Genomic DNA, 288,358 nt, shown 5'->3' with positions numbered 1-288,358 from the left:
AGCAATTAAGACCTCATTCAAATGGATGCTGTCACCCGTGCTGCATGCAGGCTACCTTAGTTTTGTCAGCAGCATCTGCAAAATGTCTGTGCAGCTATGTCTGCATGGCTGTCAAATGTAGTCATGTGGCTGTTTCTGCATTGAAGAGATGAGCAGTTATCCTATGTTGTGTTGGACTTGCAATGTTTATAACAATGTTGGGACTGACAGAGCAGAGGTGAAGGTTGTATATTGCTCAATGTTCTGCCACAGTAAGGCTCGGTTCACACAGGGGCGACTAGGCACGCCCCCCCTCCCCCAAGGCACCCCCCATGTTGAGGTCACGCGGCCTGGTACGGCTCAGGAGGGGGGGCCGCCCGCTCGTCCCCACCCCCTTTCCTGGCCGGCCGGGTAACGTGCTCGGATAAGGATCTGGGGGGGACCCCCACGCCGTTTTTTCGGCGTAGGGGGTTCCCCTTGGAATCCATACCAGACCTAAGGGCCTGGTATGCTCTCGGAGGGGGAACCCACGCCAAATTTTTTTCAGAAATTTGGCGTGGAGTTCCCCCGTCAGAGCTAGTAATTCTGTCAAAGTCGCCTCCGTATAGACAGAGATCCGACTTGGAGGCGACCTCCATTGAAATCAATGGGTACAAGTCGCCTACAAGTCGGATTGAAGTAGTACAGGAACTTCTTTTGAAGTCGGAGGCGACTTCAGTCGCGTGCATTAAGACGGCTCTCATTCACTTACATTGATTTTTAAATGTTGTCCGACAAGGGGCGACCTCAAGTCGGATCGCAGTCGCCCCTGTGTGAACCGAGCCTAAAGGTTAAAAGGCTGAATTTGTGGACATTTATTATTTTGAGAGGTAGGCCTCAGACTGGGAGAATGAGAATAACCAAAGATGGCAGAGTTTCTCCATGTTACAGGTGTACAGTGGGAAAAAAATTTAATTTGATCCCCTGCAGATTTTGTAAATTTGCCCACTTACAAAGAAATGAAGGGTCTATCATTTTTATCATAGGTGTATTTTAAATGATAGAGACAGAATATTAACCAAAAATGATACCAATGGTATAAATTGAGTAGTTCAGTGAGAAAAATAAGTATTTGATCCCCAAGAACAAAACATGAAAACAGAGATCTGTAAGGTGAAATTACACTGGACCCCCTTCCCATCCCCCCTGATCTTGCTGTACCTGTGCCCGACGTTTACCCGCTAGGAAACATCGGGTCACCACTTTACCGGTCTGGGGATTTGAAATCCCTCTGGCTTTCTCTCTTCTTCTCACCCACTGACAGGACAGGCTAGGTGGGTTCTGATTGATCGGCGCCGACCAATTAGAATACATCTTATATGTACCTTTATCTCCTATACAAGGTACATATAGGAGATTAAGCGCAAGTAATTTCAAAACCATGGACCGTTGAAGTTGTAACCCGATGTCTCCTAGCGGGTGATTGCTGGCCTCAGGTACAGCGGGACCGGGGGGATAGGGAGGAGGTCCAGTGTAAATTCACCTTACAGATTTTCTGTAATGGTAAACTTGCCCTTTAAGGTTTCCTTGATTGTCGCATGACAACTTGAAGTTTCAGTTCCCTCCATAAGTTTTCTATAAGATTAAGGTCTGGAGACTGGCTAGGCCACTCCATGACCCTAATGTGCTTCTTCTTGAGCCACTCCTTTGTTGCCCATCTTCAGTGTTGTGACTGAGGGAAGAAGGTTCTCATCGAAGAGTTTACAATACATGACACCGTCCATTGGCACAGTACCTTTAGCAGAGAAACAGACCCAAAGCATAATTTTTCTACCTCCATGGTTGACTGTAGGGATGGTGTTTCTAGGGTCAAAGTCAGCATTTTTCTTCCTCCAAACATGGCAAATCGAGTTAATGGCAAAGAGCTCAATTTTGGTCTCATCTCCTAATCCTTCTCAGAATCATTTAGATGTTCATTGGCAAACTTCAGATGGGCCTGCACATGTGCCTTTTTGAGGAGGATGACCCTGCGGCCGCTGCAAGATTTCAATCTGTTACTGTGGTCCCAACTGCCTTGAGATAATTCACAAGCTCCCCCCCATGTAGTTCTGGGCTGATCCCTCACTTTTCTCATGATCATCCTTACCCTATGAGACGAAATCCTGCATGGAGCTCCAGACCGGGGGGAGTGATAGTTATTTTGTTTTTCTTCCATTTGGGAATAATTGCTCCATCAGTTGTCTCCTCCTCCTGAAGCCCATTCCAGCCTTGTGCAGGTCTACAATAGGGATGAGCCTGATGTTCGACTCAAACATACGTTCGACTCGAACATCTTCTGTTCACATGTTTGGCGAATACCGAACCTTATGGGCCGTTTGCGCCAAATTCGTGTGGCGCTCACAGCCTGCAGTGCATTGCTGGCTCATGATTGGCCAAGCATGCACTGTGACCCCGCATGCTTGGCCAATCACAGCGCCGGCAGCAAGGAGAGCCATGATTGGCCACAGGCAGGATGCCTATGGCCAATCATAGCTCAGGCTGTGTAGTACATGCCCCACACTATATAAGGCCGCCAGCGCGGCCGCCTTGTGTAGTGTGTTGGCGTCTGTAGGAGTTAGTGGGTGTTCTCTGTGTACCTTCAACACAGTACACTGTACCGTTCGTTATCGGCCAATTTAGTGTTCTTGCTCTTCTGTAATTGAGCTTTTAGCAATCTGCAGGAGTTTGTGGGTGTTGTCTGCGTGCCCTGAGTGCAGTATACACCATTATATCCATCTATATAGCTAGTTATATTGCTCTTCTGTAATAGAGCTTGCAGTCAGTTGTAGGAGATTGTGCTTGTTGTCTGCGTGCCCTGAGTGCACTATACACCATTATATCAACCTATATAGCTAGCTATATTGCTCTTCTGTAATAGAGCTTGCAGTCAGTTGTAGGAGATTGTGCGTGTTGTCTGCCTGCCCTGACTGCACTATACACCATTATATCCACCTCTATAACTAGCTATATTGCTCTTCTGTAATAGAGCTTGCAGTCAGTTGTAGGAGATTGTGCGTGTTGTCTGCAGGCCCTGACCCCACTATACACCATTATATCCACCTATATAGCTAGCTATATTGCTCTTCTGTAATAGAGCTTGCAGTCAGTTGTAGGAGATTGTGCGTGTTGTCTTCGTGCCCTGACCGCACTATACACCATTATATCCACCTATATAGCTTGCTATATTGCTCTTCTGTAATAGAGCTTTCAGTCAGCTGTAGGAGATTGTGGGTGTTGTCTGTGTGCCCTGACCGCAGTATACACCATTATCCACCTATATAGCTCTTCTCTAATTGAGCCATCTGCAGGAGTTAGTTGGTGTTGTGTGCCTCCAGCACAGCACAGTATACACTAGTATCTACCCTTTAATTCTTGTTCTATAATAAAGGCATCTGCAGGAGTTAGTGGGTGTTGTGTGCCTCCAGCACAATATACACTACCCAATTGCTGGTTTTCCCATCTCCCTTCAGGCCATTACCATGTCTGGAAGGCCAACAAGGAGAGGCAGACAGGCACGAGCCAATAAAAGAGGGCAAGCAGGCTCTGTGTCTGGAGACAACAGTGCTGGTCGTGGATGCGGTGCATTGTCATCATCAGCACGTGGCCATGGGACACGCTAGTCCTTCTTTTCGGCAGCTGGACGTGCTGAGCCGCATCATGCCGAAGACTTGGTAGAGTGGATGACCAAGCCCTCTTCATCCTCCTCATCCTCTCTCACCCAGGCTTAGGGTACTAGCAAAGCAGCTGCCAATGCATCGTCTTCCCTCGTCTCAATGTCATCATCAGTGACTCCTTCCCTAGACCCACCACGTCCTCCTGAGGAGTCCCCTGAACTCTTTGAGCACAGTGTTGGGTACATGCTCCAGGAGGATGCCCAGTGTTTTGTAGGCTCTGATGATGATACTCAGCTAGAGGAAGGCAGTAGCGTGAGCGCAGAGAGAGGGGATGCACAAGAAGGACAGCAATCTGGCAGTCATGTTCCACAAGCTGCAGCATACTGCCAGGTTTGCTCCAGCGATGAAGAGGGAGGGAATGATGAGGGTACTGACTCCACGTGGGTGCCTGGTAGGAGAGAGGAGGAGGCACATGTCCAACGAGGCAGGATGCCCTCTGGGGGCCAGCTTAGGGGCAGCACACCGACTGAATCACACCGCAGAGCTCCGCCTGTGCAGGGCGCTGCCTCTGCGGGTTATTTTAAAAGTTCTTTGGTGTGGGCCTTTTTTGAGACGAGTGCATCAGATCGCACCGCTGCTATTTGCAACATATGTCTCAAGCGTATCTCGCGTGGCCAAAACATCAGTCGCTTGGGCACCACATGCTTGACCAGACATATGTTGACCTGCCATGCAGCTCGTTGGCAAGCGTAACTCAAAGACCCACACCAAAGAACAAAGCGGACCTCTCCTTGCTCCTCATCAGCTGGGATCTCCAACCCCACTAGACCTTCAGTCCTCTCTGAAACCTGCTCTGAGAGGAATGAAGGTGTAGAATTAGGTGTGTCACAGCCAAGTGCTTCCGGGTACTCTGCTAGCAGTACACCCACGTCTGATTATAGCAGGCAAATTTCCCTGCCCCAGCTGCTGGACCATCGAAAGAAGTTCACTCCCAGCCATCCACATGCCCAGCGATTGAATGTTAGCTTGGCTAAATTGCTAGCACTTCAACTGCTGCATTTTCAGTTGGTAGACTCGGCCCCCTTCCCTGAGTTTGTACAATGTGCGGTTCCTCAGTGGCAGGTCCCCAAATGCCACATTTTCTCACGGAAGGCGATTCCAGCTCTCTATCGGCATGTGGAAGGCAATGTCCTTGCCTCGCTGGAAAGGGCGGTCAGCGGTAAGTTGCATATTACCATTGACTCATGGTCCAGCAGGCATGGACAGGGATGTTACCTAACTTTCACGGCCCATTGGATCACTCTTCTGGCAGCTGGGAAGGATGCAGGACAAGGTGCAGTAGTGTTGGAGGTTGTTCCGCCACCATGCCTCCAAAATGCTACTACTGGTTGTGACACACTTCTCTCCTCTTCTTCTTCTTCCTCCATGGCCTCTTCCAGTGTTCTGTCCTCAGAACCAGCGGTGCTCCGTAGGCGTTCAAGGGGCTATGCAAGTACGCAGGCAAAACAATGTCATGCCGTGCTTGCGCTGATTTGTTTTTACGGGACAGGAGCCACACTGGGGCAGATATTTTGTCAGCTCTGCAGGGGCAGGCTGAGAGGTGGTTGACGCCACGCCAGCTTAAGCCAGGATTGGTGGTTTGCGACAATGGCACCAACCTCCTCTCCGCCCTCCGACAGGGACAACTGACCCATGTACCCTGTGTGGCTCATGTCCTTAACCTGGTGGTGCAGCGGTTCTTGGGCAGGTACCCGGGCTTACAGGATGTCCTGAAGCAGGCCAGGAAAGTCTGTGTGCATTTCCACTGATCATTTAATGCCTGTGCTCGGCTGGCTGAGCTCCAAAAGGAGTTGAACCTGCCCAAGAACCGCCTTATATGTGACATGCCCACCAGGTGGAACTCAACGTTGGCCGTGCTACAGCGGCTGCACACGCAGCAGAAGGCCATCAATGAGTACCTGTGCGACTACGGCACCAGGACAGGGTCAGGGGAGCTCAGTTTTTTCTCACCACGCCAGTGGGGCATGATCAGGGATGCATGCACTGTCCTGTCACCGTTTGAGGAGGCCACAAGGATGGTGAGCAGTGACAGTGCATGCATCAGTGACACTGTACCTCTTGTCCACCTGTTGGAGCATACGCTGCTTGGAATAATGGACAGGGCACTTGAGGCAGAACAGAGGCAGGAAGAGGAGGACTTCCTTGCCTCTCAAGGCCCCCTTTATCCAGACAGTGTTCCTGCTGTCCCACCCATCCCAAAGGAAGAGGAGGAGGAGGATGATGATTGTGTCAGCATGGAGGTGGAGGCTGGCACTCAGCATCAGCAGCAGTCTTGTAGGGATGATTTACAGTCCCAAGAAACCCATGGACTTGTACGTGGCTGGGAGGAAGTAGCTGCGGATCATGTTGTCCTTAGTCATCCAGAGTACTCCGGACCGAATGCCTCAGCTAACCTACTCTGCATGGCCTCCTTGATCCTGCAAAGCCTGTGGAAGGATCCTCATATTCTTCGCATCAAGGAGAGGAACCATTACTGGCTGGCCACTCTCCTTGAACCACGGTACAAGGGTAAGGTTGCCGACCTTATCGCAGAGGATGAGACATCTCCGGGAGGCCTTGCAAAAAGGTCTGTGCAATGTGTTCCCAGAGACTGGGAGGTTACATACTCCTGGTCCTGGACAACGTGTTGCTGAGGCATCGGTCATAAGGACCGGTGGAGAAGGTGGCCGTCTGACCGATGCGTTCAGACAATTTTTTAGTCCGCAGCCCCAAGGTATGATCGGTTCCAGCAACCATCGCCAGCGTCTGAATTACATGGTGCACGAATACCTAGGGGCAAGGTCAGACTTGGACACCTTTCCCAGCGAAAATCCTCTGGCTTACTGCTTCTTGAGGATGGATCATTGGCCATGGCTTGCACAGTATGCAAATTAGCTACTGACCTGTCCTGCATCCAGTGTTCTTTCGGAACGCACCTTCAGTGTTGCTGGTGGCTTTGTTACCAATCACAGGGTGCGCCTGTCCACCGACTCGGTTGATCGACTGACCTTCATAAAGATGAATCAGTCTTGGATCACCACCAGCTACCAAGCACCTGAAGCTGATGTAACCGAATACATTTTTTTTTAAATATCACATCCCTTCAAGACTGCCTATGCTGGTGACTGTCCTGTTATGTTGATTGTCTATCCTCTTCCTCCTCCGCTGATATGCTGGAAGAACATTTTTGGTTCTGGGTGATGCCACCAGCCCAATTTTTCAGCCCCTGTTTAACAGGGGCATTTAATTACAATTTTTGATGCAATGTTTTGCAGCAGGGCTCATTCCTGCACCACAACTAGAGTATATGGGAGAGGTTGCAGTGTCGTGGCACCAGTGCCTAAGGCCCAATTTTTTAGCCCCTGTTTAACAGGGGAGTTTAGTTATAATTTTTGATGCAATGCTTTGCAGCAGGGCTCATTCCTGCACTACAACTAGAGTATATGGGAGAGGTTGCAGTGTCGTAGCACCAGTGCCACCAGCCCAATTTTTCAGCCCCTGTTTAACAGGGGCATTTAATTACAATTTTTGATACAATGCTTTGCAGCAGGGCTCATTCCTGCACTACAGCTAGAGTATATGGGAGAGGTTACAGTGTCGTGGCACCAGCACCAGTGCCTAAGGCCCAATTTTTCAGCCCCTGTTTAACAGGGGCATGTAATTACAATTCTTGATATAATATTTCACAGCAGGGCCCGTTCCTGTGCCCACCGAGAGTAACTGTGAGGACTTATAGTGTTGTGGCACCAGCACCACAACCACCAAAGGCCCAATTTTTCTACCACTGTTCAACAATGGCATGTTATTACAATTCTTGATATAATCGTTCACAGCAGGGCGCTCCAGTGCCCACCAAGAGTCACTTTGAGGGCTTACAATGTTGTGGCAACACCAACACCTTGTTCCGCCATTTCTGCAGAGCATATAGGGCAGGCCCCTACTTTCAAACATCCAACTTACAAATGTCTCCTAATTGCAAACGGAAGGAGACAACAGGAAGCGAGATGAAAAAAGACGGACGGCAAAACAAATTATACAGGGGTGATAACCCTTCCCTGAATAAAATAAGATTGAATTAAAAATGTACCAGTTCAAAATTACAAACAGATTATACTTAACACAACAAACCTACACAGTCCCTGTCTTGTTTGCACCGCCTGTATACTGCTGTTCTTAGTATATAGGGCCTGGGGGCCCCACGTCTTTCCTTTTTTTAATATGGGTACGGGGTTCCCCTTAACATCCGTACAAGACCCAAAGGGGCTGGTAATGGGCACGGGGGCTACCCATGCCATTTTTCTCAATGATTTTCATCCATATTGTCGGAACCAGATATTACATTAAAAACGCAAGCAGTTTTAAATGACTTTTTTTCCGTTAAATGTCATTTTGTGCAGGGACTGTTCTAAACACCGGAAACATGTGGCACTTCACAGGCATACTATAGACACCCCCCAGGCACAATATTTAAAGAAATATTTCACTTTTTTTTTTCACTTTAATCATCATTAAAATCAGTGCTCCCTCCAAAACGGCCATTTTAAAAAACCTTTTAGGCATTGACCCATGTCCCCTGGGGCAGGAGCCAGGTCCCCAAACCCCTTTTAGGACAGTATCTTGCATATTAGCCATTAAAATTAGCACTTTTTATTTTGAACGTTCGAGTCCCATAGACTAAAAAAAAAATAGTTCTGATGCGAACCGGGGGGTGTTCAGCTCATCCCTAGTCTACAATCTTGTCTCTGCCATTCTTTGACAGCTCTTTGGTCTTGCCCATAATGGTTGGTTTGGATGGAAGAAAGAGTTTCTGTTGACAGGTGTCTTTTATACACATAAGGAGTTGTGGTTAAAATTATTATTTTCCCTACTGTATATGTACCTGATCTCATTCCTGAGCAGGATGATAGTGGGTGGGACTCTGCTCTCTACATATAGAGAATCAACACTGTCACTCTAGGGCAATACTAAAGAACATCTCCACTCCTCTTCTGTAGAGGAGAATAGGTGTTGTCTGCCTCAAAAATAGCTGTGAACAATGTAATTGAGTTATGCACCAGCAGAGAGCACAGAGTTATTATCAGCACACAAGATTTCCTGGCAAGATTTCTAAACTTTTCTTAACATGTCAGTACAATTTAATACGTAAAACTTTGCAAAACTTGTGCGTTAAGCCGAATATAGATGGGTCAAATCTCTGCCAGTTAAGCAGGGACTGGCTAAGATTTGATTCATCTATGGGTAGGCTGATTGTACCCAAATTGATCCATCAACTGACATGGGTACAACCAGCACGTCAGATTTTTAGCATGTGATTATTGCCAACGGCGAAAGCCTCTAGCAGCAATCACTGTGTTCTTCAGGGACGGCTCCCCGCCCCTGAACACAATAACTCTTCAGGAGGGATTCCCTCATTAACACTGACTGTGGTTGCAGAAAAGAAAATCACTTAATCTGTGGGCTGCTTTAGGCCCTGGGGTGTATCTACAGAAAATAACAAGTATGGTAAGCACTGAAATTACACCTTGTAATAGGTTTACACAGCTAAACTATCAAGACAGTATCATAATGAGAGTGCCTATATACTGTATATATCCATAACAGAGAGTGTTGATTCACTAACCCAGCATGCTGCAAGTGCAGCCTAATCCATCTCTGCACTGTGTGACAGTCAATGTATTGTGTCCAGGTTCCAGTTGGTTTGCATAACAATGCTCACGCTGCATTACTGTGAGCATCCCAGAGTTACTCCCTCCTCTCTCTGCAGTCTCCATGAATCTGCAAACTTTCCCAGACCCACAGAGCAGCGACCAGTCCTGTGAATGTTTGCACCATCCCTACTACCATGTAGCATGGCACACTACCATTCAAGTGGCACCCAGAGCGTATGCCAAACTCTGGATATGCCACCAGTTGGCCCTAGCTTGGATCTTGATTGTTATGTTCGCAAGCATTACCACATTTTTACATCTATAGAAAAAATGGATGGCCTCACAAATTTTGATTCTATAATTATACATCGTGCACCATCATCCAGAATTATATGGAATAGACATTGGGAACTCTGGTCCCCAACCAGAGATACCAAGGAAGGAAAGGAGCTAGCGCACTATTGTGGTGCACATCACAAGATGTAAATACAATTTGAAAAACCAGTGTAAAATATTAGATCAATTTATTGAATTATAAAATCACAAAAGAATACAATCAAAGGCTAGTATAGGAAATGGTGTATTTTGACTAATTTTGCTTTTCAGCTTTTTCGGGAAATACATACATCTAAAAAATATAACATAATTAGATATACAAATACGAATAAATGTAATGAGGAGAAAGGGGAGCTGAAAAGCGAAACTAGTCGAAATACACCATTTCCTATACTAGCCTTTGATTGTCTGTATTGTTTTGTGATTTTATAATTCAATAAATTGATCTAATATTTTACACTGGTTTTTCAAATTGTATTTACATCTTGTGATGTGCACCGCAATAGTCCGCTAGCTCCTTTCCTTCCTTAGTATCTCTGGTTGGGGACCAGAGTTCCCAATGTTTATTCCTTACATCTATAGAAGGTATTGAATATGCCCAGTGGTGGTGATGTCCAATCTTCAAAGCTAAGTTCACTTTTTTTCTCCTAAATTCAAGCTTCTCTATGTACCAGTACACAATCAATGTACCTCTGATGCAGAAAAGAAAAATATTTCTCTATATTTAAAGGACAGGACTCACCCCATCCTCCAGTTTCTTGCATAAAAAATCCTCAATGAGGTGCTCTATGCATGTTACAGAAAAAACATGCCAAAAAAACATGCATTTCCACTACACTAGGTGTGAAAGGGGCCTGAAAGTTTCAGACGGACCAGATTCATTCAAGCAGAATCTGCATGCTTAGCGGGGGATCTCTCCGCTGATCCCTGCTGAGCAGATGGATGACAATTCCATGTCTGCTCTGCTATGCAGAGTGGACATGGACACAGCCTGCTTTCCTCTAGAGTATTAGCTAAAACCCGAACCAGGAGTCTGACTTCCATATTCAGTGACAAAATTGGATGGTATGTATACGGTAGGAGTCTGTCTGCACGGTTTGGGGAACGCCACAACAATTGCCTCATTCATAGAATCAGCTAGGTGACCCATTTTAGCTGCCTCATGGAGCACCCATAAAAGCGGTGGGAGAAGAACAGACCCATACCTGGAATACACTTCTGCCAGAAGGCCATCAGAGCCTGGGGACTTGTGGTTAGGTGCGCTTGCCAGGTCCTTGGTTAACTCCACCATGGTACATTGGGTAATTCAAAAGCTCTCTGTCTGCAGTAGAAATCTGGGGGAAGTTGCAGGTCTGCAGAAAAGCATCTAAATAAAGGGGTGTAGCGTGAGCTCTGGTGGTATACAAGTTAGTATAGAAATGCTGAAATACATCCAAAATATCAGAGTTAACTGTACAAGTTTGTTATGAAAAAGCTACGTACACCAGCTAAGTGCCCACTAGTAGTATCCGCTTCTACAGTTGTATATATGGACACTCTAAGGTGTGTGGTTACACACCACAAGTCAGACTGCAGGAGCACACAGAGGGGACACAGCCGATCACATGGTTAAAGAGCCGCATTATCGGCTCTTTACCGAGATTGGGGTCTGGCTGTATGATATTTGTCTTGCTTCATAACATCAATATCTGTTATAAAACCAGGTGGGTATGGATGGTGAGATTCAGTGGTTCAATGGGCCACTTGGCTGGACTTGCCCCCCAAGCCTAAGGCTGCCAGCCCTCCCCTGTAAGATGCCCCTCTAAGGCAGATGTGCGCTCCCTCAATTTCTGCATGTCCTCTTTCACCAGGGATATTTCCCCCTTCATACCCTTCACCTCTCCAGTAAGATCAGCAACAGATGCATTACATGTAGTGATAGCAGTCAGTGTCTCTGTAAGGGTAAGTTCAGGATAAGTGCTGGCTTGCAGCTCACTCGCCGCCATTTTGAAGCATGGGGCCGTGTGTGTACTGTGTACTCACATTTGAGGAGACAGGAGGATCATCCGGCAGCAGGGGGATGGAATCCATGTCCTCTGGGTCCTCATCCGACTCAGTCCCTCCAGAATCCATTGATAGGGGTGGTGGAGGGTCTGCGGCCTTCTTTACCAAGTGGGGCAGGAGGGTGCCATCTTGACCATGAGTATTGGGCAGATAACGTAGGCCCTGTCCTCTTTTGGACATCCTAGTGCTGGCAGTATAGGCGGGCAAGGATTGTGGCGGCACGGCGGCAGCCAATGGTGTGTGTCCCGGGTCATTGCTGTGAGCAGGATTCAGCGGGATTCTCGGCAGAGCACACAGAAACACACCCTACTGCATGCTTTTACAAAACAAAAAGTGACCTTAGCCTTTAAATAACCTTTAGTAGTCTAATTAGTGCTATGAACCTATTGCAGTGTTTTCTGTCTCACAATTTTTCTTCTCTCCCATCACATTTTTTGTCTTTCCAAATGCAATGCAGGCGTGGCACCAGTATAATAGCTAAAGATAACAACGGAGATATTCTTTAAGGAAAGAAATTTAGATGTGCTTTTTGCTTCTTGGTTAAGAAAAATCGTCATTGATGTCGATTACAAAAGAAACAGAAAGGTATTGTATATATTTGAATTTTATTTTATCTGGTTCTAAACCAAAGCAATATATGCCATTTACTTTTCAACATCAGTCACTTTAGAGATCAGCTCCAGATAAAACGTTTTTTTATTTTGGACAAAATAGAAAGGTTTAACCACTTGACTTTAACTGGCAATTGCCTTGTTTTGCAACACTGTACCCAAATGAAATTTATAGCAAATTTTGATAATTTTTTTTTCTGCACAAAAAGAGCTTTCTATTGTTGGTATTTTGTCACTGCTGGGTTTTTTATTTTTATATAAATGAAAAAAGACCAACAATTTTAAACAAAAAAAAAACAACACAATATTTTCTACTTGTTATAAAACATATCCAAAGTACAATTTCTTCATGAATTTAGGCCAAATGTATTCTGCTACATGTTTTGGTAAACAAAAACCCAACAAGTGTTTATTAATTGGTTTGTGTGAAAGTTATAGCATCTACAAACTATGATGTATATACAGTATTGCTCATAAGTTTACATACCCTGGCAGAATTAATGATTTCTTGGCCATTTCTCAGAGAATATGAAGGATAACACAAAAGCTTTTCTTTCACTCATGGTTAGTGTTTGGCTGAAACCATTTATTATTAATCAACTGTGTTTACTCTTTTTAAATCATAATCACAACAGAAACTACCCAATTGACCCTGATCTAAAGTTTCTTAATACCGTGTATTGCCCCCTTTAACATCAATGACAACTTGAAGTATTTTGTGGTATTTGTGGATGAGGCTCTTTATCTTCTCAGATGGTAAAGCTGCCCATTTCTCTTGGCAAAAAGCCTCCAGTTCCTGTAAATTTTTGGGCTGTTTTGCATGAACTTCACATTTGAGATCTCCCCAGAGTGGCTCAATGATATTGAGCTCAGGAGACTGAGATGGCCACTCCAGAACTTTCACTTTATTCTGCTGTAGCCAATGACAGATCGACTTGGCCTTGTGTTTTGGATCATTGACATGTAGGAATGTCCAAGTACATCCCATGCGCAGGTCACTAGCTGATGAATGCAAGCGTTCCTCCAGTATTTTTTGATAATATACTGCATTAATTTTGACATAAATTTTAACCAAATTTCCTGTGCCTTTGTAGCTCACACATCCCCAAAACATCAGTGATCCACCTCCGTGTTTCACAGAAGAAATGGTGTACCTTTCATTATAGGCCTTGTTGACTCCTCTCCAAATGAAGTGTTTATGATTGTGGCCAAAAAGCTCAATTTTGGTCTCATCACTCCAAATGACTTTGTGCCAGAAGGTTTGAGGCTTGTCTCTGCTGTTTGGCATATTGTAAGCGGGATACTTTGTGGAATTTGTGTAGTAATGGCTTTCTTATGGCGACTTCACCATGCATCCATCTTTCTTCAAGTGCCTCCTTATTGTGCATCTTGAAACAGCCACACCACATGTCTTCAGAAAGTCCTGTATTTCACCTGAAATTATTTGTGGGGTTTTTTTTGCATCCCGAACAATTTTATTGGCAGTTGTGGCTTAAATTTTAGTTGGTCTACCTGACCGTGGTTTGGTTTCAACATAACCTCTCATTTCCACTTCTTTAACCACTTCAGCCCCGGAATGATTTACCCCCTTCCTGACCAGAGCACTTTTTGCGATTCAGCACTGCGTCGCTTTAACTGACAGTTGTTTTTTTCCCACAAATTGAGCATTCTTTTGGTGGTATTTGATCAGCCCTGCGGTTTTTATTTTTTGCGCTATAAACAAAGAAATAGCGACAATTTTGAAAAAAAACTAATTATTTTTAACTTTTTGCTATAATAAATATCCCCCCAAAAACATATAAAAAAACATTTTTTTCCTAAGTTTGGGCCGATACGTATTCTTATTTTTGTTGAAAAAAAATCGCAATAAGCGTTTATTGATTGGTTTGTGCAAAAGTTATAGCATCTACAAAATAGGAGATAGTTTTATGCCATTTTTATTAATATTTTTTTTTTTACTAGTAATGGCGGCAATCAGCGATTTTTATCTTGACTGTGACATTATGGCGGACACATTGGACAATTCTGACACATTTTTGGGATCATTGGCATTAATACAGCAATCAATGCTATAAAATTGCATTGCTTACTGTAAAAATGTCACTGGCAGTGAAGAAGTTAACCACTAGGTTCGGGGAGAGGTTAAGTGTGTCCTGGGGGAGTGTTCCTAACTGTCTGGGGGATGGGCTGCGTGTGACGTGGACACTAATTGCTGCTCCCAATGGCAGGGAGCAGACGATCAGTGTCCTGTCATTAGGCAGAACGGGGAGATGCTGTTTACATCGGCATCTCCCTGTTCTTGAGCTCCGTCACGCGATCGCGGGTATCCCCGCGGCAATCGAGCCCGGGGGCACGGTCATGGAGCTCACGGCGGGAAATTCAAATTACATACGTTACTTTGCCCAGCCATGCCATTCTGCTGAAGTATATATGCCGGCAAGTGGTTAATAGAGTTTGAACACATTCTCAATTCCTTGGATATCTTTTTATATCCCTTTCCTGTTTTATACAGTTCAACTACCTTTTCCTGCAGATCCTTTGACAATTCTTTTGCTTTCCCTATGACTCAGAATCCAGACACATCAGTGCAGCACTGGATGAAAGATGCAAGGGTCTGTCAGGAGTCAAGAAACTCATTGATCTTTTATAATAATTACAAGCAAACAGATCACAGGTAAGGATGGTTACCTTTAATAGCCATTCAAACCCCTATGTGTCAACTTGTGTGCATGTTATCAGGTCAAAATCACCAGTGTATGTAAACTTGATCAGGGTCATTTGGCTAGTTTCTGTTGTCATTATGATTTAAGAGTAAACACAGCTGATTGATGATAAATGGCTTCAGCCAAACACTAACCATGAGTGAAAGAAAAGTGTTTGTGTTATCATTCATATTCTCTGTAAAATTGCCAAGAAATCATAAATTCAGCCAGGGTATGTAAACCTATGAGCACAACTGTTAATATATGAAAATTGATGAATCCTGATGTACTGACAGCCTATCTCATTTCTTGAGGCCTTAAAATGCCTGCACAGTACAAATACACCCCAAATTATTACTTTTTGTAAAGTAGACAGTCTATGGCAGGCATGTCCAAAGTCCAGCCAGCAGGCCAATCACGGCCCGTGTTCCATTTTAATACGGCCCCACTGGTAATTTGGATACATATATCATTTGTGGCCAATGAATCCCCTAGCACCGCTCACCACTAATGCCACATACAAACAATCTGAGTTTTCGTCGGAAATATCTTGGATGGTTTTTCCGACAGAATTCCGCTCAAGCTTGGCTTGCATATACACGGTCACACAAAAGTTGTCTGAACTTTCGACCGTCAAGAACGTGGTGATGTACAACACTACAATGAGCTGAGAAAATGAAGTTCAATGCTTCCGAGCATGCGTCGAATTGCTTCCCAGCATGCGTAGGAATTTTGCGCATCGGAATTGCTACAGATGGTCAGAACTTTTTCAGTTGGAAAATTAGAGAACCTGCTCTCAATCTTTTGCTGGCGGAAATTCCACCAGCAAAAGTCCAACAGAGCATACACACGGTCGGACTTTCCGACCAAAAGCTCTCATTGGACTTTTGCTGGTGGGATTTCCGATCGTGTGTATGGGGCTTAAGGATGAGCTCGGGCGTGTTCACAACTCCACGTGCCTGAGACAACTGGGAATCTGACAGCGCACAATGCTAATCACAGGCACTGAGACGTTTCCCGGTCTACAGGTCTGCAGCTGCATAAATTGAAATGTCTCAGTGCTTGTGCTGTCAGCTTCCCGGCAGGCTCGGGCACATGGAGTTGTGACCCAAGCTCATGCTTAGTCCTAAGCGGTGCTCGGGGATTCGTTGGGGCAACAAAAGATATATGTCCAAATAGCACGCCCCTTGCTCATCCTTAGACTCTTCACCACACACAGCAGTGTACAGGCAAGTTTTTTTTTCAATTGAGATGAATACATTGTAAAATCTCAATTAATGTCAGTTGGTCTAAATCAGTTATAAATATATTTGGATGCAACATGTATACTTGGTGTTATGTTCCTGTTCAAATTTTTTGAACTTAAAAGTTGACAGACAACCTTTATTACCAATAATAAGTAATGTACTTTACAATGTTCCTGACATATATTTTAGCTTTCTGGATTCTTTTTTTTTTTCATCTGGCCTTCAGATATGAAAGGCAGAGTGATTTAAAACCCGTTTAGATTTGTCAATCATGTGTTGAAATGAAAAGTATGCCATTTGAAATAAACTTTGCATACAATAGATAATTTGCATTTAATTTTAATGGTTGAAAGAATGTCAGGCAAAATGGTCGGCCCTCACATGTTCACTTCATCAAATCTTGCCCTCTTTGAAAAAAGTTTGGACACCGCTGGTCTAAGGTATTTAGTAAGAAGCATTGCAAGTTTTTTGAAGTTGTAATTTTTTGTCACAATTTTTTGGAAAATGGAAAGATTCAATCATTTTTTTTTCACCGTTTTTTACATACTGTCAATAGTGCAGCACAGTGTCAGCATATGGCTGGTGTGGTGGGGATTAGGGACATTGTGCTCTATTCATAGAACTAGATCGTATGTGGTATTTAGGTGTTTCCCCAAATACTGCATGCAATCCTAAAAATGTCAATTCACTATTTCTTTTTGTGGTATTTACCGCATAAAGCAAAAACGTTTGTTAAAAAAACGAATTAAAACAGGAGTGACAGTTAATTCATTTTAAAAAAAAAATGCTCGAGGTAAACACGTAGTGGTCCCAGAATTTTTAAGTTAAGGAACTGGCAGCCACCGGCTTCCTTAACAATCAGTAAACAACATGGTTGTTAAGGAGCAGGTGGCTGCCAAGTCCTTAACAACCGATCAGTCATCAGCTGTCAGCAGGAATGTAAAAAGAAATTCCAACAATGAAAAATTTGGGGAAAAAATGGCTTGGGGTCCCCCCCAAACCATACCAGTCCCTTCAAGTCTGGTATGGATTTTCAGGGAAACACTCACGCCAAAATTAAAGAATAAAAATAAATAAGGTGCCCTCCAAAATCCTTTCCAGACCCTTATCCGAGCATGCAGCCTGGCAGGTCAGGAGAGGGGGGTGCTTTGGGGCTGGGGGGGACTCTGCGCTTCACCCAAAGCACATTGTCCCTATGTTGATGGGGACAAGGGCCTCTTCCCTACAACCCTGGCCATGATTGTGGGGGTCTGCAAGCAGGGACCTTATCAGAATCTGAAAGCCCCTTTATTAAAGGGGCCCCCAAATCTTGGCACTCCTATGTGAATGAGTATGGGGTACATAGAAAAATAATTTATAACAGAAAATGCTGTGCAAATCAATAAAGGTGCATCAGATTAATACATCAATAGTCCACTCAACAAACAATGGAGGAAAGAAAATAAATTATTTAAATTAATTGGATATAATAAAACAGTTAAGTCCAATAAACTATGCCATGTTTTATACAAATATCTTCCACAAAGTGAGAAATATGATAGCAAATCCTCAATTTGGTAAATTCCCGGTAGTCCCGATGGCCAGTATATGTCTGACTACGTCTTGCAAAATGGTCACACAGTTTAGAGTAACATTTCTCAAAAGCACAGGAATCCCTTGGTTTTTAAGATCTTCATAACACTCATGAAAAGAAGGTTGATTTTGCACAATTTATTTAGTTTTAACTGCATTGTTTGTTGGATGGACTATAGTTGTATTTCACTCATTTATTTGTATAGATTAATTATTATGCTTTGAAATATTTGTTTTTTATTATATTTAATTCTATTTAGCACTAAATGCTGCATATAACGATTATAACAATTATTAACAATTATAAAAATAGCAGTAATGATCTATATGTTAATACTAATAGAAAAGAAAAAAGGGGTAATTGAAAAAGTAGACGCAGTATAGTTTACATGATAGCATTTGATCTCTATATTGCAGAGAAAGGGTACAACAAAAAGCTGTCTGCATCAATTTCTATGTGAATGTAAAAGAGGACCTTATGGATTGTGATGAGGCATTATGGGTAGAGCTGCATACTTCAAACGTAATTGGAGTTTGTTACAGGTCACCCAGTGTTAATGGGGGAGTATAAACTCAGCTCCCTGCTTAGATAGAAATGGCTGTAAGGATTGGGATAGTGGTAGCAACAGAAGATTTTTACCACTATGAAATTGACTGGGGTATTGGCACTACTGGAACTGTAAAAGGGCGCAAATTTATAAACCTATAAAAAGATTAAATTTATAGAGGTCCCATCTAGACATAATGCTCTGTTGGACCTGGTAATCTCATATTACTAAAGTTTGTATAAAAGAACGTCTTGGTAGCAGGTACCATAGAATTTTTTCATTTAAGTTGTAAACAAAAAGCAAACACTGGAAAGATAAAAATATAATTTTAAGGCCTCATCCACACTGGACGTTTTTGCAGATGTTTCTAGGGATATCAGACTTTTTTATTTTTTTGCTGTATAGGCAGGGAAAAACCCACTGCCAGTGCGTTCTGGAGCAGAGTTTTGGCAGAAAAAACATTGATGCTGCTAAATGTGTCTAAACTCTTGGTCTTAGCTCTTGGAAGTAAATTAATTTCAATGGCCAGAACAGTGGCATCACTGTGGGGGGGGGGGGGGGGGGCAGGGGGTGCAGCTCGCACCCAGGTGACACCCGTGAGAGGGGCGACACCAGGACTTTTTTCAGCTGGAACATGGTGGAAGAGAGTTCCGCCATCTCCGGCGCTGCCCTGTGCTTTCCGCTCAGTACTGTCACCTCTAAACACAGAAGCCAGGCTTCTGTATTTAGAAGTGACACAGCGGTCTTGTCCAGCCAGATTCTCGGCACCCGTCCACACTCCTGCAGCATCGCTTGCCGCTGCCTGTCACACTAGAGCCGGGGAGGGGAAGCTTTTGCTAAGCGGCTCATCCCCGGCTCTGGCGTGTCTTACAGGTCATGAGCGGAGCCTGGGAGGAGGGGCATCTCTCTCACTGGATTGAGCCGTGCTTTATCTGAGGTCTGTGTTCACAGGGGAATGTTTAATATGTGCTAATTGTACAGGAAGGGGGGTGGGTGTCTGTGCTAGAAGGGGGAAGACAGTCCTGTCCAGGATGGCGATTTGGTAGTGGAACACTGCACCCTCTACCCACCTGCGCCCTGTACTCACCTGCACCCTCTACCCACCTGAACTCTGCATCCTCTACCCACCTGAACTCTGCACCCACCTGAACTCTGCACTCTGCACCCTGCACCCACCTGCACCCTGTACCCACCTGAACCCTGCACTCTCCTGAACCCTGCATCCTCATGAACCCTGCACCCTCCTGAAACCTGCACCCTCCTGAAACCTTCACCCTGCAACCACCTGCACTCTACACCCTGCAACCACCTGAACTCTGCACCCACCTGAACCCCACACCCACTTTGCACAATGCAACCACCTGAATTCTGCACCCACCTAAACTCTGCACCCTTCACCCACCTGAACCCTGCACTCTGTATGTAGAACCCTCCTAGTATTTAATGACTCACACCTAGTTGCTGTGGCACACTCAACCCCCAACCCCTCCCCTACTTGGGGAAAGGTGTGGAGCGTGGTTGAGTTCCTGCACCTATTCTCTGAGAAGAAAGCCCTGGGTGACACTATTAATTAGCACTGTGGCAGACTGGAGGGGGATTAGGTGTGGCGTGAGAGTGGCGTGTGAGTGCCCTGCTGCCTGTCTCCTGCTGGGGGGGGGGGGGGGTGACCCTAGTGATGCCACTGTGAATGTGACTGTGACTGTGAAAACTGTCGGCTCCGGTCGGAGCCACTGTACTAAAGATCCAACGTTAATACAGTGATCTCCCCTGCTGTTCTTTTGTGTTCTGATAGGGGGACGACCCCCCTGCCAGTAAAGTTAGCCCAATTTTTTTTGTATACCATGAAAGATTTTACATGAGAGAATTGTGATCTTTTTATTCTAAGCAAAAAAAATTGTGATTCTCATTTTGTAATTGTGTCTCAATCGTGCAGCTCTACTCTGAATTGACATGTCAAAGTGCAGGCCAAATCACCATCTATTGATGACAACGGAACTGTCCAAATTGGTGCGACGCCACAACGATTCCCAAAAGTAGTTCCTGCACTAGTTTGGGCGCCTTCAGGGGGCGATTTCTTACCTCCCAACTTTTTGAGATGGGTATAAGGGACACCTTAAAAAGTAAAAAGTATGTAGGCATAGAAAACACCTTCTTAAAAGGAGAATTATTTAAAAAAAAAATTATAAATATTAGTTAACCACTTTCAGACCGGACCATTTTGCTGGTCAATGACCAGAGGTCTTTTTACAATTTGGCACTGCGCTGCTTTAACTGGTAATTGCGCGGTCATGCAATGTTGTACCCAAACAAAATTTGCGTCATTTTCTTCCCACAAATAGAGCTTTCTTTTGATGGTATTTGATTGCCTCTGCGATTTTTATTTTTTGCCATATAAACGTAAAAAGACCGCAAATTTTGAAAAAAAATGATATTTTCTACTTTTTGTTATTAGAAAAATCCAATAAACTCAATTTTAGTCATACATTTAGGCCAAAATGTATTCAGCCACATGTCTTTGGTAAAAAAAAAGTCAATAACTGTATATTTATTGGTTTGCGCAAAAGTTGTCACATCTACAAACTAAGGTACGTTTTCTGGAATTTACGCAGCTTTTAGTTTACGACTGCCTATCTCAATTCTTGAGGTGCTAAAATGGCAGGGCAGTACAAAACCCCCCCAAATGACCCCATTTTGGAAAGTAGACCCCCTAAGGAAATTTATAAGTGGCATGTTGAGCCCATTGAATATTTAATTTTTTTGCCTCAAGCGATTGAATAATGACAAAAAAAAAAAATTTTTTTTTTTTTTTACACAAAGTTGTCACTAAATGATATATTGCTCACACATGCTATGGGCATATGTTAAATGACACCCCAAAATAAATTCTGCTGCTTCTCCTGAGTACGGGGATACCACATATGTGGGACTTTTTGGGAGCCTAGCCGCGTACGGGGCCCCGAAAAACCAAGCACCGCCTTCAGGCTTTCTAAGGGCGTACATTTTTGATTTCACTTCTCACTACCTATTACAGTTTTGAAGGCCATAAAATGCCAAGATGGCACAAACCCCCCACAAATGACCCCATTTTAGAAAGTAGACACCCCAAGCTATTTGCTGAGAGGCATGTTGAGTCCATGGAATATTTTATATTTTGCCACAAGTTGTGGGAAAATTACAAACTTTAATTTTTTTAAAATTTTTTTTCACAAAGTTGTCACTAAATGATATATTGCTCACACATGCTATGGGCATATGTGAAATGACACCCCAAAATAAATTCTGCTGCTTTTCCTGAGTACGGGGATACCACATGTGTGGGATTTTTTGGGAGCCTAGCCGCGTACGGGGCCCCGAAAGCCAAGAACCGCCTTCAGGTTTTCTAAGGGCGTAAATATTTGACTTCACTCCTCACTACCTATTACAGTTTTGAAGGCCATAAAATGCCAAGATGGCACAAAACCCCCACAAATGACCCCATTTTAGAAAGTAGACACCCCAAGCTATTTGCTGAGAGGCATGTTGAGTCCATGGAATATTTTATATTTTGCCACAAGTTGCGGGAAAATTACAAACTTTTATTTTTTATTTTATTTTTTCACAAAGTTGTCACTAAATGATATATTGCTCACGCATGCCATGGGCATATGTGAAATGACACCCCAAAATAAATTCTGCTGCTTCTCCTGAGTACGGGGATACCACATATGTGGGACTTTTTGGGAGCCTAGCCGCGTACGGGGCCCCGTTTTGAAGGCCATAAAATGCCAAGATGGCACAAACCCTCCCAAATGACCCCATTTTGGAAAGTAGACACCCCTAAATTTAGGGGTACACTAGTGAGACTAGGTAATAAATGGCGGGTGCCCTGAAACTATAAAAAAATAACTAACCAACCAGCGTCACCTGTAACAGTTATATGGCGATCACTGGTGAAAGGATTAACTAGGGGGCAATCAGGGGGCTTTATGCGGTAGTATATGGGGGTCCCTGGTGCTATAAAAAGCTGCGGCGAACCTAAATACCTACCTGCCTAACTAGCGTCACCTGTGACACTAATACAGCGATCAGAAAAACGATCGCTTATTAGGCTGGGTTCACACTGGAGCGATGCAGGAACGCCACGAATCCGCGGCGGGTTCCCGCATCGCATGCCTCCCGGCGGCAGTTCACACTGCCCTATGCGAACTGCTGGGAGTGTCAGTGAAATGTTAATGACACCCCCAGATCAGTTCGCATATCGCAGTGCGATCTGCAAACTCGGATCGCATGGTGTGAACACCCATGCGATCCGATTCTGCTGCGGACCAAAAAAAGGGTCCCGTGCGAGTTTGCGGCGGGTGCGGCGGGTGCGACACGAATTCAGCCATACTATCTGTATGGCTGAACTCGAATCGCACAGAGATCGGATGTGATTTGCACTGCAGTGCGGTGCGAATCACATCCGTTCTCATAAACCGCTGCAATGTGAACCCAGCCTTAGTGACACTGGCGACGGGGGGTGATCACGGGGTTAAACCTTTATTGGGGGGGTTAGGGGGGTACCTTAGAACTAAAGGGGGCTAACCCTAACTGCCCTAACAGTTATTACAGTCACAAATGACACCCGCCGGGTGATCAGGGGGTTAAACCTTTATTAGGTAATAAATGGCGGGTGCCCTGAAACTATAAAAAAAATAACTAACCAACCAGCGTCACCTGTAACAGTTATATGGTGATCACTGGTGAAAGGGTTAACTAGGGGGCAATCAGGGGGCTTTATGCGGTAGTATATGGGGGTCCCTGGCGCTATAAAAAGTTGCGGCGAACCTAAATACCTACCTGCCTAACTAGCGTCACCTGTGACACTAATACAGCGATCAGAAAAATGATCGCTTATTAGGCTGGGTTCACACTGGAGCGATGCGGGAACGCCACAAATCCGCGGCGGGTTCCCGCATCGCATGCCTCCCGGCGGCAGTTCACACTGCCCTATGCGAACTGCTGGGAGTGTCAGTGAAATGTTAATGACACCCCCATATCAGTTCGCATATTGCAGTGCGATCTGCAAACTCGGATCGCATGGTGTGAACACCCATGCGATCCGATTCTGCTGCGGACCAAAAAAAGGGTCCCGTGCGAATTTGCGGCGGGTGCGGCGTGAATTCAGCCATACTATCTGTATGGCTGAACTCGAATCGCACAGAGATCGGATGTGATTTGCACTGCAGTGCGGTGCGAATCACATTCGTTTTCATAAACCGCTGCAATGTGAACCCAGCCTTAGTGACACTGGCGACGGGGGGTGATCACGGGGTTAAACCTTTATTGGGGGGGGTAGGGGGGTAAATTAGAACAAAAGGGGGCTAACCCTAACTGCCCTAACAGTTATTACAGTCACAAATGACACCAATGCAAAAAAAAAAAAAAATGCAATTGGTGTCACTGTGACTGGGGGGGCAGGGGTAATTGGGGGGTGATCGGGGGGTGAAGGGGGGGTGTGAGTGTGCCTGGCATGTTCTACTGTGTAGTGTCGTGTTGGTGCAACTCACCGATCCTCTCTCCTCGGTGCCGGAACGAAAAATACCGACACGGAGGAGAGATTACATCACTTCCTCTCCTGTGTTTACATTACAGGAGAGGAAGTGATGTCACGGAGCATTTCTATTCGTCGGGAGCGATTGCGAGGGGGTGGCCATGAATGAATGGCCGCCCCCTCATCCCGGATTGCTCCTGAACGAATACCGACCGCCGCAGGCACGGGGGGGGGCCCGATCGGGCCCCCCACCCGCGGGAAGGCAGGGACGTATATATACGCCCATATGCCTGTCCGTGCCATTCTGTCGACGTATATCGTCGTGTGGCGGTCGGCAAGTGGTTAAACCTCTAAGTGCTTTTTTTTTACCAATAATATTCCTTTGGATTGGCTTTGGAAATTTATAAACAAAGCAATTTAGAAATTAGATGAAAGGTTTAGCGCTGGGAAACCCTTTTCGATAGATAAAAAGTGCATTTTATATACAACTATACAGATCAGAACAAAATGAGGGACAAATGAGACGGGATGAGGGACAAAGGGACTTGTTCCAAATCAGGGACAGTTGGGACCTATGTGATTTCACTAGACATCTGTGCAGGAAAGTGCACTTATGTCTCTGAAATCGCTCAAAAAGTCGGGCTGAGGCCCTTTTTACACTTGTGCGACTTTGGACATGACAAGTAATACCCCATGATTTTCAATGTGTACCATTCATATCTGTGCGATTTCAAGTCACACCGACTTCAAAGTAGTCCCTGTACTACTTTGCCGACTTTGATGCGAGTTGAGGTCCATAGACCTCAAATTTACACAGGCATTCCCTGGATTTGCAGCAACATTGCCGACGCAAAATCAAGGGAAATCATTGTAGACAAGTCCTTTATTGTAAAATAGCTCTGAGCTGTCTTCTTCCCTGAGCCGTCTTCTCCAGACGCTGTCTCTCCCTCCTCCATCTTCTCCCTGAGCTATATTCTCCCATAGCCATCTTCCTACCATCACCATCTTCTCCATCTGCTGTGTTCTTACGCACCGCTGGTTACTTGCAAATAAAAAAGTAAGCCGCTTTTCTTCTGTGGCAGTCTTCCTCCGCAGTGTTGTCACCCGCCGTGTGGTGTCTCTTACATAGCCATGGAGCGGACTCTCCGGGTGACATTATCAGCTGGCCACAGAAGACCCCCACAGAAGAAGAGCGGCTTTTTTTTATTAGCAGGTAACCGGCTGCGTGGAAGAACACATCAGCGGGAGAAGACGGCAGCAGCAGGAGAGACAGCTCAGGGAGAAGAAACATCAAACACTAGTAAATGTATTTTCGATGTATGACTGTGCTGCGCCCAATAGGCTAGTGGTCAGAAGCACTTCTACCTTGAAAAATGCAGGCTTTGAAGGACTCATGGGTTCAAATCTCACAGAGAGATACTAAAAGATTAAATTGGTGAACAAAAGGCAATTTAATTGTTAGCCAATTAGCCAAAGCACCATACAGTATGCTGAAAATAGGTGAATGCCAATGCACTTTAAATTTGGCTGATTATATTATAGTAACTCTTCAAATGCATGCAATGGTATGTATGTATTCAATAATATTATGGTGTGAAATTCCAAACACCACCCACTAGCTAACAGACAGTTTATATTTCTATGTTTATTTTAATTCGCTTGTGCACTGAAAAAATAAACACAGCTGGTGGATGGTAGGTTGGCTGGTATTTGAACTTGTACCGTGAGTACTGTGGAGACATCTGAGCAGACCACTAAGCCCATTGTGCAAGTATGAGACCTGCATAATAGTGTAGTATAATTAAAGAATGAACATAAATAATTACTGCTTTATAGTCACCTAAATGAAAAAATTAAAAAACAACATACAACAAATAGGTAACCTAAATGTTTAATACATGTAACTTTACAGAATAGCAGACATTACTATCAGGGATGAGCCGAACACCCCCCGGTTCGGTTCACATCCAGAACATGCGAACAGGCAAAAAATTTGTTCGAACGCGTGAAAACCGTTAAAGTTTATGGGACACAAACATGAATAATCAAAAGTGTTCATTTTAAAGGCTTATATGCAAGTTATTGTCATAAAAAGTGTTTGGGGACCCGGGTCTTGCCGCAGGGGACATGTATCAATACAAAAAAAAAGGTTTTAAAAACTTTAAAAAAAAAAGTTTTTTTCGGGAGCAGTGATTTTAATAATGCTTAAAGTGAAACAATAAAAGTGTAATATTCCTTTAAATTTTGTACTTGAACAGTCTGACAGCAAAAGTACATTTCTAAAAGGAAAAAAAAGTCATTTAAAACTACTCGCGGCTATAATGAATTGTCGGTCCATAAAAATAAATTTATGGGGGTCCCGCCAAATTCCATACCAGGCCCCTTAGGTCTGGTATGGATGTTAAGGGTAACTCCACGCCAAATATTTTTTTAAAAATGGCGTGGGGGTCCCCCTCAAAATCCATACCAGACCCTTCAGGTCTGGTATGGATTTTAAGGGGAAACCCACACCAAAATAAAAAAAAAATGCCCGGTGGTTGTGGGGGTCTGCGGGCGGGGGGCTTATCAGAATCTGGAAGCCCCCTTTAACAAGGGGACTCCCAGATCCGGCCCCCCATGTGAATTGGTAATGGGGTGTACCCCTACCATTTCACAAAAAAAGTGTCAAAAAGGTTGAAAAACACAAGAGATGGTTTTTAATAAGTCCTTTATTAATTTCTTCTTCTTTCCGCTTCTTCTTCCATCTTCTTTCTTCTGGGCTTTCTTCGGGGGTTCTTCTTCTTATTCATCTTCTTCTTCCTCCGCTCTTCTCGTCCCGCATCTTCCTGTGGCCTGGTATGGTTCAGTGGGGGGTGCTCTCTCCCCCCGTCTTTTCCTGCGACCTGCCAGGTTGCGTGCTCAGATAAGAGTCTGGTATGGAGTTTTGAGGGGAACCCACGCCATTTTTTTTTATTTTGGCGGGGGGTTCCCCTTAAAATCCGTATCAGACCTGAAGGGCCTGGCATGGCATTTAGGGGGACCCCCATGCATTTTTTTTTTACATTTTGGTTCGGGTCCCATGTGGGGAAATTCCATGCCATTTTTATCAATGCACTTTTATGTGTATTGTCGGACCGACAATTCATTATAGCCACGTGTAGTTTTAAATTACTTTTTTTCCTTTAGAAATGTCATTTTGCTGTCAGACTGTTCTAAACACAGGACACATGTGTCACTTTACAGGCACCCCCCAGGTATGAAATTTAAAGGAATATTACACTTTTGTTTCACTTTAAGCATTATTAAAATCACTGCTCCCGAAAAAACTGCAGTTTTTAAAACTTTTTTTTGCATTGATACACGTCCCCTGGGACAGGACCCAGGTCCCCAAACACTTTTTATGACAATAACATACATATAAGCCTTTAAAATTTGCATTTTTGATTTCTCCCATAGACTTTTAAAGGGTGTTGCGCAGCTTTCGAATTTGCCGCAAACACCCAAAATTGTTTGCTGTTCGACAAACTGGCAAACAGTCAATGTTGGAGTCAAGCTCATGTTCGACTCGAACATAAAGCCCATCCCTAATTACTATGTAATAATCATTCATAACTGCATTCGTTAGCAAAAGGAAAAAAACTAGGAGTACTAATTGCAATATACATCAATAGATGCACACGAGGTAGAGCACATCTCACAGAAAAATGTTTCTTTCACATACATGGATCATGGTTACAGTGCAGTGCTATATAAAAACTTGCATATAAAAACTGGCATTTGCATATACACGGAAGCGCTAATTAGCGCTGATTTCTAATTTACTAACGTTTGTTTGCAGCTGATAGCACTCTTTCATGCACACATTCGCCTGTTGAACTTTTACTTAGCTAAAATGCATGCTATTATTTGCAATAGTGCCCAGTACTTCCTGAAGCTATAGTAAATGACTCCCTATGTGTCCATGCACACATAGGCTTTTACCAGAGTTTAGAAGCAGAACAGTTTAGAAGCAGGAAAACACTCCCCTCTCTAAGGCTGAAGAATCACATTCAGCACAGTGTTTTGACAGAAAAATGCCAAACTTGGCAAAACCATGCCTAAATGCCCTTCAACACTAGGCATGTTTAGCACTTCAATGGCCAGAATAAATGAAAATTCTGACCAATGAACTAAATAAATGTCCATACTCAAAACACTGCTAAACTTGCCTAAAGTCTTTTGAAACAAACGCAGCGTAGGTGAGTTCATAACACTGATTTTCTCCTGTTATGAGAAAACGCCTTGACAAGTTGCACTCCATTCAGTGCAATGGAACTGTTCTAATCGGAGCGACTCAAGTCAGAGTTGAGCAACTTTGAAGCCGCCCCAGTGTGAATTGGCACTTCAAGTGTGGAAAGCATGATCCATTATATCTAACTCACCAAGCGTATGAGTGACTTAATTTCATATTCTTTCAGCACAAATTGGCAGTTTTCCTTTCACAAAAATCTATATACAAACACACTCAAGCACAACATACTGTATAGATATTACAATGTTATAAGAACATTCTAAATTACAATATCATTGTACAATAATATCAGGTCACAATGTTTCGAAATCTATGTAGACAAGATGATAATTTGGCACCCCCTTCCTTTGTATTTCAGATTGTCTATACTGGAACAACTTTTGTGGGCTACGTTGGACTTTGGACTGGTCAGAAGCCTCACAAATTTACTATATCGGCAAATGCCAGAGGTATATTTTCCTATAATTTTGTTCAGGGTATATAAATGGTGCCAGATTAATATATGACATTACCTGCTACTTGTTTGTTCCCCATATACCGCTCAAGTATCCTCCAAAATGACTGCCAGTCTTATGCCGCATAGACACAATCGGAATTCTCGTCTGAAAAAGCTCTGATGGTTTTCCCGATGGAATTCCGCTCAAGCTGTCTTGCATACACACGGTCACACCAAATTACGACCACCAAGAATGCAATCTCGTGTTTATCGCGTGTTAGTAGAAGTTTGGTTAGAGAGGATTTGCGCTTTTCAGACTTAAGCTTCAGATCGTTCCTGCTCTACAGTTTGTGCTTGCCAGTGTGTATCTGCTTAACAGTGCATGTAGTCAATTCTCATTGGTTTGTCATTGTGGCCTATATATTTATATAATACGCTTTGATTTTCAGTGCTTATTGTCCGCTCGTTGCTGATTTGCATTTCATTCTTTCAGGCCTTGCTGTTTATCAGTGCTTTCTGTAAGCCCTTGTACACACGGTCGGAGAATCTGTCGGAATGAGTCTTATCGGACCGCGTCGTCAGATAATCCGACTGTGTGTGGTATGCATCGGACTGATTCCGTCCGAATCTCCGTCCGATCCAAATTTCCAACATGTTGGAAATATTTCCCGACCAACTGGGCCGGACGGACCTAATCATGTGTAGAGCATTTTGATCGGACCAAGTGCCACGCATGCTCAGATCAAATTCCTACATCAAAGCTATTGGCTACTAGCCTGAATGTAGTCCCATCGTAACGAAATTACGTCATCACGTTCTGAAAGATCGGATTTTTCGCCAACTTGGCCCGACCGTGTGTATGCAACAGTTTCGGACACAATCCGTCGGACTAAATCCGACGGGCAAAATCCGACGGATTTGGTTGGCAAAATCTCCGACCGTGTGTACGTGGGCTTAGTCCGTTCTGACCAGCCGACCATTTTGAAGCCATGTTGCATGTATGTACTCATCATAGAGTTTGTGCTGTGCGGGGGCTTGGTGTTGGGGTTCTTACTTTGACACAAGCCCAGTCCATGAATAGGGCGAGGAGGAGTTCATGGACCAAGAATTTGTTGCTCCAGCTTGAACAATTCTCTCATATGCCTTTGCTGTGTGAGATTTGTGAGAATAATCCTGATGATTTCAGGAATTATCTTAGGATGATGGATCCCATTTTTCAGTCTGTTGGCTTTGCTGACCCTTTGCTGACCCTTTATATCAGCAGGCAGGATACCTGCATGCGGCAAGCCCTCACTCCGGTGCAGAGGCTAGTTGCCACGTTGCGGTACTTGGCGACAGGGAGAAGCCTTCAGGACCTCAAGTTCTCTCCAGGCATCTCCTCCCAGGCTCTGGGGATCATTATTCCAGAGACATGTTCTGCCATAATACAGGTCCTGCAGAAGGAATATATGAGGGTAAGTTTTCTCCTTTAACATCACATTATATTTATTTACTGTTTGCTAATGTATTGTATTTCTTTCATCATTCTATAATTAACATAATTTTAATAAGCTGGGAATTTCCTCTTTGTCCTCATACATGTTGGATTTTTGTATGCTCCTTTTTTGTCCTTCATGCATATTTGCCTTAACAAACCTCCCCAGCATGCTATCCTGGGCCCATATATTCCTAGTCTAGTCAATTAATGTATTTTGTCAGCTCCATTGTAGTGCTTTACCCTAAAGACCCCCTAAAATATGTACAAATGTTATTGTTGTCCTTAAATTCATGCAGAGTGCCAGAGGCTTTTTTTGGGGTGCCCAAAATCATTTGGAACCCCCTACCCCCAACCGCTAAGTCAGCTGATAGCAATCCTCTATCTGCTGACTTTGCCAAACCCATACACACTATACCTACCTCTTTTGTGGTCAGATTTATGGATGAATTTCTCAAAGCATGTTGTGCAAGGGCCTGCCTCAATACTTTCAAATGCTACTGTTTACATTTTTCTTCTCCTATTATTATCTTGATAGGTAATTTCAGAATCCGAAAATGTGCTTCCATTTATTAATTTGTTTTAATGCCACTTCTTATTACCTGTCCAGTGGGCTGCCAATAGTGTAATTAAGGAAGGGCTGGCCAAAGTAACACACATTACTTTGTTACTCCATTGTGTAGTGGAGAGGGTGATTACCTGTCCAAAACATACCTCCCCCCTAAAATATTTACAAGGAGCCATCAGAGGGAGTGATCAATCGGATAAGTGGAGCTTATATTTTAGCCTTTAAATACTCTTTAAGAGAATGTTATACTGATGTTGGCCAACAATGTTTGTGTATAATCTGCTTGTAATGTTTCTTTGCAAAATTACTAATTTGATTTTTCTTGTTTGACTCCACAGTTTCCTTCAACACCACAGGAATGGCAGACTGTGGCCTCCCAGTTTGCCCAGCGGTGGGATTTTCCTAACTGCGGAAGGGCAATCGATGGGAAGCACGTCCACATCGCCCCACCACCCCATTCGGGGTCATACTATTTTAACTATAAGGGGTTTCATAGTATTGTGTTGATGGCGGTGGTGTCGGCGACATATGAGTTTCTATATGTGGATGTAGGGAGGAATGGCCGGATGGAGGAGTATTTACCCAAACCGAGTTTTACCGACGTCTCTAGAGTGGTGGCTTGGGATTGCCACTCCTGGAGGAGAATGTCGAAGGACTGCCATTTGTCTTCGTCGCAGATGAGGCTTTCGGTCTGGGAAACCATGTCATGAGGCCATTCCCCCAGAGGACCCCCACCCTGGAGAAAAGGGTTTTTAATTTCTGGCTGGCCAGAGCCAGAAGAGTTGTGGAGAATGCGTTTAGGATTCTGGCCAGCCGGTTCCGCCTGTTTCAAACGGCCATTAATATGGCAGAATACAAACTTAATACCATTGTCTTATCTTGTTGCATCCTGCATAACTTTTTGAAAAGAAATAACCCAAATCATGTGGTCACAGTTGGGCCTGACGCCGGACTTCAGCAAACAATGATGCCCCTGGAAGCGGCCCATCCTTGCTTGCCCCCCCAAAGCGCCGTGAAGTACAACAAAATTATTTGGAATATTTTTCAGGGAGGGGGGCCATTGCTTTGGCAGCACATTTTGAATAAATTTAATCTGCTAAAATCTGGATTTTGATTTCCTGCTTGTGTTTCTTTTTTGTGTCTCCTAGTGCACTTGTAGTGACAAGGGGTTTATACATTATTATCTAACACCCATTGACACTGTAAACACCAATTTAAACACAAAAAAGTGGTATTGATCATTGAAAGAAGAAGCCACACATTGTTGAGTAAAAATCCTTTTACTCCGTACACATTCACATGTGTGTTGTAAAACATTTTTTGTAAAAAAGTATAACATTTTGAGTTATCTACATATTTTTTTTTAGGTTACATAAACAACCATGTTTCAAAACAGAACACACACAACTCTGGAACTTACAAAGTTCAACAATGAAAAACTTAAGGCAAGATTACACATTATATTGTCCAAAATGTGTGGATCTTGCCTTCGACAGATGGGGTGAAGTCACCCCTGTAAAAGCCTAATTTTGAAGATACACACAAATTGGGAGTCAAACTGGGGATTTACATTCTGATCCCATGCCTAATGTCAACATGTGCTATCTCCCATCATGGGGTATAAATGGATGTGTTTTGGGGGTGCAACCTCTTCCTCTCACCTACTTGAGTTTTGAGGAAGGGGTTGCAGGCACAAAACACGTACATTTATATCCCCTGATGGCAGATAGCACATGTTGACATACTGTATGCATCTTCAAAATTAGGCTTTTTAAAATGTTGTCAAAATGTAACAAAAAAAGACAAAATGGTGCCAATTTTTTTCTAAATTAAATTCTTCCAAGGACATCAATCATGTTCTTAAAGTGGAAGTAAACTCCCCTATCGTTTTCAGCCAAGGAAGCTGCCATCTTTGCCTCTGTTTAATCTTCAACTGCTATGGTGCTGCCCATGTGATTCGTTATGACACCAGCCATTGGATGGTTTGATAGTTTGGCTGAGAGCAAAGCCAATGTGCAGTTAGCATTCCCGGCATGCCCTTTTTTTAACTGTTTAAATTGATGGGTTTAATTCCACTTTAAGTTTTACTTCAATATCTATAGTTTTTTGTTTTATAATGTCTATATCCTGACTACACCACATGATGTCCTGGATTAGCCTTTGGGCACTGTCGCTGGTGAAATAATCTGATTGTTCTTCCACAACCTGTACATCACCTAAAAATCCAAAAAACACACTATGTATTATAAATATGCAGGCATACATCTCTTATTACCTGAACCTGGGGTGTCAGACACTCACCTGTTGTGGTCTCAATCTTGACCACCTCTCCTTCCTCCACATCCTCTGGTTGTGACCTCTGTTCCCCTTGTTCAGGAGGTGAGCGGTCCCTGGTGACCTCATATTTCCTGATTATTTGCTCCCCTATGAGAATGAAACAAAATGTATACTTAGGACACAGATATTTAAGGCAACAAATACAAATGATAAGCATTGCTTGGAAGTGGGATACAAAATTGTCTGTTTGGGCAGAATTCCAAGCTGAAGACATGATTTATTCCCTTACTAAAGCTGAAATACTTACTTTTTTTGGACAAGTTTCCCACCTGGAGAAACCCCAAGTATCCAATGGAGTACCTGTGTTTGACACCCTAAAAAGTTTGTTCTTCTGTCTCACACTAGTGCACCTGAGTCCAGATGTGTAAACAGCTGCTGATTGTCCTCTAAATACATTACACTGAATCTAGTTTGCTATTCCTTCTAGGTTCAAACACATCTAGACAACAATGTCCTAAACCTCTTTTATTAAATTAAAAATTAGCATAAACAAATGTATTTAATTGGCTATCTGGGAAAACATTGTATTTATTTGGGAAACAAACAATATTTACTATGACCGATTACTGTGCGTATGAACATGAAAGTAGCCATTTTTAAATGTACAACACCATAAAGAAAAACACATGGTGCAGTATGCAATATTAATAATAATAGGAACACACGACAAATACTTACTTTTTCAAAGAACTTTCTTGATCTTTCTATACTGATCCTGCTCCCTTAATTTGAGGTCTGACAAGCATTTCCTCAATTGATCCTTGGAGTGTCGTACTCCAAAATTCCTGTACAGACACTTCAGTACTTTAGTCATGATCTTGGCCTTTCTCAGATTTGGGTTTGGGTATGGACCATAATTCCTGTCATAGTCGTTCCTCGTTGCAAATAGTTGAGGAACTCTGGACAGCCGCACTTCAAGATAAATTCAAATGCCTTTTATTCGTGAAGCAGAATCACACAAAAGTGGGTCACAGTAAAGCTCAATAGCTAATGCGTTTCACACTACCAAGAGTGCTTACTCATAGTCGTTCCTCCTCAAGATGTCAACCATCTCCAACATCTCTCCGAAGGACATATTTGTGGCTTTATGCACCTGCTGTGTCTCCGCCATGTTCCTCTCCCACTGCAACGAAAGAGACGGGGCGGGGAATATTCTAGAAAGAACGTCAGGAGCGGGCGACGCAGGGGAAGTTTCACGCATGCGCAGTGTATATAAAGCTTAACACGTGTGTGTCGTAACTACATTCTGTGTGCAGAGGAAAGTGGAACGGAAGCGAACAAACGTTATAACGAAGGTAAGATTTTAACTTTGGTGACATGAGCGGACTATATCGAATCTAGATTAATGCCTATATTGGCTTAAAAGATTATCCTGAGATGAGTTTTTTTTCTCTTTTGTTTGGTCTTGCAGAGAAAATGTATCAATTTAAAGACCAATAATTCCTGGGCAAATTCCTGGATAAATATTGTGATATGTGCAATTTATGGGAGGTGAAAAACCTGTTATATCACAATAAAGTAGCTAGGAAGGCAATGCTGGAGAAGCTGCTTGAATTTGTAAAGACCCGGGCCCCCAATGCAGACAAGAGGTCTCTGGAAACTAAAATTGATAGCTTGAGAAGCACCTATAGGAAGGAGTATCAGAAGGTCCAGCAATCCCTGAGGTCAGGAGCAGCAGCAGGTGTATGTACCCAGTCTGTGGTACTACAACAGGATGCGTTCTCTTGATGACCAGATTGAGGGCAGGGAATCACTTTCAACTCTTCCGGCACCCCTTCCCTCCAGCCTTCCATCCAGCTTTCTCTCAACCCCAGCTGAGGCTTCCATGGACCAACCTGGGCCTTCCATCCAGGAAGAGATTGAGGAGCCCAGTTGGAGCCAGGTATAGGATTTTTATACATATTTTTTATGTGAAAATTATGGTTGTTAACTAGATGTTATTATTGATAATAAATTAATGATTTAACAAAAAGTGTTTCACATATCAATAGACAGTAGTGGCCAAAAATTATTGTGACAAGCATGAAAAATGCTGGGCTCAGAATGATAGTCTTTTCTATTTAGTAACATTCAATTTTCAATAGTCATGAGCTGAAAATTATGTGTGTTTGATGAACAAAAAACTAAAACTATGTCCCTTTTTCATACACAGGAAGACCTCAGCCAGGACGAGGCTCTGGCAAGTGGCACACAGGAGGAGGCGGGGGAAAGTGTCAGCCAGGAGGTGGCACGGCCCAGTAACACCCAATCTCAGGTGCCTCCCCTCTGCCGTCCATACAAAAGGCCCAGGAAGGGGACTAAAACAGAGGAGGCAGCACTGGCCCTCATCAAGGAGGCTAATGACGCCCTAAAATCCCCCCTTGATGCTGTAAAGGCCTATGGCATATACATAGCCTCCAATTTACAGCAAATGGAGGAGGGCCAACGGCGCAAATGTGAGAAACTCATTTTTGCAACCATCCACAAAGGGTTGAGTGGCGAAATAACTGATGACAACCACCTGTGTGCGCTCCCCCATCCTCCTCCTTCTCCTCCTCCTCCTGCCACAAGTCCACCTCCAGAGCCACAGCCTCCAGGGAAGGCTGCAGGGAAGGCTGTACGGAAGACAAGAAAGTGATTGCCTGCCTTCAGTCTGGTCTGACAGAACACGCAGCCTGTTGTAGTACCACAGCCTGGGTACATATATGTCATCTGCTGCTGTTCCTGTTCTCTGAGATTCCTGGACCAGACTGACCTCCTTTCTATATGGACTTCTCAAGCTACTAACTTTTTGAGCCACAAAGTTTATGTGTGCCTTGGGGGACAAAGGCTTCGCAAATTCAAACACTTTCTCCAGCGTTGCCTTCATCTTTATTTTTTTTATTATGATGGAAAATAAATTGTGATTTTTTTTTTTCATAAAATACAAAATTTTTGGGTGAGTAGGCAGGTACATTTCAAAAATACAATATCAAAATTAACAAGGGACACCAAACAGGTTTACAAATACAACATACAAATGGTGTTGTGGAAACGTGACATAAAAAAATAAAAAGGAGAGCACGAGAAAATAATACAATAATCCAAAAATTTATATTAAAGAAAAAAAAGGACTTAAAAAAAAACATATATATTATGTAGATCTGGCTTAAATTCAAATAAAGATTATTCAGGAGATACCAAGAAATAATAAAGAAATACGTTTGTGATAACTCTGTGTCAATATGAGCAGCAAAACAACTCCATTCTTCTAGCATTATAAAAAGAAGAGAATGCGCAGCATTGAACAATTTAAAAAGTTGCAGTGTGAAGAATCTGCTATCTCCATTACGAACGCTAGTTTTACCAGACCGAGCGGGTTCCGTCTCGTACTGGATTCTGAGCATGTGTGATTTTTGGTGGTATTGCATACACACGATTGGAATTTCCGATAGAAAGTTTTTCCGTCTAGAAAATAGAGAACATGCTACCAATTTTTGGCTGGCGGAAATTCCGACAGCTAAATTCCAATGGAGCATACACACGGTCGCATTTTCCAATGAAAAGCTCTCATCTGCCTTTTTTTGTCCAGAATGCTGATCGTGTGTACACGGCATTCGATGTATTTTAGCTGTAGGACAAACAAACAAACTGACCAATAGAAACACCGAAGGAAAATAAGACAATGCATTCCTGATATGTTGGTAAATTCAGCAAAAACATAACAAATAGGTTACTTGCTTACCTGACTGGATTGTAGATGGAGATTAAATTGGAGTCTTGGTGGTTTGATAATGCAGTTTCTTTAACCGTTTGCTGACCAGCCGCTGTCAATATACTGCTGCAAGGTTGCACGATCCCACGAATCATCGTAGGTGTACGTTGGCTCGGGAACTCACTTTTGTGGGTCAGTGGGGGAGCCAATCAGCGGGTCCGGCAGACTCGATGTCCGCCGGCCACCCGTGATAGTTTGCCACAGTGATAGAACAGGGATCTGCCTGTGTAAACACAGATCCTGTCATTCTGCTAAGCAGGAAAATGGGTCTATATGTTTCCCCAGTCACACAGTCCCCCCACACAGTTAGAAAACACCTGCAGGGAACACATTTAACCCCTTGATCGCCCCTGATGTTAACCCCTTCCCTGCCAGTGTCATCAGTACAATAACAGTGCATATTTTTACTGTAATAATGTCACTGGTTCCCAAAAAAAAGTGTAAAAAATGTCAGTTAAGTGTCCTGCTAAAAATCACTGATCGCCGCCATTACTAGTAAAAAAAAAAATAGAAAATGCCATAAATCTATCCCCTATTTTGTAGACGCAATAACTTTTGCATAAACCAATCAATATACGCTTATTGGGATTTTTTTTTCAACAAAAATATGTAGCAGAATGCATATCGGCGTAAAATGATAAATTAGTTTTTTTAATTTTTTTTTTTATGTTTTATAGCAGAAAGTAAACTATATATTTTTTTCAAAATTGATGCTTTTTTTTGTTTATGGCGAAAAAAAAAAAACAACATCGACAAACGCACAATTGTCAGTTAATGTAAGGCAGTGCCGTATCGCAAAAAATGGCCTGGTCAGGAAGTGGTTAAAAGTCAAAATCTAATCACAACATTAGTGGTGATCAATTTATGCAGGGGACCTCAAGTGTGGCCCCTATCATCACACATATAGTAATTGTCAGTAAATGTAATGCACAGGAAGCTGTCAAGGACTGCACACAGGCAACAAGAGAAGGTCAGAGACTGCAGACATGTTACAGGGCTAGTCAGAGACCACAATTATGGTATATAAAAAAAAAAAAATATATATATATATATATATATATATATATATATATATATATATAATGTTAAACCCCTCTTTAAAAATTACGTGTGGCACATTTGATATTTCTCTCAACAAGATCAATAAAATCAGTTAAGATCAGAGAAGATTAAGATAAGATCAGAGAAAAAAAAAAAAAAACACGACAAACTAAGTGGACAGCACACAAAAAAATGTGAAATAAAAAAAACAAAAAAAAACATGCAACTACTAGAAGCCAGTATAAAGAACAGTTTTCTTTTAGTGGTTTGAATAAGCACCAAAACATGAACTACTGTTTTCACAGGCCCTGATGGCTGCACAATAAATGCCAAAGCATTGCATGTGGCCACCCAGACTGCAGGATGGACATTGGAACCCTACACCTTTCTTTACATACAGCCCTAGATTTATACATATGTTACGAATTCTTTTTTTAATTTAAAAAAACGTTTTGCCGTGTATTTGTGGAACCAAAAATAATGCATTGGTTTAGACTAGAGTACTTGTAAACTTGTGGACCTCTTTTTGCAGACTATGGTGATTGGTTTGACCATGCACTCTACTTTTGTGAAGATAGTTATCCTGATGGCTGGATAATAAGAGATGTAAGTAAAAAGCACAAATATTAATGGCGGTGCTTTATATAGAGCTGGCTCCTGACGGGCAGGCGCTATATGTTTTTTCAAAGTTAATTTTCCTGAAGCCAGAGTTGGGTTTTGGTGCTAATTTTCTAAATTTCTAGTTTCGTTACCAGTCCAGCTGGGTTGCACTGGGTTCTCCTTGGCCTCAGGTGTCGCTGTCACCGCCGGCAAAAGTAAGAACGCAGTTTAGCTGGGTGTATTGAATGCCACTGTTCTTTCGGAACCAGCCCAGTAGGAGTGTTCTCCTGCTGTGCATTCTGGGAGGTGGTATTTAAGGTACCGACAATCACGTGCTTCAGGGTTCCGGAGATTGTTTTCTGCCTGTTCGGTACGGGTGGTCCTCCTGACCCAGCCCCATGGCCCTCCTGGCCTGGTGTGCAGAACCATGCATTTTGAGTTTGGCTGGCCCGAGGCAACGCAACTGCAGGGACAGGCCTGAATGGATTTCGGGGCCTATTGATCCAAAGGTGACCCGGTGCTGTCTCATCTAAAGGGAGAGGCCCAGCAACTGGAAAAACCCCAGGGGAGGACTCTTCAGGAGAAGGCAGTGTGCAAGGCTGGCTTCTCTGAAGGAGCCTGGAGGCTTAGTTGAAGGACACTACCTGGACCTACACTCATACGGTATCGCTGGATCGGCTGAGAGATACTGGTACCATATGATAGCTCTTTAAATTTGTCTACGTCCCTCAGTAACGTTCAAGTCTGTGTCAGAGACTTTGTCAAATATCCTACACTCAAGTCTGTGGCAGAGACTTTGTCAAATATCCTACACTCAAGTCTGTGGCAGAGACTTTACCTAACACCCTACCGGCTGTTAAGCCTAGTGAGAGGAGGTCTATCCGGGGGTTGTAAAATCCAGTTGTGAAACGGCTGCTATTTGCTGGATTTTACTATAAGAGACTTTCCATTTTTTGCAGTCTAAAGTACCTGAACTTACTCCTAACCCTCTACCCTAAACTGAGACTCTGTTTCTGTTTCAAATAAATAACCCAAAAGAAGACTCAGTGTTAGTTTCCACATTTCTTTGGGCAATCTACCACGGGAATCCCTAGACGGAGAAGGTAAAGATAAGCCTAATAAAACCAGCAGCTCCTTCAGGGGTTAGTGCTACATTTATATAGTCAAATACTGTATACTGTATGCCATTGACATACACCTGTCACTGAACCCAGTCAGGGTATAGGCCTTAACAACCCTTCCTCCCCCAATTGAAGTACACCTGTCACTGAACCTAGTTAGGGTATAGGCCTCAATAACCCTTCCTCCCTGCAGTTGAAGTACACCTGTCGCTGAACCTAGTTAGGGTATAGGCCTTAATAACCCTTCCTCCCCTAGTTGACGTACACGTGTCACTGAATCCAGTCAAGGTATAGGCCTCAATAACCCTTCCTCCCCTAGTTGACATGCACATGTCACTGAACCCAGTCAAGGTATAGGCCTCAATAACCCTTCTTCCCCTAATTGACGTGCACGTGTCACTGAACCCAGTCAAGGTATAGGCCTCAATAACCCTTCCTCCCCTAGTTGACGTACACGCGCCACTAAAGTCAGGGTATAATCCTTGATAACCCTTCCTTTTCAGTTAACATGTCTCTTTGTTTCACTGCCTTTCTCTACATTTGAACAGAGACCCCCTGCACATACCTAGTACTTCCAAGTATTTAGGATCATGTGATCTGATTCCACAATGCAGTGCCTTGGTATCTCCCAGGTCTGACCACTCTCATAGAGGGAGGTAAGAAAGTCATTAGCTCTGTGTAAGCCCCGGTACAGACTGATACGGGACTATTTCTACTTAGGTCTCCAACAAGATGAAGTGGCGTTAAGGGAACACATTGTAGGAGAGGCTGTGAGTTTAGGAGTAATACGTGAAGTGGAGGCCACATAACTCATACCACCCCATCTTGTTACCCCCATTTTCCACCATCTCCCTAAAGTTCACAAGTTAACGGTAGCTATTCAAGGGAGACTCATAGTTGCATGTACCTATATAGGCTCTCTAGGGGAGCCATTGGAAGACCTTATTGACACCTTATTGCAGCCACTGGTTATGATGTTTCCTTCACATCTCTGGTACACCATACAAGCTATACATAAGTTGGAAGGGTTTGTATGGAGTAAGTGCCATAAATGGCTTACGAGTGATGTGAAATTCTCCTATGTCTAAATACCCCACAAATTAGGCCTACAGGCTACCCAACATCACATGGATGTATACAGAGTTTTCTTGTCGATTATTTTGGAGATTGTATCTTTTCTACTTAGACACAACTATTTTTTGTTCTGCAATAAGTGGTGCATACAGAAATGGAGGGCTTCTCTGGGGTCATAGTCTGTCCATACATATGCTAATTTATATATGGGATGGTGGGAGGAGCAATTACACATATAAAGCTATTAATCCACACAGAAATCATGTAACCTCTTTCTTACATTACATTGACTGTGTTATAGTTGTTATTAGCAAAGAAATACCATAGGGGGAATTTCTAGAATATCTGATCAATTCCCTTAATTTGGATTTTACTGAAGAAGAACGGTTATCTGAAATCAACTATTTAGATCTCACATTTGTGGGTTCTACTCACCGCCACACTGTTACTGTGCATTCCTAGAGGAAACCTACCTTTAAAAATGTCTTATTACATACAGCAAGCTGCCATCCACCACATGTACTGAGAGCTATTCCCAAAGGTCAATTTACTAGGATGAAACAAAATAATTCCACCCTTAAAGATTTTGATGAGGAAGTCCATGGGGGTGACCCAAAAAGAAGAGGACCGGAGCTGCTCTGTGGAAAGCCATTGCACAGAGCAGGTAAGTATAACACGTTTGTTATTTTGTAAAATTCTTTCCTTTGGAATCACTTTAAGCATTATTGGTTATTTTTAAGCATTATTGTTTATTTTTATAAATGTCCAAGTCATGTTTACTTGTTCATGCCTTCATTTCTAAAAATTATGCTGCTTATTTACCATTTTTTTTCTCCTACAGGTATTGGAAAAGGCCGATCATTTTCTAACTGCTTATCTGAAATTAATGTCGACACCAGTGCTGCAAAGTATTTACATCACTTTGGCAGGCATCAAACAAGGAGTAATCATTGTTAGAGATAAGGTTACAAGTTTACAGAGCTACTATTTTGAGCCTGACAAGTAAGTGTGCTAAAACTCACAAAAATGCACAAAGTAGTCACATCAGTCATTAAGGTCTACAAACTACAATCACAAAAATAAATAGAAACCAGAATCTGCTTTAAATGTTACACGCTATGTAGCTCATTATTTCTTATTTTTGTGGTCTTTTGCAATAAGGTGGTTCCTTCTCCAAACGGACTGTGACAAAAATTGGAAAGAATGCCAAAATGGTGCTGGCAGGTATGAATTCTGTACAATCTAGTTGTAAGATTATAATCCAGACTGGCATTTACAGTATCTCACAAAAGTGAGTACACCCCTCACATTTTTGTAAATATTAAGTATTAAGTAGTGAGTGTTCAGCTTGTATAACAGTGTAAATTTTCTGTCCCCCTCAAAATAACTCAAAACACAGCCATTAATGTCTAAACTGCTGGCAAAAAAAGTGAGTACACCCCTAAGTGAAAATGTCCAAATTGGGCCCAAAGTGTCAATATTTTATGTGTCCACCATTAGTTTCCAGCACTGCCTGCTTCGGTATGTCACAGTACATGTTGGCATTCATGGATCCCTCAATGAACTGTAGCTCCCCAGTGCCGGCAGCACTCATGCAGCCCCAGACCATGACACTCCTACCACCATGCTTGAGTATAAAGACACACTTGTCTTTATACTCCTCACCTGGTTGCCGCCACACATGCTTGACACCATCTGAACCAAATAAATATATCTTGGTCTCATCAGACCACAGGACATGGTTCCAGTAATCCATGTCCTTAGTCTGCTTGTCTTCAGCAAACTGTTTGTGGGCTTTCTTCTGCATGATCTTTAGAATAGGCTTCCTTCTGAGAAGACAGCCATGCAGACCAATTTAATGCAACGTGCAGCGTATGGTCTGAGCCCTGACAGGCTGACCCCCCACCCCCACCCCTTCAACCTCTGCAGCAATGCTGGCAGCTCTTATACATCTATTTCCCAAAGACAACCTCTGGATATGATGCTGAGCATGTGCACTCAACTTCTTTGGTCGCCCATGGTGAGGCATGTTCTGGGTGGAACCTGTCCTGTTTAACCGCTGTATGGTCTTGGCCACCGTACTGCAGCTTAGTTTCAGGGTCTCGGCAAGCTTCTTATAGCCTAGGCCATCTATGTAGAGCAACAATTCTTTTTTTCTGATCCTCAGAGAGTTCTTTGCCATGAGGCATCATGTTGAACTTCCAGTGACCAGTATAAGAGTGAGAGCGATAACACCAAATTTAACACACCTGCTCCCCATTCACACCTGAGACCTTGTAACACTAACGAGTCACATGACATCGGGGAGGGAAAATAGCTAATTGGGCCCAATTTGGACATTTTCACTTAGGGGTGTACTCACTTTTGTTGCCAGCGGTTTAGACATTAATGGCTATGTGTTGAGTTATTTAGTTATTTTGAGGGGACAACTAATTTACGCTGTTATACAAGCTGTACACTCACTACTTTACATTGTAGCAAAGTGTTATTTCTTCAGTGTTGTCACATGAAAAGATAATAAAATATTTACAAAAATCTGAAGGGTGTATTCACTTTTGTGATATACTGTATATTTGTATGTATACATGAATGTGAATATATTACTATGGATTCCCATATCCCTGTATATTGGGGTCGCTGAAAAACATTTTTTTTAAATAAATAGCACTGACACCGCTAACTATGGAAGGGGGTAACGCATTTTTATTTTTCTGAATATAAAGAATTCCTGCAGTTAACAAAAAAAATAAAAAATGCAGTTTAAGATTGAATTGCTTTTTGTCCAACTTCATGTTCAGACTGAAGAGTTTATTCCCATTATTGCAGTCACCGCTGATACATTTGCATAATTCTATCATATCCTCATTTAAGTGCCTCTTTGCCAGGGAGAACACGTTTAAAGCTTGGTTCCAAGAAAAAAATAAATTATCCCTTGCATTCAATCAATTACCCAATCCTCTGTCCGCCCGCAGACAGCGCACTCCTATGCTCTGGAGGCTTACCTCAGCATCCTCATAACCAGTGCATGGCTATAGGCCCTGCATTGCATTGGTCTGGATGACACCAGGGGCATCCAACTGCCAAAACATAGGGGAGAAGAAGCTGCAGGGAATGGGCTTACAGCCCAGAGTTGCTTTCTAGATCATAGGATTGCATAAGTAAAACTGCTTTTTGTGGCTACTTAGATGTAAACTAAAATGTAACCCTCCTAGTGTGAAACTTTTTCTTGCCCAGAGGTCAGTTCTTATTTCTGTAATCCTTCATCATAACTTAGGTTCTCCATCACCCCCTTACTAGATTCATTGCCCTTCTCTGAATTCTCTCAAGTTCAAAGACACCTTTCCTGAGGATTGGTTCCCAAAAGTGAACTGCATACTCAAGGTCTAACCAATCTTTTGTAAAGTGGACGAATTATAGTTTTATCTCTTTAGTAAATACCATTTTAATGCATGATAGTAGTCAGCTGATGTTGCTAGCCACAGCCTAGCATTGCATGCTATCATTGAGTCTATGGTCTACAAAGATCTCCAGATCATTTTCAATCTCATTTCCCCTAGAGAAACACTTCCTCATGAATAACTTGCATACACATTTTTAGCTTCCAAGTGCATAACTTTACATTTTTCAATACTAAACCTGCCATGTAGCTGTCCAACATTTAATTTTATCAAGGTCATCTTGTAGAGATTCTATATCCTGTTGTCTTCATCAGGAGCTCACCAAGCACCAATTGTATACTGCATCTGGATATAGCGCATCAGCTACCTGTCATTCAGGTACAAATCTCTTTTTTCACTACCACATTCATTTGACCTACATCATCAGCAATATTGGAGTCCAACGCCACAAGGGTTTAATCGCTTTCCTATTTAGGCCTAGTTTTTTCAGAATGGTCCAAGCGATTAGCTAAGAAATCCTCAGAAGTAAAGCTACTAGGGCTCTGGGCAAAAAAAAGTTCTATGGTAAATATTTCTTCTAAACCGATTCAGCTCTAAATTATGTCATCTTAAATACAATCATGTACAGTGCCTTGAAAACGTATTCACGCCCCTTGAAATTTTCCACATTTTGTCATGATGCAACCAAAAAGGTACAGTATGTAGCACCCTGATGTTTAGGTAGGGTTGCTAGTAAATTTAGCTGTCAGATATAGTTGCCTTGGCCAATTGATAGCAGATCAATTAAGTCCACCCTTACTCTGGACTTGGTGCTCGATGGTTGGGTATCTGGTAGCATTAGATAAGACAAGGGCATTGCAAGGACAGATTAGGAATAGATTGGGTGTCTCAGCCAATGGGTCCTTTGGCCTGCTGGGAGGGCCTATTTATTTGGGTGAGGTCAGGTGATCTGGGTTCTGTGCCACCTGGATGGCAGTCTGGGTGGACATATGTTGTGCTGCCCCAGGCTGCTAGGGCAGAGCCTGAAGCCTATCCCAGGGACGTCTGGCTGCTGGGCTGTCTGAGGGCCTATTCAGAAGCAAGAGAGCAGCGTAGGGTTGGGACTGTGGCTTGCAGTCCAACCAGAACTGCTGGTTCTGCCGGCTAGAGAACCTGTCATGGTCGGAGGTAGAGGGAAAGAGGGAAACTTGTGAGCACTAATCGACCAATCACCTTATTACCAGGGACCACAGTGAGTAGCTGTAGCAAGTACCGGAGCAGTATTCTCACCAACCGGGGAAGGTGAAGAATTGGGAAACTTCAGCAGGTGTCAAGCCAGGGACCCAGCCAGCAGAGGTAACGCTTGCAGAGCAGCCTTGTGTGTCAAGCCAGGGACCGAGCAGGCCATTGGGTGAAGCTTAAGTATCTGTGAGTGCCAAGAAAGGGACCCAGCCGGGACACAGGGGTGATGCTAGAGGAAGATACTCAGTGAGAAGATTGGAAGAGCTCAGGAGATTCAATGGCAGTGGATCAGCAAGTCTATTGAGAGACTGGGAGCTCAGTGGAGTGAAGATCTACAAGAGGAGACTGTATAGGAAGTGAAGTTCATTTTAGCCTTTGTTAGAAACTGTTCAAGATTGTTGCCATAGGAGACAGCATGTCTACACATGCAGATATGTCTGGCTGGATGCCTTTCCCTGCATGGCTGTCTACCTATAGAAGGCTTGGAGTCTGCCAATTAACATTGCAAAGGGTGTCCTGGGCCTAACCCTCTCTCCCACAGTTCTGTTTAAGAGACAATAAATCTCTTTGCATTCAAGAAGTGTCTGACGCCCATTAATCTATCTTGCACTACACCCACTATGCCTTGTAACCCACTCTACAAAGAAGGATGTCAGCTATCCCTAACTCTAGAGGTTCTCATTAAACTAGGGATGAGCCGAACACCCCTCGGTTCGGTTCGCACCAGAACATACTGAACAGGCAAAACATTCGAAAGAACACACGAACACCATTAAGAACACAGACACTTATCTGAGCACGCAACCTGGCAGGCCGCAGGAAAAGAGGTAGGGGACGAGAGAGTGCCCCCCCCCCCGAACCGTACCAGGCCACATGCCCTCATACCCCAAAGCACCTTGTCCCCATGTTGATGGGGACAAGGGCCTCGTCCCCACAATCCTTGCCCGATGGTTGTGGGGGTGTGTCTCATAGACTTTAACGGTGTTCCGGTGGCTTTCGAATTTGCCACGAACATCGCATATTGTTCGCCTTTTCGGCGAACAGGCGAACACCCGATGTTCGAGTCGAACTTATGTTCCCTCATCCCTACATTAGACCGAAGGGGGTTCAGGAGTCACCTAATTCGTTAATAGAGTCCACCTGTGTGTAATTTAATCTCAGTATAAATACAGCTGTTCTGTAAAGCCCTGAGAGGTTTTTAGAACCTTAGTAAACAAACAGCATCATGAAGGCCAAGGAACATACCAAACAGTTCAGGGATAAGGTTGTGGAGAAGCTTAAAGCAGGGTTAGGGTTAGATTAATTCATCATCTGAAAATGGAAAGAGTATGGCACAACTGCAAACCTACCACCTAAAATGACAGGCCGGGCAAGGAGAGCTTTGATCAGAGAAGCAGCCAAGAGGCCCATGGTAACTCTGGAGAAGCTGCAGAGATCCACAGCTCAGGTGGGAAAATCTGTCCACAGGACAACTATAAGTCGTGTACTCCACAAATCTGGCCTGTATGGAAGCAGTAAGAAGAAAGCCATTGTTGAAAGAAAGCCATAAGAAGTTAGATTTCCAGTTTGTAAGAAGCCATGTGGGCAAACATGTGGAAGAAGGTGTGGAAGAAGGTGCTCTGATCAGATGAGACCAAAATTGAACTTTTTTGGCCTAAAAGCAAAACACTATGTGTGGCAGAAAACTAACACCATACATCATCCTGAACTCACCATCTCCACCGTGAAACATGGTGGTGGCAGCATCATGTTGTGGGGATCATTTTCTTCAGCAGGGACAGGGAAGCTTGTCAGAGTTGATGGGAAGATGGCTGGAGCCAAATACAGTGCAATCTAAGAAGAAAACATGTTTGAGTCTGCAAAAGACTTGAGACTGGAACAGAAGTCCACTTTCCAGCAAGACAACAACCCTATACATACAGGCAGAACTACAATAGAATGTTTTAGATCAAAGCATATTCATGTGCTAGAATGGCCCAGTCAAAGTCCAGACCTAAATTCAATTGACAATCTGTGGCAAGACTTGAAAATTGCTGTTCACAGATGCTCTCCATCCAATCTGACAGAGCTTGAGCTATTTTGCAAAGCTAAATGGCCAAAAATGTCACTCTAGATGCAAAGCTGGTAGAGATATACCCAACAAGGTGGTTCTACAAAGTATTGAGGGGGCTGAATACAAATGTACACCACACTTTTCAGATATTTATTAGTAAAAAAAAATTGAAAACCGTTTATCATTTTCTTTCCACTTCACAATTCACAATGTGCCACTTTGTGTTGGTGTATCACATAAAATCCCAATAAAAGACATTTATGGTTTTGGTTGTAACATGACAAAATGTGGAAGGCACTATATCATCAATTTGATCCTTACACTTAATAGCGAACATCTGTTTTTGTTTTTTAATTGCTGTAGTTATTACAAGTAATGTTTGTTTATTTTATGTCAGGGTTGCTATAGTTAATGCTATGAATCGGGACAAGAAGAAAAACATCAACGTGGATCACTTATTCAAGGTGGTAATATGCTAACCTGTATGTTTCTCTGTATCATGATGCAAACAAGTGTAGTAGGCTTCATTAAACCAATCAGTCATTCTAGAAGAAATAAGCAGAACTCAGATATCAAAAGTGTAAGGATAGTCATACTGATCCTAATTCTAAGGGTAGGGCCAGTGTATAATATTTTTCACTATATATACACACTATCCATTGTAACAAGTGTTAATGATCCCCTTTTCTATATACACATTATGGAAAAAAAGGCATATTTACATAGATATGAGATCGCCAAAGAGTACAAATCATATGAATTGGAAACTTTAATTAAGCACTTCCCATCCATAGGACCAGAGATGGATTAACATAGGGGCTATTGGAGCTGCAGCGCTAGGCGGCTTACCTTAAGATCGACCCATTTGCCAAAAAAATAAGTAAATCAACTTTGAGGGTCATAGCTTGGCGACCAGGGGTCACGAGATTTGGGGGGTATGTATCTGAAGACCTACCCCACCACTGGTCAAAATTTGGGGAACCTATCATCTATGGTTCCGGAGATATACGGGACTCCTTGCACAGCCTGTCAGAAGCTACATACAGAGCGGCCAGGTTAAATACAAGCCGGCACACTCTGCAGCAGACTGAGATGATGAGCTCACAGAACCTCTCCTCACTCCTTGTCAGAGGCACTGAGCTCAATGGACAGCTTGGAGCCTGCAGAGTTTGACAGGCAGCACCGCCTATAAAAATCTCCTATTGATTTCAATGGGGCCACTCTGCAACTACAAGCCAAACTCACTCGCAGTAGCAGCATAATCCAACAATGTAAAAATACCATTCAGCAATGTAAAAAAAAAAAAAACAAGGAGGGAGCTGTAGCACCTCATGAATGCCTGCCAGCTGCTGCTACACCACTCGATAAAAAGCAATCCACCACAGATCACTTTTCAGAGGGCAGTAAGCATTACCGCAAATGTGAAAGAAACTTGAAACACATCATCCATTTCACACTTCCCACCAACCAGGTCACTCCCCATGTTAGCCACCTCCCTTCAACTTATATCACAGGTGACAATTTCCAAACCTGCAGGTGACAGACCATATCAGATAAAGATATCACTCCCAGTTACTCCACCCCCACACACCCGAGGATTGATATCCCTCCTTGACCACCTCACACCCCCCTGCTGACAAACCTCTCTTCCCAGCTCACTGTCTTACCTTCGTCTCCTGTACATAGTGCTCAGTATCATACCATCCACACTTCCTCTCCTGTACATACTGCCCACTGTCATACCCTTCCAACATTCATAAACTCCTCTACTGTACATAGTGCCAGCTGTCATACCCTCCACACTCCTCTCCTGGGCATACTGCCCACTATCATACTGCCCACACTCCTCTATGGTACATACCGCCCACTGCCCTACCCTCCACACTCCTCTCCTGCACATACTTCCAACTGTCTTTCTCTCCACACTCCTCTCCTGTACATACTGCCCCCATAATACCTTCCACACTCCTCTCCTGTACATGCTGCCCCCATCATACCCTCCACACTCCTCTCCTTCACATACTGCCCACTGGCATAACCTCCATATTCCTCCCCTGTACATAGTGCCCACTGTAAACCCTCCGCACTCCTCTGCTGTGCATACTGCCCACTGCCATACCGCCACACTCCTCTCCTGTGCATAGTGCCTACTGCCATACCCTCCACACTCCTCTCCTGTATACCCTTCAGATTCCTCTCCCTGACCTGCGCATACTTCCCACTTTTGTACCATCCATACTCCACCCCTATGCCTCTTGCCCACAAAAACAGTTCTTTAAAATTTATATTGAATATCATCAATGTTACCAGCTCTAGAATGGGCACACTTTTGTTAGTTCAACTAAAGGAAATCTTCTCAGTCCTTATATTTGTTCTGCCCATTATTAGTACTCATTTAATTTTGTGATTACTATTGTGATGTATAGAGGAACATAAGGGATGTCAGCTACTCTAAAGGGACGGAGGGAGAGGGAGAGAGGGATGGAGGGACAGCAGGCTGTTTAACAATCAGCAGATAAAGATATTTCAAACACCTGGTGTTAGCACTTCAATCATATCGGCATCATGGTTGTTATGGTGTCAGGATGATTGAAGCGCATTATTTATATTATAGCATTGTAATATAAAATGAAATCATTCAACTCACCATAATGCAGAATCAGTGGGAGCTCTGAGCGTGTCACTAGCCACGTCGCCTGCCACCAGATTCCATCAGGTGTCCCCAGAGTAGTCCGTCCTTACATCAGGTGCCCCCAGCGGAGTCCCTCCTTACATGCAGCCTGTGTCCCACCAAATGCAGCCTGTGTCCCACCAAATATCAGCGGCCTGTGTCAGCATCAATTGCAGCAGCATGTGTCACCATCAATTGCAGCAGCATGTGTCCCACCAAATTGCAGTAGCATGTGTCACCATCAAATTGCAGCAGCATATGTCACCATCAAATTGCAGCAGCATGTGTCACCATAAATTGCAGCAGCATGTGTAACCACCAAGTTGCAGCAGCATGTGTCACCGTCAAGTTGCAGCAGCATGTGTCACCACCAAGTTGCAGCAGCATGTGTCACCACCAAGTTGCAGCAGAATGTGACCCGCCAAGTTGCAGCGTGTGTCACCAAGTTGCAGCAGCATGTGTCCCACCAAGTTGCAGCATGTGTCCCACCAAATTGCAGCAGAATGTGTCCCACCAAGTTGCAGCAGCATGTCTCCCACCAAATTGCAGCAGCATGCGTCCCACCAAGTTGCAGCATCATGTGTCCCACCAAGTTGCAGCAGCATGTGTCCCACCAAGTTGCAGCAGAATTTGACCCACCAAGTTGCAGCAGCATGTGTCCCACCAAGTTGCTGCATGTGTCCCACCAAGTTGCAGCAGCATGTGTCCCACCAAGTTGCAGCAGCATGTGTCTGTCAGAGAAATGCCCGTAACGGACATGCCACTGGGTGCTCTGCGGTGCGCCGGTGTGTGCTGGTGCTCATGGGCGTGCGCCTGTGCATGCTGGTGTGTGGGTGCGCGCTTGTGCGTGTGTGCGTGCGCCTGTGCGCGTTGGCACCAAATGGCCTATTTAGGTGTCTCCCGCAGTGTGCTCGGTGCTGTCCGATTTGCAGCTCCCTGTATCTTGTACCCGTGATCTTGCTTGGAATTCCTGACCTCCGGTTTACCCAGCTTGCCCCTTGGATTGTCCTGCCTGCTGCCTGCCCTTGACCTCGGCCTGTCTGTGACCCCGAATCTGCCTGCTCCTCTGTACTGCGCTGCCCGCCTGTTGCCAACCCTGCTTGTGACCTGGACTTTGAACTTGCCTTATCCTTTGAACTGCACCACCCGCCTGCTGCCAACCGTGCCTGTGACTGGACCTGCCTTACCAGCTCCTGTTCTGCATCTGCTGCCTGCATCCAGCTGTCTGGAGACTACCTATCCATCTGCACCAGGCTGTTAGACTTCTTCTCCTGTTTCCAACATGCCAGGCTCTCATACCCGTCTGCGCTCCCATGCCTCCTGTCCATCCTACCAGGGGCCACAAACCAGACCCGTAAGGGAGACCTTCCCCTGCTATCTCGGGCTCACCTGCCAGGTACGTAAAGTCTGACAGTGTCCCACCAAGTTGCAGCAGCATGTGTCACCATCAAATTGCAGCAGCATGTGTCACCATCAATTGCAGCAGCATGTGTCACCATCAATTGCAGCAGCATGTGTCACCATCAACTGCAGCAGCATGTGTCACCACCAAATTACAGCAGTATGTGTCACCACCAAATTGCAACAGCATGTGTCACCTTCAAATTGCAGCAGCATGTGTCACCATCAAATTGCATCAGCATGTGTCCCACCAAGTTGCAGCAGCATGTGTCCCACCAAATTGCAGCAGCATGTTTTCCACCAAGGTCAAAATTAAGATGGAGGAATTGAATCGAAAAGATACCATGTCCCAAAATTACATATAGAAACAAACAAAAAAGGGCCAAAACGGGCTGGGGAATACCAACCCCGGGACTTTTACCACTATCAGATCAGTAAAATCAGCGATTAAGTATCAATTGCTAAGAATAGTTTTATTTATTTCAACATAAATCAGTAATACACAAAACATCACTGTACAACCATAAAATATGATTATGCAAGGTACAATGTGATCATAGCTAAAATAATAAAATAAAAACAGAATGTATTTAATTCTTAGAAATTATTTCAAAATCAAAATTACATATAATCCAATAATATTTTGGATTATATGTAATTTTGATTTTTGAAATAATTTCTAAGAATTAATTACATTCTGTTTTTATTTTATTATTTTAGCTATGATTAGCAGCTGCGTTATTTCCTGAAGAAGCTTGAACTTTGAGCGAAACATGTAGAAAAATCGCAGCTCAGCTTTCGTGTTTTTATGTAAAAAATTGGGGTAAATTTGTGGGTGTTCCACATTGTACCTTGCATAATCATATTTTATGGTTGTACAGTGATGTTTTGTGTATTACTGATGTATGTTGAAATAAATAAAACTATTCTTAGCAATTGATACTTAATCGCTGATTTTATTGATCTGATACCGGTAAAAGTCCCGGGGTTGGTATTACCCAGCCCGTTTTGGCCCTTTTTTGTATGTGTCCCACCAAGTTGCAGCAGCTTGTGTCCCACCAAGTTGCAGCATCATGTGTCCCACCAAGTTGCTGCAGAATGTGTTCCCCCAAGTTGCAGCAGAATGTGTTCCCCCAAGTTGCAGCAGAATGTGTCCCCCCAAGTTGCAGCAGAATGTGTCCCACCAAGTTGCAGCATCATGTGTCCCACCAAGTTGCAGCATCATGTGTCCCACCAAGTTGCAGCATCATGTGTCCCACCAAGTTGCAGCATCATGTGTCCCACCAAGTTGCAGCATCATGTGTCCCACCAAGTTGCAGCAGCATGTGTCCCACCAAGTTGCAGCAGAATGTGTCCCACCAAGTTGAACCGCCACGGCACCCCCTATGCACGGACCGCCCCTGCTGATTAAAAAGTGTCCCTGAAAATATTTTTGAAATGTTTGGGCACTGGCCAATGGCCACCGAGTCAGTAGGGGGCCCCATAAGAGGCTCCTGGGATCCTGTAATATTAAAGTGGTAATAAACTTTGCTAACATTACTACTTTTTAGAGGCCCTCAGGTAGGTTATGCCATAATGTACTAGTATGCAGAGCATATTAGCACATTAGTGTACACTTACCTGTCAGACTGAGCCCTCCAGCGCTGCACTGTGATAAATCCAGCGGGTCCCGGGCGCTTCCATTTTTACCCAGTCTTCCTTCCTGGGTTTTGTGCCTTCGGTCACTTGCCTTGGCCAGACTGCGTTGCTGTATCTTCCACGCATGCTAATGCGCATCCACTCTCTCTCATCCTCCCTCCATTACCCTCACCCATCCCCTCTCTCTCTTTCTCATCCTCCCTCTCTTTATTTAATTTCATTTGTTATAATAAAAAAATTGTTTGCGTTTTTTTTTTTTTTTTTTTTTTTTTTTTTAGGAAAAGCCCAACCAAAACCCTCAGCACCAGGCCTATGATGTTCTTAATCTGGCCCTGCATAGGACATACCCGTATGTCCTTGGATGGGAAGGGTGATATCTCGGTCATCACTGCGGCTACAGCAATGATTGAGGTATAATTTTTTTAGATCCAGCGATTCCCTACAAAAAAAAGTAATCTGAGCAGCAATCTCGGTTTGATCAGTAGCTTTAAAAGCCAGATTAGAGATCTGGGGTCTAATAGACCCCAGAACTCTCCATAAAGAGGACCTGTCATGGCCCATGCTATCACAAGTTATGTTGTTCATCCCTTATGATATCAATAAAGTTCATCCACAAAAAAAAAAATTAAACCTACAGTGTAATTTTTAAAAAAAATAAAATAAAGAAAATGTTTTTTTTTTTTTAAAGTGCTCACATTCCCCTGTGCTGATGCACAAGTGCGAACACGCAGGTAGTTCCTGCATACATATGTAAATGGTAATTGCACCACACGTGAGGTATCACCACGAACGTGAGAGTGAAAGTAATAATTCTAGTGCCAGACCTCCTGTGTAACTCTAAACTGGTGACCTGTAAAGGCTTTTAAATCATCCCCTTATGGAGATTTTTTAGGTACTGTAGTTTGGAGCTGTTTCACGGGCATATGCAATTTAAAGCGTGAAATGGTAGGGCTCTATAATGTAACATCATCTTTTATGTTTTATGGCCATTATATCGTAAATTCATGAAAGTGTCGTTTTTCCTGAAAATTTGTGCTTGATAAACCACTAAACAAATATTGTGCAGCATAACAAAATACCACAACAACCATTTTATTTTTAAGGGTCTCACTTTTTATCAACAAAAAAAATTATTTTGGAACTGGCCTGTACCAGAACTGGTTAAAGCAGAACTTCATCCAAAGGGGGAGGTTCCGCTTACCCTCCTCTTCAATTTTAGGGACTTTTTGGGGGAAGCTGGTACATGGTTTTGACAGGTACCCTCTCCCCGTCTGCTCAGATCGCCTAGATGATCTGAGTAGAAGTTCTCCTCGCCACCTAGAAGGCTGAAGGGACCACTCAGAGGGAGCATGTGCAGTAGGCTGTGAAGCCACAAAGAACAACAACCGGCTGCCCACAGTTAACCAGCTCCAGGACCCAAAGACCGGTGAAGAAACCGCTTTGCGTGAGGACGGTGCTGGATCCCTGGACAGGTGACTGTCGGTTTATTAAAAGTCAGCAGCTACATTATTTTATAGCTTCTGACTTTTAATTTATAAAGGAATGACTGACATCTTTTGGGTAAATGAAAGGAGTTGCTGACTAGGCTGAGTTCAAGGCCTAACAGTTCGTTTTTGTGTATCCACCGTCCTTGAGGAATTTCTTCACTTTGACTACTGTAAGCATACTTACATACAATGTTATTGTGGCCAAGTATGTGGCTATGCTTGCCCCCTTTTCCTACAACTTTCCTCAACATCTGCATTCTGACAACTAACAGTGGGTGTTGTCACTATGGTAAGGTGACCAGATTTTTAAAATGAAATCCGGGGACATGTTTTTTTTTTTGTTTTACTAATGGCAGCAATCAATGACTCATATCGGAACTGTAATATTGCGGTGGACAAATCGGACACTAAGTGACACTTTTAACACTTTGTGGAAACCAGTGACATTAATACAGTGATCAGTGCTAAAAATATGTACTGTCAGTATACTAATGCAATCAATGAGTTAAATGTGTGCCTAACAAGTGTTTTCTGACTGTGGGGGAGGGAAGACATAGGCCCTGTAAATGCTTTGCAGGAACACAGGATCAATGTCTTCCACACTGACAGAATGGCGAACTGCCTTGTTTACATAGGCAGACCACTAGGCAATTCCGCCAGATCCGCTGATTGGCTCTGATACCCAGAAATACAGGATCACATATATAAGTGATCCTGCACAAGCGTGACCGCCCTGTAGCAGTAAATCTGATATCAGGCGATCTGCAACTGGTTAAGATCATCAGCATTATGATAACTCACAGGCAGCAGACACTCTATCATGGCTTTGGCTGGCTCTGTCACAGTGTGTCACATAACATGGCTGCTGGGTGCTGATTTTGTTAACTTCTGACCAATAAGTGCCCCCTGCTGCCTGTGAGTTGTGATACCATCCATTATGCCAGAGAGACAGACACAGTGCAATGTAGTCTATTCACAGACACCCCCAAAGCACACCTGTGTTGAAGCCTTGAAGGCACTGGCAGCCCCACGATTGGATCTGCTTCCCCTCTATTCCTGCTGCTGGACATCATCAGCTGAGCTCAGCTGCCTCTCTCTGCCCGTTGCCGCCTCCGCCACCTGCCTCACAGCCTCTCGGGTCTCACTCTCCGGGCCCCGGCTACTACTGGGTGGGGAGCGGAGGAAAATGACTCTGCCGGAGAAGGCAAGGAGATAAGCAGGCTTGCGGCTGGCCAGGATTTGAGCCAAGGCAGAAGAACATGTGAGCGGTGCTGAATGGGCATGTGTAGAGTTGCCACCTCTTTTTCAAGCCAAACCCAAAACACTTTAGTGGCCTGGGACACCTTTGAATGCCCTAAGGAGAGGAGTAATGTGGTGCGCGTAGTGTGCTGCAGCGGAGGGTGGGTGTGGCCAAATTGATCTTGCTGACATCATCACCCTGTCACGCAGTGATGCCGAAATCTGCCCCCAGACTGCTGCCCCGCAGCACCGCGATGACATTAGATATGTGTGTGACTACCTTGGTTACCGCCCAGTATGAATAATGTGTCAGCCCACCTGAAACCCAGACACATGAGTCCAGAACCCAGACTGTCCGGGTGAATCCCAAACAGGTGGCAACCCTGGGCATGTGTCAGAAACTGAAGAAATAGTCCATCCACTCTGACCAGCACATCATCATCAGAAAGGGACACCAATAATGGAAAAAATACACCCCCTAAGCTACGTATTCCAGATCAGGTAGGCAATAAAGTATAAATTAGGATTAGAGCCTTTGAATTTACACTCCTTAAAAGAAGTGGGTGATAGCAGCTCCCAACCGGATCTTTTCTTTCAGAGATATACTGTATAAATCCTACACGTGTCCTTAAAGTGATTGTAAAGTTTTTTGTTTTTTTCGACATAACAAACATGGCATACTTACCTGCTTTGTGCAATGGTTTTGCACAGAGTGGCCCCAAGCTTCCTCTTTTAGGGTCCCCCACTGACTCTCTTGGCTTCTTTTTTTCTATGAGCGCCCCCATAGCAAGTTGCTTGCTATGGGGGCACACATGTGGGCTGGATTCCAAGCAGGGCTGTGTGTGTCTATTGAGAAACACACAGCGTGGCTTGGCCCCACCGCCATTCCCCCTTCACTGGCTTTGACTGACAGCAGCAGGAGCCAATGGCTCCCTTCGCTCTCAGCCAAACTTGTGATAGCACAGAGAGGGGAGGGGAGAATTGAATCTGGGCACAGTGCTGAAACAATACAGGAGCCAGGTAAGTGTTATGGGGGGGGACTGGGGGCACTACTATTGTATGTTTTTTTACCTTAATGCAGATAATAATAAAGATAAATAAAAAAACTTTTACCTTTACAACCACTTTAATTATTGACCTAATGATAGTGTTGAGGTATAATCCATTGTGCAACCAGCCTGTACTGATTCATTACACCTTTGAATACAAATTTGAAACTAGGTTCTCTTATTCAACATGTATGGGAGGTTATAACAATATATGTGATTATTTTTATGGATCCAGTTACTGGCAGAGTATTGTAGTTAAAGTTGTATACCCTATAATTGCTGTATTAGTTATGAATAGTTCTACATTATCTTACACTATTGTTTGTATGACAGGTGTTTACTTCAATAAATGGGACAAACGTGTAAGTGAAAACTGTTTTACTATTATAACAACCATATATATGTGCATTTTTGGCTGTTCAAAATTGATAGTTTCGCCTTTTGTGCTACCTTCAAACCAAAAATGTTTAAAGCATTGCTAAAGCACACCTGTGATATTAAAGTTGACCCTCAGCTAAAATGTGTCCTTCCTGCCTAAAAATATATATATTTTTTAATTATCATAACCTCAAACTACCACCTGTTCACACCTGTACTAACTGTTCACACCTTTGTGGTGCGTTAGAAGCCATGGGTACCCCAATGCACAACCCCAATATACTTGTATTTTAGTGCGCATTGTGGGGCGTCTCTGACTACAATACTGCATGCAAGTATATATTTATATATTTTCATGCAGTTATAGTGATCCCCAACAGAATATTGCTACTTTATAGACTATATGAATTCCATAATATGCAGCAGTCCAGAACACAGGATTTGGGCTTTTAAATACCTATAAATGTATATTGTATTAAAGCATAATTAACTTTTTTGTCTGGTTTATTTAGAAATACAGCATATACAACAATAATGTGTGCTGCTTCACCAGACATCTATGCCACCTGGATAATGAAACATTAAAGTAAGCCATGTTCAGTATATATTTTGCTTAATGACAAGTTATAAAATGCTTATCCTGTATATAAATTGATCCAAATGTAATGTTTTTCTTGCATTTATATTTCAGGTTAATGGGAAGAATTCAAAAGTCCAGTAAATTGGTTCCACATGATATGATCTTTCTGGCCGTGGATTCTTGCATGAGCCTTGTGATCTTCTTTCACAAATGAAATATTAAATGGCTATTCACTAATAACTTTCACTAATTAAAAATTTGGCTGGTTGTCAAGTTGGATTGTGAGCTTTTTTCATCATCCATCAATAAGGCTTCTAATAATACACCTTTGCATTCATTATGTTTCCGTAGATTGCTAGATTGGGGCTTCAAGCATATAAACTGAATTTACCAAAATCAGACAGACTGCGTGCACTAAGGACTCTTGCACACTCATAGTTGCCAACAGTCCTGATCTGCCCGGGACATTCACGGAATTCAGACCCATGTCCTGGTCTGTGCCTGTCCGTGGGCAGAATACCATAAACTGTGGCGGACTGTGTCAGGGAGTCTGATTCCCCATAAAAAAGGCCACACCTCTCTGCTGTCACCTGGTGCAGCGTGCGCATGGTTGCCAAAGGTGTAATTCCCGCCCACACACATACTAAGCTGGGTGGGCTGGGAGTAGGGAAATTCTGGGAGGGATGCAGCTACCTATTGGCTGAGGAGGAAGCAGAAGGCAGGCTGCGCCGTGTCCCAGTCAATGGGTGTACTGTCGGGGCTTCCTGTGTTATGGCATAGAGCTGCTCTGCAAAGAAGCTGCATGTAGGAAGGAAGCAGAAACCCTCTTATGTGACCGTAATGACAACTGGCAGTACTTGAGTATGGAGAGTATGGCTTACTCGGCCCTCTCACCAAATCCTTGTTAAGACTGCAAAGTTTTGTGGTGGAATGGGGCCCTTCTTGAACTGGTTCCAATGTGGTGGCCTTCAGACTGTCTGTTCAGTGACTCACGGCAGCAGCTTCGGTATGTTTACAGCAGCGGTTCTGATCCCTTCAACCTCAGGCCCACTACTCTCAGTCTCTCTCTCCATACTTCTCTCTCCACCCCCCCCCCCCCCCCATCCCTCTCTCCATCCCTCTTTCTCCCTTTATTTCTTTCTTTCTCCTTTCATCCCTCTTTCTCTCTCTTCATCCCTCTTTCTCCCTTTCTCTCCCTCCATCCCTCTTTCTCTCTCCCTCCATCCCTCTTTCTCTCTCTTCATCCCTCTTTCGCCCTTTCTCTCTGTCTCCATCCCTCTTTCTCCCTTTCTCTCTCTTTGTCCCTCTTTCTCTCTCTCCACCCCTCTTTCTCCTTTTCACAATCTCCGTCCCTCTTTCTCCTTTTCTCTCCACCCCCCTTTCTCTCTCTCCACCCCTTCTCCCTTTCTCTCTCTCCACCCCCTTTCTCCCTTTCTCTCTCTCCATCCCATTTTCTCTCTCTCCATCCCCCTTTCTCCCTTTCTCTCCCTCCATCCCTCTTTCTCTCTTTCTCTCCCTCCATCCCTCTTTCTACCTTTCTCTCCCTCCATCCCTCTTTCTCCCTTTCTCTACCTCCATCCCTCTTTCTCCCTTTCTCTCCATCCCTCTTTCTCCCTCTCCATCCCCCTTTCTCCCTTTCTCTCTCTCTCCATCACCCTTTCTCCCTTTCTCTCTCTCTCTCTCTCTCCATCCCCCCTTTCTCTCTCTCTCTCCACCCCCCCTTTCTCTCTCTCTCTTCACCCCCCTTTCTCCCTTTCTCTCTCTCTCCATCCCCCTTTCTCCCCTTCTCTCTCTCCATCCCCCTTTCTCTCTCTCCATCCTCCTTTCTCCCTTTCTCTTTCTTTCTCCTACATCACGGGACACAGAGACTCAGTAATTAGATAGGGTATCACTAGGTGATTGGACACTGGCACACCCTAGACAGGATGTGGTCCACTCCACATTTAAGTTGTCCGTATCTGATTCTCCCCCCATGGCTTAGAATAGGCACAGAGAAGCGGTAGTATACCATACCGCCCGTCGCTGCCCGCCACCGCCGCCATTACTGCGGCTTCCCATCCACCGGCCCTGCTCTCTCCTCCACCCCAGCCTCCCCTCCATGCAGGTTCTGGGAAAGCGGCCTTTTTTTTCCTAAAAGACGGGGGGGGGTGGAAGGGGCGAGCGGAGGAGGGGGGCAGAGCGTTAACGCAACGTCGGTGTGGTTAGACGTCCACATTGCTGGTGATACAGGCTATAAAGTGCACTCTTTTTCAGGTGCACAAAGCCTATGGAAGGACACAGAGCTGACAGGCACATGTGAGTCTGGGACACAGGCATTCCCTGGCAGCATTTACTTAAACACCAGACTGGGTCTTAGTAGCAGCAGCAGTTGCTGAACTACATTTCCCAGCAGTCAGTGCTTTTTTTGTGGTACCTCTACCTTTGTTGCTTGGCACTATCGGCAGAAGAGGTACAAATACCCCTAAAAACAGGGGCTCAAAGGGATCTCCCTCAGGCTCTGAGGACCCCCCCTCTGTAGCACCTTCCCCCTCCCTGAATGACCTGGGAAGCTGGCCAGGTGAGCCGTTGGGGTCAGGGGCTGCATCTGCTTCTGGCACTTCAGCCCCTGTATGCATGAAGCACAAGGTTTTTCCTCAACCATAAATGGGCTAGAGGAAAGATTAGTGGACTTAATCGCATCTTCACTCAGTGGAAGAAAACGCACTAGGCCCCCCTCTGCCACCCAGGACCCTCAACAGAGGAACTCTGGGAAAAAAAAGGATCAGAGGATCGGGATGAGACTGATGATTCCTCTTTTGAGGAATCAAGTGGAGAAAGGCCCTCTTCAGCTTCTCAGAATGAGAAGGTGTTGGTGCAAATTCTTGCTGGATTGGTCCGCTCCACATTTAAGTTGTCCGTATCTGAGTCAGTTAAAGAACCCTCCTCTTGTTTGGGTTCACCGAAGCCTCCTCAAACTGTACATGCCTTTCCTGTTCATAGTTTACTGGAAAAGCTTATTATTCTGAGTGGGATCACCCAGATAAACATCTTTTTCCTCCTAAAAAGTTTTCAACACTTTGTCCTATGGAGGAAAAATGTATTAAGATGTGGGGTATACCAGCTATTGATGCCACCATATCAATAAAAGTCTGGCTTGTCCTGTTGACAATGCGCAGATGCTTAGGGATCAAACTGATAAAAAATTGGAATTCCTGTTAAAAATCGATTTTTCTCCCTGGCAGGTTCAACCTGCAGGGGCAGCAATCGGAGTTTGGCAGTACTTGAGAGACTATGTTAAACAGGTCTTCCAGGTTTTACCTGAACAGCAAGCCCAGGGGTTGGCCAACCTACCAGCGGCTTTGTGTTTTGCTGTTGATGCCATCAGAGATTCTATCCTCCAGACTTCTTGCTTTACGCTTGGGTTGGTGCATATGCATAGAATCTTACGGTTGAAAGATTGGTCCACCGAATCACCATGTATAAAGCTTCTGGCTGGATTCCCTTTTCGTGGTGCAAGGCTGTTCAGAGAGGATTTGGACAATTATTATCCAAAAGATCTCTAGTGGGAAAGGCACCCTCTTGCCGGTTAAAAGAGGAGTTAACATCCCTCTTTTGAACGTGCTCTTTCTCCAGTGCCAGGAGCATCAGCTTCCAGGCAGTCGCGACGGCCTCCTCCGTTCAGGCTCAAGAACTAAATCTCAGAGTCAACCCCAGGAACAAAAGTCCTGGGGGAGGAAGTCTATAAAATGCTAAAGACTCTTTATGAAGGGGCGTCCCCGCTTGCTCGGGTGAGGGGAAGACTGCTACAGTTCTCAAGGCTCTGGCAGGAGGATTTTCAGGAAAGATGGGGGCTCTTCACATTAACTCTAGATTACAAATTAGAGTTCCGAGAATTCCCCTCTCCTCATTTCCTCTGATCAAATGTTCCAAGAGACCCAGAGAAAAAGAAGGCTCTCTTTCTAGCATTGGAGCGACTATTGTCACAAAAAGTTATCGTGGTTGTTCCCACACAAGAGCAGAGATTGGGGTTTTATTCAAACCTTTTCACGGTACCAAAGCCTAATGGAGATGTCAGGCCCATTCTAGATCTCAAGGATCTAAACCGATTCCTAAAAGTACGGTCCTTACTTATGGAATCGATCTGATCGATAGTCTCCATCCGACAAGGAGGAGAACTTCTGGCATCAATAGACATCAAGGATGCGTACCTGCATGTACCTATTTTCCCTTCTCATCAAAAGTACCTGCTTTTCAAAGTAGAAAAACGCCCCTTTCAGTTTGTAGCTCTGCCTTTCGGGCTAGCTACTACACCTCGGGTGTTTACAAAAATCTTGGCCCTTCCTCTGGTTAGATTAAGGGCCCAAGGTATAACAGTAATAGCATACCTAGACGACCTGCTCTTGATAGATCAGTCGGGGGCCCGCTTGTACCAAAACTTGGTCACCACAGTCAACTAACTGGAGTACCTAGGTTGGGTCCTCACCTTAGAGAAGTCTTCTTTAAAGCTAGTAAGAAGACTAGAGTATTTGGGTCTGGTCACAGATACAGCCCAGAAGAGGGTATGTTTACCCCAGGCAAAGATCAGAGCCGTATAGGAACTGATTCAGGTATTCAGGGCAAAGAAGGGTCCTTCTATTCGCCTTTGTATGAGGCTGCTGGGCAAGATGGTGGCTTCATTCGAAGCAGTTCCCTATGCTCAGTTTCATTAGAGACTGCTGCAAAAAAGTATCCTGTCTGACTGGAACAAGAAGGTTCAGGCATTAGATTTTCTGATGCGTCTGTCTCCTGCAGTGCATCGGAGCCTCGGTGGCTGATACTCAAAAATCTGCAAGTTACCTGGAGAGTGGTAACAACACATGCCAGTCTTTCGGGATTGGGAGCAGTTCTCGAACAGTCGACTGTCCAAGGGAGATGGCCCAAGACCGAGAGGTCCTTACCCATCAACATTCTGGAGATCGGTGTGGCGTATCTTGCCCTAAAGGCCTGAACACTCAGGTTCCAGGGTCTAGGATTTATCATAGAGTCTGCCTCCTGGTGTCAAACCAGGGTTGGCATCCCAGTACATATGTCATAGGTAGAATCCTTGACTTTCTGCAAATGGGGCTGGCCTTGAGTACCATCAAGGGCCAGGTCTCAGCCTTGTCAGTATTGTTTTGATGTCCGCTTGCTTTGCATTTGGTCTGAAGCTTTTTACAGAGGGTAATGCGTCTTAATCCTCCGGTTAAGGCGCCCCTAATCCCCTGGGACTTGAATTTGGTTCTGTCAGTTTTACGGAAACAGCCTTTTGAACCGACACGTCAAATTCCCTTGGTCCTATTGACGAGGAAGTACATTTTTTCTGGTAGCCATTTCTTCTGCTAGAAGAGTATCAGAATTAGCAGCTCTTTTCTGTAAAGAGCCTTATTTAACCATGCACAAGGATAGAGTGGTATTGCACCCTCATCCTAGCTTCTACAAAGGGTGGTTTCAGGTTTTCTTCTAAACCAAGATATTGTTCTGCCTTCCTTTTTTCCAGATCCGTGTTCTACGGAAGAAAGGTCACTACATTCTTTGGATGTAGTGACAGCAGTCAAAGCCTCTCTGGAAACGACTGCTCAGGGTCACAAAACTGATGTTTTGTTTGTATTGCCGGAAGGTCCTGATAGAGGACAGGCAGCATCGAAATCTACCATTACTAAGTGGATTTGATAAGTAATTGTTCAAACTTATGGTTTGAAGCAGAAAGTCCCGCCTTTTCAGATCGAGGTGCACTCCGCGAGGGCTATTAGTGCTTCGTGGGCAGTGCATCACCAGGCCTCCATGGCTCAAATCTGCAAGGCCGAAACCTGGTCATCAGTTCATACATTCACCAAATTTTATCAGGTGGATTTGAGAAGGCATGAGGATATCGCCTTTGGGCATAGTGTGCTGCAGGCAGCGGTACAGGGTCCTCAGGTCTGATTGCACCCTATGTTGTGTGGTTCCCCTCCCCTCAGATAGCATTGCTCTGGGACATTTCATCAGTAATTACTGAGTCTCTGTATCCCGTGATGTACGAGAAAGAAAATAGGATTTTTATAACAGCTAACCTGTACAATCCTTTTCTTTTGAGGTACATCACGGGACACTGAGGTCCCTCCCCTCTTCTAATACACTTATATTGCTTTGCTACAAACTGAGGTACCTCCTATTTTCTCCATCCCCTTTCTCCCTTTCTCTTCCTCCATCCCCCTTTCTCCCTTTCTCTCCCTCCACCCGCCTTTCTCTCTCTCCATCCCCCTTTCTGTCCCTCCGTCCCCCTTTCTCTCCCTCCATCCCCCTTTTTCCCTTTCTCTCCCTCCATCCCTCTTTCTCCCTTTCTCTCCCTCCATCCCTCTTTCTCCCTTTCTCTCCCTCCATCCCTCTTTCTCCCTTTCTCTGCCTCCATCCCTCTTTCTTTCTCTCTCTCTTCATCCCTCCATCCCTCTTTCTCTTTTTATTTCCCTATATACTGTATTACCACATTCTCCACTAAGTAATTAATATCAGGCTCTATTTAACCGCACACTCTTTAAGCCACGCCCAATATTTAGCATTTTTTTTTACTCCTATGCCTACACAACCCTAATTAAAATAATACAAAGGATGCATTTTAGATCAGTAAAAAAAAGAAAGAAAAAAGGCTGTACTGAGCTTTTCAAGCCACAGTATGCACAGTTGCCAAGATTCTCAAAATGTTTTTTAGGGACACTCCACCTAAAAGGTTTGTAGGCGGAGTGTCCCTAAAAAACATTTTGAGAATCTTGGCAACTGTGCACACTGCGGCTTGAAAAGCTCAGTACAGACTTTTTTTTTTTTTTTTTTTAATGGTTTAAAATGCATCCTTTGTTTACAATATGCCTTTACACACAGGTACTACAAGCACTGCCTATTGTTGAATAAAAAAAATAAAAATAATATGCTTTCCCTGTCAGTATTTTTTATTAGAATGCACATGAGCTTAAATATTTAGAAATTTCATAGATTTTGCCATAAGGAATGCATTGTACATGCGAATGCAAATACACAAAAATACATGTAACACAAACGCCTGAAATTCCTTCCAGAAATGCTGACGTTCAAACATCAGTACCATGTGCAAGAGGCCCAAGTCTCAATGCTGATTTAAGCTTGTATGACAGTTATCACTGGGATAATATTTGCATCTTAATATATGTAGTGCAACCCCTATGGAGCCGTAAGTAGAAAGGGATCCCCCACCCTGCACAGCCACACCGCATCTTCACAGCACTGTCAAAGAACAGACCAGTGCTTTGTTTTATGTTTTAATAAGGGGAATAAAATGCAATAGGGATTAGGGTATTATGGGATGCCCACTTGATCAGAACAGCAGAATTTTTCAGGGACACAAACTATATACAGTCTGTATATACACTTCTCCATCTACCTCAACGCTATTTTGCTTGTAGAACTACAACTCCCAGGACCTGCTGGCACTGTATTGATGATCCAACAAAGGCTCAGTTAGATCTGTAGCAAATGCCCTTTACAGGCAGGGACAGCGGACCCCTTCAGTAGTGTAGCAAAAAGTCCCAGTGCTCAGCTGTCCTACTCCTGTGGCTACGGATCCCAGTACCACCTCTTCAGGCACTGCTAGCCCACCTGGCTGCAGCTGCCCCTTTCACTAGCCCTCCTGTCTAAGAAGCCACAATTCTCCCAGACTTAGGGCCGGTTCACACTGCGGGCGATGCGAGGCGACACGACTCGCCTCGCCGCTATCTTACAAGTCGCCCCCGTTCTGTACAATGGAACCGTTCTGAGAGGAGCGACTCGAGTCGCTCCAACTCAGAAAAAAGGTTCCTGTACTACTTTTGGGCGACCTCGGGGCGACTTGCATTGACTTCTATACAGAAGTCATCTGCAAGTTGCCGCTGAGGTCGCGGCAGGTCGCGGCGAGGCAAGTCGGTGTCGCCTCGCATCGCCTGCAGTGTGAACCGGCCCTTACTCTGCATCCATCCCAGATTGCTTGGCCCCAGTCCTCTCAGGCATGCCTCTCAGTCCTCTGACTAACACTCACAAGCCCTCCTGGCTGTCTTCCTCCCTGGAGATTTGCCCAGCAGTGTTCTTCTGCCTTAGCTCCCGTGCCTCCTAATCAGGACTCCTCTCTGTGTATTGAAGGGCAACTGACAGCCCCCAACACTCCATCTCTATCTTCCACATGAACTCCACTCGCCCTGCTGGGCTGACCCTGAGTATTTGAGGGGGGCCTGCCCCCACCCAACCCATCTGTTGGGGATTGGTCAGGGCCCTCATGAATACTCCAGGTAGCTCTTCCTCACCTCTACTTCCATTCTTCTAGAATCTTCTACCAGTTTCTAGAAATGAGGTAGGTCTCAAGCATGCTGCCTGTGAGTCATCCAGCCCTCCCTGAGTCAATCACCTGACCCAGAGAAAAAAAAAAAACACACAGGCTTGGTTGCCAGCCAAGCCTGACAATTTACCTACTCTGTACAAAACGTATTCTATTCCTAGCACACTAGCGGGTGCTACATATATTTCAAAGGCGGTTTAGAAAACAAAACAGCATTCTTTTGTTGAAGTGCATGTGGACAAAGCAAGCACCTGAACATCTGGTGAGAGATATATAATTTTCTTAGAGGTTTTTGTGCTAGCTTTGTGATATTCTGAAGTTTTGCAGAAACACTATCTGAGCTTCATCTTCTGTAAATGCTTTCATTTCACAGCCTCCTGTCCCCAAGTCTAATGTTTCTAAAATAATAATTGCCACATCTTCTTTACATACAGCTAATTGGTTCTTTGTTATGTGTCACTAATCCTAGCTATTCTTCAGTATTACGGAATGTGCGGAATGATTTAATTAATCCAATCATTTGTCCTCTGCATTTACTGTAATACTGCTTCATCTGCTCAGACTTATACTCCTTGTTACGGCTGTAACTGCATTATACTTTACTTTCTCTTCTGACAACAGAGGTATTTCTACCTGGTTGGCTTCCTATCACAGCCAGCCAACAAACAGGCCATGAGGAATTGCCCTGAAATAAATAGTGGTCCACAGCAGAAAAATAGTAGGGAGGTGGTGAAGAAAGCCAAACACTGCAAAAAATATTAAAGTGGAATTCCACCCTCAAGTGGAAGCTTCGCTCATCGGAACCCTCCCCCCCTCCGGTGCCACAATTGGCACCTTTCAGCGGGGGAGGGGGTTGCAGATACCTGTATAATACAGGTATCTGCACCCACTTCCGGAAATAGCTAGCTGCAGATGCCCCGCCCCCCTCCCCCATTGTGTTCTGGGAAACACACAATTCTCAGGACACAGCGGGGGACCAGTGGAGACACGCAGCGCGACTCGCGCATGCGCAGTAGAGAACCGGGCAGTGAAGCTGCATCGCTTCACTTCCCAATTCCCTGACCAAGGATGGCGGCAGGGGCAGCCGAGAGATCTGCTACCGACATCGTTGGACCCTAGAACAGGTAAGTGTCCATTTATTAAAAGTCAGCAGCTGCAGTATTTGTAGCTGTTGGCTTTTAATATTTTTTTGATGGCGGCCATCCTCTCTAAGAGCTCTTTAAGACCTGTCTGACCATTTCCATCTCTATCTTTCACAGATATGATTGGATTAAAATGTTTTGTTTTAAATGCCACTTAATGCATTGACATACCTCTTTAGACCAAGTCTGTCTGGACAGAATGTTCATCTGCTGACTTGGCACCATCCACAGGCAGCTTAACTCTTCAATAAGACACAGTAGTTAACTCCAATACAATTTTGCTTCAGCTAACTCCAGTACAGAGCATGTTTTTCCAGTCTTTTGATGTGAAGAAGATAATAACTTTCCGAGCCCTGTTTCTGTGAACTAGCACTGTGTTACCAATACTGACTGAAGGAACATGAAAGAATTGGGAAAAGTCTAGCTAGTTCTAAACAAACTAGCACTAAGTGAGGAGGGCAGAGGGAGGTACCAAAATCACATTTAAAAAACATACATTATCTCACAAAAATTAGTACACCCCTCACATTTTTTTTAATGGCTGTGTGTTGAGTTATTTTTAGAGAACAGCAAATTTACACTGTTATACAAGCTGTACACTCACTACTTTACATTGTAGCAAACTGTCATTTCTTCAGTGTTGTCACATGAAAAGAGATAATAAAATATTTACAAAAATGTGAGTGGTGTACTCACTTTTGTGAGATACTGTATATTAACAGTAAAAAGGTGAGGTTGGAAAACATAGGCCCCATAAAGGACGAGGAAGGGAAGATGGTTACAGATGACAAGGAGAAGACAGCTGTACTAAATGCTTTCTTGTAAGTCTTTACACAGGAAAAGGATGGGTATAACAACCACAATTGTACTGTTAGTAACCATACTTGCCAACAGTCCTAATTTTCCCAGGACAATCCCGATTTTGGGACCTGCGCCCCGATTGGAGCTCGTCCCGATTAAAATCCCGGGATTTTGCTTTTGTCCCAGGAAATTGGGACTGTTTTGGGCAAAAATGGCAGCGGGCTACAAAAAGATGGCCATCGCCACAGGGAGGACTGTTTCCCTGTGTGCTCAGTGTAAGGGGGGGGGGGGGGCAGCCAATCGGTTTCTATCTTCAGTGTACAAGTAGACAATTCTCTTGTACACTGAAGCCGATTGGCTGAACTGTTTGGAGACCCCTCCCCTCTCCACTGAACACAAGGAAGAGACCTAAATGGAGCCTCCAACAACCTCTGCCCCGTGTGTCCAACGAGCGGTGACACTGATGTAAGGACTGGGCTTGCCACTCTGTTGGGGAGACTGATGTAAGGAATGGGCTCTGATGGGGAGACTGTGATGTAAGGAGTGGGCTTTGCTGGGGACACTGCAATGTAAGAACTGGGTTTTGCTGGGAGCACTGTGATGTAAGGACTGGGCTCTGCTGGGAACATTGTAATTTAAGGACTGGGCTCGCCGCTCTACTGGGGACACTGTGATGTAAGGACTGGGCTCTGCTGGGGAAACTGTGATATAAGGACTGGGGCTCTGCTAGTGACACTGTAATGTAAGGACTGGGCTCTGCTGGGGAGACTGTGATGTAAGGACTGGGCTTGCCACTCTGCTGGGGAGACTGTGATGTAAAGACTGGGCTTGCCGCTCTGCTGGGGACACTGATGTAAGGACTGGACTCTGCTGGGGTCAGTGTGATGTAAGGACTGGGCTCTGTTGGGGAGACTGATATAAGGACTGGGCTCTCCTGGGGACACTGTGATGTAATGATTGGGCTCTGCTGGGGACACTGTGATGTAAGGACTGGCTTTGCTGGGGTCACTGTGATGTAAGGACTGGGCTCTGCTGGGGTGACTGATATCAGGACTGGGCTCTCCTGGGGACACTGCAATGTAAGGACTGGGCTCTGCTGGGGACACTGTCATATAAGGACTGGGCTCTGCTGGGGACATTGTAATGTAAGGACTGGGCTCGTCGCTCTGCTGGGGACACTGTGATGTAAGGACTGAGCTTGCCGCTCTGCTGGGGACACTGATGTAAGGACTGGACTCTGCTGGGGACACTGTGATGTAAGGACTGGGCTCTGCTGGGGACACTGTGATATAAGGACTGGGCTCTGCTGGGGACACTGTGATGTAAGGACTGGGCTTGCCGCTCTGCTGGGGACACTGATGTAAGGACTGGGCTCTGCTGGGGACATTGTAATGTAAGGACTGGGCTCGTCGCTCTGCTGGGGACACTGTGATGTAAGGACTGAGCTTGCCGCTCTGCTGGGGACACTGATGTAAGGACTGGACTCTGCTGGGGACACTGTGATGTAAGGACTGGGCTCTGCTGGGGACACTGTGATGTAAGGACTGGGCTCTGCTGGGGACACTGCGATGTAAGGACTGGGCTCTGCTGGGGACACTGTGATGTAAGGACTGGGCTCTGCTGGGGACACTGTGATGTAAGGACTGGGCTCTGCTGGGGACAATGTAATGTAAGGACTGGACTTGCCGCTCTGCTGTGGAAACTGTAATGTAAGGACTGAGCTTGCCGCTCTGCTGTGGACACTGATGTAAGGACTGGGCTCTGCTGGGGAGACTGATGTAAGGACTGGACTCTGCTGGGGTGACTGATGCAAGGACAGGCCTCGCCGCTCTGCTGGGGACACTGTGATGTAAGGACTGGCTCTGCTGGGGTCACTGTGATGTAAGGACTGGGATCTGCTGGGGAGACTGATATAAGGACTGCACTCTGCTGGGGACACTGTGATGTAAGGACTGGGCTCTGCTGGGGACAATGTAATCTAAGGACTGGGCTCACCGCTCTGCTGGGGACACTGTGATGTAAGGACTGAACTTGCCACTCTGCTGGGGACACTGATGTAAGGACTTGGCTCTGCTGAGGAGACTGATGTAAGGACTGGGCTCTGCTGGGGACACTGTGATGTAAGGACTGGGCTACCTGCTCTGCTGGGGACACTGTGATGTAAGGACTGGCCTCTGCTGGGATCACTGTGATGTAAGGACTGGGCTCTGCTGGGGACACTGTGATATAAGGACTGGGCTCTGCTGGGGACACTGTGATGTAAGGACTGGGCTCTGCTGGGGAGACTGTGATGTAAGGACTGGGCTTGCCGCTCTGCTGGGGACACTGATGTAAGGACTGGGCTCTGCTGGGGTAAGTGTGATGTAAGGACTGGGCTCTGCTGGGAACACTGTGATGAAAGGACTGGGGCTTTGCTGAGGACTCTGATGTAAGGACAGACACCATGATGTAAGCCCTGGGCTCTGCTAGGGACACTGTGATGTAAGGACTGGGCTCTGCTGGGAACACTGTGATGAAAGGACTGGGGCTTTGCTGAGGACTCTGATGTAAGGACAGACTTTGCTGGGGGCACCCGATGTTAGGAGGGACTCTGCTGTGGGCACCTGATGGCATCTGGTGGCAGGCGACATGGCAAGTGACACACTCAGGGCTCCCACTGAGTTGAATGATTTAATTTTATATTACAATGTAATAATAGAAATAATGCGCTTCAATCATCCTGACACCATACCAACCATGGTGCTGGGATGATTGAAGCGCTAACACCAGATGATTGGAGTATCTTTATCTGCTGATTGTTAAACTTTTTGGAATACGCATATTTCTATTGTGGTATAGGATCTGGGCCTGCTGTCCCTCCATCCCTCTTTCTTTCCTTCTCTCTCCTTCCCCCTCTATATCTTTCTGTCTCTCTTTCTTTCTTTCTCTCTCTCTTTCTCTTTTTTTTCTTTCTCCTTTTCTTTTTTTCTTTCTCCCTCGTTCATCTCAGACTCTAACCACACCCCTTTAAGACATGCCCCTTTTAAGCCACACCCAATATTCCCTTAAACCACGCCCGCTTTCACACACCATATTTTTCTTTTTTTGCTATGCCACACCTATGTATGTCCTGCCCCCTGATTATAATAAGACTCTCCCTACAGGCAAAAAAGTGTCCCTATAATTATTTTTACAATGTTGGCAACTATGAGTAACACGTCACAGGATCTACCCTTTTCACTAACACAGGCCGTAGTCTGGAAAGGACTAGATTAACATAAATAAATCACCAGGACCAGATAACTTACACCCGAGAGTCCTTAAAGAACTCAGACAGGTTATAGCCAGACCACTATTCCTAATCTTTATGGACAGCATACTGACAGGATTGGTACCAGCTGATTGACGGAAAGCCCTTGTGGTACCAATATTCACAAAAGGGCAGAGATATATTTCTGGAAACTAGTCTAACATCGGTAGTATGTAAACTATTTGAGGGGATGATAAGGGACCATATCCAAGAATTTTCTGATGAAAACCATATCATTAGCAGTAATCAGCATGGGTTTACCAAAGGTCACTCTTGCCAATCCAACCTATTAACATTCTACGAGGAAGTGAGCTGCCATCTGGACATGTGGTGTATTTGGATTTTGCAAAAGCATTCGATAACGCCCCCCACAAACGCTTAATCTACAAACTGAGATCAGTGGGTATAGACCATAGGGTTTGTTCTTGGATAGAAAACTGGCAATGGGGGCATGTCCAAAGGGTAGTGATAAATAACATGTACTTAGAGTGGTTAGTGAGGTACCCCAAGGCTCTGTCTTGGGACCAATTCTGTTTAATGTATTTATAAATTATATAGAGGATGGGATAAATAGCTAGATATCAGTGTTTGCTGATATATAGGGGAATAACATCACAGCAGAATATAGAAACTTTACAAGAGGACCTGAATAAAATAATGGAGTGGGCTACTAGATGGCAAATTAAGTCTAACATTGGTAAATGTAAGGTGAAGGATCTAGGGGTCCTAGTAGAAGACAGACTGAGCAATAGCATGCAATGTCAAGTTACAGCTACCAAAGACGGCAGAATATTAGCATTCATTAAAAAGGGAATTTACTCCAGGGATAAAATGATTCTCCTACGACTTTATCAAAGTCTGGTTCGGCCACATCTGGAGTATTACGTGCAGTTCTGGTCACCAATCCTCAGAAGGGATGTGCTGAAGCTGGAAAAAGTCCAGGGAAGGGCAACTAAATTAATATGGGGACTGAAGGACCTCAATTATGAAGAACAACTACAATCTCTAAATTTATTCTCCCTGGACAAGAGACGCTTGAGAGGAGATATGATAGCAGCGGCGGAATTACCAGGTTACGCAGTTGCGACTGGGCCCTGGAATTCCATCACTGTGAGGGGGCCCCAGCGGGGTTGCTATCCTCAGGGCTGTGAGTGGAGAGAGTGTCTCCCATGTAAAAGCAGCACAGAGACACCGGGATTGACGTTTTATTTCCCCCTCGTCCTCTCTCGCACGAGACACAAAACACACAGCTGATCTGCTCCCCCTCCGGCCCCCTCCCCTCCTCTCCTGTGTTCTCCGCGGGCATTCAGGTGTGAGGCTAACAAGCTCACATTTCCCGCGGAGAACACAGGAGAGAGGAGGGGAGGGGGCCCGGAGGGGGAGCAGATCAGCTGTGTGTTTTGTGTCCCGTGCGAGAGAGGATGAGGGGGAAATAAAACGTCAATCCCGGTGTCTCTGTGCTGCTGTTACATGAGAGACACTCTCTCCACTCACAGCCGTGCTGACCCCTCTCCAGTGTGTGTATAGACTCAGGAAGAGAACTAAAAGCCACAGGAAGATCCCGCTGCCCATGAACATCATAGAGCTGCTGATCGCTGCCTCCCCCCAGGTGGTGGTGGGGGGGTACAAAGATCTGCTGGGGGCCAAGGTACACAGCGGAGTCCAGCAAGGTACAGGGAAACCTCTGGAAGGGGGGGTGACTGTCTAGGGACCCTAAAGTAAGGGGGGCTCTCTGGGGACCCTAAAGTTAGGGGGGTATCTGGGGACCCTGAAATAAGGGGGGCTCTCTGGGGACCCTGATGTCCAGTACCACCACCACCCCCCCTCCAGTACCACCACCACCATGCCACCCACCTTCAGTACCACCACCCACCTCCAGTACCACCGCCACCCACCTCCAGTACCACCACCGTGCCACCCACCTTCAGTACCACCACCCACCTCCAGTACCACCGCCACCCACCTCCAGTACCACCGCTACCCCTCTCCAGGACCGCCATCCCCCTCCAGTACAACCGCCACCCCTCCTCCAGTACCACTACCACCACCGTGCCACCCACCTCCAGTACCACCACCCACCTCCAGTACCACCGCTACCCCTCTCCAGGACCACCGTCCCCCTCCAGTACCACCGCCACCCTCCTCCAGTACCACCACCCACCCTCCAGTACCACCACCGCCACCCACCTCCAGTACCACCACCACCCACCTCCAGTACCACCGCCACCAACCTCCAGTACCACCATCCCCCTCTAGTACTACCCACACCCCTCTCCAGTACCACTGCCACCCCCTTCCAGTACCACCACCCCCCCTCCAGTACCACCACCACCCACCTCCAGTACCACTGCCACCCGTCTACAGTACCACCGCCACCCCCCTCCAGTACCACCACCCCCCTCCAGTACCACCACCGCCACCCACCTCCAGTACCACGCCACCCCCCTCCAGTACCACCACCTCCCCTCCAGTACCACTGCCATCCACCTCCAGTACCACCACCACCCACCTCCAGTACCACCGCCACCCCTCTCCAGTACCACCGCCACCCCCCTCCAGTACCACCGCCACCCCCTCCAGTACCACCACCCCCCCTCCAGTACCACCACCGCCACCCACCTCCAGTACCACCACCACCCACCTCCAGTACAACCGCCACCCCTCTCCAGGACCACCATCCCCCTCCAGTACCACCAGCCCCCCTCCAGTACCACCACTACCCCCCACCTCCAGTACCACCGCCACCCCTCTCCAGGACCACCATCTCCCTCCAGTACCACCACCACCCCCTCCAGTACCCCCACCGCCAACCACCTCCAGTACCACTGCCACTTACCTCCAGGACCGCCATCCCCCTCCAGTACCACCACCGCCACCCCTCTCCAGAACCACCATCCCCCTCCAGTACCACCGCCACCCCCCTCCAGTACCACCACTGCATTGGTGACACAGGTTGCACTGGTGACACAGGTTTCACTGGGGACACAGGCTGCACTGGGGACACAGGCTGCACGGAAATGTTTTACTTTGTTGTACACCGGGGCCCTGAGGTTTCGAGTTACGCCTCTGTATGATAGCAATATACAAATATCTAAACAGTGATCCCGGCGTAAGTATTAAACTTCTCAGTCCCAGCGAGTGTAAAAGGACATGGGGCCGTTCGATGAGACTGGAAGAGAAGTGGTTTAACATTAAAGAGGGAGTCCGCGTTTTTTTTTTTTAAAAGCCAGCAGCTACAAATACTGCAGCTGCTGACTTTTAAAATAGTGACACTTACCTGTCCAGCGCGCCCACAATGTCAGCACCCGAAGCCGATCTCTCGATCGCCTCTCGGGTGCCGCCGCCATCTTGGGTATGGGAATCAGGAAGTGGAGCCTTTCGGCTTCATTTCCCGGTTCCCTACTGCGCATGCGCGAGTCGCGCTGTGCAATAAGGATGGACCCGCTGCCTCTGGGATCTGTGTGTTTCCCAGCAGGCAGCGGGGAACTTTCGGAAAGGGGCGTAATCTACACCCCTTATCGCAGAGAGCTATCCCGGAAGTGGGTGCAGATACCTGTACTGTACAGGTACCTGCACCCCCTCCCCCCTGAAAGGTGCCAATTGTGGCGCCGGAGGGGGGGAGGATTCCAATGAGCGGAAGGTCCACTTTAGGGTGGACCTCCGCTTTAAGCTGTGTAGGGGGTTTTTCACTGTCAAGGTGGTAAGGATGTGGAACTCTTCCACAATTGGGGGTGTCAGCAAGAAGTATGGATAGCTTTAAAAGACTCTTGGATGTGCATCTTAGAGAAAACAATATATACGGGATATGGGAAATTATTTTCTACACACACACACCTACACAGGTGGAACTGGATGAACTGATGTCTTTATTCAACCTTACCAACTATGTTACATTTGTAAACAAGTTGTAGTGGCCCCAAACCACCACTAGATGTCAGATACTACAAAAAAAGATAACCTAATGCAGTCAAATACAAGAGATAAAGAATACGTTTTTGATTTCTCAAAAATAGTATTTGAGCGCCCTTTCACACTGGCTCTCTTATTAGATCCAAAAGTAATTTTTGTTGCAGGCAGACCTGATTAGAAGCTCCATACAAGTCTATAGAGAGGTGTATGTTAAATTCCCTTAATTTGCCCATCACTTCCTGTTTGGCTATAGGATAGGAAGTGAAGGTAAATCGCCCCAATGGGACACAGATGGAAAAAAGGGTTACCTGTCCAAAACACCCCCCCCCCTAATTTTTTGCAATGGGCCATCAGATGGGGGGGAGGGGAATCTGATAAGGGGACCTTATACTTTTGGCTTTAAATAATCGTTTCCAAAAAATGTTATACTGATCTTGGCCAAAAATGTTTGTGTCTAATCTGCTTGCAATGTTGATGTGCAAAATGACAATTTTTTTTTCTTGTTTGACTCCACAGTTTCCTTCAACGCCACAGGAATGGCAGACTGTGGCCTCCCACTTTTCCAGCCGTTGGGACTTTGTGGAGGTGCAATTGATGGGAAACACGTCCGCATCGTCCCACCCCCCAACTCGGGGTCCTACTATTATAATTACAAGGGGTATAATAGTGATGTTGGCGGTGGTGTCAGTGACATATGACTTCCTGTAAGTGGACGTGGGGAAAAATAGTTGGATGTTGGATGGTGGAGTGTTCACACAGGCAGAGTTCTACTGGCATGTCCAGAGTGGCAGTCTGGGCTTGCCACCTCCAGAGGAGAATGTGGAAGGACTCCCTTTCGTTTTCGTCGCGCATGAGGCGTTTGCTCTGGCAAACCATCTGATGCGGACTTTCCCGATGAGGACCCTCACCCCGGACCAGAGGATCTTTAATTTCCGTCTGGCCAGAGCCAGAAGAGTAGTGGAGAACGCTTTTGGGATAATGGTCAGCCGGTTACGCCTATTTTTTACTCCAATCCACATGGCGGAATATAAACTCAATCATATTGTGCTTTCGTGCTGCATTCTGCACAATTTTTGGAAAAAACACTCAGCAAACTATGTGGCCTCAGTTGGGCCTGATGCAGACTTACCTGAAAATGCCAACCTGACGGCCCTTGAAGCTGTCCATCCTGGCTTGCCCCCCCCAAAGGTCAGAACAAGATATGTGGAGTACTTTGTGGGTAGGGGGGCCATTAATATGCCAGATAGTGATGGACGAACTTCCGACGGGACGTTTCGCGAACGCGAAACGCGAACGGACACAAACGTTCGCGAAAACGACCGTTCGCCGCGGGCTCCATTGACTTCAATGGGAGGCGAATTTCGCAAACCTTTAGGTCGAATTTGCGGCCACGGGGTAATTATTAGGGGGTAGCACGTAGTCCCACCACCTGGACAATAGCATAATACATGTATGAGGTGAATTTGGGATCGATAACTACAAGCATTTTTTTTTTATTTGGGAAATTGTTCTGACAATTCAGGACTATGGAGCTAATGAAGGCAATGGAGGAGAGGGAAGGTCAGGGACCAGGGTAGGCAAACAAGAGGGTGCAGGAGATACAGAGCACTGACAGCAGCACCGTAATACAGAGCACTGACATCAGCACCGTGACATACAGCGCTGACAGCAGCTCCGTGACATACAGCGCTGACAGCAGCTCCGTGACATACAGCGCTGACAGCAGCTCCGTGACATACAGCGCTGACAGCAGCTCCGTGACATACAGCGCTGACAGCAGCTCCGTGACATACAGCGCTGACAGCAGCACCGTGACATACAGCGCTGACAGCAGCTCCGTGACATACAGCGCTGACAGCAGCTCCGTGACATACAGCGCTGACAGCAGCTCCGTGACATACAGCACTGACAGCAGCTCCGTGACATACAGCGCTGACAGCAGCTCCGTGACATACAGCGCTGACAGCAGCACCGTGACATACAGCGCTGACAGCAGCTCCGTGACATACAGCGCTGACAGCAGCTCCGTGACATACAGCGCTGACAGCAGCTCCGTGACATACAGCGCTGACAGCAGCTCCGTGACATACAGCGCTGACAGCAGCTCCGTGACATACAGCGCTGACAGCAGCTCCGTGACATACAGCGCTGACAGCAGCTCCGTGACATACAGCGCTGACAGCAGCTCCGTGACATACAGCGCTGACAGCAGCTCCGTGACATACAGCGCTGACAGCAGCTCCGTGACATACAGCGCTGACAGCAGCTCCGTGACATACAGCGCTGACAGCAGCTCCGTGACATACAGCGCTGACAGCAGCTCCGTGACATACAGCGCTGACAGCAGCTCCGTGACATACAGCGCTGACAGCAGCTCCGTGACATACAGCGCTGACAGCAGCTCCGTGACATACAGCGCTGACAGCAGCTCCGTGACATACAGCGCTGACAGCAGCTCCGTGACATACAGCGCTGACAGCAGCTCCGTGACATACAGCGCTGACAGCAGCTCCGTGACATACAGCGCTGACAGCAGCTCCGTGACATACAGCGCTGACAGCAGCTCCGTGACATACAGCGCTGACAGCAGCACCGTAAGCAGCCCCAGGAGGAAGTCAGCACAGCACAGGGATGGTGTGATCCCCTCATAATAAGAACCCCCAGGAGGAAGTCAGCACAGCACAGGGATGGTGGGAGCCCCTCATAATAAGAACACCCAGGAGGAAGTCAGCACAGCACAGGGATGGTGGGAACCCCTCATAATAAGCAGCCCCAGTAGAAATATGACACCGCTCAACCTCTTCAAAGAGGAGGGTAGGGGCATATAGTACGGTGTGCTTTTTTGGGTCAGGGAAGTGAGCCAAATGAATTAAGAAGGTCTGTGTGCTTGATTCCAAAAATTGTTTATAGACATATACATGGTCTACTGATCACATGTGTTGAATTCCTCCGAGATCCATGCCTCATTCATTTTTAGAAATGTGAGGTAGTTAACACTGTGGTGAGCTAGGCGAGTACGCTTATCGGTCACAATCCCCCCTGCTGCGCTGAACGTCCTTTCGGACAGGACACTGGATGAGGGGCAAGCCAACAGTTCGATTGCAAATTGGGCAAGCTCTGGCCAGAGGTCAAGCCTGCCCACCCAGTAGTCTAGGGGTTCATCACTCCTCAGAGCGTCCACATCGGCCGTTAACCCAATGTAGTCGGACACCTGACGGTCTAGGCGTTCCCTGATGCTGGATCCGGATGACACCTGTCGATGGGTCGGCTGAAAGAATGACCTCATATCCGAAGTCACCAACACATCTTCAAACCGGCCTCTTCTTGCAGGCGCTGTTGGATTGGTACCCGCAAATCCTTCTCTGGGAGTGGGAATTGCTCCTCTGCCAGCGCACGCAAAAGCAGAATGCAGCATTTCTCGAAGCAAGGCCTGGAAGTGCTGCATTCTGACAGCCCTCTGCGACGGCGGTAACATTTCCGCCATTTTGTGTTTGTACCGGGGGTCTAAGTACGTTGCCACCCAGTACTGGTCCTTGACCCTCATGCTTTTTATACGGGGGTCCCTATTAAAACACTGGAGCATGAAGGCCCCCATTTGCACTAAAGTGGAAGCGGTGTGGTGGCCTGGCTCCTGCTCATCATCCAGGATAATGTCGTCCTCTTCATTCTCCTCTCCCCATCCTCGCACAACAGGGATCCCAGAAAGGTTTAAAGCATGCTCTTCTTGCTCCTGCTCATCCGCCCCGGCACCATCCTCCTCTGACTCCTCATCAGACTCCTGTTGTTGACTTGTCTCAGATAGAGTAGCCCCCCCTGGGAATTCATCCAGCATTGCGACTTCCTCATCTTCCCGCTCCTGCTCCTCCACAGCCTGATCAATGACACGACGCAATGCACGCTCCAGAAAGAAGGCATAAGGTACCATGTCACTGATGGCGCCATGGCTGCGACTGACCAGTTTGGTGATCTCCTCAAATGGCCGCAGAAGTCTGCATGTGTCGCGCATGAGCAGCCACTGGCGCGGTGAAAAAAAACCCAGCTCCCCAGAACCGTTTCTTTCGCAGAGTTCATACAGGTAGACGTTAACTGCACGTTTCTGCTGGAGCAGCCTATCAAGCATATAGAAGGTTGAGTTCCATCGCGTCGGGCAATCGCAAATAAGACGTCTGACCGGCAGATGGTGTCGCCGCTGAATGTCAGCAAGGCGAGCCATGGCCGTGTAAGATCTTCTGAAATGGGCCGAGATTTTCCTTGCCTGCCGCAAGATGTCCTGGACCCCAGGGTATTTGACAAGGAATCGCTGCACGACCAAGTTTAAGACGTGTGCCATGCACGGCACGTGCGTGATTTTGCCCTGTTTCAATGCGCTAAGCAGATTGGCACCGTTGTCACACACCACTTTACCAACTGTCAAATTGAGCGGTGTTAGCCACTCATCTGCCTGTGAACGCAAAGCTGAAAGGAGTGCCGGGCCAGTGTGGCTCTTTGCTTCCAGGCACAACAGACGCAGCACGGCATGGCAACGTCTCACCTGGCATGTGGAATAGGTTCTGGGGAGCTTGGGCGGTGCAGTGGAAGAGACGCTAGCAGCGGAAAAGGAGGAGGCAGCTGAGGAGGAGAGGGAGGAGGATGGAGTAGGAGGAGGAGAAGAAGAGTCAGGCCTGCATGCAATCCGTGGCGGTAAAACCAAATCTACACGGGTGCCACGGGTTACATGCTTGACGGCCGTCAGAAGGTTCACCCAGTGGGCAGTAAAACTGATATACCTTCCCTGCCCGTGTTTGCTAGACCACGTGTCTGTGGTCAGATGTATCTTGGCACCGACACTGTGTGCCAGAGATACATTCACTTGCCGCTGAACATGGCCATATAGCTCTGGGATGCCCTTCTCTGAGAAATACTTCCTTCCTGGGACCTTCCATTGTGGTGTTCCAATGGCCACAAATTTGCGAAAGGCCTCCGAGTCCACCAGTTTATATGGCAGTAGTTGGCGGGCTATGAGTTCTGACAAGCCAGCCGCCAACCGTTGGGCAAGAGGGTTATCCGGCGTCATCATTTTTTTACGCTCAAACATTAGGCCCACGGAAGCCTGCCTTTTTGCAGAAAAATGTGAGCTTGGCGTGATGGAAGGTGGAGTGGAGGACAATTGTGAGGAGAGAGGAGAAGGAGAAGTAGAAGACGAGGCTGGACGGTGAGAGCCTGCAGTGTGGCTTTGTGTGTTCCGTTGCTCCCACTGGGCTCGGTGATGGCTGCTCATGTGCCTTCTTAAGGCGGTCGTCCCTAGGTGAGTATTGGGCTTACCGCGACTAACGCGTTGACTGCAAAGATTGCAGATGGCAACGCTATTGTCAGCAGCGGACACGTTAAAAAAAGCCCACACTGCGGAGCCATGTGCCGGTGTCCTGGGAGCGCCAGATGTGACCGTACATGGTCGATGACTCGCTCCTGATACATTTGCAGTCTGCTTTGTCCCTGCTGTGCAATGTAAGTCATTGCTGCTTCTCCTCCCTATCTGCTGGTCCATATCTCCCTCTGAACTCCCCTCCTCTTCCTCTCTTGTGGGCACCCACGTGACATCACTAGACACGTCATCATCAACGTCACCTTCCCCACCGCTATAAGTAGAGTAGGCAGCAACACCGGGGACCAACCTCCTCCTTGGGCTGATCTGGGTACTGGCGTCAGACTGCTGAGTAGCGCTTGTTGCTACCTCCTCTTCCTGATCCAATACCAAGAGTGGCTGCGCATCAGAAATGTCCTCTTGATATGGATCGGAAAATAATTCCAGTGACTCAAGCGGAAGGTATGTGGTGGTGGTGGTGGTGGTCGTGTTGTTGGTGGTAGTGTCTTTGGGGGTGCACATAGCAGAGAGTGAAGAAGAGGGTGCAGATCGAGAGGATGAGGAGGGTGCAGAAGAGTAAGGCTGAGCGAGCCACTCAACCAAGTCTGGTGCATCCTTTAAAGTAATTGAACGCACCTTCTGCAACTTCCCACTTTGGCTCAAGCCTGTTGCTCCTGCCCTACCCCTACCACCCCTGCGGAAGGGCCTGCCTCTTCCTCTGCATGTCATTTTTTAAATGACCCTGTGACAAAACTCTTAGTCCCTATACCGCTGAAGGACTGCTGCAGTATAGGTGAGCGGTCAGCAGTGGTGCACGTCAACCCTATCTATTGTGGACCTATAGCGGTCCTTACAGAACAGCAGACTGTACCGCACTCAAGCCTATGTACCGTAGCACCCTATACCAAGTTACCAGTCCTTATAAGAACTTTTGTGGACCAAGCAGGTTGTGTATTAGTGTTTAGCAGACTGTACGTCAGTCCCTATACCGCTGAAGGACTGCTGCAGTATAGGGCAGCGGTCAGCAGTGGTGCACGTCAACCCTATCTATTGTGGACCGATAGCGGTCCTTACAGAACAGCAGACTGTACCGCACTCAAGCCTATGTACCGTAGCACCCTATACCAAGTTACCAGTCCTTATAAGAACTTTTGTGGAACAAGCAGGTTGTGTGTTAGTGATTAGCAGACTGTACGTCAGTCCCTATACCAATGAAGGACTGCTGCAGTATAGGGCAGCGGTCAGCAGTAGTGCACGGCAACCCTATGTATTGTGGACCGATAGCGGTCCTTACAGAACAGCAGACTGTACCGCACTCAAGCCTATGTACCGTAGCACCCTATACCAAGTTACCAGTCCTTATAAGAACTTTTGTGGACCAAGCAGGTTGTGTATTAGTGTTTAGCAGACTGTACGTCAGTCCCTATACCGCTGAAGGACTGCTGCAGTATAGGGCAGCGGTCAGCAGTGGTGCACGTCAACCCTATGTATTGTGGACCGATAGCGGTCCTTACAGAACAGCAGACTGTAACGCACTCAGGCCTATGTACCGTAGCACCCTATACCAAGTTACCAGTCCTTATAAGAACTTTTGTGGACCAAGCAGGTTGTGTGTTAGTGATTAGCAGACTGTACGTCAGTCCCTATACCAATGAAGGACTGCTGCAGTATAGGGCAGCGGTCAGCAGTAGTGCACGGCAACCCTATGTATTGTGGACCGATAGCGGTCCTTACAGAACAGCAGACTGTAACGCACTCAGGCCTATGTACCGTAGCACCCTATACCAAGTTACCAGTCCTTATAAAAACTTTTGTGGAACAAGCAGGTTGTGTGTTAGTGTTTAGCAGACTGTGCGTCAGTCCCTATACCGCTGAAGGACTGCTGCAGTATAGGGCAGCGGTCAGCAGTGGTGCACGTCAACCCTATCTATTGTGGACCGATAGCGGTCCTTACAGAACAGCAGACTGTACCGCACTCAAGCCTATGTACCGTAGCACCCTATACCAAGTTACCAGTCCTTATAAGAACTTTTGTGGACCAAGCAGGTTGTGTATTAGTGTTTAGCAGACTGTACGTCAGTCCCTATACCGCTGAAGGACTGCTGCAGTATAGGGCAGCGGTCAGCAGTGGTGCACGTCAACCCTATGTATTGTGGACCGATAGCGGTCCTTACAGAACAGCAGACTGTAACGCACTCAGGCCTATGTACCGTAGCACCCTATACCAAGTTACCAGTCCTTATAAGAACTTTTGTGGACCAAGCAGGTTGTGTGTTAGTGATTAGCAGACTGTACGTCAGTCCCTATACCAATGAAGGACTGCTGCAGTATAGGGCAGCGGTCAGCAGTAGTGCACGGCAACCCTATGTATTGTGGACCGATAGCGGTCCTTACAGAACAGCAGACTGTACTGCACTCAGGCCTATGTACCGTAGCACCCTATACCAAGTTACCAGTCCTTATAAAAACTTTTGTGGACCAAGCAGGTTGTGTGTTAGTGTTTAGCAGACTGTGCGTCAGTCCCTATACCGCTGAAGGACTGCTGCAGTATAGGGCAGCGGTCAGCAGTAGTGCACGGCAACCCTATGTATTGTGGACCGATAGCGGTCCTTACAGAACAGCAGACTGTAACGCACTCAGGCCTATGTACCGTAGCACCCTATACCAAGTTACCAGTCCTTATAAGAACTTTTGTGGACCAAGCAGGTTGTGTGTTAGTGATTAGCAGACTGTACGTCAGTCCCTATACCAATGAAGGACTGCTGCAGTATAGGGCAGCGGTCAGCAGTAGTGCACGGCAACCCTATGTATTGTGGACCGATAGCGGTCCTTACAGAACAGCAGACTGTACCGCACCCAAGCCTATGTACCGTAGCACCCTAGACAGACCAAGTTACCAGTCCTGATAAAGAGCTTTGTGGAACAAGTGAGTTGTGAATGATTAGCAGACTGCAGCAGAAGGGCAGCAGTCAAGTATAATATTCTTTCTATATTTGGAAGAAAGAATATTATACGTGTACAAGCCTATTACCGTACCACTGATACCAGTCCTGAAAAGAACCTTTGTGGAACTAATAGTAACAGCAAGTCTTTAAAATTATCCTCACTGCCTGACACACTGCTTCCTGCCTGTCCCTATACAAATTGGCAAAAAAGAGTAGGCTGGAACGATTAGCTGGAACAGCTCTTTTGTGGACCTGATAGTAACAGCTAATGATGATGATGATGATGATGATGAAGAAAGACTAATCTGGCTGAGCTGTCCCTAAAATAGCAGCATACAGCGCTCTGTCCCTTTATCTAAACTGACAAAAGAAACTCAGGCTGCTGACCTAACACCTATACCAGTCCTGAAAAGAACTTTTGTGTACCAAATAGCTAGCGTTTTCTCTGTCCCTACTCCACACAGGATCCTTTCCCTACAGTGACAGAAGAAAGAATGTAAAATGGCCACCGGATCGGGTGTATTTATAGGTTAGGGGGAATGTCCAAGTGTCCATGAGCTGTCATGTCTCAATTGGTTGTCCTGTAACACATGATAAACGTGTCACGAAAGGTTAAAGTTCTTGTATACATTAAACACGTAAGTCCGCCGGGGCGAACGACGGAAAAAGGCGTTCGAACCCGCGGACGGCGAAAGTCGGAAATTCGCCGCGAAACGACCGCCGGGCGAACCGTTCGGCCATCACTAATGCCAGACAATGTCTGAGAGGCATTTTTTTAATACATTTTTCTTTCAAACTCCAATAATCTTTGTTGTCATTTACTGCTTGGCTTTGTTTTAGGTGTCTCCTAGGTTTTTTTTTGTGTTTTTTTTTTTGGGGCCCTTTTCTACAACAGTGCAAACCCAATTTCAGAGCGAGATGAGGTTACAGTCTCTTCTTCAGATAATCTTATTATGTTGTGGGTCTGCTACACGCACACCTTGTTTTTGTTGTTAATGTATGTAGTGTATTAGTGACAAAAATATTGCTAATTTTCAGCACCATGGCAGAAATATGTGGGGTCATGAAAATGGTGTGATTGGGGAAATTTAAAAAGCACTGTGGGTGTTATTTACTAAAGGCAAATCCACTATGCACTACAAGTGCACTGCAAAAGTGCACCTGAAACTGCACTTGGAGTGCAAAGTTGATTTGCCTTTAGTAAATAACACCCATTGTCACAGAAAACAACAACTTTACTACAAATACTGCTTTTGCGCATTGAAAAAGGAAGCCACACATTGTTGATAATTTAACTTTTTACTCAAAGCACATTCACATGTGCGTTTAGAAAAGGGTTTTACAACAAACCAACATATTTGGTATATATAAAACATTATTTTTGTTAACATTTTTCTAACTTGCCGTTTTTGTGTAAACAGGCATGTATCATAGTATAACATACAGAACACAGAACTTCCAAAGTTCAACTTTGAAAAGTGAAGACAATATCAGACATGAGTATGTAAAAACTGTGCTTATATTGCCTTCATCAGATGGGGTATCGCCCCTGTAAAAGCCAAATTTGGAAGATGCACACAAACATTTTGTGCATCTTCTCCTATCCGCAGCACACAAGGCTGCAGATCACTTTGCCACTCGCCAGGCACCTCAGTGGCTGTGGGCGACCGGATCAATAGGCTGGGCATCAGCGGATGCGGCCATAGATGCCGCATGTGTGCACCTATAGATTGTACTTGAACTTGGGGATGCTTTATCTGTGTGGGAGGAGGCTGCAGGAGCCGGGACTCGCAAGTATGGGTCAGGGGGGTGGCTTTTTACCACCCCCGCAAAGTGCCGCTGTCATGGCCGTCCTAGTGATCCGATCGCACATGGGAGATCTGCCCGCAGGATTCCTTTGCTAAGAACTTGTCGGTATCCTTGGGTGTGCGTTAACGGACGCACGCGGGTGCGCGTTGGTATGAACAGGCGCATGCGGGTGCACGATGGTGCGAACGGGCGCACGCGGGTGCGCGGGGTCACGAACGGGCGCACGGTTACTCGCGGGGGCACGCAGACTCGCCGTACGACCGCTTTGGCGCCCTAAGGGCTACTTAAGGACTCTGCCTCTGTTCCTCCTTGCTGTCCGGTCTACAGCGTGTCCGGTGATTCTGTTACCTGCTATCTGCTGCCTTGATTCCTGTTACCCGGCCTGTTCCTGACTACGTTCGTTTGCTGTCTGCCACCGACCTCTTGCCTGTCTGACTATGTCTCCGTCTCTTCCTGTGTACCGTTGTGGCCCGCCTGTTACCGACCTGGCCTGTACCCGACCCTGCTGACTACCATCTGTTGTTCCGGTCTGATCGCCAGTGCCTGCTGCCACCAGCTGACTACTATCTGCTGTTCCGGTCTGATAGCCAGTACCTGCTGCCATCTGCTGACCTCCATCTGCTGTTCCGGTCCGATTGCCAGTGCCTGCTGCCATCTGCTGACTGTCACATGCCGTTCCAGTCTGCTACCTGTGCCTGCTGCTGTCGATCCGGATCTGCCTTACATCAGCCAGGCACTTGTGCCCTCTGAACTCTTGAATCCCTGTTCCCACCTTCAGGGGTTCTCGAGCCAGAGGCTTACGAGAAGCCGCTCCCTGCATTCTGGGCTCTCCTACCAGGTACGTGATAGCCGCCCTAGGCCTGGGCCTTGTTGGCCTAGGCCAAGACACAGCACTGGACCTGCTGCTAGTAGTTGAAAGAATAATGTTGTGCCCAACTCCTGGTGGACATCCTTGGCCTCAGGCCTTAATATTAAAGAATAATGGAATGTCCATACAAGTAATGCATTTTCTGCACTTTACTGGTACTCTTCAAAGATAGCTGTGACATTTAACATCATAATTCTTCGATTTACACTGCCATACAAATGAACAGACCTTCTGTAGCAGTAATTTGGGTGCAGAATGGCAGCACACAAAAATAAGTCATCTTCCCCTTTGTAAAGGAAATTTGTAAGTTCTGTATATAATTGTATTCTATTTTGCATATATTGGCCCTCACTGTGCATACGGCACTAATAATGTTTTCAGTACATGTTGGCATTCTTTTGAGTCCTGATTAGGATTAGCCTGCCTATGTTACGCCCCTTGTTACCATAAACGTACAATTGTAACCTTTAATGTGATACCTACGTAATCATGTGTATAAAAACGTTCAATTGCGTCATAATAAGCAGAACAGTTATTTGGAAAGATGCTGAGTTTTTGTGTCTGTTCCCTACTGCAGTAGTTATTATTAATTTGGAATCACTAATCAATATGAGCATAAGAGTTGCCTATCTATAAATTTCCATGTCACTCTTGAACCTTCCCTCTCCTCAGGAACACCACAGTGTTGGGACTCATCTTGCTGTATACAACATCCACAGGATTCTGCTCCCATCACAGAGAATAACAAGGTACTTTTCAGTAGTTTACTAGTCTTTCTATGTCTCAATCGATAGCTCAGCCCAGCTGGACATGCTACCTGCTGTTACTCCCTCTCTCCCATGTGTACTAGTACTCATGTCAGAGAACACTTAACCTGGCCTAAAAGGCATTTTGCATATGCTAATAGTTCACATCAGGCCATAACAAGTGTCAGGGCAACAATAGCTGCTTTTTAAACCTGATAAATTCTGATTTTTAAACCACCTCTCCCCGGGCTTCAGCCCTGTGAAGGGCAGTAGCAGACTACATCCACTTGAATCTGGGGTGTTTGGCGTTCGTGCCCCATTTCTCTAGACTCCCCCCATCTTGGCACTAATATGAGTACTAACCCCACTCATTGCATCATGACAGAAAGGCTTTGTCTAAAAAGGGACCTAATACCCACTTACATAAACCCCTATTACCACACTACTTTGAGAGCGAGCCACCTAGTGGCAGACTAGCTAACTTCACCCACTAACTAACTAATGGAGCCACCATATCAAAAAATTGGTGAGCTAAAATATAATACATTTTTGGGTTTGAGTTTTTTACAGCATTAATATCAATTACACATATCACAAAATACTCCCCAATTGATCAAAAATAGGCATAAGAAGGATGATAAAAAAAAAAAACTAAGAAATAGGTAAAAAAAATAAGCATATAAGGCTGGCAATACATTATACACTTTTCTTGTTCAATTTTCCTTTAGATTTACCAAAACCATATGTAGCGATACCCCAGAAGGGGCTGCAAGTATGTTCAGTCTGTTACTCTGCCTTTCAACCCTAATAACAGCCTCAGCCCCCTTTGGCACACCTGGAAATAGTGTAAGTGCAATGACCAATGACACACACACACACATTATGATAAAACACAGAAATTGTCTTTACTGCAATATTTCTGTGGAAAAGAGTAACAGACAATAACAATAAATATTCAAGTAATCAACTAAAGAGCAATAACTGAGATTAAGAGCAATATAGCTCCCAATCATATGTTCAAGCTGCTTTCAGGGGATTCCAAGCCTGAGAATGTCCCCAAGAGCAGAGGCACACTTAAATGGCAAACAAAGCGCAATATGACACTTTAACCACCTTCAGACCGGACCATTTTGCTGGTAAATGACCAGAGGTCTTTTTACAATTTGGCACTGCGCTGCTTTAACTGGTAATTGCGCGGTCCTGCAATGTTGTACCCAAACAAAATTTGCGTCCTTTTCTTCCCACAAATAGAGCTTTCTTTTGATGGTATTTGATTGCCTCTGCGATTTTTATTTTTTGCGATATAAACGTAAAAAGACCGCAAATTTTGAAAAAAAATGATATTTTCTACTTTTTGTTATTAGAAAAATCCAATAAACTCAATTTTAGTCATACATTTAGGCCAAAATGTATTCAGCCACATGTCTTTGGTAAAAAAAAAGTCAATAATTGTATATTTATTGGTTTGCGCAAAAGTTGTCACATCTACAAACTAAGGTACGTTTTCTGGAATTTACGCAGCTTTTAGTTTACGACTGCCTATCTCATTTCTTGAGGTGCTAAAATGGCAGGGCAGTACAAAACCCCCCCAAATGACCCCATTTTGGAAAGTAGACACCCTAAGGAAATTGATAAGTGGCATGTTGAGCCCATTGAATATTTTATTTTTTTGCCTCAAGCGATTGAATAATGACAAAAAACTTTAATTTTTTTTTTTTTTTTACACAAAGTTGTCACTAAATGATATATTGCTCACACATGCTATGGGAATATGTGAAATGACACCCCAAAATAAATTCTGCTGCTTCTCCTGAGTATGGGGATACCACATATGTGGGACTTTTTGGGAGCCTAGCCGCGTACGGGGCCCCGAAAACCAAGCACCGCCTTCAGGTTTTCTAAGGGCGTAAATATTTGACTTCACTCCTCACTACCTATTACAGTTTTGAAGGCCATAAAATGCCAAGATGGCACAAAACACCCACAAATGACCCCATTTTAGAAAGTAGACACCCCAAGCTATTTGCTGAGAGGCATGTTGAGTCCATGGAATATTTTATATTTTGCCACAAGTTGCGGGAATATTACAAACTTTTTTTTTTTTTTCACAAAGTTGTCACTAAATGATATATTGCTCACGCATGCCATGGGCATATGTGAAATGACACCCCAAAATAAATTCTGCTGCTTCTCCTGAGTACGGGGATACCACATATGTGGGACTTTTTCGGAGCCTAGCCGCGTACGGGGCCCCGAAAACCAAGCACCGCCTTCAGGCTTTCTAAGGGCGTTACAGTTTTGAAGGCCATAAAATGGCAAGATGGCACAAACCCCCCCCAAATGACCCCATTTTGGAAAGTAGACACCCCTAAATTTAGGGGTACACTAGTGAGACTAGGTAATAAATGGCGGGTGCCCTGAAACTATAAAAAAAATAACTAACCAACCAGCGTCACCTGTAACAGTTATATGGTGATCACTGGTGAAAGGGTTAACTAGGGGGCAATCAGGGGGCTTTATGCGGTAATATATGGGGGTCCCTGGCGCTATAAAAAGCTGCGTCGAACCTAAATACCTACCTGCCTAACTAGCGTCACCTGTGACACTAATACAGTGATCAGAAAAACGATCGCTTATTAGGCTGGGTTCACACTGGAGCGATGTGGGAACGCCACGAATGCGCGGCGGGTTCCCGCATCACATGCCTCCCGGCGGCAGTTCACACTGCCCTATGCGAACTGCTGGGAGTGTCAGTGAAATGTTAATGACACCCCCAGATCAGTTTGCATATTGCAGTGCGATCTGCAAACTCGGATCGCATGGTGTGAACACCCATGCGATCCGATTCTGCTGCGGACCAAAAAAAGGGTCCCGTGCGAGTTTGCGGCGGGTGCGGCGGGTGCGACACGAATTCAGCCATACTATCTGTATGGCTGAACTCGAATCGCACAGAGATCGGATGTGATTTGCACTGCAGTGCGGTGCGAATCACATCCGTTCTCATAAACCGCTGCAATGTGAACCCAGCCTTAGTGACACTGGCGACGGGGGGTGATCACGGGGTTAAACCTTTATTGGGGGGTTAGGGGGGTACCTTAGAACTAAAGGGGGCTAACCCTAACTGCCCTAACAGTTATTACAGTCACAAATGACACCCGCCGGGTGATCAGGGGGTTAAACCTTTATTAGGTAATAAATGGCGGGTGCCCTGAAACTATAAAAAAATAACTAACCAACCAGCGTCACCTGTAACAGTTATATGGTGATCACTGGTGAAAGGGTTAACTAGGGGGAAATCAGGGGGCTTTATGCGGTAGTATATGGGGGTCCCTGGCGCTATAAAAAGCTGCGGCGAACCTAAATACCTACCTGCCTAACTAGCGTCACCTGTGACACTAATACAGCGATCAGAAAAATGATCGCTTATTAGGCTGGGTTCACACTGGAGCGATGCGGGAACGCCATGAATCCGCGGCGGGTTCCCGCATCGCATGCCTCCCGGCGGCAGTTCACACTGCTCTATGCGAACTGCTGGGAGTGTCAGTGAAATGTTAATGACACCCCCAGATCAGTTCGCATATCGCAGTGCGATCTGCAAACTCGGATCGCATGGTGTGAACACCCATGCGATCCGATTCTGCTGCGGACCAAAAAAAGGGTCCCGTGCGAATTTGCGGCGGGTTGCGGCGGGTGCGACACGAATTCAGCCATACTATCTGTATGGCTGAACTCGAATCGCACAGAGATCGGATGTGATTTGCACTGCAGTGCGGTGCGAATCACATCCGTTCTCATAAACCGCTGCAATGTGAACCCAGCCTTAGTGACACTGGCGAGGGGGGGTGATCACGGGGTTAAACCTTTATTGGGGGGGTTAGGGGGGCACATTAGAACTAAAGGGGGCTAACCCTAACTGCCCTAACAGTTATTACAGTCACAAATGACACCAATGCAAAAAATAAATAAAAAATAAAGCAATTGGTGTCACTGTGACTGGGGGGGCAGGGGTAATTGGGGGGTGATCGGGGGGTAAAGGGGGGGTGTGAGTGTGCCTGGCATGTTCTACTGTGTAGTGTAGTGCTTGTGCAACTCACCGATGCTCTCTCCTCGGTGCCGGAACGAAAAATACCGACACGGAGGAGAGAATACATCACTTCCTCTCCTGTGTTTACATTACAGGAGAGGAAGTGATGTCACGGGACATTTTCATTCGTCGGGAGCGATCGCGAGGGGGTGGCCATGAATGAATGGCCGTCCCCTCGTCCGGGATCGCTCCCGAACGAATACCGACCGCCGCAGGCACCGGGCAGGGGCCCGATCGGGCCCCCGACCGGCGGGCAGGCAAGGACGTACATGTAAGCCCTTATGCCTGCCCGTGCCATTCTGTCGACGTACATCGTCGTGCGGCGGTCGGCAAGTGGTTAAATTGGATTGGTTACCTCTACTCAATTTGGCTCTATGAGTCCAGGCAGGAAGAGAGCAGAGGAATGACTCCCTTTGTGTCAGGTCTCTCTCTCCTGTCCCCTGACACCACAGGCCCAACTTTAACCACTTCAGCTCCGAAAGGTTTTACCCCCTTCCCGACCTGAGCGCTTTTTACAGTTTGGCACTGCGCTGCTTTAAATGGTAATTGTGCGGTTATGCAATACTGTATCCAAACTAAATTGCATTATTTTTTTCCCACAAATAGAGCTTTCCTTTGGGGGTATTTGATCGCCTGGTTTTTATTTTTTTCCAAACGAAAAAAGACTGAAAATTTTGAAACAATATTAGATTTTCTACTTTTTGATATAAAAAAAATACAAGAAACTTAATGTTAGTCATACATTTAGGACAAAAAGCATTCAGTCACATGTCTCAGGTAAAAAAAAAAAAAAATCAATAAGCGTATATTGGTTTGTGCACAAATTATAGTGGCTACAAACTAGGGTACATTTCAAGGAGTTCGCGCAGCTTTTAGTTTATGACGGCAAAAAAGTAGAAAATCCGCACTACCCTACAAAAATGTGCATATACCCATGTATGACTAAAACTGAGTTTGTTCACATTTAAAAATGGTAATTGATTAGGTACAGAGTTATCATCCAAAAAAGGTCTAGCCTCCTTTCCCATTTGAAGCCTCTTATGGAGAAACGTGTCGTGTGGAGCTGTAGGATCAGACGTACGTTACAGCTAGCTGGCTTGCGCCATAGCTGTTGTGTTTATATCGATACACCATTTTTTAAAAATATTTAAAAAAAAAATTTTTTGGATGATAACTCTGTACCTAATCAATTACCATTTTTAAATTGGAATAAAGAAGCCTTTTAAACCTAGTACTTCACCATAATTTTTTCCCCTCTTTTTGCCTTATGTGATCACGTGTGAGAGATCCCAGTGTGTTCAGAATTCCAGGGAACATGAACAGCACTGCAAACAGACGAGTGCAATGTGGAGGAACTATCCCGCTTATGTACACCAGAGGTGTGGATGATCTATATCCAGGGATTGGATGGTCATATCACCAGAACGGATTGCCTGGTGGTGAGGATTCACTTCTCATTCATGCGATCTCTATAGTTTGAGATCCTAGAGATCTGGTAACACCTAGTCAGACCTCACTTGATTGATGAGCTCAGTGTATGGTGCTTCTGTGTGAAGGAAGAGATCGAAGGGAATTTCTGCCATAATTTGTATCATTTAGTCAACCTTACTGAACTATTTGCAACATTAGGTTCATAGACATTGTGGTTTAACATGGACATGTTTTTGAACTTATTAACCACTTCAGGACCGCCGTATTGCCAATGTACGTCAACACAATGGCACAGGCAGGCACAATCACGTACATCTACGTGATTGCCTTCCAGCGGGTGGGGGGTCCGATCGGACCCCCTCCCGCTGGTTACGGCGGTCCGGTTCGCTCCAGGAGTGCTCCGTGATGAGGGGATGGCCGTTGGTTTTCGGCCACCCCCTCTGGATCGCTCCTGGCCAATGAGAAGCTTCCTCCCCTGTGTATTGTTTACACAGGAAGGAGGAAGTGATGTCATTCTCCTCGGGGCGGTCTTTTTGACCGGACTACGAGGAGAAGACTAATAGTAAGTGTGCACCAACACTACACTGACATGTAGGTACACACAGGCACACAAACCCCCCCCCCCGACCCCCCCCCCCGATCGCCCCCCGATCCCCCCCCGCCCCCCCTCCCCCCCCAGTCACAGTGTCACTGATTGCATTGATCATTTCTTTACTGATCAATGCATTCAGTGTCAGTTGTGACAGTAAAAACTGTCAGGACAGTTAGTGTTAGGTCTAGGGTAGCCCCCTATCACCCCCCAATAAAGATTTAACGCCCTGATTGCCCCTAGAGTTAACCCTTTCACCCCCTTTTGCCAGTGTCACTAAGCGATCATTTTTCTGATCGCTGCATGTGTCGCTAGGTAGCTAGTTATTTTTTTAGGTTCACCGCCAGGTTTTTATATCGCTAGGTACCCCCATATACTACCCAATAATGGTTTTAACCCCCTGATTACCGCTAGTTAACCCTTTCACCCCCTTTTGCCAGTGTCACTAAGCGATCGTTTTTCTGATCGCTGCATTAGTGTCGCTACAGTCGCTAGGTAGCTAGTTATTTTTTTAGGTTCACCGCCAGGTTTTTATAGCGCTAGGTACCCCGATATACTACCCAATAATGGTTTTAACCCCCTGATTGCCGCTAGTTAACCCTTTCACCCCCTTTTGCCAGTGTCACTAAGCGATCATTTTTCTGATCGCTGCATGTGTCGCTAGGTAGCTAGTTATTTTTTTAGGTTCACCGCCAGGTTTTTATATCGCTAGGTACCCCGATATACTACCCAATAATGGTTTTAACCCCCTGATTGCCGCTAGTTAACCCTTTCACCCCCTTTTGCCAGTGTCACTAAGCGATCGTTTTTCTGATCGCTGCATTAGTGTCGCTACAGTCGCTAGGTAGCTAGTTATTTTTTTAGGTTCACCGCCAGGTTTTTATAGCGCTAGGTACCCCGATATACTACCCAATAATGGTTTTAACCCCCTGATTTCCGCTAGTTAACCCTTTCACCCCCTTTTGCCAGTGTCACTAAGCGATAATTTTTCTGAACGCTGCATCAGTGTCGCTAGTGTCGCTAGGTAGCTAGTTATTTTTTTAGGTTCACCGCCAGGTTTTTATAGCGCTAGGTACCCCGATATACTACCCAATAATGGTTTTAACCCCCTGATTGCTGCTAGTTAACCCTTTCACCCCCTTTCACCAGCGATCACAGTATAAGTGTCACTAGTGACGCTGGTTAGCCAGTTAGTTATTTAGGTTCCCCGTCAGGTTTTTATATAGCGCCAGGGACCCCCATATACTACCTAATAAAAATTTGAACCCCCTGATTGCCCCTAGTTAACCCTTTCACCACTGATCACCGTATAAGTGTTACGGGTGACTCTGGTTAGTTTGTTTTTTATAGCATCAGGGCACCCACCATTTATTACCCAATAAAGGTTTAACCCCCTGATCACCCGGCGGGTGATATCAATTAGGTTTTAGGGTCAGGGTCTGCGTCGCCCCAGGCAGCGCTAGGTTAGTGCCAGTACCGCTAACACCCACACGCAAAGCATACACCTCCCGTAGTGGTATAGAATCTGAACAGATCAATATCTGATCTGATCAGATCTATACTAGCGTCCCCAGCAGTTTAGGGTTCCAAAAAAACGCATTGTTAGCGGGATCAGCCCAAATACCTGCTAGCACCTGCGTTTTGCCCCTCTGCCCAGCCCACCCAAGTGCAGTATCGATCGATCACTGTCACTTACAAAACACTAAACACATAACTGCAGCGATCGCAGAGCCAGGCCTGATCCCTGCCATCGCTAACAGGTTTTTTGGTAGCATTTTATATTCAAATCCGGAAGGCAGTGCTTGGTTTTCGGGGTCCCGTACGTGGCTAGGCTCCCAAAAAGTCCCCCACATGTGGTATCCCCGTACTCGGGAGAAGCAGCAGAATTTATTTTGGGGTGTAATTTGACTTCTGCCCATAGCATGTGTGAGCAATATATCATTTAGTGACAACTTTGTGCAAAAAAAAAAAAAGTTTGTAATATTCCCGCAACTTTTGGCAAAATATAAAATATTCCATGGACTCAACATGCCTCTCAGTAAATAGCTTGGGGTGTCTACTTTCCAAAATGGGGTCATTTGGGGGGGTTTTGTGCTATTTTGGCATTTTATGGCCTTCGAAACTGTGATAGGTAGTGAGGAGTTAAATCAAAAATTTGCACCCTTAGAAATCCTGAAGGTGGTGATTGGTTTTCGGGGTGCCGTGCGCGACTAGACTCCCAAAAAGTCCCACACATGTGGTATCCCCGTACTCAGGAGAAGCAGCAGAATGTATTTTGGGGTGTCATTTCACATATGCCCATAGCATGTGTGAGCAATATATCATTTAGTGACAACTTGGTGCAAAAAAAAAAAGTTTGTAATATTCCCGCAACTTGTGGCAAAATATAAAATATTCCATGGACTCAACATGCCTCTCAGTAAATAGCTTGGGGTGTCTACTTTCCAAAATGGGGTCATTTTGGGGGGTTTTGTGCTATTTTGGCATTTTATGGCCTTCGAAACTGTGATAGGTAGTGAGGAGTTAAATCAAAAATTTGCACCCTTAGAAATCCTGAAGGTGGTGATTGGTTTTCGGGGTGCCGTGCGCGACTAGACTCCCAAAAAGTCCCACACATGTGGTATCCCCATACTCGGGAGAAGTAGCGGAATATATTTTGGGGTGCAATTCCACATATAACCATGGCATGTGTGAGCAATATATCATTTAGTGACAACTTTTTGTAAAAATTTTATTTTTTTTGTCATTATTCAATCCCTTAGGACAAAAAAAATAAATATTCAATGGGCTCAACATACCCATCAGCAATTTCCTTGGGGTGTCTACTTTCCAAAATGGGGTCATTTGGGGGGGATTTGTACTGCCCTGCCATTTTAGCACCTCAAGAAATGAGATCGGCAGTCATAAATTAAAAGCTGTGTAAATTCCAGAAAATGTACTCTAGTTTGTAGACGCTATAACTTTTGCGCAAACCAAAAAATATACGCTTATTGACATTTTTTTTACTAAAGACATGTGGCTGAATAAATTTTGCCCTCAATGTATGACTAAAATTTAGTTTATTCGATTTTTCTTATAACAAAAAGAAGAAAATATCTTTTTTTTTCAAAATTTTCGCTCTTTTTCCATTTATATCGCAAAAAAAAAAATCGCAGAGGCAATCAAATACCATCAAAAGAAAGCTCTATTTGTGGGAAGAAAAGGACGCAAATTTCGTTTGGGTGCAATATTGCATGACCGCGCAATTACCAGTTAAAGCAGCACAGTGCGAAATTGCAAAAAGACCTCTGGTCCTTAAGGTGTTTATTGGTCCGGAGCTGAAGTGGTTAATTGATTAATTGATTATTCAGTGAATATACTTCATATAGTGTCATGTGTTTGAACCTATTGAGTAATCGATTCTCTGGTGAATCTATTTTTATGTACTATTAATTTCACAATTTTTTCACATCACATTCAGTATTTATCTTTTTTAACATTATGACACACGGATTATTGAAATAACCCTTTGGTGGCATTTTTGTAATTTTTTCCACACGTAGGTTGCACAATTTAAGTTTAGTTTACGACTGCCTATCTCATTTCTTGAGGAGCTAAAATGTCAGTACAACCCCCCCCCCCCCCCCAAGTTACCCCATTTTGGAAAGTAGACACCCTAAGGAAAATTTGCTGAAAGGTTTGTTGAGCACATTGAATATTTTATTTTTTGTCACAAATGATTGAAAAATGAAAAAAAGGAATGTACACAAAGTTGTCACTGAAATTATATATTGCTCAAACATGCCATGGGCCCAAAATTACATTATGCTGCTTCCCCTGAGTACAGGGATACCACGTGTGGGACTTTTTGTCAGTCTAGCCGCGTACAGGACCCGAAAACCAATCACTGCATTCGGGCTTTCAAAGGACGTACATTTTTGATTTCACTCTTCACTACTTATCACAGATTCGGAGTCCATGAAATGCCCAGATAGCACAACCCCCCCCCCCCCCCCTCAAATTACCCCATTTTAGAACGTAGACACCCCAAGCTATTTGCTGACAGAGTCCATGAAATATTTTATGCTTTGTCACAAGTTTCGGGAATTTTTTATTTTTTTTCACAAAGTTGTCACTGAAATTATATATTGCTCAAATATGCCATGGGCATATGTAAAATCGCACCCAAAATACATTCTGCTGCTTCTGAGTACAGGGATACCACATGTGTGGGACTTTTTGGCAGTCTAGCCATGTACAGGACCTCGAAAATCACCGTCTTCAGGTAAGGTGTTCTAAGGGCGTAAATTCTTGATTTCACTCCTCACTACCTATCGCAGTTTCGGAAACCATTAAAATGCACAGATAGCACAAATGACCCTATTTTGGAAAGTAAACACCCCAGGCTATTTGCTATTTGCCGAGCGGAATGTTGAGTATTTTGAAGATCTTGCTTTTTGTCACATAGTTTTGAAAATTTAAAAAAGAAAAAAATATATATTTTTTCTTTCCTAACTTTCAAAAACCAATGAGAGCTGCAAAATACTCACCATGCCTCTTAGCAAATACCTTGGGGTGTTTGTCTACTTTCCAAAATGGGGTCATTTGGGGGGGGGGGTTGTGCTATTTGTGCTATTTGCTATTTGTGCTATCTTAGCTTTTCAGGGCCTCCAAAACTGTGATGGGTTGTAAGGACTGGAGAGAAATCACCATTTCACACCCTTAGAAAGCCTGAAGGCGGTGCTTGGTTTGCAGGGTCTTGTACGTGGCTAGGCTCCCAAAAAGTCCCACACATGGTATCCCCATACTCAAGAGAAGCAGCAGAATGTATTTTGGGGTGTAATTTCACATATACCTATGGCATGTTTGAGCAATATATAATTTAGCGAAAACTTTGTGAAAAAAAAATGTATTGCCATTTTCCCAAAACTTGTGGCAAAATATAAAATATTCCATGGACTCAACATGCCTATCAGCAAATAGCTTGGGGTGTCTACTTGACAAAAAGGGTTAATGGGGGGGGGGGATTTGACCTGTCCTGGTATTTTATGCACAACATTAGTAGCTCTTCTGACCACTTGAAGAAAAAGCAAATATTTTTATTTTGCTAGCAAATTTCTTTGAACCCCCAAACATTTTATATATTTTTTAAAGCAAAGGCCCTTCAGATTAAAATGGTGGGTAATTTTTTTTTCACATAGTATTTGCGCATCGATTTTTCACGCAATGTTTGGGAAAAAAACACTTTTTTAAATTTGAATGCACTAAAACAAACTATATTTCCCAAATGTAAAATATAAAAGATGATCTTATGCCGAGTACATAGCTACCAAACACGACATGCTTTAAAATTGCGCACAACCGTGCAGTGGCGACAAACTACATACAAATTTAAAAGCCTTTACAGGTTACCACTTTAGATTTACAGAGGAGGTCTACTACTAAAATTACTGCCCTCGATCTGATGTTCGCGGTGATACCTCACATGCATAGTGCAATTGCTGTTTACATATGACTTGAGACCGACGCTTGCGTTCACCATTGCTCGCGAGCGCGCAGTGGGAGGGCAGGTCAGGGGTGATTTTTTTGTTTCATTATTACTTATTTTGCTTTTTTTTTTTTTACACTGTTCCTTTCATTTTTTTTTCAATCATTTTATTGTTATCACAGGAAATGTAAATATCCCCTATGATAGAAATAGGAAGTGACAGGTACTCATTTGAAAAAAAAATGGGGCCTATTAGACTCTAGATCTCTCCTCTGTCCTCAAAGCATCTGACCACACCAATATCGATGTGATAAGATGCTTTCCCAATTTCCCAATAACACGGTTTATATCTGGCGAAACCAAAGTCATGAAATGCTTGTAGCTTCCGGTTTCTTAGGCCATAGAGATGATTGAAGCCATTCTGGTCTTTGATCTATGGTCAGCTGGCAGAACCACTGGCTGCATTCTCAGATTCCCTGGTGGGACAGGAGACCCTGAGAAAACCATGGAAGACGGGGGGAGGGGACGTTCCCTCCCACTGCTTGTAAAAGCAGTCCAGCGGCTAATTAACTGCTAGATTTGCTTTTACATGAAAGCCGACTGCTGACTGAAAAGAACAATACCAAAATGATACCTAAACCTGCAGGCATCATTCTGGTATAACCACTCAAAGTCCAGTAACATACCAGTACATTGCTGGTCCTTGTTGGGCATATATTGTAATGTTCTTTTTTTTCATGCAGCCTCTGGGCTGAACGAAAAAAGAGATTGATCGGTGGGTATGCCCACCATTAAAATACCGCCCTGCATTCACAAACTTCTAATGATGGACAAACATGCACCGTTTTTTTTTAAACTGTGGTGGTGAAATCTCCTCCTACAGCGCTAGAGTTTACATATTGTGAGAGCAAACACTGTTGCTGTCAAGATAAATAAATCAGTCCTGCAGCTGAATGGCATACCTGAAAAGCAAACAATGGTAACAATAAAACATTAACTCAATAAAGCGTGGGGGAAATCCTCCCCTAATGCTAGGGGAAAATCGCCCCTCTACCTCTGCCCCCATGCTTCGGCATATATGCTCTTTTTTTTTAACTGCAGTGGTGAAATTACCCCCTACAGCGATGGAGTCACTGATTTACATATCATGAGAGCAAACACTGTTGCTGTCAAGATAAATAAATCAGTCCTGCAGTTGAATGGCATACCTGAAAAGAAAATAATGCTTAAAGCGGGAGTCCACTGGGACTCCGCGTTTTTTTTTAAAGTCAGCAGCTACAAATACTGCAGCTGCTGACTTTTAAAATAGTGACACTTACCTGTCCAGCGAGCCCACGATGTCGGCACCCGAAGCCGATCTGTAGATCGTATCTCGGGTGCTGCCGCCACCATCTTGGGTATGGGAATCAGGAAATGGAGCCTTTCGGCTTCATTTCCCGGTTCCCTACTGCGCATGCGTGAGCCGCGCTGCGCAATAAGGACGGTCCCCGCTGCCTCTGGGATCTGTGTGTTTTCCCAGCAGGCAGCGGGGCACTTGCGTGAAGGGGCGGGCACTTGCGGAAAGGGGCATAATATACGCCCCTTTCCGCAGAGAGCTATCCCGGAAGTGGGTACAGATACCTGTACTGTACAGGTATCTGCACCCCCCTCCCCCCTGAAAGGTGCCAATTGTGGCGCCGGAGAGGGGGAGGGTTCCGATGAGCGGAGGTCCACTTTAGGGTGGATCTCCGCTTTAACAATTAAACACAGTAAGCAGTAAAGTAAAAGAATTACATACCTGAAAAGCAAACATGATAAAACATAGTAACAATAAAACATTGCAGTTAAAATATACAGTAAATACAGAGCAGAACAATAGAGAGAGAACAATAGAAAGAGAATAGAGAAAGAAGAACAATAAATCGACAACTATTTTTGGCTTTTTTATTTTATATATGTAACACTAACCCCCGAAGGAGCTGCTGAAATTTTCTGGGCTTACCAATTACCTCCGCCAGCTCGCACTCGTTGTTCTTGTCTAGGGGTTTCCCGGGTTGATGACCCAGTAACTGTAGAGGCCGACACTTGAATTCCTTGTTAGGATTTTTATTTTGCATAAAACAGTTGAACAAACTCAGTCTCTAAGTTGGGAATAGAGGGTATCGGGGTAAAGTTTAGCTCAGGTACTTGGAACTGCTGACTTCAATAAAAGTCTCTCTCTCTCTGTACACAATCCAGGGAATAGCCACTCGCAACTGGATTCTTTAACTGTTGGATAAATCCTTAAAGGGGTTGTAAAGTAAAATTTTTTATTTTTTTAAAATAACAAACATGTCATACTTACCTCCACTGTGCAGCTCGTTTTGCACAGAGTGGCCCCGAACCTGCTCTTCTGGGGTCCCTCGGCGGCTGTCTCAGCTTCCTCCCGCAGGTGCTTCTCACGTTAATGCGAGCTCCCTCGCATTGGTGAGAAGCACTGCGGGCGCGCTCCCGTGATACAGCCGGCGGCTATAGCCGCTCGCTGTATCACAAGGCCCCGCCCCCGGCGCGCTGCGTCATTGGATGTGATTGACAGCAGCGCGAGCCAATGGCTGCGCTGCTTTCAATCCATCCACTCCAGCCAATCAGCGGCCAGGCTGAGCGGCGAAGAGGACGGCGGGGGCGAGCGCGGGATTTTCGAGGGGTCAGGTAAGTAAAACGGGGGGACTGGGGGCGCCGGCAGTGTGAGATGTTTTTTCACCTTAATGCATAGAATGCATTAAGGTGAAAAAACATTTACCTTTACAACCCCTTTAAGTTTGGGTTTAGCAGCCAACAAGTAATTCTAGCTTCTCAAAGTCTCTCGCACAGACTTGGATGGAAACTTAGTTATAACTGGAAGGATAGAAGTAGGAACCTTTCTTACTGTACCATAATCTTTCAGCTGGTCTGGCGATACTGTAAGAATTGTGGATTCAGTCAATGGCCATGGCAGCTCAGCTTTCAGGCTCTTACCTAGCAGCCAGCCTTGTGCGTGGCTCTCTTACTGAAGAGCCCTCCCCTGAACACGTGTAGAGTTGCTGGGCCTCTCCAAACCTGAGACGGCACCGAACACCTTAGAATCCTCCTTCCAGTTACTGTGCCTCGAACTAGCAAGTTCTGAGGCTTGGAAATGGATGGATCGGCACCCTGGGCCATGCGGGCCCCTGGGGGCTGATCAGGAGGACCAGGACCACGGAGTCAGCAACAACTTCAGAACCACGTGACCTCGGCACATTAAGTACCCTCTCCCGGATTACACAGTGAGACAAATGCACCCACTGATTGGCTCCGAGATGAAGATTGGTACCCAATGCGTCCAACCAGACTGCGTTCTAAAGCCTCCCACATGTGTACAACCCCACCTATGACCAGGCAGAACTTCTATACAGCCCAGCCAAACTGATGCCAAAGTATACTTTAGCACAATTAACCCCAAAACTTATTATATTTTTGAGTAAAAACAAAATTTAAATACATATCGCGTACTCATTAGGAGTACCGGTGCTACACACTCCCCTCGGTCATTGAGACGATGTCCTCATCATCTCGCTAAGGAGAATACTTCCTAACACTAGAAAAAAAAATATGTTGTTAAGCACCTGAGCTTTTGGAGATGTTGGGATAGGGGAAGAAAGGGAAAAGAGTAATAACAGGTCCAAGATTTTCTACAGTAAAAATTTCACATCAACAGAATGTACACATACCACCCAATCCTATCTACCTATCTATACAATTTAGCACAATTTACACCAAAACGTATTATAGTTTTGAGTAAAAACTAAATTTAAATACATAGCTCGTACTCGTTAGGAGTACCGGCGCTACATATATATATATATATATATATATATATATATATAATTTTTTTTACACTTTTATTTGTAACTGTAACGGTTCCAGATATGGGTCTCTCAAAATGTGATGGCATCTTTGGAGACCCTGTGAAAGTGTGCCCTAAGCTGTGCAGTGCTGTACCCTACGCTAATACTCCACGAGTGTGTGGTAGCGTTCAAAACATTCACTGATGCAAAGACCAGGTTGGCCAGGATAAGAGGGATAATAATAGCAGATGTCATGCATATATCCCCATTTTCCACAGACACGACATCTTCTTTGGGGTGATCGAATGGTAGGAGTACCAGGGAAGACATAGAGAAAATGCCTCTCATACAGCCGGCTCACTACATTCTGCATTTGAAGGCACCTATTTAAATAGGTGAAAAAAAGTAAATAATGTGCATAACTGACAATGCAAGCAAGTGAATACAAAAGTTCATGAGATATTTGAGAACAGTCCCAAACAATTATTCACTCTGGTGTGTCTCAAGCTGAATTACAAGTCCGCAGATGGCATTCAGGGTGAATTATCCTGCTACGTTCTCCGCCCTTGGCGACTCTTGGAACTGAATTATAAGCAAGTAGAAAAAATAAGTACCCTTACCAGATGGGTTGGACACATCCACCTTATAGTAGTGTGTCTTGCGAGCTTATGGGGGGGCTCCAGCCACTCTCCCCAGTACACCGACCCGATATGTTTTCCTCTCAGGGTTCCTCGCGGTCTGCGGATAGGAAAGGTGAGTGGGATTTCCGTGCCAAACACTGCGATCGAACTTGATGCCAGACGTCCCGCAAGAGTTCACCATAAAGGAAATAGAACACAGAAGACGCTTCGCATGGTGAAATACAACCAATGATGGTTTATTGAATTTTTTTTTTCGATGAACAGAACTAAAAATATAAAATCACGTGATACATAGAAAATAGCAATGTGGGGAGCAGACAACTGCTATCCCTACGCGTTTCGACCTCAAAGTCTTCAACAGGGGCATTGCCTGACTCCCCCACATTGCTGCAATATATAGACTCATCCCTGTATACCGGGGGCAGACTTATTACCGAGGCCGGAACGCTGGCTTGTGTTCCAAGCCTCGCGTCCGGTTCGCAAGCCAGCGTTCCGGCCTCGGTAATAAGTCTGCCCCCGGTATACAGGGATGACTGCCTTCAAACGTAAAAAAAAATTATTTTGGGGTGAGAGGGGTACAGATGTCCTTCCAGAGCCACCCGAGGGATATGATGGCGCCGGTTAATCGGTACACCAGCGTCATCACACAGATATATCAACACACTTCCTGCTTCCGGTTTTAGCTGGAATGCAGGAAGTGTGCCAATTGGAATCCATCTGAGCCTGTAGTTGGTTATGTAGGAGTGCCATACCAACGACAGGCACCGTGCGCCGTGCTGTGTCTTTGGGCATGTGATTTGAGTATGCTGCGAAGCACTCTGAGTCCTGTGGGTTCGCGTTCTTAACACGGTGTGAGCATACATGGGGTTAACTTTGGGGATGGAGTTTTCCCATGAGCCTTTGGTTTTTTTAATTGAGTATTCAGTCTATATATTGCAGCAATGTGGGGGAGTCAGGCTATGCCCCTGTTGAAGACTTTGAGGTCGAAACGCGTAGGGATAGCAGTTGTCTGCTCCCCACATTGCTATTTTCTATGTATCATGTGATTTTATATTTTTAGTTCTGTTCATCGAAAAAAAAATTCAATAAACCATCATTGGTTATATTTCACCATGCGAAGCGTCTTCTGTGTTCTATTTCCTTAATGGTGAACTCTTGCGGGACGTCTGGCATCAAGTTCGATCGCAGTGTTTGGCACGGAAATCCCACTCACCTTTCCTATCCGCAGACCGCGAGGAACCCTGAGAGGAAAACATATCGGGTCGGTGTACTGGGGTGAGTGGCTGGAGCCCCCCCATAAGCTCGCAAGACACACTACTATAAGGTGGATGTGTCCAACCCATCTGCGTCTTCTGTGTTCTATTTCCTTTATGGTGAACTCTTGCGGGACGTCTGGCATCAAGTTTGATCGCAGTGTTTGGCACGGAAATCCCACTCACCTTTCCTATCCGCAGACCGCGAGGAACCCTGAGAGGAAAACATATCGGGTCGGTGTACTGGGGTGAGTGGCTGGAGCCCCCCATAAGCTCGCAAGACACACTACTATAAGGTGGATGTGTCCAACCCATCTGGTAAGGGTACTTATTTTTTCTACTTGCTTATAATTCAGTTCCAAGAGTCGCCAAGGGCGGAGAACGTAGCAGGATAATTCACCCTGAATGCCATCTGCGGACTTGTAATTCAGCTTGAGACACACCAGAGTGAATAATTGTTTGGGACTGTTCTCAAATATTTCATGAACTTTTGCATTCACTTGCTTGCATTGTCAGTTATGCACATTATTTACATTTTTTCACCTATTTAAATAGGTGCCTTCAAGCGCAGCACTTATTGTATTTATGTTATGTGAACTTGGTTTGTTTGTGTGCTAGCAGCTGGGCTGTGTTTTTCACAGAAATTTTGTAGTTTTATCACTTTTCCTTTCACTTGTTTATGTTTGAATTAGCGCAGTGTTTTCCTTTTGTTTTGTACATTCTGCATTTGCATTGGGAAGTTGGGGCACAGTACCATCTGGAAACAGAAGGGCTGTGATGATCTCTTCCTGGAATTTAAGAAAGGATCCAGTTCATCCTGACATTTTGTATAGCACATAAGCATTCAGTAGAACCAATTGAAATAGGTATACAGACACTTTTTTGTACCAGCATCTGATCTTACGGGCAATTAAGTATGGCGCCATCAACTGGTCGTTGAAGTCCACCTCTCCCGTATTAAGGTTGTATTCGTGGACACAGGGGGGTTTCTCCACATCACCAGTCGCCGTTGGAATTTGGACTGTCGTATCTGCGTGAAGGGAGTACAGAACAAAAACATTCCAATTATCCCTCCACTTCACTGTGAGAAAATTATTACTTCTCAAGCAGGCTCTCCCCCAGTCTAGGTTGGGACTCTACAAGCCACTGGGTTAAGCCCCGGCGATTAGATCGCACAGTGCCTGCTTAAACAAGTGATTACTATTACTACCATGTTACTATCTCTTCCCTCGTAAACCATAAAACTATATGTATAGCCTCTTGCCCTGTCACAGAGCTTATACATCTTGACCCCATATCTAGCACGCGTGCTGGGAAGATACTGTTTGAATGACAAACAGCCAGAAAACGTAATCGGGGACTCATCAATGCAGACAACTTGTTCAGTAGTAAACAAGGCTGCAAAGTGGTTTACAAGGGGCTGAATTTTGTGGAGCCGATCATATCCAGGGTCACCCTGAGGAAGACTGAGTTCATTGTCATTAAAATGCATGACTTGCAAGATCTGCTGCTATCATGTCCTTGTCATGAGATCAAGAGCATATGGTGAATTAGGTCAGTGGACCAATATGACTGCAACGCACTTTTTTTAGTTATGCCCATGAGAAGGGAAACCACAACAGGTTTCCAATCTTTGGCAAGGGTCAACTGGGGATTAGTGGTGATGAATTGACCAGCATACAATTTGCTTTGGTCCACACTAGACCTATAGAGATCTTCCATTAAAAACAGCGACAAGTGACATAAAATCAACTGTTTCCACCTGAATTCCGGGTTGGCCAGGCCAGTGAATAGGGAAGTACGGGTGCTGCAGAAGTGGTAGGCTCCCAATTAGGATTGTCATATGCAGTGGGAAGGGCACTATAGGCTTGATGGACCTGTGTTTTCTAACTGTGGTGGCTGCAGGAGACTACTTGTGCTAGCCACCGCACCAGCTTGAACTGCACTTATGGGACTCGCCACATCACCACGTGATCCTGCAGTGCTGGATGTATGACCAGGATGTACTAGGCCACTGGTGCTTGCCAGTTCACCAGGATGTACAGTGGTGTGAAAAAGTGTTTGCCCCCTTCCTCATTTCCTGTTCCTTTGCCTGTTTGTCACACTTAAGTGTTTCGGAACATCAAACCAATTTAAACAATAGTCAAGGACAACACAAGTAAACACAAAATGCAATTTGTAAATGAAGGTGTTTATTATTAAAGGTGAAAAAAAATCCAAACCATCATGGCCCTGTGTGAAAAAGTGATTGCCCCCCTTGTTAAAACATACTATAACTGTGGTTGTCCACACCTGAGTTCAATTTCTCTAGCCACACCCAGGCCTGATTATTGCCACACCTGTTCACAATCAAGGCATCACTTAAATAGGAGCTGCTTGACACAGTAAGGTCCACCAGAAGATCCTTAAAAGCTACACATCATGCCGAGACCCAAAGAAATTCAGGAACAATTGAGAAAGAAAGTAATTGAGATCTATCAGTCTGGAAAGGGTTATAAAGCCATTTCCAAAGCTTTGGGAATCCAGCGAACCACAGTGAGAGCCATTATCCACAAATGGCGAAGACATGGAACAGTGGTGAACCTTCCCAGGAGTGGCCGGCCGCCCAAAATTACCCCAAGAGCGCAGCGACGGCTCATCCAAGAGGTCACAAAAGACCCCACAACAACGTCCAAGGAACTGCAGGCCTCACTTGCCTCAGTTAAGGTCAGCGTTCATGCCTCCACCATCAGGAAAAGACTGGGCAAAAATGGCCTGCATGGCAGAGTTCCAAGGAGAAAACCACTGCTGAGCAAAAAGAACATCAAAGCTCGTCTCAATTTCTCCACAACACATCTTGATGATCCCCAAGACTTTTGGGACAACATTCTGTGGACCGATGAGACAAAAGTGGAACTCTTTGGAAGGTGTGTGTCCAAGTATATCTGGCATAGAAGGAACACTGCATTTCATAAAAAGAACATTATACCAACAGTAAAATATGGTGGTGGTAGTGTGATGGTCTGGGGCTGTTTTGCTGCTTCAGGACCTGGAAGACTTGCCGTGATAAAAGGAACTATGAATTCTGCTGTCTACCAAGAGATCCTGAAGGAGAATGTCCGACCATCTGTTCGTGTACTCAAGCTGAAACGAACTTGGGTTCTGCAGCAGGACAATGATCCTAAACACACCAGCAAGTCCACCACCGAATGGCTGAAGAAAAACAAAATGAAGACTTTGGAGTGGCCTAGCCAAAGTCCTGACCTGAATCCTATTGAGATGTTGTGGTATGACCTTAAAAAGGCCGTTCATGCTCGAAAACCCTCTAATGTAACTGAATTAGGGCAATTCTGCAAAGATGAGTGGGCCAAAATTCCTCCAGGACGCTGTAAAAGCCTCATTGCACGTTATCGCAAACGCTTGGTTGCAGTTGTTGCTGCTAAGGGTGGCCCAACCAGTTATTAGGTTTAGGGGGCAATCACTTTTTCACACAGGGCCATGATGGTTTGGATTTTTTTTCACCTTTAATAATAAACACCTTCATTTACAAATTGCATTTTGTGTTTACTTGTGTTGTCCTTGACTATTGTTTAAATTGGTTTGATGTTCCGAAACACTTAAGTGTGACAAACATGCAAAGGAACAGGAAATTAGGAAGGGGGCAAACACTTTTTCACACCACTGTACTAGTACTGGCTCTCTACTCCATACGAGAGCCCTGCGGTTTTTGCACCTCAACAACAGAAGAATAATGGGGTTACTCTGCCAGTTACTAAAAAGAAGCCACTTAACCCACAGGACATAGTAGATGCCTTCAGCACCTGCTACAAATCTTTAAATAATCTGAAAAATGATCCAGCAACAACCCAACCTAATAAAGTGCAAATGTGCAGATAAAGTATACTAAAATAGTTCCATAAATTCATTAACATATACGTTAAAGGGGACATGGGTATTCATCATAAGAAAATTCCTATTGTGCAATAAACAAATTTAAAAATAGATATAAAGCATATATCCAGCATGTGCAATATTACATAAAGAGGTAAGTAGTGTAACTATATGTGATTTCAAAGTTGTGCAACATACGCAAAAAGTGAATAATTCATAAAGTGACTTATTTCATCAAGGAGAAACACAAATTATGTATATAAAAACTAATTAAAGGTATATAAATAAATAAATAAATAAAATTCTTTTAACAAACTGAGTGCATCAAGTCTCTAGAGCAATATTGGACGTTTATTTCTTGGTCCAGTGTGCAACAGTAGTGCAGATGTGCAAGTGTTTCACAAGAACACTGTGTGCTGCTATACTGACATTCAGTGATACTGTGCCTTTAAGTGCTAAGAAATGAATCTTCAGTGTCACTGACACCTGTGGTTGTAATAAATGATTACCTTACTGCTGTAAGGTAAACAGCATGTAGCAAGGTTTAAGGGGAGGGATCCCTTCGGATAGATCTTTTCCTAGGCATTCATACTGTGTATAGGATAAAGCCGGGGGGGGGGGGGGGGGGATCCTTTCCTTTTCTCTCTTTCCACTGGGCGTTAATTACTTGGATCACTCAGATCGTTTAGATGCTCAATGTATCAAAGAAAAGATAAAGAGAGGCCCACCATGGTGCAGTATATTTGAAAAAAGTTTTGAAGTTTATTTAAGTAGAACCATAAAAACTCACATTTTCCTTATGCAAGCTGAACAATGTAAAAACGAGCGCCGAGCTCGTACCTGGGCGTCTGTTCCAGTGTCTAGTTTGCCTCTCGTATCCTACGCGTTACATCACAACACACGTGTATCCTACGCCTAGCAAAAAAGATTGATCTGAAGGGATCCCTCCTCTTAAACCTCGTTACATGCTGTTTACCTTACAGCAGTAAGGTAATCATTTATTACAACCACGGGTGTCAGTGACACTGAAGATTCATTTCTTAGCACTTAAAGTCACAGTATCACTGAATGTCAGTATAGCAGCACACAGTGTTCTTGTGAAACACTTGCACATCTGCACTACTGTTGTACACTGGACTAAGAAATAAACGTCCAATATTGCACTAGAGACTTGATGCACTCAGTTTGTTAAAAGAATTTTATTTATTTATATACCTTTCATTTTTTTTTATATACATAATTTCTGTTTCTCCTTGATGACCGGAGCATTTTGCTGGTCAAAGACCAGACCACTTTTTGCGATTCGGCACTGCGTCGCTTTAACTGACAATTGCGCGGTCGTGCGACGTGGCTCCCAAACAAAATTGACGTATTTTTTTCCCACAAATAGAGCTTTCTTTTGGTGGTATTTGATCACCCCTGCGGTTTTTATTTTTTGCGCTATAAACAAAAATAGAGCGACAAATTTGAAAAAAACGCATTATTTTTTACTTTTTGTTATAATAAATATCCCCCAAAAATATATAAAAAAACATTTTTTTCCCTCAGTTTAGGCCGATACGTATTCTTCTACATATTTTTGGTAAAAAAAATCACAATAAGCGATTATTGATTGGTTTGCGCAAAAGTTATAGCGTTTACAAAATAGGAATAGTTTTATAGCATTTTTATTAATAATTTTTATTTTTTTTTACTAGTAATGGCGGCGATCAGCAATTTTTATTGTGACTGCGACATTGTGGGGGACCCATCAGACATTTTTGACACATTTTTGGGACCATTGTCATTTATACAGTAATCACTGCTATATAAATGCAGTGATTCCTGTGTAAATGACACTGGCAGTGAAAGGGTTAACCAGTGGGTGGCAGTGTAGGGGTTAAGTGTTCCTAGGGGTGTGTTACTAACTGTGGGGGGGTTGGGATTTCATTTAGTGAACACTGATCTCTGCTCCAATCACATGGAGCAGAGATCAGCGTCACTAGTTGCTAGGCAGAATGGAGAAATGTTGTTTACACAGCATTTCCTCCATTCGGCCGCTCTGTGAGACGATCGTGGGGATGCCCGCGGCGATCGAGTCCGCGGATCCCGCGACCGGACTCACGGGGGTCCCGACCAGCGTGGGAGCGCGCCGCTGGCGGCGCGCTCCCGATGGCAGGGCGGCATTGAATATTGGACATACCTGTACGCCAATATGCCTGCCCGTGCCATTCTGTCGACGTACATCTTCGTGCGCTGGTCGGGAAGTGGTTAATCTCGATCAGCACCCATTTAGTAAATTTGAGGCTACAGTTATCTTTTGTCTAATTATTTGACCAATTACACATCCTGTTACATGGCTGGCTATAGTCAAAAAACCGCCAAAAATAGTTAACCTAAATTCCAATCAAAATAGTTGGTTTACTTATAGGTTTTATGTCAGATTAGGCTTTAGAGTCAACCTTCATGGCAAAAATATAGATTTTACTCCAGTCCTGTCAGCTGAATGTCAACGTTCCATCCTTGGACTTTGATCAGGTAAACAGCGGCCTCCTACACAAAATAAATAGGGCACAATAAATAGTCATTCATTCTGTGGCTTCTCTGCTGAAATGTTATTTCCTGTGTTTGACATGGCTTGGCTATGGGTGTTGCTGCTCCTGGGGTCGTGTTCTTTCACCTACACATCTGAAACAAAGGACTATGCAGCCCCTCGATTTAATGTCAGCTTGGACCTGCCTCCTGAGGAACGTTGGAAACCAATTATAGAGCAGTATAATTTTATAGAGCTACAGCAGTATATGAAAAAATTATTAAGGTATCTGTTCAGCTTGCCAAAAATATCTGTTAAATTTCTAAAATAATTGGTATTTTGTCATTAGTATGTAGATTATTGCAATTCCATATAATCTGTCACATATACATCTTTCTCTCTTTCTCTTTTTCTCTCTTTCTCTCTTTCTTTCTTTCTTTCTTTCTTTCTTTGTCTCTTTCTTTCTTTCTTTCTTTCTTTCTTTCCCTGTATGTATGTCTTCCCTGTCTCTTAGGTGTTTATAAGGAACTTAAATTGGTATAGATACCCCATGGATAAATTTGTATAGCTCCGAAAAATTTGATGTCTATTTTGATGTGCCTTTTGCTTCAAAATGTGTTTTGAACGTTAAAAGATGATTTGTGAAAAGTCTATCTGGGAAAAGAAATTTGAAACTGCCAGTAAATCAAATTTATGCTAAATATTGGAATTTAGATATGCTCTACCCAAAGTGAATAATGCAGTGATAATGTTGCCAGGATAAGTAGGAAAAAATATTAATTACATATTTTTGGTTGTATGAATTTATGAATTGAGAGACACTGGATTTTAAAACTAAATATTCATTTTTTCAAGGGCTAATAGATAAAAAGAGATCAGTAAATCTTATCATCATATTTTAATGTTCGAGAACCATGGTTTTAATGTAAAGTATGTACTTGTATATGAACTTGGGGGAGCCATATAAGCTTATTTAACTCAGAATGTTAGTCCAAGTACATCATATGGCTCCATTTACACCTAGTATTTTCTAAATGCACGTTATTTTGTGAGTATTTTTCAATCAACACATATATGGCAGTCCAATCATTTCAATGGGCTGTCCTACACGCAATAAACGTGGCAAAGTAGCTCATGTAGCTTTTTTGCAATGTTGAGCCCTGCACATTTTTTATGTCATGGTTTGCTGCATTTATTACATGTGTTGGCTTGTTGTGTTTGAGTTGCCAATAACAACGAATGGCACTAAAAATTTGACACACCATTTTAGCTTAGTAAATGAGCACAAAAAGCTACAGGCATCATTCAGATATCGGCTTTTTCAGCCAGCGATTCCCTACACCAGTGATGGCGAACCTTAGCACCCCAGATGTTTTGGAACTACATTTTCCATGATGCTCATGCACTCTGCAGTGTAGTGGAGCATCATGGTGTTGACTAGTATTTATGATTATGTGCATACACCTCAATCATTGTAGTAGTATGGACATATACATATCTAGATCTGAGAGATCTTGTACAAAAGAGGTAGTTCAATCAGCAATACACATTTATTTATAGGGTTACATAATATATACAAATTACACACCAGACAGTATTTACATCACAGTATACAGTGTAGGTCCCCAGGCTTACATGATATTTACAAATTACTCACAGAACCATATTTACAATACAATATAAGGTGCAAGTTCAGAGTTAGATTACCTGTTAACTTCAGGTCAGCCCATGGTGACTGCCGTGTGCTCCCACACCAGAGCGAGTTGGCTTGCTCACAAAGCATTATATCCCCCCCCCCCTACTTTCTGTAGTGTGGCTAATATAATTCTCCCTAATTGGTCACTGTACCTAGTAAATGTGTATTGGGAACAGCCTGATTGGATGAGTCAAAGAAAGCTGTTGTTTACTTCCCAGGTGAGATGTTATCAGGGAAAACAAAAGGCCAAGCTTTGAAGTTGAACTAATTACAGTAACACCAACACAACACTCAATACTTTAAATATATATTTCCTTCTAAGGGAAATATATTTCTAATTACAATATTGTACAGGTATTAATGGAGATTTCACATACCGTATATACTCGAGTATAGGCCGACCCGAATATAAGCCGAGGCCCCCAATTTACCCCCAAAAAACTGGGAAACTTATTGACTCGTGTATAAGCCGAGGGTGAGACATGCCTGTCCATCCCTGTGTGTCCGTCCATCCCTGTGTGTGTGTCCATCCATCCATCCCTGTGTGTGTGTCCATCCATCCATCCCTGTGTGTGTGTCCATCCATCCATCCCTGTGTGTGTGTCCATCCATCCATCCCTGTGTGTGTGTCCATCCATCCATCCCTGTGTGTGTGTCCGTGCAGCCTTGTGTGTCCAGCCTACCTGTGTCCCGAGCCTCCGTCCCGTGCCTCCGTCGTCCCGTGCTTCCGTCCCGTGCCTCCTCCGTCCCGTGCCTCCTCCGTCCCGTGCCTCCTCCGTCCCGTCCCGAGCCTCCGTCCTTCTGCCATGCTTCGTCGGCGCCTCGGCGGCCATTCCTCTGTTCAAAAGCCGCGCCTCCGTCTGTGATAGGCGGAACACTCAATTTCCCAGCAGTCTGTGTTCCGCCTATCACGGACATCCTCTCATCCTCGTCCGTAGTATGAGGATGAGCGGATGTCCGTGATAGGCGGACCACTGACTGCTGGGAAATTGAGTGTTCCACCTATCACAGACGGAGGCGCGGCTTTTGAATACTAGAATGTCCGTCGTCTGTCTGCTCGACACGCTGATCGGGCAGGCAGACGGCGATGCCGCGAGTATAAGCCGAGGGGGGCACTTTCAGCCTCAAAAAAGAGGCTGAAAATCTCGGCTTATACTCGAGTATATACGGTAAACTCATAAGGCTACAGATGGCCCCTTGTGGCCAGTTGAGAACATGAGACTCGGCCACACATAGAATAATGGTTTATGTGCAATCTTCTTTAATATTTGGAACATTTGGCTTTGCCCTCTGAAATGAAATAAAACTCTTTGAGAAGGAATAAAAACTTTTAAACTCTCCATCTCTACAGTTCACATTTCTGGATCCCAGTATCGGTAGTCATCACTTGTTCTGGATGTGATAAGTCTATAATAAAAATCATAGGATACAAAACCCAATAAAAAAAACAAGAGGGATAAAAAAAACATGAGGATCCTTGTTCTCAACCGTCCTATAATAATAGTGCGAAAGTCAATAATGTCAATCTGGTCATGTTGCCCTTGCTTCTGGGACAGCCTTCCATGGTGATTCCCGTTGGATACCGCATACAGTAATGGCCTTTGGACCAGCTTTCCAGGCTTTCTAAGATTATACTTTATTAATGTGGACAGAGGTAGAGAAAAAAAAACACAAGTACATTTAAGACATATGCATTCAAATTAATGCTTGTCTGGTAAGTCTGAGCAGTTAGGACCTTTTATTAGAATTACCATATATATACTGCGACATACTAATGAGACCCCTTTCTCAGTGGAATGTGGAACAATTAGGTTACGCCCTTCAGCCAGGTGTCTGATTTCCATCCCCCATCTTTCTTCCTCCATGGTCTGGTAAGGAAGACCATGTGTCTAAGTTAACTGTTAATAGTAAAACTTTAACCTGATCTCTGGAGTTGGCAACTCCCAGCAATTTACATCGTTGCAAGACATTATCTGCATGAAATGTTATGTGCACTCCTGGCAATAGTTTGCCAATATTGTTAGCTACAAGTAGCACATTTTCTAAAGACTGTCTGTCCTCCCTATCCATCTTTTGTGCTGTACTCTCAATTCCTGTTACATGCACTTCATCCACTGCAGGAACCATCTTTCAAACCTTTTTTTTTTTTTAATCGACTGAATCTTCATGCATAGAAACATTGGGCAACAGCTCTTTTCATTTCCTTCTAATGTGTATGGACTCTTCATGTACAAATTCTATATTATATTTAGCTTTTAACATAAGTGATGTGTTCCTTAGTATACTAACAGTAGGCTTCCTAATGATTACACACTGTACAACACAGCTATTTTTTATAGCTCATTTCTATATTGAGCACATAGAGCACCCAATGTTACTTTTTAGCCTTCAGATAAAAAAAAACCCTTTCATAGTGTGCCTTTTGTAGATATTGCAACCCCTTGAGATATTGCTGAAAGAGACCACCAATTTTTCCTGTCCCTTCGTCGGTCGCCATTTGTTGACTAGTATTTATGATTATGTGCATACACCTCAATCATTGTAGTAGTATGGACATATACATATCTAGATCTGAGAGATCTTGTACAAAAGAGGTAGTTCAATCAGCAATACACATTTATTTATAGGGTTACATAATATATACAAATTACACACCAGACAGTATTTACATCACAATATACAATGTAGGTCCCCAGGCTTACATGATATTTAAAAATTACTCACAGAACCATATTTACAATACAATATAAGGTGCAAGTTCAGAGTTAGATTACCTGTTAACTTCAGGTCAGCCCATGGTGACTGCCGTGTGCTCCCACACCAGAGCGAGTTGGCTTGCTCACAAAGCATTATATCCGCCCCTACTTTCTGTAGTGTGGCTAATATAATTCTCCCTAATTGGTCACTGTACCTAGTAAATGTATATTGGGAACAGCCTGATTGGATGAGTCAAAGAAAGCTGTTGTTTACTTCCCAGGTGAGATGTTATCAGGGAAAACAAAAGGCCAAGCTTTGAAGTTGAACTAATTACAGTAACACCAACACAACACTCAATACTTTAAATATATATATATTTCACAAGCCATTTCAACATTCGACAACCCATTAAATCAAACCGCGTTGACACATATCCATGTGGCCACTGTGATGTTTGTCGCTTCATTTCTGGATCACCACATGTCACATTGCCTGACGGTTCAACCCATACCATTAGGTACAATGTGACATGTAAGACCGTAGGAATTGTCTATCTCGCTAGCTGTCCCTGCGGATGCTTTTATATTGGTAAGACTAAGCGTCCATTCTTTAAACGGATCAGAGACCACATGCTACCATTATCCAAACGACTTTGCACTACAGCCTTAAATAGACATATAGGTATTTCCCATAATTTTGATTCCAACGGTGTGCACTTTTCCGCCCTGGAGCATGTACCTCTTCATGCTCGAGGGGGGGAAATTGACACTCGTTTATTGCAATTGGAAACACAATGGATATATACTTTAGAGGCTACAAATTACCCAGGCTTGAATGAATATATAACTTATAAGCATTTTCTTTAATCACCTTGTTTTATAAATCCATGATATATAATTCAAGTATAAAACTCCATATCTATTTACATAAAAAAACATACTTTAGTAACTTAGACACCAGCTGTCCATAAAATGCCATATCTTTAACTGTCTTCCCTTCCCCCCTCCTTCCCCTTTTGATTTTGTCCTTGTCTTTGTTTTTGTTTTTTGTTTTTGCTTTTGTTTTTGTCCTTGTTATTGTTTTTGCTTTTTTCATTATGTGTGTTTTTGTTCTTTGTTTCTACTTTGGTCCTGTCTTGTATGGTCGTCGTCCTCTGTTTGATTGAATGTGAATGTTTATGTTGGTGTGAGTTCATTTTAGTTTTGTATAATTAACCCAATTTCCCCAATTCCTAAATTAATATATGATGTACTTTATACCATCTCATATATATGATGAAATTGTTGCATGATGTGCTTTAAATAACAACCTATAAAATCAAGTTGTTTATGTTTTTCTTCTTCCCCTTTCCTTTTGTCTATTGATGTGTTCTTTATAATCCAAAGAATGTACCAATCCTTGTACACGTTTAAATAATCTTCATTGTAAAAGGTATTTTGGTATGATACTATTATAGTATTGTCATATCCATTCGCAACAGCTTTTGTACTTTTGTGGATCCGGCCTATAAACACAGCCCATTCTTTCGTTCGCTCACTTATCCCATAAACATCTACCTTTTAGTCCTCTAGTTAAAATGTTCTTACGCAGCACATTTGCGTTAATTTACCTAGACATCTGATCTCTCCTTTTTTGAGCTCGTCCTTCTGACAGGGACCCCTTTGTGAGAGCGCATTTGTTTCCTCCATCTCCGACATCGGTGCCTGCATGGACACACGGGTCGGGCTCTGTGGAATCCCGACCTATATATATGCAGACTGCTTTGCCAGCTTAATGCACCCCGCCGTGGTTATTAATTGGCAGTATTCTGATTGGTTCAACGAACCTTTACACTGCCTACTCCACGATCCCGACATATGCCTGTAACGATGATTTAGTCTCCATGGTCACGGGGACGCCGCCGCAATGCCTTGTGGGGATCGTAGGCTTATCCACCCGGAACGCATGCGCAGTCCTGCATCTGTCGTCCGCTCACACCCAGCGTCATTGACGTGACGCCGGATGTGTGGGAGATAAAAGGCACACCCACTATGCAGGTGTGTCGGCCCTGCAAGACACTACAGCGGTGATCTCGTGTTGAAGGTTAGTTTTTTTTGAGAAGTACATGGCCTGCCCACACAGCCCATAGCTCTTCTCCTATTTTTTGGCTACATTTATTAGTCTTTCCCTATGCTTACTGGGGCTTGTGCCGTGGCGCCGTGGTTATTAATTGGCAGTATTCTGATTGGTTCAACGAACCTTTACACTGCCTACTCCACGATCCCGACATATGCCTGTAACGATGATTTAGTCTCCATGGTCACGGGGACGCCGCCGCAATGCCTTGTGGGGATCGTAGGCTTATCCACCCGGAACGCATGCGCAGTCCTGCATCTGTCGTCCGCGTTGATCTCGTGTTGAAGGTTAGTTTTTTTTGAGAAGTACATGGCCTGCCCACACAGCCCATAGCTCTTCTCCTATTTTTTGGCTACATTTATTAGTCTTTCCCTATGCTTACTGGGGCTTGTGTGTTTTTTGTTTCTTATCTTTCAGACTAATCTTTTTTTGGTGCTGCACATGCTGGCTGTTTGGTCCACTTGTCGCAGCCCTTTGCTGAATTCCCCAAACATAGTGCGAATCCATTTGATTGAAATATAGCAATATTTGTTTCTGCTCTTCTCCATTTTTGGTAAGCTTCCCTTGTGCGATTTATTCAAATTAATTTGAGCATAATGCTATCTTAAACTATAATGTATTTACTCTTTTTTACTAATACTTTCTATATATTCTCCTTGTCATTTACCTATTGGCCCCACTTAGAGAGATTACTGATCTGTTCAATTACAATTTAGGTCATTATCTTGACACCAGATCATTGCGGACCTGCTCACCTGCAATTACTAGTTCCCCATTCGAGATATACTTAACACCAACCTGTTTAGGTAGGTTTCTCCTATTTTTTGATTATATTCTACTATGAATACAAATTTTTCGGTCTTTATTAATCAAACCGCTCTCGGAAGCCCTTTCTGGCCCCATAATTTTCAATGAATGTGGACTTTTTGTCTGTTCCTTTTGTCTCCTGTAGTCACCTGTTGGGGATTTCAGGAATTGGTGCGCTCTCCACGTTCTAAAGGTGTCCTCACTTCAGTGTGTAGGCGGGGCCCGTATTTGGAGATTGGTAGGTATCATTTATATACTATTGATTACTAGATTGATATACATTCCTGGCTCTTTTAGCCCACTTTTTTATTTAAAATTTTTTTATTTTCTGACATTTGTGGGCGTATCCAAAAGTTTGGGCTGTGTTTTACCATTATGACCAGATCCACTAATTGCATTGTATTTTGTTCACAGTGAATCTTCTTTCTTTCTTTTAAAATTACCTCCTGTCAATTATTGGCTCCCCTGAAGAAGCCTGTGTAGGCGAAACATGTCGGGACACCACCAGAATAGCCAAGAACCCCTACATCTAAACTAATTGACGGATTGTGGTTATTGTTTGTATAGATATTGATGTCTGTGTTTTCAAAAAATCTTTTGGAATTTACTCCAGTACTGTGGTTAATTTTTAATATATTTAATAAAATCTTTTTTTACTTTTATACTATACAACTTCCTTATCTTCATAGCACCGCAATAATCCCACCCACTCTTCTCTCTCTCTTTCTACATTTGATACAATTGGGATGAGGTGCGCTATTAAATTCTTACCCGACCTGGTTCTCTTCACCCTTCTACTTTAAATATATATTTCCTTCTAAGGGAAATATATTTCTAATTACAATATTGTACAGGTATTAATGGAGATTTCACATAAACTCATAAGGCTACAATGGGAAATGTAGTTCCAAAACATCTGGGGTGCCAAGGTTCGCCATCACTGCCCTACACCATAAGAATGATCATTGCAGCTGTTCCACCACTTGATCGTTCTTACGGGCGGCGAAAGTGGGAATGTGCCCCCCAACCCTTCGGTGCTTCTACCGACTCACTGCTTCCATCAGTGAGTTGGAGACAGGACTTGTCGGCCCCAGATGGTCGCCAGAGTCTCTATGATCGTTTGGGGGGCGGGCGCGATGTTATAACGTCACATCCCGTCTCTGGATTGAAACAAACAGAGCAGCCTCGGCTGGGAAGCCAAGATCGTTTTTTTATTTTTTTTTATTTAAGGCTTATCAGCCTAGAGGTGAGATGTGGGTTCTTATTGACCCCATATATCACTGTAAAGAGGACCGATCATGCCATATTCATATTGCAAGGGATGTTTACATTCCTTGTAATAGGAATAAAAGTGATGACATTTTTTTTTTTAAAGTGTCAAACGAAAAATAAAAAGTAAAATTAACAATAAAAAAAAAATTAAGCGCCCCTGTCCCCCTGTCCCCGTGTGCTTGCACGCAGAAGCGAATGCATACGTAAGCCACATATGAAAACTGTATTCAACCCACGCATGAATGTTAGAGCGAGAACTAAAATTCTGTAACTCAAAACATGTAACCGGTAAAAAAATTTAAAGCGTCGCCTATGGGGATTTTTACGTACCGAAGTTTGACGCCATTCCACGAGCGTGTGCAATTTTGAAGCGTGACATGTTAGGTATCTATTTACTCAGCGTAACTTCATCTTTCACATTATGCAAAATTACGCATTCGAAAAATTGCTGCACAAATACAGTGCAAGATAAAAAGGTGCAATGACCACAATTGTATTCTCTAGGGTCTTTGCTTTTGGGGGTTCTATGTAATTTTCTAGCAAAAAAATTATGATTTTTACATGCAGGAGAGAAATGTCAGAATTGTCCTGGGTGGCAAGTGGTTAAATTAGACCTGTCAATAGGGATGCACCCAAATTTCGACCGCTGAAACATATTGGCCGTAAATGGCTTTTTAAGCAATTTTTCGAAAGAGAAAAACATCCGATAATGGAGCTGATAATGAAGCCGTAAATGGGACGGAGCTGCGCCCCCCCACCATTGGTGCCACCCATCATGGGAGTGTTCTATAGCGTAGAGGACAGAGGAGAGCCGCTGCTGTCTGGTTGATTAGAGCACTGGGAACATCACAGCTTTAATTTCAACAGCTGTGTGTTCCCTGCCACGTGCCATCACATACAGCCCCTCCTCTTTGTCCGGGGAACTTTGATAGACAGATCACCCATCCCAGGATTGGACGGGTGATCTGTCTATCAAAGTGCCCGGACAAGGGGGAGGGGCTGTATGTGACGGTGTGGGGCGGGGAACACACAGCTGTTGAAATGAAAGCTGTGATGTTCCCAGCAATCTAATCAACCAGGCGGCGGCAGCGACTCTTCTCTCTCTTCCCCTGCACAGGCTGGATGCCATGGAGACACTGGATGCACTGGGGACACTGGCTGCACTGGGGACACTGGCTGCAATGGGGACACTGGCTGTCTGCAATGGGGACACTGGCTGCAATGGGGACACAGGCAGACACTGGCTGCAATGGGGACACAGGCTGCAATAGGGACATAGGGACACTGGCTGCACTGGGGACACAGGCTGCACTGGGGATACAGGCTGCAATGGGGACACTGTCGGACACTGGTTGCAATGGGGACACAGGCTGCAATGGGGACACTGGCTGGCTGCACTGGGGACACTGGCCGGCTGCAATGGGTTCACCGGCTGCAATGGGGACACCGGCTGCAATGAGGACACTGGCTGCAATGGGGACACAATGGCTGGCTGCACTAGGGACACTGGCTGGCTGCACTGGGGATTATATAGCCCAGGAATGGAACTTGTGTTTGTTCAAATAGACACTTCTCCAATTTTGCATATAGACAATTGTCCCGTAGACGCTGTAGCACAGTTTTTACATGAAGACGATGGCAAGAAAATTTGAATATCATCCAGATATACAATAACACAGACATACAGAAGGTCGTGAAAGATCTGGTTAACAAAATTTTGGAAGACCGCTGGGGCATTGCATAAGCCGAAGGGCATCACAAGATACTCATAATGCCCATCCCTGGTGTTAAAGGCGGTCATCCATTCGTCTCCTTCCCAGATTCTTATTAAATTGTAGGCCCCTCTAAGATCCAATTTAGTAAAGATATGACAACCTCGTAGTCTGCCAAAGAGTTCGGAAATTAAAGGAAGAGGGTATCGGTTCTTCACAGTGATGGCGTTAAGACCCCTGTAGTCGATGCATGGATGGAGTGAACCATCTTTTTTCGCTATAAAGAAGAACCCGGCTCCAGCAGGTGAGTTAGATTTCCTGATGAAACCCTTTTGCAGGTTTTCCCAAATGTATTCAGACATGGCTTGTGTCTCTGGGATAGATAGAGGGTAGACTGGGCCACGGGGAGGAGAGGTCCCAGGTAAAAGCTCAATGGAGCAGTCAAAGTCTCTATGAGGAGGAAGGCGATCAGCGGGCTTTTTGCAGAAAACATCTTGGAAGGATTGATATTGGGCAGGCAACATGGGAGTTGTGGAGGTCTCAGCAAGAGGAATGGAAGGAGGAGGTAGCACCCTGGAAATACACCATTGTTGGCATGGAGGGCTCCAACCCAATACTTGTCCAGAATTCCAGTCAAGATGTGGAGAGTGTTTCTGCAACCATGGAAGGCCCAGGATGATGGGACTGGAGGATTTAGGCAATATTAGGAAAGAGATCTCCTCACTATGCAAAGCCCCAAAGCGTAACTCTATAGCAGAGGTTTTAAACCGGATTGGACTCATAGGCAAAAAGGAGCTGTCTACTGCGGTCACGGAGAGAGGCATAGCCAAGGCAACAAAGGCAATGCCCAACTCGGAAGCTACAGACTGTTCAATGAAATTCCTGGCAGCACCAGAATCCACGTATGCAGAGAGTTGATAGGCATTCTGAGCCCAGCGGATAGCTACGCGAAGGGTGAAAGGAGGGAAATTAGGAAAATTAACGGATCGGTCTAGATCCCCTCCCTCTGAGTGAGCTAGACCCTGGAGTTTCCCGGACGGAGTGGACAGTAGTTCAAAAGATGTCCTTTATCGCCACAGTAAAGGCACAAACCCAGTCCCATGCGTCGGCCATGCTCCTTGGGTGTGAGGCGGGTTCGCCCAAGCTGCATAGGTCCTTCCAACACGTGAGAGGTCGAAGACGGAGTGGATTGCAGCGATCTTTGGACTACCTGTACTGGACGGCCAGCAGGGGGTGACTGGATCTGGATTTCTCCAGAGCCCGCTCCTGGAAGCGAATGTCAATTTGAATGCTCAATGCGATTAAGTCATCCAATGTGGTGGGAATGGCGCGTCCAGCGAGTTCATCCTTGACACGGTCAGATAGGCCTTGCCAAAAGGTAGCAGTAAGGGCCTCATTATTCCATTTGAGTTCAGTGGCCAGCGTACGGAATCGAACTGCGTATTAGCAGACTGTCATTTCTTGCTGAAGAAGACGAAGGAGGGCCCCAGCAGATGAAGACACTCTGCCGGGCTCATCAAAAGTTTTCCGAAATGCATCCAAAAAGAGCTGGAGGTCAGAGGTAAGAGGAGCGTGTGATTCCCAGAGTGGAGAGGCCCAAGCTAAAGCATCATCGGAGAGGAGAGAGATGATATATGCGACTTTGGTGCGATCAGTTGGAAAATGGTGGCTGGAAAGTTCGAAGTGGATGGAACACTGATTAATGAAGCCCCAACAAGCCTTAGGCCGCGTACACACGGGCGGATTGTCTGCCCAACTAAGTTCGTCAGACAATCCGACAGACAGTCCGTTCAAAATTTGCATGAACGGACTTGACCACACACGATGAGCAGACAGTCCACTGAAAGCGTGCGCGATGACGTGTACAGCACGTACGACGGGACTAGAAAAACGACGTCCTATACACTGCAATGCAACCTTCGGCCGTGTAAATCCTTTCTGAGCATGCGCCATACTTAGTTCGTCCAACTTGCCTACACACGAGCGGACTGTCCGCTGAAACCAAGTTTGGACGGACAAAACCAAGTTTGAACGGACAAAATTTCGGAAATTCCGTAAGACTTTGTTCGTCAGACAGTCCGCTGAAAAAGTCAGCTGAAGCCCACACACGAGCGGATTGTCCGCTGAAACACGTTTCAGCGGACTAAGTTGGACAGACAATCCGCCCGTGTGTACGCGGCCTTAGGATCACCGGAGAACCGAGGAGGTGACGGCAGATGCAGGCAGGGATTGCCAGGTGCAGCAGGTAAGACCGGAGCAACTGAAGCAGGAGGTGGAATGGGAGGAGCTGAAGTTACAGCGAGTTGCAGACGATCCAGACGAGAGGCCAGATCCTGGAGAACCAGCATTGTTTGCTCTTGATTAGCTTGCTGGGAGTTAAGTCTCTGAACTAGATGTTGCATAGGATCCTCGGTCAATGGTCGATTCTCAGAGATGCTCATGGCTTGAGCAAACTGTCACGGTACTACTTACAGTGAACCCACAGGCAAGTAGGTGACACGGGATCCCCCAGGGAGTGGAATCTAAGAGTCAGCCGGTGTTCCGCCAGGGACCCTCTCACGAAGGTTTGGACTTACCTGCGTACTGACCCCAGGTCATGACCCCCAGGTTCACCCTGCTCGCTAGGGAAGTACCAGAAGACACTGTAGACAAGGATGGATGGATGAAGCAAGGAAAGCCAGGTAGTGAGCCAAGGTCAGGGCAGGCTGCAGAAAATGTAATCAGAACAAGCCGGGATGGTACACAGAAGATCAGTTCACAAGAAGTCAGGTAAAACAGGTTACACAGGGGAGCTTCAGAAACAAACGTTGCTCAAGCAATGGTTGCAAGTTAGGAAGGGATTTAAATACAGAAGCACATGAGGGGCTGGACAGGAAGTAGCAGGAAGGAAACATATATCAGGCAACAGGTGAAGGGCATCGACGCCCATAGCTGCAGAGTGCACAGAGCTGAACACCTGACAGTGGACAACAGATGCCAGCCGACCCACTGCAGTAAAGATGAGACACAGATCAGCTCCGCAGCTGATCTGTGACAATATTACAGTGGGGACTATATGGTGGTAGAATTTTCACAGGTTTTTGCAAATTCAATTATTATTTGCTGATCTGAAAAATTATCCAATCTGTGACTCTGATCCAAGGAACAATCCGATCCGTGAGTTTTTGATCCGTTGCACCGCTACTGTTCACCAACTAGCCATGTTGTGGAATGGGAGGAGATAACGTGTTATTTATTATTGGCCTTGGCCCTTGTACACACGGTCGGACATTCCGACGGAAAATGTCCGATCGGACCGTGTTGTCGGATAATCCGACCGTGTAAGGGCTCCATCGGACTATTTCCGTCTGAATATCCGACGGACCAAGTTTACCAGCTTGGCTAGATAATTTTCCGACAACATGATCCGATCGGACTTTGTCCGATCATGTGTAGAGAATTCTGATCGGACAAAGTGCCATGCATGCTCAGATCAAATTCCTACACCAAAGCTATTGGCTACTAGCGTAGTCCCGTCGTAACGAAATAACGTCATCACGTTCTGAAAGATCGGATTTTCCGACAATTTTGTCTGACTGTGTGCATGCAACAGTTTCGGACGAAATCCGTCTGAAAAAATCAGATGGATTTGGTTGTCGGAATGTCCGACCGTGTATATAAGGGCTAGGAGTTATTTCTTTGACCCAAGTCCAGTCCAGGAACAGGAGGAGGAGGATTTCTTAGACCAAAAATTGGATGCTTTATTAATCATGACCAATTATGTCATATGCCTTTGCTGTGGGAGCTCCAGGAAAATAATCCACATGTTTTTCAGATGACGGAACCTTGCTTTCACCAACTCTTGGCATTGTTGACCCCCTATATTAAGAAGCAGGATACATGCATACATATTTTCTATATTTTTGGATGTATAGAATGCACTTTTTGGTTAAGTTCTATTGGCAGATAGCATGTCTAATTTTATATGTTTTCTTTTTTTAATGCAAAATAAAAAAATTGTGGAGAATAATACTTGGCTATGTGATTTAGTTCAAATTACAGTTTGGGAGTAGGCAGTTATATAAAAAAATGCAATGTAAAATTGACAAGGGACACAAACATAGTTGTATCTTTGATCTTAAAAATGACGGGATAATGGTGTTGTGGTAACTTGCACCAAAAAAAAATAAAAAAAAAAATAACATGACTAGTGTAGTCTGAATGTTCCCCTTATATTATTCCTTACCCATACCTTCCCCTATTAGAAACGAGACCACACCATAGGTTGGAGTAAACTGGCCACAACAGCCTTTATTAAACATAACTCAAAATTCACTCCAATAACTTGTTAATATGAAAATATCTAAATATATATAGATATATAAATATAAATAACTTTATTACCATTAAACCACATTAAATAACATTAACTGCCCATTCTGGTGATCTCTGACGGTGACCCCACTTAAGCCAATACCAAATCACTGCGGTACACCTCACCAACTTCCCAAAGGCCTCCACCTGTGACCGGTCGGAGACAACTTCCGCCAGTGAACATAACCGTATTCCCTCCAACGTTCAGGAATACCCAGAGGGGCCGATCGTTAGATGAGCCCCCCACACCCTCAGATCCCTTCTGAGTACCTGTCTACCGTCAGAAACCACCAGAAAACACACCGCCAACACAGGAAAACCTTCAGCTGCCGTGACAACCGACGAAACCTGCAAAAGAAGAAAAGACCAGCAACAAACGACACAACAAAACAAACACATAACATTAGGGCGGGAGGGCGGGAAAAACTGCCTCCTCTGTGTCACGCTGGGATCCGAATGATCCCCTAAAGCCACCCCCCTCCCTTTTATATGACCCCTCCCCTACACTGAACTTGCTTCCTGCAAACCTTTTTCCTCAGCTCCACCCATAAAGCTTAACCCTCTGTGTCCCTCATCCACACTGTCATGTCCAGCACTCCTTATATCATTGCATTCATAATCCGTGCTTCTCTTGACTAGTGTAGTCTGAATGTTCCCCTTATATTATTCCTTACCCATACCTTCCCCTATTAGAAACGAGACCACACCATAGGTTGGAGTAAACTGGCCACAACAGCCTTTATTAAACATAACTCAAAATTCACTCCAATAACTTGTTAATATGAAAATATCTAAATATATATAGATATATAAATATAAATAACTTTATTACCATTAAACCACATTAAATAACATTAACTGCCCATTCTGGTGATCTCTGACGGTGACCCCACTTAAGCCAATACCAAATCACTGCGGTACACCTCACCAACTTCCCAAAGGCCTCCACCTGTGACCGGTCGGAGACAACTTCCGCCAGTGAACATAACCGTATTCCCTCCAACGTTCAGGAATACCCAGAGGGGCCGATCGTTAGATGAGCCCCCCACACCCTCAGATCCCTTCTGAGTACCTGTCTACCGTCAGAAACCACCAGAAAACACACCGCCACAGCCCGAAAGGGTGACCCCCTCAACCTTGAGGGCCACCCCACACCCTAAGAGCTATTTTGTATACCCTCCTGCAGACCCAATGACCAAAGGTCAATACCCACGTCCGACCCCCATCCTGGTTTTGTTGATGCTTACCATGGACCTAGCCCACCTCCACACCGATCTGCCCGCAACGACCTACCAAACCAAGATGGTACCCGGGAAGCGGACTCGTAAGTGCAAAACATCCGCCCTAACATCAGCTAAGATGTCCCGTTCCTTCCGTATGCCCAGGTCGTTGCCCCCTGCGTAAATGACCAACACATCCGGGGGCCTGTCCCTCATTGCAAAGCGCTCAACTTCCTTCATCACACGCTCCCACCGCATGCCCGGGAATCCCAACCACATCAACCTAGCCTCCCCCCAGGAATTCCCAACGGCCCGCCTGCCGGCTGAGCATCACCTCTCCCGGCCCCCCAGCACACGTCCGAGTGCCCTAGGATCCAAACGAGGCGTGAGGAACCTCCATCTGGAATAAAAAACATAACACAGAACACATAACAACCAACAAACGTAATATACCATAACACCTGTAACTCCCAACCCCATACTGCAAAACACTCCCAGCCGCGCCCCCACTCACCCCAGGATCAACTGCGGCCGGACATACGAACGGAACCTCTTAGATTCCCAACGACCGATCCGGCGATCAATCGCCTCAGCCAGACCACATCGGGCCGCCTCAGTGGCCGCCCCAATACGGAAGGAGTGCGACGAGTACTCCCGGTCGTCCAAACCCACAGTCCGCAGGCACCGTTGAAAACTGACACGAATTGCAACCTAGAGAGAAAAGAGCCCCCCGCATGCAGCAAGAAAGGCCCCCCCCCCCTCCAGCCGCACCGCCCGAAAGGCCCTTACCGCCACCACAGGGCCCACTGCCGAGCCTGGCCAGGCAAACAGTATAATCACCACTCCCCTGCCCAGCTGGTCAGGCTTGGACCTCCGCCACCGTATACTCACCCGATCAGCAGCCACCTGTACATCCTGATCCAACAGCCCCACAGCACCCCGTTTAGACCGACACACCAACTCCCCAGTCCCAAACGCCCCATAAAACGCCAATGAAAAAGCCGCTGTGAACAGGATGGCCTTGTAAGCGGAAGAACAAACTTCCACAAGCCGGGAACAAATCGCCACCAAGTTATCACACTTCACCAGCCTGTGCGCCTCCCGACCTTTCCGTTCCCTCCTATACCCCTTCAAGGTTTGCCGCACCCAAAAAGCCACATTCCCGTCCGGCTCTCCCCACAGCTTAAACAAAATGCCAACCCCGCCAATTTCCGATCAATCGACGCAGGTGCCAATCCCATCTAAATGTTCCGTGCCACCCAATACAGCCCCAACCAGCGCTGGTCGGAGCCCCGACCAACCGCTCCAACTAAACCATTCTGACCACACCCTAGAATAGGCCGCCCACGTGGACTCACTCAAAGACCCCTGAATCCAACCTGCGGCGACTACAAGGGCATCCCCCACATCCACCCAGGGCAAGACGCCCTAGACTCCTCCGTTCTCGGCGCCAGATCCCGGAACTCGTCCCACTGAAAACGAGAGAGCGAGTTAGCCAAAGAATTCTCCACCCCAGGTATGTGCACTGCCGAAACGTAAACATTGAGCCGTAAGCACCGAAACACCAGCCGCCGTAGCAGCCAAATGGTTGAGGACCTGAACCACCCCCATGCCGTCTCAACTAATGCGCAACTTCATATTACGGAACTCCTCCCCCCACAGCTCCAATGCCAACACCACCGGGAATAGTTCAAGCAGAACCAGGTTGCCCAACAACCCCGCCACCTCTCAAGATTGCGGCCAAGGGTCAGCACTCCACCGTCCCCGAAAATACGCCCCATAACCCGCCGACCCAGCCGCGGCAGCGACCAATTCCACATCGAAATTGCTCGCTGGCCCCGACATCCACATGTCCCGCCCGCTACAAGAGGCTAGGAATTCACGCCACGCCCGCAAGTCTTCCCTGTGTTCCTTCCCGCAGACGCACAAAATGGTTAGGCACACTCACCCCGGCCGAGGCTGCCGACAGCTGTCTGCAGAACACCCGCCCCCATAGGGATGATCCGGCAAGCAAAATTAGGCTAGCCCAACAGAGACTGCAGGGCCCTCAACCGGACCTTCTACTATCCTTGCATCTCCACCAATTCCATTCTCAGATCAAGTAATTCATTCTCGGGCAATCGACACTCCATTGCCCTCGAATCGATCACTATCCCCAAAAAACTCAAGTCCGTAACTGGTCCCTCTTTTTTATCCCCCGCCAACGGTACCCCGAACTTACCTGCAATGTGCTGCAACGTGGACAGAAAATCGCACCCACACTGGAGGCAGGCGGGGCCCACGCACAGAAAGTCGTCCAAATAGTGGATGACCGACTCCAGGCCCGAAACGTCACTCACCACCCACTCCAAAATGAGCTAAACGCCTCAAAGTAGGCGCAGGAAATGGAACAACCCATGGGCAGGCACTTACTCATATAGAACTGGCCCCGCCAATGGCACCCCACATCTGCCTTGGCCCTAAGAGCCCCGCATCCAGAAAGCCTGACCCACCTCACCGCCGCATCAAAAGACGTGTATGAGACCGTACACGCATCAGGGCCGATGAAGTAATTGACCGACCCCCCTTTAGGAAAGGACAAGTGATGAAGCAAGCGAAATTTCCCAGGCTCTTTCTCAGGAACTACACCCAGCGGGGACACCACCAGGTCGCCCCACGGTTGCACTTCGAAAGGCCCACCCATCCGGCCCAACGCCACTTCCTTGCCCAAGTTTTCGCCTACCACCCCCCGGGTGTACCAAAGCCGATCGCAAGTTCCGGGCCACTGGGGGCACCTCCGCCAATGAACAAGGAATCCTGAAACCGTCCCGAAAACTCCGAAATCAACCCCCGCGCCGCCTCACCATCCGGATACTTACTTAGGAAAGGAAGTATCCTTTCCAGGGTTACCGGCGTCATCCCTTTCGTGAGCAACATCGCCGGAACGCTTTTCTTTCCTGAAACAGCGGGACAGTGCGAGGGCGCCGCCGCAGCCGGAGCACTCGTGCTGAAATCGGCACGCTCTCCCGAATTCACAAGCCCCCCATTAAAGGGCCAGCACACACCCCACTTTTTCCCGGCCGGCAGCCCTGAGGACAACACACTCCCGCCCCCCCCTGAAGAAACGGAGCAGGAGTCCGAGCCGCAGACATAAGCCTCATCCAGAGGCTGATGTCCTTGTGGTCCCAGCGTAGTTCCGGCCGCACCGCTGCCTGGACTGTTCGTCATAACGCAGCCATGCCACCCCCCACACACCCGATAAGCCTCTCCAGTCGCGTCCATACAGCAGAACAACGCCGAGCAATGCTCGGGGTTCTTCTCCCCAATCACCCTAGCTAAGCCAGCGAACGCCTGAAGCCAATTGGAGAAAGTGCGCAGAATCACCGATACCTACGCCGCTCCTCGTCGTCCTTTTTGAACTGTCCGGCTTGACCCTATCCAAGTTGAACCTCTCAAGGGGGAGCAAAGAGAAAATCTCCTCATACTCACCCATGCCAATATTCTCCCGCACCTCCTGCTCCAGGCACGCCCCCACCGGGCCCTCGAATCAACATATACTTCGCACCGGGCAGCATCCGCAATCCTGACCACATCGGTCCACGCCCCAGGTTCCGTGACCACTGGGGGGACCCCCGTGCCCCCAGGCCCCATGTCTACCACCCCCCCAGAAGCCGCAGCGGTCGGGGGGTCCACCACCGGCGTGGCCCCGGACCCCCCTCCCCCCGACCCTGGGCCCGCAGCCATCCAGGGACCCACTTGCGGCGCCCCCGAACCCCCGGCAAACTTACCCACCAGGGCCCGCAGCCCCTCCAAGAAGGTCCTGCAGCTGTCCGTGGGCCCCCCCAGGGCGATATGCCATCCCCTTGCCGTTCTGGGATACCGGGTCCCCCAGCAAATCCCCCAAGGCTTCCATCAGAACCAAAAGATCACGTGACTTACCTGGCCGCACCGGGGCCTTGCCGACAGTCATGGTTTCGTGCGCTGCATGTGAAAATTCCTCCTCCTGCGACAGCTCACCCTCGGACTTGTCCTCCGCGGTGCGCGCTGGGGGCGCCGCCATCCCCCTGGGCGAATCGCAGACCTCCTGGTCCGCGCGTTCAGGCGCATCCCGCAGTGCCTGTGGCCCCCGACCACCCCCGGCATGCTGGTGTCCAAGACCAGCCCTGCCAGGCACCTCGGTGGCTCCCTTCATCCCACCCGCCCCAGCCCGGGAGCTGCGACCCCCCCCCCGTGCCAACCCTGCCCCCCCACCGCGCGTGTCCCCATGCTGGAACCCCCAGTCCGAGGATCCCCCCCTTCCGCTGCACCCCCAAGGCGGCTGGACCCAGAGCCCCCCGCCCGTTCCCGGGTGCCGGCCCGACCCGTAGCCGGCGCCATTTTGCCGCGAGGCCCCGCCCCCCTCCGGTCGGCGGCGCAATGACCACCCGGACCAGGGAGAGCCAGGCACCTTCCTCTTCGCCGGGGGGACCGAGCGGTCGGCCCCCGGGCTCTGCCAGTCACGAGGTGGACGAGGTGTAGGCCCGGGGAAAAAACGCGCCGGAGGCCGAGACCTCCGCGCACGCAGCGGCGCCTCACCTGCCTCCCCGACATCCTCCGCGGTGTCCTCCAGGTCCCCGCTCAGTCCCGCAGCCACTCCGCTCCGCACGCCTCCGCCGCCCGTCTCAGCCTCTTGAAAATCACATCCAGGTCGGCCATTACAGAGGAGCAGAGAAAAACTGCCTCCTCTGTGTCACGCTGGGATCCGAATGATCCCCTAAAGCCACCCCCCTCCCTTTTATATGACCCCTCCCCTACACTGAACTTGCTTCCTGCAAACCTTTTTCCTCAGCTCCACCCATAAAGCTTAACCCTCTGTGTCCCTCATCCACACTGTCATGTCCAGCACTCCTTATATCATTGCATTCATAATCCGTGCTTCTCTAGCATAACAATATTATTCTTGATATCACTAGAAAAAAAAGCCTTTGAAAATTTGTTTGCAATAACTCCATCAGTATCACCAGCAAAGCAGCTTCCTTATTGTCACATTAAAGAAGAAGAGAATGTGCGCTGCATTTCAAGATTTCATAATTTGCCACGTCACGAATGTTAATTCTCCATTACGAGCGCTAGTTTACAAGACCAACCGCTTCTGGCTCGTCCTTGCTTCCGAGCATATGTGTTTGTACTTTGGACTTTTGTCCAACGGAAAATCTGACAGCAGACATTTGTCCGTGGAAAATTTTAAAGCCTGCCATCCAACATTTGTCTGCGGAAAATCCGACAACAATTGTCCGATGGAGCATACAAACGGTTGGATTTCCCGCTAACAGCCTGTCATCACACAATTGCTGTTGGAAAATCTGATCGTGTATATGAGGCTTAACAATTAAAACGAATGCATCCATCACATCTATGTACTGGTGAGCAATATATCTGATGTTTGTTCTTGGATTTAGATACAATTTAAATTTTCATGGTAGCATTGAGCGCTGGTCCACCTCATGCAAATAGAAACATATGGAAAGCGGAGGGTGCGAGCCAATGCTCCATTCTACCAAAAATTTATGGAACTGGATTGTTTTAGCACCCCATGTATCAAGGAAGACATATGTATGGGTATGTGCATGCATCATTCAGTGTCTACATTGTAATTCTGAAGCTTACTTTAAAAAGGTATAGTGAAATATTGATGAAACTTGATTTAAACTTTATCAGGTAGCATTGTAAAAAAAAAAAAAAGTATAATAAAACATGAACTATTTATGGTGTTACAAAATTGTTCAATTTAGTTTTTGCTTTTCCAAAGATTTTTATTTTTTTTTATTTTGCACTTGGATGTTAAAAATGTAAAACTGCAATTTTTTTTGTTTGTAATTGTCACCTTATATTTTTTCAGCCTGATAAAAGATCATTGGTCCAAGCCCATGTATTTTATAATGGCAGATATCTACTTAGATCTTTTAGCTCCCGAACCTTATGCTGGAGAGATCCGTGGTATAGCCAAATCATTTGGCTTAAAAACGTCTGAAGTAACCCTCATAAACCTTTTCTATGAAACTGTCATGTAAGTTGTTTGCAATTATGCACATTCACTACACATAAATCATCAGCATTCTGACTAACAAAACAGCAGCAGCTGCAGAAATAGAAATCAATACTGGGCCCTTATCCCCTGAGGTCCCTAGGTGTGATCCTGGTTCAAAAATGTGAATTGGGGAAAATCCTTATAATGTGTGTGTACAGAACAGAAAGCATGGCGTCCTTGTTTGTCCTTCTCTGTCAGCACTGGCTCAGCACATTAGCTGAGTAAGGGAGAGAAAAAGAGAGAAGAGAAACACTGGAATACTAGTCAGTACCAGTAACCAAAGGTATATTTGCTTTGGAGGAATAAATCATCTCTAACATTGGGCGTCTTATGTGTGTGGATGTTGCTGCATTCTGTAAACCTATTTTTTTTGTTTTTTACACTTTAGAACGGGTTGTCTCGGGATTGTGCAACATTGTAAAGGGTGCCTTAACTAAAAAAAGGTTGAGAAACACTGCTTTAGCCTACTTACACTAAATATGGGGCTTCTTTTATTTTATACTTGCTTTTGGGTTTAATATTGCTTTAAAGTTATCTGTCCCAAAGACCACAGATGTAAAAAAAAACTGTGTTCCCACTACCATCACTGTAATGTACTGTGAGCTGTACATATAGTAATTATTAGCAGGAGTTCCCTGAGACTGAAAACTTATTTTAAGGGCATCTTTATGTTGAACATTTAAAAAGTGAAGCGTGATTTATAAGCCACTCCCAACTTTGGCCACAGCCCAATTGTCTGACAGATGACACACTTTGCTTGCAATATTTTATTTCTAAAACCCTTTAAAGGATAAGTTCTCCTTTCTGAACATGTTACATCAGGTATGCTCAACCTGTGGCCCTCGGAGCCCTCTGATGTGGCTTTCGACCCAGGGCCAGCAGCCCACAGTGGCAACCCCACCTCATGCTCCAGGGGGCCCCTGTCATATTCTGTTTTACATTTGGACAGAAGGGGCAGTGGGAGCAGCATATACAGAAACCGTCATTCTCCATTTTCCTTCTACAGTCGCTAAAATCTGGCTTCTCTCCCTCTCCCACCAGCCAGAATTCAGTGGTTGCAGGAGGAATATGTTCATGATCTTATTCAAAATAAAAAATCCCAAATTCTGAGCAATTTAACCACTTAAGCCCCGGACCAATTTGCAGCCAAAGGACTAAGCCCCTTTTTGCAATTCGGCACTGCGTCGCTTTAACTGACAATTGCGCGGTCGTGCGACGTGACTCCCAAACAAAATTGGTGTCCTTTTTTTCCCACAAATAGAGCTTACTTTTGGTGGTACTTGATCACCGCTGCGGTTTTAATTTTTTGCGCTATAAACCAAAATAGAGCGACAATTTTGAAAAAAATGCAATATTTTTTACTTTTTGCTATAATAAATATCCCCAAAAAATATATAAAAAAAACGTTTTTTTCCTCAGTTTAGGCCGATACATATTCTTCTACATATTTTTGGTAAAAAAAACGCAATTGGCGATTATTGATTGGTTTGCACAAAAGTTATAGCTATATTTACAAAATATGGGATAGTTTTATAGCATTTTTCTTAATATTTTTTTGTGTCCGTCGAATGAGCGTCCAGAACAGGAGGATGTAAGGGTACATTCTCCTGAAACAAATAAGCTAACACCCATTTGTTTATATTTAATGGCTTGGTGGGAAGTGGTTAATCAGATTAGTCTGGTATAACTTTCTAATTAATTACAGTTTATTGCTAACATTTCCCATGCAGTTTCTGTAGCTCCTTCCACATTTCTTTTATCATTTTACACTTGCATATGTTCACAATTTGATCATCATCTATACTCATTATTACTTTAGGCTTTTTGATCCCTCTTTACTCATCTGTAGGTGGATCTGGTATTTGTTCTTGAAAACACATCCATATGCCATCTATTTATCAGCAGTATCTTATTTTTGAATTTCCAGGGCTGGTAGGTCTGGTTTGTCAGACTATCAGTTGAAAATGAAACGCTGTTAGCAGCCATAATGTGTGCTTCTGACCGTTTTCTTTCTCAGAAATTGTTTTTCTGTAACCCTGACCTGTATCTGTACCTGCAGCAGTATTTAGAACTTTGGCTGTAGCTAGACCCACGATCTGTTGGAAAGCTGTTACAGAGGCTTATTTTTATCTGTCAGATATTTCTGGACACATGGCTATACCCTTCTTGTTTTAGCCCCTGTACACACGGTCGGACATTCTGCCAATCAAATCCGTCTGATTTTGTCCGACGGATTGTGTCCGAAACTGTTGCATACACACAGTCGGACCAAGTTGTTGGAAAATCCGATCATTCAGAACGTGATGACGTTATTTAGTTACGATGGGACTACGTTCAGGCTAGTAGCCAATAGCTTTGGTCTAGGAATTTGATCTGAGCATGCGTGGCACTTGGTCCGATCTGAATTCTCTACACATGATCGGAGTATGTCCGATCGGACCAGTTGGTCGGAAAATATTTCCAACATGTTGGAAAATTGGGTCCGACGGATATTCCGACGGAATCAGTCCGATGCATACCACACACAGTCGGATTTCCGACAACACGGTCCAATAGGACACATTCCGACGGATTCTCCGACCGTGTGTACAAGGGCTTATATGGAAAACAACAGGAGCAGAGAAAAGGATGCTACATCATAACCATGTAGCTCCACTATAGAGAACAATGCTTTATTCCACCATCAACAGCCACCTAGTGGCTAAACTGCTAATCGCAGTATAATATCTAAGAATAGTTATTGCACTCATGTCTGTATAAATGGCATTCTAAAACCACACCAAATTACTTCTTTTTTATTCATCATATACCTGTACATGTACAAATTACTGTGTATAGTGAGCTGTAAATGAATTATTTTCTGCTCAAAGTGATTGCCTGCTAAAAATTATTATATGGGTGCCTCCATGGTAAAAAAAAGGTTGTCAAAACCTTTTTTAACCAAATGAAAGCACATTATGATTCCCTAATTGATAAGAAAATTACCTGATGTCTAGTGGAAAATCGATTTTAACATTTTAGTACCATTTGGGGGGAACTGTGTAATTTTACCGAATGCTGACAGTGTTTTCTTATTAGAATTCTAACAAAAAATGTTTGTCCATGTTTAGGGCCTGCACAAGTATAATAACAGAAACTAAGGAAGGATATATTTATCACGGAAGAAACATGGACTTGTACTTTTCCATAGACCTAAGAAAGCTTGTGGTGGATGTGGATTTTATTAGAAATGGGAAGGTAAAGTTTAAAAACTATTAACTGAATACATTTTACTAAGCATGACCATTCTGAGGAGGACCTTCTGTAACCTGTGAGCCTGGCATTCTGTAAAAAGGGTAGTGGTATTATGGCTGATGTTGTGTAAATGAATGGCTTGGCCAAAATATCAGACTGATATAAATCCAAATTCATACCTAAAAATATTAAATGGAAACTAACTCAGTCTATACACGGCTCCCTCGGAGGTACCATCTAGTTTAATAACACACACACAGATGCACACACACACATAGGGGTTGATTTACCAAAGACAAATAGACTGTGCACTTTGCAAAGCGCAGTTGCACTCAGAAAGTGCAGTTGTAAATGAGTGCATTAGTAAATGAGGTAAAGCTTCACTTTGCAAAGAGTACCCAATCATGTGCAAGGAAAATAAAAAAAACAGCATTTTTGCTTGCACATGATTGGACGATGGGAGTCAGCAGAGCTTCTGCTCATTTACTAAGCTCTGCAACAACTGCACTTTGCAAAGTGTACAGCCTATTACCTGTTAGTAAATCAACCTCATAAACAGAACATGCATTCCCCAATGGAAATTCCAAAGGAGTCTGTTAGATGAAAAAAGCACTCCCTGGAAGTTAGATCTCATGAAGGTCCCCCCCCCCCCCCCCAAAAGAAAAGGATAGTTCCTCAATGGAGTATATGCTATCAACATCTAGGGCAAAAACACCAAGGTATATTAAAACAAACACCCCTCGTAGACAATATCAGCCAGTGTCAAATATACTGTATAAAGGACACAGGGGTTGATTTACTAAAGGCAAAAAGACTGTGCACTTTTCAAAGTGCAGTTGTATTCTGCAAGATCAGTTGCTCCAGAGCTTAGTAAATGAGCAGAAGATCTGCTGATTTCCATCATCCAATCATGTGCAAGCAAAAATGCTGTTTTTTATTTTCCTTGCACGTGATTGGGTACTCTTTGCAAAGTGAAGTCTTACCTCATTTACTAAGCTCTGGAGCAACTGCACTTGCAGAGGGCAACTGCACTTGCAGAGGGCAACTGCACTTTGCAAAGTGCACAGTCTATTTGCCTTTAGTAAATCAACCCCTTTGTTTAATTTTGACCAGTTGGTGGCTGTTAGAACTAGAATACTCAAGACCTTCCAGGATTTACATGACCCAGGCAGGCCTTCTATAGTTAACTACAAATATGTCATTATGCACTTTATGAGCAATTTTTACGACCAACCCCCAAATTTCTAATTTGATGGTGTTTGACAAAATTTGTTTAGAAGGCCCATCCTCTCAGGGCATGATCTCCCGCATTTATAAACGTCTCATTACTGACCTCAGCATGTCTATATGCGAAAGTGGTATCAGGCCTTGGGGAAGGAGCTACTTTCAAAAACATGGCAACTTATTTGGTCACATGCTTCCAAGAGCATTGAAGAGCTCTATCTGCACCTTGCACAAGGAAAATCAGTAATTATTTTTTCATCAAACCACACACCTGCTATACTCCATATATCCCTCTTCTGACCGTGGTTGCTGGTGATGCAAAAAATATCCAGGCACATTATCTCTATTGGTCCTGCCTATTAATCGTCCATTACTGGCAGATGGTCCCTACTCTACTCCGTCTTGGGATCCTGGGCTCCTTTCAATCCCAAAACCTTCTTCCTGGGTCTCCCACCCCATTCCTTCTCTAAATTTTCTAACAAAAAACTCCTTGCAAAGGTGCTGACTACAGCTTGATGCTTGGTAGCTCTTAAATGGAAGAAATGGGAGCTTCCCTCTTTGAATTGCACTCTAGGATCCAAGATGTGAAGTGGATGAAATACCTGACTGCCTCTTTAACTGACTCAATTGATACCCATAACTGAGTTTGGGAATAGTGGGACCTTTTAGAAGCTCCACCAGTCTGACATATTTCTGGCCATGGTACGGTGTGCGCGGATGGATGGTGGCTTACGATTTGGGTAGGGCTCTGACACAGGTGGATATTCTACTTTAACCTCCCCTTCTTTTTCTTTTTCTTTTTCCCTCTCTCCGTCTTGCACTCTTCTAACTATTCTTTGTGTCTAGTAGAGTGAATTTTGACATCTGGTTGCACACCTTAGCGTGGATAAGATCAAGTTGAACTAATGTAATATTTTTCTCTTTTACTGGAAGCCAGTTTGTTGATCCTTTTATGCCACCACAGCGTTAGGTGATAATATATTTTGTATCCTGTTTTGAGGTCCAATTACCCTATCCTTGCCACTTTATTTTATTGTCTGTATCTTGGCACTTTTTGTCTATTACCAATCTGAATGCCTTGTACCTTTTTTTTGCTATATGTTGAAAAACTAATAACAATAAAAAAAATTGTCAGTTCTCAAAAAAAGCAGGCAACTGATTGTTTTTATTTCATTTTCTAAAATGAAGTAATGAAAATGATACATGAGAAAATTATGTGTGTTTGGGAATTGCTAAAATGTTGGTACTTGTTTTGTAACTGCTATTATGTGCTTTATATTTTAGATTGTGTACACAGGAACAACCTTTGCAGGCATTGTTGGTCTTTATACTGGGCAAAGTCCCCATAAATTTACTATATCTTCAAATGCTAGAGGTAAATGATATTATTATGTGCTTGTTCATACAGTATATTCCGTATTTAATATATATTAAGTTCAATACTGCTAATAATGTTGGCAATAGGCATTTTTTATACATATTTTTCTTATTGAAAGAATGTATTTACCCAGCCCACCATCCTCAGGGATAATATTTGATTGTACATGTTTTAATCAATTGGATTGGACAGCGTTGATTGCTATTGCTTCTCACCAAGCTAGAAGATATATCATATATATATATTGCGCACTATGTCATTTTTATATATTTGAGAAATATTGAATTGTTTTTTGGATTCATTATTAAAGACAGTAAGGCCCCTTTCACACGACTGTTCCAAAAAGGTCTGCCTGTCAGTTTTTCAGAGGGATGGGACAATCATCCCTATGGGCAGGACTTGTGTCCTTTTATACCTGCCCACCTCATCAGCAGGGGTTCAGCAGACAGATCCCCTGCTGACCAAAACAGAGTCCAACCCATGTAAAAGGGGCCTTAAAATCCAATTCCAAGCAAAAAAAAGGAGAATTTCTTCTGATTTTTTGAATGATAAATGTCAGACCGTTCCCGTTGGGGACACAGACAGTGATAAAACATTTTTTCTAATAAACTGCTGCCCAGTTGTTGGGTGTCATACAGCAAGTGGGGGAACTCTTCTTTACAGAGACACAGATAGTATTTAAAATCAAACAAAGGTTGTACCCTCTCAAAAACTAAAAATTGTATACTCACTTTCCGTAATTTTCCTTTCCTGACGCATTTTCATGGCAGCACACACTGGATTGTGACTCTGCCCCCACAACCTGACAGGATTGGATTAGCTATACATTTGAAGGGGAGTCCCCCTGCTGCATTCTCTGTATATATCATAACAAAGAGACAGGGAGGGAACCATGTGCTGCCATGAAGATGCGTCAGGAAAGGAAAATTACGGAAGGTGAGTATACAATTTTCCGTTCTCCTGATGCCTTCATGGCAGCACACACTGGGAAATAACTCGCCAGTCGGGTGGGTGCAAGTAAAAAATAAACTTTAATTCCTTATAATGCGGAAGAATTTGCTCTAATGATGGATCTGCCGAAGTCAGTCATGGACAAGTGAGCTGAATCCACCTTGTAATGGGAAATAAAGGTATACCTGGAGGACCAAGACGCTGCTCTGCATATTGTCTCTGGAGACACTCTGCAATACGCTGCCCAGGAGGTAGCCACTGCCTTTGTAGAATGAGCCCTGATGCCTTCAGGAATTGCCAATTGCTGGGAGGAATATGCTTTCTTAATGATTCTGACCAGCCAGGATGCTATGGTACGCAAAGAAGCTGCTTGTCCGCGTTTGGATCCGTGAGGGAGGACCAAGAGAGAATCTGTCCTCCTAAACGAGGTAGTAGCAGTTAGATAATTGATGATGGTTGACCTCACATCCAGAGGGTGTGGATCCCCCTGATCGATAGAGAAGGATGGAAGAATGATATCCTGGTTGTAGTGGAATGAAGTGGCCACTTTGGGTATAAAATGCTCCAAGGGTCTTAGAACCACTCTGTCAGGAAAAAGAACTAAATGAAGTTCCGAGATCATTAATGCTTGGATTTCTGCTACCCTTTTTGCTGATGTAATTGCAATCAGGAAAGTCAGCTTTAAAGTCAAGTCCCATAGAGAGATTTTTTCAGATGGATTAAACGGAGGTGAAGACAGGGCGTGGAGAACTACTGACAATTCCCATGATGGAAAAACTGGTTTCCTGGGGAGTTTGATTTTCAGATAGGCCCTTAACAACTGGATAACTAGAGGATGAAAAGCCCACTTCGTATCCGTTTGGGTTGATAGGGCAGACACCTGAACTTTGAGGGTACTTGTTGACCCTTGTTGACCCCTGATTGGAAAAATTCCAGAATGTGAGCAGGCTCTGGAGAAACGCTATTCCATCCCTTCTGTTGAGCCATGGAGCAGAATCTTTCCCAAATTCTAGAATAAATGGAATTGGTCGTAACTTTTCTGGCTTGCATTAGAGTCGATATGACCTCTTGAGAGCATCCCTGGGCTCTCAGCCTAGCCCTCTCAATCTCCAGGCCATCAGGTGCAACCTCTCCGGAGCTGGATGCAGGAACTGACCTTGGGACAAAAGATACAGAGTTACTCGAAGGGGAATAGGAGGTTGAAGGCTGAGTTGCAGAAGTGTCGTGAACCACGGTCTCCTCGGCCATAGTGGAATAATTGCGATTACCGTTGCTGAGGATCTCCGGAGTCCGGACATAAACCTTGCGATTAATGGAGTTGGAGGAAAAATTTATCCCAGCCTGAAGTTCCATGGGTGACTCAGACAGTCCACCCCTTCTGCTGTTAGGAACGACCCTCTTGATAGGAACCTGAGGCATTTGGTATTCGCTGGGATAGCTGCTAGGTCTATCTCTGGCATCCCCCAGACCTCCGTCAGAAGAGAGAAGGTTAGAGGGTTCAGGGACCACTCGTTGTTGGATAAAGTCTCTCGACTTAGGTAGTCGGCTAATATGTTTTGCGTTGCTGGAACATACACTGCTTTTAGACTCGAAAGATGAATCTGAGCCCATTCTAAAATGGGCCGAACCTCCTCCATCAAAGTGACACTCCTGGTACCTCCTTGCTGATGAATATAGGACACTGCCACTTTGTTGTCCATGTGGATAACCGCATTCTTGCCTCTCAGGAGTGGCGCAAAAGCTTTCAAGGCATGGAAAGCCACTCTGAGCTCCAGAATGTTCGAGACTAACGCCTGAAAATGCCACTGTCCCTGGGCTGCCTGGTCCTGAAAATGGGCTCCCCAACCCGTCTGGCAGGCGTCTGAAGTGACTATTTCTGGATCCGGAGGGACTATTGGTTTGTAACTCCAGAGATTGCTGCGGTGTGTCCACCACCATATCGACTGCTTCACTGATCTGGAGACAAAGATGATTTGATGCATCAATACTCCATCCCACTGCCTGAGAAATGAGTTCTGGAGAGTTCTTATGTGCCACTGTGACCACTGTATCATAGGTATGGTTGCCGACATGGACCCCAGTACACTTAGGCAGGCTCTGGCTGGCAACTGATTTGTCGACAATAGTCTCTGCATTTTTCGCACTAGAGGCTTGACCTTCTCCTGCGGAAACTGTATCCTGTTCAATCTGGTGTCTAGGTCTGCCCCCAGAAAGACCATTCTCTGTGTAGGTTGTAAACTGCTCTTCCTCCAGTTGACTATCCACCCAAACTTCTGAAGTGTCGCAAGGAGAATCTCCCGGTGGAGAATCAGAGATTCCTGATCTTCTGCTAACAGCAGGATGTCGTCCAGATAGTGGTGAACTCGCAATCCTTTTTCCCTGAGAAAAGCTACTAGTGGCAACAGAATTTTGGTAAATGTCCTGGGAGCCGAGGAGATGCCGAACGGAAGACACCGAAACTGGAAGTGGTGCTGTTTTATGGCGAATCGCAGAAATTTTTGAAAACCCGGATGAACTGGCACATGAAGATAAGCGTCTGACAAATCTATAGAAAGCATCCAGTCGTTTAGGTTTATCGCTAGGAGAATGGACTGTAAACTTTCCATTTTGAAGGATTCCACTTTGATGCCTCTGTTGAGTCTCTTGAGGTCCAGCACGGGTCGCAAGTCGCCCGTCTTCTTTTTCACCAAAAACAGAGGGGAATAGAACCCCTTCCCTCTTTGGTGTGATGGCACTTCTAGGATTGCTCCCTTTTGTCTCAGCTCTGTTATATACTTTACTAACAGCCTCCTCTTGGCTAATGAAGACGGAAGTCTGGTTGAGCGGAAGTAGTTTGGTGGAAAACTGTTCTTGAATTTCCATCTGTGACCAAATCTGATTGTGGAAAGTGTCCATAGGTCTTTTATGTGGTTCGCCCAAACTTTGAAAAAGCTTTTCAGCCTGGCGACCACCTGGGCCGGGTGGGCAGGCAAATTTTCAAAATGATTTTTGCTGATCCCTAGCCGGGGTGGCCTTAGACTTCTGCAATTTGAGAAAGGAGGGTTTTGTGCTCCTCCAGTCCCTTCTAAATTCCCTACCTGGACGGTAGGATCTGGATTCCCGGTATTTGTCTGGCAAATTACGCTTAAAAGCTGGACCTCTCTGTGCCCTGGGTCTTCTGTCGGAAGCTATCAGACCTGATTTCCCTCCGGAAACCTTGGAGATGGCCGAATCTAGTTTGGCACCGAACAGGTTCGAACCATCATACGGAATCCTGCACCAATTAGTTTTAGAGGCTGCGTCTGCTATCCATGGTTTTAGCCATAGAGCTCTTCTTGCCATTACCGAAGCCAGCATTGACCTAACAGAAGATCTTATAACATCTATCGAGGCCTCTGCCATGAAATCTCCTGCTAGTCTGATCTCCTGCAGGGAAGATATTATTTTCTCCATCTCGACGCCATCCTGAAGGTCTTTCTCCACTCTGGATGCCCATCCTGAGATGGCTCTGGCCACTGCCGCCGTGGTAATTGCTGGCCTACAGGCCCCTCCAGCCGTGGAATAAGCTTTTTTTAATTCTAGATCCATCTTTCGATCAAGAACATGCTGGAAAGAGACCGCATCCTCGATCAGTAAGGTTACATGATGGGCAAGACGCATTAATGAAGAGTCGACGATGGGAGCATTTATTAGGGGTCTCACTTTCGCTTCCTTTAAAGGATACATTTTTGCCAGTCTATTGGAAAGGCTAGCTCTCTTATCTGATCTCTCCCACTCGTCCTTGATGAGATCCTCAAGTTCTTCAATGAAAGGAAAAGTCTCCGGATCCCTTTTCAAATTCGGAAAAAACTTCCGCACCTTAGGGGGATTTGTTGCATCCTCCTGCCAGCCAATTGCCTCTACGGATTTTGCAAAAGGTTCCACAAGGGAAAAGTCAAAGCCGGCTGACATATCCTGACTCTCATCCTCAGAGGAGGACTCTGATGCTTGGGTGAGACAAGGTTCCGTAGAGGATGTGCTGGGAACTGCTCTATCCAAAGCTGGCGTTGCTGACTCCAGTAATGTTTCCCGTACAGACTCCCTAATGAGGTCCGTAGCCATTCTTGCATCTGTTTCCTTCTCTCTAGTGGCCTCATTGAAGCAGGAGCGACAAGCAAGCTTATCTGGCAAAGCCGGAGCACCGCATACCCAGCAAGCATTTGCTGCAGGACGGGCATGGCGGTCTGAGTGGCTATGCCGTGAATGGCTATGCCTTTGGTGGTGTGAAGCGGATCTTGAGCGGCTTCTGCGAGATTTTCTACTTGAGGTATGGCTGCATCTTCTCCCCTGTCTAGAACTTGTGGTTCTTGACTCAGCCGGGCTGCCGAAAGAGAAAAAGGCATCACTAAGCATCTGGCACTCTTTTTCCATCTCCCCTTCAATACCTACCTAACCGGTATAGCCTCTTACCTAACTTGCTGGCGGTGGTCTGCCTGGGCAGTGGACTCCATAAGGAAAAAGGTACAGGACAGTCTAAAATGTAAGAAGGAACGCATAAGTAGGAAGCAACTACTATGTCTCCTACCGAAAATGTTTATATTTTTTTTAAAACATTTAATTGCCCCCAATACACAAAAAAATATGGACGTATAATATAAATTAAATATTTATTTTATAATTATTTTAATAATATTTTAATAATATTTAAATTCATTAAATATTAATAATAAAACAGACTAAGCAGAAAAAATTTATAAAAGAAACCCCACAGGGACTTACCTTTGGTAGAATTTTGGAATTAGGGATGCAGAGCAGTCTTCTTCAGCTGTAGCCAGCAATACATCATACATTGGATTTACACAGAGACACTGTGTTTTTAAAAAATGGTGCCATACCGCCGCTGAATGACGCTCCGCGCATGCGCGGAAGTGACATGAGCACCCCCGCGCCATCTTGAAGGGAAGCTCAAACAAAAACATAGGAAAGAAAATCCTAAATCTGCACATGCACAGAGCGGCGAAACGAACGGCGGTCATGAGGGATAACAGGTACCAGCAAGTCCTGCTCCCTCCGCGGGAAAAAAAACAAGGTATTTAAAATTACCCAAAGACATTAACACAAGAGATGCCAGGTTGCATATACATAAAGAAGAGAAGACAGTGGGAAAGCAAGGAAGGGAAATCCACTGCAGATAAAAGCTTCTTTAAAGCTTGTCATATGCCAATAAGATGCCCCTTGAGACCACCAGAGCGGGGGCTCCCTCCGTAGAAGCTTCTTTAGAGACTGTACAGGAGGGACTTCCAAACAGGAGAGGCTTGAACCTGCTGGGGCGAAGGCGGTAAGAGGCTTATTCATCTGTAATAAGGAAACGCGTCCGACCAACCTGTCAGGTGAGGATTAAAAAGAGAATGCAGTGGGGGGGGGGGGGGTCTCCCCTTCAAATTTATAGCTAATCCAATCCTATCAGGTTGTGGGGGCGGAGTCACAACCCAGTGTGTGCTGCCATGAAGGCATCAGGAAATTCAATTTAAGACTACATTTTTTTAATATTTTCAAACACAGCAGGAAACTGGTTAAGTATTTGTTGTAAAAACAATTTTGTTGCTATCCTAAAAAACTAAACCACAAATACCCTGCAAATGAATAATGTGTAAAGTGACATGGTAAGAAATCTTTACCAACTTAATGTTTAAAGGTTCATTTTTCCTTACAGAGAAAAATCAGGTCCTGTGGAAGAATGCACTTTCTCTTTTATTGCGCAGATATCCTGTCAGCTGGCTCATCCGAGATGTAAGCTTTGTGTGATTACTTTAGTACATTTTTGTATCACAGTAAATACGTTCATGAATTTTGATAACAATATACCAGGAAAATATCATCCTGCTGTCTTTAACATGAGGAATGACTGCAGTGTCAGGACAATGTCATCCAGTGCCCAGGGCAAAGATGTAAAACTGCATGACATGCAAGCTTAGGGCCGGTTCACACAGCGGGCGATGCGAGGCGACACGACTCGCCTCGCCTCGCTCCCGCAAGTCGCCCCCGTTCTGTACAATGGAACCGTTCTGAGAGGAGCGACTCGAGTCGCTCCGACTCAGAAAAAAGGTTCCTGTACTACTTCTGGGCGACTTCGGGGGCGACTTGGTCGCGGCGAGGCAAGTCGGAGACGCCTCGCCGCGCCTGCAGTGTGAACCGGCCGTTAGGGGATCATACACCTAGCAGTTACTCACTTGTCAAAATTACTGCTGCTGTCACTACTCTTGTCAGCCTTATAAAATAAAGAAAACGCCTCCATCCCTTCAGTAAACCATCGAGCCCAGGGCAGCCGTTCCTCCCGCCCACCCCTTATACCAGCCTTGAATTAATGCAATAATTGGCAATTAATATAGATATACCTCATTCTGATCTGTTTCCTGCTGAACGAAGTGCACACTTATGCCCTGTACACATGGTCGGATTTTCAGACGGAAAATGTTCGATGGGAGCTTGTTGTTGGAAATTCCGACCGTGTGTAGGCTCCATCGGACATTTTCCATTCGAATTTCGAATACAAAATTTGAGATCTTGCTCTCCAATTTTCCAACGACAAAATCCATTCTTGTAAATGCCAATCGTGTGTACACAATTCCAATGCACAAAGTTCCACGCATGCTCAGAATCAAGCAGAAGAGCTGCACTGGCTATTAAACTTCATTTTTTTTGGCTCGTCGTACATGTTGTACGTCACTGCGTTCTTGACGTTCGGGATTTCCGAAAAGATTTGTGTGACCGTGTGTATGCAAGACAAGTTTGAGCCAACATCCGTTGGAAAAAAACATGGATTTTGTGTACAGGGCACAAAAGGTCAAGTTAAACTTCCCAGCACTTCCACTGTGCATGTCTTGATTTCTTCCTGCTCCCATGAAAGAACAAGTGTGAGTGACCAGGATGATCTAGTTAGTGGAGAGGGACATGAGAGGGACATGTCACCTGCAGTTTCCAGGGAAGTAAGGAGTCAGCTGAACTACCAAACATCTGAAGTGGGTTGTTTCTGCACTTCTGCAGGCTAGAGGGTCCTTCCCCAATGGTGTGCCTGTATTGCTATCAGGGAAAGAGTTAGACACAGACTGTCCACGCAAGCATGGATGTGCTTTGGTCCTTGGAGTGGTCAGTTTTGAAAAGTAAATAAATAGAATGGCCAGATCACCAGTTATTTGTATCTGAAGGCAAAAACTGAAACACAAAAGTACGCTCAGTCTTCACAGAGAACCTTGAAACTAACCTTGCATTCTGTGATTGTAGTTACTGACTGTATAGTACTTGTTATATCAGCTGCCAGCACCCTGGCAAGTAGACTCCATCCTATGGTCCAGTCTCCTCATCCAAGCATTTTTGTTCCCTCAAGACATCTGGAGGTCCCCCATGGCTGCTTAATCTCATGCTAGTCCCCAAATCCAGGTCTATTCCCAGCCACATGGTCACCCTCTCATGCTGGAGGCCTAAGAGGTTCGGCAGAAAAAAAACACACCCCTGGGCAGGAGGCCCAGAGGAGAATAGACTGACTTCTCAAGATCACACCCATATATTTATACTCCCAGCATGCACCAATAGCAAGCAACTTCTTACTGGTTGGCCAGGAAGAGATAAATATTCATAACTCTGATTAGTGTAGCCATACCTGCCAACTTTTGAACATGAGAATGAGGGACATTTCAGAGAAATAGTGACTTGTGAAGTGCGCAAAACGTGGGTGTGGCCAAACATGATAGTAGGAGGGGCTTAATGCCCATGGTTAACTAAAACCTGGGCTTCCTTGTACTTATAAAATTAGCTTTGATTGCTGCGCCACAAGCTGGAGTCTTAGGCATACATGCAATATATTACCAAAATTATTGGGATGCCTGCCTTTGCACGCAAATTAATTTTAATGGCATCCCAGTCTTAGTCCGTAAGGTTCAATATTGAGTTGGCCCACTCATTGCTGCTATAACAGCTTCAACTCTTCTGGCAAGGTTGTCCACAAGGTTTAGGAGTGTGTCTATGGGAATGTTTAACCATTCTTCCAGAAGCGCATTTGTGAGTTTAGGCACTGTTGGATAAGAAGTCCTGGCTCGCAGTCTGCCCTCCCAAAGGTCCCAAAGGTGTTCTATTGGGTTGAGGGCAGGACTCTGTGCAGGCCAGTCAAGTTCCTCAACCCCAAACTTGCTCATTCATGTCTTTATGGACCTTGCTTTGTGCACTGGTGCGCAGTCATGTCGGAATAGGAAGGGGCCAACCTGAAACTGTTCCCACAAAGTAGGGGGCATGAAATTGTTTAAAAAGTCTTGGTATGCTGACGCCTTAAGCGTTCCCTTCACGGGAACTAAGGGGCTGGAGGAACTTAACTGGCCTGACCTCAACCCAATAAAAAACCTTTGGGATGAATTAGAGCACAGAATGCAAGCCAGAGCTTCTTGCCAACATCAGTGCCTGACCTCACAAATTCGCTTCTGGAAGAATGATTCCCATAGACACATTCCTAAACCTTCTGGACAGCCTTCCCAGAAGAGTTAAAGCTGTTATAGCTGCAAAGGGTGGGGCAACTCATTATTGAACCCTACCAACTAAGACTAGGATGCTATTAAAGTTCATGTGCATGGAAAGGCAGGTGTCCCAATACTTTTGGTAATTGCACATGGAAGGCAGGAAGGAAAGATCACTATGGCACATGGAAGGCAGGAAGGAAGGATTAATATGGCACATGGAAGGCAGTAGGGAAGGATCACTATGGCACATGAAAGGCAGGAAGGCAGAAAACACCATGGCACATGGAAGGGAGAGAGAGTGGGGAGAGTTCAGTTGTTCACTCACCTGAGGTTCAGGCAGACATTGTGTGCACTGCTTTAATGTTCCCACCCACACAACCCCTTCACAGGCAGAGCATTGGCTGCATGCCGGGGGTTGTGGACAGGCACCAGGGGGGCATGGGGTGGAGGAGAACTAGCTTCCCACCTTGCTTCTTTTTGTATGTAATGTAGAGCCGGTGGGTGGCTCAGAGGGCAATGGTGGTGAGGGCCTCGCAGCTGCAGTGTGGAGAGGTGCGCACCCGCCAGGGGGATTAGTGGAGTCAAGTGCCTGATGTTGCGGCACTGGGCTTCTCTGTGGGACACTGGGATTTACATGAAATCCCGGGATGGTCTCAGTGACTCCGGGACGGTTGGGAGATATGTAGCTCTCTTACAATTACCAGAGGCAGCAGTGCCACCTACTGGAAAAGGACACAAACAGTAACCAGGGTCCAGGAGAAAACTAAGCAGCTAAACTATCAAATCGCTAAGCAGACAGCAGCTTAGCACCACTAAATTTAGATAGACACGACTGCCTAGGGCAGGGTGGCTACACTTGTGAAAGATGGGAGGATTATCCTTAATCCAAGGCACATAACCATTTTTTTTACCAACATGACCAACACTGAAGGAAGCCCAGCTCAGAATTTTCTCCAGAAAAGTATTTCAGGCCTTCAAATATATCAGCTATTTTTCAAGACCCAGAAATTTGGCCTTATATTCTAGTTAGTGCATAGCGCAATATAAGTTTTCTGTAGATTTCATTAAACTGGCCCAAATGGCCAAACATACAGTATCTGAAGAATGAAAGATTTGTGGCCTACTTTGTCTGTGAGCCAGATTTTCTTGTTCATGTTATTCTGCTATTCAACAGACTTTGAACAGTGCTCCAGATTTTGACTCAGCAGTTGAAAAACTATCACATACAGAAATCACTGCTGAAATGTACCTGACCATTGCCGGTACAAAGTCAGGTGAAGGTGTGGCTATTACTAGAGACCGAGATGGATTGGCTGATGTTTTGAATTTGAATGTCTCTGATGGAAGGTGAGTGGGTATTTTAAATGTTTATTTTGCTGCCCACAACTGGGCCATATTTTAAAATACAATACATATTAACATTATATTGTACTGCATTTAAAAAAAAAGGATAATGGCTGGTCACCTGGCTTACAGAGGAGCTTCACCCCCCATCTATTTTTTTTTAATCCCAACTTACTTGATGCTGAATTGTCTTTAATTCAGTTACTCACCCACACAGCGGATCCAATTTTGTCCTGCTTAGATCCACTTTTCTGATGTTACCACTCAGGTTCCATTCTGACATTTTCTTCTGTGATGTCATCAGGGGGCTGCTGTCTCCTACAGGTTCTGGCAGCCTCCTCCAGATGATGTTCCACTAGGCCTGCCCCCTGGGAGGAAAGCTTTTAGGTTTGCTTTAAATTTCATTGTCCTTATTGTAGGCAGTGATATATACGGTAACACAATTGCTTGGAGAGAATAATGACATTAAACTATAATCTATAGTTAGAAGTGAGTGATACAGGGGATCTTGGTGAGCAATAAGCCTAATCATTGGGTATTCACTCGGTTCAAGGAAAACTGTACAAAATGTGTACTGAAAAGTATTTGAAAAAAATAAATAAATAAAAATAAAACAGAAAATGAAATGTCACCTGTTAGCCTTTGGTCACACCGAATGCGGTTTTGAAATCATGCAGCTTCACTTGAAATTGCACGATTTCTAAGCCACATGTGGGTGCAAATTCAGGTTTCGACTTGGGAGACATCTGTGTGGCTTTAAGTCACACCTGAACTTGCAATAAGTCGTTTAAGAACTACTTTTAAAATCAATGCAACTCCAATGGAGTCAGAGTAACACCGATTTGACCGCTACTATTGCAGACAAAAGGGTACAACTTATCATGCGATCTGTACCAATCAAATTGCATTACAAGTTAAACCAGTGTGATTGGGGGCTTAAAGTGCAGTGCTACTGTAAACATATACCAAAGAAAATTTATATTAATAAATCTACAGATAAAAAATATCTAGCATGGTGGTAAATAAATATAACTTATACTGTGCTTACTGCATTTTATCAAAAATGTCCAAATAGTTACCGTAACTAGTATGTATATTATTTGCACGTAGAAATAATAATGTGTCTACAAAAAATCATTAAAGTGGTTGTAAAGGCAGAAGGTTTTTTTACCTTCATACATTCTATTCACTTGCTGTGAAGAAGGCTGTAGAGTGCAGATCACTATCCAGTGTGCACCACCACTGCTGTATATTGACACTTGATTAGGATCCAGAGTGCTGAGTTTGGTGTGCCAAAAGACAGGGTCCCCTAAGTGTAGAGCAGATAGTTGACTAATCACTGTGTGTGACCAGATGGTGAGGTTTAATATCATTGGGACCGGTTAGCTGCTGCTGCAGGGATTTACTATTTGCTACTAGAGAGGTTGAGCCCTTTAGGAACTGACCATACAGCCATTTAGTAGCCTTATTGCTGCCTGCAGGCTTGCCTCTGATTTTTCTCATTTGGCCCCAACTCTAACGGGCTAAAGAGTTAGGACTTAAGACCACCCCTTTACAGCGGCTACACAGAGACCTTTACCTATTGCGTGTGCTAAGAGGTACCTCTCAGAGGACACTGCACCATAATGTAACCCTTCAAATATAGAACAAAAGAGAAGGTACGGCAGGGCTGCGTTAATTTGTTGTGCCACATCCAAAAACAATAGTTACTAGAAGAGAAATCCCCTGGGGGTGGATTTTTAAGGCACATACAACATTACTTATAGAACAATACAAAAGAAATATAGTATACAGTATACATCTAAAATAAATATCTAAGGGTGTACATGTACAAACAGTATTGATGATATTGTACAACACTTGATTATGCCATATAATCCATGTGGAAAAAAACACCCTAGGCGTTTTGGAGCTTAACAAAGCATGTCCTTCTTCAGGGGTGTGAATACAGCATTTACATGGAATCTAATAAATAACAGGGGACACTATGTAAGAATTAAATAATGATCAGGCGAGAATACAGGCATGAATACAGCAAATGGTTACCAGAAAATATAAATTTACAAATACTTACAATGCTAGTAATGAAGGTGATATTATCCCAAAGATATTGTTTAATAAAAACAAGTAATTACAGATGACCTCACATGTAAGAATGGCTCCGCCAGTGTTCAAGGCACGTCCCAGAACTTGTCTGCATGGAAGCAGATGGTGTAAATGTCGTACCATGCCGACCATGTGTGGAGGCATAGCCAGATCGCTCTCAATTCGAGCAGATTGATCGGCAACTTGGATTCCTCCATCGACCAGAGGCCCTGAGCTGACTGAATCCCCATCACTCCACCTCAGCCGGACAGACTGGCGTCCGTGGTAACCACCGTCCATTTCAAAGGAAGAAACGATTTTCCGGCCTGAATCACCAAGGACCTCAACCACCAGATCAGGGAGTCCCTAATTGGCTGGCTCACCTGGATCTGCCGATCCAGAGACAACGGAGATTTGTCCCATTTTGTCAAGATCTCCTTCTGCAGGACTCTGGTGTGGAACTGGGCATAAAGTACTGCCTCGAAGGAAGCCACCATGAGCCCCAGCACCCGCATGCAAAAGCAGAGTGATGACCACTTGCGGTTCAACCATAGTTTGACCGCAGATCTGAGAGTCAGCAATTTGTCTGAGGGGAGAAAAACCCTTGCTTCCCTGGAGTCCCATAATAACCCCAGGTACTCCAGACACTGAGTCGGTACCACCACCGACTTCTTTAGGTTCAACAGCCACCCAAATGCTTGCAGGGTCTGCAAGGTGATTGCCACATCCTCCTCTAATTCTGAGGCGGAAGAAGCTCTCAGGAGGAGATCGTCTAGGTAACCCACGCTCGCGATTCCGTGTTGTCTCAACAACGCCACACTGGAGCCAGTACTTTGGTAAAGACTCGGGGGGCTGACGTCAGGCCAAAGTGAAGAGCCACAAACTGGTAATGGGCTTCCCTGACTGCCAAACGCAGAAACTTTTGATGCCGAAGGCATATGGGTATGTGCAAGTAGGCATCCTGAATGTCTAAGGACACCAGTAAGTCCCCTTGATGGAGTGCAGCAACTACTGAGCGAACTGATTCCATTCTGAACCTCTGCACTTTTACAAAGTGATTGAGGGCTTTCAAGTCCAAGATTGGACGTTCCCCTTCCTTCTTGGGAACCACAAACAGATTCGAGTAGAACGCCTGGAAGCGTTCCGATTCCGGAACTGGTATGATCACCCCCTGATGCAGCGAGTCCCTCACTGCCCCTAACAGGGCCTTCCGGCGAACCGAGGACACGGGTATGCTGGAGGGGAAGAATCTGTTTGGCGGCCAAGAGAGAAACTCTATCTTGTAGCCTGTAGAAATCAGGTCGCAGACCCATTGGTCGGATAACCTGGAGGTCCAACAGGCTGCAGACTCCCGAAGGCGACCCCCCACCCAAGATGTGGGTGGGGGCAGACCTTCATGCGGTAGCACTTTTGTTCACAGGCTTGTTAGGCTTGCGGTTTCAGGGACGCTTCTGACCGTCCTTGGGCGTCCTGTCAGGCTGGGGTCATTTTGCCGAAGCACCGGGCGGATGAAAAAGCCGCTTGTGAGTGGAAAAGGAGGGCTCTTGCCTGTGGCGTGGCTCCTTAGCCTTCCTGGCCTGTGGGAGTAGTGTACTCTTACCACCTGTGGCATTTTTAATAACGTCATCCAACGAGGCTCCAAAGAGCCGGTCACCAAGGAAGGGAAGATCCATCAGGGCTTTCTTGGATGCCTGGTCAGTGGACCAGCATTTCAGCCAAATAAGGCGCCTCAGCACCACAGCTGACACTGAGGCCCTGGATAACAGAGGGAGAGTATCCAGGGCTGCGTCACAAACGTACTTAAGGCAATGCACTAGTTGGTCTGCTAACTCCACGCAGACAGGGGAGGCATTCTGCTCTCCCAATTCGCGGTGCAAAAGTTTTGCCCACTCAGTCAGTGTCAGCGACACCAGTGCGGATGCCAGTACAGGTCGCATGGCTGACCCCACAACCGTAAACAAGGAACCAGCCACTGCTTCGCCCTTCCTGTCCGTTGGATCCTTGAATGCAGGAGTCCCCTCAACCGGGATCGCGGTTCATTTATTTAACCTAGACACTGGGGGGGTCCACAACCGGAGGAGCCGACCACTTTTTGAAAAGGCTTTCATCAAAGGGGTAATGCACTTCCGGTTCCGGCACCACATGAGGAGGAGGTGATCGCCACTAGCTTCTGCTCAGCTCCCCACAAAAACCACCACTGACACCTGCACTGGCCTCGGGAGATCCCCCGCTACACCGGCAGACGGGTGGGCCACTATGAATCGCTTTGTGGAGCGATCGTACGCCAAGGCAGCCTCAGCAGGCATCCCTCCGTCGGGAGAGACACGTGCGGCCAACATGGTGGCCACACCGACATCACCAGAGCACGGACCCCTGCACATAGAACCTCCGGCTCCCCCAGTAACTGCTCCAGCTGACCCTGCCTCCCCTGAGGGAATAGCACACACAGTTGTCCTCCTACTAGGACCCACGCTGGCCGCCACTGTAGATGCAGCAGTGCACAGAGGGCTGGAGCAGCTCCATCTGGAAGTGCAGGCCCAGGCGCAGAGACTGCAGCACACGGAGGAGCGCATCTCCTCTCTAGAGGATGAAGCTGCCAGCATATCCATATCGCTCGCACAAGTGACCGCCACACACAAAGAGATCTGGGAGAAACTCGACGTTTTGGAAAATCGTTTGAGAAGAAACAATTTGCGGATTATTGGTCTCCCTGAGTCAGTCACCTCCGCCCTGCTCGCCACGATCTGCGCTAAAATAATCCCGGAGAAGCTAAGTCTCCGCATACCATGCACGATCGAACGGGCTCATCGTATTGGACAACAGTCTGAATCCCGTGCCAAGCCCTGCCATGTTATAGTAAAATATTTGAACAATGCGGATAAAACCGCCATTATGCAAAAATGTTGCCGCTCACGTTCCCTGATGGTGGATGGGGCTAAACTACTGCTGTTCACAGACTACTCCATAGAAGTGATGAACAGGCGCAAGGCCTTCTCTCCAGTATGCACGGCTTTGCACAACAACCAGATCAAGTTCTCCTTGGCTTATCTGGCCAAACTCAGAATCCAAACATATGACGGTGACCAACTTACCTTCACCACGCCAGAAGAAGCGGAGAAATATGTCAACTCCATGGACACAGACATGGAACACGCTGATACTGCGGACAAAGCATCCTCACAGTCCATGAACCAGAATGCTGCGCTCCCTAAGCATCAACGTAGCCCCACAAAACCTCCATATAAGCGCATCCGAGTCACTCCAAAAGATGACCGCTCAGGACACCGCGGACACTCTACTGTGAAATATCACTCTGGAGCCTGAACGAGAGATGGGTATTATTGTTCTACTTCTGTTCTCCCTCTCTCTTACCCTTGACCTCCCCGTGCCATGTACATTAGTGTGGGTTCTGGTGGTCACCGGTGGGTTTGCTCACGTTGCCTCGACTTGGGCATATACACCTGACACTTAGTTAACCAAGCTAGTTATTGTTGTTTATTAATGTTCCTTACTAGCATAGTTACCTTATGGTGTATTGTTACTCTACCACGCAGGTTACGGCCTCCAATTCAGCTCACCAACCCTCTACCTTATCCTAACCATAAAGGACTTAAATACCAGCCAAGGATCCCTCCTAGTCCGGAGGGTATAATCTTCCATCTCCTTACCTGCCAAAAAGATCACCCTTGGCTATCATACTAGATGTTGCCTGTTGACATACACGCTTCTACCTCCCCCTCTGACCTTACCTCAGCCACCAGGGGAGGAGCGGGACAGGGCTGATTGCCGTAATTGAAGGTTGAACCTCATGTGAAAAAAAGAGAAGTCTACACAAATTGTTATGTTTTTGTATGAGCTACTTTATACATTACTGTTTAGTTTCTTAGCCTATGCGATCCTATACCAGTTACTGTATCTATGCCAAGTTTCTATACCCTCGGGGAAGTGGGTTAATATAGTGAGCTACCCAGTTACAAAGGCCCTGGCTTACAGAGGGCCTATTTCCAAAAAGTCAATCGATATTTCCTACCAGATTTTGACATGGCCTCCTCAGATAGTGGGAATCACCTAAAAATTATCTCTTGGAATGTCAAGGGGCTTCGATCACCTTGTAAGCGTATGGCTATTCTGTGACACTTAAAGCGCCTACGAGCAGATGTGGCATTACTGCAGGAGACACACCTGACAGCTGACGATCTGCAACGACTGCGCAAATTATGGGTAGGCACAGTATTTGGCTCTCCAGCTCTGGGCGCAAAGCTGCAGTAGCCATTTTACTTCACAAAAACCTGCAACATGAGGTAATAGATGTCAGGGCTGATACGGAAGGCCGGAAGGCGACTATCCATGTATTGATAGACTCCAACCCCATTGCTATCACTAACATTTATGCCCCCAACCCACCCGGTATAGCCTTCTTTCAAGATATAGCCCAATGGATACTTACTGCCCCTGAAACTAGACACCCGATTGGGGGAGATTTCAACTCCGTCATGTCTACCATAGCAGATCGTACAAAACAATACTCGTATCATGCGATCCATCCAGCCCCTTCAAAGCCCAAATCCACCCAACTTGCACAAGCCATTTCCTCCTTACACTTTACTGATATTTGGCATCTACAACACCCTACTAATCAAGAATATATCTTTTTTTTCTCCCTCACATCAATCTTTTTTGCGCATAGATTACTTCTTTGCCTCCCCCTCCTTGATGCCCTCCCTGAGCGATTCAGAGATATTGGATGCCAGAATCTCAGACCACAGCCCCATAGTAGTACACTTGTCATGACCGACATACCCATCCTTTCCGCTGACGTGGCGATTCCCTTCCTACTTAGTGGAAAACTCTGACTTCAAGAACACACTACAGACTGCTTGGACTCACTACCATCCACCAACAGTGAACATATAATTGATCCCAACTTATTCTGGGAGACTGGCAAAGCCTTTCTGAGAGGCAGGATCATTTCCTACACTGCACAACTCAAGAAACACAATAGGCTACACTACAACAAAGCAAGCGAAGCACTCCGTACAGCACATGAACGCTTGCTCCTGAGTCGTACACGGGAGAATATCCAAAGTTGGTAACAGGCTAAAAGGGCATTTGACCTTTGGGCAGAGCAACAAGAAACAGCTAAGCTATCATATACCAAATTACATTTCCATAGATTTGGGAACAAAGCAGGCAAGCTGCTAGCGAAATTGGGCACTGGGCCGAGACGACCCACTTGTGTCACCGCTATGAGGGACACGGACGGGATCCTGACCACTTCCAAAGACAGAATTAGTGCCATACTAACTAAATTCTATACAGACCTATACACAGCTGACCCCGCAGACCAGGCTAAGGCGGACACATTACTCTCTAGGGTAAGCTTACCTAAACTCCAAAAAGAACACCTGGCACAACTAAATGCCACTATTGCCTTAGAGGACATTAGACACACAATCGCGACACTATCATCAGCCAAAGCACCAGGGCCAGACAGATATACTGCAGAATTCTACAAATCCACCATTGACTATATACCTGACACACCTAAACATGTTTATGCAGGCATGTGGAACGGAGGACCCTATATGCCAACGAGTACACAGGCCTTTATCAAATTAATTTCAAAGAAAGGAAAAGATCCCACCATGCCAGGATCTTATCGCCCCATCTCCCTGATAAATGTAGATGCTAAAATTCTATCCAAAATAATAGCCTCACGTCTAGCCACTATACTCCCATCCTTACTTCACCCATCCTAATCAGGTTTTGTCACCGGCCGCTCGGCTACATTAAATATACGCAAAGTACTAATGGCCCTAAATTATGCCAAAACAGACCCAAACCGAGATGTAGCAAATCCTTAGATGCAGAAAAGGCCTTTGACAATGTGAGTTTGTCTTGGCACAATTTGTATTGACACAATTTGGCTTTCAGGGCCCCTTTTTACAATTCCTCCAACAGATGTACACATCCCCCACAGCACGATTGGTTACCCCAGATTTCATTTCAGGATCAATACCCCTGACTAAAGGCACAAGGCAGGGGTGCCCACTGTTACCTCTACTGTTTAATTTGGCCATCGAACCCCTATCTAGGCTACTCAATTCACAAGATGGGGTCAGTGGCATACCTGTAGGGACACAGGTTCTGCGTTCTGCACTATTTGCGGATGACATACTGCTGTTTACAACTGACCCCTTGTCTGACTTTGACAAATTAAGGGAACTTTTTTGGGACCTTTCAAAGCTGCTCGGGCTTCTGAATAAATTTTGACAAAAGCGAGATTCTACCTCTAAACCCCAGAATGGCTCTAAAATGGAAACACCTGTCCCCATTTGCAATAGACCAATGTACCATAACTTATCTGGGTGTTCATATTGGACACGAACCGGCCTCGCTGTATGGGCTCAATTACCCCCCACTCATATCTAAGATTGTTCAGGAATTGCAGATGTGGGCGACCCTGCCTATTTCGCTCATCGGGAGATGCCACTTATTCAAAATGATATCCTTTGCCAGATTGCTATACCCGATGCAGACCATACCCCTCCTGCTGAAACACGCAGATATCCAAAGGATACACAAGGCACTGTCTACCTTTTTGTGGTCGCGCAAAAAAGCGTGCATTGCCTTGCCTAAATTATGCCTCCCGAAGACCGAAGGTGGTGCAGGTATGCCAAATATTCGCTATGGCTATGGCCTCCCCGTACACCTTAGCGGCAATCTTGCACTCCACCCTGAACGCCCTTCCACCCCATCTGAAATCCAATTTGCTTTTTAGGGACACGAACATTGCATGGAGAGAAGTGCACAAACTGTTGGGGCTACCAACGACCATCTCCAGCTACCTACCCATCCAAGGGAACCCTATGTTCCTCCCATCTACCCTGCATGATGTATACAACCAATGGAAAGTCAAAGGTCTCACATCTACAAAAGCCATTTATCAAGCCAATCACCACAAGTTCAATTCCTTTGAGGCTCTGTCACAGGAAGTTTCCCTGCCGCCAGCGCACATTTTTTATTATAACCAGCTAACCGATTACCTAGGCTCGCACTGCGGCCCTCAATCGGACCCCTTCCAGAAGTCCTTCATAAACACAGTATTACAAGTGGGGGAGTACTCTATTACCAACCTATACTCTTACCTTGTCCAGCACCAATCTGAGAAATAACATCTCAAACCCTTTCAAAAATGGTCGACCCTTTTTGGGGACGAAACTCTCCCAAAAAAAATCATGGACGGATACAGACGAGTTCATAAACTTACAGAAACCTGGCGTGAAACACAATTTAAAATAATTCACAGAGCCTATTACCCAATCTACATTGGCAAAGACAATGCAGACCTGAAAAATGCCCATGGTGCTCTATACCTCGCCCCACATTGATACATCATCTCTGGGAATGCCAAACTATCGATAGCTACTGAGATTCGGTAATAACCTACGTTGGCTCTATAACCAAACAGCAGATTCTGAAGGATGTGATGCTCTGTATATTTGGATATGTTTCTCAATCGCCTCCGGCAGGCAGCAAGAAATAGACCTCTGTTCCACAATGGGCACAGCTAGCCCTTCTTGTAGCATGTAGAACGATCATGCGATCTTGGATCTCCAAGAATCCGCCTACTTTACCAGCAGTACAAAAGGCTATGGAATCGCTCTTCTACCTGGAAAGATTAGACACCATCACGAGAAACCCTCGACCTACCCACCGTTTTTTGCAAGATGGCGCCAGTATATGGAGGCCACACTGACTCAACCAGATATCCAAACAGTTATGCAACCATTTCGCTTCACGGCCTGGTATCTGAAGAAAAACCTTACTGGATCTCTAGGCAGACTTAAATTGACAACACTAGGTGACCCCTCTGCTTATCGGCCACCATGACATTCCAGTGGATACACTGTCCCCTGCTAACCAGGACTATAAGTTACCCCCACCCCCCTTCACTCCCGAGGACATACAGCCCCAAGCTGTTGACAGTAAACATACATGTGGTCCAACCAGATCGTTATAGGCTACTGAGACCTCGTTAGGTCTATTTCATCCTATATGTGTTGTTATTACACCGTCTACTAATCTTATTTCCCTTCACAGCTTTTAATGTATGTTCTTGTATCTTACACGGTCTTTACCGTATGGCTATGTTCTATGTATATATTCGTACGAAACCAAATAAAATAAATAAATTAATAAATAAATAAAAAAAGGGGTAATGCACCGCCAAGTTTTTGGGGACCGAAAAGGTCCGTTGCGGGCGACCCCATTCCCTGTAGATGAACTTGTCAAAATAAGTCAAATACAGGAACACCTTAGGTGAACATGCTGGCTTGTAGGACCCAAAAGGGACCGGTACATCAGCAGAGGAATCCGCTGGTTTCTGAATCTTCAGGGTATCACGCACAGCTGTGATAAGTGCTCCAACAAGTGCCTTGTCATGCCTGGACCCAGATGGGGAATCATCCTCACTGTCCGAACTGTCCTGGTCAGCCACGTCTGATAGGTCAGAGCAGGGGTCTCCAGCCGCAGCAGGGCCCGAGTCTGCATCAGAGCTTTCCCCAGAGGACGGGGGGGGGGCAGGGGCCTTTTACGTGCACCTTTCCTGCCACGTGCCGCCTCTATCTAAGCAACATAGGAGTCCAGGAACGCCATCAGGGTGTCCATGCGCACCGCACTAACCGCAGGTGACCCGGTTGCTATAGCCTGGATTTGAGGGGAAGAAACACCAATTTCTGAAGCCATGCTGACCCTATCCTGTCTGCCACCTGCAAGGGGACTTAGGACAGTGAAGGTCCCACCCTCCTTCTGCCTCCGTGTGGGGGGGTGGGGGGGTGCTCAGTGCTAGGCTTACCACCCTGGGGCATTCTGTGAATGCCAACACCAGTGCCTGTAGTCCCTAGGAGGTTCCCAGATGCAGAGAGGAGAAAAAACTGTGTCAGCAGCAGCAGCTTTAACCGCGGTGAAATGATCTGCAGAACAGCTTCAGCGTTCCACACAGAGCCACCTAGTGTCCCTCACACACAAGGAATACAGGAAGTGACAAGAGAAAGCACATTGCAAGCTGTCACAAGAGGCCAGCGGTGAAGAAAGCATTTTGGCTTTCACAAAATGGCTGCCAATGTAATTCATAGGAATCCCAGGGAAAATGGGTGCTGAAGCTCCCCAGGGGAATCTATAGCTTTCCCAAATCCAAGAAAGCCGCCGGAACGGTGCCATGAGGTGAAAAGAGCAAAGAAATAAAAACGAACTGCCTGCTGACACACAGACATCCTCCACAAAAACTGCCTTTTTTGGACCCCCAGACCTGGACCAGGACTGAACAGCAACCGCACAGAGCCCCACAGGTGAGAAACAGCAACACACACCGCCCGCAGCGCATGCAGACACCCCCCTCAGAGAGGGGAAGGAGGGGTGATATGGGCTTGGGAGAGAAGATAAGGAAGCGTGTTGGCCGCCAAATCGACCCCCCAGGGAATGCCCAGCTGCTCCCCCCGCCGAAGCAGGGAGAGCCGTACTTACCAGTCCTGAAAAGCTGGGAGACATTCCATGGTAGCCAACTCCTGCGCAGTTACAGGGAAGGTTACTGGCCCAGTATACTGTGATCCAGACATCAGTAGCCCGGTCATATGTGTACCCCGGAGCATTGAAGCTCACCGACCACCTCTGGAGCATGAGGTATGCCGTGGCCTGCCAAGCCATAGCTGCGGCCTGCTCACGGTCGATGGTCGGACTGGGGAGACTACAAGGATTTAATTAACCAGCCTGTCACCCAGCCGGCAGTTGATAGAAGATCTCAGGATCTCTCATCTTGCACAAAAAGCAGAAAACCTGCAGCAGGTTATTCTCCTTGCTAGGCAAAATGAAAACTGAAGCTGAAGCTGCTAGGAGCAGTGGGAAGGGTTGATAGCACAGGGCCCGCCCCCCCCCCCCCGGGGCGGGATTAAAGTTCTGTGTATTGTGTAAGAATTTTGCCTTGTTTCTCCTAATGGCAGGCTGTAAAACCCATTTAGTTACAGAGAGGAGCTGTGTCGGTCGGTGAATATAAGAGAAAAAAAGCTCTGCCTCGATGGGAGGCCTCCCGTTGACTGCTGTCTTTTCACTTTGACAGCTCTTATATAGGGAAGGGCGGGGCCACCCACTAATGTAACCGGATGACCCCACCCCCTCTAATGTCACATGACATCACATGACGTCAGAAGGGGGCAGGATTACTCGGTTACGTCACCAGGTGGCCCCACCATCACCTATATAACAGCTGTCAAAGCGAAGAGACAGCAGTCGCCAGAAGGCCTCCCATCGAGGCAGAGCTTTTTTTTAAATATATTTTTTGGGTCCGTCAGGTGGCATGATTGAAGATAGATGGACATTGCGTGACACTTGCTTTGGGGGGCACAACACAATAGTAATCCCTAAATTGTATAATATACACTATGTAACATATACTGTATATCATGTGAAACAGAGGATTGTTTTTAATAATTCCTCAACAACTAGCTCTTATTCTATATATTTTTTCATTGGCTAACATAATGTTTGTCTCTTGTATACAGATGGTTCCTTGTACAAACCAATTATGACAGAGAGACCCTACACCCACAACATGACAACAGAATGTATGTAATTGCACATTCTACTTTGATTAGAGAAAATGGCATACATATCTATTCAAGGTTTAATTTTAGACGACTTCCATTTTTTCTAAATTTGTAAACATTAAGTGGACCTAAACTCAAAGAAGTGAAAATTTGCCAGTAGGTAGAGTTTTTTTTCTTTAAATGAAATTTAAAGTGGAAGTAAACCCTCCTATAATTTTCAGCCAAGGAAGCTGCCACCTTGGCCTCTGTTTAATCTTCAACTACCATGATGCTGCATATGTGATCGGTTCGGTTGAGAGCACAACAAATTTTTAGGCTGGGTTCACACCAGTGCGAACTGGATGTGGGGTTTCCCGCATCCAATTGGCATTTCAAGAGATCATGCGGGTGTGAATTGCACAGGAGTCCTGTGCGTTTTCTGGTCTGTTTCAGGTCTGAATTCAGCCACAAATTCTGACTCAAATCAGACCTGAAACAGTGAATGGAGATGCACTGGACCCTACAAGATACCAAGAATGGAGCTGGGTGCCAAGATAAAATACTTCTTGTGTCCATGAGTGTATATCTGCTGCTTCCGTCTTCTTCATCAGACCACCAGTCACGGGGGGTAGCTCCTGAATGAGTAAAGCAAAGCCTTGCCTCTACCTAGATGTCTGCTTTCACACAGAGAAAACAAACAAGATATGGTAAAATAGTACTGGGGTAAGGAACACTGGTTGAAAGTAAAAAAATAAATAATAATAATAATCTATGGGCTGTTTTAGGAGAATGCCTACATGGGGGATTAAGATCACTGAATGAGGCATATGCCCTGGTGCAGGTCTATCTGCCTGGTGGGGACTGCTGGAAGTCCTAGGGCTACTGCTGTGAGCCTGGATATGATGGTATGAGTCCCCTAAGGAGTTAATGTAAGGAGTACTGGCTGTTACAACTTTTTGAATTTGGTGCCACTGGACAGGCTCATTGTCTGTGTGCCTCTAATCAGTCTGTGCAACCTCCTTCTGATTGTTTATACTGTTCATACACACATCATTTTGGAGCATATGTGCAGACTGGCTCACTTTCTAATTGAGCTGACAGCTGCCTCCAGTGACTTGTCACAGACCGCATTAACCCTTCGTGCTCTGGCAGTGTCCCATGAAAACCCCTCCCAATCCCTCACTTCCATTCCATCCACATTGGTGAATGGTAAGTGCAGAGGAAGGGGGTCACTAAACTCCTCAGAAGCCTTTTTAACCCATTCAGACCTCTCCCTCCCCTCCTTCTTATCAAGATGAGTTTTCTGCTACTATGTCTGAGTTTATTAGAACAATTTCAGTAAAGTTGGCTGTCTTAGCCCTTGTACACATGGTCGGACATTCCGACTGGAAATGTCAGATCAGAACGTGTTGTCAGATAATCAGACTGTGTGTGGGCTCCTTCGGACTGTTTCCCTCGGAAAATCCGGCAGACAAAGTTTTAGAGCTGGGCTATAAAACTTTCCGACAACATGATCCGATCGGACTTTGTCCGATTGTGTGTAGAAAATTCGGATCGGACAAAGTGCTCAGATCAAATTCCTAGACCAAAGCTATTGGCTACTAGCCTGAACGTAGTCCCGTCGTAATGAAATAGCGTCATCACGTTATGTACGATCAGATTTTCCAACAACTTTGTCCGACCATGTGTATGCAACACAAGTTTCGGACAAAATCCGTCGGACAAAATCCGTCAGACAAAATCCGACGGATTTTGTTGTCGGAATGTCTGACCATGTGTACAAGGGCTTAGTGTCAAAGTCAGTAATAAAGAACTTTCTTACTTTGAGTAAAATCCAGAGAATAGCCATTCACAGCTGGATCCTCAACCTAGTTGGATAGTCCTTCTCTCACCAGGCCTAGCAGCCAACAGGGTGCTTAAATCAGGAACAAGTCTATGGCACAGACTTTGTAATAGAACATGTAGGAATAAGTCTCTGCCACAGACTTTGTAATAGAACAGGAACAAGGAATCTTGAATACTTGTAGAACACTCATACGGTACCAGTATCTTGCAGACGGTTCGGCGATACCGCACCAGATTGGATTCGCTTGGGTCCTTCAGCTTTACCAGGCTCTTTTTGAGAAGCCAACCCTTGCGTGGCCTTCTCCCGAAGAGTCCTCCCCTGGATAACTTCGAAGTTTCTGGGCCTCTCCACAACCTGATACGGCACCGGACCACCTCCGAATCCCTTCCTTAGTTTCCTCGCCTCGAGCCAGCCAGCCCGAAACGTAAAGTCGGGTGGATCCGCACCCCAGGCCATAGGCGTCGTGGGGGCTGGTCAGGAGGACCAGGACCATGGAATCAGAACATACTTCTGGACCGTAACCCGAAAGACGTGACATCCGCATCTTAAGTACCCTCTCCCAGAAAGCACAGCAAGAGTGACACTGGGCTGGTTCCGAGAGAAAGTAACCCTAAAACACCCAACCGGACTGTGTTACCATGCCTGCCAGAAGAGACAGTGCCTCCCATGGCCAGGCAGAACACTCTGTAGTCTAGCCAGACTGAAGCTGAGGTCAGAATTTGGAGTAATCAAACCCAAACCAAACTGCAGTTTAGGTGTAATATTCAATTTCAAAAACATATAGCGCATGCTCTTCAGGAGGCGGCGATACATATGTTTTCACAGTGGTAAGGTCTCACACTGACACTCTACACAAAGCTTAATAGTGGATAAATGTCTCTTCTGTGCTTGTAGCTCTATGATTGAACCTTGTAGAGAGTGAAACATGTCAGGGATTGATGTTGGATGATAGGAGATTTCAAGTTTCCAAAAAACACTGCTGAAGAAGACCTTGTTGTGCAGCTTTGTTGTTCCTCACGTCATCTAATGCAGTGATCAACAACCCTGTCCTCAGGGCCCACTAACAGGCCAGGTTTTATGTATTACCTAGTGGAGATGCAGACTAGAATACTGCAATCACTGAGCAGCAAATAATATCACCTGTGATGTATTTCAGTTATCTTGCAAACCTGGCCTGTTAGTGGGCCCAGAGGACAGGGTTGATGACCACTGGTCTAATACACAATTGTTTGTATAGCAGTTATACAGTATGCAGTATTATTATTTTTTTTTTAACACAGTGCCTAAACTTTTTTCATCACAGGTACTATGCTACCCAGGCATTGAATTCAACAGGGCAAGAAAATATTAACAAAGATTCTTTATACAAGGTTAGTTTAATATTTACGTCATAGCATACCTATAGAATTTTTAAAAAGACTGCTTTTCATGCAGTCTTTTACATTCTGTAAGTTTTCAGGTGTTTAGATTAGTTTGTTCTGTAGAGTGGTAGGCAGCTCACCTTGTCCCCTCTTAACTTTGCTGGTCACATGCCACTCTCCCACCACTTCCAACGCTCAATATGGTAATGGGCTGCCCACACAGCCTTGACAGCTGTTTAGCATAATAATGTGGGCAGTGTTGAATAGTGAATAAGAGCAAATAACAGTGCGTTAGATTTCAAATATAAGCTTCATAATAAACTCCAGTGAATAAGTGACAAATAGTGATCTTAAAAGATATATACATATAAATATATGAAACTCTTGAATGTTGAAGAAACGTGAATAAAATCAATCCATGCTCCGTGATAGTCTCTGCAGGGAATATGTGCTCACAGATAATTACCACCACCTTAGTGTGCAATGTCTGCTCACTTCAAATGAAGACCCCCTTGGGTCTAGTGGAAATTTCTATATTAATCCACACAAGGATCAGCGCGATCATACAAGGATTTCAGATAATGGTTCCAGGATTACCAGGACTTCACAAATAATTCATTTCTCCAGGTACGATTTCTCAAAGCAAATAAAACATAATCATTGCGCAAGATTGCTTAAAATGACTTTCTTTTAATTAATAATATAATATGCACTCCCATTTGCGCAGTAATAAAAACGTATTGAACGTATTAAAGTTAAGCATTGGGACAGCTCTCCTCCTCACTACACATCCAGGATAACGAGACAATGAAAGTGTTGTCACCGGCTCCTCCCAATGCGTTGCGTCACAGGTCAAGTGAGTCATTGAATCATCTTGCCGTCAATCACAACTATAATACTCTTCATTGTGTAGAATTTACACATAGTATTACATAATCCATATAACGATAAATCACCTAAAAATTATATATACGTTTTAAAATATTATATTAAAACTATTATTACCCTTTTTGAAAATATTATGACCCTTTTTTTTAATTAAAACCCACTTTTTGGCTCCATCTAGTGGCATATATCAAAAACAACTAAAACAATCTGAAATAAAGCAATTCAAATCAAAATCAGTATTTAACGCCAGTGGCGAGAAAGTATTGAGCTCAAAAATCCATGAGGTTTGTATTTATCAATTGCTCAAAAGTTAAATGAATATTTTTCTGATTATTGTTCAATTTCTGAATTTTTTTTATCAAACTCTCCTGGTCACCATTTCATCTTATTGTACAGTCATCAATAAATCTTTTGTACATTACCAGTTGTATGGGAGTGTCGGTATAAATAACATCTTCCCATTTTTACATAAAAATGTTAGCAACACTCGGTGCATAATCTGTTTTGGGTATGAATGGGACTTCTTCTGGATTCATATTGATATTGGTCATGATAAGCATAACCCCCCTGTTGATATTGTGGATATTCTCTTGATTCTCTCCTCTCCTGATTTGTTTTTATATCAAGTTACTAAATTTATCTATAGCCCATCCAGATGCTTGAATAGCCTCCTCATGATTTATAATCATATATAACGAGGACACGTCGGTTGTAGCTATTAAATATTTCTGTTGTGAATTTATCTCAAACGTGATAGGAATAGTTTCCCCATGGGGTTTTGTGTTGCAGCAAAAATTTCAAACGTAATTTAGAAAATATACATTTATTGAAAAAAGTAATAACATACAATAGCATGAATTATGTTAAAACGTGAGCTCTGTGGGATGAGGCTAATGCAAATACATCATAATACAGCCATTAAAAGTACATGGAGAACATAGCATGAGATAGGAATATATATTCATACTGAAAAAACACTGACACGTTTTGACCATTGCCAGTAGAGGTCTACTTCTGGGGGAAAGTGTAAAAGAACTCACTAACGGCTGTTGAACAAGCCTCCCAAATGTTGTGCTTAAAAATTTGCTTTGAGGATCCACGTGATGTGGCAGGAACTCACGCCTCCCTGTAAAGAGGAAAGGGACAGATATCAAAATGGTCAGGAGGACCTATAAGAGGCCACGCCAGGGAAGTGGGGCACGGGGGATACCAGGAACCGAAAGACAGGACCAAACAATCCCCAAGTCACTAGAAGTTTAGATTTAATTGATCAACTATGAAGTGAAAAAGAGGTAACCCAGCTTAAGAGCCACATATCAAACACAAGCTTGAATAGAAGATGATTTAAGTGACGTTAACCACTTGCCGACCGAGCCCTAGCCGAAAGACGGCTACAGCGTGGTTGGGTGGACGTCCTCCCAGAATCTTTCTCTCATGAGCCCCCTGGGGCACGCCCCCGGAAATATCAATGACCTCCAGGTCACGAAGACCCGGCGCATCACGGATCACGGTAAACGGCCACTGGTGGCAGCCGTTTACCACGCGAATGCTCCGTCAAATGACATGATGCTGGTATCTCCCTCCCCTCTCTGTTTCCGAGGGGAGAAGGGGAGAGATTGCAGCAGTGGTGTGGGCTGGATGTGTAGTGCCCACAGCGCTGCTGTGTGACAACACTCTGCAATACTCTGCCAATACTCTGCAACACTGTACAATACTCTGCCAATACTCTGCAACACTGTATAATACTTTACAATACTGTGCTATACTCTGCCAATACTTTGCGATGCTGCAATACTCTGAAATACTCTGACATACTCTGCCAATACTCTGCAATAAATTTTAACCGAAACAAAGAATTATTTTTTTTTACTGAATTTTCAGTCTTTTTTGATTTATACCGCAAAAAATAAGAAACCCAGCGGTGATTAAATGCCACCAAAAGAAAGCTCTATTTGTGTGAAAAAAAGGACAAAAATTTCATATAGGTACAGTGTTGCATGACTGAGTAATTGTAATTCAAAGTGTGAGAACACCAAAAGCTGAAAATTGGTCTGGTTTGGAAGGGGGTTTAAGTGCCCAGTGGTCAAGTGGTTAATGGTAGACAGGATTTTTAGGTCCATTCAGGGTGGTGGCTACCTGGGATCAATATCTGGGTTAGATGTTTGGTATCCCTCAAATAAGATCATGTTTGTGGTACCAAGGGTTATAGAAAACTATCAACATATTCCCCTAATCCTACATTAGTAGATTGTATTCCATTTATTATTTTTCTCCCCGGGGGATTTATTTGGTCCTTATGTAGTTTTGGAATTGTATAGATGATCGGGACTCTACAGGTTTCTGGTATTGAATATTTTTCCTCTTTCTTCCTGAAGATATTTTTCTTGCTTCCTCTTTGTATCAATTCCTGTAGTTCACTTTTATACTGTCTTGTGGGGTTTCCCCTTAATTTGATTTAGGTATTACTATCGTTCAGTTGCCCCATAAGCTCATTATTGTAGTTTTCTTTTGAGAGTACTAGAATAGCACCCCCTTTGTCTGCCGATCTTATAACTACATTTTTATTATCCTCTAGTTCTTCTATCTCTTTTATGATATCTTGAGGGTCCTTCATTCTTTTAACTTTCAATTTTTCCAGATCTTGTAAAACCATTTTATTGAATTCCTCTATATGCTCATTGTTGTGGACTGGTGGATTAAATAGTGATTTATTTCTTAACTAACTCTGTGTAATACCACTGGATGTATCCCGTCGTCCTCCACTTGCGTCAGATGGCTTTGTTGAGCATATACGTCTAAATATTAAATTTCTTGGTGTATCTTTGGATATCCACATACTGTACGTTTCAAATTTATTCAAATTTTGCTTTGGGGCATACTTTAATCCTTTATCCAGTGCCAGTATTTCCATTTTGGTCAATTCTACTCCACTTAAATTATATATACCTTCCCTTACTACTCTCTTTTTCTTTTGGATCTTATATCCTCCTCGGCCTCTTCAATTTGGACTTCTTGGGTTCCCTGTTCTGTTGTTCCAAGGAGGGGTTCTCTCGTGCCTGCGGTGATCTAAAAAAGAGCGGTGTGGTTCATCCTCTCTTTGATCTCTTAATACTTCATATCTGTTTTGGGTATGAATGGGACTTCTTCTGGATTCTTATTGATATTGGTCATGATAAGTATAACCCACCTGTTGATATTGTGGATATTCTCTTGATTCTCTCCTTTCCTGATTATAATAATTATGATTGCTTTGGTTACCATATTGATTATTTTATTGATTCCTTGCTTTCTGATTATTTCTATTCCCATTATTTTTCCAAAAAGGTCTTTTAGTTGATTTGGACCATAGTTTGGAATTGTTTTTATTCTGCCACCAGGGTTTAGGGGTTTTGGGTCCATTGTGATCTTCTCTATATTGTTTTCTTGGGGGTCCATTGTAATCTTCCCTGGCTCAAGGGTTCTATATCTTTGATCTCTAATTGGGGTCATAATCCGCACTTCTCTTTCAGGGGATGTAGTTGTTGAGCCTAAATTTCCTTCTTTCAAATTGAATTGCCACTTAAAGGCCTGATCCAATTTATAATCATTTACATCTCTTAAATACTTTCTTTTTTCTTTTGTTTAATTTCAATGTCCTTTAGTTCCAATACTTTATTTAACTGATTTGTTAGCGTAACAAATGATGCAGAATCTTTAGAACCTTCCAATATAATTTTACAGTCAGCAAGCTGTTTATTAATATTCGCAATCTTTCTTTGCTTCCTTTTGATTAAAAAAAATAATACTTATGTCCCTTTTTCATTAAAAAATGTAAACCATTCATCAACTGATTGCTGATCTAATAAACCATCATTGATGGGAACATACCACCTAAGCCTCCTTGGTACAATATTTTTCTTACTATAGTGTTCATGAGTGGTTAAATCCCACCATGGGCTGACCCTTTTCGCCATTAAATGGGAAAATTTTTTAAAATTTGTGTTTAAATCACCTGTGTCCGTGTTCATATTAGTGGAAAAAACATCTTTTAAATCAATCGTGTGATTTTCCATACATTTCTCTTGAGAAGCCCTTGTATGATTGAACTGATCCTTGTGTGGATTAATATTGAAAGTGCCAATAGACCCAAAGGGGTCTTCATTTGAGGTGATCGGGCATTGTACACTGAGGTGGCGGTGATCTGTCAGCACATATTCCCTGCAGAGACTGTCACGGAGCACGGATTGATTTTATTCATGTTTCTTCAGCATTCAAAAGTTTCATATATGTATATATTGTGCATGTGAACTTGTTTGTATATATCTTTTAAGATCACTATTTGTCACTTATTCACTGGAGTTTATTATGAAGCTTATATTTGGAATCTAGCGCACTGTTATTTGTTTTTATTCATTTTTATATGTGGTGCCAGAACACATTGTAAATAGCTGCAGCTGTTTTTCATTTATATAATTAGCCATATTATATTTTTTTGTTTTTTAGCTTTATTCATATCAGCACTTTAGTAATCATATTTTAAGTGTTGAATAGTGACTGGTCAACAGGGCCAGGTTGACCAATCATCCCATTCCTCAGGAACCAAGTCCCAAATGAAAGAAGTCTTAAAAGGGATTCTCTTTGCTCAGCACAGTTACATGATTACACTGGCCAAGCTCCACATTGCCATTGAGGATGATGAATCATATGAGCACAATCATATAAAAAGTAAACTAGTCAATTTAGTTAAGGTGCTGAGGAGGCTATGGCACTACAATGTAGGCGCAAATGTTTGCCCGTACATAGGCTGCTGTAAAAAGCTCTTTTTGACACTTCCTGTCAAAGATCGGCCTACCCTCCTCCAACCTGTTCATATTAAGCAATTGTTGTGATGGCTGGCCTTACTGAATGTTAGCAACAGGCAGGAGGCACCAGGGATGGCACAACATTCAAGGGGAGGTGTCAAATCTAACAATTTACAGTACCCCACATTTCAGATTACCTTTACGATATTATTAGTTTTCAACAACTGTACATTGGCCCTCATAGTTTTTGTCATAGGGATACCATCACTGTGAGTGATTCACTACCCTAAGGTGTGTGCAGTAAATTATTGAACTATGTTCTTACATAAAATCATTTGTTCCTAATTATGTAGGTTCTGTCAACCCAAAAAGTGATAACGTGGTAAGTGTCTACAAATGATATTCTTAATGTTTTGATCAACTTTGTGAGCTAAAAATGTTGCTAACATTTAAAATTTTTAATCACTGTATCAATATAAGCCTTATTACAGCACAGGTTTTCCTTTCCTAGAATCAGGACTGACATAGCTATCTGGGATTATGACACTGCTCTGAAAGTACTGATAACCTTACAAATGATAATGGTACGAGTGATAATCAATGAACAATGAGATAAATCAATTACAACAAATATCTTATATATAAAACTTGACTTGAAAAGTCCCAAATACAGTACATATATACCAGATATCCCCCTAGGGGATATATGATCATGCTCCTCTAACTAAAGCCGCTACACACAGGCCAAATGTCGGAAGACATTTGCCAGTTAAAACAAAAAACAAAATTCAAGTGTTCTGGTGCTGGGTGTGAGGGTGGGGTTAGGGGGGTTCCCTCTGTTAGAATACAGCAGCACAGTGTGGGAGATTGCTGTTCTTACTTGGCATAGTGAGAACAGGGGCTCCGACCAGAGCTGACAGTTTTTTTTAGTTCCAGTAGAATGGAAAAAAAACCTATAGTGTGTACCAGGCTTTACAACCATTAAACAATGTTCTTAATGTGCAATCAGATTCACATGAAACATAACATGCTTAACCACTTGATGAGCAGCTGCCATAGTTATACTGCAGCAGGTCGACTCTATTGAGTGAATCACCATAGCTGTACGCAGCTTTGTGAAATAGATACAGTGGGCACATGCCGGAGCTGATGCATGTGGTCGGCCAGAATGGGGATCTGTCAATGTAAGCAAACAGAACCCGTTCTGTGATTAGGAACAGCTCACGCTAAAAATCACTGATCACCGCCATTACTAGTAAAAAAAAAAAAAATGCCATAAATCTATCCCCTATTTTGTAAACACTATAACTTTTGCGCACACCAATCAATATACGTTTATTGCGACTTTTTTACTAAATATATGTAGAAGAATACATATTGGCCTAAACTGATTTTTTTTTATATTTATTATAGCAAATTGTAAAAAATATTGTTTTTTTTCCCCAAAATTGTCAGTTTTTTTTTTGTTTATAGCGCAAAAAAGTAAAAACCTCAGAGGTGATCAAATACCACCAAAAGAGTGCCGGCCGTGGGGAGGATAGGAGTAGTGGGCAAGGCGAGAGATGGAATTAAGATGGCATCATTAAAATACCTAATCTATAATGTTAGAGGGCTAAATACTCCAGAAAATAGGCACACAGCGCTAAATTAAATCAGAAGGTACTCAGCAAACATTATTTTCTTACAAGAGACATATATAGCACAAAATACAAATGTAAAATTATACTCAAAATTCTACCCAACATGGTACTATGGAGACTCCCCTACAAGAAGAGCCAAAGGAGTAGCAGTAGGCATGGCAAAAGATTTGAATTGGAGGATAGGAAAGCAGACCCCGACAGGGCAGTACCTATTTTTGATAGGGGATGGAGTGCACATTGGCTAATGTCTACTGCCCTAATAAAAGCCCAGGGGACTATTTGAAAGAGATCTTGAATAAAATAATGAGCTTTAAAAAAGGTAGTTTGGTTTTGGCAGGAGACTTTAACTTTTGTCTGGACCCTCGAATAGATAGTACATCAAATGCACAGGGGACTGGAAATCACCAACTAAGAATGATAAAGAAAAGATTACATCAATGGCAGTTGGTGGATGTATGGATGGCCCAACACCCAAGGGCAAGAGATTATTCATTCCACTCCTCAGTACATAATACGTACTCAAGACTGGATTATATATTGGTGGAGCATAGACTCTTGAAGGCTGTAGTTGACTCATCCATTGAAATAACTACACTCTCAGATCATGGCCCAGTAATTGTGGAGTTGGGACCTACAGGAACCCAGGATAGGATAAATAAATGGAGACTGAATGAAGATCTGATACAAGATATAGAAGTGTAAACAAAACAAAAAAAAAAAGAAAAAAATATTTTCTGTTAAATGGGTCCCCAGGGGTCTCAAAGACTACAATTTGGCAAGCACATAAGGCATTTATTAGGGGTATACTGATTTCTACAGGCACCAGGAAAAAGAAAGAAAAATAAAAAAACATGGAAAGGACAATAACAGAAATACGTGAATTAGAACAGAAGCATAAAAAGGGGCTAGATGGGAAAATACATACAAAAATTAATAATTAAAAGAGATGATTTGAAAGACTTTTTGGAACAGGAGACAATAAACAAATTTAAAACAGCGATGAAAGACAGTTATAAATGGGGTAATAAACCAGGAGAACATCTTGCAAAAATGATAAAATATAAAAAATCTTTAAACAAAATAGAAAAGATGAAAAACAGTAAAGGAGAAATGGTATATGAAACAACAGAAATTATAAAAGTCTTTCAGAGCTATTATAGTGGCCTATATTCTGTAAGCGAGAAGGAGACACGAGAAACATAAAAAAATTTAAAAAAATAGCTAAGGAAGCAAAATTACCAAACATATCAATGGAAAAACTGCAGGCCTTGGGAGTTCCAATAACAGAGGAGGAGATTAGAATAGCAATAAACTGTACAGTAGTAGGGACGAGCCTGAAACCTGATGGATTTACAATAAGATATACAAAATTCAGGGAACAACTTACTCCAAAATTATGCGAATATCTAAATGGCCTGGCTGAGGGGGAGGTCACATGTTATGATAATACCAAAGAGGGAAAAGATTACACATTATGTTCCAACTATAGGCCAATTGCACTGTTAAATGCCAACACTAAACTCTTTGCAAAAGTACTAGCAACAAGATTAAAAAAGAACAATGTTAATATTACAAAAGGAGAGAAGTGGGAAATCCCCAGTACTACTCCTGTCAATAGATTCAGAAAAGGCATTTGACAGGGTAGCCTTGGGATTTATGATGGGAACAATAGAAAACCTGGGAATAGGACCAAAAATGATTCAATGGATAAAAAAATATATATAACCACACTACAGCTTTGGTTAAAGTTAATGGGAGTATGTCATCACCTTTTGAAATGTTTAATTGAACAAGACACGGATGCCCGCTGTCGCCCCTCCTATATGTACTAGCGTTGGGACCCTTTCTGACAACCATAAGAAATAGTGCAGATATAGGGGGGGGGGGGGGGCAAGGATCGGAGATGAAGAACATAATGGAGCAGCATACGCTGATGACATTTTGTTTTATATATCTAAACCTAGGTTAACACTTACCAACTTAATGAAAGAACTGAAAGAATATGGGGAACTTTCAAATTTTAAAATGAATCCAATAGTATCAGAAATCTTGAATATAAGTCTAAGTAAGAAGGAAGCATTGGCATTACAACATTAATTTTCATTCACATGGAAGGGGAAAGAATTCAATTATCTTGATTGAAATTTACAACATTGTACCAAGCTAATTATATTCCTCTGCTCAATGAAATTAAAATGGAAATCAAGAAACTCAATCAACATGCCCTCTGCTGTGGATGGGAATGATAAATATGCTAAAAATGGTAATACTCCCGAAAACAGTATATCAATTTCAAATGATACCAATAACACTTCCCCAGGTCTTTTTAGAACAATCAAAACAATGTTCTTGAGATATGTCTGACAGGGTAAGAAGACAATCTTAAATAGGGATAAAGTGCTCTGGGGATTATCACTACTAGATATAAAAAGATATTACAGTGCTGTAATAATGGCATGGATGATAGAATGGACAAAAACAAAAAAATGCAAAAAGATGGGTGGATATGGAAAGCACATTGAGTAAAACACAGTTAGATAAAAATATACAGTATGGATACGAAAAAAGTATAGAACACTGGATGAAGTTACACATGATTTGACAAGAAATGTATTTAAAGTATGGAATATAATTTATAAACAAAAAAAATGGGAATATAATTCACCACTAATTTCAATCTCTGGGACATTTTTTTAACAAAGGGACACTGTTTGGAAGTTGGACAGGAAATGTACAATTAAAAGATGTAGTAGACAAAGGGAAAATAAAAACGTACCAGGAATTAAAACTTAAGAATGACTTATTAAAGATCAATGAATGGAGGCATTTACAGTTGAAGCATTTTGTGGCAACAGTACCACAGTCAATTAGAACATAAGAGAACATAAAGTGATACTAAAGGATCCTTTTTAATTTTTTTTATATAACAAACATGTCATACTTACTGCCACTGTACAGCTTGTTTTGCACAGAGTGGCCCCGAACATCCATTTCTGGGGTCCCTCTGTGGCTCTTGCGACTCCTCCCTGCATTAGCTAACCCCCTTGGAGAAGGTGGGTTACCTTGTGGGCATGCTCCCTATTCCAGCACTCGGCGTCCATAGAGGCCAAATGCAGGACTCGGCGCTGCCCCCCCAGTGCCCGCATCATTATATTTGATTGACAGCAGTGAGAGCCAATGGCTACGCTGCTATCAATCTATCCAAACTAGAGCTGGGAACCTGTGGAGAGAGGGATGGCGGGGACGCGCCAACGGAAATTGAGGGCTCAGGTAAGTAAAACAGGGGGGGCTAGAGCACTGGTGACTGCAAGGTTTTTTTTCACCTTAATCACTAGAGATCTGCGCTATAGCCGAATGACGGCTACAGCGCGGACCTGCTTTGCCGGGACTACGTCTATTGACGTCGTCCCGTGCACGAGCGGCCTGCCCGCCCCCTGAGGGGCGCGTGTGGCGCGCTCTGTGATCAGCGAGTCTATGAGACTCGCCTGATCACGGATCGGAGCAAGGGGTCGATCCCGACCCCTTACCACGTGATCAGCTGTCAGCCAATGACAGCTGATCATGTGACACAACAGAGCCGGGAAAAACAAAAAAGCCGATCACCGGCGGCCGTGATCGGGACATCAGTCCCGATCACGGCCAGCTTATCAGTGCCCACCTGCCCCCTGCCAGTGCCACCTAACTAATAAAAAAGTGCCCCCCATCAGTGCCCACAGTGCCACCTATCAGTGCCCAAAATCTGCCTCAACAACAGTGCTGCACCCCAGTGCCACATATCCATGCCCATCAGTGTCATCTACCAGTGCCCATCAGTGCCCATCAGTGCCGCCCATCAGTGCCGCCCATCAGTGCCCAGCAGTGCCACCTATCAGAGCCACCTATCAGTGCCACCTATCAGTGCCCATCAGTCCCATCTATCAGTGGTACCTATCAGTGCCCCTTAGTGCCACCCATCTGTGCCACCCATCCGTGCCACCCATCCGTGCCACCCATCAGTGCCACCCATTAGTGCCATCCATCAGTGCCCATCTTTGCCCATCAGTGCCGCCTTATCTGTGCCCAACAGTACTGCCTTATCTGTGCCTATCGGTGCCACCTTATTTGTGCCTATTAGTCCCGCCTTAACTGTGCCTATCAGTAGCCACCAGTGCAGCCTATCAGTGCCCACCAGTGCAGCCTATCAGTGCCCACCAGTGCAGCCTATCAGTGCCGCCTCATCAGCGCACTTCAATGAAGGAGAAAAATTACCTGTTTGCAAAATTTTATAACAAACTAAGAAAAAACATATATTTTTTTTTATTTTGCATCTTTTTTTGTTTGTTTAGCAAGAAATAAAAGTCCCAGCTGTAATTAAATACCACCAAAAGAAACCTCTATTTGTGGGAAAAAAATGATAAAAATGTAATTTGGGTACAGTGTTGTATGGCCGCGCAATTGTCATTCAAAGTGCATCAGCGCTGAAAGCTGAAAATTGGTCTGGGCAGGAGGGGGGTTTAAGTGCCCAGTAAGCCAGTGGTTAATGCATAGGATGCAAAAATACTTACAGACTTTGAGGGATTAGAAAAACCAAAATTTATTGTAAAATGGGAAGGGGAGTTAGGTTCACGATTAGATAAGCAACAGATGGTCCTAGTGCTGCGAGCAGTACAAGATTACACAACCGATATTAAAACAATTTAAATTAATTATAAGTGTTTGGGGAGATGGTATATAACAACTGAAAAAAATCCTAAAATATCAACAAGCTAAATCCTCACTATGCTGGAGAGGATGTAAACAGATAGGCAACATGTCCCATATATGGTGGGACTGTGAAAAATGAAAGGAATACTGGCAAGAGATCCAACAATATATGGGGGAAATTACAGGGAAAGTGTTATCAAATGATCTATGGACATGTTTATTGCACAAAAAAGTACAATTTCAGCCCTGGAAGAATTGGCTGCTCAATGATCAGGACATTTTTTGCGATATGGCAGTGCGTCACTTTATAGAAACTAAAGGCTAGAAGAATGGACTTTAACCACTTGACATCCGCGATATAGCTGAATGTCGGCCACAGCGCGGATCTGAATTCCCAGGATTGCATCACATGACGTCCTCCCCTGTGCACGAGCCATGCGTATTCCCTACGGGGCGAGCGCGGTGTGCGCTGTGATCACCGAGTCACTGAGACTCAGGTGATCACCGATCCGAGGAAGGGGCTGGTCCCGGCCCCTTACTATGTAATCAGCTGTCAGCCAATGACAGCGGATTGCATGATGTAAACAAAAGCTCGGTAATCTGCTTTTTTTTCTCTCACGCTATGTGTGTGTTCTAACTGTGGGGAATGGGACTGACTATAGGGGATGAGAGATCGTGGTTCCCAGCTTGTAGGAACTCACGATCTCTCTCTCCTCTCCTCACAGAACTGGGATGTGTGTCCCTGTTCTGCCTCTTGTGCCTGCTGTGCAGCATGCCTGCTATCCCGCTTAAAGGGACCAACGTACAGCTGTGACTGACTGTTCGTGGGACCATGCCGACCTGCCGCCGTATAATGATGGCAGCTGGTCGACAAGTAGTTAAAAGAAACAACATAAGAGACCCTTAATCCCATTTTTGTTGGATGCAGTGAAAGGATCAATACCAAAAAAATGGTTAGATACGGGAAAACCCACAATAAAGGCATGGTTTGAAAGAATAGACTATATATTTAGATTGAAATATCTTAGCAGTAGGGAAGAGGGATGGATAAAAAGATTTGAAAACACATGGAAAAAATGGATAGCTTTTAACCACTTTCAGACCGGACCATTTTGCAGGTCAATGACCAGACCACTTTTTCCGATTCGGCACTGCATTGCTTTAACTGACAATTGCGTGGTCGTGCGATGTGGCTCCCAAACAAAATTGACATCCTTTTTTACCCATAAATAGAGCTTTCTTTTGGTGGTATTTGATCACCCCCACGGTTTTTATTTTTTTGCGCTATAAACAAAAAAAAGTGCCAATTTTGAAAAAACACATTATTTTTTACTTTTTGCTATAATAAATATCCCCCAAAAATGTATAAAAAAAATGTTTTCCTCAGTTTAGGCCGATACGTATTCTTCTATACATTTTTTGGTAAAAAAAATTGCAATAAGCGATTATTGATTGGTTTGCGCAAAAGTTATAGCGATTATAAAATAGGGGATAGTTTTATCGCATTTTTATTAATATTTTTTTTTACTAGTAATGGCAGCGACACATCGGACATTTTTGACACGTTTTTGGGACTATTGTCATTTATACAGCAATCAGTGCTATACAAATGAACTAATTCCTGTGTAAATGACACTGGCAGTGAAGGGGTTAACCACTAGGTGGCAGTGTAGGGGTTAAGTGTGTCCTAGGGGCGTGTTGCTAACTGTGGGGGCGTGGCTGTGTTTTACACATCACTGATCTCTGCTCCAATCACAGGGAGCAGAGATCAGTGTCACTGTTGCTAAGCAGAACGGGAAGATGCTTGTTTACTTTAGCATCTCCCCGTTCTTCCTCCCCATGCCACGATCAGGGGTATCCCCACAGTGATCAAGTCCGCGGAACCCGCGATCTGACTAATGGAGGTCCTGACCGGCGCACGCTGCCGGCGGCAGACATGCGATGGCACGGCAGCAAATTTAAAGGAACGCACCTGTACGCTCATTTGCCTGTCCGTGCCATTCTGCCGACATACATCGGCGTGAGCTGGTCGGGTAGTGGTTAAGAGAACCAGGAAATATACAAAAAACTGATGGAGTATGTAGTGGAACAGATGGAGGTATAGAAAGAAAGGAAGAGGAAAGAAAGGGGAGACCGGCAGGAGGTGGGGAGGGGGGATTCTTTCAGTGGGTGGGTATTTTCTCTTTTTTTTAAAAAGGTTGTTGAATCCTATTGGTATATCTGATGACAATTGTTTTTTGTATATAATATAAAAAAAAAAAATAGAGATATATATATAAAAAATAGATATATAGATTGAGAAATGCATGTGTTGCTTGCTGAATATCTTCTCAAATTATGGTGGCTTCACTTCCTGTGTAGATCCTACCCAGAATTCCCTGCGTACTAACAACTTCCTTAACTGCAGATACAGTGAGTCAAATAAACAGAATAACTGCAGCAATACCAAAAAGGAACGCTAGATAGAGCCTGCACACCGCTTATGATTGTCTTATGTAAATTACATACTTTACATGTAAATTTAACAACACAGGTTCAAATAATCAGCATAAACATCTGATGGACAGAACAGTACATACAGTGCACTTCGACAGAACACCAGCAATATAGAGTAAAAATCAAAGAAAAAACGGCGTCGGTTCCCCCCACCAGTCCATACCAGGTCCTTCGAGTCTGGTATGGATATTAAGGGGAACTCCACGCCAAAATGTAAAAAAATTGGCGTTGGGGTCCCCCCAAAATCCATACCAAACCCTTATCCAAACACGCAACCTGGCAGGTCAGGAAAGGGGGGAACGAGCGTGCGACCCCCCCGAACCATACCAGGCCACATGCCTTAACATGGGGAGGGTGCTTTGGGGTCCCCCAAAATCCATTGGGGTCCATGTGGATGGGGACAAGGGCCTCATCCCCACAACCCTTTCCAGGTGGTTGTAGGGGTCTGCGGGTGGGGGCTTATCAGAATCTGGAAGCCCCCTTTAACAAGGGGACTGCCAGATCCCCCCATGTGAATGGCTATGGGGTACATTGTACCCCTACCCATTCACCTAAAAAAGCATTGAAATGTGACAAAAGACAATAACCATTTTTTGACAATTCCTTTATTAAAAATGTCTTCTGATTTCCCCCACTTCTTCCTCCATCTTCCTCTGGTCTTCCTTAGGTTTTCTCCTTCTTCCTCCAGCTACTTCTTCCCCCGCTTCTTCCGCCATATTCCTCTGGCTTCTTCTTGCCGCGTTTCATCCTCCAGTCTTTCTCCTCTGCCATTCAATGCTGAACATTCAAAAACTGAACCTCCTCCAATGCTGCGATGGGGCGCATTAGGTCACTCCGAGACCCTGCCCCTTGTGACTTCACTGCCCGGGGCATGATGGGTCAGTGATGTCATAAGGGGGTGGGGTCTCCTGCTGACATCCTCTGGCAGCCACGCCCCATAGTTATATATGAAATGTGCATGTCAGGGCTGGGCTCAGCCCTTCCTTCTCTGAGCTGGCCACTCAGCTGTCAGCTCCTATATCTCCACAGTGACTCACCTGTTGATGATATCCTGCTCGTCAGTCCTGCCTACTTAAGCTGACCAGGCCAGATGATCTCTGCCTTTGCCTTGGTCTCCTGTGTTCCTGTTAAAGACTTGCTTGGCTTGCATTCCTTCTGGCTCCAGATCCTACTTGATGTTCTACTATGCTCATCTCTGGCTCCCTGATGTTTTGGCTTGTCTGACTATCCGTTCCGATTCCTGAACTCTGGCTATGTTTTTACTACGTTTACTCTGTTTACCCTTTTTATTATTATTTTTTAAAAGACATTTTTTTCCTTTAGAAATTTAATTTTGCTGCAGTACTGTTCCAAATATGGGAGAGATGCACTACTTTACAGGCATACAAAGGACACCCCTAGGCGCAATATTTAAAGGAATATTTCATTTTTATTGTTTCACATTAAACATTTTTAAAATCACTGTTCCTGAAAAAAAATTCAGTTTTTATTGCATTAATACATGTCCCTTGAGGCAGGACCCGGGTCCCCATACACTTTTTATGGCAATAACTTGTATATAAGCCTTTAAAATGAGAACTTTTGATTTTTCATGTTCGTGTCCCACAGACTTTAGCGATGTTCCCACAAATTTTTTGCCTGTTCGCAAGTTCTGATGCAAACCAAACCGGGGGTGTTCGGCTCATCCCTACCCAATATCATGGCACATGAGCATGGTTGGTACCATAATATTAATGCCTCAAATGCAAAATATTATTGTATACAATGAAAAGAATCAAACATTAGTAATAGTATTTGCTACGTATGATTGTGCTCAGCTCCATAGTGTAGTGGTATGCCCTGCTACATTCAAAGGTTCAAGCCATGGGTTTGAATCGCACCAATGGTGTTACCTCCTGAAAATGTACATTGTACTTGCAGCCTAATTAGTGAGTGCACATCAGTTTGGTTTATTCCATAATTTCAACTCTTCAAATGCATGCAGTGGTATGTAATTATTCAAAAATAATATGGTGTGGAATTCCAAAAATCCAGCTGTTCAAAAATCAAGGAAAGAAAACGGCGAAGGGTCCCTCCTCTCCCAATGCATTCCAGGCCCTTCCGATCTGGTATGGACTTTAAGGGGAACCCCATGACAAAATGTTAAGAAAAGTTGACATGGGGCCCCCCAAAATCCATACGAGGCCCTTCAGGTCTGGTCTGGATTTTAAGGGGAACAAGGGACAAAATGTAGAAAAAAATGGCATAGAGGTCCCCCAAAGTCCATGCCAGACACTTATCTGAGCACGCAACCTGGCAGTTCAGTAAAGGAGGGAGCCCCTCAACATGGGGAGGGTGCCTTGGAGTCCCCCAAAACCCCTTGTCCCCATGTTAATAGGGGCAAGGGCCTCATCCCCACAACCCTTGCCCAGTGGTTGTGGGGGTCTCCGACTGGGGGGCTTATCGGAATCTGTAAGCCCACTTCACAAGGGGGCCCCCAGACCCCACCCCCCATGTGATTGGGTAGGGGTACGTTGTACCCACTGTTTTGGGGGAGATCCCAAAGCACCTTCCCCATGTTGAGGGCATGTGGCCTGGTATGGTTCAGGAGGGGGGGCACACTCTCACCCCCCCCTCTTTTCCTGCCAGGTTGCGTCTTCGGATAAGGGTCTGGTATGGATTTTGAGGTGGGCTCCCACGGCATTTTTTTTTTACTTTTAGGGTTGGGGGTCCCCTCCAGGTCCATACTAGATCCGAAGTGCCTGGTAAAGACCTGGAGCCCAATGCAGTTTTTTTGCAATTTTTTTTTTGCCTGCCATTTTTTTTTTGCTTTCAGCGGGGAAGCTGCTGACAGCTGATGACTCATTGTGATTGGTTGTTAAGGATGCTGCGGCTGGCTTCCCGAACCCCCGGTTAGCAACCAGCTATATACAGTGTTAAAATAAGAATGGCAAAACACATCAAAAATCGCATCAAAGGTAACAGTTGCGTTTCTGGTGTGATTCCATTAAAATCTATAACCCGCAAATCTTGTGAAAAAAAGTCCCCAACTGGCCACAAAATGCATAGATGTGAACTAGTACCATAGGAAACCATGTTAAATGGACTGTAGAGTGTTTCTGCAAACTGCAAAATGCACTAAAATATGCAGGGGTGTGAACCTAAAGTCTGCGCCAGTTCACAATGAAGCAATGCGGGAACCCTGGAAATCCAGGGTGGGTACCAGCATCGCATAAAACTCGCAGGCAGTTCACACTGCCATATTCGAACTGCTGGGAATGTCAGTGGAAAGCTAATGATACCTCCAAATCAGTTTGCATATCAAAGAGCAAACTGCAAATTCAGACAACACCCATGTGATCCTATTCTGCTGCGGACCAAAAAAAAAGGGTCCTGTGTGTTTGGTCCAAATGCGACGCAAATTCAACCATACAATCTGTATGGCTAAGTTTGCATCACATAGACATCACATGCGATTTGCAGGGCGGGGCAGCACAGCAGTGTGAACCGGCCCTAAGGCCCCTTTCACACTTGTGCGACTTGTCCTGTGATTCCTGTGTCCATAGACCTCAAGATTACACTGGCATTGCTTCAAGTCTCATCAAATTTGTGGCAAAAAGCTCTGCAAAGTCATGGGAATTTCAGGTCGCACAAGTGTGAAAGGAACCTAATGAGATTCATTGATAACACCATTGAATTAGGCCCCATTTGGACTTGTGCGACCAATGCCTGTGTAATCTTGCAGAATACGGGCCTCAAATCACATCAAAGTCAAACCAAAGTAGTGCAGGGACGAATTTGATACACTTGCATGATGCACAAGTGAGAATAGTGCCTAATGCAAAGGTATTATTCAAAGGAATTATCCATGAATCTAAATCACACTGCTGCAACCTGAAAGTCACACTATTTTGCTGCCACTTTGCTGCTGCAACTTGGCCCCAACTTCTGGGAATGCCTGTGTAATATAGTGCCCAATGTACCTCAAGTCACATGAAAGTCACATAAAAAGTAGTACAGGGACTTCTTTAAAGTTATTGCAACTTAAAGTAGCACTTCAATGAATGGTTATCATTGAGAATCATGGGGTACAACTTGTCATACAACTCAGAGGTCTGAATTTGCTGGAAAAGTCACCCAAGTGTGAAACAAGTCATATATATTTTAATAGAAATTAGCTCTCATTTATATTTGCATAGTCCTTACTAATTTACATCAGCAGAACAAATGCAGGAAGTGATGTGTGCACATGAGAACTACTACATCCACCCCAAAATGTATTATGCACAAGTACATATCCTACACATACCCAGCAAATGAGCAGCACCTCCTCTTTGTTAAAGAGGGACCTTGCCATTCCACCTAGATGGAGATCTTGACCAGCACAGAAACTTCCGGGTGATTACAATGACTAATTTCTGAAGGTGAAACTACGCTCTTTTGATCACAGCTGCGAATATTTGATCGCAACCACAATTAGAATTTTTTTCTTTTTATTTACTTGTAGATATGCAAATCTGTATTTCTACATATGATATTTGAAGGTAAACTTGAGGGAGTTCAATAAGAAATGGTCTCCCTAAGATAGCAGCAGGTGAATTATAAAGACAAAGGCCCAGTTTGAGCCCAGAGTGTTCGCCAAATAGCAAACAATTTGGGGTGTTCATGGCAAATTCGAAAGGTGCGGAACACCCTTTAAAAGTCAGGGTTGATACCCAACAACTTTGGATGCGGACACCAATAAAATCCTTTTGAAAGGTTTTATTTTGCAGTAGTAACATCCAACAACACAGTCTCGTATAGGAACAGGGGGCAAGGGTGAAGAACTCAGGTACCTTGAACTGCAGACATAACAAATCCGTTATGACCATAAAACACATTGTCCTATTGCCTTCTAGCCATTCACAATTCCCTTATGTAGGGACAATAGTGCAATGTTTCCTACAAGTTGGGGTGCAGAGCTGTGCTGGCCATTGTGTTCTGTTATCTATGGAAGCTGTGTCCCCCCACTCACACACAATACACATGTTTCCAGCATGGCTCTTCTTGTTGGAGCAGATGACAGAGAAGAAGGATAAGACAGCAAAAAGTGGAAACTATTAATACAGTAGAGGAACCAGAGAACCCAGCACTGCCTGCTTCCCTATACTCTGTGCTGTAACTAAGATACATTTACATATCCATATATAGAGCAGAAGACATGTATGTCTGTGAGTGTTACTACTTTATGGCTCATTGGTCCTAAAATCTTCTTAATAGAGACTATTATATTTATAAACTCAGAATTCTGACTTTGAATCTCAGAATTCTGACTTTTAAACTCAGAATTCTGACTTTGAATCTCAGAATTCTGACTTTGAAACTCAGAATTCTGACTTTTAAATTCAGAATTCTGACTTTTAAATTCAGAATTCTGACTTTTAAACTCAGAATTCTGACTTTTACTCTCAGAATTCTGACTTTTACTCTCAGAATTCTGACTTTGAATCTCAGAATTCTGACTTTCAATCTCAGAATTCTGACTTTGAAACTCATAATTCTGACTTTAAATCTCAGAATTCTGACTTTCAAACTCCGAATTCTGTAAAAAAAAAATTTTTTTAAACTTACAATTCTGACTTTGAATCTCAGAATTCTGACTTTCAAACTCAGAATTCAGAATTTTTTTTTTTTTCAAAACATAATTCTGTATATTTTTTTTTTGATGGCCCCAGGGCTCTTCCATAGTTTCACTGAGAATGAATCTCATATAAAACATAAAAAGCATTAATTGAGAATCTTTAAGTGATACTATAGTGGTTAGCGTGACAGGCTTATATTGTCTAAGCTGTGGATTCTAGTCCAGTTCAGAATACATTTTATAGTTATATATATATTTTCAATATATTGATTTTTTATTAAACTTATTTTAAAGTATGAGTTAGTGAGGGCTTAAATTGTATTTTATTGATATATCCAAATTGATTTCAAGATATATTAACAAAGACATATTAATAGAATTGTTGTATATGCTGACTACTATAAGACCCCTTTCACACTGGGGCGCTTTGCAGGTGATACAGCACTAAAATTAGAGCCTGCGAAGCGCCCTGAAAGAGCCGCTGCTGTGTCTCCAATGTGAAAGCCCAAGGGCTCTCCCACTGGAGTGGTGCGCTGGCAGTCCACTACAAAAAGTCCTGCTAGCAGCATCTTTGGAGCTCCTTCACCTCTCCTGCCCATTGAAATCAATAGGGCTATACCGCCGTCGAAGCGCTGCTGCAGCAGCAGTTTGCGGTGGTTTTAACCCTTTCTCAGCTGCTAGTGGGGGGTAAAAGCTCCACGCTAGTGGCCAAATAGTGCCACAAAATTGACAGTACAGCGCAGCTAAAAATAGCAGTGTTTTACCGCCGACACACCCACCGCCCCAGTGTGAAAGGGGCTTAAATTGGAGAGTACGGATTTTTTTTACAAATCTGTGTATATATTAGGATGATTTTTATTGACATGGGGCCAGTTCTCAATTTCAGAAGACTGTCCCTGGAAGCTGCATGATAACCACCATGTCTCACGACTCAGCCCTGGGCTCTGCACTATAAAGGTAATCTGGGTGTGTGTACTACAATGTACATGCACGCGCCGATATCTCCCCTTCACTGATTGGCTGTAGTTTATCCCCACTGATACTGCTTTTTTCCAGCTAATGACACCATTGATACAGGATAATTTTTTCCATCCAGTGACACCACCGATGAAGGGTTATTTTTTCCATCCAGTGACACCACCGATGCAGGGTCATTTTTTCCATCCAGTGACACCACCGATGCAGGGTAATTTTTTCCATCCAGTGACACCACCGTTGCAGGGTAATTTTTTCCATCCAGTGACACCACCAATGCAGGGTTATCTTTCTTCTTTACTACTGTTAGTCCCTTATGTGTGCACCAGTTTTAAGCTCTTACATATTGCAAATATACAGTATATGCATATACAGGTACAGTATTTTGCTTTGTATGCCACTATTTTCACAAAATCCCCACCTGAGAGGGGGGAGCAGGCACAGTTGGGTACTGGATGACCTTGTCCTATCTCAGCTGGGGAGACTGAGGAGACAGTAGGCTATAGTCATCCTCACTGATACATTTTTGGGACTCAGTGCCATTACAATAATCACTGCTAGAGTTACTGAGAACTATATTGGTCATTTCTAGAGACAGAGCTGTCTTTAAAAATCATAGGGTCCCATGTCGTTTACCTAACAACCCCCCTTCCCCGCTCATTGTTACTGGTGGTGCTAATGTGTGTGCTATGCAGCCACGATATGTAGTCTCTATGCAGAATAGTATGCAGAGATTGTGCAACTGGGGAGGCAGTTAGTAGGGATGGCCGAACTGTTCGCCCGGCGGTCGGTTCGTGGCGAATTTTGCGTGTTCACGATTTGCCCGATCGGCGGACTATTGCCGCTCTTCGCCCGGCGGACATATGTTTTTAGAGTGTGAAAGAACTTTGACCCATGATGACACATCCATCATGGGGTACAGGACAGCCAATTGAGACATTTCAGGACATGAACAATTGGACATTCCCCCTACCTTATAAATAGACCTGATCTGGCGGTCATCTAACATTCTGTCTTATGTCAGTTTAGAGACAGGATGCTGTGTGGAGCAGGGAGAGACTTTAGTGACACAAATCGCTAGCTATTAGGTCCACAAAAGTCCTTTTAAGGACTGGTATAGGTGTAGTACAGTATATAGGGTTCAGTGCACTGCTGTGCTGGTGATTGCAGCAGCCTGTCTTTTGTCAGTGTAGAGAGGGACAGGACGCTGTGTGCAGCAGGGACAGTCAGTTTATTTCACTAGCTATTACTATTAGGTCCACAAAGGTCCTTTTAAGGACTGGTATAGGTGTACAGTATATAGGGTTCTGGTGCACTGCTGTGCTGGTGATTGCTGAGTGCACTGCTGACTGCTTCTGCAGCTGTCTTTTGTCAGTGTAGGGACAGGACGCTGTGTGGAGCAGGGACAGTCAGTTTAATCACTAGCTATTACTATTAGGTCCACAAAGGTCCTTTTAAGGACTGGTATAGGTGTACAGTATATAGGGTTGTACAGGTATAATATACTTTCTTCCAAATATAGAAAGAATATTATACTTGACTGCTGCCCGATTCTGCAGCTGTCTTTTATCAGTGTAGGGACTGAGGGACAGTCTGCAAATCACTAGCTACTAGGTCCTCAAAGGTCCTTGTAAGGACTGGTATAGGTGTACAATATATAGGGTGCTGGAGCACTGCTGCTGACTGCTGCCCTATTCTGAAGCAGTCCTTTATCGGTGTAGTGACTGAGGGACAGTCTGCAAATCACTAGCTACTAGGTCCACAAAGGTCCTTTTAAGGACTGGTATAGGTGTACTATTTGCTGTGCAGTATATAGGTGTGTAATACACGTATAAAATACTTGCACATATAGAAAGCATAGTATAGTGCATTTCCACTATGCAGCATTGTGACTGCTGAGCGGTTCTGCAGCGATACTACAAAGAGTGACAAACGCAATTTTAAAAAAAAAGTATTATAACTGGTGTGATAGACCAGTGGCCCCCAAAAACGACAGATTGAAGCGGGGTGTTATATACCTTCTTCCACATACATACTGCACTTCTCTAGAGACTTTTGTCACAGGGTCATTTAAAAAATGACAGGCAGAGGAAGAGGCAGGCCCTTCCGCAGGGGTTGTAGGGATAGGGCAGGAGCAACAGGCTTGAGCCAAAGTGGCAAATTGCAGAAGGTGCGTGCGATTACGTCAAAGGACGCACCAGACTTGGTTGAGTGACTCACTCAGCCTTACTCTTCTGCACCCTCCTCATCTTCTCGATCTGCACCCTCTTTTTCACTCTCTGCTATGTGCACCCCCAAAGACACTACCACCAACACCACCACCACCATATACCTTCCGCTTGAGTCACAGGAATTATTTTCCCATCCATATCAAGACATTTCCGATGCGCATCCACTCTTGGCATTGGATCAGGAAGAGGAGGTAGCAACAACCGCCACTCAGCAGTCTGACGACAGTACCCAGATCAGCCCAAGGAGGAGGTTGGTCCCCGCTGTTGCTGCCTACTCCGAGATATCTAAGTATAGCAGTGGGGAAGGTGACGTCGATGATGACGTGTCTAGTGATGTCACGTGGGTGCCCACAAGAGAGGAAGAGGAGGGGAGTTCAGAGGGAGATATGGAGCAGCAGATAGGGAGGAGAAGCAGGAAGAACTTAGATTGCACAGGAGGGACAAAGCAGACTGCGACTGTATCAGGAGCGAGACATCAACCATGTACGGTCACATCTGCCGCTCCCAGGACGCCGGCACATGGCTCCGCAGTGTGGGCTTTTTTTAACGTGTCCACTGCTGACAATAGTGTTGCCATCTGCAATCTTTGTAGTCAACGCATAAGTCGCGGTAAGCCCAACACTCACCTAGGGACGACCGCCTTAAGAAGGCACATGAGCTGCCATCACCGAGCCCAGTGGGAGCAACGGAACCCACAAAGCTACACTCCAGGCTCTCACCGTCCAGCCTCATCTTCTACTTCTCCTCTCTCCTCACAATTGTCCTCCACTCCACCTTCCATCACGCCAAGCTCACTTTTTTTGCAAAAAGGCAGGCTTCCATGGGCCAAATGTTCGAGCGTAAAAAAATGATGACGCCAGATAACCCTCTTGCCCAACGGTTGATGGCTGGCTTGTCAGAACTGATAGCCCGCCAATTACTGCCATATAAACTGGTGGACTCGGAGGCCTTTCGAAAATTTGTGACCATTGGAACACCACAATGGAAGGTCCCAGGAAGGAAGTATTTCTCACAGAAGGGCATCCCAGAGCTATATGGCTATGTTCAGTGGCAAGTGAATGTATCTCTGGCACACAGTGCCGGTGCCAAGATACATCTGACCACAGACACGTGGTCTAGCAAACACGGGCAGGGAAGGTATATCACTTTTACTGCCCACTGGGTGAACATTCTGACGGCCGTCAAGCATGTAACCCGTGTAGATTTGGTTTTACCGCCACGGATTGCATGCTGGCCTGCCTCTTCTTCTCCTCCTCCTACTCCATTCTCCTCCCTCTCCTCCTCGGCTGACTCCTCCTTTTCCGCTGCTAGCGTTTCTTCCACTCAAGCTCACCAGAACCTATTCGACATGCCAGGTGAGACGTTGCCATGCTGTGCTGCGCCTGGAAGCCAAGAGCCACACTGGCCCTGCACTCCTTTCAGCTTTGCATTCACATGCAGATCAGTGGCTAACACCGCTCAATTTGACAGTTGGTAAAGTGGTGTGTGACAATGGTGCCAATCTGCTTAGCGCATTGAAACAGGGCAAAATTACGCACGTGCCATGCATGGCACACGTCTTAAACTTGGTCGTGCAGCGATTCGTTGTCAAATACCCTGGGGTCCAGGACATCTTGTGGCAGGCAAGGAAAATCTCGGCCCATTTCAGAAGATCTTACACGGCCATGGCTCGCCTTGCTGACATTCAGTCTTATTTGCGATTGCCCGACACGATGGAACTCAACCTTCTATATGCTTGAGAGGCTGCTCCAGCAGAAACGTGCAGTTAACGTCTACCTGTATGAACTCTGCGGCAGAACAGGTTCTGGGGAGCTGGGGTTTTTTTTCACCACGCCAGTGGCTGCTTATGCACGACGCATGTAGACTTCTGCGGCCATTTGATGAGATCACCAAACTGGTCAGTCGCAGCCATGGCGCTATCAGTGACATGGTACCTTATGCTTTCTTTATGGAACGTGCATTGCGTTGTGTCATTCATCAAGCCGTGGAGGAGCAGGAGCAGGAAGATGAGGAAGTCGCAATGCTGGATAAATTCCCAGGGGGTGTTACTCTATCTGAGACAAGTCAACAACAGGAGTCTGAAGAGGAGTCAGAGGAGGATGGTGCCGGGGCGGATGAGGAGGAGCAAGAAGAGCATGCTTTAAACCTTTCTGGGATCCCTGTTGTTGTGCGTGGATGGGGAGAGGAGAACGAGGAGGATGACCTTATCCTGGATGATGAGCAGGAGCCAGGCCACCACACCGCTTCCAGTTTAGTGCAAATGGGGGCCTTCATGCTCCAGTGTTTTAACAGGGACCACCGTATAAAAAGCATAAGGGTCAAGGACCAGTACTGGGTGGCAACGTACTTAGACCCCCGGTACAAACACAAAATGGCGGAAATGTTACCACCGTCACAGGGGGCTGTCAGAATGGACCACTTCCAGGCCTTGCTTCAAGAAATGCTGCATTCTGCTTTTGCATGCACTTTCAGAGGAGGAATTTCCACTACCAGAGAAAAAGTTGCGGGTACCAATCCAACAGCGCCTGCAAGAAGAGGCCAGTTTGAAGATGTGATGGTGAATTCTGATATGAGGTCATTCTTTCAGCCGACCCATTGACAGGTGTCATCCAGATCCAGCATCAGGGAACGCCTAGACCGACAGGTGTCCGACTACATCGGGTTAACGGCCGATGTGGACGCTCTGAGGAGTGATGAACTCCTGGACTACTGGGTGGGCAGGCTTGACCTCTGGCCAGAGCTTGCCTAATTTGCAATGGAACTGTTGGCTTGCCCCTCATCCAGTGTCCTGTCCGAAAGGACGTTCAGCGAAGCAGGGGGGATCATGACCGATAAGCACACTCGCCTAGCTCACGACAGTGTTGACTACCTCACATTTCTAAAAATTTATGAGGCATGGATCTCAGAGGAATTCAACACATGTGACCAGTAGACCATGTATATCTCTATAAACGATTTATTTAATCGAGCACACAGACCTTTTTTCTACATTTGGCTCACTTCCTTATACAAAAAAAGCACACCGTACTATATGCTCGTACCCTCCTGTTTGAAGAGGTTGAGTGGTGTCATATTTTTGGGGCCCAGTACCGAGTTGCTGGTATCAGTGCTGCTGTCAGTGCACTCTATCACAGTGCTGGTGTCAGTGCTCTATATCACGGTGCTGGTGTCAGTGCTCTATATCACAGTGCTGGTGTCAGTGCACTCTATCACGGTGCTGGTGTCAGTGCTCTATATCACAGTGCTGGTGTCAGTGCACTCATGGTGCTGGTGTCAGTGCACTCTATCACGGTGCTGGTGTCAGTGCTCTATATCACGGTGCTGGTGTTAGTGCTCTCTATCACGGTGCTGGTGTCAGTGCACTCTATCACGGTGCTGGTGTCAGTGCTCTATATCACGGTGCTGGTGATCATCTCCTGCACCCTCTTCATAGCCTACCCTGACCTTTCCTCTCCTCCATTGCCTTCATGAAGTCAATGGGGCCCGGCGGAACTTTGCGGTTCGCAAACTTTCGGCCGCGTTCGCGGTTCGCATTCGTGAGACGTCCTGTCGGAAGTTCGTCCATCTCTAGCAGTTAGTGACATGCAGTAAGTTTTAGTAGTAAAGATGTACAGAGCCATGCACAGAAACTAGTGTATGTAGTTAGGCAGCATTGAGAAGCACCGATAGATGGCATTGATGAGCACTGAAAGGCGGAATAGATGGGCACTAATAGGCAGAATTGATGAGCACTGATAGGCTGCACTGATAGGGGGCATTGATAAGCACTGACAGGTGGCACTAATAGGCGGCATTGAGAAACACTGATAGGTGGCATTGATGAGCACTGATAAGTGACACTGATGGGCACTGATAAGGGGCGTTGATGTGCACTGATAGGCAGCATTGATGAGCACTGATAGGTGACATTGAGGAGCACTGATAGGTGGCATTGTTGAGCAGTGAAAGGTGGCACTGACAGGCTGCACTGATGGACACTGAAGTGTGGCATTGATGGGCACTGATAGGTGGAATTGAGGAGCACTGATAGGCAGCCCTGATGGGCACTAATAGGGATGCACTGATAATCAGGGCATTGATGATTAGTGCCCTGATTTTTTGTGTAAATAAGGTACTGACAGTCTTGCCACTTAACGGCTTTCCTTTCCTCACACAGACACAGCATGGAAGGAAAGCACTGCCGATAACCAGCAAGTCTGTTTATATGTGATCAGCTGATCACATGGTAAAGGGCCGCTGTGATTGGCCCTTTACCGTGATCTGTGATCAGCTGTGTCTGAAGGACGTAGCAGTTACAGAGTGCGCTGGATGCGTGCCACAGGGGGCATACAGGAGGCAGAGCTCTGGGAGGGTGTCCATGAACGCCCACCCAGAACTGGAAGCCCGGGGCTTTGGTGCAAAGGGGGGGTCAGGGGGACCCTTCATGGTTTCTTGCGCCAGGGCCCTAACGTTTCTAGTTACGCCTCTGCCCTTCAACCCTGCACATATAGAACCCCTCAACCCTGCACTCTTCACATCCCTTAAACCTGCACTCTGTACTTAGAGGAATCCTCAACCCTGCACTTTGCATATAGTGCACTCCTCAACTCTGCACTCTGTACGTAGCGCACTCCTCAACCCTGCAGTCTGTATATAGTGCACTCCATAATCCTGGTATGTAACAATGCCTCACTGTTTAGTGCAGTTTAGCCACACCCACAAGTTGATGCAGAGATAATGATGTGCAGTAACCTCTAGCAACCAATTAGTGAACAGCCATACGACAAGTGTAGCCACGTCAGGAGTCTTAGGAAGGCAGTGGGGTCCTCCGTCAGCTATAGTAGCAGTGAGCAGTTGGAGACGCTGTATCTATCTGGTTCTTCTGACGAATTGTGAACAACGCTATGACATTATCCTTTGTTTGTGAGTGTACACTGTGAGGTTTTATAAATAGCATTACAGATGTTTTAAATGGGATTACGCTATGTCCGCTGTTCTTCTCTTTCACTGAATTTTGAGGGGGATGAGCGCAGAGGTGAATAAGAAAACGAAGATTGCTGCCACTTTTTGATTGTATATTTATACGCCAGGTTGAACCTTTTTTCTGGTAAGGGTTGTATCAAGGGGGGTCTCTTCCACTCGCCCTCGTTTCTACCTGTGCACGTGTGAAGGTGGTGTCTGTCGGTGTCAGCATTCTGCATTCATTCCGCTTTATGAATCAGCAATCAGTGTTGGTCATCTTACTTTAAAAAAGTAATTAGTTAAGTTACAAGTAACTCAGTTACTACATTGGAAAAGTAATTAGTTACTCAGCAAAGTAACTGTGACTTTTTTTTAATATTCTAAGGGGCGGGTCTAATATTACTGTAAGCAAGGGTGCGTTCCCCCCTGCACGTCTATTTCCCCTCTGTACCCCACTACACGTCTGTTACCCCCCCCCCCACAAACATATATCTGTTTCCCCTCTGTACATTTGTCCCCCCCCAAACTCACGGATCAGATCATTCCTCGGATCAGAGTCACGGATCGGATCATTTTTCGGATCAGCAGATAATAATTTGCAAAAACCTGTGAAAATTCCACCACCATATAGTCCCCACTGTAATATCCACAATCTCCCTACTGTAATATATGTAATTATCTCCCCCACTGTAAAATTGGCTGAGTATGGCTGGGTATGGCTGGGTATTGCCGAGTATGGTTGGGTATTACCGAGTATTGCAGAGTATGGCAGAGTATGGCTGGGTATTACCGAGTATTGCAGTGTAGGGCAGAGTATGGCTGGGCATTGCAGAGTATTGGCTGGGTATTGCAGAGTATTGGCTGGGTATTGCAGAGTATTGTCATGGTATTGCAGATTATTGTCAGGGTATTGCAGAGCATTGGCAGGGTATTGGCAGGGTACTGCAGAGTATTGCATGGTATTGCAGAGTATTGGCTGGGTATTGCAGAGTATTGGCAGGGAAATGCAAAGTATTGGCAGGGTACTGCAGACTATTGGCAGGGTATTGGCAGGGTACTGCAGAGTATTGCAGGGTATTGCAGAGTATTGGCAGGGTATTAGCAAGGTATTGCAGAGTATTGGCAGGGAATTGCAGAGTATTGGTAGGGAATTGCAGAGTATTGGTAGGGAATTGCAAAGTATTGACAGGGAATTGCAGAGTATTGGCAGGGTATTGGCAGAGTATTGGCAGGGTATTGAGGGATGGCTGTGTGACTACAATTGTCACAGAGCAGCCCTGTGGGCACTACAGATACAGCCCACAGCGCTGCTGCCATCCGATTTCTCCTCTCCACTGTACAGATCTGTACACAGAGGGAAGAGAGGAACCGGCATCATCATGACGCCGGTTTGTTTACAAGTGATCGCTCCGTCATTTGATGGACCAATCACATTGTAAACGGCAGACGGGTGTACCAAGATGGCCGCCGCTTCGGAGCTAAGGCAGAGGCCGCGGATCGCAACGGATCGGCGTGTGTGATGATCCGTTGCACCCCTAGTGGCGGTAGATGTAATTGCTGTAACGCCACCCAATAATGGGAACGGCGTTACCATGAGGGGAAGAGTAATCAGTTAGATTACTTGTTGCCCTCTAAAGTAATTGCGTTAAGTAACGCTGTTTACTTTAATTCCATTACTTACATCACTGTCTGCAATAGACTTTTTTATACAGCGTCTGATAGTGATTCCCATGATCTGATATATGGACTATATATTTGGCTACACAGAGCAGGGATTACAAAAAAGGGACTGATGTTAAAATAATTGCGTAGCAGTTATTTGTAATTAGCGCTGCTTGAATCTGTTTTTTATAGATTTGTGTTAATTTAGTAATGATCTGCTGTAATCTCTAGCAATACTGATGTGCACTAACCTCTAGCAACCAATCAGTGAGCGTTAAGGATGTGCAGTAACCTCTAGCAACCACTTAGCAAGCAGAAATGATGTGCAGTAACCTCTAGCAACCATTTAATCAGTGGCAATGATGTGCTGCAACCTCTGGCAACCAATCACAATAGCTACCTGATCTGCTACAGTAAACTGATTCTTGAGTCTAGCTGTTATCCATTGTATTTCTTAGGTGGGGGCCCCAAGAAAATGTTTGCCCAGGGTCCAATGAATAGTAGAGACAGCCCTGGTAGTGGCAGTGCAGAGCAGGTCATGAGCTCTATGTACTGGCAGTGTCAGGGCAGTCATTCAATACAATGTAGTGACAGGGTAGTGAGCAGTGTGTTATAGCATTTCTGTTCAATCAGCATTATATGATGGCAATGCAGACATCCCAAGTCTCCTGCATTTGACGGCGGGCTGACGGACACCTGCGAGTGCAGCATGATCTCCTGGCTGTCAACCGCAGCAGCCCGAGCCACCCCCTCCTCCGGGCCAGGGGTGGCAGCAGCTTCGCTATGGGGATCGATTGTATGAAAGCAGGTGCAGCACGATGACTTCCCATGTGTCCCAGACTGTTACTCTGCCCTCCTCTCGTAACCCCCCAGCTCTCTCAATCACTGAGCGCCCACCCTCTGCCCGTCCCGCTCAGAGAAAGTTAGGAAGCCAGGGCAGCCAATGGAAGGTGAGCAGCAGCTGTGTGAAAATGACCCTGCATCGGTGGTGTCACTGGATGGAAAAAATGACCCTGCGTCGGTGGTGTCACTGGATGGAAAAAATGACCCTGCATCGGTGGTGTCACTGGATGGAAAAAATGACCCTGTATCAGTGGTGTCATTAGCTGGAAAAAATTTCCCCGGGTCAACGGTGTAGCTAAGAGGAAAATGGTGCTTCCTCAGTGTCAGTGGGGATAAACTACAGTCAATCAGTGTAAGGGGATGTATCGGCGTGTGCATGTACATTGTAGTACACACACACAGATTACCTTTATAGTGCAGAGCCCAGGGCTGAGTCGTGAGACATGGTGGTTATCATGCAGCTTCCAGGGACAGTCTTCTGAAATTGAGAACTGGCCCCATGTCAATAAAAATCATCCTAATATATACACAGATTTGTAAAAAAATCCGTACTCTCCAATTTAAGCACCTTTCACACTGGGGCGGTGGGTGTGTCGGCGGTAAAACACTGCTATTTTTAGCGGCGCTGTACTGTCAATTTTGTGGTGCTATTTGGCCACTAGCGTGGAGCTTTTACCCCCTACTAGCGGCTGAAAAAGGGTTAAAACCACCACAAAGCGCTGCTGCAGCAGCGCTTTGCCGGCGGTATAGCTGTGCTGCCCTATTGATTTCAATGGGCAGGAGAGGTGAAGGAGCGGTGTATACACCGCACCAAAGATGCTGCTAGCAGGACTTTTTGTAGTGGACTGCCAGCACACCACTCCAGTGGAATAGCCCTCGGGGCTTTCAAATTGGAGGCACAGCAGTGGCTCTTTCAGGGAGCTTTGCAGGCACTATTTTTAGTGTTGTATCGCCTGCAAAGCGCCCCAGTGTGAAAGGGGTCTTATAGTAGTCAGCATATACAACAATTTTATCAATATGTCTTTGTTAATATACCTTGAAATCAATTTGGATATATCAATAAAATACAATTTAAGCCCTCACTAATACTTTAAAATAAGTTTAATATAAAATCAATATATTGAAAATATATGTAAGAAGGCCAGTGTGGTGGCCTGAATTTATGGGAGGAGCCCGGAGGGTATTTAACCAGCCCGCTCGCCTGTGGTCTTTGTCGGTTTCCGGTGCGCGGCACTACGTCACTAGGCCGACGGCTCGTGTTTCGTTTCCATTCGGACAAAACGTCTCTCTCGTGGTTTGCTTTCCCGTTCGTTTTGTACAACGTCGCCGGCTCTGTACAACGTCGCCAGCTCGACTGCCGCGGGTAAGGGTCTCGATTGTCCTTCCTGTACTATTTTTAGTGTCGTTAAAACCTGAAATATCGAGTCGTTCGTTATGATACCGGTTGTTATCACTCAATACGCTCCAATTTCGCAGCGCCCTTCATTTCACGGGCGTCATTTCGGTAGATATTGCTGGTAGGAAAAAACTGCACTGTTTTAATACTTGTTATATAGTCTCGTTACCGTGTTCCACAGTCAAAATCGTTGCCAGTCGTGTCTCACGGCACAACGACTCCTACCTCTGTCATAGCTGGCTCACGTAGGTCATTTCATCATTTCACTCATTTTGTTACGCACGGCGCTCCGATTCGAATCCAGTCGCATCCGCTAAATGCGCCGATTCATTCCGGTGTGCCCCTAACTGCTTGGCCGCATTTCAGTACATGCTCCAGAGCTTGTTCGTGGCTAATCGATCGGGTCTCTGTCATGGGAATTCATTTCACTGTCACCTAGTACGTTCGAATCGAAACCAGTCGCAGTTCTCGAACGCACAGGTTCGATCGACGTGTCCCAGTTACGTTGGCCTCATTTCGGTACATGCTCCAGAGCTCGCTCGTGGCTAATCGATCGGGTCTCTGTCATGGGAATCATTTCACTGTCACCTAGTACGTTCGAGTCGAAACCAGTCACATTTCTCAAGAAAACGCACAGGTTCGATCGACGTGTCCCAGTTACGTTGGCCTCATTTCGGTACATGCTCCAGAGCTCGCTCGTGGCTAATCGATCGGGTCTCTGTCATGGGAATCATTTCACTGTCACCTAGTACGTTCGAGTCGAAACCAGTCACATTTCTCAAGAAAACGCACAGGTTCGATCGACGTGTCCCAGTTGTGTTGGCCTCATTTCGGTACATGCTCCAGAGCCCGCTCGTTGCTAAGTGATCGGGTCTCTGTCATGGGATCATTTCACTGTCACGTATCACGTTCCAATACGAATCCAGTCGCGTCTATGATGCACCAATTCGTCCCGGCGTGCCCCAGGTATTTTCGGCCTCATTTCAGTACATGCTCCGGAGCCCCGTTCGTTGTCAGTCGCAATCGCGGCACGACCGATTCGGGCCTCTGTCATGGCAAACTTTTGTCACTCATTTCACTGTCACTTACCGCGCTCCGATTCGAATCTAGTCGCATCCGTGATGCACCGATTCGTTTCGGTGTGCCCCAGTTGGTTACGGCCTCATTTCAGTACATGCTCCAGAGTCAGGATTCATTATCGGTTGCAGGTTTTGGTTCTCTGATTCATGACTCTGTCATGGGAAATCAATTTCACTGTCACGTAGGACGTCCGATACGAATCCAGCCGCATCTACGATGCACCGATTCGTCCCGGCGCGCCCCAGGTATTTCAGCCACATTCCAGTACTTGCTTTAGAGCATGCACGATTAACGGATAGTCGCAACAGCGGCACGACCGACTCGTGCCTCTGTCATGGCAATCAAATAAATTTCTCCGCCGCGTACCGCGCTCCGTTTCGAATCCAGTTGCATACATGCACCGATTCGTTACGGTGTGCCCCAGTGCTTTAGCCTCATTTCAGTGCATGCTCCAGAGTCCGGTTCATCATCAGTCACAGTCACGGCATGACCGGCTTATGCCTCTGTCATAACAGGTTTTCATTAAATGGACCGTAGTATACAGTGCCCCGTCTCGAGTCGGTCGCATCTGACATGCAAACACGTCCCCAGGCACAGACTTATGGCAATCGTTGCAAGCACGCATTCAAGCATAGACTTCTTGCAATCTTTGCATACACGCATCCAAGCATGGACGCACACAAGCGTAGACTTCTTGCGATCGTTGCAAACACGCATCCAAGCGTAGACTTCTGGCAATCGTTGCAAACACGCATCCTAGCATGGACCTCTTGCAATCGTTGCTAGTACGCAGTCAAGCATGGACGTCTTGCAGTTGGTGCGAGTACGCATACAAGCCTGGACTTCTCGCAATCGTTGCGAGCTCGCATTCAAGTGTAGACTTCTTGCAACCGTTGCGAGCACGCATTCAAGCATGGACGTCGTACAGTCGTTGCAAGTTCGCATACAAGCGTAGACTTTTTGCAATCGTTGCAAGCACGAATCCAAGCATAGACTTCTTGCAAATCATTGCAAGCACGCATCAAGCATAATCTTCGTGCAATCGTTGCAAGCACGCATTCAAGCATGGAAGTCTGGCAGTCGTAGCAAGCACGCATACAATAATAGACTTCTTGCAATCATTGCAAACACGCATCCATGCGTAGACTTCTTGCAGTCATTGCAAGCATGCATCCAAGCGTAGAGTTCTTGCAATCGTTGCAGGCACGCATCCAAACATAGACTTCTTGCAATCATTGCAAGCACACATTCAGGCATAGACCTCTGGCAAATCATTGCTAGCACGCATTCGAGCATAAGACCTCTTGCAATCATTGCGAGCAGATGTCCAGGCACAAACTTGTTGCAATCATTGCTAGCAGGCAGTTCCGGCTGGCTCAATAGATTGCTTTGGGAAAACCTGGATACTTTCCTAAATGTACATTGTAACGGGGTACTTATTTTATAGGTAAAGTTGATCCAGGGAAAATCCGATTGCCTCTCGGGGGATCAGGAAGGAATTTTTTCCCTGCTGTAGCAAATTGGGCCATGCTCTGCTGGGGTTTTTTGCCTTCCTCTGGATCAGCTGTGGGTGCAGAATTGGGTGTGTCGGGTTGTGCGATATTTATTTGTTTGATTTGTGGTTAGGACTGGATGGACTTCTGTCTTTTCCGACCTGGCTACCCATGTATCTTACCATAACTTCTTGCAATCGTTGCAGGCACGCATCCTGGCATAACTCCTTGAAATCGTTGCAGGCACGCATCCTGGCATAACTTCTAGCAATCATTGCACACACGCATCCTAGCATAACATCTTGCAATCATGGCTAGCACGCATCCTGGTGTAACTCCTTGCAATCGTTGCAGGCACGCATCCTAGCACAACATCTTGCAATCGTTGCAAGCACGCATCTTGGCATAACATCTTGCAATCGTTGCAAGCACGCATCTTGGCATAACATCTTGCAATCGTTGCAAGCATGCACCCAAACACATGTTCAAGCACAACTCCTGCAGTCTTCGCAAAGCACATGCGATAACACGTATTTCTCACAGTCACTATGAACACATTTCCAGTGACAAACTCCCACGCAATTGTCGCAAGCACACGTTTAAACACTACTTTTGCAATCGTGCCAAGGCTCGCGACTTAGCATAACGTCTTGCAATCATTCTTCTGCAAGCACACATTCTCAGTGGCACACAAACTGGCTACACGTCGTTTTCAGCAGCACTTAGTTGGCCACTTGTCTCCTGTGGCTTTTCTTACAAGCCACTCACCGTTTCCTGTCTGTCGGTCTCTCCCTTAGGATAGTTGAGTTCAACTTCCATCCAGCACCTGGATCGTGTCGACACACGCAACTGGCTTCTTCCTGTAACACGCTCAGGCTATACCTAGCCAGCGTTCAGCATTTCTCATCCTTACAGGGCCCGGAGAGCCACCTGTCTTTATGGCTCATACAGCAAGATCCCCACTTCGAGGCATCCAGAGGCATCACCCATAGCCAACGGAAAACGCTCGCCCATCACAACTGCCATCTTTAGGGACATGAAATCCTCGCATATTTCCCAGTCTGGTCATCCAAGCGGCCATCTACGTGGCCCTTTGTGGTTTTCCATGGCCTAGCCAATTTATTGTTGGTAGCACTGGCAGCCAGGTTCTACACAGACACTACCTGACGAATGTTCAAATCTGCAATACGGGCCATTCCCCAGGATCGATCTTTATGTCACGCCTCCTGGTCCTCCTCTCACAGACACAGGACCCTTCTCAGATCCTTCATTTAGATGCCGTGGCAATAGCAGACCTGTCAATGTCGGAAGGTTCCTTACTGCATGGATTGATGTATCGGTGTTTAAACCGTCTACGATGCCCCTGTCGCCCCTGGTAGTGACAGATGCCACAGCTTTCACAGGCTTCGCGGGAATTTTTGGCCACCACGGGTTTACAGGACCATGGCATCAGGGATACTCCTAAACCCCGGTTTACCTGGACTTCCTCCCTCTTCAGGCTATACCCGGTCATGACAGCCTCTCGTATCTGGGGTCATGTCAGGACAGGACAGGCGGTGGCTTTCACCACAGACAACTGGGCCGAGGCTCATCTTGTTATTGAAGCCAGGTCTGGACCGCTCTCGGTTGTGTCCTTCCTGCGCAGACTGCTGCAGTTAGCCCGGTGGCACCAGTTTAATGTCCATTGTATGTTCATTCCAGGCCTTCAGCAATCCCGCAGGCCAAGTTCTGCATAGTCGTTACTTGGCTCGCTACCAGCTTCATTTCATCCTCCTCCTTGCAGTGTCTAAAACCCAGCAATCTGACTCCAGGATGGACGTCCATTTCTATAGAGAAGCAGGGCTTGGTATCAAGTAACCATACTCGACTACCTACTGTCACTCCTACCGGAACGCGTAGACTCTTGTTCCCTATTGCTTTCGTGCCAACACTTGTGTACCTGCCAGTTTCCAAAACACATGGGGTTCTTCTACACAGCCTACACCTCGACCCCGGTCCATACCGTGGACACTCTTAGTATTTGAGCACCCTTGGCAGCATGTTGGCGTGGGTCCCAAGTCACGTCATTGAAAGACTAAGCAGTTGGGACCCTGCCTACCTCGCCCGGTACATTCCCAATCCTCGGGTGGAAGTGGCACAAGCGTTCACCAAACTTGCTCAACTAATTAAGCTAAAACTAATAAAACTGCACCCCTACCTGAATGTTTTGCCCCCTTATTTTGGTATACCGACCATCAGACCAGGGCACACTTCAGGTCCATTTCATGTGGTTAATCTTATGGTAGAGGCAACTTGTTCATATCCGTATCGGCCATAGGGCTTTGACCATAAGTAAGAAGGCCAGTGTGGTGGCCTGAATTTATGGGAGGAGCCCGGAGGGTATTTAACCAGCCCGCTCGCCTGTGGTCTTTGTCGGTTTCCGGTGCGCGGCACCCACCCTCCCTTCCCCTTTTCAGGGCATTTCTCAAATTCATTTCTCTTCACATATATTAAATTCTAATCTAGGGTATGCCCCCTTATTTTGGTATACCGACCATCAGACCAGGGCACACTTCAGGTCCATTTCATGTGGTTAATCTTATGGTAGAGGCAACTTGTTCATATCCGTATCGGCCATAGGGCTTTGACCATAAATATAACTATAAAAAGTGTTCTGAACTGGACTAGAACCCACAACTTAAACAATATGAGCCTGTCACGCTAACCACTATAGTATCAATTAAAGATTCTCAATTGATGCTTTTTATGTTTTATATGAGATTAATTCTCAGTGAAACCACTGTACTAGTCCAGACAAGTAATTGCTATGATCGATCTATTCTGAAATTGTGAACTGCCCCAGAGGAAACTGAAGATGACCCCCTGATACTTCCATCTAATCACCCTAATATATACACCGTGTTTTCTTCCAAATCTCTACTCTCTAATTTATAGTAGCCAGCATATACTACAACTTTGTGCGCTCCATATATCAGTGTGTCTTTGTTAATATACCTTGAAATCAATTTTGATATATTGATAAACTACAATTTAAGCCCTCGCTATCTCATATTTAAAAAAATATAAATACAAACACTGTCACCTGGATTAGAACCCTTGATTTTACCTATATAAGCCTGCTGCTCTAACCACTATACTCTCAGCTTGTTGAGTTTGCTTTTATGTTTAATATGAGATTAATTGTTGGTGAAGCAACTCTGTTAGTTCAGACAAGTAATTGCCATTATCAATCCGTTATGACCATAAAACACATTGTCCTGTTGCCTTCTAGCCATTCACAATTCCCTCATGTAGGGACAATAGTGCAATGTTTCCTACAAGTTGGGGTGCAGAGCTGTGCTGGCCATTGTGTTCTGTTATCTATGGAAGCTGTGTCCCCCCACTCACACACAATACACACGTTTTCAGCATGGCTCTTTTTGTTGGAGCAGATGACAGAGAAGAAGGATAAGACAGCAAAAAGAGGAAACTATTAATACAGTAGAGGAACCAGAGAACCCAGCAATGCCTGCTTCCCTATACTCTGTGCTGTAACTAAGATACATTTACATATCCATATATAGAGCAGAAGACATGTATGTCTGCAGAATGATGGTCTGTGGGTGTTACTACATTATTGCTCATTGGTCCTAAAATCTTCTTAATAGAGACTATTATATTTATAAACTCAGAATTCTGACTTTGAATCTCAGAATTCTGACTTTCACACTCAGAATTCTGACTTTGAATCTCAGAATTCTGACTTTCAAACTCAGAATTCAGATTTTTTTTTTCAAAAACATAATTCTGTATTTTTCATTTTTTTTTTTTGATGGCCCCAGGGCTCTTCCATACTTCCATATAGATCAGAGCATTGCCCACATAAAAGATGAGGATGGTTAAGGATGACACAGAGAAGCCAACTACCAACTGTACTAAATGCCTTCTTCTCCTCAGTTTTTACATAGGAAATGGAGGAATATACCGACCACGACAATACTGTTAGTAACACATCACAGGGCATACACTCGTGGCTAACAGCGGCCGGTGTGAAGGAAAGACTTAATAAACTAAATACAAATAACCAGAACCAGATGCCTTACACACAAGAGTCCTCAGAGGACTCAGTCAGGGTATAGCTAGACCATTGTTCCTAATCTTTGTGGACAGCATACTGACAGGATTTGTACCAGCTGATTGGAGAAAAGCCAATGTGATACCAATATTCAAAAAAGGACAGTGTCAGGGCTGGCTTAGCCCTCCCTTCTCTTGGCTGGCTGCTCAGCTGCCGGCTAATTGCCAGCTCTCATCTCTCTCCACAATTACCAGCTGTTCCTTATCCAGCTTGTCTGACCGGCCTACTTAAAGCTGTCCAGCTCTGCCTTCGCCTTGGTCACATTGCAAGAAACCATCTCCTGCGGTTCTGTTTAAAGACTGGATTGCTGACATCCCTTCTGGCTCCTTATCCTGCTTGCTGTTGCTCTACTTGGATCCCTGACTTCAGGTCTGGCTGATTACCCGATCTGGTTATTGAACTCTGGACTGGCTGACTACTCAATCCGGTTACTGGACTCTGGCTATGCTTTGACTACGCTTTCCCTATTTACCTTTTTATTTTTATTAATAAACAAGTGTGATTTAATTGTACTTCTGTCTCGGTCTGATTCATGGTTTCTGACAGTAGGCGAAGGCCATGAATTCAGAAGATACAGTCAATCCACTTGTTGGTAATATTTTTTCCAGATTGGATGGGCAAGATCACCGCATGGATCAGTTTGTCATTACAAACGCTCCTGAGTCGCACGGCTCACCTGGAATCCCCCACGGTGGCTGCTCCATTACAACCTGAGTCGCAGGCCGTCCCTGCTGCTGTGCCAGTCTCTGTGCAGGCACCCACCTCGAGTACTACCTCTATAAGAGGTATGTCTGGTTCTGCTCCGCTTCCCCATCGATTTGGGGGCGATCCAGTTCAATGCAGAGGGTTTCTCAATCAGGTTGAGATATACTTCGAGATGCTGCCCCAGGCGTTTCCCAAGGACAGAAGCGAAGTAGGTTTCGTGATATGTTTGCTTTCTGAGAGAGCCTTGGCCTGGGCTAACCCTCTATGGGAGATGCAAAAACCTGTTGTCTTGAGTTACCCTGTGGTCTCCTTTAAAAGTGTATTTGATGTTCCCGCACGCTCCGCTTCTGCTGCCAAGTGCCTCATGTCCATCAAACAGTGTACGAGAACTGTTGCCGACTACTCCAATGAATTCCATACTCTGGCGGCGAGGTTACTTGGAACAATGAGGCCCTCGTGGCTGCTTTTTCTCATGGTATCTCTCCATCAGGGATGAGATAGTAGCCTGAGATATACCCACTGAGCTGGAGAGCTTGATCTCGTTTGCCATCCTCATTGACTCCAGACTCAGAGAAAGACTTTCTCTTAAGGAGCGCTTGCGGAAGCCTCCTGTACGTTTGCCTCCGAGCTTTGTAGTCCCACCCATGCCTCCCTCACCTACCATGCCTCCTGGTACCGAGTCGGTTAGTGAAGATGAACCCATGTACCTGGGCTTCATGCGTCTCTCTGCGGATGAGAATGCCTTTAGGAGGAGGGAGAGATTGTGCCTTAATTGTGGCCAGGCAGGTCACCTTTTGAAGTCTTGTCCTACCAGTCCAGGGAACGCCCGTACCTTGAGGTCCTGTCATGGACAGACCTTAGGTGGCGTTGTTTCGTCCCCAGTTATGTCAATGTGCCGCCCCCAATCCCCCATGTGTCCCGCTGAGCGCCCCGCTGCACTGTCACATCTCCTCACAGCGCCGCTCCAGGACTTCTTTGCTTCAGCCTGTCCCTCTGGTGCGGCGCTGTGTGTCTGTGTGTACAGAGGAGGGGCGGGGGCTTGGCGGAGATGGGAGCATTGAGAGGTGCAGCATCTGTTAGCTGACCTCCCACCTGGCGGGGACACCATGGAGCGGGTGGGTGGTGCTGGCCTGGCCCTGGCGGGGACACCATGGAGCGGATGCATAGCGCTGGCCTGGCCCTGGTGGGGACACCATGGAGTGGGTGGATGCCGCTAGCGTGGACTCTTCAGCAATTCTGTACACCCAATGCTGAGGAGAGCCCTGATGATGGTCGATGAAGCCACAAAGAGCAGAGGTAAGGGGGAGGATGGATCCTCCTTGATCTACATTGAGCTGTATGGAGGGGGTTTGTGTGTGAGTAGTGCAGGAAGTAGGAGTCAGGTGGATCTGTGTATGTGTCAGGTAGGTGTCAGGAAGGGGGGTAAGTGTATATGTCAGTGTAATGGTCAGTGTGGGTGTCAGGTAGGTTAATGTAATGATCAGGTAGGGGCCAGGTGGGTCAGTGTAGGGGTCAGGTGGGTCAGTGTAGGGGTCAGGTAGGTCAGTGTAATAATCAGGTAGGGGTCAGGTAGGTCAGTGTAGGGGTCAGGTGGGTCAGTGTAATGTGAGTAGTGCAGGAAGTAGCAGTGAGGTGGCTCAGTTTTTTTGTCAGGTTGGTTAACATAGGTGTCAGGTAGGTCAGTGTAATGATCAGGTGAGTCAGGTAGGTCAGTGTAATGGTCAGGTGGGTCAGTGTAGGTGTCAGGTAGGTCAGCGTAATGGTCAGGTGGGTCAGTGTAGGTGTCAGGTAGGTCAGTGTAATGGTCAGGTGGGTCAGTGGAGGTGTCGGGTAGTTCAGTGTAATGGTCTGGTAGGTTAGTGTAGGTGTCTGGTAGGTCAGTGTAATGATCAGGTAGGTCAGTGCAGGGGTCAGCTAGGTCAGTGTAGGGGTCAGTGTAAGGTGAATAGTGCAGGAAGTAGGAGTCAGGTGGATCAGTGTATGTGTCAGGTAGGTCAGTGCATATGTCAAGTAGGTGTGTGAGGGGGTCAGTGTAGTGGTCAGATAGGTCACATGTGTAGCAAGGGCAGGGTAAAGTGAAGTCAGGGGCGCAGCCTGGGGAGGGCAAAATTAGGTTTTGCCTAGGGTGACCCTTGCACCAGCTCTGCTCTCACCAGACTTGCTGATCCACTGTCAGTGGATCCCCTGAGCTCTTCCAACCTTCGCACACAGTATTTTCCTCAAGCGTCACCCCTGCATCCCTGTTGGGTTCCTAGCTTGGCACTCACAGATACTCCTCAAGCGTCACCCCACTGGCCTGCTCGGTCCCTGACTTGGCACACAAGACTGCTCTGCAAGTATCACTTCTGCTGGCTGGGTCCCTGGCTTGACACCTGCCAAAGTTTCCCAATTCCCTTCCCCGGTTGGTTAGAATACTGCTCTGGTACTTGCTTCAGCTACTCACGGTGGTAGTAAAGGTTCTCCGGCCGGCAGAACCGTCACTTTTAGTTGGACTGCTAGCCACAGTCCCAACCCTACGGTACTTTCTTACATCTGGATAGGCCTTCAGATAGCCTAGCAGTCAGATGCCCCCAGGATAGGCTTCAGGCTCTGGCCTTGCAGCACAATACACGTCCACCCAGACAGCCATCCAGGTGGCACAGAACCCCCGATCACCTGACTCCACTCAAATAAATCGGTTCTCCCAGTAGGCCAAGGGATTGTAGAAAATCCCTGCCCATTGGCTGAGATACCCCATATACTCCTAATCTGTCCTTGCAATGCCCTTGTCTTATCTAATGTCGCCAGGTACCCGCCACCTAACAACAGAAGAGATAAGTGCAGTAGGCTTGTGCAATTCGTTTCGTAACGAATCGAAATTCGGCCGAATTTTGCATCTTTCGGACATTCTGATGCATCCGAATGTCCGAATAAAAAAATAACGAATAACAACGAATACGAAAGAAATACAACGAATGAATTTGAATGAATTAGAATGTATTTGAGTTAATTTGGTAATTCTTTAAAGATCGAATGAAACAAAAGGTCAGCTCAAAGTAAATCTTATAATCCAATCAGCTAATTCATTTTGTGTCGGAGGTTGGATTACTGGCAATTTGGCAAAGTGCATTTCTGAGAACTGAGTTAGAAGGGTGTTGTATTGTATTTTAACTGAGGAGAAGAGATATTGTCATTGTGTGTGTTAAAAGATTCAATAAAAAAAACGACTTTTCAAACGAATCATTATCACGAATGTCTATAAAAACATAAATAGCGAATTTCAACAAATACGAACGAATGAATTCGACTCTCTACGAATAATAACGAATTATCCGAAAACATATTAACGTAACATAACGAATATAACAGAACGAAATTATGTATTTTACGAATGACAACGAACCGAAACTAAACAAAATTTTCCATTGTGCACAAGTCTAAAGTGCAGCAATTCCAGAATTAGGGCAAAGTCAGTTGACCCCCTAACAAATGGCCAAGGCAACTATCACTTTGCAAATAAATTTAAAAGCAACCCTGCCTAAACATCAGGGTGCTACATTTATTTTTGATATGAATAATGGACTTTTATTTGATGTAATCATGTACACACATTAAATCATAAATGGATGCTTGTTATATGCACACTTTGTAACTTGGTATGGATACACATGTATCTTGCACTTGCACTAAGCACTTTGTGTTGTCTTTTTATGTTTTTTATATTTTTTTGTATGTTTTTATGATATTTACTGTGACACATTAGAGCACATCTTACACTAGCAGAGCCAATTCCACCCACCACCATAATTGCATTTATCATTTGCCATCTACCTTTTGGTAGTTGGAATAAGTGGAGGCAGCAGCTATAAGCGGCACCTTTCAGTCCATAGGGCAGAACTATATTTTTTCCTTTCTAATTTACCTGTATTGTTTGCTGTTTTTAGGGGAACAATCCATACTACAATGATGCGTGCAGCTTCTCCAGAGGATTATGTTTCTTTCATTCGGAATTAAATGGTATATACGTAAAATTAAATGATATATAAGTAGACACATCATAAGGGTACATGTTAGTATTTCCAAATGACAATATTCTGAATTAAAACAGTACCTCTTTCTTGCCATGTATAAGGAAGTAATGTTCCCAAATGATTCACAGGAACTATAACCTACATGAGATCACATAGGGTTGTGGATGTTTCATCATTGGCAACTGTTGACAGTTTACTGTTTGCAGTCAAACATAACTTATCTAGTATGCCTGCAGTGAGAAAAGAGGATCATCAGGAATAAGCAAGGTTTTGAATACCTTTGGGGTACATGCACATGGCCATATGAAAATACAGCAACTAGTACATTGGATATTGATGGCAGAAGCTGCCAAAAAGATCCTGTGGAAAAAGTGCTTTACGTGGAAGCAATGCTTGAAGGCTAAGTTCACCTTTTTTCCCTCTAAATTCCAGCTCCCCTATGTACAGATATAGCATTATTGCACTTATTTTGCAAACATATAAAAGCTTTCCATTCATTCAACCAACACTTACCTCACTGTCATCATGGCTGTTTGAAAACACTGCTCCATTACTTCTGCCTTTCTTCCTGGACAGACTTTAGGTCATGAAACAGGAAGGCGTTGACTAGCTGACCTCATTAGCACACACCCTGCATCATCAAACCTCAACTGGTCAACTGCTTCCTGTGTCATGACCTAAAGTCTGTCCAGGAAGTAAGGCAGAAGTAATGGATCAGTGTTTTCAAGCAGCCATGAGGACAGTGAGGTAATGTTGTGTAGAACAAATTGGAAGCTTTTTTATTTTTCCAAAAGAAGTACATTAATGCTATATTGGTACATGGGGGGCTGGAATTGAGAAAAAAAGAAGGTGAACAAAGGCGAACTTAGCCTTTAAGCAATGTTTACATGCATCCAGTGTTACAGTGTAAATGACATCTATTGTCTGCCACCACTGCTCAGCAAGCTGCTAGAACACAGGTGGCTTCTGCAGACTGCAACCTAGCACAGAAGGATGCCAATCCACAATAGTGACAACACATAATGCTGGGACCAATCAAATTATACCCTAATTAAACATTTTCTCCCACCAGCGTTCACAGTATACCTAATTGGGAATCGCAACACCCTAGAACTATGCTGGCTCTGCGCCCACCCCTCATTCTGTTCATGCTTTGTCAAAATATTTGTGTTTTGACACTGCCACAGTGGAGTCGGCACTTGTAGTTTATTTATTCACAGATGGCAATGAAAGAATGATGAGGCTGTGCAGGCAAAGACCCACACAGCCCTGCTTATTTTATTCTGACAGTGGCTGCTGGAGAGAGGAGCTCCCGCTTGCTGTCACAGGGGAGGCTGAGGTGGTGCAAGGGGCTGGTGCATAGCAACATGTTACATATTACACCCTAAATACAGGTGTAACATGCAACATGTTGCTAAAGATGAACCTATCTTTTAAGAGGAAAAGTACATTTACAATTTAATACAATAAAGGAGGGTTCAAAAGGCCCTGCTCATGACATTTTAAAATCTAAAGAAGCTATAAGTATCTTATAATATTAAAAGGAGCCCAGGGTATACTTCTTTGGATCATCTGCATCTTCATGTCCTTTTCCATGCCACTATATTTCTGCTGAATTCTCTTATTAAAGAGTTAGGTCACATTCACCAAAAAACTGCCTATGTAGATAAGTATTTGAAAAAATAAAGATTGACAGTGCGTGTGTAGCCTGGTCTGGCCAATCCAATTGATGAGCAAACAAAACCTAGTGCTCATGGGCACAGCACAGCCCCTCAAATTACCCTTTTGGCGAAGAATCTACCGACATGTTGTCAGTATTAATAAAAAGGATCCGGATCTCCGCATTGGTCGACACTGACACACAGTGTATGCTGATTGCACCCCCAAAGTGCGTTTTTTGGCTTTGGATCACATCCCTACTAGCTCTAGAGGCTGTGATTCTAGCAAAGTACTCTTACAGAGTGAATTGAGGTGGATTTTCCACCTCAATGCCACCGCTCCTCCAGGCCTAAATGAGGCGTTCAATTTCAAACCCTTTTTGGAGGGATTCCAATCAGGGGTTTGCGAGTTGGATCTCTAATCTTCATTATAGGGTCCTTTTCTGTACATTTGGAAACTAACATTCATATTCTATTAATGTGCTCAATTATACCAGTATAGTCTTGTTAACAATACTATATATTGTGTGTCTATTGTATATGAAATTCTTCTTTTATTTCTGTATTTGAATGAGTATCTAAATATCAAAATTTTTGTGCATTATTAATTGTTCGTTTATTTTTAGATGTATTTAGGAATCAACTGGTGGTGCAATATTCTGTATGGTTCCCGTGCCTGAGCTGATCACTCTGGACCACTGGGTGGTGCACTTTCCTTCCCGGCAGGCACACGCTGTCTGACATATATATATATATATATGTAGTTGATTATACAATTAAATATCCATCTCATTTTGTATTAATACTTAGTTCACCGCATGAGATGATGGGTTGGGTGCCCTGCTTTGACTGCCCAGCACGCGGGAGACTGCCGATCCCCGCCCATCATGGGGGTGACTTGGGGGCCTCTTTGCCCATGGGAGCTCCGCCTTCAGGGCTGCGCTCCTTCCTGTTTGCATCCCAGTTTGGGGCGCAGAGGGGTGGGCTACACGCGCGCCACTCCGTCAGGGAACTCTGAGGCAGATGGTTGCAGCCACTCTTTGGCGCAATGATCTGCCTCATGGGCCACAGCTGAGCTGGGCTGCTTATTGCAGTCTGTTCTCAGCTGTTTGTCTTAGCCTCACACAAACTCCCTGCAAGCACCAGCATTTACATCGCTGGTGTCTTGCTGATAGGACCAACAGACCTCTGAACACTCTTTTACATGGTGAGCTTTATTTACCCTTTTACTGTGCTACTAAGCCTTTCACTAGACTACTATATATTTACTCCCATGCTTCTGTCTTTTTGTCTCCCAACAGACAAGAAGTCATAGGCTCAAGCTATTTCATACTTGCTGGCCGACCTTACGCTGATAGGAGTGATCACTCCAACCAGTGGGAGTTCTTGCAGTTACTTTAGGGCTACCGGTCCTCATCCTCCCATGGTGGTGTCCTACTATTTCAGCCACATACCATCTGTTTCTCACCATGAAACAGCAACAGTACAGGCTAGTTCCACACTTACCAGCTCCCCTCTGTACCCTGTAGTGACCGGCTTATGCATGTGTCTCCTATGCCATGTCTATTATATGTATGGGTATCCAATCCCAAGAAAAGGTTGATCAACAATGAGATTATATTATTGTACTAATGTTTAATTATGTTTATATTATAGAACATGTATGCTTTAGATGACATTGAGCCTATGAAGAAGGACGTAAGAGTCTGAAACATGTCAGGCATCATCTCTAACAGCTACGTGCACTAGCCATTCACACTAGAGGACAATTACTTATATGCTTGTATTTTTTTACTCAAATTTTTTTACTTTCCTGGTCTATTCTAAAAATCCTGAGGGGTTATGCTGTGCCCATGAGCACTAGGTTTTGTTTCCTATGCAGATAAGGGACATCTGTAGATAAAAACAAGCTGTGCAGCTTTGACTAAGGCATGTGTAGGGCATTTATGTGCTGTACCTAATGAAGCCTGACTGGAAAACTCCCAGGACCTTGCTAAGAGAGGCCCAACTGCTAATGTTCACCTTCACCCTCTAGGACTCTCCTAGTAGCATCAAGTCTCTAAAGGATCTAAAGATGATTACACCTAAATGTTTGTCATTTATCTCTCTCCCTATTATGATTTCATTTTTATTTTTAGCATAGATACCTCTTTATGTCCTGACCCACAACTCTTAACATTTATATTTCTTAACACTGATTTACGTTACTCATTTGCTTTTACTTACATATATTTTTAATGTATAAACATTTATGATCTTTTATAGGAATTCTAAAGAACAAGAATCTGATGTGTATGTTGAAATGATGATTACAGCTGTGAAAATGTACTACTGTTAAAATGTTCCAGAAAGTTTGTATTTATGGTATTAAAAAATTTACAAGCCCATGGTGTAAATATCCTGAGGAAGTGAGTGCTGTCTCGCGAAATACATTGAGTTCCAATACATAAGCATCTGCTCCTTGGATTATCAGTCATATCATCATTTATGTAACCGTGGATATTTATGTGCATATATCTGGAATCATGTTCTAGGATTGTAAATGTGTGACAAAATTGTTTTAGTGTTTGAATAAAATTTTGTATATTTTATATTTATTGTTTGTGTCTTCCAAAGTACCTTGGACATTTCTTATTTGTATTTAAAAACTGTTACGTTTCCCCTCTGCCTAGGGGTTCTCTGGGAACTGTAGTGTAAAGGGTCCATGAGTCCCACCCTATGACTGCTGTCCCGGACTTCTCATGATCCTTAGCATTCTGCATAAAAGTCAATAGGTTTTCCTGGCTATAGCTCCCCCCTGCCAACTAGAGGGACTCATAGGCGTGCGCACATGGTGTGCAGGGTGTGCCTGGGCCCACCCTAATGCCCAGGCACATCCAACACACCCCAGGGCTTTTTTGCTGCCAAAATGTGTGAGAACTCTTTTTTTTTTCTAATTGACACTGCTGCAAGTGGGACTATTTGTTAAGGATGTGTACAACTCCTGTGGGAACTGCAACCACTGGCTGTGAAGCAATCAGTCAGCCGCATTTTCTGATGCTGACTCTGTAGTTCTGGCTACAGCATGCCTGTCAGCTGAATATCACTCCGCCGTCCGCTGTCAGAGATGAAGCATGTGAACTTCAGAGAGCATTGGATATTTCCTGACTGCTTACTTCACAGCTGTGGCTACAGTCCTCACAGGAGTTACCTACCATCCTATGCCCTGTGTTGCCCGAAGACAGCTTGCCGAACTCCTCTGTGATAAAGCATTTGGAGGAAAACTGTCTCTCTCCTCCTCGGGTTCCTGTCCGGCTGAGTCGGCGCTTTTACAGCTCCATTGCAGGTGGGAGGAGCAGGAAAAGATCATCAGAATGCACCCTAGATCATCACTTTCCTATTGTCCAACACACAGCTGGGGATGACTGAAGATTTCAGGGGACAGACCTGTGAATACTAACCTTCTCTGCATTTTCCACTATACAATTCTATGCTGTAAACCTACCCTGCGCTTGAACAGGTTATGCCGTGTACACACGACCGGATTTTATGGTAAACTAGGTCCAACGGAATCAGTCCATCTGACAATCTGGTCGTGTGTGAGCTAGTCCGATCGTTTTTCGTTAAAAAAAATTAGACAGACCTAGAAATAGAACATGTTTCAAATTTGTCCGACGGACTCAATTCCTATCAGGAAAACCGCTTGCCTGTATGCTGGTCCAACCAACCAAATCCTACGCAAGGGAAGCTATTGGCTACTGGCTATTGAACTTCCTGTTTTTGTCATCGCGTTCAAAACGAACAGACTTAGTCTGTTCATGTGTGGCCAAGTCTGTAAGTTCGTAAAGTCCATCGGAAGTCCGTCGGGAAGACCGTTAGACCTAGTCTGCCTGAAAGTCCAGTCATGTGTATGCAGCATTAGGAATTCTTGGGACTTCTGAGGTGTTACATAAATGTATTCCACATACACATTATATCCTGGTAAAATTACTTTTTTTTTAATAACATATAATGTGTGTGTATATGGAATACATCTATGTAGCACCTCAGAAGTCCCAGGAATTCCTAAACTATCAAAAACTTATCATAATAATACAGCCCAACTCCAGGACAGTAAAAAAGTCCCCCTCAGTGTGTGGGGGGAGAGGGGTAACCTCTTTCACTTACCTGATTCTAATTTCTCTTCCTTCACCCCAAAGCTATGGCATCAACACATACCATAGAGCAGGGGTGTCCAAACTTTTTCAGAGTGGGCCGGATTTGATGAAGTGAACATGCGCGAGGGCCGACCATTTTGCCTGACATTCTTTGAACCGTTAAAATTCGGTCTAAGTGTGTTCGTTCGAGCTCTAATACACTGCCCAACAAGAATTATCTTGCCTTTGTGGCTGTGTGTGGGAAGAGATGAGCTTGGGCGTATTTGTACATACTGTATTAATTGGCATATAACACGCACCATCACTTTAAGAGGGAAGTTTCAGGAAAAAAAAATGTTTAAATAAAAAACTGTGAAGCAAAATAATGGTCAGTGCCCATCAAAGCAGCCTAATCAGTGCCCATCTGCAGACCCACCATTGCCAAGAATGTAGCCTCACCATTGCTAGGAACGCACCCACCACAGCCAGGAATGCACCCACCACAGCCAGGAATGCACCCACCATTGCCAGGAATTCACTCACCATAGCCAAGAATGCCACCACCATAGCCAGGAATGCCCCCCCCATTGCCAGGAATGCTCCCCCCATTGCCAGGAATGCCCCCACCATAGCCAGGAATGCATAACCATAGCCAGGAATGCCTCACCATTGTCAGGAATGCCTCACCATTGCCAGGGACGCAGCAACACTGCATGGGACACAGCAACATTGCCAGGAATGCCTCACCATTGCCAGGAACGCAGCACCACTGCCAGGAATGCCTCACCATTGCCAGGAATGCAGCACCATTGCCAGGAATGCCTCACCATTTCCAGGAATGCAACACCATTGCCAGGAATGCCTCACCATTTCCAGGAATGCAGCACCATTGCCAGGAATGCCTCACCATTGCCAGGAACACAGCACTATTACCAGGAACGCAGCACCATTGCCAGGAACGCAGCACCATTGCCAGGAACGCACTGACGAGCGCCAAAGGAGAATCTCCTGTTTACACAGCGGCCTCTTTAATAGAAAGTCCCGCCTCCTTTGATGGACAGAACAGTCGTCCAATGGCAGTGCAGGAGACAGACTTCCTATTACAGAGGCTGCCCGTAAACAGTAAATTCTCCTGTGTATGGCGCTCGGTCCTGTCCTCCCTGTACCTTCCGAAGCATATATATCTTTTGTGGCCCCGGCGCTGGGAGGCCACAAAAGATATGTATGTCCAAATAACCAGGCAGGCCGTTCAAAACCGGGCCGGGCCAGACTTTGGACATGCCTGCCATAGAGGGACATTATCCCTGTATGGTATGATGGGGAGGCTGGAGTTTGACCACAGCCAGTAACTTAAAACCCCTTTCACACCTAGGTATTTTTCAGGCATTTTAGCGCTAAAAATAGTGCCTGTAAAGCGCCTGAAAACTGCCTCTTCAGTGCTTTCACACGAGGGCTATGCTATTGCAGGAACATTAGGAAAGGTCTCGCAAGCAGCATCTTTGGGGTGGTGTGGTAGTGCTGTATACACCACTTCTAAACCACCCCAGACCCATTGGAATGAATTGGTAGCGCTGGCAAATCGCCTGCAAAGCGCTTTGGCAGCACCGCAAAACGGCTGTTTTTAACCCTTTCTTCAGCCGCTAGCAGGAGTTAAAAGCGCAAACATCTATGCATTTATTATTTTTTAACAAAAAGTTGAACAAAGGCACTTGGGTACATAAATGGATGGTTTTATGTACATATATGAGTGTTTGTGTGTATATGTGTGTATATGTGTAAAATAAATATATACAGCAGGGCTCGACAAACCCCGGGAGCCAGGTCGCATTTGCGACTAGAATTAGCGACCTGGCGCCTTGGGCGACACAGCTGGGGGGTATCCTATCTCCGTGCATGAACCCCCCCCCCAGCGTGATTGCGTTGGGCCGCGCCGCCGCCGGCCGCTAATTGAGGTAATTGAGGCCGTGGCTTTCAGGCCTTCTGTGGTCCTATGCTTCCTTCTGGAATCTGGCGCCCTCTTGTGGTGGCTATTGGTGTACCCCTAGCCATTCACCTGGTGAAAAAAATGTAAATAAAAGACAACACAAGGTTTTAAAATAATTTATTGCACAGCTCCGGGGATCTTCTTCCGTCTTGGGGGTCTTCTTCCGTCTTGGGGGTCTTCTCACGGGACTCCTCTGTTATCTTCTGCTAGCTCTTTTACTAGCGGAGGAGCCCGGCTTTCTTCTTCGTCCCTGCCGCCGTCCGGGGGTCTTCTTCCGACTTCGGGGGTCTTGTCCCCCTCTTCGGGGTCTTGTCCCCCTCTTTGGTTCTTCTTGCCGAGCCTCCGCTTTCTTCTCCCAGCTCTTTTACAATCGGTGGCCCGGTCTTCTGTTGCGCTGCCGCCGCCGCCTTCTCTTCTCTTCTCTTCTTCTTCTCTTCTTCCTTGAGATGTTGACTCAACGCTCTCTCTGGCCGCAATGACAGGGACGCGTTGTGCGGCGACTTATATAGGGACAATGGGCGGGGTCACCGGGTGATGTCCCTGCCCCTTATGATGTCACAGTCCCAGAGGATGCCGGGACTGTGACATCATAAGGGGCGGGGACATCCCCCAGTGACCCCGCCCATTGTCCCTATATAAGTCGCCGCACAACGCGTCTCTGTCATTGCGACCAGAGAGACCGTCGACTCAACATCTCAAGGAAGAAGAAGAGAAGGCGGCGACAGAAATAATAAAAAGAAAGAAATAATAAAAAAAAAACTACTGACACTGTCCACTGTCCTACTGACACCAATCTCTGCCCTACTGACATGTCCACTACTCTACTGACTGACACCATCCACTGCTGTAATGACACCGTCCTCTGTTCTACTGACATGGTGGGGGTTATTTACAAAAGGCAAATCCACTTTGCACTATAAGTGCAAAGTTCACTTGAAATTGCACTGAAAGTGCACTTGGAGGTGCAGTCGCTGTAAATCTGAGGATCTGTAGATCTGAAATGAGGGGAAGCTCTGCTGATTTTATCATCCAATGATGTGCAAGCTAAAATGCTGTTTTTTTATTTTCCTTGCATGTCCCCCTCAGATTTATAGCGACTGCACTTTCAGTGCAATTTCAAATGCACTTTGAACTTGTAGTTTGCACTTGTAGTGCAAAGTGGATTTGCCTTCAGTAAATAACTCCCAGTGTGTTTGAGCTTTGGGATGCACAACCTAATGCATTAGGGTGAGCACACATATGGTACAGAGGGAGTGATTTCACAGGGACAGGAAGGCAGCCTTTTTAGTGATTTTGCAACTGATAATTTGCCTCTAGGGGAAGTGTTGCCCACCTGACATCAACCTATGGAAAACAGGAGCATTTCCATACAATGTTTAAAGCTTACCACGCACACAACAATCTGGTTGTACAGTCACACCATGCGTTAACATTGCATTGCAATGGCTTGTGTTTTTTCGTAATGTGTTGGTGTGTGCGTCTTACATGCATTGCGTTTCTTTGGTGTTTTCGTGCGTTCATTTTTCCTTTGCGTTGCATTGCGCTTATGCACATCTGTGAGCATGTGAACGCATTATGCCCAAAAAAGTAGTGCATACTGTACTTTCTTGAGCAAATGCAACAAACCACTGGTGTGAGCTACATTCATAGGGAACCATTCTTTTTTTTTGGTTGTCATGCATTGGGAATGCGTTCGCAAATGCACCCTAGCGAATCTGGTGTGAATGAACCTGGAGATCTGTCAAGTATGTAGTGCAAGGTCTTGCCTGATTGGATACAGATTGATTGGATAGATTAGATAGATCTTAATTACATAGTTATGGTAGATCTAAAGGTGTTTGTACAGTGATTGTGCGGCCAGAATGTACAGGCATACCCCACTTTTAAGTACACAATGGGTTTTATTTACTAAAGCTGGAAAGTGCAAAATCAGGCTCACTTCTGCAAAGAAACCAATGAGTTTCTAACATCAGCTTGTTCAATTAATCTTTGGTAATAAAACCTGGAAGCTCATTGGTTTCTATGCAGAAGTGAGTCTGATTTTGTACTTTCCAGCTTTAGTAAATAAACCCCATTGTGTAATTAAAAGTGGGGTATGCCTGTAATGTGAATGGCGACCCTAAGGGCAAAACTTAAAAACCTGGTAAAGTCTCTGAAAAGCTTAGACACTAGAAATAAAGCTGCATGCACACCCGTCAGAGTTCTGCCTGTACAAAGTGAACTGTGAAAAGTTCAATAAGATTGTGCAGAGCAATGTTGGTGTAGGTCGCCCCTCCCAGTCCGGGTCAGCTGCACTCCCTCCCTTTTCTCAGTTCCCTATTCCAGCATGTCTTGTTGTGTTCTCTAGTTATATAAAGGCAGGCCTTACACTGTCAGCTGATTTCTCCAGTGTCTGTCTGTACTATCCCTACCATGGCCCCAATGCCCTCCTTGTTGCTGCTGCTGCTCTGGGGCTCCTTCTCCTTCACACTGCAGGACTGGGCAGCCCCACGTTATAATGTCAGCCTGGACCTGCCACCCGAGCAACGCTGGAAGGCAATACTCTCACATTACAACCAAACCTACCTCAAAGAGAGCATGGAATTTGTCTACAAGTAAGTTTTTCATTTGGAAACTCCTGTAACGTGTCACTGTTGCTTTTAGCGTCTAGAAATTCAATAGACGTAATGAGGTATTAAACGCAAAAACAAAAATGTATTATATTGCAGCTTATCAATTCTTAGATGTGGTAGCTGCCTTTTTTTTTTTTTTCCTCCTTTTTTTTTCGCCTGGTGATCTGGCCAAGAAGATAGTTATTTTTCAGCTTTCAGACTAAGCTATCCAGCAAAAGTGTCAGTTAGAGGGTTGCTACAAACCATTAAAAGTGGATCTAAACCCATAATTGTAACAGTTTTCCAAAGCAGTTATATTTATGGCATGCCGTGAATACCTGTCACAGGTAAGCTGTGTATGCACACATGGGGGGGATTTTCTAAAACTGGAGAGTGCAAAATCTGGTGCAGCTCTGCATGGAAACCAATCAGCTTCCAGTTTTTTTTTGTCAAAGCTTAAAGTAAAGTTCTTCCCACATTACAAACTGCCCCATTCAGATCTTTTTTGCAGGCTAAAAACATATTGGCATTTTTTTTTTCCTTTTGATTTACCTTCTTTTTAATGCCTTATTTGTTTTCTTCCTGTATCCCTCGCCGCAGCGAGGTTCGTCATTCCGGTGTCGCATTGGCACCTGGGAGTTGAGTGTCATTAATCTCAGGAGTCAATGGGCATTGCCATCGTCATCATCGCTATGGAAACCCATCCGACATGCAGTGGGGCCAGCCAATATCACACTGCACATGCACGAGATTGGGAGGTGTATGCTGGGTAGCCAGCATGCACATAATCCCGCAAGATAGACACAGAGGCTTCACATGCCCACACTCTAGATGGCCGCGATGTACAGAAAAAGAAAAAAGTACGTTTTAAATGCTGCACAAAAACAGAACAGAGGACAGTTATGAAGATATCTAAATGTAAACGAACAAGCGGTGACTATACCAGGGCTACTTTTATCTGAAAAAAAACAAAAAACGTCCGGAACTCAGCTTTAAAGTGGTTGTAAAGGCAGAAGTTTTCTTTATCTTAATGCATTCTATGCATTAACCTCCCTGGCGGTATGATTATTTCATATTTTTGGTGCTGAAAGCGGTACAATTATTTTGAATGGAAATTTGGCGTTTTATATTGTAGGCCTGTAATACTTAGGAATAACTCACTTAAATCTGTTTAAACCAGAGTCTAGCAGACATCCCGGGTATGATAAAGTTTGAAAAATGAATCATAAATTATAATATAATAAATAACTATAAATAATTATAACAAATAATAATATAATAATAATAAAAATTATTCAATAATGTAATCAAATCAAAAACACAGAAATTTGCTCAGTTGCAGAATTGTCGTTAGATTTAGTGTTTGATGACGGATCTCCCCACAAATCACTATCGCTCAATTCTGCAAGTGATTATTATTTATTATCGCTGTTTTCTAGCTGGTCTAAAACCACCTTTGACATAAAGGGACACTTTTTGGTTGCTATGGACAATCTCCAAATTCCAGGCAGAAAAAAACAGTATTTATAATATAAAAGTGCATGCAGGGCACTGGACAGACCACTAGGGACAAAGGGGGTGTGTATTTTTTTTTATACAGTACTGTAATCTGTAAGATCCCCATTCTGTCAGGGGACATCATGGCGATCTGCTGTTCCTAGTGATCAGGAACAGCGATCTCTGTTGTGTTCCAGTAAGCCCATCCCCGATACAGTTAGAACACACCCAGGGAACACAGTTAACCCCTTGATCACCCCCTAGTGTTAACCCCTTCCCTGCCAGTGTCATTTGTGCATTGATCAGTGCATTCTTATGGCACTGATCAATGTAATAATGTAACTGCTTCCCAAAAAGTGTCACTACATGTCAGATTTGTCCGCCGCAATGTCGCAGTACTGCTAAAAATCGCAGATTGCCACCATTATCAGTAAAAACATAAAAAAAAAAAAAAGTCCATAAATCTATCCCCTATTTTGTAGATTTTATAACTTTTGCGCAAACCAATCAATATATACTTATTATGTTTTTTTTTTTTTTTTTTTTACCAAAAATATTTAGCAGAATACATATTGGTCTAAACTGATGAATAAATTTGTTTATTTATATATTTTGTTTTATATATATATTTTTTGGATATGCATTATAAAAGAAAGTAAAAAATATTGTTTTTTAAAAAAAAAAAATGTCAGTCTTTTTTTGTTTATAGAGTAAAAATTAAAAACTGCAGAGGTCACCAAATACCACCAAAAGAAAGCTCTATTTGTGTGAAAAAAAGGACATAAATTTTGTTTGGGTACAACCTCGCGCAATTGTCAGTTAAAGTAACGCAGTGCCGTATCGCAAAAAATGGCCTGGGGATAAGTTAAGGGGTAAAAACCTTCCGGGGCTGAAGTGGTTACAGTAGAACTATAGGTAAAAAAATATTTTTTTTTTTGAATAGAGTAATGGAAGGTTATAAGCCCTGTCAGTTTATTTTTTTGCCATTTACATCCCATTGGGGAGATTTCCCTTCACTTCCTGTCCCATAGCCAAAACTGGAAGTGAGAAGAAATCTCTGGAAATTAAGGGAATTACTTGAACGAGGCCTAAGCTCGGTTCACACTGCCCGACCTACAGTACGACTTTGCCAGGCGACTTCAGCATGACGCAACTCTGAAGCAACTTCACTTAAGAGGTTCAAACTTTTTTTTTTTTTCTCTTCTCTGTGTGTATGGCGGTATGTCGGATGTTAGTAAAGGTAGTATATATTGAGAGGGTTTTATGTATGATGATGTAAATGAACCAGTATGTATTATGGTTAATAAAAAAAAAAAAAATAATAATAAAAAGATTTGAAAACAAACTTGAAGGGGACTTCAATTAAAGTCTATGGGCACACGTTGGATAGAAATCACCTTGAAGTAGTACAGGAACCTTGGAACTTGGAGAGACTTCAGTAGTGCTAATTAAGACCGCTCTCATTGACTAAAATGGGATTTCACATGTCATGTAACTTGGAGTCTCACAAGCCGGATCCCAAATCGCAGCAGTGTGAACTGATCCTTATGGACACACAGAGCAGGGCTTGGGTGGCGGTCGATGTATTTTTTTTTTTTTTTTTTTGGGGGGCGAAGCAAACAACCACCCTCCCCCGTTGGTTGGTTGGTCAACGGCAACCCTCTCCCCCCAGGCACTTACTCCATCTAGGTGGCGGCCAGGTTGCGGGCTCCTACGGGCAGCGGGGGGTTGTGGGCAGCCGTGCCTGTGTCCTCTACTCGTTAGCTTCAGTGGTGGGCAGCAGGTGGGTTGTGGGCAGGGGCTCCTGTGTCCTCTCGTCTTTCGGTGGCAGGCAGCGTGCCGCTTGTGTCCTCTCTTCCTTGGTGCCGGGCAGCGGGAGGGTTGCAGGCCGCGGGTCCTGTGTCCTCTTCTCCTCAGCTTCAGCGGCTTCCGTTGTGCGCCTCCTCCCTCCTCCTGCAAGGCATCCAGTAAATCACCTGTCCTTTCAGCCAATTGGGTGACAAGTCTCAAGACCCACTCCCTGATTGGCCGGGAGGAGGATCAGTGTGGCGATAGTGAATATTCATTCGCTATTGTAACACAACTGGGTGGGATTCGGGCGCAGTGCTCTGTGCTCCGAGCCCACCCTTTTTTGAAGCCTATTAGAGAATCTGGCTCTAATCACGTGCTTCACAAAAACATACATGCGCCATTGTAATCCATGAGTCTGGCACCCTGTATGTAGATCAGGGGGCTGGACGCATGGATAGGGGGGACAGCACCCATGCGCCCCTAATGGATGGGCCACCACCAGTAGTGAGCATGCACAAGCTTCCCACTTAACAAGCAGCTTGCTATGTGGGCAGTTGGCGGGGGGGATGGAGCCAGAAGCGCCAGAAGGGGAACCCAGAAGAGGAGGATTGGGGCTGCTCTGTACAAAACCATTGCACGGAGCAGGTAAGTATAACGTTAGTTATTTTAATGAAATAAAAAATAACGTTTTACAATCACTTTAATACAACTGTATTGCTAAAGCATTTTTTGTTATGTGGTGTGTTAAGTCTATATATTTAAAATGACAAACTCTGTACAGAACCAATTAATGTATGTTTCAAAAGTTTGTGATGTTTTCTTTTTTACTGCTAGACACACTTTAAGCAAAATGATGAGATGGCAATGCAAGTAAATGTGGAAATGTGTGACTTTCGTATAATTTCCCTGACTGTTAAAGATGGGAAATCTCTTATCTAATTGTGTACATCTGTATTGCAGATCATCAATACCAAAATGGGTCCAAGCCATCCTCCTACCTCTGGCAGAAATTGACTTAATATTCTTAGTCCGGGAACCCTATGCTGGTGAGATAAGAGGAATAGCTAGAACACTTGGAACCAGTGTTGGATATATACTGGGTGTAAACCTCGCCTATGAAGCTACAGCGTAAGTAGCACTGTAAAGGCCCCTAATGAAATATTGTCTTGTTTCTTTAAATAAATAAATTAAATAATAATAGTATACTCTCCAGCAACAGGGTTGCTGTTTGTGTTGTTTCCTTGACAGCTGGATGAGCAAGTCAACACACTTTTGTTGATAAAAACCACTAGACAGCTTTTGTTGTCTGATTTCCTTTAGATTTACCAAATCCATGTAGTGCAAGGCCCTGCCTGACTGCTTACAAATTGAAACTCTTATGCCGCGTACACACGACAGTGAATGGCAGACTAGGTCCGACGGTCTTCTCGACGGACTTTCCGAGCAAACGGACTAAGTTCGGAAGTCCGTTCGTTTTTTAACGTGATGACGTACGACGGGACTAAGAAAGGAAGTTCAATAGCCAGTAGCCTATAGCTTCCCTTGCGTCGTATTTGGTCTGTCGGACCAGCATACAGACGAACCGCTTTCCCGATAGGAATTGAGTCCGTCGGACAGAAGATTTGAAACATGTCCTATTTCTAGGTCCGTCTGATTTTTTTAAACGAAATGAAAAACTAAATCGGATTAGCCCACACACGATCGGTCTGATTCCGTCGGACCTAGGGCGTCCCTGGATGTCCTCCTGTGCGGCAGCGCGCAGAGGGGAACTTCTGTGTTGGCTGTGTTGGCCAATCACAGATTGTGCTAAATAGCCACTCACAGTGGCCATTTAGCACTCGAAAGGCGTGTCCAATGTGAGGTGATCTCATATGTAAACATATGAGATCATCTCTCATCGCCAGCTCTCCCTCCTCACATAGAGACAGCGTGTGAGGAGGGAGAGCTTCCATGCTGCAGTGGGAGTGAAAAAAAAACAGTGAACACTAACACAACACAGTGCCATCTGTCCCCAGTGCCACCTATTAGTGCCATCTGCCCCCAGTGCCACCTGTCCACAGTGCCAGCTGTCAGTGCCATCTGTCCCCAGTGTCACCTGTCATTGCCATCTGTCCCCAGTGCCACCTATCAGTGTCACATGTCATCAGTGCCATCTGTTCAGTGCCACCTGTCAGTGTCACGTGCCATCTGTCATCAGTGCCACGTATCAGTGCCACATATTTGTGCCATCTGTCATCAGTGTCATGTGTCATTAGTGCCATCTGTCATCAGTGTCATGTGCCATTAGTGGCACGTATCAGAGCCATCTGTCATCAGTGCCACATCAGTGTCACGTGTCATTGTCCTGGTGCTCCAGGGCCTTCAAAAGTGTAATAGGTAGTCAACAAGTTAGATGTGTAATTTATGCTCCTAGAACACCTGATGGTGCTCCCTGCATGTTTGTCCTCTCTATGCGGCCAGGCTGTGAAAGTCTCACACATGTGGTATCGTGATACTCAGGAGGAGTAGCATAATGTATTTTGGGGCGTTATTTGTGGTATACACATGCCATGTGAGAGAAATAACCTATTACAATGACAATTTTGTGGGAAAAAAAATCTTCATTTTGCAAAGAATTGTGGGAAAAAATGACAAGATCAAAAACCTCACCATGCCTCTTACTAAATACCTTGGAATGTCTACTTTCCAAAAAGGGGTCAGTTGAGGGGTAATTGTAATTTCCTGGCTTGTTTGTTTGTCTCAAGAAATGAGATAGGCCACCAGTACATCAGGTGTGCTAAATTTTTTATGATTTGCACCACAGCTTGTAGACTCTCTAACTTTCACAAAGACCAAATAATATCCACTAATTTGGGTTATTTTTACCAAAGATATGTAGCAGTATAAATTGTGGCCAAAATTCATGAAGAAAAATTATAATTTGGAAATTTTCTCATAGAAACAATGAAAAATGCATTTCTTTTCAAAATTTTCAGTCTTTTTTCATTTATAACGCAAAAAATAAAAAACCCAGAGGTGATCAAATACCACCAAAAGAAATCTCTATTTGTATGAAAAAAAGGACAAAATTCATTTGGGTAGAGTATTACATGACTGAGTAATTGTCATTCAAAGTGAGAGCACCGAAAGCTGAAAATTGGTGTGGGCAGGAGGGGCAAGTGGTTAAGAAACAATCACATTCCCTCTGTGTTCATATGCATAAGAGCTGGGGGAGGAGAAGCACGCTGGGCTTCCCAGTGAATAGCTGTGCAGTGGTGGTGTGACAGGTCATTGGAGGAGAGCAGGCTGAGTTCCCAGCAGAGGGAGAGAACTGACTACGTGTGGTCAGTTTTTAATAGGAAGGCAGAGGGACTGGCAGGAACACCAGTGATTTCACATAAAGGAAGCATACAAAGAGAACAGGATACTTTCTCATACAAGTACATGGTACAGCAGGCACATATCAGGAATAAGAAGTGTTGGGGTAAAAAACTCTTTAAAGTGTTTGAATTGTTCTCCTCATATGTCACCATGCCAGCAACCTAGGTTGGCCATGTACTGTATGTTCTGTTAGTGAAGCCTTCATATCAGTTAGACTTAGCTATTACGAATATTAGGATGTCTTGTCCCTGAAAATTAAATTTTTATTAAAGTGATTGTTAAGTCAACAGTTTGGATTTTCTCATAGTTTGGACTTGTTTACATCTGCTTCACTCTGTGGATCAAGGGCAGCTGGACAGGGGTATACACGTACTGAAGCAGTGATGCTTTGCTGCAAAAATGTTTCCCCTATCCTGTTCAGCCAGCCACACCACTGTCTATTCCACATAATACCACAGTATATTAAAGTGAATGGGGCTGTGCCACAATGGTAAAACAAACCCTTGGCTGAGAGTTGCGAGGTGGTCCCATTCACTTCAATATACTCTATTAGGTGGTGGTACTTCCCATCAAACATGTCACGGGGATCATTTTTGCTGCAAAACATTGAGACTGCAGCATGTGTATACCCTTGTCCATTTGCATTTGCAGCTTAAGGAGGGTCAGTTTGCGGAGGGGGGGGGGGGGCAGTAAAAACACAGCTAAACTGCCTATTTTTACCGACCCACCAAATGCAAGTGTGAACTAAGCCTTTCAGTCCCTTTGACAAAAAAAATTAGGGCAATTAGGGGTCAATTCACTAACGGCTACTGTAAATATTGCATAAAATACATGCGGTAAGCGCAGTCCAATTCGCAAACGGAACAGAGAGTAAAAAAAGACGATATTTATAACTAGGGTTTTGCTGGAAGCATCACATGCGGTATTTGTCAGAAATAGCAATGGGGGTCCTCCCCAATAGCTGGTTGCAAAAGAGCGGGCCGGGAAGCCAGTCACCACGACCTTAACAACAGATGACTCATCTGAATGTAAAGAAAACATGCCGGCAATTAAAAATGATGATGATATTTATGGTATCTTCATCCGCATTGGAGCATGCTGGGGCAGTGGCGTCACAAGAGGCAGGGCCACCCAGTGACCTCACTAGGTGACTCCTCCTCTTAGCTATTTGAGTACTGTCAGACGGCAGAGCAGGTAGGAGGCGAGAGCCTTCGTTGGGGCCAGAGTTTTTTTTTACTTTTTTCAGGATGCCTTTTTTTTTTTTTTTTTATAAAAAGACTTGTCAAAAACTGTGTTGTGTTTTTTATTTTTACTTTTTTACACTTTTTTTGGTGAATGAGTAGCGGTACAATGTACCTCTACCCATTCACATGAGGAGCAGGATCTGGGGCCTCCTTGTTAAAAACGGCTTACGGTTCTGATAAGCCCACAGACCCCCAGAACCACTGGTCAAGGTGGTGGGAAGAGGCCCTTGTCCCCTTCATCATGGGCACAAGGTGCTTTGGGGTGGAAGGGGGTCGTCCCCTTGCCTTCCTGACCTGCTGGGCTGCATGCTCGGATAAGGGTCTGGTATGGATTTTGGTCCTACTGTTTTTTTTTTGTTTTGTTTTTTATTTTGCCATGGCCCTTAAAATCTATACCAGACTCAAAGGGCCTGGTAGGAATTGGGGGGGAGGGAACCTCACACTGCTTTTTTTTGTTTTTTTCATTAATTTTAATAGCCGGAATGTTTTCTTTACATTCAGCTGTCAGAGGGGAATGAGTCATCTGTTTTCTCAAGGATGCGGCGGCTGGCTTCCTAGTCTGCTCCTTAGCAACCAGCCCAATGCAATAAATTACTGCATGCAAATATGTGGTAATTATCGCAATATCAAAACTTTACCACAGTAGTTATTTACCGCACAATTCTTAGGGAATTGAACATTTGAACAAATGTCTCCGCATGCGCTATTTTACCGCATTTTTTTTTCAGCGTTATTAACTCTTAGTGAATTGACCCCATAGAGAAAATGAAGCTCCCATAGAGCAATAAAAACCTGACGGAGATTCATACTTCCCCTATTGTACTCAAAACAAATAAAAATGTTTGGTATTTGATAAAGCATACCCCCTAACTTATTGAAATGGGAACGAGGGACACCTATTAGCAAAATTGTGTAGGCATAGGACACTAAATTTACAAATGCAGCAATTTAGACATTCGATGAAAGGTTTAGCACTGAGAAACACCTTTTTGAAAGAGAAAAAGTGCATTTTAGATACAGCTATATAGATCAGACCAAAATAAGGGCCAAATGAGGAGGAAAGAGGGACATTGGGGGTTATTTGCGAAAGGCAAATCCACTTTGCACTGAAAGTGCACTTGGAAGTGCAGTCGCTCTAAATCTGAGGGGAAGCTCTCATGGGCGTCCGCAGAACTTTTTCCAAGAGGGGACATCATTTTAAGGCCACTCATTCTCCACCTCTTTTCGACAATCTCATGAAAATCTTTCCACTGGTAATACATATGTGTTATATAACAGATAATTCATCTTCACTTTGTATTGGAAGTTACTCTGGCGGCTGTGTTCCATGCCCATATAGCCTAGAGAATGTACATCTTTTTACATTGCAATACATCTGTTGTGGCCATATTTTGTTCTCATACTGTCACTGTATAGGCTGTGAAATCACATAGGGCTTTATGTGTGTATATATATATATATATATATATATATATATATATATATATATATATATATATATATATATATATATATATATATATATATTCAAATTCCAGTTAATAGTGGTAAGTGATCAATCATCAAGGGGGACCCCAGAAACTCAGAACGTGGGGGGTGGGCACCTTCTGCAGAAAGAATACTCTAAGGTAAGGGGGGTGGGTTACTAATATAAGGAGAAAACCCTTTATATCAGTGCCCCTTACATTATCGTATTCACTCCCCCCTTACATCAGTGACCCCTGACTGGCCTGGCGGTGCTGTCACTGACCTCCTCTCAGGTACACTGTGCAGGGCTCAGTCAGTCGGCTCCAGCTTGGCGGCTCTGGTTTTAGCCTATAGTCTCCTCTCCACAGTCCACACAAGTCTGACTTCTCACATGACCCCCATCTCGGCGGTGCTCCCACTCTTGACTCCTCTCCAGACTCCCTCAGAGACTGCAGACATGCTACAGGAGATGGTCAGAGACTGCAGACTTGATGCAAGAGCTCAACGCAGCCTCACCAGTGCCCATCAAATGCAGCCTCAATGTGCCCACCAATGCAGCCTCACTGTGTCCATCAAATGCAGCCTCACTGTGTCCATCAAATGCAGCCTCACTGTGTCCATCAAATGCAGCCTCACTGTGTCCATCAAATGCAGCCTCACTGTGTCCATCAAATGCAGCCTCACTGTGTCCATCAAATGCAGCCTCACTGTGTCCATCAAATGCAGCATCAGTGTGTCCATCAAATTCAGCCTCAGTGTGTCCATCAAATGCAGCCTCACTGTGCCATGAATGCAGTCTCACTGTGCCCATCATTGCAGCTCCTCCTGTGCCCCATGTCCCAGTCTGCAGTCCCGGTGGGAAGGTGTGTTGTTGATGCTCGGTACGGTACCTTGCATGCCAGCAGGATATACATGACGGCCAGCAGCAGGCAGGGTCTGTTCTCGTTTTGGATGGGGACGGTGCTCCTTTCAGAGGATCTGTCTGCTGTGAGATGGAGTGGTCCCTGGCCACCTGCACCAGCCGTCCTCATTTTCCGGCCCCAGTCAGCCTGCCCTCTGGTCCTGGGGAAGTGGAGAGCACTGGGTGGTAGTTGGAGAGAAGGCCGAGCAAAGAGTACTGGCGGGGTTGGAGAACACATGGGTGGGGGCAAAGAGCGAGGGGGAGTGGAGATCACAGGGGTGGGGAGTGGAGAGCGCTGGGGGGGAACTTGGGAGCACTGGGGGGGCCAATAAGAACAGGGGTAGAGAGCACGGTAGGCTGAGAGCACTGGGGGGGGGCTAAGAGTGTGGGGTGGTGAAGAGCACTGGGGGGGGCAGAAAAACAGGGGTGGAGAGCACGGGGGCTGGAGAGTACTGGGGAGTACAAAGAGCAGGGGGGAGTGGAGAGCAATGGGGGGGAGCTTGAGAGCACCAGTGGGGTCCAGAAAGAACAGGGGTGGAAAGCTGGGGGACTGGAGAGCACTATGGGGGGTGGAGAGCACATGGGTGGGGGCAAAATGCAGGGGGAGTGGAGAGTACAGGGGTAGGAAGTGGAGAGTGCTGGGGGGAGCCAAAAATAACAGGGGTGGAGAGCACGGAGGGTAGAGAGCACTGGGGGGGAGGGCTGGAGAGCACCGGGGGGCAGAAAGAACAGGGGTGGGGAGAATGGGGGGCTGGAGAGCACTGGGGTGGGGGCTGGAGAGTGATGGGGAGAGCTGAAGAGCACTGGGGGGAGAAAGAACTGGGGGGAGTGGAGAGCACTGGGGGAGAGCACTGGGGGGGGGGAAGAACAGGGGGAGAGGAGAGCACTAGGGGGAGGAGAGCACTGGGGGGAGTGGAGGGCACTGGAGGGAGAACAGGGGGGAGAGCATCGGGGAGGAGAACGGGGGGAGAGCACGGAGGGGAGAGGACTGGGGGAGTGGAGAGCACTGTGGGGGGGAACAGTGAGGGAAGCACTGGGTGGAGTTGAGAGCACTGGGGGGAACAGGGGGGAGAGCACTGTGGGGGAACGCGGGGGAGAGCACTGGGATGGTGGCTAGAGAAGGATGTGGAGAGCAGGGGGGCAGCAAGAACAGGAGAGGAGAAAACTGTGGGGGGGGGCAGGAGAGTGTGGTGGAGGAGAGCACTGGGGAGGACAAGGGGGAGAGCACTGGGGGGAGTGTAGAGCACTGGGGGGGGGGAGTGGAGAGCACTGTGGTGGGAAAACAGGGGGGAGAGCACTGGGGGGAGTGGGGAGACCGGGGGGAAGCACTGGGGGGGCACAGGGGGAGTGTAGAGCACTGGGATGGTGGCTAGAGAAGAATGGTGAGAGCTGGAGAGCAGGGGGGGCAGCAAGAACAGGGGAGGAGAGAACTGTGGGGGGGGGCAGGAGAGTGTGGTGGTGGAGAAGAGCACAGGGGGCAGGAGAGTGTGGTGGTGGAGGAGAGTACTGGGGGGGCAGGAGAGTGTGGTGGTGGAGGAGGAGAGCACTGGGGGGGGGGCAGGAGAGTGTGGTGGTGGAGGAGGAGAGCACTGGGGGGCAGGAGAGCGTGGTGGTGGAGGAGAGCACTGGGGGGGGGGGGCAGGAGAGTGTGGTGGTGGAGAAGAGCACTGGGGGGCAGGGGAGTGTGGTGGTGGAGGAGGAGAGCACTGGGGGGGCAGGAGAGTGTGGCGGTGGAGGACAGCACTGGGGGGGCAGGAGAGTGTGGTGGTGGAGGGACAGAGCACTGGGGGGGGGGGCAGGAGAGTGTGGTGGTGAAGCAGAGCACGGGGGGGGCATGAGAGTGTGTTGGTGGAGGAGAGCACTGGAGGGGGGGGCAGGAGAGTGTGGTGGTGGAGGAGAGCACTGGGGGGCAGGAGACTGTGGTGGTGGAGGAGAGCACTGGGGGGCAGGAGACTGTGGTGGTGGAGGAGAGCACTGGGGGGGCAGGAGAGTGTGGTGGTGGAGGACAGCACTGGGGGGGCAGGAGAGTGTGGTGGTGGAGCAGAGCACTGGGGGGGGCAGGAGAGTGTGGTGGTGGAGGAGAGCACTGGGGGGCAGGAGACTGTGGTGGTGGAGGAGAGCACTGGGGGGGCAGGAGAGTGTGGTGGTGGAGGAGAGCACTGGGGGGGGCAGGAGAGTGTGGTGGTGGAGCAGAGCACTGGGGGGCAGGAGACTGTGGTGGTGGAGGAGAGCACTGGGGGGCAGGAGACTGTGGTGGTGGAGGAGAGCACTGGGGGGGCAGGAGAGTGTGGTGGTGGAGGAGAGCACTGGGGGGGGCAGGAGAGTGTGGTGGTGGAGGAGAGCACTGGGGGGGGCAGGAGAGTGTGGTGGTGGAGCAGAGCACTGGGGGGCAGGAGAGTGTGGTGGTGGAGGAGAGCACTGGGGGGGGCAGGAGAGTGTGGTGGTGGAGAAGAGCATGGGGGGGCAGGAGAGTGTGGTGGTGGAGGAGAGCACTGGGGGGGGCAGGAGAGTGTGGTGGTGGAGGAGAGCACTGGGGGGGCAGGAGAGTGAGGTGGTGGAGCAGAGCATTGGGGGGGGCAGGAGAGTGTGGTGGTGGAGGAGAGCATGGGGGGGCAAGAGTGCGGTGGTGGAGGAGAGCACTGGGGGGCAGGAGAGTGTGGTGGTGGAGGAGAGCACTGGGGGGGGGCAGGAGAGTGTGGTGGTGGAGAAGAGCATGGGGGGGCAGGAGAGTGTGGTGGTGGAGGAGAGCACTGGGGGGGGGCAGGAGAGTGTGGTGGTGGAGGAGAGCACTGGGGGGGCAGGAGAGTGAGGTGGTGGAGCAGAGCATTGGGGGGGGGCAAGAGAGTGCGGTGGTGGAGGAGAGCACTGGGGGGCACAGGGCGGGCAGCCCCCCCCCCCCCTCAATCCTCCTATCCAGGCACACAGGGTGGGCTGTACGAACAGGCAAATCAAAAATGTTTTTTTGTGCGTTGCGCTGCTGGATTATATATGTCCTGGATGGGGGGAGTGAAGAAGGAAAAAAGAGGAGGGGGGGGGGGGAAACCTGCTATAGTTAGTGTGTATAGCGGATTTAGGGTTTTCAAGTCTGCTTTTCCACAGAGTTTTGCAATCCTTGCTGAATATGTCAGTAAATGTAGCAAAAGTAATAGGTAGCTGACAGGATCATAGGTTATAGTCCACAGTTAATAGTTGTGAAAATAGCCATAGAAAGGGGAGGATTTCTTTAGCACAGGCAGGTAGGCAGCATGTTCAAGGGTAGAAGGTACCTTGTAAAAGATATATAAACAGAAGAAAAACAGCGCCAATCTAAGTGCAGTATTTTTAGATCAGACATTTAATTTGTAAAGTTATACACTCACTCTCTACCAGAAAGTTTCAGGCACATCATGTTTTTAGAAAGGTCTCTGGGGGACATCGCAGGGCTCCCGAGGAGAAGTGGTTTCTCATTCGGCTGTGTCTCTCGTCCGGTGGCACCGGTGGTTCCCAGCGTCGCACGGCCCGATGTAGCAGCGTCAGGGAGGTCCGTTCGTTGGTACGTTGGGGGCGCACTGAGATGACGTTCCTTATGTACGAACAGGCATCTGCTCCTCTGGATCACAGCGCTGGATGGCTCTGTAACACAGCCCCCCCCCCCCCCCAGACCGGCTCATGTGATAGGCGGAACGTTGATTCTCTCTACTATCACACAAGCTTGGGGGGGGCGGGAATGTGTTACAGAGCGGCCGCTGAACACAGCCATCCAGCGCTGTGATTCAGAGGAGAGAGCAGAGGATGCAGCCGCCAGCGGACTCAGAAAAAAAAATGCAGCGTGGCGGCGGCTGCAACACCTTGGGGATTCCAGGGGGGGGCACTTGACCCCCCTTGCCCCCTGCTGCGGACGCCCATGGAAGCTCTGCTGATTTTATCATCCAATCACATGCAAGCTAAAATGCTTTTTTTAATTTTCCTTGCATGTCCCCCTCGGATCTAAAGCGACTTTACTTCCAAGTGCACTGGCAGTGCAAAGTGGATTTTCCTTTTGTAAATAACCCCCATTGTCCCAAATCAGGGACAGTCCCTCGAAATCAAGGACAGTTGGGAGCTATGGATAAAGTTTAATGAAAACAAAGCTGTTAACCTTTCAGCATTTTTAAAACCTGTGTACAGTGGTAGTACTATCTACGTCCAAGATTAACAAGATAACCCCAAAGATTAGAGTTTAAAGGGCAGGCTTTTATATTGGTGTGCTATTGTGGTAATGTAGGGTTCAAATTCCATGGTCTTTAGTTTTAATTTTTAAACCCTTAGGTGTTAAAGGTTATAGCATGTATATCATATACAGCGTACTGTGCATATCCCAGTACATATCCTAAACTAGAAAATATTTTTAGAAAACTAACTACCTATTAAAAACTGTACAGGTAATGGTTTTTGATGTTGACGTCAAAAGATATGCAGTACTTTAAAGTACTTTATCAACTGGTTGTAGTTTTTATTTAATGTGAATAATGTTATTAAAGAGGAGGTCCAGCCCCCCACGAAAAATGTAAAGTCTTTAGCTACAAATACTGCAGCTGCTGACTTTTAATATATGGACACTTACCTGTCCAGAGAGCCCACGATGTTGACATCCCAGCCGATCTTCGTATCGGCTGTCGGGTGCAGCTGACGCCATTCCTGGTAAGGGAACTCGGCAGTGAAGCCTTTCGGTTTGACAGCTGGTTCCCTACTGCGCATGCGCAAAGTGTGCTGCGCTTTCTAATTGGTCCGGCAGTGGAGGAAGGAGGAGGGGGCCGAACTTCTGGGAGACCGGGCTGTGGCCCGGTCTCCCAGAAGTGGGGATTGGTACTAGAGCTGCACGATTCTGGGGAAAAATGAGAATCACGATTCTTTTGCTTAGAATGAAGATCACGATTCTCAAAAAACTGTTTTATTTGAAAAATGTACAATCTCTGAGAGCATTAGGTTATGAAACCAAATGACAATACAATATTAAGTCCACTCCTCACAGGCTCACATGCCCCCCAATAGCCTGACTGTCATCTGCAAGGTCTGGGGAAGCAGACTGTGGTAATATTCATAATATGGGTACGGTAGCACTAGAAACTAGCAAGCTGACTCAAACAGACTGTGCTGGGTAATATTCATAATATATATAAGGGACAGTAGTTGTCGTCTTGCCGGTATTTTAAGTCCACTCCTCACAGGCTCACATGCCCCCCTTTAATAGCCTGACTATCATCTGCAAGCAAGGTCTGGGGGAGCTGACTGTGGTAATAGCCATGATATGGGTAGCTGACTCAGACTGTGGCTGCCAGTCACTGTTCCTGTGGTAATATTCATAATATATTATCAGGGACAGTGGTTGGTATTTTAGCTCCACTCCGGGTCCTCACATGCCCCCCTTTAATAGCCTGTCGAACTGTCAGGCTATTAAAGGGGGGCATGTGAAGAGTAGACTTAGAACACTGGCAACCACTGTCCCTTAATATATTATGAATATTACCACAGTTTGAGTCAGCTACCCATATTATGAATATTACCACAGTCAGCTACCCCAGACTCTGGGTCGTACTAGCTGACTGTGGTAATATTCACAATAAGGGACAGTGGTCCACTCCTCGCTTGGCTCAATCACAGGCTCACATGCCCCACTTTAATAGCCATGACTGTCATCTGCTTCAAGCCAGGCCTGGGCATGGGGGAAGCTGACTCATTGTGGTCACGCCGTGTGGTGTTCATAATATATATGTATATGTTGATGTTCTAAGTATGTTGTATAGTAACTGTTAGTGGTGGAAGGAAGGAAGGAAGCTCACTCACATATTGTAATTGGAAATCAGATCTGAGGCATGTACACTCATTCTCAAAAAGTGCGCAGTGCGCACTCACTGCTGTGCTGTGTGTGTTAGTTTCCTGGCACCTGTACCGCCCATGCCCAGGCATCATGACATCCAGCCCCGCGCCGCATCACGCTCTCCAATGAATGACATCAGCTCCGGTTGCTGACGTCAGTTCCAATATCCACCATTTGCATTCCACGCTGGTTATGTGGAAACAGCGGGATATGCTAAAATCGCGGGTCATCCAGCCTGGAGATGGCGCGGGGGGGGGGGGGCGAATCGAGATCTTATCTCGCTTAATCGTGCATCTCTAATTGGTACCAGTCAGAAACAAGTACCCATTCCCCCCTGAAATGTGCCAAATGTGGCACCGGAGGGGGGAAGGAGACAGATAAGCAGAAGTTCCACTCAAAAATGCTTTAATGTGCTATGATGTTTAAAAACTTTTTAGTGTACAAACTGTAATGAGCCCCTGCTCGCTCGGTTCCACTCTCCCGACACTCCTCTTTGGCTATTGAATCAGATTGCAAATCGCCGCGTCTGATGGTTCGGTCATCCAATTCCTCCGGGATTCGAACTACAGCTATGTGTTGTTCTAATCCAGTTGTGATAGCTCAGAACAAACACCAGGCAGGCTGTATGTAAGTTCAAACATGATTCTCACCTTTATTGGATGCACACAACACACTTTTATACATAACAGTTTGAACACCCCGTCCCAACAACCACTCTCCTCTTGGTCAATTGTAAAGTACACTCTAGTCCTCCGTTAGGTCTTCTTGGTCATGCAAATGAAGACTTGAAACAGGGCCAGCAAGGATTGGTCCGATAGCTTGAATAGCAGGACTGATATGTGTAATGACACAGAGAAGCCCCAGGGGGTAATTAAAGTACAAAAACAAACGGTTAAACACAGAAAAATGCATTCCTTCCAGACCATGGGGCTGTCTGGAGGGGGTTAGCCTTAAGACAGGGCGGAAGACCCACCACTGTGTAATAGAATCAAAGGAGAAATACTTCAGTATTCCAAGGTTCATGACACAAACTAATTATATATGAACATTGGGCAACTATATTTGCTTACGTCATATAAAGGCTGTGCTTCCTCCTTACAAGCATGGCACAATATGTCTAGTTTTCTGTTCTTTCTCATGGAAATTGTGTTAAGAATTACTGAAAACACTCTCCAGTTGGAAAAAAAATAATATCTACATGTTCTACCATTGCGGTACCAAACCATTAAAGTGGTTGTACACCCTGTATAACCATTTTTACCTACAGGTGAGCCTATATTAAAGCTTACCTGTAGGTGCTGGAAATATCTCATAAATCTAAATCTCCTAAAACCTCTCCTCCACGGTTTAGGAGATATTTACAAAAAAGCCGAGCACCAATGACTACGGCGCATGCGCACTTTAGAAAGGGCACATTGTGCCGTTTCTAATAGAGGCCATGCCGTCACAGACCATTATGCTTTACCTTTGCAGGGAAATAAAGAGGAAGAAAAAACCCACCAGTCCCCTCAAATAGCAGCCAGCCAGCACTCCAACACCAAAACAAAATATATTAAATAGGGGTGTGTATCTATCACAGGGTGGGGTGTGCACAGCGGTCCCATTCCCTTACCAGGCAAAATACTATAGGGGCTATAAGGATCCCCTTTCCATTTGGGCTAATTTGGGAGAATCTGCCTATCTTAACCAGTTGCCGACCGCCGCACGCCGATGTACGCCGGTACAATGGCACGGGCAGGCATAAGGACATACATGTACGTCCCTTGCCTCCCGCGGGTCGGGGGCCCGATCGGGCCCCCGCCCGGTGCCTGCGGCGGTCGGTATTCGTACGGGAGCGATCCCGGACGAGGGGACGGCCATTCATTCATGGCCACCCCCTCGCGATCGCTCCCGACGAATAGAAATCCCCGGTGACATCACTTCCTCTCCTGTAATGTAAACACAGGAGAGGAAGTGATGTATTCTCTCCTCCGTGTCGGTATTTTTCGTTCCGACACGGAGGAGAGCGGATCAGTAAGTTGCACCAACACTCTACACACACAGTAGAACATGCCAGGCACACTCACACCCCCCCTTTACCCCCCGATCACCCCCCCAATTACCCCTGCCCCCCAGTCACAGTGACACCAATGTCATTTTTTTTTTTTTTTTTGCATTGGTGTCATTTGTGACTGTAATAACTGTTAGGGCAGTTAGAGTTAGCCCCCTTTAGTTCTAATGTACCCCCCTAACCCCCCCAATAAAGGTTTAACCCCGTGATCACCCCCCGTCGCCAGTGTCACTAAGGCTGGGTTCACATTGCAGCGGTTTATGAGAACGAATGTGATTCGCACCGCACTGCAGTGCAAATCACATCCGATCTCTGTGCGATTCGAGTTCAGCCATTCGCCGCACCCGCCACACCCGCCGCACCCGCCGCAAATTCGCACGGGACCCTTTTTTTGGCCCGCAGCAGAATCGGATCGCATGGGTGTTCACACCATGCGATCCGAGTTTGCAGATCGCACTGCGATATGCGAACTGATCTGGGGGTGTCAGTAACATTTCACTGACACTCCCAGCAGTTCGCATAGGGCAGTGTGAACTGCCGCCGGGAGGCATGCGATGCGGGAACCCGCCGCGCATTCGTGGCGTTTCCGCATCGCTCCAGTGTGAACCCAGCCTAATAAGCGATCATTTTTCTGATCGCCGTATTAGTGTCACAGGTGACGCTAGTTAGGCAGGTAGGTATTTAGGTTCGCCGCAGCTTTTTATAGCGCCAGGGACCCCCATATACTACCGCATAAAGCCCCCTGATTGCCCCCTAGTTAACCCTTTCACCTGTGATCACCATATAACTGTTACAGGTGACGCTGGTTGGTTAGTTATTTTTTTATAGTTTCAGGGCACCCGCCATTTATTACCTAATAAAGGTTTAACCCCCTGATCACCCGGCGGGTGTCATTTGTGACTAATAACTGTTAGGGCAGTTAGGGTTAGCCCCCTTTAGTTCTAAGGTACCCCCCTAACCCCCCCAATAAAGGTTTAACCCCGTGATCACCCCCCGTCGCCAGTGTCACTAAGGCTGGGTTCACATTGCAGCGGTTTGAGAACGGATGTGATTCGCACCGCACTGCAGTGCAAATCACATCCGATCTCTGTGCGATTCGAGTTCAGCCATTCGCCGCACCCGCCGCACCCGCCGCAAATTCGCACGGGACCCTTTTTTTGGCCCGCAGCAGAATCGGATCGCATGGGTGTTCACACCATGCGATCCGAGTTTGCAGATCGCACTGCGATATGCGAACTGATCTGGGGGTGTCAGTAACATTTCACTGACACTCCCAGCAGTTCGCATAGGGCAGTGTGAACTGCCGCCGGGAGGCATGCGATGCGGGAACCCGCCGCGCATTCGTGGCGTTCCCGCATCGCTCCAGTGTGAACCCAGCCTAATAAGCGATCGTTTTTCTGATCGCTGTATTAGTGTCACAGGTGACGCTAGTTAGGCAGGTAGGTATTTAGGTTCGCCGCAGCTTTTTATAGCGCCAGGGACCCCCATATACTACCGCATAAAGCCCCCTGATTGCCCCCTAGTTAACCCTTTCACCAGTGATCACCATATAACTGTTACAGGTGACGCTGATTGGTTAGTTATTTTTTTTATAGTTTCAGGGCACCCGCCATTTATTACCTAGTCTCACTAGTGTACCCCTAAATTTAGGGGTGTCTACTTTCCAAAATGGGGTCATTTGGGGGGGGTTTGTGCCATCTTGGCATTTTATGGCCTTCAAAACTGTAACGCCCTTAGAAAGCCTGAAGGCGGTGCTTGGTTTTCGGGGCCCCGTACGCGGCTAGGCTCCCAAAAAGTCCCACATATGTGGTATCCCCGTACTCAGGAGAAGCAGCAGAATTTATTTTGGGGTGTCATTTCACATATGCCCATGGCATGCGTGAGCAATATATCATTTAGTGACAACTTTGTGAAAAAAAAAAAAAAAAAAAAAGTTTGTAATTTTCCCGCAACTTGTGGCAAAATATAAAATATTCCATGGACTCAACATGCCTCTCAGCAAATAGCTTGGGGTGTCTACTTTCTAAAATGGGGTCATTTGTGGGGGTTTTGTGCCATCTTGGCATTTTATGGCCTTCAAAACTGTAATAGGTAGTGAGAAGTGAACTCAAAAATTTACGCCCTTAGAAAGCCTGAAGGCGGTGCTTGGTTTTCGGGGCCCCGTACGCGGCTAGGCTCCCAAAAAGTCCCACATATGTGGTATCCCCGTACTCAGGAGAAGCAGCAGAATTTATTTTGGGGTGTCATTTCACATATGCCCATGGCATGTGTGAGCAATATATCATTTAGTGACAACTTTGTGAAAAAAAAAAAAAAAAAAAAAGTTTGTAATTTTCCCGCAACTTGTGGCAAAATATAAAATATTCCATGAACTCAACATGCCTCTCAGCAAATAGCTTGGGGTGTCTACTTTCTAAAATGGGGTCATTTGTGGGGGTTTTGTGCCATCTTGGCATTTTATGGCCTTCAAAACTGTAATAGGTAGTGAGAAGTGAACTCAAAAATGTACGCCCTTAGAAAGCCTGAAGGCGGTGCTTGGTTTTCGGGGCCCCGTACGCGGCTAGGCTCCCAAAAAGTCCCACATATGTGGTATCCCCGTACTCAGGAGAAGCAGCAGAATTTATTTTGGGGTGTCATTTCACATACGCCCATAGCATGTGTGAGCAATATATCATTTAGTGACAACTTTGTGTAAAAAAAAAAAAAAAATTTTTTTTTTGTCATTATTCAATCGCTTGAGGCAAAAAAATAAAATATTCAATGGGCTCAACATGCCTCTTATCAATTTCCTTAGGGGGTCTACTTTCCAAAATGGGGTCATTTGGGGGGGTTTTGTACTGCCCTGCCATTTTAGCACCTCAAGAAATGAGATAGGCAGTCGTAAACTAAAAGCTGCGTAAATTCCAGAAAACGTACCTTAGTTTGTAGATGTGACAACTTTTGCGCAAACCAATAAATATACAATTATTGACTTTTTTTTTACCAAAGACATGTGGCTGAATACATTTTGGCCTAAATGTATGACTAAAATTGAGTTTATTGGATTTTTCTAATAACAAAAAGTAGAAAATATCATTTTTTTTCAAAATTTGCGGTCTTTTTACGTTTATATCGCAAAAAATAAAAATCGCAGAGGCAATCAAATACCATCAAAAGAAAGCTCTATTTGTGGGAAGAAAAGGACGCAAATTTTGTTTGGGTACAACATTGCATGACCGCGCAATTACCAGTTAAAGCAGCGCAGTGCCAAAGTGTAAAAAGACCTCTGGTCATTTACCAGCAAAATGGTCCGGTCTGAAAGTGGTTAAAACACTACAAGTAGCAACCAACTGAATCCAAAGAATACCGGTTACCATAAAATTCCCCCCTCTTCTTCTTGGCTACCTTACACTATATAGCACCTGAAGCCTCTATACTAAATCGTAGGCTCCTATATAGACCAAAGTGTGTTGCCGAAGTACAAACTTGTTGTTTACCCACTTGGAAAAATATTTTCCTTTCTCTATTCCCCCTCCAGCACATTTCTCTTGGGGTACACCCATGAAGAAACAAAATTGTTAAAGCTCCTGAGGAAGCGTTGCTCGAAAACACGAAACATGTAGAGTGCCAGAACATATCCGAGTTTTAGTTCTGTACTTGATACCCTGTCGTATTTACTTCCTGTATTAATGTATTATCTATCATGTTTTGGATATATATGGAAATGAATATGGATCTTGTTTAGACTATGCTAACACTGACAGGATATAAAGCAGCAACTTGATAAGTTTTTATAATCCCCTCTTTTTCTGTTCTAAAAAATTTTTTTTCGTTTTTTTAAATAAATAATATTTTTGAATATATGGTTATTTATTTTTAATTTTGCCTAAAAAGTCCAATAGAACCAACACTGTTCTCTGAGGTCTTTTGTGTGAAGGTTCGTTTCTCTTTTCCCTCTTTTTCCCCTTTCCCTGCAATCTCTTATAATTTCAAAACAAAATATAAATCCAATAGTACCTCCTGTTACAAAATCTTGCTATAATATTTCTGTATGTGCCAAAAAAAATAAAAATTAACAGGTATACCTTTAAATTACCTTCTTGTGCTGCACAATATACAGTATACCATATGCATAATTATACACAGAGATTAACTGTGTTTTAAAATGTTACCAACGTACGCAAATAAAAAAAATTCATCCATCATTTATGTGAAAAATCAAACACACAAAATAATGTCCATCTTGCTGGAAAACAAGTATGAAGTTCTTGTGACATTATAAAAACCCATATATCTTCATGTGCTTCCCCATGGTTAATGGCAAACCAGCTACAAGTTCTCCACTACATGACCACACACGCTAAAGTGTTACTAAACCCAGGATCCTGCATTCACTATATCTGGTCTCCCACAGTACACAGAACATGGAAATGCAATTATTTTAGTAAATATAAACTGCTAAACACCTTTTCTCATCAGCAGTTAGAGCAGTCTTGTGACTGTTTTTATTCGTCTCTGATTGTGTATGAGGCTGCAGGACCCCTGACCCTCTGTCTTGACAGTGCTGATTCGCCCTGTGCTGATCACATGCACTCCCCAAGAAAAAAAAAACTCTCTAGCAATACGCACCAAACTATGCATGTGCAGCTTGTCCCCAAGGCTGTTTTATCAGCAGATAGAATGAGGACAGTAGAAGAAATGGAGGATCAGAGAAGACTGGATCAAACAGTCTTTTTATACATTGCAGAGGATTAAACCCTTAGGTTCCACAGTGAGTATAACAAGCATGCTTTATTGCATATACGGACTTATTTTACTGTTGTGAGTTTAGTAACACTTTAAAGGGGTTGTAAACCTTCAAGGTTTTTCACCTTAATGCATTCTATGCATTAGGGTGAAAAACCTTCTGTAGTGCAGCAGTCCCCCAGACCCACCCTTTCACTTACCTGAGCCCGATCTTTACAGTGACAGGGACGAGCACAGCAGCTCCAGATGCTGTTTTGGGTCCTCATTGGATAGATTGATAGCAGCAGGAGCCTTTGGCTCCTGCTGCTGTCAATTAAATCCAATGACGCAGGAACCATGTCCTTCTGTCTGTGTCAATGGACGCAGCAGCAGGACTCAGAAACGTGCCCGCACGAGTGCCCCTATGGAAAGCACTTCTCTGTTAGGGCAAAACTTACAACACTGTTAAACCTTATTACAAATAACTAATACATTAGAAAAGACAACCTTCAATATTTAGCAACTGCAGGTATAGAAAGGGCAGTAACCTATATACTCTTAACACAGGCGCTGAGAGGGAGGAGAGAAGACTTGTCAACTTCTCAGCTCCTTCTGGGCTGAAAACACCTTTGAGAGGCAAACACACAACAAAAAATAAAAGTACACAAGTACAGTAAGCACAGTTCTATAATGTTGAAGGTCCTAAGGTGAAGAGTACTAGTGTCTTCTGCTAACAAACAGTGGGGCCCTTGTTTTAAGAGAAGGTTTAAACAAGCGTGCATGGAGCAGTAATCCTCTAGAATGTCCCATTAGGTAGAGATTTAAAAGGGCAAACTACTAGAGATGGCAGCTCCAAACAAGCATCCCGTGACACTTGGTGTCTGCATGTAGTGTCGGTATAGTGTCAAGAAGGATGTTGAGTTTACACCCGCTCACCAGTCCTCTGTGCGATGACACAACAATAGTCCCAGGTGCTGGTTCAGGCTACTGATGCTTATAGCGATTTTGTAAGGCACTGGATCTCTTGCTGGGCTGCTGAGTAGGGTCCCTGGACTAAATAGTAGTGGACCACGTGGCTGTCTCTGCTCCTGGCTCCCCTCAGGTGTCCTCACTCCTCCATCTCCACGCAACACTCTCCTGGCAGTCTCTGGAAAAGCTTGGCTTTCCCCCCCTCTGATGCTGCCAGAGTCTCGCTCTCTGTCTCCTCAGTCTCAGCGGTTTTCCTCACACCTGTCACCTCACCTCTCTCTCTCTCCTCAGGCCGCTCTCCTTATTCTTCTCACAGACTCTTTTTCAGGGTTTCAGGAAATCCCTCCTCCTCTGGGCACACAGTGCCTGGTGTCAGTGTGTGTCTCTCTCCTCACTCTGGCACCTCAGTTCCTTCCCCTCACACACTCCTCCTCTCCTCACTGTTAAGTGTCACTGTGTCCCAGCAAAGGAGCCTTGGTATCTCCCTCTCTTTTAAGCAATCTCCTCTCCTCTGTCTCCTGTCAGCACTCTCTCTCTCTCTCTCTTTTACCTCAGTACGTCCCTCTCTTGTCCCCTCAGCACTTCTTGAAACTCCCCTTTCTCTCTCTCTCTCTCTCTCTCTCTCTCTCTCCACTCTCTCTCTCTCTCTCTCTCCCACTCTCTCTCTCTCTCTCTCTCTCTCTCCACTCTCTCTCTCTCTCTCTCCACTCTCTCTCTCTCTCTCTCTCTCTCTCCACTCTCTCTCTCTCTCTCTCTCTCTCCACTCTCTCTCTCTCTCTCTCTCTCTCTCTCTTCACTCTCTCTCTCAGTTTTCTGAAAGGACCAGTCAGCATCTCTCTGTCTCCATCTTGTGGCCAAAAGGAGAAATTTCATTACAACATGCCTGCTACATTTGTTTGTGCTTTTTCAGGTCTAATGGCTGAATGCATGCCTGTTGTTTGCATATTTTTTTTTTACAGCACTGTTATTTTTCTGTGATTATATTGCTGCGTGGTCCGTTTAGGTGCATATACACATATATAGCAGAGTTCATCTTTAACCACTTGCCGCCCGCCATATAGCAGAATGACGACGGAAAAGTGGTTTCAATATCCTGACTGGGCGTCATATGATGTCCTCTGGATATTAAGCCTCTGAGCCCCCCGGGGACGCGTATCGCGGCGATCGTTGTTGCGGTGTGTCAGTCTGACACACCGCCACTACGATCTCGGTAAAGAGTCTATGACGGAGACTCTTTACCACGTGATCAGCCGTGTCCAATCACGGCTGATCACAGTGTAAATAGGAAGAGCCGTTGATCGGCTTTTCCTCACTTGCGTCAGACGCGAGTAGAGGAGAGCCAATCGCCTGCTCCTCTGACAGGGGGGGTCTGTGCTGATCGATTATCAGTGCAGCCCCCCCCAGGATGCCCACACTGGACCACCGGGGATGCCACCAGACCACCAGGGATGCCCAGCACCAGGTATGCCACCCTAGACCACCAGGGATTCCAGTCAGTGCCCACAATGGATGCAAATCAGTGCCCACAATGGGCATCACTGATTGGCATGCATTATTGTTTGGCACTGATTGGCATCCATCCGTACAATACAATGCCACCTATCGGTGCCCATCCATGCCGCCTATCGGTACCCATCCATGCCGCCTATCGGTGCCCATCCATGCCGCCTATCGGTGCCCATCCATGCCTCCTATCAGTGCCCATCCATGCCTCCTATCTGTGCCCATCTATGCTCATCCATGCCGCCTATCCATGCCCATCCGTACCACCTATCCATGCCAACCCGTGCCACCTATCAGTGCCTGTGTCTCATATCAGTGCCACCTATCAGTGCCACCTACCAGTGACACATATCAGTGCCACTTCATTGGTGCTACATCATCATTGCCCATTAGTGCAGCCTGATCAGTGCCCGTCACCGCAGCCCCATCAGTGCCCATCAGGGAAGGAGAAAACTTACTTATTTACAATGTTTTGTAACTGAAACAAAAAAAGATTTTTTTTTTATTTGTCTAGCAGAAAATAAAAATTCCAGAGGGGATCAAATACCATCAAAAGAAAGCTATATTTGTGGGAACAAGATGATAAAAATTTAGTTTGGGTACAGTGTTGTATGACTGCACAATTGTCATTCAAAATGTAACAGCGCTGAAATCTCAAAATTGGTCTGGGCAGGAAGGTGTATAAGTGCCCGGTATTGAAGTGGCTAATACTTCTGTATAGAAGTACTTCATGGAACACGACTAATATGCTTGTAATTTTGTATTCTGTAATATAGGTATTGCACTAGTATAATTGCTCAAGACACAAAAGGAAATATTTATCATGGGAGAAACTTGGACTATGCTTTTCCTGAAATACTTAGAAACCTCACCGTGGATTTGGATTTTATTCAGAATGAAACGGTAGAGTATAATTGGTTTCAAAAACAGTAGATTCTTTATTTCTGTAATACTGTACGTAAATAGAAACCCCTTAACCACTTGAAGACTGGGCCTTTTCTGACACTTTGTTTCCAAGTAAAAATCTGTATTTTTTGCTAGAAAATTACTTAGAATTTATTATATATTTTTAGCAGAGGCCCTAGAAAATAAAATGGTGATTGTTGCAATTTTTTATGTCACACTTTAATGAACTTTAATGCAAAAACATACACTATATAACCCAATTTCTGGTTAAATATAAAAGATGATGTTACGCCGAGTAAATAGATACCTAAGATGTCATGCTTTAACCTCCCTAGCGGTATGATAATTTCAGATTTTAGGTGCTGAAAGCGGTACAATTATTTTGCATGAAAATTCGGCGTTTTATACTGTAATTCTTAGGAATAACTCACTTAAATCTGTCCAAACCAGAGTCTAGCAGACATCCCAGGTATGATAAAATTTGAAAAATGAAATCATAAATTATAATATAATAAATAACTATAAATAATTATACCAAATAATATAATAATAATAAAAAAATGATTAAATAATGTAATCAAATGAAAAACAGTGAAATTTGCTCAGCTGCAGAATTGTCACTGTCATTACTTTTCAGTATTTGAAGACGGATCTCCCCACAAATCATTATCGCTCAATTCTGCGAGTGATTCTAATTTATTATCGCTGTTTTCTAGCTGGTCTAAAACCTCTTTTGATGTAAAGTGAGTTTTGGTTGCTATGGACAATCTCCAGTTTCCTGGCATAAAGAACAGTTTTTATAATATAAAACTGCATGCAGGACACTGGGCAGACCACTAGGGACAAAAGGGATGAGAAATAATTACATACAGCAATGTAATCTGTAAGATTACATTATACTGTATGTATAGTGTGTGTTTTACTTTTTGAATTTGGCGCCATTCCCCGTCCCCGTGTGTCGCAACACTCGCAGGGAACGGAGCCCGGCGATGTGATACATCGAGCGGAGGACGAGCCGCTCGCAGTGTTTGGGGACATCGCTGGATCCAGGGGATAAGGTAAGTAAGCTCATCCTGGATCCAGCGATGCGATCCCGAGGTTACCGCTAATGGTACTGAATTTTCACCCCGAGCCAGACTCGGGAATACCACCAGGGGGGTTCAAATTGCTTGTGCTCGTGAAATGAGGACAAACTACGACACTTAAAAATCTCCATAGGTGACACTTTTAAAATTTTAACAGGTTACCAGTTTAGAGTTGCAAAGGAGGTCTAGTGCTAGAATTATTGATCTCACTATAACATTCGCAGCAATACCTCACATGTGTGATGCAAACACTGTTTACATATGCGTGCGTGACTTAAATATGCGATCGCCTCGTGCGAGTATAGGGGGACAGGGGCTCTTTAAAAAAAAAATGTAATTAATATTTATTTAATTTTAAAAATAATTTTTACACTGTCCCTTTGAAAAAAAGTTATCACTTGTATTTCTGTCACAAGAAATGTAAACATCCCTTGTGATGGCAATAAAGCATGACAGGTCCTCTTTATGAAGACATCTATACAGACCCCAAATCTCTCCTCTACCCTTGAAAACACGGGATAAAAAAAAACAACAAAAAAAACCCATTGATCTCATGGTTTCCAGACAAAAATAATTGCTCTGTTTAAATTTTCCCTAAACAGAAGTGACGAAATGCTTGTCGCTTCTGATCTCCTAGACCATAAAGATGATTGGAGATGTCACCAATTAGTGCTGGGCTCCCTGATCGCCCCCAGGATAGCCCAGAGAGGCACCAGCGGTGGCAGAATTTTAGGTCGACCCCTCCAGCTGCTTGTAAAATAATCCAGCAACTAATCAGCTGCTTGAGTCAGTTTTACAAGTTAGGGAATCGCTGGCTAAAAATGTTAATGCCAGGATTATGGCGGACAGCTGTAGCCATGGCCCTGGTATAACCACTTGAACACAATTTTCTACATGTATGTTATTGTGCTGCAAGTTGCTAAACTGTCTATAAATATTACGTGCATCTATCCCTTCACCCCTGTTAGAACAGCAATCTGCCTTGTTTACATAGGTAGATCACTGTTCTGTGTTCTTTACCGATCGGCGGGTCCTGCGAGTGCCTGGTACCCGCAGATCAGCTTCTGCTCTGAATAGTCACAGCGCGCCCTCTGCTGACGGACATGCAAAACCACATGCAGTATACAGGCATACCCCACTTTTAAGTACACAATGAGGTTATTTACTAAAGCTGGAAAGTACAAAATCAGGCTCACTTCTGCATAGAAACCAATGAGCTTCCAGATTTTATTACCAAAGCTTAATTGAACAATCTAGGGTTAGAAGCTCATTGGTTTCTATGCAGAAGTGAGTCAGATTTTTTCACTTTCTAGCTTTAGTAAATAAACTCCATTGAGTACTTAAAAGTGGGGTGTGTGTGTGTGTGTGTGTGTGTGTGTGTGTGTGTGTGTGTGTGTGTGTGTGTGTGTGTGTGTGTGTGTGTGTGTGTGTGTGTGTGTGTGTGTGTGTGTGTGTGTATATATACATACATACATACATACATACATACATGTGTGGACTGACAACTCATGGGGCCCCCGGGCAATAGGAGATTATGGGGCCCCCAGGCAATCTGAGATGATGGGGCCACACAGTATACAATCACACAGTATACACATACATGTATACACAGACATGCTTCTATTGGCTGAGAAGGTACTGGAGAGATGGGGGTAGCTATAATCTTGGGATTTTTAGACCAAAAGGATGTCAGTAAGGGACATTTCAGAGACGGATGTAAAAAAAACAACACAGATTTTTACATACTGTCCCTGGTTTTACTGAGGCTGGCAACCCTGATTGGCCCCCCTAGTGGCTCAGGGCCCTCGGGCAGTGCCCGAGTGGCCCAATGGTCAGTTCGCCCCTGTGTATATATATATATATATATATATATATATATATATATATATACACATGTTCCTGCGCACAGCTGCCGGCCTTTAGCGGTGAAACTGCTATAGGGCATTCAGTAAGTGGTTAAGTGAGGCATTTACAGTGTAATTTTGAAACTACATGTATATGGATTCTAAAGTGTCTTTTTTATTTGCTTATGTTGTAATTTAGAAAAGAATACACCCTTTATAATGGTGTGTGTTAAATAGTTTACTTTAATGAATTCTGCTCCAAGAATTTAAACATTCAGTGTGATTTTCTGAAGATAGCAAGACGAGATGCACCATAAGTGGTAGATTTGGGCAAATATGCATAATAACAACCATGCACATTTTTGCTCCTGAGACAACATTTGGTTTTGTATGTGGCTACCAAACAAAAATAAGACTTCCAGCCAGAAGATATGTCATCCATAACTTATGTCAAACGGTCATCTATTATTCTTATAAGGATTGGTAGAACTTGATGACCTGCTAACCACCGTGAGAATAGAAAAAAAGACAGCCAGGACCAAATGTTTTGAGCCTTTGCTATTGTTTGTGGGAAGGATGTGTTTCCTAGAACTATCTAGTAAATTCTGAATTGCTTTGAAAAGCTCTAGAGTGGATTTGTCTACCTTTCCATAATACAATACTGAGCACATAGCATTAACAATAACAACACTAAAATATCTCTAAAATGCACCTATGATTTGTCCTCCAGATTGCATATACAGGAACCACCTTCCTAGGTTATGTCGGATTATGGACTGGTCAAAGCCCCTACAAGTTTACAGTATCAGGGGATGCAAGAGGTAAACAAAAATCCTATTATTGCTATGTACAGCCATACAGAAATCTGTATATGTACAATATATTACCAAAAGTATTGGGACACCTGCCTATACATGCACATTAATCGTATTGGCATCCCAGTCTTAGCCTTTTGGGTTCAATATTGAGTTGGCCCACCCTTTGCATTTATACCAGCTTCAAATCTTCTCGGAAGGCTGTCAAACTCGCTCATCCATGTCTTTATGGACCTTTATTTGTGCACTGGTCCAAATCATTTGGTGGAGGGAGGATTATGGTGTGGGGTTGTGTTTCAGAGGTTGGGCTTTGCCCCTTAGTTCCAGTGAAGGGAACTCTAAAGGCATCAGCATACCAAGATCTTTTGGACAATTTCATGCTCCCAACTTTTATGGGAACAGTTTGGGGGTGGTCCCTTCCTGTTCCAACATGACTGCGCACCAGTGCACAAAGCAAGGGCCATAAAGAAATGGATGGGTGAGTTTGGGGTGGAGGAACTTGACTGGCCTGCACAGTCCTGACCTCAACCCGTTAGAACACCTTTGGGATGAATTAGAGCAGAGACTGCGATCCAGGCCTTCTCATCCAGATCAGTGCCTGACCTCACAAATGTGCTTCTGGAAGAATGGTCAAACATCCCCAAAGATATACTCCTAAACCTTGTAGACAGCCTTCCCAGAAAAGTTGAAGCTGTTATAGCTGCAAAGGGTGGGTCAACTCAATATTGAACCCTACGGACTAAGACTGGGGTCCCTTTAAAGTTCATGTGCATGTAAAGGTAGGTGTCCCAATACTTTTGGAAATATAGTGTATATATAAGGAGTAAAACATGTTAAGGAAATAAAAAATAGAATTTTTGCTTGCACATGATTGGATGATGGAAGTCAGCGGAGCTTCACCACATTCACTACCCAGTGCTGAGCCTGGGGCCCTTTGGCACTATTTATGTGGCTCTCAGGGCCCCTGCAGAAAATGGTCTGTATTTTTCCCACCTAGGTGCTTACTCAGACCAGTGAAGAGTAAATATTCTTGGGACGGGTCCTATTAGTTAAATAGTTTTATTTGTTAAACTCTTTTTTTTTTTTTTCCTCTGATTTTTTTATAACGTATCTTGCTTAACAGAAGCATCAGCTGCGGCACAAGTAATTTTAGGGGGTCTGTACAAAGCACAAATGTTATGTGTGGCCCTGGTAGTGATGTTGCATTTGAGGCTCCCTGCATCAAGAAAACTGACCACCACTGTTCTTGTGCAAGGGTCTCCAGACTTTCTAAAAAAATGGCCAGTTTACTGCCTTTCAAACTTTAGGGGCCTGGACTCTGGCCACTGGGAGAAAAAAACATCCTGGCATCAGTGGGAGCAAACAATGCCCCATCATTAGTATTAGGAGGATGAATGGTGCCCCGTTAATGTTATCAGTGGGAGGAATAGTGCCCTATCATTGGTGTTAGTGGGAGGAACAGTGCCCCATCATTGGTGTCAGTGAGAGGAATAGTGTCCCATCATTGGTGTCAGTGAGATAAATAGTGTCCAATCATTGGTGTCAGTGAGATGAATAGTGTCCAATCATTGGTGTCAGTGAGATGAATAGTGTCCAATCATTGGTGTCAGTGGGAGGAATAGTGCCCCCTCATTGGTGTCAGTGGGAGGAATAGTGCCCCCTCATTGGTGTCAGTGGGAGGAATAGTGCCCCCTCATTGGTGTCAGTGGGAGGAATAGTGCCCCCTCATTGGTGTCAGTGGGAGGAATAGTGCCCCCTCATTGGTGTCAGTGGGAGGAATAGTGCCCCCTCATTGGTGTCAGTGGGAGGAATAGTGCCCCCTCATTGGTGTCAGTGGGAGTAATAGTGCCCCATCATTGGTATCAGTGGGAGGAACAGTGCCCCATCATTGGTGTCCATGGGAGGAATAATGCTCCATTGATTGTATCAATGGTAGGAATAGTGCCCCAACATTGGTGTCAGTGGGAGGAATAGTGCCCCAACATTGGTGTCAGTGGGAGGAATAGTGCCCCAACATTGGTGTCAGTGGGAGGAATAGTGCCCCAACATTGGTGTCAGTGGGAGGAATAGTACCCCATCACTGGTATCAGTGGGAGGATTAGTGCCCCAACATTGGTGTCAGTGGGAGGAATAGTACCCCATCACTGGTATCAGTGGGAGGATTAGTGCCCCAACATTGGTGTCAGTGGGAGGAATAGTGCCCCATCGTGAATAAGTGCCAACTAAGCAGTATCCAATCACGTGCAATGTGACGATTGGATCCTCTTTAACTTAGGACAATAAAGTGCATACAGTGACAATAAGAATAGACAAACTCTAAGGTTACAATGGAATCCAGGATGTGACTCAATCCATAAAGTGCATACAGTGTAAATACAGTGTAACTAAATAAGGAAAAATATATTGGCAAATATTTAGCAAAAAAATATATATGAATAATTGATATCCAATAAAAGTGGCAATGTCTCTTTCTATGACATTAGAAAACAGTCCGTATTCAAACATGCAGTATGTGAATTCACTCTGTGTCATGGAAATACAGTAACTCAGTGAACAAGGAACATAATTCCACCGGTGATCTCGTGAATCCTCAAACAATAGGTGTCCACACACTAGGTGCAATGACTACCTTACCTCACTGCTGTAAGGTAAACAGCAATTATTAATTCCAGCAATCAGTGTTGTTATCAGCTGGTGTGGGTACTACAGGTGGTCCCTTTTAGGTGCTTAGCCAAAAACCATCAATCATGTCCATAGAAGAAAAGAAGAAGCTCCAATAGTGAAGTATGTAATTACAGTAAAACTTTATTCTAAAAAGGACATAGTCCTGGGTACTCACATTTGGTCATGCAGTTCAATTGGACTAGGAGGATACCAGAAATGACGTCCGGAGTACGACCATGGAGTCCGTTTGTTTGATAATGTTGTTTTACTATTGTTTTGCCTATGAACTGCATGACCAAATGTGAGTACCCAGGACTATGTCCTTTTTAGAGTGGATTCATACTGCATGTTTGAATACGGACTGTTTTCTTATGTCATAGAAAGAGACATTGTCACTTTTATCGGATATCAATTATTCTTTTTCACTTTTATTGGATATCAATTATTCATATATATTTTTTTGCTAAATATTTGCCAATATATTTTTCCTTATTTAGTTACACTGTATTTACACTGTATGCCCTTTATGGATTGAGTCACATCCTGGATTCCATTGTAACCTTAGAGTTTGTCTATTCTTATTGTCACTGTATGCACTTTATTGTCCTAAGTTAAAGAGGATCCAATCGTCACATTGCCCGTGATTGAATACTGCTTAGTTGGCACTTATTCACTGTGGGAGGTGGACATTTGAAATGACTAGCTTAATTAGTCACATGTAGTTATTTAAACTATTTTGTGTACCATCCATTGACATATATATTTATTTATCTACGCGGGAGGAATAGTGCCCCAACATTGGTGTCAGTAGGAGGAATAGTGCCCCAACATTGGTGTCAGTGGGAGGAATAGTGCCCCATCATTGGTATCAGTGGGAGGAATAGTGCCCCAACATTGGTGTCAGTGAAAGAAATAGAGATCAGAAACAAGAAAATGAATGTCCGTATAGGCCCTGGATCTTGATGGCGCACAACATTTGCTTTCCTAAAGTAACACTCCATATATATATATATATATATATATATATATATATATATATATATATATATATATATATATATATATATATATATATATATATATATATATATATATATATATATATATATATATTTTTTTTTTTTTGTCCCTTTGGTCCTAACCTGGCTTAAAATCATGAAACCTAAAGTGAACAAGGTAGAGGCTAGTCATGCTTGTCCCTACCCCACTCCCATCACATCACACAAAATAAATATACTATTTTTAAGGAAAGATTGTAACTTTTACATTTCAATATTACACAGAAAAAGGAAAGTGGTGGGAGAATGCCATTGCTGCTTTTTTCAAGAGAAGCTCACCTGTCAGCTGGCTAGTAAGAGATGTAAGTATACGGGCCAAGCTGTCCAGAATGATTATAACGCATTTTCAAATAAGATTCTTTGGTGCTTTATCAATCCAGTGTTGAAACTGTAAAGGTTGCAGAAGTTAAAGAAGAAGAATTTACATCTGCTGTATGTTTCTTTCCATCAGGTATTGTATAATGCCAGAGATTTTGAGAATGCTGCACTGCAGCTTTCAAAGACTCCAATTATCGCTGATACGTATTACATCATGGGTGGCACTCAGCCAAGAGAAGGACTGGTCATCACCAGAAATAGGGGTGGACCTGCAGACCTCTGGCCTTTGGATCCCCAAAGAGGAGAGTAAGTGAAGCTTATTACAATTCATTACTCACCAACTTGACCCTGATAAGTATTACCCCCTTCCTGACCAAGCCCTTTTTTGCAATACGGCACTGCATTACTTTACCTGACAATTGCACGGTCGTGCAGCACTGTACCCAAATAAAACAGTTGTTCTTTTTTTTTTCCCCACAAATAGAGCTTTCTTATGGTGATATTCGATCACCTCTGCGGATTACATTTTATGCGCTATAAGCAAAAAAAGACTGACAATTTTGAAAAAAAAAATTTTTTTTTTACTTTCTGCTATAAAACATACTCAATAGAAGAATGTACAAAAATCTAATTTCTTTATTTAGGCCAATATATATTCTGCTACATATTTTTGGTAAATAAAATCCCAAGAAGCGTATATTGATTGGATTGTAGCGTCTACAATCTGTGGGATACTTTTTATTTTTTTACTAGTAATGGCAGCGATCAGCGACTTATAGCGGCACTGCGATATTGCAGCAAGCAGTCAGGAAACAAACAGACACTTTTGACACTTTTTGGGGGCCAATGACACTAATACAGTGACCAGTGCTAAAAAATATGCACTGTCACTTTACTAATGACACTGGCTGGTAAGCGGTTAACATCAAGGGTGAATAACAGGTTGACTGTGTGCCTGGGGTATGCTTACTCATTGTGGGAAGGTGCTTTAACTAGGGGAAGACAAAGATCTGTGTTCCTGCTTAGCAGAAACACAGGATCAATGCCTTCCTGTCTGATAGAATGGCAATCTGCTTTGTTTACATAGGCAGAGTGTCATTCTGCCTGTGTCCCGAGTAATTGGCGGGCGCCGGCGTAGATCGAATCTGCGGTACCCACCGCTAGGCTCCCGATTTGTGTGATCACAGCAGGAGTGGGTCGCTGGTGGCACGAGCATTCATACCCCAGACCCGAAAGTATCAGATCATGTACTGCACACACATCGCTCCCTGATGGGAGGTGGATTGTACAGCTGGGAGGTGTGACCAGCGATGTCCCGACTCTGCCACCCTCGGACTGGAGATTTTCAGAGAGCTGTGATAGGCTTGGAGATAAAAATACAGAGGTAAAAATACAGCTCTTTGGATTTTTACAGAACAAACTATAAAATGGTGCGTGTATTTGGGAACTATGAGGTTTACAACCACTTAAAACTAAACACATTTCCACTGGGGCAGCAGGAGGCACGCACCCTTCACTCATGTCATGCATGAGTCTCCTCTGCATGTCTGTGAATCAAAGGAGAGGGGGCATGGCGACAAATTTTTTGCATGTATCTGTTTTTTGTTTTTTGTTTTTCAGTAGGAAAGCAGGGAGGATTACAGATGATTAGCTGCTCGTATCCCTGCCAGACTGTGCACAAATGAGTTGTGCTGCTTAGCTGAGTTAGCTAAAATGTTCAGTTTAATTTTTGTTATCTGGGTTTACAACCACGTTAATATTCATTATTAGTCAATATGGTTTGTAACCATTAGGGTATCTTATTGTGTAATAAGTATTAAAGTGTTACTAAACCCACAACAGTAAAATCAATCTGTATATGCAGAATAGAATGCTTGTTATACTCACTCTTGAATTTAAGGGGTTAATCCTCTTCAATGTGTAAAAAGGCTGTTTGGTCCTGTATGCACAGATCCTCCCCCTCCTGCTGGGTCACTCTTGGCAAGGCCAGTTAAGACACAATCAGTGTAGTCACCCTGCACATGCTCAGTTTAGTCTCTATTGCTGAAGAGAACATTTCCTTGTTGAGCTGAGCTAGTCAGGTCACATGATATTGACATCACACATTTGGGCACGTTTACAGACGAATGTCACATCTTGATTCATGGATGATCCTCCTCCCATAACAGCATGAGGACACAGGATGTAGAGGAAATCTCCTCCTACCTGAACACTCAGCACTCGGGCAGACCCTGCAGTTTATCATGTGACCATGGTATACAGATCAGCCAAAAAGGTATATACAGGCAGTATTTTAATGTAAAAAGAAGGATTAACTATTTTCATATTACTGGGTTTAGTAACACTTTAAGTTCAGCACTTAGAAAGGGTAGTAAACACCTTGATTGAATTAGGCTATGAAAGAGGGTAGGGAGATTTCTCAGCAGACACCCTGCTTCTATAGTGTCCAGCTAGTTATATATGGAAGAAATACTAAAACGTGTCAATCAGTGTTGGTTGCACTTATTGTAACCTATAAGCCTTTAAAGCAGTATTGAACCCAGAAGCAAACATTTATTATATTGAAGCTTGTCAATTTCTTAGATGTGATGTCTGTATTAGTTTTCTTTTATATACTTTCTTCTATTTTCATCTGGTGATCCAGTCAATGTCTGTTGTTTTTCAAAAGAACAAGCTGTCTTCCAGATGTATCAGTTTACAGAGATCAGGCAAACCATTAACTGCTGAAAGGGGTGCTTACTGTTAGCTGAGTATTGAAATAATGCGGATATGGAGGATTACCAAACATATCTTACATCATGAGAAACATGAAACATAGACACCTTTAGTTCCCATTATCCCCTGGACCCAAGTGGACCCGAGGGTCTCTGAACAGAACATTTTATTTGATCAAATACCACCAAAAGAAAGCTCTATTTGTAGGTAAAAAAAGAATATCAATTTTGTTTGGGTTCTGCGTCATACAACCGCACAATTGTCAGCTAAAGCGACGCAGTGCCATATCGCTAAAAAATGGCCTGGTTATTAAGAGGGCAAATCCTTCCGGGGCTGAAGTGGTTAAAATAGAAATGAAAGATAAAACATTTTTGTATAGATATAAAAAACATTAAAAATACTTTTTTTTCCCTTTTTTATAAGTGATTACATTCTCTCTGTTCTCAGCTGCATAAGAGCTGGGGGAGGTGAAGCACCAGCACACTGATCTTCCCAGTGAAAAGCTTTGCAGGGGGGATTTTCGAAAATCCAAAAATGCAGAAATTTGAAATTCAAAAATCTGAAAATTTGAACATTTGGAAATTTGAAAAATTTGAAAATACGAAAATTGAAATTTCCTTTCAAATTTGACTGTTAGTGAACGTAACAAATGTGAATTTATCCGAAGTTATGAATTTTCCAAAATAACGAATGCCGTATCTAAATGAATGGAACGTAATGAAATAATAAATAATAATAAAATCTTTTCATTATTAATTAATAATTTGTTCTGTTCCATTTGTTTAGCTGTGACATTTGTTTTAAAGGGAAATTTAAAGGGAAATTCAAATACCTATAATTTAATAGTTACCAATTGTTAGTTAGTTATTTCAAATTTCCAGACTTTGGATTTTCAAATGTACAAATCTTCGAGTTTCGATCATGACCCAAAAAACAAAAAAAAAACAAATGAAACGAAAAATTAACACATTTTTCGGCAGCGCATATGTCTAGCAACAGCACACTGATCTTCCCAGTGAAAGGCTGTAGGGGGAGGATGTCAGAACAAGTCTAATCATTGGAGGAGAGCAGGCTGAGTTCCCAGCACAGCTAGAGAACTGACTACAGTGTGTTCACTTTTTAATAGGCAAGCAGAGGAACACCAGGGATTTCATACAAAGGAAGCAATACAACAGGATATTTTTCATACAAGTACATGGTGCAGCAGGTGTATATCAGGAATATGAAATGTTGGGTTTATATACTCTTTAAATCTGCTAGTGATTCTAATGCTGCGTACACACGACCGTACTTTCAACGGACTAGGTCCAACGACTTTCGGTGGAGGTCCGACTGACTTTCTGGACTTGGCCATACACGACCGGACTAAGTCCGTTCGTTTTGAACATGATGACGTAAACGGGACTAAACAAGGAAGTTCAATAGCCAGTAGCCAATAGCTGCTCTTTCGCCATATTTGGTCCGTCGGACCAGCTCACCGACGAATGGTTTTCAGCGATTTTTTTTTTTAGTCCGTTGGACTTGAGTCCGTCGGATAGATTTGAGACATGTTTTATTTCTAGGTCCGTCAGACTTTTGTGGAAAAAAAGTCTGCTGGAGCCCACACACGATTGAATTGTCCGACAGATTCCGGTCCGCTGGACCAATTCTGCCGGAAAGTCTGATCGTGTGTACGCGGCATTACACTCCCCTTCCCCCCAGACTGACAATGCTGCTGTCTGCTGTGCTCTCTGTGCTCCTTCATCCAGACTCGGGGCACTCTAATATAGGAGGTGTGTTACTGGTCAGAACACCAGTTGAAAATAGAGGGGGAAAGCATTAAAAAAGAAAACAGATGCAGCCACCACATATTTGGATTGGCAGTCTGCAATATATTGCATTTTTGGTCTTAGGTTTAACCCCCCTGATGGTATTCCCGAGTCTGACTCGGGGTGGAATTTTTATGCCAAAAGCGGTAACCCCGAGCCAGACTCGGGACTGCATCGCTGGATCCAGGAGGATGTTTACTTACCTTCTCCCTCGGATTCAGCGATGTCCCCGCGCTGTACGAGTGAGCCGTGTCTCGTTCGATCCATCGCGGAGCAGATCTCCATTCCCTGCGAGCGGTGCGACGCACGGGGATGGAGATCGGCACCAAATTCAAAAAGTGAAACACACACATTACATACAGTATAATGTAATCTTTCAGATTACATTGCTGTATGTAATTATTTCACATCCCCTTTGTCCCTAGTGGTCCACCCAGTGCCCTGCATGCAGTTTTATATAATAAAAACTGTTCTTTCCTGACAGACTCCATGGCAGCCTACGTATGGGTTAACCCCGCCTCTCCTACCTCATAGGACCCCACTCCCATAAATCTTTGCTTCTAGTCAGAGACCACATTCCTTTTTTGTCCTCCTCCTAGGACCAAGGTTTTACCTTATGAAGTTGGATCCAGGCCGGCTGGTTTGTGCACGAATTTCAGGATGGCGGTTCTTTCTGGAGCCCAATTCCCCAGCTATTAGCAGGGTGGGCACGGGCGATTTGATGCGATGCCATGAAGAGCTTACTAACCAGCCATTGGCTGGTAAGTGGCAATTTGGCCAAACGTCCTTGCTATTAGCGGGAGGCCCCCCCCATTTATGATGCCCCGGGTGCACTATGAGTACTTCAAGCTCCCTGTACCAGGTCGGATCAGGTGTTGTGCGGGACTGGTAATGTATACACATTTTATCTATAGCAGCAGTTTTTGTGTGTTTGTACTGTTTTTCTGTCTGTGGTCTTCCTGGTTATGGCGCTGGGACACACCTTGAGTTTACATGTCTCCCATTCGGGCTTACAACATCGCCTCGAGTGTTTTCCAAGCTCTTACTGGCTATCGTGGCTCTAATCTGGGTCAAAGGGATTTGATTGCACCATTACTTGGACGATCTGCTCTTACTCTCTCAAAACAGAGACCATCTCTTGTCACATCGAGATCAGGTCATTTCTACCCTGACGGAATTCGGGTGGCTATTGAACAAGGAGAAAAGTCATCTAATCCCAACTCAGCCCTTAACATTTCTTGGAGCCCGATTCAACACAGTAAAGAGTACAATCTCCTTACCTCTAGAGAAGATTCCGGTGATTCGCGACAGAATCTATCTTGCAATGTCATCTCCCCTTCTCAGGGCCTCACAGTGTCTGATAATAATAGGTACCATGGTGGCCACAGCTCCAATGGTGAAATGGGCGCAATGGAAAATGCGACCCTTTCAGAAGGGCTTTCTCCAACAGTGGGATCCGAACTCCCGAGATCATCTGGTTCGGATAACCCCTTCAATGAGGGAAAGTCTTCCTTGGTGGTTACAGCAGAAGAACCTTCTGAATTGCCATTCAATAGCCCCGGTCTCCTGGGTAACGATGACAACGGACGCCAGCATCAGAGGTTGGGGTGCTCTATGCTTGTCGGAAGTAGCCCAAGGCATGTGGGACTTCCCATCCCAGAAGGTAGTCTCAAATGTGCTGGAACTCCGGGCCGCCTTCCGTGCTTTACAGGCTTTTCTCCACCTGACATCAGGATCCTCAGTCCTTCTAAGGATGGACAATACGACGGCTGTTTCTTACATCAAAAGACAAGGGGGCACCCGCAGTCTTTCCTTGCTGAGGGAAGTAAGGCCAATCATGGCTTGGGCCCAGTCAAATCTGTTGAATCTAACGGCAGTCTATCTTCCGTGAATTCCAAATGTCCAGGCGGACTTACTATCAAGGTTTTCCCTGGACAACAACGAGTGGTCTCTCCACATCGAGGTGTTCAACTGGGTTCTGTCTCCGGGAGTTCTACCAGAGGTGGACCTGTTTGCCTCCCCGTGCAACTTCAAGCTGGAGAAGTATTACACGAGGTGTCGTTGTCCTCAGGCCTTCGGAGTGGATGCACTGACGGACCAGTGGAGGTTCCACAAGGCTTATGCCTTTCCCCCGGTTCCAGTCATTCTCCGATTTCTGTCCAGGCTCAGATGGGAAGAAGTCGAAATAGTAGCGGTTGTTCCATACTGGCCCAACAGACCATGGTTCCCTCTCTTATTACAACTTAGCTACCAGGATCCAGTTCCGCTCCCTCTCAGGCCGGACCTCTTGTCACAGGGAACAACCTATCACCCTTGCCCATCTCAGCTCCATCTGATGGCTTGGTTTTTGAAAGGGAAAGGCTGGAGGCATTAGGCTGTCCTGACACAGCCATTTCTACTCTACTAAATGCCAGAAGACCAGGTACCAACAAAGTTTATCAGAGGATTTGGGCAAAATTTGCGGACTATGAGTCTACATCCAACGGCTCATGTAGAGATCCGAACATACGGGATGTTATTGGTTTTCTACAAAAGTGTCTAGACTTGTCCCTATCTGTAAGTTCCTTGCGGGTTCAGGTCTCTGCGATCTCTGCATTTTCAGGTATCTCATAGGCCAAGCATCCTCTCACTAGGCAGTTCTTCAAAGGGGCAAGAAGACTCAGATCTCAGAGAAAGCCAAGGTTTCCAAAATGGGATCTTCCTTTTGTTTTGGATTTTTTCTCAGAAATGCATATGGGACAAGCATCTATTAAGGATCTCTCTCTTAAGACTGCTTTTCTTGTGGCCATAACATCGGCCAAAAGGGTCTCTGAGATTAGTTCCCTAGGCTGCAAGGAGCCATTTCTCACCTTTTTCCCAGATCGGGCAGTCCTGATTCCTATGTTAGGTTCAAATCCGAAAGTAACAACCGTTTTTCACGAAAATCAGGAAATTGTCCTTACAATTTTCCAGGCAGATGAAGACTCCAATATTCATCCTCTAGATGTTGGAGAAGTCTTAAAGCAATACCTAGAAGCCACAGCTCTTTTCCGGAATTCTGACCTCTTATTCATCTACTTTTATGGGAAGAATAGAGGTTTACGTGCTTCTTCAAGAACTATAGCATCTTGGATTGTCCAAGCCATCCAAAGGGAGTATAAGGCTAAGGGTCTGGCTCCCCCAGAAGCGGTTACTGCTCATTCTACCAGGAGTGTTTCTACAACGTGGGCAGCTTCCCGTCATGTTTCCCCGGAAGTGATCTGTAAAGCGGCCTCATGGTCGTCGATTAATACCTTTATGACACACTATTGTGTAGAACCGGTTTCCTTGTCTTTGGTTAATTTTGTTTTGAATGTCTTATCTGTTGACGGTGCCAATTAAACCTTCTTTTCTTTAACCAGCAATTGCCCACCCGGGTGTGAATGGCTAGTCATTTCCCATACGTAGGCTGCCATGGAGTCTGTCAGGAAAACGGAAAATTTATATCAAATGCTTACCGTCATTTTCCTTTCCTGATGGACTCCATGGCAGCAGGAGTTCCCTCCCATTTGCTGGAGTAGGCTAAGTTACGGAACGTGGTCTCTGACTAGAAGCAAAGATTTATGGGAGTGGGGTCCTATGAGGTAGGAGAGGCGGGGTTAACCCATACGTAGGCTGCCATGGAGTACATCAGGAAAGGAAAATTACGGTAAGTATTTGATATAAATTTTCCGTTTTATGCCTGGAAACTGGAGATTGTCCATAGCAACCAAAACTGTCACTTTACATCAAAAAAAATTATAGACCAGCTAGAAAACAGCGATAATAAATTGTAATCACTTGCAGAATTGAGGGATAGCGATTTGTGTGGAGATCCGTCATCAAATACTGAAAAGTAATGACAGTGACAATTCTGCAACTGAGCAAATTTCTGTGTTTTTTGATTTGATTACATTATTGAATAATTTTTATTATTGTTGTATTATTATTTGGTACAATGATTTATAATTATTTATTATATTATAATTTATGATTTCATTTTTCAAACTTTATCATACCCGGGATGTCTGCTAGACTCTGGTTTGGACAGATTTAAATGAGTTATTGCTAAAAATTACAGGACTACAATATAAAACCCCAAATTTTCATGCAAAATAATGGTACCGCTTTTAGCACCTAAAATCCGAAATAATCGTACCGCCAGGGAGGTTAATATTGATTTAACCTTCCTGGCAGTATGATTATGTCAGAATTTTGATGCTCAAATCGGTACATTGTTTTGCATGGAAAATTTGGCGTTTTATATTGTAGGCCTGTAATTCTTAGGAATAACTCACTTAAATCTGTCCAAACAAGAGTCTAGTAGACAACCCGGGTATGATAAAGTTTGAAACACAAATCATAAATTATAATATAATAAATATAAATAATTATAACAAATAATAATATAATAATAATAAAATGTATTCAGTAATGTAATCAAATCAAAAACACTGAAATTTGCTCAGTTGAAGAATTGTCGCTGTTGTTACTTTCAGTGTCTGATGGCGAATTTCCCCCACGGATCACTATCACCCAATTCTACAAGTAATTCTAATTTATTATTGCTGTTTTCTACCTGGTCTAAAACCGCTTTTGATGTAAAGGGACACTATTTGGTTTTCAGGCAGAAAGAACAGTATATATAATATAAAACTGTACGCAGGGCACTGGACAAAGCATTAGGGACAAAAGTATTAGGGACAAAAGGGAGGTGAAATGATTTTGATACAGCAATGCAATCTGTAAGATTACAGTGTACTGTATGTGTTATGTTTTTGCACTTTTTGAATTTGCCACTGGGCCCTGCCCCTATGTGTCATGATGCTCACATGGAACGGAGCCTGGCACAGTGATGAATCAACCAGAGTACGCAGCCTGCGGACACAGCGGGAGGACATCGCAGGATCCTGGGGACAAGGTAAGTAACTTTCCCAGGATACTGTGATGCAGTACCGCTCGGTTACCGCTTTTGGTAATGAAAATTTACCCCGAGCCACACTCGGGATTACCACCAGAGAGATTAAGTAATCCTATGGGGCTTATTTAATAAAGGCAAATAGGCTGTTCAAGGGAATTTGCACTTTGCAGGGAATGTTTCCCCAGAACTTGGTGAATAAGGTGAAGCTGTGATGATGCTTATCTTACAATCATGTGCGCACATAAAATGCTGTTATTTTGTGTTCCTTGCATAGAATTGGATAGTCTTTCCAAAGTGAAATTTCATCACATTCACCAAGTTATAGGAATAATCCCCTTGCACTGTGCAACTTCCTTTGCAAAGTGAACAGTCCATTTTCCTTTAGTAAATCAACCCCAGTGTCTTTTAAACCAAATGTCACTAATATAATTCAGCACAGTTACACTGTAGGCCATGGGGCTGTGAATGGGTGTGGGTATCACTGAAATGCATACAACATGATTTTATTTATGAGTGTAGTAAGGTAATGCATTATGTCACTGCTGAATACCTATGATACATGTTAAATGGTATTAATCAAAGACTAGAACTTTTGTGGTGCAAATTAGCAAATGTGATTTAGCTGTAAAAACATATCAGATATTTTAAATCTATGCTCTATCTCTCATTACAGATGGTTCCACGTAGAAACAAACTATGACCACTGGACCACCCCACCACCAAATGATGACCGACGGTATGAAAAATAATCAGTCAGATTGATCAATATTGTGATAAAAGGAAAAAGGCAGCCTCTTTTTTTTCTGTTGCCTGTAGGTTCAGATTTACTGTGTCTAATGGTAAATTCAGCTATGTCCATGTCTATCTGAATGCATTAATGAAAGAGGGACAGCCATTCATAGTAAAATCAATGAACACCAAGTTGATAATGGCTGAATTATACAGATATTCAGAAGATTTGTGGTTTAATCTTTCCTATGGTTAACTTACCCACACTACACCGATTCTCATTTCCAGTTCAGTCAACCGTTGCAGTGAAAACCCACTTTTTCTATTCTCAGCACAAAGGGGAAATGATCAACTATCAGTTCCAAATTTTAAAAATAATTTAGTGTTAACCATTTCCCACATTCAGAAGTGCTCATTACTAAACATGGACATACTGGGGTTAATTTGCTGATATATAAACCTACATAACCCAATTTTTTGGTAAAATATAAAAGATGATGTTATGCCGAGAAAATAGATACCTAACATGTCCCGCTTTAAAATTGTGCACAATAGGATCCTAGATATCTCCTCTACCCTGGAAAACATGAGATTTAAAAAAAAACACATCAATCTCTGCTTAGAATATCTAATGATGATATGAAAAGGGTCCTTGTGTATTTGTTTGCAGTAAATGGCATTTTTCACAGGAGAACTTGTTCACCCAATTGAGGGTAGTTAAGAGTGTGCTTTTTTCCTTAAACAATACAGGAGATCTCTGAACAAATTCAGTTGGAACTTATACCTGCAGCTGTCTGCGGCCAGGAGGCATGATTTGTCACACATTAGATCAAAAGTGTTTTGTCAACCAATCAGGAACAGCTCCAGTTTCAGACACTAGTATTTCAGGGGAAGTTTTTCAGGGGAAGAAGTTGCTCTGAATAGACAGTATTTCACTATACAGGCATACCCCACTTTTAAGTACACAATGGGGTTTGTTTACTAAAGCTGGAAAGTGCAAAATCAGGCTATAAAACTGAACAATTCATCTTTAAAAATGAAACCCCTGAGCCTGGAAATTGAGAAATTCTGGATTTATGTGGTTTGGAGCTCCCAGAGCATGATACCAAGCATTACTTTCAGTGATGAGAAATGACTGATGTAACAAAGTCAAACCGAAGGCTGGACTGTGATGTTCAGGTTCCAGGTTTTATTATTAAAGTAAGAAGCTGATTGGCTACCATGCACAGCTGAGTCAGATTTTGCACACTCCAGTTTTAGTAAATCAACCCTGGTCTTTTTTCTGCAGCAATGATTGAGCTCAAGCTATGTAGTTTAAATAAAAGATGGGCAAGCCTATTCTAGATTGAGCATGTATTAGTTTAAAATATTAGGTTGGACCAATACCAGTGTTCTCTGTAGTTTATATAGGGTCAGTCAGAATTGTATCTGTGCAAAAACTGTTGTTGTATAATGCAATGGAGGAGATTTAATAAAATTGTAGCACACAAAATATGGTGTAGCTGTGCATAATAACCAATCAGCTTCTAACTTCAGCTTGTTTAACTATGCTTTGACAATAATATCAAGAAGCTGATTGGTTACTATGCACAGCTGTACCAGATTCTGTGTGCAACAGTTTTAGTAAATCTCCTCCAATGTGTTTTTCATAGTGTGAGGAACACTCCTGGTTTACATAGACAATTTTTCCTTATGGAAGCATAGCATTACATATCATCCAGTAGGGTGTTATGCTGTTTCAATGAAAAAAATTTTGTTGAGGACCACTTTTGCCTAGTAAAAGCATTAGGTCTGGGCATCAGAGGCACGTGCCCAGGCTCTAGTAACAGGTAATCTGCAACTGCACACTCTCCACATTATAAAAACGACTTCTTCTGCCTTTGCCCTTTATTGTTCCATGACCTTCAGCTACTGATTGGCTATTACCTATTTTCAGTAAAGATCTTGGGTTCATAAAATAGTCTTCAGTATCTCAAGGAACAATAAAACTGGCCATAGATAGGTAGAAAAATAACAAATTCCCCCATCCATAAAATCAAGGTGGATAGAGGAATCCTGGATGAGGCATTGTATTTTGACAGCAGGGACTCTCCACTGTGAGAATACACTAAACATTTTTCCAACAAGCCAGTGCAACAGAAGTGGATAGTTGGATTGACTTCAGTCAAGCAGGAGTTACCACACATGTATGGGAATTTGTCCGGTCTCTGTTGAACTGGCCAAATTTTGATCCATGTGATAAGGAAAAGAGCCAGCATATTCTGTAACTTTAGTCTCTCTCAGATATTCTGCTCTCTGCTGAATAGATAGGGTTGATCAGGCAATGCCACTTTAGTAATATGATAGGCTTCGTTTTTAGTGTTCCTGCTAGTGAATAGAAGGGTTTTGTTCCCCAGAGAGGTTTGAATAGCTAGGCTGCATTCTTAGTCACATTGGTGGTCTAAAGCAGTTGTAAAGGCAGACTTTTTTTTTATCTTAATGCATTCTATTTGCATTATCATTTTTTTTTTTTTAACAGAAAGGTTTTTATTATTTTTTGTTTTTTCAACAAGGTGATAACAAAACAAGACAATATCAGCACAGCAGTTATGCAAAACAAAATCGTAAGGCACATAAATATCACATCCTAGGTACCCAAGAGGATATCAAGTCATAAATCCCAACATCCAATAACATTGAATCCTAACAGCCCTCTACTCCCAATAAGGGACGATAGGTTCTCCTGGTTGCATCTAATAGGGCACAAGTACTACCTACCCCGGGGGGAGGGGGGGGGCCCTACAAATAATATTACGGAAAGGAGCCTACCGATATAGAAAGGACGGCACCCAGGGGTCAAACCCAACCCCACAGCCTAATAACCGCCATGAGGGGGGGGGGAGGAGGGGGGGAAGGGAGAGGGAGTCCACCTCCGGCACAGGGTAAACCAGTATTTGCATTATCTTAATGCATTCTGATTGGCTGAGACACAGCAGCGGCGCCATTGGCTGTCAATCAAAGTCAGTTAGCCAATCAGAAGAGAGAGGGGGTGGGGCTGGGTCGTGGATCCGTGTCTGAATGGACACAGGGAGCTGTGACTCGGCTCAGCTCTTTGCTGTTGGGGCACTCGACGGAAGGGAGGTACCAGGAGCAGCAAAGAGGGACCCGAGAAGAGAAGGATCCAGGTTGCTCTGTGCAAAACTACTACAACAGAGCAGGTAAGTATAACATGTTTGTTATTATTATTTTTTTTAAAACAAGATTTTACAATCACTTTAAAGTATAACCAAATGCAAATTTTCTTAAAGTTTAGATTTAAATTTAGAGTAAAGAGGGATTAGAACTGCTGTCAGGTTTTTATTGGGGTCTGTGCCCATGTTAAGGAGATTCACCCTCTCTATTTGGCCTGTTTACTTTTTTACCAAGAGAGTGAAAAAAGAAAATCCTATCTTTTGGGTAGTCACCGGAACAGGAATAGAGGGGAAAATCTTCAAATGAGGACATTAGTCCTGGTGATTCATGGATTCTGTCACTTTGGAGGGATTCCCTATCACTTCTTTAATTTGTGAATCATTCCTGCATTATAAAGTTCTGCTGGTGTAGAAGCCACTTGATGGGGTACATGAAGTTTTTAGCAAAGGTGAAACAGCAGGCCTGGAGGGCTAGTGAAAGTGGTGAAGGCTGAAGGGTTGAATTCATCAAAGCATTGTTTATATTATAGCAGGAGAACATAAACCAGACCTTGTAAAAGTAACCCTGCAGAAAAAAATAAAGTACTTGTAAACTCTGAACTGAAAAATTAACAAAGCATATCCTTCTTTACTGTGCACTCGCCTCTATCCAAAACAGGAGGTGTCTTTTCTTTCTGCTGTCTTTTCCCTCTGTTATCTGCATCAGTCACTCCTACTAGATAGGCTAATGACACAACAGAATCCCAGGTGACAGCCTCACCACCCCCCCCCCCCCCCCCCCCAGCAGATGACTGACAGCCCCAGCTCTGTATGTTTTTCTGTGAGCCAGAGTGTCCCTTCCCTCCACTCAGCTCTCAGATTACACAGAGCTGTGTGCTCTAGCTGTGCAGTGGGTGTGACGTCAGATTTCTGCCCCCTGCTTTCTAATGCTGAGAAAAATGCTTTGACCTGTGTACTTTGAACTAATGTAAAGAAAAGAGGCCTATAGATAAACATACGTAGGAGGATTTGTTTAATCTCTGTGTACCACCTAAGGCTAGTCACTTCTGTGGTATATGTAAGTGTACAACCACTTTAAGGCAAAAAAAAAAATAAGATGGTTCTTGTTTCTCCAGGTCAGCTTCTGATTTATTTATTTTGTTTGTATTTACATATTTAGTTCATTTTTTATTTTTTTAGAACTCCAGCTATAAAAGCCCTGAATGCAACTGGACAAGCAAACATCAATGCAGTCTCGTTATATAAGGTTGGATCCATCTTATTCTTTTGTCTGGTGCTAAAAAAAATTGAATACTGAACAATTCATGCACTTCTTCTGATTTCATGGTTTTACATTTGAACATAAAGAGATTTTTATATGGTCATTTGTAATTGGCTAGACTCTACTTGCACTGTAGCCTGCTAAAAATAATACGTAATGTAACAGTAAGACCCCTTTCACACTGCGCCGCCCATAGCGTCAGAGGTAAAACGCTGCTATTTTTAGCGTTGTTTTACCGTTGGATTTGCGGTGCATTTCGGCCACTAGCGGGATGCTTTTAACCCCCGCTATCAGCTGAGAAAGGGTTAAAACCGCCTGCAATGCGCTGCAATAGCGGCGTTTTGCCGGCGGTATAGCTGCACTGCCACATTGATTTCAATAGGGAACAGCAGTTGAGAAGCGGTAAACACACCGCCCCTTCACCGCTCCAAAGAAGCGGCTAGCAGGACTTTTCATGATGTTTTGCCAGCGCACCACTTCACTGTGAAAGCCCTCGCACTTTCACAATGGAGCAGCTGTTTGAGAGCGGCCTGCAGGTGCTATTTTTAACGCTTTAGTGCCTGCAAAACACCCTCTGTGTGAAAGGGGTCTTAGACTTAGTTTACGCTTGCTTTTATACTAAAAGTTGGTACCACCCTCCAACAGACCCTTAAACTGCAAAGGCAGCTGGATTGAGTTGGACACCTGCAACGGCCATGATGCCTTGCTTCACAGCAAAGCACATATTTTATTCCTGTCACTCCTAGTAGGCTGTACCACCATGGAGCACAACCCACTTAGGTGAATGGGGGCATACCGCACCTTTGAGCCAAACACTGGGCTCACAGTTGTGGCGAGTACTTCCCTTAAAAAAATAATTTTTCCCCATGCATGCATAGACAAACAGAGATCAGGGACCTCCAAAACTGCACCATCTTCATGCATGCCTGTGGGAAACCCCACGCGCAGATGTTCCAAAGATCTTTCCTAAACATGTAATATTTAAAATAGAACCAATTGCATTTTTTTTTTTCATTTTAGATAGAGTAAGGGAGGGCTATTTTTTTGCCATCTGTGTCCCATATTGGAGATTTCCCTTCACTTCCTGTCCCACAGCCATAACAGGAAGCGAGGGTAAATCCCTCCAAAGTGAGGCAATTTCTGTTAGTCACAAGGGTCGCCAGAACTAGTGTCCCAATTGGAAGATTTCCCCTCTATTACTGTTCTGGGGAAAATCCAAACTTGGTATTTTCTTTCATTTTCAGTGCTAATGGTAAACAGAGGGTGAATCTCCCTAACGGGCACAGACAGTAATAAAAACTAACTATCTATCTCCATTCTATTCAAAACTTTTAAGGTAATAGTCTTTTTTATATCAGTATATAATAGAATAAGATGACTATATGCTCCATTTTAAATTGCCAGTCATTAGCATTTTTAGCATGAAGTGTAATATTTATTCTTTGCATTTGTAATTTACAGGTGCTGTCTGTAGAGCCAGTGCTAAATCAGTAAGTCATATCCCAATATTAATATAATTATTAGTATCATGATGAGAGCAATTTATCTTACCAAAATATGATTTAAAACAAATGTACCATGTCTTCCATATATTTTAGCTATTATGTAGTAATATATATGTATAATATAGTATGAGTAAAAATATCTATTAATCACATCTACAGTATTTAGTCCAAAAAAATATATTTCTAATACAAATATTTTCTGCTGGGGACAAGGGTCTGTTTCTTGTTTAGTTAGTGATGGAAGATGATGAATCCTCAGTATTCCTGCATACTCCTCAATAAAAATATACAAAAACTACAGGACTTATTTATGTAATAATTATTTCATGGCCTTTATTTGTCTGCTCATTTTAGTATAACCATTTATACAACAACAATGAGTGCTGCTTTTCCTGAGGAATACTCAACTCAAATTAGAAAGCTAATATAAAGGTAGGACACTCATTTGTCATTCTTATGTCTGATACTAGTCAAGGTGTTGGTGTTTTAGTACAAGGCTCATATATTTTACAAATATTTTCAGGTCGAAAAAAAAATCTCTATCAGAGTCCCCCCTTACATCACGGACCTCATCAGAGTTCCCCTTACATCAGTGTTCCTGCCTTTACATCAGGTTCCCTATCAGAGACCCTCCCCCTTTATAATAGGTACCCCCATCATATTCTACTTTACATCAGAAATGGAGCTCATAGGCAGTCTCAATCAGTTCACATTAAAGTGGTTGTGAGGGCAGAGTTTTTTTTTTATCTTAATGCATTTTATACATTAAGATGTATAAGATGCCCTTCTGTGGGCAGCAGTCCCCCTCATCCCCCTCATCCCCCTCATCCCCCTCATCCCCCTCATCCCCCTCATACCCCTCATCCCCCCTAATACCTACCCGAGCCCCATCTAGATTCAGCGATGTTTCAGGAGTGTCTCGGCTGCCTGGGACTCCCCTCCTCATTGGCTAAGACAGCAGTGCGGTGCCATTGGCTCCCACTGCTGTCAATAAAAATCAGTCAGCCAATGAGGAGGAAAGGGGGCGGGGCTGGGACAAGGCTTCATGTCTCAACAGGGAGCTGTGGTTCGGCTGCTCCCATAGGAAGATGCTTCCTGTGGGGGCACTCAACAGGAGGATTGGGCCAGGAACACTGAAAAGGGACCCAATAAAAGGAGGATCCTGGCTGCTCTGTGCAAAATCAATGCAACAGGGCAGGTAAGTATGACCTGTTTGTTATTTTTAATTAAAAAAAAATGAGACTTTACAATCACTAAAAGTGGTTGTAAAGTCAATTTTTGGACTTTTACCTACAGGAAAGCCTATAATAAGCTTACCTGTAGGTAAAAAAAAATATCTCCTAAACCTGTATGGTTTAGGAGATATTCCCCTCGCAATGCGCCGCTGACTGCAGCGGCGCATGCGCACAGGGGATTCTCAGCTGGAAGTCCGGCAGACGCCGGACCCTGCCGGGAAGAAATCTCCCGTGTGCATGCGCGGGAGTGACGATATTGTGGCTCCGGCCACTCACAGCGCAGGAGCCACGACACCCGGAAGAAACGCAGAGGGAACACTTCAGCTCCCTCAGCGTGGATTGGGCCAGATGTCGGGGCCTCGTTCTAAGGTAAGTATTTCATAATGAGCTAGTATGCGGTGCATACTAGCTCATTATGCCTTTTCCTTTGCAGGTGAGTAAAAAAATAAATAAAAATTCAGCAGGTTTGCAACCGCTTTAAGAATATGCCACTCATCCTAGCTGGGGGCCAAATAAAATCTTGTAGCGGGCTATATGGGGCCCATGGGCCATTGTTTGGAGACCCCTGATATAGAGAATCAAATTTTAAGGTCTTCTATCTTCTATGTTCATGGTCTGTTTGAATAGGGGTTTGAGTGCTTGCATCTGCAGCCATTAGAACAACCCCTAGCTAGGGGCTAAATAAAATCTTGTAGTGGGCTATATGTGGCCCATGGGACATTGTTTGGAGACCCCTGATATAGAGAATTACATGTAAGGTCTTCTATCTTCTATGTCCATGGTATGTTTGAAAAAGGGGTTGAATGCTTGCATCTGCAGCTATTAGAACAGCTTTGTTTTTGTCACATGGATATCTTTGTTCCTGTATCTTTTATTCCATTATCAAAACAAATATAAACTCCAGGCAAATATATAAAGAGCATTTATGCATTCATACCAAGTTTAAGTGCCCGAATATGTCTTAATATTCTCTAGGCAGTAGATATGGAGTCTAACCTCAACAGGGTATTTTTTTTTATATAGGTAAAAAAAAAAAAGCCCTTAAAAATGTATTTTGTATTTCCATTATATATTTATTTTCTTGATATTTTTATCCTCCTCAGGACTAAACAACAATGCAAATACTTTTTCAATTCTTTATTTATCTATGGTCAGGTAGTTATAAGATTGGACATTAAAATTCCATATATGCCTCTTCCAGCAATCTGGTGATGCACTTGAGGGTTCTGCAGCTGATCATAAGCTGACTATGCTGTGAATGACCTAAATAGCCTATCTTGAGGCTTGAGGATAGTCAGAGGAGAGACCTATCTCTTTCTCTGTTCACTAGCTGCTATGGACCTATAGTTTAACATTGGTTAAACAGAAGCAGCCAGCAAGTGGACAGTCAGTGTTAGGTTTTCTTATAGCCCAGCATGCTCCGCTTTTGGACCCACTATATTAAATGCTTTTTTTAGTTTTGGGAATATTTTAACAAATAATTAAAAAAATTATAGAAAGATGAATTTGTAACCAAAAAATAAAAATTTGAATTAGCTAAAGCCATTAATGTTTCCCTTTTTATCTCTTTTTTTCTAAGATAGCAGTTGTATGGACAAGGAGTGGTTTTCGTTTGGCATGCCCTACTGTGCCTCTCTTCCTTCTTTACACCATTGCTCTTGGCACCATGTTGTTAAATAAGTGCCAATGTGATTTTTGTTTTTCTACAGAATCAGACGTATAAAATGCTTGCTGTGAAGATCCATCTGAAACCCTGCATCTATGCATTTTGCTATGATGTGCCACAAATGAACCACTCATAAGTGCCTATAGAGCAATGATGGCGAACCTTGGCACCCCAGATGTTTTGGAACTACATTTCCCATGATACTCAACTAAACTGCAGAATGCATGAGCATCATGGGAAATGTAGTTCCAAAACATCTGGCGTGCCAAGGTTTGCCATCACTGCTATAGAGTCATGTACTACCAATTTACAAGTGCCATTGTTTATGTTCTGTTAATCTGCTCTTTGTATTTACGTGTTGCAATGTCTTTTCAGCTGTTTTGAAGTTGGTTATTATTTATATTTAAAATCACATTTTTCACATTACAAAATAAAATTTAAAGGAAAATACATGTGGATCAGAGTGGTGATGAGTAGACAACAAACTATCTTACTCTATTTGCACTCCCACTCCAAAATGGACAGAGAATACCAGATCCAAGATGGGGCCCTTACGCCTTTACTGTGACCCCACAGTGATATAGGAGTGCACATAATGTAAAATTGCTTCAACAGCCTCCATCTTTGGGAAAATGAAATACGTTCACTGTCAGTGGCTAGCTTAGTCTCATAGTGTAGCAGTGAGGCTAATGTATACAAACTGGAAGAAAGAAAAATGCCTGTTGCCCAAAGGAAAAAATATAAATCCAAACTCAGGACCCTGCACCTCCTGCAAGCCTATTTTTTTTTTTTCTTTTGGGTGAATACGAGTAAGTTATAAAAGTGATGCTTAGGTTGGCAACTCTGCCCAACAGATTGAAATTTTCTGACACGACACCCAAGATTTACTGACGCAGCCAAGTTTTTACTGGCATTTCCAAAAGTTACAAAATTACAGTTTTAAGTACAAATTTCACTATTTAGGCTACAAACAAAAAAAATATGTAATTAGCAATGTGATTTAAGGTAGATAATAAGGCAAAAAAACATTTTTCTCATTTTATTTTCGCTATAATAAGTAAGTAGCTCAGGGACAGGACTCAGGAGGGCAAGAAATTTGAATGGGCGGCACACACATGATTTTGACTCTCTCTGTGATACTGACAGCAGACTGCAGCAGTACAGATTACCAACACAGCACGGGACAGTGACAGTCTCTCTCCAAGCCAGGTAGTCCCTCCAGTGAAAACAGCACTGATGGTCCCGCTCCCGTCCTGCCTTGCTCCCATCCCGCCTTGCTCCCATCCCGCAGACCCACGCACAAGCCTCTTGTCTGCTTGGCTCCCTTGCACCATGACATCACAGGACATGCTCAGGCACCGCCTTCACCAGAGCCGCCCGAAAACACTGTAGCAGGCAATCGTATGGTCTCGGCTGGCTCCGGGCCAAGAGGCACAGCCATATTTTTTACTCACAACCTTTTATTTTTACTGGCATTTATGGCAGAAGAAAATTGCCTGTTTTTTACTGGCTGCCAGTAAAAATGCTGATGGTTGCCAACACTGCGCTTGGGGTAAATTCAGGATTTAGCACACTGGAGTATAGCTGATCTTTTATATAAATGTATAAAATATTGTAAAAATCATTTTCTACTGTTCTTAGTGTATTGGTAGTTAATTTTATATTACAGTTTTTAATTTAACATGTAATTTTGAAAAAAAAAGGTAATGCAGTGCAATAAATAAGCTGGTAGTCGCTACAAGCTATTATTTAAAGGAAAGACCATCAAAATCCCCCCCTAGCAGCTGATGAAAAATCTGTTATCTGCAACTAGGTTTATTCAAACAGTTGAGGGAGGATTTGTTGGTTATTTGATAATTTAGGGTTCAAAGAGAATCGGCTTGATTTACTAAAGGCAAATATACACTTTGCAAGGAAGTTGCACTTTGCATAGGAAGTCCCCCACCCCAGAGCTTAGTGATTGAGGTGGAGCTCTGCTAACTTCCATTGTCCAATCATGTTTAAAGAAAAAATGCTGTTTTTTTTTTTATTTTTCTTGTATATGATTATGCATTCTTTGCAAAAAGAAATGTCACCACATTCACTAAGCTTTGGAGATCCTTCCCTTTGCAAAGTGAACAATCTATTTGCCTTCAGTAAATGAACCAAAATGACTTTAAAAGTAGATGATGCAAGATTGTGCTTCCATTGCTGATATCATAGAAAAACATTCTCCTGCACCGTGAATGATGACTGAAGTAATACAGGTGCTGTCCTAAACACAACAGCTCTTGGCCAGCTTGTTATTACATCAATGGCTTTATCAGGGTGTCAGTATCTGTTCTGTGTATATATAAAAAAGGAAGTACACTAGCTGCTTCTTTGCCCAAGGATAAATTCCACTTCTTGCACCTGCATCATTCCGCTACAGAATTCCAGTTGTTCTAACACCACTTGCAGTAGTACAAACTAAAACTTTCTGTCCTATCTATTTTAATGATGTAACATTGACAGTTTTTTTTTTTTTTACTTAATGTTTGTTACTGTTTGTTAATGTTTGTTAAATTTATATTTGTGCTTTACAGTGTAATTCAAATTGTTATTTTAAAACAATTAAATAAAATGTAAATTACCTACTTGACAGTATTTGCTATGATTGTGAATCATTGTTGAAATTATTATTATTTGAAGTAAAAAGGTTCTTAAATATGCATTACTTTTAACTGTAGTGTCATATTTAAGCTCTTGAGGTATTGAGATTGTTAACATGTATACAGTGTTATGATGAAGGAATATTACTTTATATTTACCGTTGATACTCCTAGGAATCCTTATCCCAGGAGCTCTGATATCCAAATTTTAACCAGCTCTCTAGATAAACAGCCTGCTCCCACTCCATCCTTCCTTTTTTGTCTCCTTGTGATGCTGATGATCTTTGCTACTGGCTGGCCTTGAAGCGTTTGTTACCCCAACACTTCATATTCCTGATGTGGGCCTGCTGTGCCATGTACTTGAATGAGAAAGAATCCTGTTCTCTTTGTATTGATTTCTTTATGTGAAGTCTCTGGTGTTCCTGCTAGTCCCTTTGCTTTCCTATTAAAAATGACCACACTAAGCAGGAGCGTATAGCATGGTCAGTTCTCTAGCTATGCTGGGAACTCAGCCTGCTTTCCTCCAATGATCAGACTTGTCCACTGCATAGTCATTCACTCGGAATCTGTGTGCTGCTGCTTCTCCTCTCCCAGCTCTTATGTAGCTGAGAATGGGGGTAATGTAATCACTTATAAAGAAAAAGGGAAAAGTATTTTTATTATTTTTTTTTATTTTTTTTATCTATAAACAAATGTTTTGCCTTCCATTTCTATTTTAAATGGAATGGGTTGTTCTACAAGATGATCGTTTACAATCACTTTCACTGCTCTGTAGGGGACATTCCAGTGTTTAAAGACACTATGGATAAAAGACGGGACGCCCTTTCTTATGCCCTGTACACACGAGTGGAATTTCCGTCGGAAAAATCTTGGATGTTTTTTTCCAAGGGAATTCCGCTCAAGCTTGGCAAGCATACACACGGTCACACAAAAGTTCTCTGAAATTTCAACCGTCAAGAACGCGGTGACGTACAACACTATGACAAACCAAGAACTTGAAGTTCAATGTTTCCGAGCATGCGTTGAATTGTTTCTGAGCATGCGTGTTTTTTTGCGCATTGGAATTGCATACAGACAAATGGAATTTCCAATAGGAACTTTTTCCGACGGAAAAATAGAGAACCCGCTCTCAATCTTTTGCTGGGGGAAATTCCGCCAGCAAAAGTACGATGGCGCATACACACGGACGGAATTTCCGACCAAAAGCTCACATCGGACTTTTGCTGGTGGAATTTCCGCTCGTGTGTGTACGGGGCATAAGGCCTTGTTCTCAATTGCCAGCCCTGCCCTGCAATCTGCCATTGTGACCATGTCCATCGAAATATGTCACAGGATCCTGGTTCAATCATGACAGACCCTTCTATGCATTAAGGTAAAAAAAAACTTATGTGCAGCTCCCCCCGCAGCCAACCCTAACTACTCAACTGAACCTGTTCTCTGTCCATCGCTGTGCACATGTGCAGCAGCTGTTCTCCCCTCTCCCCACTCTCGCAGGTTTGACTGAGAGCAGTGGAAGCCATTAGCTCCTGCTGCTATCTGTCAAAACCCTTGAGCAGAGAGTGAAGGGCAGGGCTGAGCAGGGCTGTGTGTCTGAATAGACGCAAAAAGCCCAGCTTTGGAGCAAGCCCACAGACATGCTCCTATAGGAAGTGGCTTCCTATGGGGGCATTCGGCAGAGCGGAGGAGCCAGGAGGAGGACCCGAGAAGAGGAGAGTCTGGGCTGCTCTGTGTAAAACCATTGCACAGAGCAGGTAAGTATGACATAATTGTTATTTTAAAGGGAAAAAAAGGAAGCTTTACAAACATTTCATACCTTTTGTTGCAAATATCAACCTGATGCACATCCTTCCTCCTCCTCAGCCTTGCCTACTCTGCAGGAGATGGAAGGCATTCTGATGATTCAAATTGCACCAGTGGCCTAGGAGGATGTAGAATCCAGACCTCATCAGGCTCCTGGCTGACTTCCCGCCAGCCCTCCTGAATAGTCCAGACTTTTTGTTTGCCACCTTGTTTCTCAGTGGCTGGCTTAAGGCCACGTTCACACCATATGTGCATAAAAACTGATGGGGAAAAAACATGCAGATTTGACTTGCATAGAATATGTAGGTCTCTGCAAGGACACAAAGAAAACAATTGTTTTCACACAACACTGCTGACAAAATATGCACATGATTGCCAGTATTGTGAGTAGTGAACAAGGCAGATAGAAAACAATTGTTTTTTACATAAAAACCCACATCCCTGCACAAGGTGTGAATGGAACCTTGATCTGTCTGTTGAAGCCCAGGTCCTAAAGGGGCTGGATTTAGTCATTTCTACAATCTTGAGGGCTAGGAAAATGACTTCTCCCAAAGTATATTATTGCATTTGAAAGGCATATGCAAGGTCACCTTGAGGCGAGATGACAGATACACACCGTAGGGATCAGGAGTGCACCACAAGGTTGTGGACCCTATGGCTGACTGCTGTGGACGTGGGATCCCACCGGGGTTAGAGCGTAAGATTCCCTGGGGTGCGGAGTCTAAGAGCCAGCAGGTGTTCACCAGCGCCTTGAGTGGTGAGGATGGACTGGGCTGCAACTGGCTCAAGGTCGCGACCCCCAGGGTCCCCCAGCTCGCACCCACAGTAGGTAACAGGAGGATAGGGATAGTGAGGGATAACGCCAAGGTCGGGCCACAAGCAGACAGGAATAGTCAGGGACACGCCAATAGGTCAGGATCACAGGCAAACAGGGATAGTCAAGGACACACCAAAGTCGGTAACGGAACAACAGAAGAGCACACGGCAGGTAACAGGAAGCTAACACACAAAGGTTGATCAGCAGGGTTGGCCTGCAGTGCACAGGTTAATATAGAGCTCTCTGATAGGAGCTAGAGTGGAGTCATGCCAGAGGATGGATTACAAAAGCAGTCAGGTGAGGGTCGGCTGGTCTCTAGAGATGAACACATGGAAACAGGTAAGCAAACTATTGCAAAACCATGACGGCATATTTCTCAGCTCAGCAAAGCTGCCCCCCCCCACACACACACCACACACACACACACACACACACACTTACAATCAGCACAAATGAAAAATCAAGTGTGTTTCTTTAGTGCTACTTTTGTGCTGTAAAATAGTTTTTTCACCTAGCCCCTCTACAACAGTCAAAGGACACGAAACCGTGCTGGTTGGTTAGTGCCGCGTTTGTGCTAGTTTGTGATGTTTAATCATCTATTCTTTTATCGTTTTTTCATTTAATGATGTATTAAAGGTCAACAAAAGTCACTCAGCCCCCTTGCAACACCCAAAAGACACAAAACCGTGCTTGTTGGCTTGTGCTGGTTTGTTATATGTGCTGTTATCTTTTTTTAGTTATAACAGTTTTTTTTTGTGTGGGACTGGGGAAGGGGGATTATTGCGTTGCCCGAAATTGATAAATAGAGGAAATACCAAAAAATACAAACAAATGGATGCAATAGATACTTTAAAAGGAATGAACATAGTGCTCGGAAAAAAGCCCCTTCTTAGGCCGCGTACACACGGGCGGACTGTTCGCCCAACTTTGTCCGCTGAACAGTGTTTCAGCGGACAGTCCGCTCGTGTGTGGGCTTCAGCGGACAGTTTCAGCGGACAGTCTGACGAACAAAGTTTTTCGGAATTCCCGTAAGACAGTCCGCTGAAACTTGGTTTGAGCGGACAGTCCGCTCGTGTGTAGGCTTGTTCGACAAACTAAGTCTCGCGCATGCTCAGAAAGAATTTACACGGCGAAGGTTGCATTGCAGTGTATAGGACGTCGTTTTTCTAGTCCCGTCGTACGTGCCGTTCACGTCATCGCGCACGCTTTCAGCGGACTGTTCGTTCATCGTGTGTGGTCAAGTCCGTTCATACAAATTTTGAGCGGACTGTTTGTCGTACTGTTTGACGAACAAAGTTGGGCGAACAGTCCACCCGTGTGTACGCGGCCTTAGAGTTCACTTAAAGGATCAGTGTCCCCAGAGAGCCGGTGTCCCCAAGGTTGCCTCTCTGGGGACACCGATCCGTTAAGTGAACTCTAAGAAGGGGCTTTTTTCCGAGCACTATGCTCATTGCATAGGTTCTGCTCAGGTTCAGCCTTTTTGATCATTATCGATTATTGTTCATGGGTACCGGATAACCATAGAACCTCTCTTTTGCAGGTTCAGGTTGGCTGACATTGCGTTTATTCCATCTCAAGCTCTTCCAATATTTTTGGTGTCCCTTGCTTTTTGTAGTATCACTACACTAACCCTTTATCTGGGGTGCACGAGTCACCATAGGTGATACACAAGGGCTGGACGTCTTTTTTCCCCCCCTTGAAAGTTTTTCACCAGTTGCAGGCTCGGAGGTGAGCCGGGGTATTGTTCGTCTTCCTTTGGTTCAAAAAAATGGTTCCCCTGAAGAAGCCATTGTAATGGCGAAACATGTTGGGACTCTTTTGACCAACGATTAAAATTTCGACTTTATCACACTGAGTAGACGACAATTTTATCTAATGTATTTTGTATTGTTGTGATTTATTTCTGATGATACATATTTTTATGATTATCCCACTAAATAATGAATCAATGTTCATTCCTTATAAAGTATCTATTGTATCCATTTGTTTTTATTTTTTGGTATTTCCTCTATTTATCAATTTCAGGCACCGCAATAATCCCGCTTCCCCAGTCCCACACTCTGTTCTTCATAATATACTGGGATGAGGTGCCCTATGTATTAGACTCCCTCGCCGCACTTTTCTACTTCTCTAACAGTTTTTTTTTTTTTTTTTTTTTAATCAAGCTTCGATTTTTAGTCCGCCGGATAGATTTGAAACATGTTTTATTTCTAGGTCCATCTGAATTTTGGGGAAAAAAAGTCCGCTGGAGCCCACACACGATCGAATTGTCCGACGGATTCCAGTCCGCCTGGAAAGTCTGATTGTGTGACTTGACTAGTCGGCAAGTGGTTAAGGATGCATGAAAACACGTGAAAGAGTGGTGCAAGTTATGCCGCGTACACACGATCGGACTAACCGGTGGACTTTGTAGCTGAGGTCTGCCGGACTTTCAAGCGAGCGGACTTGGCCACACATGATCACTCCAAAAGTCTGGTGGGTTCAAACCTGATGACGTAGAATAAGGAAGTTCATAGCCAGTAGCCGATAGCTGCCCTAGCGTCGGTTTTAGTCCGCCAGACTAGCACACAGACGAATGGATTGTCCACTAAAATCCGAGTCCGGCCAGACAATTTTGAAGCAAGTCTTATTTCTAAGTCCACCGGACTTTTGGGAAGAAAAAGTCTGCTGGAGCCCACACACGATCGAATTGTCCGGCGGACCAGACCAAGTTCGCCAGATAGTGCGATCGTGTATACGCGGCATTACACAAACACTATTTGAGTCAGAATTTTTTTTTTTTCTAAACTGTAATATCCATATTGTTATAATAGCAAAAATGTTTACTTAGGGTCTGATTTACTAAAGGGAAAAGGCCTGTGCACTTTAGAAAGTGCAGTTGCACTCTACAAGTACAATTGCTCCAGAGCTTAGTAAATGAGCTGGAAGTCTGATGGCTTTTAAATCATTAATCATGCAAAGACGATAAGAGATGGAACAGAGATTTAAACGGCACAAACGCAGCACTAACCAACCAATCCAATTTTGTGTTTTTGTGCTGTTGTAGGGGGGGCTGGGTATATAGTCTGGACAAAAACAATTGCTAATATCTTAAAAATAAAAAAAGCGCAAATGTAAATTTTTACAGCACAAACGTAGCACTAAAGAAACACACCTGAGTTTTTATTTGTGCCAATTGTAGGAGAAAGGGGGTGGGGATTGATAATAAAAGACAAGCTGTTATAACTAAAAAATCATAACAGTACAAATGAAAATTTTAGCAGCTCAAACCAGCACACACTTAGCACTAACAACAAGCCTGGTTTTGTGTGTTGTGGGGGGGCTGAGAGACCTTTGGTGACCTTTAATTAACCATTAATAACTCAAAAACGATAAGAGATAAAACAGAGCTTTAAACAGCACAAAATTAGCACTTACCAACTAGCCCAGTTTTGTGTCTTTTGGCTGTTGTAGGGGGTGACCTTAAGTGACCTTTAATAAATCATTAATAATGCAAAAATGATAATAGATAGAATGGAGATTTAAACAGCACAAACATAGCACTAACCAACAAGCCTGGGTTTGTGTCCTTTAGCTGTTGTAGGGGGGCTGAGTGATGTCATAAGGCCCGTACACACGGTCGGACTTTTTGACAACAAACATGCAAATTAGCTGTTTTGGAGCAACATCCGACTGTGTGTACGCTCCATCGGACAAACTTTTTCTGTTTTCATCTGACTTTTGTTGGCTGTGCGAACGGACAAACTTTCTGGCAACAAAAGTCTGATGGAGCAAAGTCCGACCGTGTGTACGCAAAAGCATCGGACTTTTGTACAAGGTACAAACACGCATGCTCAGAACCTATGCAAACGATCAGACTACAATACAGAAGTTGACCAAAGGTGGCGCTGGAGTCATTGAACGTCCTCTTTTGAAGTGGCGTCCGTACGTTGTGACGTCACCACGTTCGTGTTTGTTGTCAAAAAGTCAGACCGTGTGTATGCAATACAAACTTGTGGACCACGCCCTTTGTACAAAAGTCCACGGAAAAGTTTGTACAAGTCCGACCGTGTGTACAGGCCTATAGTCTTGAAAAAACCATTGCTAATATTGTAAAAATAAAAGCAATTCAAATGATTTTTACGGCACAAAACAGCACACAACATAAAGAAACACACATGAGTTTTTATTTGCGCTAATTGTAGGGGGGCAAAGTAGGTGGGCTTTAATTTAAAAAAAAAACAGTTTTAACCCCCCTAGCGGTAATCCTGAGTCTGGCTCGGGTTGGGATTTTACTGACAGGAGCGGTAACCCCGAGCCAGACTCGGGATCGCATCGCTGGATGCAGGGGAGGACACAGGGAGAGTTACTTACCTTGTCCCCTGGATCCAGCGATGTCCTCCGCGCTGTGTGATCGAGCTGTCCTCCGCTCGATTCACAGTGCCGAATGCCGCCGAGCTCCGTTCTCCGCGGCGTTACGGCGCACGGGAGCGGAGAAAGGCGGCAAATTTAAAAAACGTAAAAACACACAAAGCACACACAGCACTGTAATCTTACAGATTACAGTACTGTATTAAAAAATACACACCCCCTTGATCCCTAGTGGTCTGTGCAGTGCCCTGCATGCACTTTTATATTATAAATACTGTTTTTTCTGCCTGAAATTTGCAGATTGTCCATAGCAACCAAAAGGGGTCCCTTTTTCAGTGTTTTAGGATTTGATTACATTATTGAATAATTTTTATTATTATTTATTATATGATAAACTTTATCATACCCGGGATGTCTGCTAGACTCTGGTTTGAACAGATTTAAGAGAGTTATTCCTAAGAATTATAGGACTACAATATAAGACGCCAAATTTCCATGCAAAATAATTGTACCGCTTTCAGCACCTAAATCCAGACTGAATCATACCGCCAGGGAGGTTAACTAATAAACCATAATACCACAAATAAAATTTTTAGCAGCACAAGCCAGCACAAATGTATTACTAACCAACAAGCCTGGTTTTGTGTGTTTTGGGTGTTGTAGGAGGGCTGAGTGACCTTTAATAAATCATTAATACCACAAAAACAATAAAAGATTGAATGGAAATTTAAACAGCACAAACCAACACAAAAGCAGCATTAATCAACGAGCCTGGTTTTGTGTCTTTGGGTGTTGTTGGGGGCTGAGGGACCATTGTTGACCTGTAAAACATCGTAAATAATGAAAAAACAATAATAGAATGGAAATGTAAACAGCACAAACTTAGGCTCGGTTCACACAGGAGGCGGCACGACTTGCCGCGCCGCGACCTGCCGCGACCTCAGCGGCGACTTGCAAACGACTTCTGTATAGAAGTCAATGCAAGTCGCCCGAGGTCGCCCAAAAGTAGTACAGGAACCTTTTTTCTAAGTCGGAGCGACTCGAGTCACTCCTCTTAGAACGGTTGCGTAGTACAGAACGGGGGCGACTTGTCAGGTCGCGGCGCGTCGCCCCCTGTGTGAACCGAGCCTTAGTGAAAACTAACCAGCCGGGTTCCTGTCTTTTGGGTGTTGTAGGGGGGCTGAGTGACCTTTAGTGACCTCTAACACATCATTAATATCGCAAAAATTATAAAAATTAGAATGGATATTTACACAGCACAAACCAGCACAAACACGGCACTAACCAACCAGCCCAGTTTCGTGTCCTTTGGCTGTTGTAGAAAGGCTAGGTGATGTCATAGTCTGGAAAAAACAATTGCTAATATCTTAAAAATAAAAGCAGCATAAATGTAAATTTTTATGGCATAAAAAAGGACAAACGTAGCACTAAAGAAACACACTTGAGTTTTTATTTGTGCTGATTGTAGGGGGGCAGCTTTGCTGCAGGGGCGTACCTAGAGCATTTGGCACCCGGGGCGGATCCTATATCTGGCACCCCCCCCCCACCATAAAATGTAAAAACACCCACCGTGTCCCCTGCATACCTCTGCATCCTTCAATATCTTTTTGTCACTACTGTGTACCCCCCCTCTCCACAACTGCACCTCTGGACCCCTTTAAATTACACAGCACCCTGCACCTCTGGACCCCTTTACATTACACAGGACCTTGCACCTAAGGACCTCTTTACATTACACAGCCCCCTGCACCTCTGGACCCCTTTACATTACACAGCAGCCTGCACCTCTGGACCCCTTTACATTACACAGCTCTTGTACCACTGGACCCCTTTACATAACATAGCACCCTGAACCTCCTGACCCCTTTACATTACACAGCGTCCTGCACCTCTGGACCCCTTTACATTACACAGGACCTTGCGCCTAAGGACCTCTTTACATTACACAGCAGCCTGCACCTCTGGACCCCTTTACATTACACAGCTCTTGTACCTCTGGACCCCTTTACATAACATAGCACCCTGAACCTCCTGACCCCTTTACATTACACAGCCCTTGTACCCATGGATCCCTTTACATTACACAGCACCCTGAACCTCTGGACCCCTTTACATTACACAGCCCTTGTACCTCTGGACCCCTTTACATTACACAGCACCCTGCACCTCTGCACCCCTTTACATTACACAGCCCCTCACAGCTCTGGACCCTCTGCATGTTACACAGATCCCCTACAGTGCAGACCCCCCTCCCTACCATACAGACCCCCATCTACAGTGTAGACCCCCCTACAGTACAGAATCCTCCCCTACAGTGCAGACCCTCCTAGAGTACAGACCCCTCCACCCTATAGCGCAGACCCCCCCCCCCACAGTGCAGACCCTCCTACAGTACAGACCCACCCCCCTACAGCGCAGACCCCCCTACAGTACAGACTCCCCTACAGTACAGAATCCTCACCTACAGTACAGACCCCCCTACAGTGCAGAATCTTCCCCTACAGTACAGACCCCCCCCCCCCACAGTGCAGGACCCCTTCTACAGTGCAGGACCCCCCTACAGTGCAGGAACCCTTCTACAGTGCAGGACCCCCTACAGTGCAGGACCCCCTACAGTGCAGGACCCCTTCTACAGTGCAGGACCCCTTCTACAGTGCAGACCCCCCTACAGTGCAGACCCCCCTACAGTGCAGGACCCCTTCTACAGTGCAGGACCCCCTACAGTGCAGGACCCCCCCTACAGTGCAGGACCCCTTCTACAGTGCAGGACCCCCCTACAGTGCAGGACCCCTTTGTGCAGGACCCCCTTACAGTGCAGACCCCCTACAGTGCAGGACCCCTTCTACAGTGCAGACCCCCCTACAGTGCAGGACCCCTTCTACAGTGCAGGACCCCCTACAGTGCAGGACCTCCCCTACAGTGCAGGACCCCTTCTACAGTGCAGGACCCCCCTACAGTGCAGGACCCCTTTGTGCAGGACCCCCTTACAGTGCAGACCCCCTACAGTGCAGGACCCCTTCTACAGTGCAGGACCCCCCTACAGTGCAGGACCCCCCCCTACAGTGCAGGACCCCTTCTACAGTGCAGGACCCCTTCTACAGTGCAGGACCCCCTACAGTGCAGGACCCCTTCTACAGTGCAGGACCCCTTCTACAGTGCAGACCCCCCTACAGTGCAGACCCCCCTACAGTGCAGGACCCCTTCTACAGTGCAGGACCCCCCCTACAGTGCAGGACCCCCCCTACAGTGCAGACCCCCCCTACAGTGCAGACCCCCTACAGTGCAGGACCCCCTACAGTGCAGGACCCCCCCTACAGTGCAGGACCCCCTACAGTGCAGGACCCCTTCTACAGTGCAGGACCCCTTCTACAGTGCAGACCCCCCTACAGTGCAGATCCCCCTACAGTGCAGGACCCCTTCTACAGTGCAGGACCCCCTACAGTGCAGGACCCCCCCCCTACAGTGCAGGACCCCCCTACAGTGCAGGACCCCTTCTACAGTGCAGGACCCCCCTACAGTGCAGGACCCCTTTGTGCAGGACCCCCTTACAGTGCAGACCCCCTACAGTGCAGGGCCCCTTCTACAGTGCAGGACCCCCCTACAGTGCAGGACCCCCCCCCCTACAGTGCAGGACCCCTTCTACAGTGCAGGACCCCTTCTACAGTGCAGGACCCCCTACAGTGCAGGACCCCTTCTACAGTGCAGGACCCCTTCTACAGTGCAGACCCCCCTACAGTGCAGACCCCCTACAGTGCAGGACCCCTTCTACAGTGCAGGACCCCCCCTACAGTGCAGGACCCCCCTACAGTGCAGACCCCCCTACAGTGCAGACCCCCTACAGTGCAGACCCCCTACAGTGCAGGACCCCCTACAGTGCAGGACCCCCCCTACAGTGCAGGACCCCCCCCCCTACAGTGCAGGACCCACCAGAGTAAAGAACCCCCCTACAGTGCAGGACCCCCTACAGTGCAGGACCCCCCCTGCAGACCCCCTACAGTGCAGGACCCCCCTACAGTGCAGGACCCCCCTACAATGCAGGACCCCCCTACAGTGCAGACCCCCTACAGTGCAGGACCCCCCTACAGTGCAGGACCCACCACAGTAAAGAACCCCTAGTGTACCTGGAGCCCAAGGCAGCGGCATTGCAGGGGGGAGGTGCGAGCAGCACCCGAGTGGAGTGTCACCTGTCGGCTCAGTGATCCGGGACCCGGCGCAATAATCCCCTTCTCTCTGTAGTCACGTGACTCACATCGCGCCGTTCAGATCAGTCTCGGGCAGCGGCTGTCACTCACAGCCGAGCAGAGTGAAGCCGCCTCCCCCTCCTTGTCTACACAGTGCTGTGCATGGAGGAGGGGGAGGCGGCTTCACTCTGCTCGGCTGTGAGTGACAGCCGCTGCCCGAGACTGATCAGAACAGCAGCGCGACGCGACCACAGAGAGAAGGGGAGCCGGGTCCCGGATCACTGAGCCGGCAGATGTCACTATGTCACTCCACTCGGGTGCTGCTCGCACCCCCCCCCCCCCGCAATGCCGCCCACTGCCAGTGCCTCGGGCTCCTCACGGCGCTGTCTGACACTTCAGTTGCGGAGAGGGGAGGGGGCGCTGGCCTGACACCCCCCCCAGTGTGTGGCACCCGGGGGGGCGGCACGCCCCCCCGCCCCCCCACTTAGTACGCCCCTGCTTTGCTGAGCTGTGATTCTCCTGGTGTGAGGCAAGAAAGCTTAATTCTATGAAGTTCTCCATGGGGTTTACCTATAGGTAGTAGAAATATCTTCTAAACGTGCTCCGTTTAGGATATTTTTCACTTGTAGTCCGCAGATGTTGTCATCGGCGCATGCGCTGTGAAGAAACGGACCTCCTTGCCATTCCTTCCCCCAGTGTGTGCCTTGACTGACGGCTCCCATGAGTATGCACTGTAGTGACATCACACTGTTCTGGCCAGTCACAGAGCCGGAGTCTGCGGCCCCCGGAAGGAAGAGGGATGAAGATGGACGCAGCCTGCACAGGGGACAAGGGGACAGCGATGGATTCGTTTGCAGGTAAGTGTCACATAATGGGCTAGTATGCATTGCATACTAGCCCATTATGCTTTTATTTTGCAGGCTTTGCAGGAAGCAAAAGAGGAAGTAAAACCCCTGAGGGAATAGGGAATATACCAACAGGCTGAAAAATGGAAATAACTTTGCTCGGGAGAGGTCTTTCACTTCCTGTATTTTTTAATATAGGCAGACATAGATTCAGTAAGAAGAAATTAAACTCTCTTAAAATTTCCACCATCTCAAATGAAAGGAGTGTCCTTGTCTCATCCTTTTTTTTTTCTTTTAATGTAATCTTTATTTAAAACAAAATAATATGACAACAGCAACATATTCAAACACGTTGAAAAGCAATAACAAATAAACTGGTGCAAAGCACCACCATGTAGTATGCAACATCATGGGCATCCGCAGAACTTTTTTTTTTTGGGGGGGGGGGGCATCATTTTAAGGTCTGGTCATGTGATCTTACCTGTGTCAGTCAACAGCGGCTGCAGGGGCGAAAGCGCTTGGTGGCGGCTGATAAAGCCTGATGAGGTGATGTCACCCATAGGTTCCCATGTCACAGTCCTTACTGGTGCTTCCTCCTCTCCCCTGCATACAGTGCTGGATCACACAAGTGAGATAACATGACCAGATTGGTGCAGGTTAGTCAGCATAGGTGTTAGGGGTAAGGGGGCGGGGAGCAGTTTTTAAGGCTAGCACAAGCTGGAATTCTGCTTTCAAACTACCCTCCCTATTGGTGGCTTGTTGCAGTGTTAAAGCAGAGCTCCACCCAAAGGGGGAAGCTCTACTTGTTTGCACCCTCCCCCCTTTCACTGCCATATTTGCCACTTTTTTGGTGGGGAGAGTGTACCTGGTTTTGCTTTGGCGATCTGAACCACATGCAAAACCATGCGAAATATGCTGCAAGTGAAGGTATAATTAAATATGCAATTAGGCAATCGATCAATTACAAAAAAAATACACCTGCATGGTGCAGCATTGGCTTAAGCCAGTGGAGATTTTAAATTCTATATGGGCACCAAGGGCTTACGCATGGGGAGGGGGCAAGGGGGCACGTGCCCCTCCTGGAACAAGGTTGCCACACACAGAGCACTGAGGGCTGATCCAGGGCGGGTGCCCAGGGTGCACCTCGCCCAGGCAGGGGCTTCACTATGGGGGTGGGGGGGTGCGGCCCGCACCTGGGTGACGCCAGGCAGAGGGGTGACACCAGTGAAATGGTGACAGCTGGCTCTTTTCCCCGCTCAGTCCACCAGTGAACAGAAGTGGCTGTGCTGTGACAGGAGAGAGGCGAGCTGCGGGCTGTCAGTGCATCTCCCCACTCGCCCCCATCCTTTCTCCTGTCAGCAGTGGAGAAGAACGGCTCTTATCTGGGTCGTTGCTCAGCTTGGTGCCCGGTTTGCTTTCCTCCCCATTGGCCACACCAGAGGGCCAATCAGAAGAGGCAAGGGGGGGGCATCATGGGACATGTAGTCCCGGAAGATTAGCAGCCCCTTTGTTGTGCAGAGGCAGTAGACTTCAGCCCCCAACATGCACTCTGCTGTGGGGGGGGGGGGGGGATTGAGAGCCTAGAACCCAGGAAAAAGCTGAATGACTGCTACAGGAAAAAGAGAGGACTGTGCTGGGGGAAGCCAGAGAGACACACTGTACCTGCACCACCAGAGAAAGAGAGCCACTCTGTACCCACGCCACCAGAGAGAGAACCCCCGCTGCTTCCCAGCACCACCAGAGAGAGAGGCACCCTGCTGCCCAGCACCACCAGAGAGGGAGAGCCACACTGCCCAGCACCACCAGAGAGAGAGCCACACTGCTGCCCAGCACCACCAGAGACAGAGAGCCACACTGCGCAGCACCACCAGAGAGAGCCACGCTGCTGCCCAGCACTGCCAGAGAGAGAGCCACTGTCATGATTATGCAGTAATCTTCCTCTGTTTGCTTACCTCTCCTCATGGTTCAGACTAAGAGGCCAGCC

General features: G+C 44.9%; 2 protein-coding genes and 1 long non-coding RNA gene across 7 annotated transcripts; all 3 read left to right on the top strand.

Moving 5' to 3' along the window:
* Positions 1-110,519: 110,519 nt before the first annotated feature.
* Positions 110,520-212,633, top strand: LOC143974780 (N-acylethanolamine-hydrolyzing acid amidase-like). Of its 2 annotated transcripts, none has more exons than XM_077476515.1 (11): positions 110,520-110,749; positions 132,194-132,361; positions 135,493-135,619; positions 138,125-138,215; positions 144,841-144,917; positions 148,806-148,978; positions 161,617-161,679; positions 164,790-164,856; positions 170,870-170,898; positions 208,298-208,370; positions 212,308-212,633. In XM_077476515.1, exons 1-10 carry the CDS (start codon positions 110,544-110,546, stop codon positions 208,365-208,367), a joined length of 1,071 nt encoding a protein of 356 aa, XP_077332641.1. In that variant the 5' UTR covers positions 110,520-110,543; the 3' UTR covers positions 208,368-208,370; positions 212,308-212,633. The 2 variants fall into 2 exon arrangements, with proteins under 2 accessions (XP_077332641.1, XP_077332640.1); XM_077476514.1 differs by lacking the exon at positions 212,308-212,633 and adding an exon at positions 211,699-212,295 and having other exon boundaries at positions 110,521-110,749.
* On the top strand, positions 117,244-118,441 carry LOC143974781 (uncharacterized). The gene is made up of 4 exons (XR_013272280.1): positions 117,244-117,525; positions 117,689-117,778; positions 117,925-118,017; positions 118,194-118,441. It is a non-coding gene; the product is annotated as an uncharacterized LOC143974781 (long non-coding RNA).
* A 5,818-nt stretch (positions 212,634-218,451) lies between the features above and the next one.
* On the top strand, positions 218,452-274,371 carry LOC143974779 (N-acylethanolamine-hydrolyzing acid amidase-like). 4 transcript variants are annotated; one of them, XM_077476512.1, is made up of 11 exons: positions 218,452-218,735; positions 222,981-223,148; positions 244,831-244,957; positions 248,620-248,710; positions 252,652-252,728; positions 252,878-253,050; positions 262,859-262,921; positions 267,264-267,330; positions 268,807-268,835; positions 269,205-269,282; positions 271,795-274,371. In XM_077476512.1, the coding sequence occupies exons 1-10, from the start codon at positions 218,554-218,556 to the stop codon at positions 269,278-269,280; spliced, it is 1,053 nt and encodes a 350-aa protein (XP_077332638.1). In that variant the 5' UTR covers positions 218,452-218,553; the 3' UTR covers positions 269,281-269,282; positions 271,795-274,371. The 4 variants fall into 4 exon arrangements, with proteins under 4 accessions (XP_077332638.1, XP_077332636.1, XP_077332635.1 ...); XM_077476510.1 differs by having other exon boundaries at positions 271,669-274,371; XM_077476509.1 differs by having other exon boundaries at positions 271,665-274,371.
* Positions 274,372-288,358: the final 13,987 nt, after the last annotated feature.

Source organism: Lithobates pipiens, unplaced genomic scaffold (genome assembly GCF_037356315.1).
Source record: "Lithobates pipiens isolate NorthernLeopardFrog02 unplaced genomic scaffold, aLitPip1_a1.2 Scaffold_13, whole genome shotgun sequence".
Classification (NCBI taxonomy): domain Eukaryota; kingdom Metazoa; phylum Chordata; class Amphibia; order Anura; family Ranidae; genus Lithobates; species Lithobates pipiens.
This window is presented reverse-complemented; position numbering and strand designations above follow the sequence as displayed.

Bases quoted from the DNA above. Each gene is read 5' to 3' on its own strand.
- LOC143974780 (XM_077476515.1), top strand. From the start codon at position 110,544: ATGTTATTTCCTGTGTTTGACATGGCTTGGCTATGGGTGTTGCTGCTC. The intron at 148,979-161,616 runs GTGAGTGGGTAT...TCTTGTATACAG, and splicing joins TTGAATGTCTCTGATGGAAG to ATGGTTCCTTGTACAAACCA. The intron at 161,680-164,789 runs GTATGTAATTGC...TTTTCATCACAG, and splicing joins CCACAACATGACAACAGAAT to GTACTATGCTACCCAGGCAT.
- LOC143974779 (XM_077476512.1), top strand. From the start codon at position 218,554: ATGGCCCCAATGCCCTCCTTGTTGCTGCTGCTGCTCTGGGGCTCCTTC. The intron at 252,729-252,877 runs GTAAGTATACGG...TCTTTCCATCAG, and splicing joins TCAGCTGGCTAGTAAGAGAT to GTATTGTATAATGCCAGAGA. The intron at 268,836-269,204 runs GTAAGTCATATC...TGCTCATTTTAG, and splicing joins GTAGAGCCAGTGCTAAATCA to TATAACCATTTATACAACAA.